The sequence below is a fragment of the Humulus lupulus genome, chromosome 9 (genome assembly GCF_963169125.1).
Source record: "Humulus lupulus chromosome 9, drHumLupu1.1, whole genome shotgun sequence".
NCBI classification, from domain to species: domain Eukaryota; kingdom Viridiplantae; phylum Streptophyta; class Magnoliopsida; order Rosales; family Cannabaceae; genus Humulus; species Humulus lupulus.
The window spans coordinates 145,851,551-146,139,908 of NC_084801.1; the positions used below are offsets into that span (position 1 = coordinate 145,851,551).

General features: G+C 40.0%; 2 protein-coding genes, 1 non-coding gene and 1 pseudogene across 11 annotated transcripts; all 4 read right to left on the reverse strand.

Moving 5' to 3' along the window:
- Positions 1-33,383: 33,383 nt before the first annotated feature.
- LOC133800521 (cysteine-rich receptor-like protein kinase 44) lies at positions 33,384-55,208 on the reverse strand. Of its 9 annotated transcripts, none has more exons than XM_062238506.1 (9): positions 54,992-55,206; positions 41,220-41,394; positions 36,493-37,420; positions 36,292-36,420; positions 35,256-35,374; positions 34,912-35,125; positions 34,359-34,596; positions 34,108-34,261; positions 33,384-33,983 (listed from the first exon to the last, which is right to left on the reverse strand). In XM_062238506.1, exons 3-9 carry the CDS (start codon positions 37,337-37,339, stop codon positions 33,657-33,659), a joined length of 2,028 nt encoding a protein of 675 aa, XP_062094490.1. In that variant the 5' UTR covers positions 37,340-37,420; positions 41,220-41,394; positions 54,992-55,206; the 3' UTR covers positions 33,384-33,656. The 9 variants fall into 9 exon arrangements, with proteins under 9 accessions (XP_062094490.1, XP_062094494.1, XP_062094492.1 ...); XM_062238510.1 differs by lacking the exon at positions 54,992-55,206 and adding an exon at positions 54,815-54,945; XM_062238508.1 differs by lacking the exon at positions 54,992-55,206 and adding an exon at positions 41,631-44,057.
- A 22,273-nt stretch (positions 55,209-77,481) lies between these two features.
- LOC133802954 (small nucleolar RNA R71) lies at positions 77,482-77,588 on the reverse strand. Its single transcript, XR_009877696.1, has one exon. It is a non-coding gene; the product is annotated as a small nucleolar RNA R71 (small nucleolar RNA).
- Positions 77,589-106,113: 28,525 nt separating this feature from the next.
- LOC133800143 (probable aminotransferase TAT2) lies at positions 106,114-229,181 on the reverse strand (annotated as a pseudogene).
- Positions 229,182-229,232: 51 nt separating this feature from the next.
- LOC133800144 (uncharacterized mitochondrial protein AtMg00820-like) lies at positions 229,233-229,640 on the reverse strand. Its single transcript, XM_062238106.1, has one exon. The coding sequence runs from the start codon at positions 229,638-229,640 to the stop codon at positions 229,233-229,235; it is 408 nt and encodes a 135-aa protein (XP_062094090.1).
- Between the last annotated feature and the right edge of the window lie 58,718 nt (positions 229,641-288,358).

Consider the following 288,358-nt stretch of genomic DNA (forward strand, 5'->3'; position numbering starts at 1 on the left):
TATATGCTTTCCCCTCTTGTGGCTTCTTGGTTCTTTAGAATTAGCCACTGCTCCACTGTTGTCACAATAAAGAACAAGTGGTTTCTCCACTTCTGGAACTACTTCCAAATTTGTGTAGAACTTTTTCAGCCAAACTGCTTCCTTAGCTGCTTCACAAGCTGCTATGTATTCAGCTTCCATGGTTGAATCAACTATACAGGATTGCTTAATGCTTCTCCAGACAACTGCGCCACCACCAAGAGTGAATACTGACCCAGAAGTAGACTTTCTACTATCCTTGTAATATTGAAAACCTGAGTTAGTGTATCTAGTAGGTTCGAGGTCACTACCCGAATATACTAGCATATAGTCTCTCGTTCTCCTGAGATACTTGAGAATATGTTTCACCGCAATCCAGTGTTCCAAACCTGGATTTGATTGATAACGACTGACAATCCCTACTGCATAACATATGTCAGGTCTAGTACATAACATTGCATACATTAGGCTCCCTACAGCTGATGCATAGGGATACTTTCTCATATCTTCTTACACTTGTGGTGTCTTTGGACACTGATCTTTGCAAAGAGTAATTCCATGTATGGTCGGCAATTGACCCTTTTTGGAATTCTCCATAGAGAATCTTTCAAGCACTTTATCAATATAATTTGCTTGTGAAAGTGCTAGGAGCTTGTTCTTTCTATCTCTTAGAATTTTAATGTCTAGAACATAGCTCGCTTCTCCTAAATCTTTCATTTGGAATTTGCCAGCCAACCATTTATTTACATTTGATAATGTCTCTACATCATTCCCAATGAGTAGGATATCATCAACATAAAGAACTAAGAAAACCACAATTTTTCCTTTGATGTATTTATAAACACATGCTTCGTCAACATTTTGTTCGAAACCATATGTTTTAATAGTTTCATCAAATGTTAAGTTCCAAGATCTTGATGCTTGTTTCAATCCATATATGTATTTCAACAACTTGCATACCTTTTGATCTTGATCCTTCTTTATAAACCCTTCTGGTTGTTCCATATAAATGGTTTCATCAAGGTGGCCATTCAGAAAGGCTGTCTTGACGTCCATTTTCCATATCTCGTAATCATAGATGGCAGCTATGGATAAAAGTATGCGAATGGACTTAAGCATGGCCACAGGAGAAAATGTTTCTTCATAGTCCACACCCTCTCTCTGTGTGTAGCCTTTGGCCACAAGCCTTGCTTTATAGGTCTCTACCTTTCCATCTACACCTTTTTTCTTCTTGTAGATCCATTTGCATCCAATGGCATTAACATTGTCAGGCAGATCTACAAGTTCCCGAACTGAATTGGAATACATTGATTCCATTTCTTGATTCATGGCATCTTTCCACTTATCAACATCAGGGTCTTCCATTGCTTCTTTAAAAGTCAATGGATCATCCTTTTCAGTATCTGATACAAGAACGTGTGCCTCATGTTCGTAGCGAATAGGTTGTCTCACAATCCTCCCACTACGACGCTGCACTGGTTTTTCCTTTTCAGGAATTGTGGTTTCTTTGGTTGTTTTACCATTAACTGATGAAGAAGATGGAGATGAAATTTTATCTGTCATTAGTTCCTCTAAAACTACTTTGCTCCGAGATTTAAAATCATTCAAATAGTTGTGTTCTAAAAAGGTTGCATTTGTCGAAACAAATACCTTTTAATCACTTGGGCTATAGAAATATCCACCTCTTGTTTCTGGAGCATAGCCCGCAAATATACACACTTCAGACCTAGAATCCATTTTTCCAGATTTAGGTCTTAGCACATGAGCAGGACAACCCCAAATACGAAAATGTCGTAAACTAGGTTTACTTCCATTCCATAGTTCTAGAGGTGTCTTTGTCACAGCTTTGGACGGAACTACATTCAAAATGTAGTTAGCTGTTTGAAGTGCATATCCCCAAAACAATAAGGGAAGTGAAGAGTAGCTTAACATAGACCTGACCATGTCCAACAGTGTCCGGTTTCTTCTTTCTGAAACTCAGTTTTGTTGTGGTGTTCCAGGTGCTGAGTTGGGATAGAATTCCATGCTCCAGCAAGAAATCTTTGAATTCAAAATCCAAATATTCACCACCACGATCAGATCGGATTGTTTTTAAAGATTTACCTAATTGCTTCTCAACTAAGGCTTTGAAGTCTTTAAACCTATCAAAAGTTTCTGACTTCTTAAGCATTAGGTAAACATGATCGTATCTAGAATAGTCGTCAGTAAATGTGACAAAATATTCATAACCACCTCGAGCTTGAATGTTAATTGGACCACATACATCACTATGTATTAGCTCTAGTGGTTCTCTGACTCTATTTCCCTTCGAAGTGAAAGGTCATTTAGTAAATTTTCCTTCTAAACAGAATTCACAAACCGGTAGGGTTCCAACTGTTAGTTCCCTTAAAGGTCCATCTTTAGTTAACCGGTTTATCCTATCTAGACTACTATGACTTAATCTTAAGTGTCATAGATACGTGTCATTTTCTTTAGAAACCTTTTGTCTTTTGTTACTTTGTAGAATAGCTACTTTAAATAATTCAGAATTATTGAGCAATTTTTCTATTGGATTAAGCATGTACAGCCCATCCTTTTGTTTTGCATGACAAATATTTTTCCCATTCCTTGAAATAAAAATCATATTATTATTAAAAGAAATGCCAAATTTGTGTTCATGTAACAAAGATAAAGAAATAATGTTTCTAGTAATTTCAGGAATAAATAGCACATTATTCAAAACTAGAAAATTGTTCTTAAAATTTAAACGGACTGTTCTACATGCTTTAGCTGCAACAAGCGCTCCACTTCCCACTCCCATAGTCATCTCTCCTTGCTCCAACTGTTTTGCGGACTCAAGCATCTGCAAACAAGAACAAACATGGTTAGTGGAACCAGAATCAACTATCCATGATAATTTATCTTGTTCCACCATACAAGCTTCGAGTACAAGTAAATCTGATTTACCTTTCTTGTTCTCTTTTAGCTCGGCGAGATACTTTGGACAGTTTCTCTTCCAATGACCATCGACATTACAATGGAAACACTTTCCTTTGGGTGCCTTTTGTTTGGGGTCATTGTTCTTTTTGTTCTCAGGTGCCTTGGATGACTTCTTTGCCTTTTTCGGATTGTCCTTTTTAGGTTTGCAGACATTGCTTTTCCTTTTCTTCTTAGAAGAAGATGGTTTTGCTTCAGCATCATTTGCTTCAGCCTGACTTGAGATGGTCTTATTCAAAGACTCAAAAGTTTGTAATTCATTCAGCAATTGTGTCATGTTAAATTATAATTTGTTCATGACATAATTAGTTGTGAATGTAGAAAAAGCAGGAGTTAAAGACTCAAGTATAATGATTACTTGTGTCTTTTCATCCATGACTGCTCCATGCGTCTCAGCTTCATGAAGTACACTGATCATGTTCAAAACATGCTCACGCACAGATTGACCTTTCTTCATCTTAGCATCCATGTAGGTTCTAGTAGCCTCATGACGACCTTGATCAGATGGGCGCCCAAACATTTCCTTAAGAGATTCTAGTATCTCAAAAGCAGTTTCCATGGATTCATGCTTTGTTCGTAAGACATCACTCATGCTTACAAGCATATAGCACTTAGCTTTGTTATTGGATTGAATCCATGCATCAAATTTGTCCCGAACATGTTTCGGGGCATTGACGCCAGGTTCTTTAGGACATTCCTCATTTAGGACATATTCGCTAACCAACAACATATTCATATTTGATTTCCATTTTATGAAGTTATCACCAATTAATTTTTCTTGTGCGATCAAAGCAGTGATGGGATTTCCAGAGATAGACATATTCTGAATAAAATAAAAAATACAAATATTATTATTATATTTAGAAAAATAAATATCAAAGTTTCAGAAATTAAACGTGATGCATGAGCACAATTAAAACACATAAAATAAAGATTAATTTCCACGATAAAATTTTCCAACAATTAAAGTGCCGCCTTAGGGTCGTTCAAATTAATTTTAGAGAATTTATAAGACATTCTTATCTTTATTGTTTAAAACTTAAAATAACCCTTTATTCTCTTTTAAACATTAAAGTACCGCTTAGTTTGGTCAAGTTATGATTATCCACTGCAAAAGCTTAATCATAGCTTTGTGAGTGCAACTCATTATTTCGGAGTTCATGACTTAACTTAGGGCATGTCGCCTTAGGGTCGGTCAAGCCTAAAATACATCATTAGTTCCTATCTTTGTAAGAAATACAACCTTGCTATTGATATGTCTAGACACCTTCCTTAGGGGGACGAAAACAGAGCCGTCGCGAGGCGTTATTCATATCTCGCGGTGTTATATTAATAATGGAGACTGTGGGTTATGTTTGAGATATCAACCCTCTCCCACTCACTATTTTGAAATAAGTGTTTTTAACCTAATTAATTCCAAATTAATTATAACATCTTTAAACCTTATGAACATAATTAAAATTGGAAAGCAAGCGAGTTTCTAGGTCCATATCCAATTTTAAATTACCAATCATGTTCATCTAAACTTTACTAAAAAAAAAACACTTTTTAAAAATAAAGCTGGTTTAAAGAAAATTAAGTCATAAAAACTTAAAAAAATGGTGTGATATTTTACCAAGTTTTCAAAAATAAAACTAAGTAATTTACATGCAATTGATTTCACAAAACAATTCATATAAACATATAGGACAATCATAATAATCATGTTTCTACTAATGAGATGCATGATTATGACTGTGTGGCATAAAATGCATGAACATGTTATCAATCACATTAATCACATGAAAATAATTATTTAAATAAATAAACAATAAATGTTGAACCGGGTGCTTTTGGGTATTTCTAATTTTACAACCACTTTATAAAATTAAAAAATAAAATAAAATCTTCTTGATCTCCATCGGGCTTCTTTACTTTACTGTCGGTAGGATATGTGTTGTTGGTCCAGAATAATAATAAGAAAACAATTTCCTAATTATTTCGATTAATTAAAACAAACTTTTAAATAATCATTATTTTTATTTTTCTTTTTAATTAAAATTAGAAACTGAAATAATTAAATAAAATCTGTTATTTTTTAAAATTAAATTTTGAAATAAGATTTTCAAAAAAAAAATGTTTGTTAGGATAAAAAAATTATCACATTATTTAAATATCAAATTTATAATAAATAGGATATTTAACATTTTAAAATTTTAAAAAAATAACAGAATAATTTCATAAAAATAAAAAAAAATTATGGACTAGCAGGACGGGGACACTGTAGAGTCCAAGAACTTTACTTAGCTAGTTAGATAGTAGTATAATAGTAATAGTAGTATTATTGTTATGACTGTGGATTTATTGGTTCAGACCGGGATTTATTTGGACACTCATAGTAACACTTGTAGATTTTCTAAGTTTAACCTATAGTCTAGGAATATTAATTTTAACCTAAGGTTTGATTAATATGACTGATATTGAGGGTAATATTTATTATATTATAAGGTTAGATAAGACCCAATAAGATAATAGCACATGTCATGTGTATGTTTAATAATGATTAAGTATTTTGAGGATTTAAATTTATTAAGGTTAAAATTTGAATATCTTAGGGTCAGTCAGCAGCTTTGAAAACGTTAGAGGGCTTAGTCAAGGCTATTTACTCAATTCAAATTAAGCTAAAAATGTGTAATTTCGTGTTTAAATATTCAGCGTATGCCGATATATCGCAGCTATAGGGGGCGATCTATCGCAGCACGAAGATACGAAAAACACGAAACGTTGCACGATTGCCTCGGGCATACTGGCCCAGGCGATATATCGCCTACAAGGGGCGATATATCGCCTCCTTCAGGGCATTTTGAAACCTTTTGAAAATGTTCTCCATTCAAATCTTCAACCTCTTGATAAGTCCAGCATCTTTCTGAACGAGTCTTCAGCCTCTGCTGAACGATAATTCAAATATTTTTCACTTAAAAAGCCATTATTTGTATTCAAGTTAAATGAAGATCTTTTCATTCCTAAACTCTATAAATAGGACCTAGTACCCATCCATTTATTCATCTATTAAGCTAAGTTCAGAGGCTGCAAGTTGTTAGGTTAGTGTGAGAGTGTAAACACTTGGGTTGGGAATTATAAGCTTGATCATTATAAGCTTACCAAACACTTGGGAAGTAAGGTTTTATAGCATTTCGGTTCAAGGTTTAGATTGGCTATAGAAGCATTCAAGGTATTCCACACTCTAGTTCATTTGGTATTATTTTCTTTATGTTCTTGTAGTCTTCTACTCAGTATTCTAACCTTATTCCTTATTCTTGGTTAGGAAATCTAAGAACTTGCACATAAGTTTTTGGTAAGTATATTCTTAATGGTATAAGTTCTTCCATTCTTTTCATCTCATTCTCTTTAGTATACTCACTCTCCCATTTATGGTTTTTAGGAGTGTTCCAAAGTCCCAAAATCTGTTCTCATATCCCGGTAATTTTGGTAAGGAAAATAGGATAGGATTTATGTGTTATATGATTTATATGTTATGATAAATGTTATCTTATGATTTTATGTTATGTAATATGCTATGTTAAGTATGTTTGTAGACTTGGGCATATGACCTATACAACTATCAAGCCCCAAATAGATTATGGGCATATGAGTTGCTTAGCTAGCAAGCTCCACTAATCAAATGGGCATATGACTTGTTTAGTTTATGGGACCCCAAGTAATAATAGCCATTATAGTATGTATGTGGCATAAGTGTTATGATATGTTTTATGTTTCTTTATGAAATTTATGTATATGGTTTATGTGTTAGATTTTCCTTGTTGGGCATTAGGCTCACTCCTTTTTGTTTATATGTGCAGGAAAATAGCTTTAGTGGTGGGAAAGGTTCTTGGTAGTTTTGGGCATGTGTATTGAGGCGGAATGGATTCAAAGAGCCGAGAGTTTCGATTCGAGGATGAAGTCTTTACTTATGTTTTTATGTGTATTTTTCCGCACTTATTTATGTAATCTCTTTTAATTACAATTATGTTATGTTTTGATTTTAAAACAATGGGATCCCATATCCTACTTTAAATTTTATGTAAGTTTAACATTTGTTTTTACAAGTTTTAATAAAGTTATGATCTTTTCACTTGTAAGTTCTGTTAAGGATTAGGGTCTATGTGTAGTTTTCATTAATGGTCCAAAGTCTAGAGTAGTTGGGTCATTACAGACACGTGGCATCAAACGGGGCTGTCGGGGCCGGGATGTACGGACCCGTCCGTATGACGTCCCGGCAGCGGCTCGGAGGGCGGCCTCAGAGGAGCGGTGGCTGAATTCTGAATCCCGGGCTCCGTTCTAACTTTTGTGTGATCGGAATTACAATTTTATGGTGTCAAAAACCAAATAAAATTACATAAATCATATGCCCTTTAATGGCTTACACAATGATCTAATCATAAACAAATCCTAACCCAAAAACACCATACAATTAACGATTCAACATTCCCCTGCATTCAATCATATTAAGCCATCCATTCATTCATCAAAATAAATAAATGCATAAAAGTAAACCCACACAGATTCAATATATATATGTGTGTGAAGATGGCTCTGGTACCATTTATCGGTTTTTATTGATGAAATCAGAGATTATATGCAGCGAAACAACAATCAACTTGTTAATTTAATCCCATAAGATTTCTAGATCTACTTCTTCACATGCATATATATATTGAATCCAAGACATGAATAAAAAAAATTACCTCAGGTCCTTCCTTGCTACTATCTTTTTGTATGGCAAAATCCTTAAGATCTCACACCAAGATCTTCCAAAATGTTCTCAGCATATAAAGAACGAGTGTGGGCTTGCTATACAAATAATAGGCAAAATCTGTTTATCAGATGTTTTCAACACATGAGATCTGATAAAGTTTGGACCTAGGTTTTGTGAAGAACAGTGACTTTTGTATGTATCACTATTCTCTTTCTCTGAGAGAGATTTCAAGATATTTTTCTATCCCCGAAAAGTTACGTTCTTGAAAAAACTGATATCATATATTTAATATATCTAATATATTAAGATAAAATCTTAGTTATTTTAAACAATTTGAAAATCACTAATCAGTTATCAGATTTTTATTTAAATAATAATATTTTAATCATATTACAATATCTCATTATTTATTTAATATTTAAATAACTAAAATTGTGGAATCAAGAAACTGTTCTGAGTCTTTTATGCGTGTAGCACAGTGACTGTGCACTGTGCTACACGTGTACCACATGCCAGTGATGGCATGTGATTTTTCCCAATTTTTATTATTATTTAAATACTAAAAATCCCAAAAATAAATTAATTCAAAATTAATTATATTTTTGTTAAATCAAATAATTACACATAATTATACAATAATTATGTTTGATATATAGAAAAATATTTTACTTATCAAATAAGTCATTTTTGCCCATTTTTGTATTTACCTTTGTCAGTGTTTGTTTGAGCCATTTCGGGGACCATGTATCTATAAGATTAAGCTCCAATAAATTGAAAATAAATAATTAAACTCTTTAATTATAATAGTTAATTTATAAATTATGATATTTCTCCACTATAAATTCATAATTGCACTATTTATGTTATAGATATACTTTTATAGAAATCTTATCTTAATTCGTACATTGATATAACCATCTTACAGTAGTTCAACCATCTAATTAATTAGTTCATAAATTAGAATGGAAGAATTACCATTTTACCTTTCTAATTTACTTCTTATTCCTTACGTACCATTAATTCACTAGTGAATAATTAATCTATAATCTAATTATAGATTTGAGCTCAAAATCATTAAGTTCAAGAATTAACCCTTAAGGGAGATAGGTCACCTCCAAGAGACTAAGCAAATCATGATGAGATCAACGGAGCAATACGTTTTAGTAATTAAACTTTTTTAAGATTATCCTACTGTGATTGCAGCCTTAGAAGAAATTTAGGAGACGATAAATGATGAAGTTGAATTGCTGGTAGCTATGAGATATTATTTTCTCATACTTAGGATCACTTCAAAAATGGAATTTCAATTTACAAATGAGCAAAAACATAGAATTTTTACGAATTTTCTTCGAGGGCATTTTGAGGCACAAGACAATGATGACTATGAAGAAATAGATGATGATATGTTAGATGAATGATCGGATGTAGAAGATCCCGATTTTTAGAATAGATTAGTTTCTTATTTATTTTATTTATTTGCATTTGTGATTGTAAATAGTGAAAACTTTTTTCCAAATTAATATCATTGTTATTTTGTTAACATGTATGAGTTTGATTTTCTTTTGCAATCATAATAAATAATAAATCTATGAAATAATGACTAAGTTCGGTGAGGGTGGATACAAATCAATGGACCGAGTTCCATATTGAGAGTTAGGGGGCCATAGTAATGGGAACGATTTTACTGATCCCAGCCCTCCCTCAATATGGTTAACTTTGGAACAGCGATGAGTTTCGAGCCTGAGAATTAAGTCATATAGGATGATTAGATACAGACTTAGAAAATAATAAAGATGGCCTATTTTTCTAAGTATAGAAACCCACTCTAATAATAAAGAAGGCTTATATAATTTTCATAAGAAGTCATAATTAATAGGTCCGAGTTATGTTTGTTTAGATTAAGTTTTTGCCTTAGAGCCTATTAGGGAAAAGTTCTAACATGTTTTTTTCAACTGTTAGAACTTTGCTGAGATGTCGCTCCGAAGGTCTGCTCGCACCAATGGAAATGTCTCCAACGCTGCTCCTGAGAGCAATGAAGCCCCTCCAGTTCGCAGAAGGGGAGTGTGTGCTATTGTTAACCGAAATGCACCGCCGCCGGTTGACAACACTGTGGAAATTTCCAGACTGCGACAACAAGTTGAGGAATTACTGCAACAACAGCGACAACAGGCTTAGCCTCAGACTCAGCCTCTGCCTCGGCAACAGCCTCAACAAATGGCCCCAGCACCCCATCAAGTTGGTCCTTGTAGGGGATGGCCAATGGCGAACTATGCGCCATACCCTGCACAGCACATGGAGCCAGTTTATGAGTGATTTTGTAAGCAACACGCTCCAAACTTTGAAGGGACTACAGACCCCTTCGAGGCGGAAGAATGGCTCAGAAATGTGGAGCCAATCCTGACGGACATGAATCTCGGCAATGCTGACCGCATATCCTGCGTTTCGTCTCTGCTAAAGAAAGATGCCAGAATATGGTGGGACTTAGTTCAGCAGACTCATGATGTTGCCACCATGACTTGGACCTGATTTGTGGAGCTATTCCACAAAAAGTACTACAATTCAGCAGTCATCGCTTCAAGAGTCGAGGAGTTCACTGGCCTAAAGCAAGGGAGTTTATCAGTGGCAGAATATGCTCGGCAGTTTGACCGATTAGCTAAGTTCGCATCAAAAATTGTTCCAACTGACTTTCTAAGGGTGACCAGGTTCGTTAGAAGACTTCGACCGAATATTGAGCTAAGGGTTAAGCTAGCAAACCTGGGTACCTATGTCGATGTTCTAGAAATGACAATAGAAGTAGAAAGGCTGCAGGCTAATGTTAGTAAAGAGGAGGCCAGTAAGCCTAAGCCTAAATAGCAGAGTCAACCTCAGACTAGTCGGAACAACAACCACCACAACAACAGTAATCAGTCCAGCAACAATAATAACGGTCAGAAAAGAAGGCATCCTGACAATAAGCAGTCTGATAGCGATAAAAGGGCACTGATGAATAATGGAGGTAATAGGCCGGGTTATGTAGAATACCCGCAATGTGCTAAGTGCCAAAAGAAAAATACTGGTGAATGCCGGGCAAACACCAAGGGATGTTACAACTGTGGTCAAGAAGGACACTGGAAAAGAGACTGTCCCCAGCTCAAGCCAGAGGGGAAAAAGGAAGACAAGATGGTTCTTGCGAGGGTATTTGCCTTAACCCAAGGAAAAGTTGATGCTAGCAATAAGGTGGTCACAGGTCAGGTTTCTATCCTCAATAATATATGTTCTGTATTATTTGATTCGGGAGCCACTCATTCGTATATCTCGTTAGGAATGATAGAAAAACTAGACAAACCTTGTGAAAGATTTAGAACTAGGTTTGTAATAGAGTTGCCTTCAAGCAAAGTAGTTCTATCATCACGGATAGTACGAGGCGTACCGATCAAGATTGAGGACGTAGAACTAGACGGAGTCCTGATAGAACTGGAGATCAAAGACTTCGATGTGATACTAGGCATGGACTGGTTAGTAAGGCATGGTGCAACCATCGACTGCAAACACAAGAAAGTGACGTTCGAGACTCCTGACGGCCAGAGACTATGCTTCATGGGACAAGTTTCAGGACTACGCACACCGCTCATATCTTCTCTCAAAGCCCAGAGAATGATAGAAAAAGGATGTCAAGCATACTTAGCCAGCGTCACAGATGTGGTAAAGGAAGCACCACTTAAGGTTGGAGACGTCCGCATTGTAAGAGAATTCCTAGAAGTATTTCCCGATGACTTACCAGGGTTGCCGCCGATTCGGGAAATTGACTTCACAATTGAATTAGTACCGGGCACCGAGCCTATCTCCAAGGCACCATACCGGATGACACCTACCGAACTCAAGGAGTTAAAGACGCAGCTATAAGAACTCCTAGACTTGGGTTTCATTAGACCAAGCCATTCGCCATGGGGAGCACCGGTTCTATTTGTGAAGAAAAAGGACGGAAGCATGCAGATGTGCATAGATTGTCATGAGCTGAATAAGGTGACGATTAAGAATAAGTACCCGCTACCCTGGATTGACAATTTGTTTGATCAATTCCGAGGTGCGACCGTATTCTCAAAGATTGATCTACGGTCTAGGTATCACCAGCTCAAGGTACGGGAAGAGGACATTCCTAAGACAACTTTTAGAACTCGTTATAGGCATTACAAGTTTTAAGTTATGTCTTTTGGTCTTACCAACGCTCCAGCCGCGTTTATGGATTTAATGAATAGGGTATTGAAGGATTACTTGGATAAATTTGTCGTAGTATTCATCGATGACATCTTGGTGTACTCAAAGGATGAATTCGAGCACGAGGAGCACTTAAGGTTGATCTTGTTACGACTAAAGGAGCATCAACTTTATGCCAAGTTCAAGAAATGCGAGTTTTGGCTTTCACAAGTGGCGTTTCTCGGCCGCATTATATCCAAGGATGGAATCGCAGTAAACCCATCCAAGGTAGAGGCTGTGAAGGATTGGCCAAGACCAAAGAATGCATCAGAGGTAAGAAACTTTCTGGGATTAGCAAATTATTATCGGAGGTTTGTAGAAGGCTTTTCTAAGATAGCCACTCCTCTCACCAACCTGACCTGGAAACAACAAAGATTCAACTGGACTGATAAATGTGAAGAAAGCTTCCAGTTGCTTAGAGATAAGATGTGCTCAGCACCAGTACTCTGTGTACCAACACCCAACAACAAGTTTGTAGTCTACTGTGATGCGTTGAAGCAAGGGTTGGGTTGAGTGCTGATGCAGAATGACAAGGTGATAGCCTACGCCTCAAGGCAGCTAAAGGAGTACGAGCAACGCTATCCAACTCACGATATGGAGTTGGCAACGGTGGTCTTTGCATTAAAAATCTAGCGCCATTATCTTTATGGAGAACGGTGTGAGATTTATACGGACCACAAAAGTTTAATGTACTTCTTCACTCAGAAGGAGCTCAACATGAGGCAGCGCAGGTGGTTAGAGCTAGTGAAGGATTACGACTGCGAAATCCTATACCACCCGAGAAAGGCAAACGTAGTTGCTGATGCGCTAAGTAGGAAGAGTTATGGAAATATAGCAGCACTAGCCGGAATAGAAAAACCGCTATAGCAGGAGCTGATCAGTGCCAGAATAGAAGTAGTCATCGGTAAGCTGGCTCACTTGTCTATCCAGTCAAATCTGTTAGAAGATATACAGATTGGGCAAAGGCATGATGACACATTAGTGGCACATATGGATGTAGTTAGAGACGGCAAGGCCACAGATTTCTCAATATCAGGTCAAGGGTTATTGAGATATAAGGATCGGGTATGCGTGCCAAATGATCAAAGGATTAAGATGATGATTTTAGAAGAAGCGCACAATACCCCATACTCAGTTCACCCAAGGTCGACCAAGATGACTCATGACATCAAGACAATATATTGGTGGCCAGGCATGAAGAAGGACATAGCTGTGTCTAAATGTTTAGTATGCCAGCAAGTGAAAGCAGAACATCAGCGCCCTGCGGGCTTATTGCAACCACTTAGCATACCAGAATGGAAATAGGACGATATAGCTATGGATTTCGTGACGGGTTTTCCACGAACAAGTAAGCAGCATGATTCAGCTTGGGTAGTAATAGATAGACTAACCAAGTCAGTTCATTTCCTGTCTGTTAAGACTTCATACACAACGGATCAATACGCAGACATTTATGTCCAAGAGATAGTACGGTTCCATGGAATTCCCAAGACAATAGTGTCTGATAGAGGATCGGTGTTTACGTCAATATTTTGGGGAAGTTTACAGCAAGCCATGGGTACTAAGTTAAGTCTTAGTACATCTTTTCATCCTCAGACAGACGGTCAGTCCGAGTGTACCATACAGATTTTAGAAGATATGTTACGCGCTTGTGTACTTGATTTTAGAGGATCATAGAATAAGTACCTGCCGTTGATAGAGTTCTCCTACAACAATAGCTACCAGTCAACGATCGGGATGTCACCTTATGAGTTACTTTAAGTAAGAAGGTGCAGATCGCCGTTACATTGGGACGAGGTAGGAGAAATGCAGCTTCTTGGTCCCGAAGCTGTTAGAAAAGCTCAGGAAGTAGTAGCGCTAATTAGAAAGCGTATGCTCGCTGCTCAAAGCCGTCATAAAAGTTATGCGGATGCCAAGCGACTGTTATATTATTTTATAATATAATGTAATATTATATTATATTATAATATAATGTTTTAGATTAAATAAATGTGACAAAGAGTGTCACATATTGTAACATATAATAGAGAGTTACAATATTCAGATATATGAGATATATCCAAATAATGTAACATATTTGGTGTTACAAATTTGTAACTTCCAAATATTACCCTTTATTGTGTAAATTTGTTGTTACACAATATTGAGATGAATTTCATAAAGTCATATGTGAAATGGTTGTTAGAGATATGATTTTAACCCCAATAATGTGTTTTGGGAGTTACAAAATCATTTGGGAGGGTTTGGAACCGTTTGGAAAAACAACACATTTTTTGTGCTGAAATTGGTCGGTGGCCGCGGCCTATGGGACAGAGACTAGTGGCCGCGGCCACTAATGTCTCTGGCTGCGGCCACGGGCCAAAAACTGACCAATTTTTCAGTTTTTTCAATCTTTGTTGAACGGCTCAAAAAACTCAAATAACTCCCAAATCTCTTTTTTAATTCCATATTAATCCAATTAAACATTGGTAACAGCCATGGGGGTTGGTGGAATTTGAAATTCAAAAGGTGTCTCTAAACTCTATAAATAGGAGCCTATAGCTCACTTGTAAGACACAACATTTCTATCCATTAGAGCACTTGGCTAGAAACACCTTGAGGCTTGATAATTCCATAAAGCATTTCCAATATCTGAGAGAGATCCCTTAGTGCTTGAGTTAGGGGGAAATAAGCTTTTGGACAAAGGTTTTATACCTTGTTCAAGTTGGTGATCCCCAACACTCTTCACTTAGGTTGTGTAAGTGAGAGTTTTCTTTGTTTTGTTCTTACAATTTCCTCTATTGCTTTTCTTCTCATTCCTCTTATGTTTGTTTACTTGTAATTTTGTTCAGAGTTGTAATCATCTCTTCTTTTGTTCCAAACACTTTTACTTTATTTGTAATCTTTTGCTTAGAGTTGTATTTTTCACTATTCCATTCTTCTTTTCTTCTTCTTCTTCTATTTTGTTTATTTGTACTTTCAGTTATAGAGTTGTAACCTTATTTAATCAATCTATATTTATTTGTAATATTATTGCATAGAGTTGTAATATTCTTACCCATATCCATTGAGGCAATTTATATTTACCTAACAGCGGTGTGATGTGGAATTCAAGGTCGAAGATCAAGTCTTTCTAAGGATATCTCCTATGAAAGGTGTGAAGCGGTTTGGGAAGAAAGGCAAGCTTAGTCCCCGTTTTATAGGTCCTTTTGAGATATTGGACAAAGTGGGAGCAGTTGCATATAGATTAGCCCTACCACCAGCTTTAACAGATAGCCACAATGTGTTCCACATCTCAATGATACGAAAGTATGTGTCAGACCCATATCACGTCCTCAAGTACGATACGATAGCACTCCAGAAAGACTTAAGTTACGAGGAACGACCTGTTAGCATCCTAGATAGAGGGATGAAGTATTATAGTTTAATTTAATGTTTGATTGATTAAATAAGTGTTACAAAAGTGATTATTTAATCTAGTGGGGGAATGTTATATTATTTCATATAATATAATATTAGATTAAATAATGTGACAAAATGTAATTTGTCACACAAATGTGATTTGTCACACCTTGTAACATATTATTGAGAGTCACAAAATTAGACACATGTGTGTGCCTAAATGTGACATATTTTGGAGTTACAAAATTAGTTACAAATTTGTAACTTCCAAATATTACCCAATAATGTGTATATTATATGTTACACATTTGAGATTGGATTTCATAAAGCCATATGAGAAATGGCTGATAGAGATGTGATTTTAACTCCCATATTGTGTATGGAAGTTACAAAATCAAGTGGGAATAAATTGGAACATTTTGAAAAAAAAACTAAAAAAATTGGTTGCTGAAAATGACCAAGGGTCGCGGCGCTTGAAACAAGCGCTGCGACCCTAGTGGCTGACAGCTTCATACAAATTCAGTTTTTATCCAATTTTGAAATGTTTCCAACAGCCAAGTAACTCCCAAATCTCTATTTTAATTCCATAAAACATCAAATTAATCATTGGTAACAGCCATGGGGTTGATGGAATTTGAAATTCAAAGGGTGTCTCAAAACTCTATAAATAAGAGTCTAATGCTCACTTGTAAGACACACCATTTTTCATCCACAAAGCACTTGGCTGAAAAATACACCAAAAGGCTTGATAATTCCAGAGAGTTATTTCCTAGAGAGATCCCTTAGTGCTTAGAGAATAGAGGGAAATAAGCTTTTGGACAAAGGTCTTGAACCTTGTTCAAGTTGGCGATCCCCACTACTCTACACTTTGGTTGTGTGAGAGTTTGTTTTATTTTCATTCTTTTGATCTTGTTGTTCTTATTTACTTGTATTATTAATGTTTTGAGTTTGTAATCTTCTTCTTCTACCTCTTTATATTTACTTGTATTTTGAGAAATTGAGTTGTAATGTTTATTTAATCAATTATCTTGTCCATTGTATTTTTGCATAGAGTTGTATTTTGGTTTTTCCATATTTCCATTGAGTATAAATACATATTTTCCTAACAATCAAAAGCTTATTCCTCTTTGTTTCAATGGAAGAGGAGACCATCAAGATCATGAACCAAGACCTAGTGAGGTTGGATAGGTTTGATGGATCCAATTTTACTAGGTGGCAAGACAAGGTGAAATTCCTTTTGACAACACTCAAGATAGCCTACATCCTTGAGTCATCCTTGGCACCTCTAGCCGAGCCATCCGACAAAGAAACTCCTAAGGAGGTGGAGAAAAGAAGGAAGAGAGAAGAGGACAACCTTCTTTGTAGGGGTCATATCCTTAATGCCCTATTTGATAGGCTATATGACCTCTATACCAATACCAAATCCGCGAAGGAGATTTGGGATGCCTTGGAGAGTAAGTACAAGGCTGAGGAAGAAGGTACAAGAAAGTTCGTAATTTCTCAATATTTTAAAAAAAATTTCATTGATGGGAAAACTCTTTTACCTCAAACTCATGAGTTACAAGTGATTGTGAACAAGTTGAAAGCTCTCAAGATTGAGCTTCCCGAGGCCTTCCAAATTGGTGCAATAGTGGCAAAATTACCACCAACTTGGAGGAGCTATAGGAAAAGAATCTTCCATAAGAATGAGGATTACACTTTGGAAGAGATCTAAAAACACATTAGAATTGAAGAGGAATCGAGGATAAGAGACAAGGGTGTGAATGAGTCTAAAGATGAGACTTCCAAGGCCAATGCAGTTTCACACAAGCATCCAAAGGGCAACAACAACAACAAAAAGGGTAGTGGGAACCCTTTAGGTCCAAAGAAAGATGATGGACAATTCAAAGACGTGAGATGTCATTGTTTTGTTTGTGGAAAACTCGGGCACTATGCTAGAGTATGTAGGTACCAAAAGGACCCACATGAGAATGAGGTAAATGTTATAGAAAAGGAAGAAGAAATCCTAGCATGATTACCATGTTTATGTGCCTTGTTGGGAAAATTGTTAATTTGTAATAAAGCTTGTACTCTTGAAAGCTATCAATAAAATTAAAGTATTATTCTATGATAATTCTTTATTTTGCTATGAGACATTTGTGTGAGACATTAACAAAGTTTCAAAATGAACTTGTTAAAATAATAGGTAAGTGTGTAGACCTATTATTTCATAATGTGATTATTTGTTTGAGAAATTCTCACATTACACTTGTGTTCACATTTTATTTTGTGAAATATATAAAAGAAAGCAACCAAGTGAAAGTTACTTTCAAATAAGTGTGCTTTGCTTTAGCAAGTAAATGAATCAAGATAAACATTGAGATTTTTTATCTTGATCTATTGAGTGTTTATCATGAAGCTTAAGGACTCATGATGAACTTTGAGAATCATAGGTCTAGATTTATCTTGGAGGATAAATGACTTATTAGAAATGAAGAGATTTCTATTTTAAAGTGATATTTTATTATCACTATGTGAGAAATGTGGGGGTGATGCTCCAAAGTTAATCAATTTATTTTGTTGTTAATCAATTGATTAATTTGGTCATCCTATAAAATAGGTGATTTGGAATTCCACATTTTAAATCACATTGGCTATATGTGTATAGAATGGATAAATCTAGACATGCTTGGTGTCTAAAGTTACTGTTTGTAATATTTTGATTCAAGAAGGAATCAATTTAAAACATAAAGGAGAATTTTAGAAACAAAGAGATTTCTAGAATTAATATTCAAATGTTTATCTTGGATATTAAACTATAAAATAGTGGGGGTGTTGACTATGGTCAAAATCACTATTTTAAATGGGTAACTATTTTAATCAAACTATGGCTAGCAACAAAGTTTGAATAAATAATGAGAGCGTCTAAGTATGCATACATGAGAAAAGAAATGATTCAAATTGAATCAATTTTACATCTCAAGAGATGGGACTTAGACTCCCTAAAGAGATTCACAGTTGATGGTAACCTATCTTAATACTAATAACCAAACTAGTATTAGGTTCATTAGGTAATAACAAGTCAATCAAGTGAATAGATAGTAGTACTCAGATTTTGTCCCATCTGAGATATGAGTACTAGTGTGTTACCAAAATGAGGGTTAAAACCGAAAGGTTTTTTAATAGAACTCAGTCTTGAAAAGATAAGTATTTTAGGGTAACAAAATACTGTAAGAGTTCTACCTATATAGACCTAGGGGTGGTGCTGCCCCTCATGAGAATTGGGAGTCATTCTCAAGAAAAGTTTATGAATGGAATGTGCACATGGCCATTAACAGTGCAAAAGCAAGACATTGAGGTCTCAAGTGAACATAGCAAAGGTGTGTGTGTTATCACCGGTTTGTTATCAAGGGATAGTGGTTCAATGCTTCGGCAACAAAAATTTCAACAAACTTTGTGATAATTACACTAAGGTAAAATTCAAGTCGAAAGACATGTTACTTTATGCACCAATGAAAAGGTTTCTATAGAGAGTGATTATTTAATCAAGTGGGGGAATATTATATTTTAATATAATGTTTGATTGATTAAATAAGTGTTACAAAAGTGATTATTTAATCTAGTGAGAGAATGTTATATTATTTCATATAATATAATATTAGATTAAATAATGTGAAAAAATGTGATTTGTCACACCTTGTAACATATTATTGAGAGTCACAAAATTGGACACATGTGTGTGCCTAAATGTGACATATTTTGGAGTTACAAAATCAGTTACAAATTTTTCATCCACAAAATTGGACACATGTGGATGTAATGTTTATTTAATCAATTATCTTGTCCATTGTATTTTTGCATAGAGTTGTATTTTGGTTTTTCCATATTTCCATTGAGTATAAATACATATTTTCCTAACATGAAGCAGTTACGGTCCAAGAGTATTCCGATAGTCAAAGTCCTATGGAGTAATAATTCTGAACGGGAGGCAACATGGGAGTTGGAGGAGGACATGTTAGCCCGGTATCCTGAATTGTTTGGTAAGTAAACTTCGAGGACGAAATTCTTTTTAGTAGGGGAGAATTGTAGAAGTCCAAGAATTTTACTTAGCTAGTTAGATAGTAGTAGTAGTAGTAGTAATAGCTAGTAGTAGTTATAGTATGTTTATTACTGTGGATTTTGGTTCAAGATGGGACTTAGTTGAACACTCGTAGCAACACTTATAGATTTTATAAGTTTAACCTATAGTTTAAGAATATTAATTATAACAAAAGGTTTGTGTTATCCCCAAATTTTGAAAACGATGACGTGGCAATATAAATGACAAATAACAAGGAATGGTTGGGTGATCTGGCTTAGGAGTGACCCGGTAGACCAATGGAGAATTTTGACTGGCCAGTCAAGTGTCATGACCAACCAGGCATGACCTTGTCCGACCAGTCATATGATTGTCTGCCCAGGCATGACCTTGTCCGACTAGTCATATGATTGTCTGCCCAGGCATGACCTTGTCCGACCAGTCATATGATTGTCTACCCAGGCATGACCTTGTCTGACCAGTCATATGTTTGTCTGCCCAGGCATGGCCTTGGCTGACCAGTCATATGTTTGTTTGCCCAGAATGGCCTTGGCCGACCAGTCATGACCAAGTCCGACCAGTCATGGCTATGTCCGACTAGTCATGACCATGTCTGCCCACCCAAGTGCATGTCTGCCCAGTGAAGGTTTGGCTGACCAGCTTGAATGTGATATGGATCGACTAGACAGAGCAGGGCTACGAAAAAATCCCAGAAACGGCTTCAACAAGAATCGGTCTTGGCTTGCGCGAGAATCTCTCAGTTTATCCCATGAAGATAGTGTATTGTTATATTTTGAATATTATTGTAAATTAAATATAATGAGAATAACAAAATATCCCGATTATGAGGGACATCATCTATACGATCCTGAGCTTATAAATACAAGGCTTATGGCATCATAAAAGTGACTTTTGGACTTTTTTGAATTCTAATTTCCTAGAGAGAGAGAGAGTACTTGTATTTGAGAGAATTCTTGTATTCTTGTAATCTTCACTGAAGAAACTCAGTTGACTCAGGTTCATTTGATCTTGAGTGCAGATCTATAATCACAAATCTAAGTGGATTAGGCTATTACCAACACATTGGGGCTGAACCACTATAAAAATCGTCTGTGTCGTTTATTTCTCTTGAAGGTTTTTGTCATTTGGACGTCTACACGTCGTTGGCCAAAAACGCGGTCAACATTTTGGTGCTTTCATTGAGAGCCTGAAGAGAAGAAGCACACGACTATGGCATCCAAAAAGTCAGGCACGTCAAAGGAGCCTGCTAGATCTGAAGAGCCTGGACTGCAAAACCCAGAGACTGAGCCCAGGGTGTTTCTCGAGGAGACCACTCCAGAAGTTGAACAACTCCAGGAAGCAATAGGCGCTTTCCAAGAGGAGATGATGCAATTCAATGCTCGGCAGGAGTCTTTCGCTGAAGAGATGGCCAGGAAAAGAACTGCGTTAGAGCAGCAAAGACGCGATATGGAGGCCAGAAACGAAGAGCTCAGACAGCAACAGGAGGAGGTCAACCGGAGACATCATGAAGCAGCACTTGCTCTAGAAGCGGCTACCCAATTGGCCCAAGCCAATGCTCAAGCCGCAGCACGAGCAGCCTCCCAGGGAGCAAAAAATAATAATGCTGATCGAAGGACCACTGACAGAGTCAATTCTCGTGGATCGGACAGAAGTAGGAGTAACCCCCCTGGTCGAGAAGATGATGGGGACCGATCCAGAACTGCCTCGACGCAAAGAGAGCACTCTAAAACCCCCTCCAGGAGCCAACGATCAGAAACTTCAAGGTCAGGAAGTCACCGATTGGGCAGTAAGAAGACCCCACCCAGGCAGGATCAGACTAGGACTCCTCGAGATAAGAGGACTTCACAATTCAAAGATGGGCATGGTCGTGATGAGGCTGATAGTCATCACACCGATCAGTCAAAGGAAAAGGAGGGCAACGACCAACAAGGAAAGAAAGACCGCCCAGGACATACCGAAAGGCCTCCACTGCACCCTGACCAGCAGCGTAGTAGGAGAGAGCAAGTCCCGCGTAGTAAGCCCTCTGGGAAATCGAAGAGTACGGTGTTCGATCGGGCAGGAGAGCATGCTTCCCGGAAGGATCTAAGGGATGTTATCACCAACAAGAGGAGGACCGTCCCGGTCAAAGGGCAAAATCTGGACCTCCCTGCCAGTCAAGTAAAAATACTTGACGACAGCGCGCCAGATGGTAATGCCCGACCAGGCGGTCAAGATCTTGGAACTTCATCAGTTGCACCAGCCATCCAAGCCCAGCTGTATGTACTAGCAGCTGCAGTGCAAGGTTTGTCAAAAGGACCTTCCGGGATAGATGCAATAGACCACCGGAGTGGCAGCCTAGCCACCGGCAAAATATAAAGCACCGGTTCTGCCAGTATATACAGAAAAGGAAGATCCCATCAGACATATTGGGAAGTTTGAGGACCAGATGGAATTGCTAGGAGTAAGTGACGATTATCGGTGTAGAGTTTTCCCGACTACATTATCGGATACTGCCCAGGAATGGTATTGGAAGTTTAAGCCGAACTCCATTACCTCTTGGGAAGCATTCATGAAGGAGTTTTGTAGACAATTCAACACTGCCCGGACTCCACCAGTTTATGCAAACCACTTGGCAGATATCAAACAAGGAAAAGATGAGTCTCTAAAGAATTATATACAGAGATTCATGAGAGAAGCCAATAGAGCAAATGCTGTAGGAGACGAGGGGAAGATGGTTTCCATATCCGCTGGGATAACTTATCGGAGCCCTTTGTGGGATAGTATACATAGAAATCCAATTTCAACAGTTCAACAATTTCTTGATCGAGCAGACAAGTATATGAAATTGGATGATGCAATCGAGAAAGAGGAGAATGGCATAAACAATCCGGGCGGATCAACTGACTCTCCTAAGGATGATGGAAAGAAACATGGAAATAACGGGTCTGACCACCATGAGGAAAAGAAAGTAAAGTTGAGTTCAAATGAAAAGCCAACCAAGTATGAGCCTCAGTTCACTAACTACACCACTCTCTTGGCTAGCCGAACAGAAATATATCTTGCTAGTCATGAAGAGGTTCCCTACAAGAAACCTCCACCCATCAGGAAAGATAAGTTTTGTCATTTCCATGGAGATTATGGTCACGACACGAATGAATGCAATCACCTCAAGGACGAGATAGAATTTCTTCTCTGGTCGGGCAAGTTGAGGAAGTGCCAGGCAAAGACACCCCAAGGAGAAGGAGGCAGCAGCAATCCTGGTTTCAAGCGACAAAGATCTCCACCCTTGCAACCCGGACCTGTGGACTTTACCTTAGACACTATATGTGGAGGTCCACACTTAGCTGAGGATAGCAACGAAGCAAGGGAGAGGTATGCTGAGCAGGAGTGCTAGGATCAGAAACCACTGGAGTGGCGAGCATTGGAGGATATATTATTTCTAAATACCACTTTCAGAGTGGTAGCTTGATTTCGAGTTGTTTGACTTGTTATTTAAGTTTGGTTTATGAGCTGGTTATTTGCTAACCAGTCATTTTTTTTTGAACAATTTTGGTTGTTTAAGACTCGTTATTAGACATGTTTTGTCCTTTTTAATTTACGAGTAATAAAAGAGACTACGCACAGCGTGGTCGATTCTTGCTACAAATATGCATGTGTGTTAATTATCCGAGCAGTGTTCAACTGGTCGGTAAAATCGGACAGTGTTCAACTGGTCGATACGTTCAAGCAGTGTGCAACTGCTCGAATATTTTCCATATATTCTATGTGTTTCACGAGTAATTAACTGCTCGAACAGATTTGGTCAAGTAGCAAGTGACTAAGGATCTTTCAATCCTCGATCACCTGGGGAGCACATGGGGTATACTGGTATATAATTTAACACAGGCAATAAGAGCACAAGTTAATATATCTGTTTTTAGGCTGACTTGTAAATTTTCGAAGTCCAAAAAGGCCATTAAGCTAACTTGTTTGACAAAGCTTAAGTAACTTGGAATTTTTTTAAAATTTCAAGTTAGAAGCAGATATTCATGTGACAATAAACATTATGCTCATAAAATATTAGAGCAATAAGAGTGTGAGAAAGTATACTTAGTATGGACTTATGAAATGTCTAGAATTTCTAAGTTAGAAAACTAAGTACTCATGTGAAAATATAAGGCATACACCAGAGTGACTTTACTATTCACAAAAAACTTATAACTTTTGAAGTCTAAAAAAGACTAAGAATGTTTTTAAGTTAACAAATAAAAGTAAAGTATAAATGCCAACAACTCAGCTGTAAGAGAGAAATATCAAAGCTGCTAAGCAACAATTGTCTTCACAAGAATAAAGAGCAAACTACTAGTCGGGTACAAGGTTTAGCTGATCAAGTGCAAAGTTTTCCTGGTCGGGAGAGCAGATGCAACTTCCCTGGTCGGCTAAGCATGTATCACCGATCGAGTAGGAAACTCTGTTGTTTAGCATGAATAACATTGATGAGTCTCTGGAGTGAATCAAACAAACACGAGCAAATGAATGCAAAGTAAAAATATTTACTACACAGTGAAAAATTTTCTTTGAGAAGAGAAGTCAATTTTTCCCCAAGATTGATTGAGAGAAATCAATCTCTCAAAACACTTTTGGGAGATTCGAACAAGGTGCTTTGATGGGTTTTGGTAGGGAAAGTTTTAGGCATAGGATTAAATGGCTATGCCATGTGCCCAAGCAGATGCTGAGTGTGCCGCAGCAGGCCCCCGCGCGCGTCTGAGGGCTGCATCCGAGTAGCTGGGTTGCTTCCGCACGTGCGTCCGATCGGCTGGGGGGGTGCATCCGAATGGCTGGCTGAGCATCCGAAGGCTGGTGTCCGAAAGCTGATGTCCGAATGGCGCGCGTCCAAGGGCTGGTGTCCAAGCAACCAAGGCTGCGTCCGAGTGGATTTGAGCTACATCCGATCGGGTGTGGCTGTGTCCGAGCAGCATTCGTCCGTGCGGCTGGGGTGCACCTTCAAGGAGCTGTCACACGCATCCGAGGAGCTAAGCCTTGGGCATCCGAGCGGATGCTGAGGCATCCGACCAGCCAGCGTCGAGGTGTCCGAGTGCATGTCCGAGGAGCATCAAGGTGTCCGAGGGGCATCAAGGTGACCGATTGGTGGGCATAAAAATTTAAGACTAAATCTTTTGCGTCCGAGCAGCTTGGGGCATACCCATTGTCCGAGTGGTTAGAAAAAATAATGACCAATTGGCTATAAGGTCCAAAAGGACAATAAATCTCAAGGGCATGGGGCACAAACATGTTTTCTTACTCATGGGATACTACGGCAAGATCAAAAAATAGAATTTGAAGAAATCAAAAGACAAGTTCAATCGTGGGTTTACGTGAAAGTTATCGGTCGAATGGAAGCTTTTGGATGATCGCAAAAACATTTTTCTAGAAGAAAAGTTTATCATACGAGAAAATCGTATAATAAACTTGGGGGGCAAATGTTATCCCCAAATTTTGAAAACGATGACGTGGCAATAGAAATGACAAATGGCAAGGAATGGTTGGGTGATCTGGCTTAGGAGTGACCCGATAGACCAATGGAGAATTTTGACTGGCCGGTCAAGTGTCATGACCAACCAGGCATGACCTTGTCCGACCAGTCATATGATTGTCTGCCCAGGCATGACCTTGTCCGACCAGTCATATGATTGTCTACCCAGGCATGACCTTGTCCGACCAGTCATATGATTGTCTGCCTAGGCATGTCCTTGTCTGACCAGTCATATGTTTGTCTGCCCAGGCATGGCCTTGGTCGACCAATCATGATCATGTCCGACCAGTCATGGCTATGTCCGACCAGTCATGACCATGTCTGCCCAGCCAAGTGCATGTCTGCCCAGTCAAGTGCATGTCTGCTCAGCCAGGTGCATGTCTGCCGAGTGAAGGTTTGGCTGACCAGCTTGAATGTGATATAGATCAACTAGACAGAGCAGGGCTACGTAAAAAATCCCAGAAACGGCTTCAACAAGAATCGGTCTTGGCTTGCGCGAGAATCTCTCAGTTTATCCCATGAAGATAGTGTATTGTTATATTTTGAATATTATTGTAAATTAAATATAATGGGAATAACAAAATATCCCGATTATGAGGGACATCATCTCTACGATCCTGAGCCTATAAATACAAGGCTTATGGCATCATAAAAGTGACTTTTGGACTTTTTCGAATTCTAATTTCCTAGAGAGAGAGAGAGAGTACTTGTATTTGAGAGAATTCTTGTAATCTGCACTGAAGAAACTCAGTTGACTCAGGTTCATCTGATCTTGAGTGCAGATCTATAATCACAACTCTAAGTGGATTAGGCTATTACCAACACATTAGGGCTGAACCACTATAAAAATCGTCTGTGTCGTTTATTTCTCTTGAAGGTTTTTGTCGTTTGGACGTCTACACGTCGTTGGCCAAAAACGCAGTCAACAGTTTGATTAATACAACTGATTATAAAGATGATATTTATTATACTATAAGGTTTAGATAGAACTAATAAGATCATGACACTTGTCATGTGCATGTTTATTGAGAAATTAAGTATTTTTGAGGAATAGTTTTATAAGAGAAATATTTGAAAAACCCCAGAATCTGCCACTAGCTTTAAATTCGTTATATGACTCAGTCAAAGCTATTTACTCAATTCAAATTAGGCTGAAAAAGTGCAATTACGTGTATAATATTTTAGCGTATGCCGATATATCGCAACTCTAGGGGCGATATATCGCCACACGGGGAATACAAAAACACGTAACTTCGCACGAACGCTTCGACAAGCCTCGGGGATATAGGCCCAGGCGATATATCGGCCCTAGGGCAAGATTTTTAAATGATTTTGAAATCGAGCTCATCTTAATCCTTAACCTCTTAGCAAGCCTCTGAATCTTTTGACCGAGTCTTAAGCCTCTACTGGACGAATATTCAAATGTTTTTCAATTAAATATTAATTATTTTTTATTCAAGCTAAAAGAAGATCTTTTCACTCTTGAACTCTATAAAAAGGACCTAGTACCCAGCCATTTCTCTCATTCTTCAAGCTGAGTTCAGAGCCTTCAAGCTGCTAGGTTTACTTTTGAGTGATAAACACTTGGGTTGGGGTTATAAGCTTTATCATCTTAAGCTTATTAAACACTTGGGAAGTAAGGTTAATAGTGTGTTTTTCGATATCAAGGTGTAGTTCGGTTATAGTGCATTCAAAGGTATTCCTATTCCTAGTTCATTTCTGTATGTTTCATTAGTTTCTTATAGTTTTCTCTACTCAAATCCTAACTCAATATTTTTTCATTCTTGGTTAGGCATTTAAGTTCTTTGAACTTAAGGTTTCGTTTCAGTAAGTTCTTCTTCTCGATGGTTTAGTTAATTTATTTTCATCTCTTTTTTTTAGAAATACTCACCTTTCTATTGTTGGTTTTAGGAGTGTTCTAAAATCCCGTCCTTGTTCTCACATCCTGGTATTGGTAAGGAAAATAGGATAGTTTCTATATGCTTATGTGTTATGTTTATGTATAATATGTTATGATATGTTTATGCTATAATATATTATGTTATGTTTTTATCTAGGGCTCATAGTTGCTTAGTTAACAAGCCCTAATGTTTATCATTTTCATGTTTAGAGTTATGATTTACCCTACCTCAGATATTAGACAGAGGACCTAGATGGGTTATCATATACTGTCATGTGATCTAACCTACCTCAAATATTAGACAGGGGACGTAGATGGTTTATCGCATGCCATAATGACCATTAATATTGTAGTCCTATATGGTATACGTTTTTATAGTCATATGTTTATAGTATATGTTTATGTTTTATGTTATTAGTAGATTTTCCTTGCTGGGCATTAGGCTCATTCTTTTATTTTTATATGTGCAGGAAAATAGTTATGGCGGCAGAAGGATTCATGGCAGCTTGGGGTTGTGTATTAAGGAAGAATGGAGTCGATGGACTGCGCGAACGATTCGAGGACGACATTGTTTTCAGTTTTTTTTTTTATGTTTTTATGTATTTTCCGCACTTGATTTTGTAACGAATTTATTTAAGTTAAAGTTATGTTTTATTTTTCAAACAATGGGATCCCATACCCCATATTTATATATATTTCAACTTTTACTTTATAGTTTTTAATAAAGTTATGTATGTTTCATATATATATTTTCTTAAGAATAGTGTCTATGGATAAGCAATTTTAATGGTCTAAAGTCTAGAATTAGTTAGGTCATTACAGCTTTTATGTTACAAATTAATTTTGCAACTCATTAAATTAACACCTTATTATATTTGTTTTTTATTTAATAAAATTTAACAATTAATCAGATGTTAAATTATTATTTTTTCATATGAAATTTGAGTATAATGTTTCTCTTCCTTAAGGGATGTCTCTTGTGACCATTATTTTTCTTTTTTGAAATTTTTTCTTATGAGGTGAAATTGGCATTTAGTCCGAGACTCTTATTAACCATTTCACTATAGGAGTCCTAAATTTAATCAAAATCAAGAAATTCCATTTTCTTTCTCATGACACAATTAAGGTCCTAATATGCTTCTTTGAGCCTGATTGAAGGACAAAATTTTATACTTAAAGTTAAAAATAACTACTCAACTACTAATTAATCCTTTTATATCCTAAAAAACATATTACATGAATACAGTCTTTGTTGAAATTGTAGGATAGATTTAGTGTATGTCATAAAAAATTCTTACTCTATATATACTATGAAATATATATATATATACAAAGTTTTACCTCAAAATATAAGTATACATCATTTCAAAAATATATTTATATAAATATATATATAATCAATCACTTACATTGGATGAGCTAAAATGTGTTATTCTTTATAATATAGAGAAAAAATAGTTAAGTAGTCTTCCATTGGATGATGTAAAGTTATATTTTTTTACCTAAATGAATAGTATTTCTTTATATGTAGTGAAATACTATTCATCAAGCTATAAATATTTTATTATTTTTTTATAAACTTTTGTATATATATATATGAGTGTGATACTATTATGTTTAATTATTTTATTTCTTAAAATGAATAAAATATTTTTAAAAATATAATATATAAATAATGTAAAGAACCAGATGTATGGTATAATGTAAAAGTTTTGAGGTAAATTATAAAAATGTATGTTTTTGTGATATATTTTATAATACACTTTCTTTATAATATTTAGCTAAAACTCACAAAAACATCTTCTATCAGCTCCTTTATACATATATTTATAATAGCTATGCACAAACTCCAATTAATCTATCTCTACATTTACATAACATTTACATATCCTTTATATAATATTTTAATATTATTATTTTTCTTTATAAGCTTTCTCTCTCCATTTAGTATATATTTATTATTTCTTTTTTATTTTTTAATTATTTTATTTTACTTTAAGTAATAAAATATGTTTAAAGATATAATATTTAAATGATGTAGAGAAATATATAAATAAGCTGATGTATGGTAAAATGTAAAATTTAGAGGTAAAATAGAAAAATGTGTGTTTTGATGAGGTATTTTAAATGATGGAGTAGAACACCCAATGGGAGTGCTCTTAGACACGCAAAATTCACATTTTCAATTAGAGTCCATTCGAACTTCAGAGTCCAATAAACATAAATATAAAATCATCGTAACCATAGAAACAATCACATTATAAAGAAATGGAAACAATCCAAAAGTAGCAACGCCAACCTATCTAAAAGAATGAATAGGTTACACGGAAAAAAGAAGAGAAATAAGTTTAATACAGTAATTATATTTTCTTGTAACAGTATATTTTTGTGTTATGCATGATAATTAAAATTGGTTGTCTTATTAAAGTGTTGTTTTTCTGTAATTGTTTCTAATTTACATTATGTCAATTGTAACTTTTTGTTAGATGATCAATTGTAACTTAAGTGATATATTATTTTTATATATTAAAAAGTTCTAGAACCTAAATTCAAATGTTCTTCTTTCATTAACAAAATGCATAATATAAAACAGATATGAATGGAAGCAAAGTCTCAATAAAAAAAATTAATGATGCTTTAAAAAATTATAGGGTTTACTTTTTTTGTTGCGCTCTTCTGAGTATACTGCACAGAGCAAAACACAGTGAGGCAATATTCACTTTTATCATTTTTTTTAATTATTTAATTACAAAATTGTTTTTAATTAATTATCATTATTATTGTAGGTATTAATTACTTATTCTATCAGTTAATGACACATAAAATTATTATTAATAATATATGTTAAAAAGTTATAATAATATAAAACAACCTAAAAGACAACTTAAAACTAAAATAACCACAAATTAGATAATATGATTTTAGAGAACCATCTCGTCACCTTTGTGTTAGTTTCACTGTGGGGTACATACAAATGAATTTCATGAAAAGCTAAAAAGTACATAAACAAAAATAAGAAATAAAAAAATGTAAATTTTATAAACTATGAACACTAATGAATAAGCATATAAGTATGTTGATTGATTATATAAATCTAAACAGTAAAATATACGCCAAGACTTCCAAGAGTTGTGTTGCACGACAACTAATTTTAAGAAATTATAGACCGAATAAAATAAAGAAAAAAAAAGTATTTTCAATATTAACAAATTACGTACTTACTGAAAGCAAGATTACAAACACTTTCACCTATCTTGGTATCAGATGCACTCGATGCTTATTCAAACCAAAATCGATTTAAGTAAATATTTTTACAATAAGACGAAAGAAGAAAATCAAAGCAGAATAAGAACGAATGGATTTTGTGTTAATTAAAATTAATAGATGACAAAATTGAAATAATAAAATTACTAATTAAAATTAAAGGTATTTACGACATAAATACCTAATGTTATATATTTATTAAAGTTAAATACTTAATTTTTTATTTTTATGATAAAAATACTCAATATTTAATATATGTTAAAGATAAATATCTAATTATTTTTTTTTGCGGCAAAAATACCTAAATTTTTTAAAATATTACTTTTTTCAATACTTTATTTGTTGGAGTTATTAAGTGTTGATTCATTATATATATATTTGACTGTAACAAGTGTAAAATATTAAGTATTTATGCTGCAAATACCAAATAAAATAATAAAAGAGATAAAAGTGGAGTGGCTTAATAATGATGATAATTGTTTATAATTTTTTTCTTCCTTTTTGTCTAAATTTTGGAGTCTAATTAATCGATTAGAATAAATATATATTAAATCTGGGAAGGTGAGATCTATTGTTATAAGATTGTGTATAGATATTTTGTATAATAATGAAGATTTGATAATAATTTATATTTCTAGAGTAGTTATACGCTACACAAATAAAGAGGAATAGTAAATATACAATAGTCTCATTCTTGTAACGAAAGACTTTTATGGGTAAAAAATAATACATGAATAAATAAATTAAAAAATCTGAAAAATTAGATAATGTAGAATGAAGAAATGTCAGGATGCCACCTCATTGCTCTTAAGCCTAGCTTTATAGACATATAGATAGTCAAATATACCAAAAAGACTTCCAAAAGTTGTGTTGCTATATAACTAATTATAAGAAATTATAGGTTGAATAAAATAGAGGAAAAAATATATATTGTCAATATTAACAAACTACTTACTGAAAGCAAAATTACAAATACTTTCACCTATCTTGGTATCAAATGCACTTGAAGCTTATTCAAACCGAAAACGATTTAAGTAGATATTTATACAATAAGACGAAAGAACAAAATCAAAGTAGAATATGAGCGTTTTGCATTAATTAAAATTTAATAGATAACAAAACCAAACTAATAAGATCAGTAATTAATTATTTTAACTGAAATAATAAAAGAGAGAAATATGGAGTGGCTCAATTCTAATGATAATTGTTTATAACTTTTTTCTTCGTTTTTGTCCAAATTTTGGAGTCTAATTAGTCGATTAAAATAAATATATATATATATATTAAATATGGGTAGGTGAGATCTATTGTTATAAGATTGTGTATAAATATTTTGTATAATAATGAAGATTTGATGATAATTTATATTCTTAGAGTAGTTATACGTTACACAAAGAAAGATGAGAAGTAAATACAATAGTCTCATTCTTGTGACGAAAGACTTTTATTGCTTAAAAATAAAACATGAATAAAGAAATTGAAAAATCTGAAAAATTAGATAATGTAGAATGAAGAAATGTGAGGATGACACCTTATTGCTCTTAATATATAGATATATGAATTAGATATATATATATATTTTTTAATCATAAATTTTTATAAGAATAAAAAAAGTGATAAAAATGACAAACCCCTACTAGTTTTTTTTTGTTGTTGTAGTAATTAGATCTCTAATGTCATATTTTATTAAACAAACCCTAATTTATAAAGGTAAAATGAGATTTTAACCTAAAAATAAAACATACCACACACCACAAAATAGCAAATATGAATGAAAAACACATTTGCGACAATAATGTCTATGTAGTTAAGTTTGTTGTACTTAAATGCTTATGTAAAAATTTTGGCAGCAATAATGCCTACCGTTAATGTTTTGGTGCAGCCATTGGTCCCTGAGCCGTTAGGGGAATACAGGGTACATGTGGCATAATCTGATTGGATTAAATAATTAAAATTTTAAAAAATAAAAATATATATTTATGTTTTCTAATCTAAAACAAAAAAACTAACCACTAACAAAATTTAATTTTTTTTAATATCTTAAAAACATTTCTAAAACTAATCTAAAACAAAAAAAAATCTAAAAATATGAAATTTATTTGACATGTTTATTGGAGGAGTTTGAGAGAAATCAGTCAAACCCAATCAAATGGATAACCTTTTTATTTCATTTTCTTTTTTCTCCCGGTGGGTAAAAGTGGGCTTCTTCATCCTATTCAACTGCTTCTTCTTCATGTTCTTCAGTAGGCCACCATTGGAGGAGGACGAGATATCAAATCAGGGGACAACCTTGGTTGAAGTTGGATATGCGTGTGTCGGTGATGAAGCTAGGGACGAACTTGGTTGAAGCTCGCGGCTGGATCTGCGTGCACCAAAGACGAAGGACTTCGACAGGGTCGAGCGTGGGGTCGTGGGAGGAAGGGTTTGAAGGGGGTCGTGTGCGAGATCTGCGTGCGCTAGGGAGGAGTCGATGGTGGAACTGGTTTGACAAGGTAGAAGGCTTCATTTTCTATCTAGATATGCAACCTTCCAGATCTAATTTTTCTTTATTCGAAATTGTTTGAATCTGTTACTTGTCATTTGTTTTTGTGAGTTTTGAAGGCTTCTTAGAAGATTGTAGATTGAAAATTGTTCTTGTATAAATTTGGGTATTTTAGACATTGAAGAACAATAGATATACATGGATTGGTCTCGAAGATTGTCGTTCACGATGTCCCAGATCGTGAAATCTGATTGTTGGTGCCGACTGCAAAGGTGTGGGTGCGGATATAGTGATTATTGACTACAAATTGTGGACTAGATTTTGTGGCTTTGATCTTTGCTAAGGAGCTTTGTGACTCAGATTTGTAATTAGTTTATATTGTTATTAAAATTTGGACATTTTCTGGGTAAAGAATTTTTAGATTTTTTTTGTTTGTTTTAGATTAGTTTTAGAAATGTTATTAAGATATTAAAAAATATATGTTTTGTTAGTGGTTAGTTTTTTTGTTTTAGATTAGAAAACATAAATATATATTTTTACTTTTTTTAAATTTAATAATTTAACCCAATTGGGTTGTGACACGTGTACTCTGTATACTCCTATCGACTTAAGGACCAACAGCTGCATCAAAATATTAACGATAGACATTATTGCCGCAAATATCCCTTCATTTTAATGATTTTTGCCACTATCCTATGAAAACAACAACCAAAAAAAAAAGGAAAATGAAGAAAGAAAAAAAGCCCCACAGGCCACAACTATATTAAAAATTCATAAACTTTGGATAAGAAAAAAATATAGAAGAAAAGAAAAATCCTTGCAACATAACAATAGTGACCATGTCTTTACTATAATTTTTTTAAAATAAACATTATAATTATAATACTATGGTAAGTGGGTCATACCTATGCCTAGGGTCCCCAACTAAAAATGACATCAAATTTAAAAAAAAATACAATTTATTTTCTATAAGACCTTCAATTTAAAAAAAAAACAGTACAATTTTATATATAATTATGATAAAAATACCATATTTGTATTGACCCCTCAAGAATCAAAGTCGACCTTGGTTGTAAATGCAAGTTATGCGCAACAACACTAGCGAGGGGAAAGTTCAGTGATTGAAGCTTCATCGACAGATGCATTAACAAGCTCATCATCCCTCTTGGAATGATTCATTCTTGAATTGAAATCTGATTGAATGTTGCTGTGAATAGAGAAAGCTGGGTTTGAGGGGACTGGAAGAGAAACCGAGTTGCTATTTAGCATAAGGATGATAGTATTCATAGTTGGTCTGTTAGCTATACTTCCCTGGACGCACAACAAACCTATGTGAATATATCTGGCTATTTCAGAGCCTGGCCCAACTCTCATTAATGGATCCACCATATTTGAAGCCTTTCCTTCCCTCCAATTTCTCCATGTCTGTAAACATCAATCAATGAATTAAAGTTAATAAAATTCTTTGATATAGTTAATATTGATTGATGGTTAGCTAGTAATCTAATTAATCTCATTAAATACAATATATATATATATATATACGTACATAGTTTAAAAGGCCTTCTGTACTATTCTCTTCTTGACGAAAATAATTAATTTTTTGTCCGCCTACTGTTTCTAAAAGTAACACCCCAAAACTAAATATATCAGATTTGACTGAAAATTGTCCATGCAAGACATACTCCGGAGTCATATATCCACTGCAAACACAACAAATTAATTGTAGAAATTTTATAAGATGGCATGATTAGCCCAAAAACAATATACACATAGCTTAGTTTTACACATTTTACTTACTATGTTCCCACTATTCGACTTGTGTTGTCATGAGTTTGATCAACAACAAAATGTTTCGCGGTTCTGAAATCTGATATCTTTGGATTCATTTCCTCATCTAATAAAATGTTACTAGCCTTGAGATCTCGGTGTATAATTCTCAAATGACAATCTTCATGAAGGTAAAGGAGTCCGCGAGCTATGCCTTTTATTATTTTTTCGCGCCTATCCCAATTCAAATTTTTACGCTTTCTTGGATCTATATATTCATACAAGTATATATGGCTTTGTCAAGTATTAAAAACAACATACTTAAATCACTATTATAAATAAATGCTTTTCTTATTTATTAAAATCAGTAAAATGGGATAGGACAAAATCAAATGAAAACTTTTAAATATATATTTTACTTAGGCTACTACCTCGTTTTATATATATATATATATAAACAAAGTAAAAGAGTGGGCAACTTCATTTTGTGACAGAACTGAAGTAATAAATAAAGCATAATATATACATTTTATTTCTATGATCCTTTTTAAAAACAAAAGTAGAGGAATCAATACAAGCGTACCAAATATGAGGTGATCAAGACTTGAGTTTTGAACAAATTCATAGACAAGAAGCTTTTCATTTCCTTCTAAGCAGAAACCAAGAAGTCTCACAAGATTGCGATGTTGAAGCTTGGACACTAGCATTACCTCATTCTTGAATTCGAGATCACCTTGGGCTGATGGTCCCAAAGATAATCTTTTCACTGCTACATCTTGTCCATCAGAAAGCCTCCCCTGAAAAACATCATCATATACAACCAATAAAAAAATGAACAATAATCACCTGAACGAATGAAGAATTGGCCAAAGTGAACATTTATGTCCAAACAAGAAGACAAAATTTTAGAGCTTGAATTATTCTTACCTTGTAAACAACACCAAATCCACCTTGTCCAAGCTTATTTCTCTCACTGAAATTATCCGTAGCAGTTTTGATTGTCTCAAAACTATATTGCAAGGATTCCACACTAACAATTTCTTCTTCTACAGGGATGTATGAGAGGAGTTTATTAATTAGCTTGAACAATGCAAACCAAGTTAAATTATTTTATTAAATTGTTCATGGCGCTTTTTATATATATATATATATATTAAAAGTCTTTACATTTCTCTAAAAAAAAATGATAATATATATAATATATTGTGTAGATAACGAAAATTCTTAGTTTTAACAATTTTTTATTTTTTTAATGTTAATTTTAACGAAATATTCTTATATTTAACAAAATATTCTCATATTTAACGGTAGTTTGTAAATACTTAAACTTAGTTAAAATAAAATAAATAATTAAAAAAATTAGAATAGGATATTTTTGAGATATTTTACAATAATAATTATTTAAAAATAATTAAACAAATTAAAATATAATATTTTTCATATATTTTACAATAATAATTATTTTAAAATAATAAATAATTAAAATATGGTATTTTTGAGATATTTTACAATGATAATTATTTAAAAATAATACAATCATATGTTTTATAACTTAAATAAAATTTAATTAAACTTAAACTCACTTATTAGAATAATATCATATTAAACATATAATATAATCTACTGTGAATTAGTAAAATTTTTTATTTTTTTTTAAAACTAACAAGAAACTTAAATTTAAAATCACGTATAATATTTAATATTATATTAAACATATAATATATAATCTCAGTCTCAAATTCAAAAACTAAAACAAACATAAACTTTAAAAAAAAAAATTATTTAATTAAAATAGGATATTTATTTCAAAATTTATATAACATTAATATAACTTTAATAAAATAATTAATAAATTTTATAAATAAATATATATATATATAAAAAAGTTTAGTACCATATCTATTTCAGAAAACAGAATTGCTTACAAACAAGAAGATAATAAATATGGATCTCAAATACTTACTTGGACAAAATTTGTTCACTCTCCTCCACGGTCTTAAACGCACACAGGTGAATATGAATAGGCCCACAAAGACAAAAGTAGACACAACAACAATAACGATTGTTCTAGCTAATGTGTTACTCTTCGTTCCTGCAAAATCCAGATTTAATTAACAAAAGAAGCCATATTCTACGTGATATGATCACAAGAAAAATGCTATACTTTTCTTGCCGGTGTTTGATAATGACAGAGGAGGAGATGCTGTTGTTGGTGGTTGTGAAGGTGGGATTAAAGGTAGCTGAAAGTTTTGAACGGCCGTATAATTATAGAAGAGGGTTTCCTCATACCAAAAAATACAACTGGTGCCGAGGAATACATGTCCCCCTCTCTTGCCAGCAGCGCATGTCAAACTATTCCGAAATGCTTCATCCAAACAATGGTTGCAATCCATCTGGGACAAATCAGGTCTGCACTGAACAAGTGCATATATGTTGTTATACCCTGGAGGAACTGTTACATTTGCAGCAGCAAATTTTCGAAGAGAACCACCAGCCGCAGCTAGACTTTTCAGGTTAATGAACAACCTCTTTAGAGCTTGGAAATATCCCTCCATAGCATCGGGTGAAACGTTTCCGGGGTTAAGCAAACAATATAGTGGCAACACGTCCATGACACCGAGCAAGGAGCGGTTAGAGTAGTGCAACACACACTCGTTTAACCATTCGACTGCCTCCTTCTGATTGGGGCATTGCTTTTGTAGATTATGTGTAGAGTCATTAAAACATCTCTGGCAGCTGTCAGGCATGACATCTGCCCGGCATTGTCCAATTGCGTAAATTTGGTTGGAGGCATTGCCGTAAGAGAGATTATAGAAGCCGTAGCCATTGTTGTCGTTTTGGGAGCTGCGAAGAGTTGAGAAGATGTGCTTGAGGTTATCATGGTAGGTACTGTTAAGAATGTAGTTACCTGTTTCGTCTAAACATTTTTCTGCTGTGGCTTGTGTAGGGAAGAGAATTATGAAGATCCAACAAAGGAGCAGGGGACTAAATAGTGATGCCATCGTTGCCATCAATGGCGGTTGATGACCGATTGATGACAATATGAATGAAAATTACCTGTCTCTTAGTTTGGTGTCTCTAACATATTCCACCTATTACAAAAAAAATGACTCACTCGTCAGCAAAATGAGTCCTATAAAAGTTATTGTGACATATAAAAGAGTTAGGACAAGATGGAGACAGTTTTTTTGGATAGGGATATTTTATATCTGAGGATAAAACTAGCCTAAAGGTATGGTCTAATTAATAATTTGATATTATGTTATGAGAAAAAGTGCCTAAAGGCTTTCATATCTTATATTTCATTATAATTTAATACCTGAATTTGTTATTGTTTTGACAGAACTCTTTCTTCAAAGCTTTATCATTTCAAGTTCAACAAATAAGGAAAAGACATATGAGTGTACCATAACATACATTTTAAAGTCAAAATTGTTATAGAGGTGATCCCTTTCTAAAATAGTCATCTGATGACTCTGAATAATGAGATAACTCTTATCCTTGTCATTGACCAAATATTTCATAGAATCATTCTAATTAAGAAAGAAAATTTGTTTGTGTTTAACTAATAAATTTGAACTGACAAGACTGTAAATTGACCAGCTGATTCTATTAAAAAAAACAGAGAAAATGTCAAACAGAGAATATACTAGTCTTCCAATTCCACAGTGCTTCAGCCATAAAATGTCCCAATTCAAATTTTACATATAAAAAAATTCTAAATTATTACAAAAAAAAAAAACCATACATGTCCCAATTTCAGTCAGACCCCATCATCCAAAATATTTTTTGTTTATAAAGCCCTTCTACTCCACATCCATGTATACAAGAAATATAACTAATTTATTAAATGTATCTCTATCTATCTTATCAAATTATCTTGCTTTGCTGAAAATAATTCTATTTAAAGTGACATGAAAAAAAAAAAGAACTATTCCCAAGCAGAGAAATAACGTATATATTAAATTCCATTTGGCTTGAAATTCATATCAAAAAATTAGTGCAATGGATTTCTCCAGCCTGAAAAATTATTAAAAATGATATGCATATACAGCCTTTAGGCCAAAGAGTCAAATCCATTCTATTCTGCTTTATCTTATAGATGACCTTTGCTGTTTATAGTTTTTTGTCATTAAGCAAAAATTCTACAAACAAAAACGGTACTCCTCTCACAACTTCCATCATCTCATCTTAATGGTCATAATAAACTATCATTACATAAACTAATTATAATCACCGTATAAGGTGTGTTTGGTAACTAAGATCTTATTAAAATAAAGTGATAGACCACCTCTGACTTTTGTCTACGCGCGCAGGGGTAGGAAAGGTAACAGTGGGGATGCTGTAGGGGATAATTAGTTGAGGAGGTTAGCATTCTGTTATGTGAGTTGTGCTATTGTGTAGTAGAGTGTAGGGTACCAGCTGAGGTAATGAGTTATAAGCAGGAGAGGAACTCATTAGTGGGGTGTGGAGTAATTGATAGGGTGTAACTCCTTTGTGGGAGAGAACTAGGCTCTCGAATTCCTAGCAACCAATACAGAAATTCACTATTTTTTTTCTATATTTCTCTGTTTTACTAATCAGTGTGCTGGTATACTCTACCAAAGTGGTATCAGAGCATCATCCATAATGGGACCCAAGCAGCAATTACAAATGGAAGTGTTAGATGAGAAATTGGAAGCTGTCCATTCGGAGTTCACGAGAGGTTTGATAGAGGTTCGAACATAATTCCAGCAGCTGCCGAAGGAGATTGAATTTCTCAAATCGGAAGTTTAGCGACTACCGACCATTGAGAAGATGGACTTCATTGTTGCTCATCTTGCTCAGATGTGGCAAGCTACGGGGAAGTCGACGACGGATTCGACGGCGGCGAGTGCAGATCGCCAACAACGTGCAGTCGAAGGGGAGGTCTCATCGCAACCCAACCCGATTTCACCTGCGATCCTGACTCCTCCAGGGATCTCGACTCCGCAGGCGACGGATCATATGCCATCACCACCGATGGTTCCTCCAAACTCAGGGTTCACAACCCAAGGATATGGGATGTATTTTCGACCACCTCAGATGGAACTTCCGCTATTTTCTGGTGAAAATCCCAATGGGTGGATTTACAAAGTCGAGAGGTATTTTCTGCTGACTAGGTTGTCAGAATTGCAGATGTTGGAGGCAATAGTGGTCGAGTTGGAAGGTGATGCCCTGACATGGGTTCAGTGGGAAAATCAAAGGAGGCCTGTAATGTCATGGGCAACTCTCAAGTAGAGGATTCTTCTCCGATTCCGTGTTGTTCCAGTTGGAACGGTCTCGGAGGAGTTTATGTGGAAAAGTGCTTCAATATTTTATTGAATTAGAGTTATGCCTTTAAATAGGCACTGTATAGAGAATGAGAAGGTATTTGGTAGTTAATACCGAATATCCTAGCATAATTACAACAAAGAATAAGGTAACAAAATAAGCCTACAATAATCTAAATATGGAAACTATACAAAATATACAGCTAGGTTTCCCATTCTAAAAGGGATACCGAATAATATTTCCTACACCCTCCCTCAAGCTAGTGCATAGAGATTCCATGTGGAAAAATATACTCTTGATCGTTATCTCTAATTCTAAAGAAATAGCCTTTAAATAGGCTGAGTACAAAGAAATATTATAGGTATAAACTAATTTACATTAATTACACCTTAGCTATAAAATACTAACTAATAAGCTGTAAAACACTAACTAATAATTCAAAATACTCACACGCCACTCTTTTAGAGGAGGAGATTTGGGGTTTTGCCGATCGGAGGTGGGGCAAGCTTTCTGGGCAGGAGGTGAGATTAGAAGACAACTCTAGAAAGGATTTATAAGTTTGAGCCTCAAAGAACGAAACCCTAATTTTTTTAAGAAAAGACAGAGAAAAAACTTTGGAAAGATGTCCCAATTTTTGGACTACAAATGCTCTGATACCATGTAGTTGTTTTGGGATTAATTCTTCTAATCTGATTTTATTGAAGAATAGAAAGACCAATATATAGGCAAATTACAATGTACAAGATAGCTAAAAAAGGAAAGAAATAAATATTACAACCTATGCTTAGCTGTCTAATATTACAACCTATACTTAGCTGTACAAGACACCCTAGATATTTACACATATGTTATCACTATTTCTACTAGGTAACATCAATAGAGACAAGATACTTGTTGAGATTTGGACAATAACACCTATACACTTCAATGACTTAGGATCTAATTTGGTGACATTTGGACGAACATCTCGAGCAAAACAAGTACTACCAAATATCCTAGGATTATCAGGAAATAATGACTTGCCGGGAAAAAGAATTTTATACGGGATCTCACCATTAAGAACAGAAGATGGCATGCGATTGATAAGAAAACATGTTGTTGAAACGGCATCGGCCCAAAAATGTTTAGGAACATGCATTTGAAATAAGAGGGCTCGTGCAGTTTCAAGAAGATGTCTGTTCTTATGTTCTGCTACACCATTTTGGGATGCAGTATCAAAGCAAGAGATTTCATGAAGCATGCCATTAGAGACCATATAAGAATGAAATAACGCAGATGTTTATTCTTTGGCATTATCACTTCGCAAAGTACGAATAAAAACATTAAATTGATTCTGAATCTCAGCACAAAATGCACAAAATATAGAAAACAACTCAGAACGATTTTTCATTAAATATAACCAAGTTACACGAGAATAATCATCAACAAAAGGAACAAAATACTTGAATCCAGGTTTAGACAAAATAGGAGAAGGACCCCAAATATCAGAATGAATTAATTCAAAAGGAACACTAGCACGTTTATTAACTCGTGGACTCGAACTAAGACGATAGTGTTTGACAAATTGACATGACTCACAATCTAACGAAGACACCTTACTATATTGCAGACAAAGTTTCTTGAGCAAAGGAAGAGACGGATGACCCAATCGACAATGAGCCTCAAAAGCGGAAGTGACACTCAAACAAGCAAAAGAAGTTGGTGGCGGTATGTCAAGAACATAGAGGCCTCCAGATTCATGTCCTTTACCAATAATCTTCTTCGTCATAAGATCCTGAAATAAACAATGATCGGAAAAAAATGAGATGCAACAATTAAGATTACAAGTGAGTTGACTATCAGAGAGCAAATTGAAGGATAAACTAGGTAAATGTAAGACAGATGACAAAGTAAGCAAAGGTGTAGGAGTAATAGTGCCAGACCCACGAACACAAGATGGTGACCCATCAACTAAGGTAACAGTAGAAGTTGAAGTGTGAGAATGAAAAGTGGAAAAGAGATGGGAATTACCTGTCATGTGATTTGTGGCACCAGAATCAATGACCCATTTGGAGGATGAAGAGAGAAGACACGTATTAGATTTACCTGAATCGGCAATAGTAGTGACAGAAGGAGATGACGACTTGAGTGATTCCTGATATCGTGAGAACTTGGCAAATTCATCAGCAGAAATAAGGACAGATTTATCAGTGGCATTAGTAGTATTTGCAACATTAACAGAGTGTTGCTGATTTTTAAACTGTAGCTTTCTACACTCAAACTTGGTGTGACCTGGCTTTTTTACAGTAGTTGCAAATAATGCCTCCAAAATCCGGTGTTCGAGTTTCAACTCCTTGTGAACGACCTCCTTTATGCCCAGTTGGAATAGAAGATTTCCTAGGCGCATAATTATTACGACTTACCAAAGCACTATTAAGAGGAATAGAAGGAGTAATTTCCGTGTGAAAAATACGACTGAAGACATCTTGTAAAGAGGAAACATCAGAACCAGAAAGAATCTGTGCTTTCGCATAATCAAATTCAGGTGAGAGCCCTGCTAGAAAGCTCATAATAGCCATCTGCTCTCGCTAACGTTGTTGAACCTTCACATCAGGGCTACATGGCAGCAACATATTAAGCTCCTCATACGTCTTCTTAAAGGATATAAAGTAGTTCATAAGGGACTGATCTTGTTTCTCCCCACGGTAGAATGCTTTGCACACCTCATACATACGTCTTCTTAAAGGACATAAAGTAGTTCATAAGGGATTGATCTTGTTTCTCCACACGGTAGAATGCTTTGCACACCTCATACATATGGGAGAGATTGCCTTTTCCATAATACAAAAATTCCAAATAATCCATTAGTTCTTTAACAAACTCATAATGATTGATCAAACCAATTACCTCACTGTCAATAGAATTCCGGATTTGAAGGAATAAGCGAGCATCCTCCGTGAGCCACGTCTGTCTTGAATCATCTTTTTCTTTAGGAGGATCATCAGTCAAGTGGTCATCTTTGTCAATACTTTGTAGATAAAGTCGAACAGTCTTGCACCACTCCAAATAATTCGAACCAATCAGTTTATGGTCCGTGATTTTAGACATCACAGGAACCACATCAGATGAAACCACGGATTTCGTCTCTGAATTATTCTCAGCCATAACTCCTTAAAGAAACACAACAGCAAACACGAAAAACCAATGTAGAATCACAACAAAGATCCTAGAACAAACCTTGACAGTTGCAACTATGGAAACTAGGTGTGCAAAAATTAAGCACTGATCAACCAGAAACGCAGTGGAAACCAAATGGAACAAAAAGGGTCGTCGGAGACAATGCCACGCGCTCTCACGCGTCGACGCGTGGGAGGTGGTGTTGAGACTTGCGACGGCGCGAGGGGCCTATGCGCAGGGGATCTGGCGGCCGGACTTCTAGGGAATGGAGATCGGCGGCTGGGGAATCCTTTGGTGTGGGCGGTGAGAATAGTAGACCAACAGAATTAGGGTTTCCGAAATAAACCCTAAAATAGACTAAACCCTAATTTTTGTTTATGGAAAACCCCAATTTTGTAGCAAAATTCGAATTTTACAGACTAATGCTCTGATACCATGTAATAAGAGGTGAAGAGAATTGTATTCACTTGTATTTCAATGAGAAATAAACATATATTTATATACAAACTAGGGAAGTTATTTTAGGAAACTATGAGAGAATAGGAAACTAATTAGTCCTAATTTATAGCTAATTTACAGTTAATATGAACAACTAATATATATAGCTAACAAGAGCCATCATCAATTTTTATTTTACTAGTACCTGGACAAGGACTATAAGTAATGAACTGATGAGATTGACTAGTCATGTGGTCAGATGCGCCAGAGTCGACGATCCACAGCGAAGTTTGAGCATTAAACGCAGCAGAAGTTTTTGGAGTGGAGAAAAATCCCGGAGAGTTCAGATCTGCTACGGAAGTTGACTTGAGCAACCTATGGAGTGGAACAATCTGATCAGTGGTAAAAGGGAATGTATCATGTTGAGTAGCAGTCATAGCGCGCCCTTTAAAATTGTTTTCAGCAGCTGAGTGGTGAAGATAAGGCTATTCAAAGTGATGGGTAACAACCTCAAAGAGCTTTTTTGAGATTTCAGTGATGGTAGAATTATCACAAGTGGTGTTGAGAACAGTTGGAGAAGTGACCATGGTCGATTTTCAATGGTCAGAAAGGAAAAATCAGAGGAAAGGTGCTGGCTGGGAAGAAAAATCAGAGGTTGTGCAATCTCTCTGTGGTGGAGGTGAGAAGAGAAAACAACTCCAAAATAGTTTTCTAAGGTTGAACCTCAAGAGTACCAAACCCTAAATTTTGAAGAAAAGGCTAAATAAGCCTAATGTGGAAAAAATTCTCAATTTTTATGCTCTGAAATCTCTGATACCATGTGGAAAAATATACTCTTGATCGTTATCTTTACTTCTAAAGGAATAGCCTTTAAATAGGCTGAGTACAAAGGAATATTAGGTATAAACTAATTTACATTAATTACACCTTAGCTGTAAAATACTAACTAATAAGCTGTAAAACACTAACTAATAATTCAAATTATTTCTACATTCCACATGCCTAGCTTGCACACTAACTCATTGAAACTTTCTTTAGACAAATCCTTAGTCAGTATATCTACCTGTTGGTGCTTGCTGGGAATGTAGACAACACATAATTCCTTTTCATCAATTTTTTCTTTGATAAAATGTCTATCCACTTCAACATGTTGAGTTCTGTCGTGATGAACTGGATTATGTGCGATGCTAATGGCTGATTTACTATCACTATACAACTTCAACGGAGCAGTCCTTTGAAGTTTTAGTTATTCGAGTATGCGTTTAATCTAGATTAATTCACATACTCCTTGAGCAAGAGCTCTAAGTTCTGCTTCAGCACTACTTCAAGCAACCATTGGTTACTTCTTACTCCTCCAAGTAACCAAGTTCCCCCAAACTTTAGTGCAATAACCAGTTGTTGATCTTTTATCCTCAACTAATCCTGCCCAATCCGCATCTGTGAAGGCCTCAACACCTCGCTCTTCATTATTCTTAAATAATAACCCAGTCTCTGGTGTTTTCTTTAGATAGCGCAAGACTCTATACACAGCTTCCAAGTGTTCTTCTAAAAGATTGTGCATGTATTGACTAACCAAGCTTACAGCAAATGCAATATCAAGTCTTGTGTGAGACAGATAGATCAATTTGCCCACTAGCCGCTGATAAATACCTTTGTCAACTGTCTTCCCTTTTTCCTTTTTGTACTTGCCTCTTGGTTCAATCGGTGTTGCAACTGGTTTACAGCCACTCATTCCAGTTTCTTTGAGAAGATCCAGAATATATTTCCTCTGAGATACCGAAATACCTTGTTTTGTTCTTGCAACCTCCATTCCGAGAAAGTACTTCATTGGCCCAAGATCTTTAACTTCAAATTCCTGCGCTAGCACTACCTTGAGTCTTCCTTGCTCTTCATAATCATCACCTGTTATTATCATTTCATCAACATAGACAATGAGGATAGTTACCTTCCCCTCTTGTGTGTGTTTGAAAAACAGGGTATGATCTGACTGAGCCTGTTTATATCCATGCTTTCTTATTACCTGATTAAATCTTTCAAACCACGCCCTTGGAGATTGCTTTAGGCCATAGAGTGACTTTTTCAAGTGACAAACATTCTCTGTTCCATATCTTCCTTCGAACCCTGGAGGAATCTTCATGAAACCCTATTCTTCCAAATGTCCATTGAGAAAAGCGTTTTTAATGTCAAGTTGTTGTAAAGGCCAATCAAGATTGGCAGCAACAGATAATAAAACCCTTACTATATTTAACTTGGCAACCGGAGCAAATGTCTCATTATAGTCCACTCCATATGTCTGAGTGAACCCTTTTGCAACAAGTCTTGCTTTGTACCAGTTTATTGTTCCATCCGCCTTGTGTTTGACTGTAAAGACCCACTTACACCCCACCACATGTTTGTCTTGAGGCCGTTTGATTATTTTCCATGTGGTGTTGGCTTCTAGTGCCCCAATTTCCTCATGCACTGCTTTCCTCCAGTCTTCTTGTGTGAGAACCTCAGTAATAGTCTTGGGAATCACTACTTGCTCGACTTTTGCTAAAAAAAACTTTATAGTGAGGATTCAGTCTACTATAGCAGACATATCTTGACATTGGATATTGAGTACAATTTCTAACTCCTTTCCTTTTGGCAATTGGTAACTCAGACTCAAGTTCTACCATACTGGAAGACTCAATATTAGAAATATCTGTAAGTACAATAGGGTTAAGAAGAGAATTACTTACATCAAGATTGGTCTGTGAGTCAGAGTCATGAGATGTTGGAGCAATAGTTGACTGTATTACTTGATGATTTCTTGGTCGCCGAGAGTAAACTAGGAGTTCCTTAGTTTTGCGCAACTGAGGTTGTGATGGCTGAGGTTGTTGCTCAGAAGAGAATTCAAGAGTAGTCTCAGGAAGACAAGTATGCCAACTAGAAACATCACTTACAGTCCCTCCCTGAAGTGAATAGTTGGGATAAAAATGTTGCTCTTCATTGACTGTAACTTCTATGGAGATGTACATACGTCGAGAAGAAGGGTGGTAGCACTTGTACCCTTTTTTGGTAGGAGAGTATCCAAAAAAAACACATTTTAGAGCTCGGGGATCAAACTTAGAATGATTAGGACCAAGAACATGAACATAAGAGAAACATCCAAACGTTTTTAAGGGAAGATTGGAAACAAGTGGTGTATATGGATATTTTTTAAGAAGCACTGAGAGAGGAGTGTTATATTTTAACACTCGAGGGAGCATTCTATTGATGAGATATACGGCTGTAAGAATAGCCTCACCCCAGAAATGTTTTGGGACGGAATTTGCAAACATTAGGGCTCTAGCAATTTCCAAAAGATGCATATTTTTGCGTTCAACAACCCCATTTTGTTGAGGTGTGCCTGCACACGAGCTTTTATGCACAATACCATGAGATAAAAGATAATCACCCAAGATTGAATTAAAATATTTAGTTCCATTATCTGTGTGTAAGACTTGTAGATTTGCATTGAATTGCGGTTTTATCATAGAGTAAATTTTTTTTAATGTCATGGCAGCATCAGATTTATTTTTAAGGAGAAATACCCAACTAACATGTGTATGATCATCAATGAAAGTAATAAACCATCTGGTATTTGTAGTATTTGTTATTCGAGATGGTCCCCATATATCACTATGAATAAGAGTAAATGGTTTGGTGGATTTGTAGGGTATAGAATAAAAAACAACACGTGTGTGTTTGGCCAATTGACAAATTTCACATTGAAATAAGCTCAAGTTCTTATTTCGAAACAACTTAGGAAATAAGTACTTTAAATATGAAAAACTAGGGTGGCCTAACCTATAATGCCACCTCATAATATCATTGTCACTAGAAGAAATACAACCAAAAACAAGAGCTTTATTGACTTGAGCAGGAGGAAACGGGTCAAGGTAATACAGCCCACTACATGCCTTCGCATTCCTAATCGTCTTCCTCGAGGACATATCCTGAAAAGTACAACAAAGTGGTGAGAAAGAAGCAAAACACTGCTGGTCATGAGTGATTTTACTGACAGAAAGAAGATTACAAGAGAGATTAACATGGAGAACATCTCGAAGAACAAGAGAAGGTGATAATTGTATAGTTCCTTTACCAGCCACAGAAGAAAGGGAACCATCAGCAATTTTAATTTTTTGGGCACCTGGACAAAGAGTATAAGTAGTGAACTGATTGGGCTAACCAGTCATGTGATCCGAGGCCCCCGAGTCCGCAATCCAGGCAATATTTTGAACATTGAAGGCAGCGGAAGTACCTGGATTGGAGGAGGACGAAGGATCAACTGCAGGGACAGCAGGAGCAGTGCTTAGAAGCTGATGGAGCTGAGTAATCTGAGCTAGGGTGAATGGAAAAAGCTTTGGTGGAGCAGCAACCAAGGCTTGACTGTCAGAGTTGTGACGATTTGAGGGACGACGCTTCCAATCAGCTGGTTTACCATAGATTTGCCAACATTTTTCCTTGGTGTGACCAACCTTGTTGCAGTGGGAACACCAAGGACGTTCACGTCAATTTCCACGAGGGTCATCACCATCCTTAATGCGCCGGGCAGCAAGAGCAGATTGATCAGTTTCAACAGCGACTTGAGGTCCCATCATGACTCTCTTCCTGCTCTCCTCCCTTCGAACCTCGGCAAAAGCCTCATAGATGGTGGGAAGAGGATTCTTGCCTAAGAGACATCCACACACCTCATCAAGGTCTTGGTTAAGGTCATGGAGAAAGTCAAAAAGTCTCTCTCGATCAAGCATTTTTTTATAGAAAGAAGCATCAGCAGAACATTTCCATTCAGGAACATAAAAAAGATCTATTTCTTGCCAAAGATTATAAAGGATGCCATAGAATTGCGTTACCGTAAGAGAATTTTGTCGCTGATCCCGAAGTCGGGATTTGAGTTCAAAAACTTGGGCAGAATTTTCCAAGTACGAGAAAGCCTCCTGAACAGTTTCTCACACTTCTTTAGCAGTAGAAAGGAATAAACAAGTCTTACCAATGTCCACTTCCATTGAGTTGATAAGCCAGGCCATGATGAGAGAGTTTTTGGACTCCCACTTAGCATAAGAGGGATCATCAGCGTAAGGAGTAGGAACAGAACCAGTGAGATATCCCAAGTGTAACATGCCGGCCTTGATGGCATGTTACAAGCTAGGATGGCGCTCGGTTAGATGCGCACGCGAGGGTGCAGGCTGGTGAGCATGCTGATGCCTAGTTTGTACAGCAGTGGCATTTTCGTAAATATCTTCAATATTACCCGAAAATGGACGGGACTTGGTAGGTTCCATATTGAAGGGTCAATGAACGCAATGGTATGATCGGATTTGGGAGATTCAGAGAATTGACGAGCTGGAAGCCAAATATGTCTCCCAAGCGAAAATCATATATGTTCCTGGTAGAAGGCTAAAAGCTCAGAAGGCTCTTTGTAGGGGGAGCACCTGGTGTCAGCTCTCCACCACCCCCTGGCGCAGGTGCGTCAAGTGAGCTACTACTAGTTGAGAGGACTAGTAGGGCGGGCATATGAGGACCACGAGGGGACTCATACGTCTCCATGAGTAGGAGTACTCATGGACATTACCGGGCCGCCCTGGTAGTGCATCGAAGTATGCTGCCAGAGGTTTAAGGGTACGGTTCCCTTGGCTTGCCGGGATGCCGCTTGCATGGAACGTGGCCCAAACCTTCGAGAGATTTCGTGGTGCGCCATGGCCACGAATCTCGACACGAGATGGCACGTGAAGTCATTCGTGGGACTTGTTAGCATGCAAGCATTGGAGGGTGCACTATGCTTGAGTAGGACAGAGGTCCAGTGTATGCTACTAGTTTGGCAGCCAGTCTCGAGGGCCTGCCAACATGCATGATGGTATGGTGCCTTGAGGATTGGACCATGGACGTATGGGAGTCCTTGGTCTGTGACGTGAACTAATCGGATAGTATCGAATGGGACATGATGGGAGGTGTTGGCACGTCAGCTTGGTGTTGGCTCTTAGCCACACATGCTACCTTGACTTGCGAATGTCTGGGTGAGCATTGGTGTTGGGATTTGCCTTGCCATAGTGAGAACCTATGGACAGTGTGAGTGTCTTGGCTAGATAGCCTTGATGCATGGTTGCACTCATAAATGCTTGAGAGCATGACTCAGCGAGAGTTGTTCGAGAGACAGAAGTGTGCAGAGGCACACGGTCGCGCGAAAAAATGTGCCCATTGTTATTCGAATGGTTGGAAGGCTGACCTTGGCTCAGAGGAGTCAAGGTGCCGCACGGGCATTTCCGCTGTCAAAATGTCAGCCCGTGACACCAAGCGTCCACGTCCTCGAAGGTACATCTTCACGGATTGAGACCATTGCAGAAAATTCTGACCATTCAGCTTGTGTATGGTAATTTGGAGAGAGTTTTGGTGATCAAAGGATGTGGAAGAGACATCAGAGGTGGTTTTGTTGATAATGGAATCGGCTGAGGTGTCATCAGTGACAGAGGCAGTGGGATTTTGAGTGTTTGGATGGGTTACAGTGGCCATGAGGGAAGAAAGAAGCAGAAAAAACAAGACAAAGACAGAGAGCAGCGGCAGCTTTAGGGTTAGGATTTTAGGCTTTGATACCATGTGGAAAAATGCTTCAATATTTTATTGAATTAGAGTTATGCCTTTAAATAGGCATTGTACAGAGAATGAGAAGATATTTGGTAGTTAATACCGAATATCCTAGCATAATTACAACAAAGAATAGGGTAACAAAATAAGCCTACAATAATCTAAGTATGGAAACTATACAAAATATACAGCCAGGTTTCCCATTCTAAAAGGGATATCAAATAATATTTCCTACAGTTTATGTCAGTCGTTCAGACCACTTCGTCAGGGACTACCGCCTCCGATGGGAGGTATTGGCTTCGCGGGTGCCGGATGTGCCCAAGCACATATTGGAAGGAAGCTTCATGAAGGGTCTAAAAGAGGAGACTAAGGGTGCTTTACATATTTTGCAGCCCATGGGCTTGGTCCAAATCATGGAAACGACCCAAAGAATTAAAGAGGGGCACCAACTCTTTGCAACGGACCAGGGCTCAAAGGTCACGGTTACTAGGTCGCATATCAGTCCGATTACACCATATCGAGTTGTAACAAACCCGTTCATCACCAGAACGTTGCAGCCAGTTCCAGCCACTTCCTCGACCTTTTCCGCGGGATCAAGCACAGGGGTCTCAAAAGCAACAAAGCCTGAACCATTCCGGCGATTGACAAAAGCTGAGTACCAAGATAAGAAGACAAGGGGGGTTTGTTTCAAGTGCGACAATAAGTTTTTCCGTGGGCATGAGTGTGAACAAAAGTCTCTTCAAGTGTTGTTAACTATGGATGAGAAGGAACCCGTTTCACCGTCGAAATCACCACCACCAACACCCGATTCTGAGGAAGCTTTGGGCTCGGAAGAGACTTTGGCTACTCTATCCTTAAACTCCCTAGTGGGGATTTCATCTGCCCATACAATGAAATTGGCTGGTCACATTGGGCAGCAACCAGTCACTGTGTTAATAGATCGCGAAGCTACTCATAATTTCATTTCCATGGACGTTGTGACAGCTACGAGTATCCCTATTACTCCAACGACGTGTTACGGTATTCTTTTGGGGACGGGGGAGAAGGTAAGGACTGAGGGAATTTGTGCTCAAATTGAATTGGATTTTGGCGCATTGAGGGTAGTCACTAATTTTTTGCCATTGGAGTTAGGGGGTGTGGATGTGATATTGGGCATTAAATGGCTTGAGACATTGGGAAATATGCAAGTTAATTGGAGAACAATGATTATGCATTTTGAGATGGCGGGAGCTTGGGTTACTTTACAAGGAGATCCGAGTTTATGCAAGTCCCCTATATCGCTAAAGGCGATGATTCACACCGTGGAACATGATGGCATGGGGTTTTGGGTCCAATTGGGAGCTGTGAGGATCGAAGACGTGAGTGGGCAGCAAGAGTGCTCGCAGCCCGTGGCAGAATTACTTCAACAGTACAACAAAGTGTTCGAAATGCCGACTAGTTTACCACCTTGTAGAGTCTGGGAGCATTCCATTACATTGAGGGAAGGAGTGGAGCCTATTTCGGTGAGACCCTATAGGTATGCACAGGTACAAAATGATGAAATTGAGAGGCTAGTCAAGGAGATGATTCAGGCAGGGATTATTCGGCCAAGTACAAGCCCTTTCTCTAGCCCGATTTTGTTAGTCAAGAAGAAAGATGGGAGTTGGCGATTTTACGTTCATTACCGAGCACTTAATAGGGAAATGGTGGCGGATAAGTTTCCAATTCCAGTGATCGATGAGTTGTTGGATGAACTTCATGGTCCACAAGTGTTTTCTAAGCTGGATTTGAAGTCAGGGCACCATCAAATTTGGGTTGCCGATCGGGACATCGAAAAGACGGCTTTTCGAACACATGAGGGTCACTACGAGTTTTTCGTCATGTCTTTTGGCCTCACAAATGCCCCAGCCACGTTCCAAGGCCTCATGAATGAGGTATTTAGGGAATTCTTAAGGAAATTTGTCTTGGTATTTTTCGACGATATTCAGATCAATAACTTATCTTTGGCGGAGCACTTAAGTCATCTTGAGTTGGTTTTGAAGAAGTTGCATCATCATGGCTTATATGCCAATAGGAAGAAGTGTCTATTCGCCCAAGCTAGTGTAGATTATCTCGGCCATGTCATTTCAGCTCAAGGAGTGGCAGCGGATCCGAGTAAGCTAGAGGCAATGAGAAATTGGCCTGTTCCAAAGTCGATTAAGGAAATAAGGGGGTTCCTAGGACTCCCGGGATACTACAAGAAATTCTTCAAGGGATATGGACATATCGCTAGGCCTCTAACAGACCAATTAAAAAAGGATGCCTTCGGCTGGACTTCGGATGCTCAAGAGGCTTTCATTCAGCTCAAGGAAGCCATGTGTAAAGTGTCCGTTTTAGCTTTACCAGATTTTTCTGCACCTTTTGTGTTGGAGGCCGATGCTTCGGGGTTGGGGTTGGGCGATGTTCTGATGCAAAACCAGAAGCCAATAGCCTTTTATAGCCAAGTTTTTTGTCCACGGGCTAGAGCCAAATCTGTTTATGAGTGGGAGTTAATGGCAATTGTGTTGGCTATCCAAAAATGACGACCATACCTATTGGGGCGTAAGTTTCTGGTCAGAACAAATCAAAGGAGTCTTAAGTACCTGCTGGAACAAAGACTAGTTGCCACGGAACACCAGAAATGGCTCACCAAGCTGCTTGGTTATGATTTTGCTATACAGTATCGGCCTGGAATGGAAAATAAAGTTGCTGACGCTTTGTCTCGGATGTACAGTGAGGGTTTTTTTGGCTGCTATTTCAATTTCTAGTGCTATCTATGACTGATTTACAGGCACACATCGCGTCGGACCCAGCCTTGTCTAAAGTGGTTTGGGACTTGGAGAAAGGACAGGACGGTGGGGGATATTCCTTTGTCCAAGGCTGTCTAAAGTTCAAGGGCCGAGTAGTACTGTCGGGCACTTCTCCATTCATACCATTGCTTCTTCAATAGTATCACTGCACTAATGTTGGAGGACATTCAGGAGTTTTCAAAACCTTTAAAAGAATGGCAGTAGATTTGTATTGGTCGGGGATGTGAAAAGATATACAGAAATTTGTGGCGGAATGTGTGGTTTGTCAACAAAGCAAGTATATGGCTCAATCCCCCACAGGACTTCAGCCTCTCCCTATTCCGAAGCAAGTTTGGGAGGATATTTCATTAGATTTTATAGAAGGTTTACCTTTCGAATGGATTTGATACGATTTGGTGGTAATGGATCATTTGAGTAAGTACGGTCATTTCATTTTGCTGAGGCATCCATTCATAGCAGCTACGGTGGCTGCAATTTTTGTCAAAGAAATAGTCAAGTTACATGGTATCCCTCGCTCCATTGTGTCGGATAGAGACAAGATTTTTTTTAGCCTATTTTGGAAAGAGTTATTTTGTTTCCAAGGCACACTCCATAAACATAGCACAGCGTATCACCCTCAGTCCGATGGGCAAGGGAAGTAGTTAATCGCTGTTTGGAAACTTACCTCTGCTGTTTTGTGAGTACTAAGCCCAAGCAGTGGTCTAAGTTTGTGAGTACTAACACAGCCTTCCACTCATGGGCGGGCATGACACCATTTAAAGCCTTGTATCACCGTGACCCTCCCCCTCTTGTTCATTTTGAGGCCGCAAGCACTCGGATTTCTGCAGTAGAACAGAATTTGCGTTATCGGGATGACATACTCAGCCTGCTGAAGCAAAACTTGCATCGAGCTCAACAAAAAATGAAGATTCAGGCAGACCGCAAGCGACGAGATGTTCAGTTTGAGGTGGGCGACTTGGTTTATGTAAAGCTCAGGTCTTATAGGCAGAGGACAGTGGCAAAAGATTGAATGAGAAGTTGGCTCTTCGCTATTTTGGACCTTTTCCAATCACGGCCAAGATAGGTGCAGCAGCTTATCGGCTTAAGCTCCCGCCTGATGCTTCGATCCACCTGGTGTTTCATGTTTCCATGTTCAAAGCTGCTCTTGGTCCGAACCAGCAGGCTACTGTGCTCCCTCCTGGGTTGTCCGCAGATTTGGAATGGTCTTTAGAACCAGAGGTTGTGTTGAAAGTTAGGCCAGGTACGCACAAGGCAACACCACAGGCACTAATCAAATGGGCAAACTTACCAACTTTTGAAGCAACATGGGAAAATTTTCAGGTTATCCAAGATCAGTTTCCCCATTTCCACCTTGAGGACAAGGTGAGACTTTTGGCCGGCGGTATTGATAGACCACCTCTGACTTTTGTCTACGCGCGCAGGGGTAGGAAAGATAACAGTGGGGATGCTGTAGGGGATAGTTAGTTGAGGAGGTTAGCATTCTGTTATGTGAGTTGTGCTATTGTGTAGTAGAGTGTAGGGTACCAGCTGAGGTACTGAGTTATAAGCAGGAGAGGAACTCATTAGTGGGGTGTGGAGTAATTGATAGGGTGTAACCCCTTTGTGGGGGAGAACTAGGCTCTCTAATTCCTAGCTACCAAAACAGAAATTCACCATTTCTTTCTATATTTCTCTGTTTTACTAACCAGTGTGCAGGTATACTCTACCATAAAGTTTTGTTCCCGTTAATGCATGCATAAGGCTACTATTGTTATGTGATCTATTTTCTACGACGAACAACCAAAGGATTTTAACCCAGTTGCCTTATGTTTATTTCAATACAGGCTTATATATATAGCAACCATATATATTTACAAAATATTTTATCTTTATCCCGAAATCCTAGCAAATAATAGATATTTCTTTTATTATAAACTAAAACATTCAGAGATGAAAAAAAAAAATAGGATTATATTATTCTTAGAGCCTGTCTACACCATGGATTAGAGATTAGACTCTAAAAAATCTGTACTAGCTGGAAATAACAAAAAAAATATGATTTGATTAACAATTCGTTGAAAATATATATATATATATATATATAACAATCTTTTGCTGTATATATATGATCAATTAAGTATATGGCAGAAAACTTCAGTTTTAGCATAGAAATATGACCTAACATACTGCTTTAACCAGAAAAGAAAGCCTAATAACTCTGTTACTTCCTACCTTATAATGTAGTCTAGGTACCTCTGAATATTTTAGCAGAATTCATCAAGGACTTTCATCAAACAGATGGCAATAGAACAAGAACATTCAATTACTTCAACAATATTTTATGTACCCAAAATCATTTGAAAAATGAGTACTGTGAAATCCAAAGTAGAAGAGATTAAAGAAGGTGACCTCTTGCGTTGGATCATATTTTGATTGATTGTGATGCTTCGTTGACTCCTAGTCGATTGCCATGGATGACTATGGCTTTGGGTATGTGTGGAAGCTGGTTAAGTTTACTCGTTGACTTCATTCATTTGACTTTTCTTCCTCCACTACCACTACTAGTGGAGAAGTTGTAACGCAATCAGTGGAGACAGGATTAACGGTACGTTTGGAAGGAAGGAAGGAAGGGAAGGAGGGGGAGAGTGGGATGGAAAACTTAGGAAGGACGGAAAATAATATCATGTTTTAAAAAAGGGTAAATATTTTGTACATTATGTTTTGTTACAAACAGAACAAAATAATTCCTGGATACGATTTTGGTCAAAATATTTTTAAATATGACAAAAATACCCTCATATTTTATTAAAATTTTTTAATATTAATTATATTTAGTTAATTTAAAAAATACACTATTTTTAATGTGAAAAAATAAAAAATAAATTAAACAAAACAAATTAAAATCTTAAATAATACTAAAACAAATCTTAACTAAAACTAAAATGAATTAAAATTAAAAAATCGAAATATTATTGATTTTTTTCAAAACCCTCTTCTTTTTCTTTTTCTTCTTCTTCTTCTTCTTTTTGTTCGTTTCCTTCTTCTAACATCCCAAGTTCCCTAATATGGCTTAGTGCCTGGATTAGAGGGTCGGAAGGCAATAATTGTTTTAATTATGTGTTAATATAATATGAGCATGTTGTTATGTGAATTATATTATAATATAATTATGCTTGCCTGTTTAGAAATATTAAATGTGTATGTGAGCCTGTTTCTTATAAGAAGAACATTTTAGTAATTTAACCCATTGAGGGTATAATTGTAAATGTACGTCTGTGTGATTGAAACCACATTATTATGTGAATATATTTGAGTTACTCGATGCGAGGTGATCCTGGTGAGCAAGTTAGCGAAAAAGTCACAACGGGGTGAAATACCCGGCTCGGGGTGAGCTCAGGAGTATTTTGGTAATTTAGTACATTGTCAGGATTTATCGGGTAATGGGAGACTAAATTATTATTATGTGAGATAGTTGGGGATTTAGAAGAACACTCGGGGATTCACGGGAAGTTGCAATTGACGGAATTTCTCTTGAGGCCACTAGAGGGTTTAAGTTAGTAGCAAGGGCATTTTGCACTTTTGACAAAATAGATATACATGGTTTTAGACAGCTGGGATTTAGAACTACTTGGAAGGATCAATTACTGAGCACTCTCTTTCTCTCTCCCGTAACTCTCTCTCCCTCCTCTTGGAAGCTTTAGAATTTTGAGGAAATTGGAGGAATCAAGCTTAGAAAAGTGAAGGGTTGGACTGGCTGAGCTGGGGATTCAACTCAGGGTGATCATATCTTAGAGGTAAGGGTTTAAACTTAGTATTTCGATGTCAATTCTGCTGATTTCTGTAGAAATTTTAGAGTCTGCTTGTGAGAGGGTTTGATGATTGAATGTTGGATTTTTAACGAGTTTCCAGTCTAGTTCTGAGTTGGTTTTGTTGCTGGTGAGTTATTGAATTAATTATGGGAGTTGAATTGAGGGTTTAAGCTTTTATTTGGGTTGTTTTTTGTTGGGTTCGGCTAAAGGAAAAACCCAGAATTCTGGGTTCAAAGGGGTCGGGTCGCGGCCCTCTAGAACAAAAGGGAGCCATGGAGGGCTTTGTCGCGAGGGCGAACCGCAGTGCCTCTTAGGCTGGGCCACGACGCGTGTATGATGTTTTGGGGAGGTTGAGCCTCTAATTGGGGTGGGTCACAGCTCTTAAGGGGTTTTTGGACCCCGAGAAGGTTTTGAGTGCGAGAACTCAACCTTATGAGCTCGAGATCGATTCTACTACCGTGTTTGGTGGAATTCGATGTCCCGGAGGCTAGGACTCAGTCTAGAAGCCTTTATTCACTCGTTGTTGATGGAATTATTTATCATGGTTGTGACTAGGTCAATGCTAAGGGCTCGGATCAGGGATCGTACTCAAGAGTCGCTCTTTGGTAGCTTGCACTTGGACCGAAGGTAAGAAAACTGCACCCAGAATAGGATGTACATGATTGGGGCTCGGTCCGAATGTTGAGTATACACTACAACAAAAAAGGTAATTTGCGTCAGTTTATAACTGCCACAATTGAGTTTTTGCGTCGGTTTTATATGTGACGCGGAATCCCATGTCACAAACGCCAGTCTGGTTTGCGTCAGTGAAGCACTGCCACAAATGTTAAAAACGAGTTTTTTTTGCGTGAGTTCGGAATTGTCACATAAAGTATTAACCAGGGAAATTGAAAATATTTATGCCAATTTCTTTGGCCTATTTTGATAAAAAAAAACAGCAGCAGAAATAGAAAAACAACAGTAAAACAGAAAAACAACAGTATCCTAACTAAATCAATAATAAAATATAACTTAAAGAAAAAAAAATTAATATATACATATTTAAACAATTAAAGCCAAAATTTAAAAAGTTAACAAAATATAAACAAAAATTTACTCAAAACATTCAAACTAAATAGTTAATAAATTGGAACTTTTACAAAATATATACATTAATATATATATACTCATTTACATAAATAAATCCGAAATTAAATTAAAATTTAAAAAAAATAAAAAAGTTAACAAAAAATAAAGAAATTATAATAAAAAAATTCTAAAAAAATAAAATGTTAAAATGCAAAGTTTAAACCTAAAACAATTAAATAATCATTAATATAAAACTATCCAAACATTTACTTATGGTAATTGAGCAGTGTGGGTTCTTGAAATAGAAAACCCCAAAAAACTAAGAAAGTTTATGGGTTATCAAATAATAATCTTCAAAAATTCAAAATCTATACAAAAAATTATATATAAGGTTCATAAACATATAAATATATATATCATCATTTTTACATTAAATTGAAAAGAAAAAAAAGATAAAAACTTACTAAGGTTCATAAAATTATATATAAGGTTCATAAACATATATATATATCATCATTTTTACATTAAATTGAAAAGAAAAAAAAAAGATAAAAACTTACCAAGGTTCAAAATCTATACAAAAAATTATATATAAGGTTCATAAACATATATATATATATCATCATTTTTACATTAAATTGAAAGAAAAAAAAGATAAAAACTTACCAAGAGGAGGGAAAACTCGTTGGGGCGCCGCTGGTTTTCTCCAGTTTTTTAGAAAGTTAGGTTTGCAATGTAAGGGGTTGTCTCGGGAACGAAATGGGCTTAATTCATTTAACATGCCATTTGCGTCAGTAGCCCACTAATGGTAACATCCTGTTTGCGTCAATGGGGCACTGACGCAAGCGACCCTGTTCAACGCCGTCAATGTATGTTATGACGCAATTGCCCCCGCATTTGTGTGTAACGACCCAAATTTACTAATAAGGCTTAAGGGCCTTGGTTAGTGTGCCGGGAAGACATAACTGGATTATGTGTGATTTAAATGATTAAATGCATGATTATGTGATAAGTATGCTTATATGATTATTTGGATATATGAGATGCATGGTTATGAGTATTAGTATGCATGTAGGCCCTGATTAGATTATAAGGGCATATTCGTAATTTTGGCCTGCTGAGGGCATAAATGTAATTATTTGTGATAAATTGTTGAGACCACATTATTATGTGGATATATTTGCAGCTTGTGACTCGAGGCGATCCTAGTAAGCGGTTTAGCGAAAAAAGTCACGGTGGGGATTTATACCCGGCTCGAGGGAGCCTAGGGGTATTTATGGGAATTTGGGAAATATATTAGAGACTATTTGACATTGAGGAAAATAATTGGTGATTAATTAGGTGACGGGGTTTAAGCGATAATTATTAGGGACACTCGAGGAATTAGCGGGAACTAGGAACAAATGACCAAAATGCCCTTAGAATGTTTAAAGGCTTAGGATTTAAGTGGGAGGGCAAAATGGTCATTTGTTGGTTAAAAGGAGATAAGGGTGTTTTCTACTTTTTACACTTAGTGGGATTTGTAGAATGTGTTAGAAACGGAAAGAAAGAAGAAAAACAGAGACTCCTTTTCCCTTTCCCTATTGATCACATTTTCTCTCACTCTCCTTAAAGATTTTTGAAGCTATAACTCAGAGGAAGCTTAGGCTGGAGCTTGGGGCTTGGGACCTTGGTGAAGCTAGAGGGTTTAGCAGGAATTATCCACTCAATTGAGGTAAGGTTTAAAGGTTTTGATGAGTCTTCTGAGCTTTGTTAGAGTTGATTTCTGAACTTGGGTTTTGGATTGAAGTTAAGGGAATTAAGCTTTGGGAACTGAGGAGCTAAAGGCTGGAAGGGCTTAGAGGGCAACCTAGGGTTGAATTCCCCATTAAAGGTAAGGATTTCTGAGCTTGATCATTTGGGTTGCTGGGTTGATTCTGGTTTTTCTAATGAGTTCTTGAGTTTTAAGTTCAATTCTTGTTTTCTTTGTTTGATGGTGCATGTGGCCAAGTTTTATGTTGTTGGGCTTTGTGGGATGAGATGCAGTGGATGGTAGGCTCAATTTGTAGTGTGGTTATTGTTTGGAGGGGTTTTAGGGAGTTTTGGCTCGGGGAAATTCGAAGGAAAACTCAGGGGAAGTTTTTGGTGCTGATAGTAGCGTTGTAGCGCTAGCTGTAGGGCGCTACAGCGCTAGGCCTGGTTTTCCTGGGCATTTTTGTCTCTGCTTGTAGCGCCCACTTTGTGGTGCTGTAGCGCTACCCTATCTTCAGAAATGAATTTTTGGGGTATTTTCTTAGGGTTTTTGCCTGGGGGCTCAGGGTTTGATTCCACCACCCCATTTGGTGGAATTAGGGCTTCCCGAGAGCTCGGGATTGGTCCCGAGATTAGGTTATGGAATTGAATGTTAATGAGGGTTCTATGTTACATTTGTGACTAGGTGTACGCTAAGGCTTGGTCGGGATCGTGCTCGAGGATCGTTTCAATTAACCAAAGCGCTCGGAATCAAAGGTAAGAAACTGCACCCGGTTATGCGATTATGTTGGGACTAAGAGTTCCCTGTATTTTTATGTGATGTCATGAGATGGTATTATGCCATGGGGACATGTGATAAACGGCCTAAGGGTGCTGGAATCAATATTTGCGCACAGGGTGCGACTCGACCACTAGTAGCTGAGGTTAAGTACATAATCACTGAGCTCGGCCTAAGCGAGTCGGAGTTAGTAGGACCATCAGAGGGTGCGGCCTAAGGGCGTCGACCCTGGATTTTGGTGTGATATGTTTATTGTTGTTTAAACTGTTGATTGTGACGAGTTTGTTATCTGAATAACTTATTATTGGTTTATAGGTTGGTATCATTGTTTATATGAGCAATATGACTTGTACTATATATCTGATTGATGGTTTGTGAATTATCTGTTTGTTGATTGTCGCTTATGCTATGCATTATAGTTTTCTTGTTGGGCCTTGGCTCACAGGTGCTACGTGGTGCATATAAAGGCAAGGGCAAGGTGGACTAGTCATGAGTTGGAGAGCTTTGAGGCTGAATGTACATAGTCAGTTGATCGGCCGCCACGGCCGAGGAGTAGTACAGGACAGGAGAAGCCTAAATGTCTGTTTTGCCCTTAGAGTGGCTAGTACTTGTTTACAACCTGGAATTTTTGTAAACTGTCTTTTAAACTCTATTTCTTTTGGGATCCCATGTACGAAATGTTTCATCTAAATGAAATGTATCTTTTATGACCAAAATCTTTTAACCCTAGTTCAATTATAGTTTCAGTAACACGTTTCTAACTAAATGACTTGATTAGCAAGTCTTGCACCTTTATAAACACAAAGTGTAACGGTCTTGACTACCCAGGGCGTTACATTGTGGCAGTGCCCAACTACAACAAATGCTAATTCTTGGTCAATAGCATCAGTCAACTGCGTTGACTGACGCGTTTGACTGGCACAATTGCCCTTTTTTGTAGTAGTGATAATCTTGATTTGGGTGTTAGGCCTATGAATGCACATGATTATGATTATGCCTATGTATGTTTGATTAAATGTATTATAATACATTGTATCTGTATATATGTATGATAAATGGAATATGTGATTGTCTGCTGTGACTAGGGAGCTCGGTTTATAAACCAGGGAATTGTTGTGATATCTAGTTAGAGATCGACTTATTAGTCGAGGGCATATCTGATTTGAGGGGCTCGACTTATAAGTCGAGGGTCTTAAAGCTTCGACTTATAAGTCGGGGGCATGTGAGGCTCGACTCATAAGTCGAGGACCTGTAAACCTCGACTTATGAGCTGAGTTTGGCATTATGATTAATTCTCAAAAATGTCAATTTATTAGTTTTAAGGTGTAAAATAAATTAAGTTTTAATTAATATTTTCATGAATTTATTGTAATATTTGTTTTAATTGAAAATATTAATTTTTAATTTAATTTACGTTTAATTTTCAGGAAATAATTTGCATTTGGACAATAATAAAAAGATAAAATAAAGAAATAGTTAAAATTGAAAAAAAGAGAAGAGAAAATGGTATTTTTGAGATTAAAGCCTAAGAAGGAAGGCCCAAAACCGAAGGCCCAGTCCCCTATCTTCCTCTCTCCCAATACCAGGTGGCGCGCCTGCATTGCGCCATGCGTCTGTGCCTGGCCTCAGCTCCCTGACCCGCGGACCTGCCCATGTGACCCGCGCCCCATCTGGCTCCCCAGCAAGCCCAACCCGAGTTCAACCTGTCAGCAGCCAAGCCTCCTTTCAGCAAGCCCAACAAGCCCAGCGGCCCAACGCAACCCACCACCCATCCGGCTCTTCTCCTCTCCCAGCCAGCGCCTACATGGCGCCTCCCCATTGGCTGGGAATGGGTCAAAACCCTCTTCTGCCACCAGCCACCTTCAACCCATGTGTTTGTGGATATTGGGCCTTGCACATTACTATTTTGAGCTTTAAAGCTCATGTTTTTGTGGTATTTTAGAAAAGGGAAAAATGACCATACACCAAAATAGCTAGGTTAATATTAATAATAAGATTTGATTTTTCAAAATCATATTTTATTATTAATATTTCAGATTTATTTTGTAAACCTCATTTTGTTGTTTAATGTCTTTTTAGTCCTTTTCTTCCTCTATAAATAGGGACTCCTTTTTCACAATTAGAATGTAATTTTGAGAGTAAAGAAACTATAGTAAAATTTCTACTCACTTTCTTCTCATATTTTCTTCTTAGAATTTTGTGAGAATCATGAGCATAATGGCCTAATCTTCCTAGGAAGGTTAGGGATGATGTTATTTTGCTACTTTGATTTACTATGTTCTTAATATAATGTATTTGAGTTATTTATGTTCTTTCATCCCCATCTCTATTTTGTTATCTTTATTTACTTGTACTAATAGTATATAAGATTAGTCATGCTCTTTCTATGTGCTTCCAATTAGTAAAAGTAATATTGATACATAATTTTATGTCTAATCTTCTATTGCATTATTGCCCTTAGGTATTTTGTCATTTTTAGATTTTTCATAAGATTAACATTGTGCTTTTAAAGTAAAGAACTTTATAACTCAAATGGACTAATGTTAGAAAAAAAAATATGGACTTTAATGTTAGATTTTCCAAGTAAATGTTGGGATGTGAACTATTTACTTGTGTATTTTTGTAAATCAAGTAACCAAGTAACTAAACAAGCATATGGATGATTCTTGAAACATTTCCATTTCTCAAACTCTTGATTACATCTTGCCTTTATTTCACTTATCTCATTTGATCATTTCATCAAAAAGACAACACCAAAATCTCAAATCTATTTTCATTTTCATTTTTTATTTATTTCGTGTTACTAATTTTTTTGTGTTATTTTCTACTAATCTTTTGATTTTAGGTTACCTCCTTGTGGATCGACCGCCCGATTATACTACAACCACCACTTAGTGGTTGTCACGATTTGGGCGTTAAACAAATTTTGGCGCCAAACAAATTTTGGCGCCGTCGCCTGGGAGGTAGTTTTCAAAGGTTTAGTGAAATTTTTACCAAAATGTTAGTAACTTTATTTGTATTTTTGTTGGTATAACCATTGTGTTGGTATAGTTTTTTTTTTATTATTATTTTATTTATTTACTAATTTTTAGTTAATTTGATTATTATTATTAAACAAAAAAAAAGAAAAAAAATTAACTAAAAATCAAAAAAAAAAAAATTTATTTATATATATTTTCTCTTCATTTTTTTTTCTTTTTCGGCAAAACAAACAAAAAAGACATATACATATAAATATTCATATATATATACATATCTATAAAAAAAATCCAAAAAAAAGAACGATATATATATATTTATATAATTATCTTTTTTTTTTTCTTTTTAGCTAATTCTTATTCCATTTTTCTTTCTTAATTTCTATTCTATTTTTTTAGTTTAATACATGTTGATGGTAAGAACTCGTCAACTAAGTTGAGTTGGAAAAATTATCAAATCAAGATCACTAATTGGAAAGCTGTAAAAACTTGAACAATAACTCAAGAACAATGATAGAACAATAATGGAGAATTCAGTCTTTCATTCACACTCAAGCCTCTGCTACAGTAAAATTTCCAACCCCCTTTCAGGTGGTCTTAGAGTTCATTTTATAGTAGGCTCTAATGGCCTTAGGTACATAGTGGTCTAGGAGACCATAGGGTACATAAGTACTGTGTCAGGAGAGTGGCTTCAGAGGTCGTGGTCGTACATCCCGTACAGGAGCAGGTGTCAAGAGAATGTCTCCACTGCTTGTCTGTACCCATGTCTGATACGTGGTGGCAGGCGTAGTGGCGCAGGAGGTAGTGGTGTCGGCTCTGACCTATGGCCGTAGACGTACGGACCATGATCCTTACCCCAGCAGTCTCGCTGGCACTGGCATCTGTACTCAGTACTTGGTCGTACAAATATGTCCCATTCGACTCGTACTGGATCTCCTAAGCGTAGGGATCCCAAGGTGTAAGGAATGGGACCCTTGGTGTGAGGTGGAGATCTTGGGTCCTTGGTATGAGATGCTTGAAACACCCCGAGGCCACCCACAGGCATAGGTGATAAGCACGTGGCCTTGTCAGGCGTCTAAGTGGGTGAGGCGAGATGCCTCCTTCGCAGGCCTCCTTCGCAAGGCCTCCCTTGCGGTGTGGCTTGGACCCAGATGTGTGGGGTGACAGGGCGACGGCCTCCTGAAAAGACGATGGCCCGAAGGGCCTCTCGAGGGCGCGCGCGCGATGGGCCTCGCGCGGACCTGCACACGAAGTGCCATTGACGGCCTCGCTTGGTGTTAGTCCCTACGGCGCCTGGTGGCCTCACGAGATGGGTGGCCTCGTCCATGCGTTGGCCTCGCGGGATGGAAGGTGGCCGAGGGCCTCGCTTGGTGCTAGCCCCTACGTTGGCCTCGCGAGATGCAAGGTGGCCGAGGGCCTCGCGAGATGTACAGCGCCTGGTGGCCTCGCGAGATGGGTGGCCTCACCCATGTGTTGGCCTCGCGGGATGGAAGGTGGTCGAGGGCCTCGCTTGGTGTTAGCCCCTACGTCGGCCTCGCGAGATGCACGACGCCTGGTGGCCTCGCGAGATGGGTGGCCTCGCCCATATGTTGGCCTCGCGGGATGGAGACCTTGCGAGATGCAAGGTGGCTGAGGGCCTCGCGAGATGCACGGCGCTTGGTGGCCTCGTGAGATGGGTGGCCTCGCCCATGTGTTGGCCTCGCGGGATGGAGGCCTCGCCCCTGGCCAGACGCGCGTGGATGAAGGCCTCGCGAGAGAGGTGAGGTGAGGTGCGATGGCTTCCCGAGGCGACGGTGGCCTAAGGGCCTTGCCTCGGCCTCATATTTTCTCTTGATGAGATTATGAGCATTAACACTTGCCCCCTAGTCTAGGAGAGTACCTTTAGTGCTCTTGTAGACTATTCACCTTGATTCCTATAAATAGGTCCTCATGCATGGCCTAATATTTACACCTTATTTCCTTGGCTTAGTGGTGCATAGACCCTTATTCCTTTCAAGAGGTAAGGGGTTCAATCCCCCACAACCTCACTTTCACCATAGTTCCTTTCATTTGTTTTATATATTTTTTCACTTCATTTTTTTTGTTTTTTTGTTTTACATATGAGCTAATTTCTTGGTGTGTATATTTTATGACTAACACACCTTTCTAGTTCATTCTTGCAGACGTGCCTTTTCGACTCTTTGGTGCTTTTCGCTCCCTGACCTCCTTTGGACCCCAACTTCGCTCTCTTAATCGCTTGAGGTATATTTTCTTTCCTTCTCCCTTATATATATATATATATTTTATCGGGTCCAAACTAGCAGTACTTGGGATGGGGTACATTAGTCTGAGCTTGTAGTGAGTTTGACCATATGCACGCCCCTCCTCTTTGTTTTTTTGTTTTTTATACCCTGTAGTAGGCCATTTAGGGCGTTTGCATCTAGAGGTATTAAGCCTATTCCTTTGTGTTTTGTAGCCTTCCCCTCGTTTATACGTGAGCCCCTTTTGCTGTTGGGACGTGGTTTCATGGCCAGTGACAGCCCGTCTGACATACCCCCAAAGGCTGAGTTTATTGACCTGTCCTCAGACTCAGAGTCCCCTGAGGGCAACCCTCACCAGGACTATGACTCCTTAAGGCAAGCTCGCATCCGCCACCTTGAGTGCATGGCCGAACTTAGGCGTAAAATTTGGGTGGTGGAGAGCGAAATTGACTCGGTGTCGAGAGGAGATGGAGGACCTTCACCCCTGGGCCTTAGTGACCATATAGCGCGTCTTAGGACGACCCTTTTTGAATTGCGGTGGGAGTTATAATTTATGGAGGGACACATTCCGCCAGAACCTCCTACTCCCTCTTCGCCTGATGACAGTCATGGGGCTGCTAGCTCCTCTCCCCAGCCCTTAGTCTCAGTTTATCCTAACTTAGTGATCCCGCCATCGCTCCCTCGATGGAAAACTCTTGCTAGGAAGAAGAAATGGAGGGTTAAGTGTTCTACCTCTTCCTCACATCTTTCTTTTGATTTTGCAGATATGTCGAAAGCACGCAGACAGGTGTCCGTCCAGGAAGAGGACGACGCCCCCTATTGGCGTCCAGTTTAGTGTCACACGTGTCTCCGAAAAAATTGAAGGTGATCGTGAAGCACTACCACGTTGCTCCAAAATACGCCCTGCATGCTCCTTAGGAGGCCTGCCGGGCCGACCGCCCTGAGAAGGGCTTTGTGGCTTTGAGTGAGCAGATTTTGAAGGCGGGTGGCACCATTCCTCTGCACCCGTTTTTCGGGGCGGTTCTCAACTACTTCGATTTGGCCCCTCTTCAACTGTCGCCCAACAGTTGGTTGACTTTAAGCTGCCTTTTCATTTGGTTCAAGGGAAACGTCAAACGCGCCCCGACGGCGCAGGAGGTGCATTCCCTGTATAACCTTATGGGAGTGCACAAGTCCAAGGGCTTCTACTACCTGCAGAAGGCCAACAATGAGCTCCCCTTAATAGAGGGCTCAGTGTCCAACACAGGGCCTTGGAAACAAGACTTTTTCTGGGTAGAGGGGGCTTTCGCGCCGACCCTAGTAAGTATCCTGATCTTTCTCTTTTTCTTATTAGAACTTACTGTTTTGCACTCTTGCTTGTACTGACATTGGCATGGATTTTGCAGGGCAATTTGCTGATCCTTCGGTCATTGGGCCAGAGGTGGAGGCCATTAACAACCTCATTACTGCAGACTCCGCCCTGAAGAAGGCGGCGGTCTTATTTACTGTGGTGAACCTCAACCGCCACCAGCTGTCCTCGGTCTCTGACCCCAAGTTCCTGTGGTCAGTTACTGGGTCTAAGAAGGCTATGGCTATGCCGGCTGGGCCGTCCCTACACGACGGTGAGGCCGAGGAGGAGATGGAGGATGCCCCCCTCGAATGTGGGGGATCTCATCAGCGCCCCCTGTCCCCCGGGGGATGCCCTCCCTATGGCTCCCATGACCAGGACATGGCCTTTCAGTCTCTGGACCCGCAGGCCGCAGCGAGATGTTACGCTCCCCCTGGCCTTGATGGCTGTGACACCTTCCCTCAGGTCCCTCATGATATTGGCTTACCGGATGCTGATTTCGTCGACCTCGCGGAGCCCCCTTCTAATGTACCAGGGTTTCAGTTTTTCTCCTTCCCTGCGCCTCCTCCTGCTTCGGCGATCGGGTCATCCGTTCCTGTCCAACAAGATGCCCCTAGCGCGGAGGCAGAGCCTTGAGTGACTAGGATGGCCTCCGCCTATGCGCAGCGTTTCATTCAGATTGCCTCGGACCTCCCTGTCTCCGACTGGAGAGGTCTAGGGAATGTGACCCAACCAGACCTTGGGGAAACCCTAAGGCGTGCCGCGGCCTGGGTGAGGTCTTGCACCTTGCGTCGATTAGTATTATGTATATATGTACATGTGTTTTTCATTTTGTTGCTTATCACTGACGCCATTGACTTTCTTGTGCAGATCTACATCATGTCCCTTCGGCATGCTGACACATCCGGCGTCCTCTCCGCATCTACTGCTGAGAGGGACTGCCTCACGGCCCGGGTCCAGGAGCTCGAAAATGAGCTTAGCGAAACCAAGGTCCAGTTGTCAAAGGCCCGGACTAAGTCTGCCAACTTGTTCTCGAAGAGGGAGAAGGCGAAGGCCAAGATCAAGGAACTAAAGGGCAAGGCTAGACGCTTGGAGCGCGAGCTCCAGGGGGCCAAGGCCGCTGTGGCTGCGTCGCAGGAGAGGGTTACTCAACTGGAGACCGAAGTTGAGGCCCTTAGGACCGAACTACAGTCGGCTCAGGAGAAGAACGCTTCCTTGGAGGCGGAGAGGGCTTCTTTGGAGGTGAAGAGGATCACCACCGAGCGCAGGTCTATAGATCGTGCTCTTTACAATGTGTGGAGGCAGGATCCCAACTTCGACTTCTCCTCTTTTGGTGAACAGGCCGTTGCCCGAGCGGCCTGGTGGAGCGCCCACTGTAGGAGGCCTTGAAATAGTCTTGCTCCTTTTTTGTTTTCTTTTTACTTTGTAATATCATTATCAGTGCTACTTTTCTTTTGGTAACTCTTGTAATATTTCAAGAACTCTGCTTTTTTTTTTAATGTATAAATACATATGTTGCTGTTTATTTCTTGTTCTATTGCATTTGAGGCCCTTTTAAGCCTGTATGATGGGGTTTGGTTGGTTCCCCTTTTTTTTTTATCTATCAGGCTGGAGGTCCTTTGGAGCCCATGCGAGAGGGTTCACTGGGACCTCTTTTGGTGCCTCTTGGTTGCTTCTATAAGGATATTTTGACCCCTTGGGTCTTAGTTATCCCTTTATGTTTTTCTTGCGCGCGCTTATTATTTCTTTGCGAGAAGCGTCCTTCTTGTCGTTATTCATAGTACTATTTTTGCAAGGGTCTCCTTTGGGACCCTTTTTGGCTAGGCGGCTTGGTGGCCGCTCTAGACTTATTATTATTGTCGTCACCATACATTTTTTTGTAAGTCCCTATGGCCTCCCTTGGTGTTCATAAGGGTAGCTAATCCTTGCGATCCCAAGGGATACCTTGTAAGGACTTCGTTTAAGGCCCTAGTATAGGGGGTCCCTTTGGTTTTGGGTCACTTCCTCTTGATAGAGGGTCCTTTATAGGATACTCTTGGTAGAGGGTCCTCTTTTTTTTTTAGGGGCCTCCTTTTTAGGAGGGCTGGGGGTCCTCTTGGTAGAGGGTCCCTTTTAGGGGCCTCGTTTTTAGGAGGGCAAGGGGTCCCTTTTTAGGATCCTTCGTTATAGGGCCCTTTTTAGGTTCCCTTTGCTAGCCGCCTGCTGTCGCCTCCTATCCTGCCCCCCAAGTGTCTGGTGAAATTTATTTCGGCAGGCACTTTGATGCCCACGTAGCGAAGGAAAATAATACATGAGGTTGCGAACAGTTTCACCCATAACATGCAGTTCCATTCATTACATTCATAATAAACAGTCTCATACAAATAGTTGCAACGGTACATATGAGGTTTTCATATAAAACAAAAATAAAAAAACTCACACCTACTTAGGAGGCTATCTAAGTAACCTCTTTGATTTCTCCCTATCATATTAAGACAGCGTGCAACACTTGTCCTTTTACCATCGGACATGGGCGCCTTACTGGTAGTACTTCCTCAGGTGCTCTGCGTTCCATGCTCGGGGTATGATGGTGTCGTCCATGCGCGCCAGCTTGTAAGTGTTTGGAGGGATGCACTGAGCAACCTGGTAGGCCCCCTCCCAATTTGCCCCCAGCACTCCTGCGCCTGGGTCTCGTGTGTTAGGGAGTACCTTCCTTAGCACCAGGTCGCCAACTCTGAAAGTTCTCTCTCGCACCCTCGAATTGTAGTACCTCGCGGCGCGCTGCTGGTACACCGCCACCCTCATTTGCGCTTTTTCTCTCTTCTCCTCAAGCATGTCTAAGCTTTCGGCCAGGGCTATGCGATTGGCTTCGTCTCCATATGCCTGTACCCTGTGGGACTCGACTCGCATTTCGACTGGGAGCACGGCCTTGCACCCATAGGCCAAGGAAAATGGGGACTCCCCAGTAGTCGTGCGTGGGGTGGTTCTGTAAGCCCACATCACATTTGGTAGCTCATCTACCCAGGCTCCCTTCATTTTTTCTAGCTTTGTCTTCAGGTTCTTTTTAAGGACCCTGTTTATGGCCTCCACTTGCCCATTGGCCTGGGGGTGTACAACCGCGGAGAAACTCCTCCTTATGCCCTTTTCCCTACAATATTCATCGAAAGCTCCTCCCTCGAACTGGGTACCATTGTCGGAAATAACCTTGTAGGGTACTCCATATCGACACACAATGAATTTGTTGACGAAAGAGGTGATGGGCTTGGCGGTTATCTTCATAAGGGGTTCTGCTTCTACCCACTTAGTGAAATAATCCACTGCCACCACCGCGTACTTCGCTCCACCCCTGCTTGTAGGAAGAGCGCCGATTAAGTCTATCCCCCAGATAGCGAAGGGCCAGGGGCTGGTCATGCTGGTCAGTTCGCTTGGGGGTTTCCGAGGGTAGTTGGCGTGCCTCTGGCATTTGTCGCATTTCGTGGCAAAGTCATGCGCATCTTTCTCCATGGAGGGCCAGTAGTATCCTTGTCTCATGGCCTTCCTAGCCGTGGAGGGTCCGCTCTCGTGGTTGTCGCACTCTCCCTCATGTATCTCCTGTAACACTTTCAGCGCCTCCTCCTCTTCTACACATCGCAGTAGTGGCATTGAGAATCCTCTTTTGTAAAGGACCCCATCTACCAGGGTGTATCTTGCGGCCTTGTACACCAACCTCCGAGACTCATTTTTATTCGCAGGCAAGGTTCTTTCTTCCAGGTACCTCTTGATTGGCTCGGTCCATGATTCCCTTGGGACGCTAATCATGTGCACGTCCGCGCCTTCGATGCTGGGCTTTGGAAAGTACTCCACGGGTATTGATTCCAAGATATCACCATCCTTGGTAGATGCCAGCTTTGCGAGTGCATCGGCATGGGTGTTCTTTTCTCTGGGGATTTGCTCTATAGCATATGCCACCAACCGTCCCAGATAGCCCTTCACCTTCTCCAAGTAGGCTACCATCTTGGGTCCCCTCGCCTGGTACTCCCCCTTTACTTGGCATACTACCAATTGAGAGTCACTGAAGATTTGAAGGCGCGTCACTCTCAGTTCCTGGGCTAAATGCAGGCCAGCTAAGAGCGCCTCGTACTCTGCTTCATTGTTGGAGGCCTCAAACCCAAATCGGATTGCGCAATACATTCTATGTCCCTCGGGCCCAGTCATCATGATGCCCGCTCCTGATCCTCCTTCATTTGACGCCCCATCAACATGCAAACTCCACTCCTCTAAACCTCCTAGCTCTTCCTCCGTAACAGGCTGCTCCCCTTCTTCATTCCTTCCTTCATTCGGCTGATGGGTGAGCTCTACTATAAAATCTGCCAGCACCTGTCCATTGATGGAAGCCCTTGGAGTGTATACAATATCAAATTGACTTAGCTCAATCGACCATTTCATTAGTCTCCCCGAAGTCTCGGGCTTATGTAAGACCTGTCTCAAAGGACTATCTGTTAGGACTTCAATTGTATGTGCATGGAAGTAAGGCCTCAACTTCCTCGATGCCACCACTAGCGCATAGGCCAATTTTTCGATCTCTGGATACCGGTTCTCCGCGTCTACCAAACGCTTGCTGATATAGTATATGGGTTGTTGCTGCTTCTTCTCTCCCTTAACCAGGGCTGCGCTGATGGCATGCTCAGACACTGCCAAGTACAGGTACAGCTTTTCGCCCCTCTCTGGCTTTGCCAACAGGGGTGGCTTCCCCAGGTGCTCTTTCAGCTTGACAAATGCTTCCTCACATCTTTCATCCCAAGCGAACTTCTTGCTCCCTTTGAGGATGTCAAAGAATGGGAGGCACTTGTCGGTGGACCTTGAGATAAACCTATTAAGGGCCGCCACCCTTCCCGTTAGGCACTGCACCTCCTTCTTATTCTTTGGCGGGCTCATCTCTATTAGTGCCTTTATCTTGTCAGGATTGGCCTCGATGCCTCTGGAATTGACCATGAAGCCCAAGAATTTTCCTGAGGATACCCCGAAGGTGCACTTGACTGGATTCAACTTCATCCTGTATTTCCTGAGCGTGTCAAACATCTCACCAAGGTCTTTGTTGAGCTCTGCTGCTTCTTTGGTCTTCACTAACATGTCATCCACATACACCTCCATATTCCTTCCTATCTGGTTGGCGAACATTTTATTCACCAGCCTCTGATAGGTGGCTCCCGCGTTTTTGAGCCCGAAGGGCATCACCTTGTAACAGTAGAGCCCTTTGTCTGTAATGAATGACGTGTGCTCTTCATCTGCCGGGTTCATTGGGATTTGGTTGTATCCTGAGTAGGCATCCATGAACATGTCCTGCCATCGCATCTACTAGCTGATCTATCCTGGGAAGTGGGAAGCTGTCCTTAGGACAAGCTTTATTCAAGTTCGTGAAATCGACGCAAGTTCTCCATTTCCCATTCGGCTTCGGCATGAGTATTGGGTTCGATTCCCACACAGGGTAGAAAGACTCACGGATGAACCCGTTGGCCTTCAACTTGTCAACCTCCTCCTTTAATGCTGCGTATCTTGTTGGGTCTAGCGCCCGCCTCTTTTGCCTGACGGGCCTTGCTTCTGGGGAGATGTTCAGGTGGTGGCACATCACACTGGGGTCTATGCCCACCATGTCCTCATGACTCCATGCAAACACGTCTAGATTATCTTTCAAAAATTTTATCAACTCTTCCTTCACGTCACCTTGCAGGCTTCTCCCTATCTTCAATTTCCTTAGGGGTTCCTCCGTCACCGTAACCTCCTCTACTTCCTCTACTGGTTCTTCTCTTGACTCATCCACGACCCGAGGGTCCAGCTCCTGCGGAACCCCTGTGGGCATACATAGCGCCTCATGTACCACCATGGCCATTGGCTCACGCAGTTTTGCAAGCGCACGGAGTGAGGTGTTGTAACACTCCCTCGCCTCCTTCTGTTCTCCCTTCATACTAGCGACCCCTCCTGGAGTCAGGAACTTGACAACCAAGTGATATATTGAAGTTATGGCTTTCAATTCTCTTAGGGAGGGTCTCCCCAATACCGCGTTGAAAGCTGATGCACAATCTACTACAACAAAGTTAGACATGACTGTAGTCTGCCGGGGTTGCTCCCCCATGGTAAGTGTCAATTCAATCATTCCAAGGGGTTGCACTGAGTCCCCTGTGAATCCGTATAGGGACGACTGGTAGGGCTTCAGGTGACGAATGCCCAGTCCTATCTTTTCCAAAGCAGGGCGATATAGGATGTCCACCGAGCTCCCGTTGTCCACTAGGACTCTATGCACACGCATATTTGCCAATTGAATTGTCAACACCAGCGGATCATTGTGGGGAAAGTGTACTCCCCGCGCGTCCTCCTCAGTGAACGTTATCGAGTCGTTTTCCCCCTTGAAACTCTTCGGGGGTCGTTGTTCTAAACTCATGACGCAGGGAGGCGGACTTCGCCGAGCCTCTCTTGCATATCTATATCGCCCCTTCCTAGAGTCTCCCCCAAATCCTGGACCTCCAAAAATGGTTCAGACCTCCCCCTGTATTTCTGGGGCTCGCTCTTGTGCCTGGGGTGCTGTGGGCTCGTCCTCTGGCCTTTGCCTTTCTCTCCTGACATAGCGGCCCAAGTGCCCCCGGCGGATGAGCTCCTCAATTTCCTCCTTCAGGTGGATACACTCTGCCGTGGTGTGTCCGATGTCCTTGTGGTATTGGCAGTATCTACTGGGGTCCCTTTTGAACCGATCCTTTCTCATAGGTGGGGGCTTTTTAAAGGGCACTCGATCTTCGTTGGTGATGTAGATATGCTCCCTGGTGTCCGTGAGGTTCATATAGTAAGTATAAGCCGTTGGCCTATGATCACCCCCTCGTTTGGTTTTCCTCTGCTAGTCATCTCTTGGCCCATCGTAAGTTCTTTTCTTCTTCGCTACATTCGATCCGTCGTTAGTTGGGGGCTTCGCGTGGGGCTCCTCCTTCCCCGCCTTTAGGTTTGCGTGGCCATCCTCCACACGGATGTACTTCTGTGCTCTCTCATAGAAGTCATCTAAGTCGGTGACTTCTCTCTTCAACATGTTGTCCCACAACTTGCTTCCTGGGAGCACTCCAGCGGTAATGGCCATCTTTAACTCTTGGCGCGTTAGGCTCCCCACTTTTGCGGCCTCCATATTGAACCGGTGAATGTAGCTCTTCAGGCTTTCATTCTCCCCCTGCTTCACGTTGGCCAGGATGGTACCTGGCATCGTGTAGTCCCGCACGACATGGTGCTGTTGGAGGAATTCGTCAGAAAACTGCTGCCAGGACCTGATGGACCCCGGCCTTAGTCTTTTGAACCATTTGTAGGCGGGTCCTTTCAGAGTAACAGCGAAGCAATGGCACCTGGCACCACTTCCGATCCCCCTCAGTTTCATCAGATCATTAAACGCATCCAGGTGGTATTTCGGATCCGTGTTCCCTTCGTAAGGGGTCATATTGGGCTCCTTAAAATTGGCAGGGAGTCAGATTGCATGTATTTCTCTCACAAAGGGTGACTCATGGTCAAAGTCCTCCTCAAAGGCCTGGCCGCCTGACGCGGTGACGATCTTGCTCCGCAGGCTCCTCATCTCCGTGTCTAGGTCCTGCCTCCTCTTGCTGAGAGTGTCCCTCAAAGCGGACGGGCTAGGATCTGCCTTTCCCTTGCCTTCTCGAGGTGCCACAGGGGGCATGGTCCCTTTGCCCGCCCTCTTCTTATTGAGCTCCTCCCGCAAGTTTGAGGGTGCTCTTTTGGAGGTGACCTCATCCTCATTGCGAGGGGCAACGTTGGTCCTGGGTGCTAGCTTCTGGGCCTGCTTAGGCGGTTCGGGGTGATCACGTTGCTTCGTCAGGGGGGTGTTACTGGTTGAATGTCGGGTTCTCCCGTCATCTACCGGTACAGTGGTCTCCACCCCATCCTTGCCCTTCTCCTTCCTCTTAGGCAAAGTTATGCTTGACTTACCCTGCAGCAAGCTGTTAAAGACCTCTTGCATGTTTTCCAAGGTGGTTTCCAACCTTTGGTTCTTTCGGTGGAGCTCATGTATTTCCTCTTCGTAAAACTGGGATTTCAAACTCGAGCTCACGGAGTGGACCCAGGGGTGCTTATCATGCCTACGGGCAGAAGGGCCCGGGTCTTGCCGGCCGGAGTTCGGTGCCTGCGGCGGCTTTGGAGGAGGGAACTCGTCAGCGTTTACCGGTGGGGCTCTTGGAGGACTTCCTCCAGGTGGAGCGGCTGGTGATGAGGCCACCCTATCACCTCCGTGAACTTCAGGGTCTTTCGGGGACTCCACGTCTCTGGGTGGAGGAGCGTCCTTCCTGGAGGCCTTCAGCTGGACTCCGTTCAGGTGAACCTCTACCTCCCGCGGCTCCCTCAGTCGCTTCGAGCGTCTTGGCATCTTCTTCTTGTCGGAAACAATGGTGGAACAGTAGCTTGAAACTAACGTTCCCACAGACGGCGCCAAACTGTTGACGGTAAGAACTCGTCAACTAAGTTGAGTTGGAAAAATTATCAAATCAAGATCACTAATTGGAAAGCTGTAAAAACTTGAACAATAACTCAAGAACAATGATAGAACAATAATGGAGAATTCAGTCTTTCATTCACACTCAAGCCTCTGCTACAGTAAAATTTCCAACCCCCTTTCAGGTGGTCTTAGAGTTCATTTTATAGTAGGCTCTAATGGCCTTAGGTACATAGTGGTCTAGGAGACCATAGGGTACATAAGTACTGTGTCAGGAGAGTGGCTTCAGAGGTCGTGGTCGTACATCCCGTACAAGAGCAGGTGTCAAGAGAATGTCTCCACTGCTTGTCTGTACCCATGTCTGATACGTGGTGGCAGGCGTAGTGGCGCAGGAGGTAGTGGTGTCGGCTCTGACCTATGGTCGTAGACGTACGGACCATGATCCTTACCCCAGCAGTCTCGCTGGCACTGGCATCTGTACTCAGTACTTGGTCGTACAAATATGTCCCATTCGACTCGTACTGGATCTCCTAAGCGTAGGGATCCCAAGGTGTAAGGAATGGGACCCTTGGTGTGAGGTGGAGATCTTGGGTCCTTGGTATGAGATGCTTGAAACACCCCGAGGCCACCCACGGGCATAGGTGATAAGCACGTGGCCTTGCCAGGCGTCTAAGTGGGCGAGGCGAGATGCCTCCTTCGCAGGCCTCCTTCGCAAGGCCTCCCTTGCGTGGCCTCCCTTGCGGTGTGGCTTGGACCCAGATGTGTGGGGTGACAGGGCGACGACCTCCTGAAAAGACGATGGCCCGAAGGGCCTCTCGAGGGCGCGCGCGCGATGGGCCTCACGCGGACCTGCACATGAAGTGCCGTTGACGGCCTCGCTTGGTGCTAGCCCCTACGGCACCTGGTGGCCTCGCGAGATGGGTGGCCTTGCCCATGCGTTGGCCTCGCGGGATGGAAGGTGGCCGAGGGCCTCGCTTGGTGCTAGCCCCTACGTCAGCCTCGCGAGATGCAAGGTGGCCGAGGGCCTCGCGAGATGTACGGTGCCTGGTGGCCTCGCGAGATGGGTGGCCTCGCCCATGTGTTAGCCTTGCGGGATGGAAGGTGGCCGAGGGCCTCGCTTGGTGCTAGCCCCTACGTCGGCCTCGCGAGATGCACAACGCTTGGTGGCCTCGCGAGATGGGTGGCCTCGCCCATGTGTTGGCCTCGCGGGATGGAGGCCTCGCCCCTGGCCAGACGCGCGCGGATGAAGGCCTCGCGAGAGAGGTGAGGTGAGGTGCGATGGCTTCCCGAGGCGACGGTGGCCCAAGGGCCTTGCCTCGGCCTCATATTTTCTCTTGATGAGATTATGAGCATTAACAATACATATTTGAAAAAAAAAAATTAAGCTTGCTATTCTATCTTCACTTTAATTCTCTTTTCATTATTTTATTTTTGTGTTGTTTATTTTGTCGCTTAGTTTAGGCTTTTTATTTTCTTTGCCTTAGTTTTCCTTAGAATTTAGGTTTAAAAAAAAACATAAAATTGCATAAAATTGTTCATAAATTTTCAATCATAAAACACTTAGTATTGGGAACAATTGTGTAATATTACAAATGGTAGAAACTGATATTGTTCTGTCTAGAAAGATTGGTTGTTAAATAAGGTTTGTGATAGCGTTACCCTCCACACTTACCTGGGAACCTCGGGGAGTTCTGTCTAGGCAAGTGTGGGTCTAAAGCGGTACCTTGACAACCTTCCCAATCAGCCTGGGAACATTTCGAGCATATACATTTGCAATATTACATTGTTGAACTTATTACTATAAGAAAACCAAGCTTGTTATGTCAAAATAAGCAATTTCACTCAGCTTAAAGGTTGTTTGGTCGAAAAGGTTTAACTTGTGATCCACCATACTTACTCAGTAACCTCGGGGAGTTCTAGTAAGGCGTTGGAGATCACCCAAAAACCTCCAAATCTACCAGGGAACAAGTTTAACAACAAAAAAAAAACCCAAAAAAAAAAGCAAAGAAAATAAAAAAAAATCTAATTCTGATTTTCTAGAATGGATGAATCATCACGAAACTTCTAGTGACACTTCTTCCAATTCATCCACCACTCCTTCCAAAACTCCTTCCACCAATCCTGCTTCTCCATCAACTTTAGTTGACAATAATCCATTTGCAATGGCTCGCAATGATGAAATCCAACCAAGAACTCTCAATGACTACCTCCATCCTACTTGCACTTCCACACCTTCATGCATTATCTTCCCTCCTAATATGCTCGCATTAGAATTTAAACCTGGCATGATTCAACTCTTGCCCACATTTCATGGAATGGAAAATGAAAGCCCATACGTGCATATCAGAGAATTTGAGGAAGTAGCAGCCACGTTCTATAACCGAGCCGAAAATGCCAATTCTGTGCAACTGAAGTTCTTCCCTTTCTCCTTGAAGGACAAAGCCAAAAGTTGGTTATACTCTTTGAGACCTAGGTCTATTGGAACATGGGAGGAGATGACCAAATCATTCTTTCTGAAACACTTCCCTAGCCATAAGACCAACAGTCTAAAACGACAGATTTCCACATTCTCCCAAAAGGACAATGAAACGTTCTATCAAGTCTGGGAAAGATTCAAGGATCTGTTAAATCAGTGCCCGTACCATGGCTATGAGAACTGGTGTTTGGTTAGTTACTTCTATGAAGGCCTCACGAGTCATGAGCGCCAGTTTGTAGAACTGCTATGCAATGGTGAATTCCTTGAAAAAGAGTCAGACGATGCTCTTGAATATCTCGAAGAAACCGCGAAAAAGTCTCACACCTGGACTGGTCCAAGTGCTACTGATAGCACCAACTGACACAAACCATCTGGGATTTATCAAATTCGAGAAGAGGATAGTGTTAAGGCCCAACTCGAAGCTTTGAAAAAGCAATTTGAGGTCTTAATGACGAAAAATGGCCAAAAACCACACATGATCGCTCAAGAGGAACTGCAAGAACCTTGCTTTGTTTGTGGAGGGACAGAGCATTTAGCTAAGGAATACTTAGCTTTGAATGAAATGATGGGGGTTTATGAGGAGCAATGCAATGCCTTAGGGACATATAACAAGCCATTCTCTCATACGTACAACCCTGATTGGAGAAACCACCCAAATTTCAGTTGGAGAGATTCCAACCAAGCTCAATCGTCTGGAGGCCAATGGAGAAATGAGCAACAAGTTCAACCATCAAAGGCATATTCTACACCTCAATACAATGCTCATCCACAACGAAATTCTCTCAAGAATACTCTTCATGCATTCATAGAGGAACAATCCAAACTAAATTGCCAAATGATGGAAGAAATTACGGAAATGAAATGTCAATTTTCAAAATTGACTGAATCTTTGGCCGTTCCGGAAAAAGGCAAACTTCCTTCCCAACCGAAATTCAATGTGCAAGGCCAACACATGGCCCGATCTTCAAATTCTAATGATTAAAATGTCAAGGAAGTAAATGCCATCACGACTAGAAGTGGTAAAACTTTGCAAGACCCACCCATAAAATCCAACTCTCCCAGTACTTCGAAAGTTATTCCCAAAAATCCACCACTCAATGCCACTCCAAAAGTACCATTTCCCCAGGCTTTGAAACATGTTGGGAAACTTCCTGATAGCCGAGCTAAAATCCTTGAGCACTTGACACAAGTGAAGATTAATCTTCCTTTGCTTCACATCATAAAGCAAGTGCCCGCTTATCCCAAAATCATCAAGGATCTATGCACTGCAAAAAGGAAGCACCATGTCAAGAAGACTGCTTTCTTGACTGAGCAAGTGAGTGCGGTGATTGAACGAAAGGCACCGCCGAAATACAAAGACCCCAGTTGTCCCACCATTTCTTGCTAAATTGGGACCCATGAAGTCAGCCAAGCCTTACTTGATCTTGGCGCGAGTGTAAATCTCATGCCTTACTTTGTATATTCGCAACTCGGTCTTGGAGAAATGAAGCCAACATCTATTGTGCTACAACTTGCTGACCGTTCCACCAAAAAGCCCAGGGGTATTGTTGAGGATGTGTTAGTTCAAATTGAAAAATTCTATTACCCCGTGGATTTTCTTATTCTTGATACCCAATCTGTGGTAAACATGGAGTCTAAAATTCCTATTATCCTCGGAAGACCATTCCTTGCTATAGCAAATGCTTTAATCAATTGTCGGAATGGTCTAATGAAGATATCATTTGGAAACATGACTCTTGAAGTCAATACCTTCCACATCGGGAAACAACCTTGAGAAGATGATGAATGCTATCAAACATTCATGATTGACTCTTTAATTCCCGAGGAGGTTCAAGTGCGAAGCAACTTTGATAATCTTGATGAACTCCTTTTTCTCTCTGACAACGAAAGTCCCAGTTTTATTGAGTCTACTCTTGCAATATCAGATCACATAGACTCACACAATAGAATGACTCAGTTTTGGCAACCTCGCTTTAAAGAGCTACCTCGTGAGAGGTCACATCCAAAAACTTCAGCCGAAGAGGTTCCAATTGTTCAATTGACCCAACTTCTCGAGGGTTTGAAACATGTCTTCTTGGGAGACGGTGAAACCTTTCCAGTTATCATCTCGTCCAACCTTCAAAATTCTCAAGAATTGCAGTTACTCGAGCTACTGCAAACGCATAAATCTGCGATAGGTTGGATGCTTGATGATATCAAAGGTATTAGCCCTTTAATTTGCTCCCATCAAATCAATCTGGAGGATGAAGCCATCCCTCGAAGAGACCCTCAAAGGTGACTGAACCCCTAAATGAAAGAAGTTGTAAAAAATGAAGTTTTGAAATTGCTAGACGTTGATATTATTTACCTAGTAGCTGATAGCAAATGGTTCAGTCCTACTCAAGTCGTGCCCAAGAAATCTGGTGTCACCGTTATCCAAAACGAAAAAAGGTGTCCTTGTCCCCACAAAAACAGTGACGGGGTGGCGCATGTACATTGATTATAGAAAATTAAATGTCGCCTCCCGCAAAGATCATTTTCCACTCCCATTCATTGATCAAATCCTTGAACATGTACCTGGTCATCCTTTCTATTGCTTTCTTGATGGCTATTCTGGCTATTATCAAATTAAGATTGCATTAGGGAATCAAGATAAGACCACTTTCACTTGTCCCTTTGACACTTTTTCTTTCCGACGTATGCCATTTGGCTTGTGTAATGCACCAACTACTTTCCAAAGATGCATGATGAGCATCTTTAGTGACATGATTGAAAAATCAATGGAAGTATTCATGGATGACCTAACCGTTTTTGGAAACTCCTTTGAGACATGTCTTCTTCATCTTGAAGCTGTTTTAAAACGATGCATTGAGAAAGGACTTGTGCTCAATTGGGAGAAATGCCACTTCATGGTATCTTCTGGCATAGTCTTAGGCCACATTGTTTCTGAAAAAGGAATTGAGGTTGATCAATCCAAAGTCGACCTTATCTCCAACCTGCCTACTCCTAAGACTGTCAAAGACTTTAGGTCATTCCTTAGTCATGCTAGTTTCTATAGGAGGTTCATACAAAAAATTTCAATGATTGCTCGTCCGCTAAGCAACCTCCTAGCCAAAGATGCCACTTTTGAATGGACACCTAAGTGTGAGGAATCATTCCGAACGCTTGTCAATTCACTTACTTTCACTCCCATCATTCAGTCACCCGATTGGAGCCTTCCTTTCGAGATCATGTGTGACGCTAACAACTTTGTTGTGGGAGCTGTGCTAGGACAACGAAGGGAGGGGAAACCCTTTGTTGTCTATTATGCAAGTAGAACTCTCAATAGTGCTCAAATGAACTATTCCACTACTGAAAAAGAGTTGCTTGTCGTTGTCTTTGCCCTTGACAAATTCCAATCTTATTTGATTGGGTCACCTATTACGATCTTCACAGATCACTCCGCCCTTAAGTATTTCCTTTCCAAAAAGGATGCTAAGGCGCGATTAATATGGTGGATCGTTCTCCTGCAAGAATTTGATATAACAATCAAAGACAAGAAAGGTGTTGAAAATGTCGTCGCGGACCACTTGTCCCGACTTGAATTCAGCGATCCCGCTGATGGTCCACCTATTCATGATGATTTCCCCGATGAACAATTGCTTTCTGTTGCTAAGTTACCGTGGTATGCTCACTTTGTAAACTACTTAGTAACAGGTGATGTAGTGTCCCAAATTTGCTAATAAGGCTTAGGGCCTTGATTAGCGTGCCTGGAGGGCAATAATTGAATTATTTTGTTAATTTGTGAATTTGATAAGTAGGTGATTAGAAATGCATGTTTAGGTGAATTAAATATGCATGTGGGCCCCATTTGGTTGCTAGGGGTATATTTGTAATTTTAGCCCGTTGAGGGCATAAATGCAATATTTGTATATTGTGATTGATACCACGTGTGAGTGGTGATACATTTGTGATGCACGATCCGAGACAGTCCTAGGGAGCTGTTTAGTTAGAAAGTCACGAGGTCAAATACCCGGCTCGGGAGGAGCCTAGGGGTATTTTGGGAATATAACTTGTGTTTAGGGATTATTGAGTAATGATTAGTAGCTTATTAATAATTTGGTATGTCGGGATTAACGAGGATTTTTAGGTATACTCGAGGACTTAGCGGGATGTGCTAAAAGACCAAACTACCCTTGGTGTTATATGAGGACTTAGGTTAACTTAAGGGGAAATTAAGTCATTTTTTGGCATTTGGATATACTCAGTTGAGGGCTGGGGAATACTAGAACACTTAGACAAAGTAGAGGAACCAAATTCTCTCTCTCTCTCTCCTGTTCAATGCTCTCCCTCTCCCTCTCCCTCTCTAAGGTGGTTGGTTTTGAAGGATTTTACGCCAGGATTCAAGGCTAGGATTTGGGAGACTGATCTAGGTTCAAAGGTAAGTTCTAATTCAGTTTCTTGATTGAATTTTACTGAGAAATGTTAAGGTTGGGAGCTGATATGTGTTTTGCTTTGTAAATACTTGGGATGAAGCTTGGCAAGCTTCATCTTGGGATTAGAGGATTTGGGCTTGGAGTTGAATTTGAAAGAAGCTCAGGGATGAATTTATACTTGAGGTAAGGGTTCCATGCATCTCTGAAGTTATTTGCTGGTGTGGTTTAAGTTTTCTGGTTTGTGGTTTAAGTTTTGTAAAGTTTTAAACCACTTTGTGATTCTGAGTTTGGAGAAGTGTTTGAGTGTGTTTCTGGTGTTCATAAGTTGTTATACTATTTATATGAAGTTTTAGGTCAAATTGGGAACTTGGGTGTACTTGGGTATTGATTTGGAAGAGTTTTGGCTCGGGAAGTTGGGAAAAACCCAGTTTTCTGGGTTCATGTATGAGCGCTGCGGCCCTGTTCTTCCGTGTCGCGGCCCTAGGTTGAATCAGGAGATGGGGACCATTCTGGGCGTCGCGGCCCCTATAGGGCTGTGCCACGGCGCTAGGCCAATTTCAGGAAAGGGGAAATTTATGTTTTTAGGGTTTTGGCTCAGGTGGCTCGGGGGACGCTTTCGCTACCTTGTGTGGGGAAACGGGAGGTTCCGAGAGCACGGGATTGGTTCTGGAGGATGATTATGAATTGGTTAGTAACGAGAGTACTATGTATGTGTTGTGACTAGGTTTTCAGCGAGGCTCGGGTTAGAGGACTGTGCTCGGGATTTCAGTGCTCAAGAAGCTCGAAACACAGGTAAGAAAACTGTTGTACCCGTAGAGCAGGGTGAGGCCCCATAGTTGTGTTGCAGGGCACGACCCTATATGATTGTGTGCAGGGCGTAGCCCCATTGATTATGTTAATACATGTTTAAGTGTTTGTTTAATTATGCTTTGTGTGCATATATGTGAATGAACGAAGAGAGCCGGGAACGGTGAAGGCCGAGAACGGCAAGGGCTGGGAACGGCAAAGGCTGAGAACGGCAAGGGGCCGGGAGCAGCGTTTAGCACGCAGAGTGCGAGTTGCCAGGGTGAGACCCTAAAGGATACCTGGGATATCCTCACGGTGCAGACCGCGAACCCAGGGCTTGGTATAACGCCTGGGACGACATGGTCGTATGTGTTTAGTCTGTTGGCAGATTTGTTATATGCTGAATGATTGGTATGCATATGTTATTTAATTGTGTGGAGTTTTCTTGCTGGGCTTCGGCTCACGGGTGCTCTATGGTGCAGGTAAGGGCAAAGGGAAACCAACCATGAGTATGAAGAGCGAGAAGCAACGCGTACATGTCTGGTCTGCCTGGCTGCCACAGCTAGGGGTATTTTTGGAATGTGTTTTGTACTAAATCCTATTTTGTCGTGTAGTTGACTTTAATCATATTTTGTGTTGTAAATATTTATAAACAGTATTTTGGGATCTCGAATGTTAAACGTTTTATAATTTTCAATGAATGACTACATATTCAAATTATGTGATTTTAATACAGTTTAGTTACACTTTTGACCTAACTTCTCGATTAGCAAGTTAAATGCACATTTTAAACTCACTTAGGAACGGCTCTAAGGTAGTAGGGTGTTACAGGCGAACTCTCATCTGAATGGAGTTCACAAGACAAACGCAAATTTCTGGTCGAGGTGCGTAATTTCTTTTGGGATGACCCATACTTATTCAAGTATTGCCCCGACCAAATCATGCGAAGATGCATCCCCGACGATGAGGTGTCTAGTGTGCTGAATTTTTGCCACAATGATGCTTGTGGTGGCCACTTCTCTGTGAAGAAAACTGCTGCAAAAATCTTACAATGCGGACTTTACTGGCCCACTTTGTTTAAAGACACCAATGCTTTTTGTCGTTCTTGTATAAGGTGCCAAAAGTTAGGTTCCTTATCCCGTCAGCACATGATGCCCTTGAACCCAATTCTTGTTATCGAAATATTTGATTGTTGGGGGATAGACTTTATGGGACCCATTCCACCTTCTTTTGGCTACCTGTACATCATTCTCGCTGTGGATTATGTTTCCAAATGGGTCGAGGATGTACCATGCCGAACCAATGATAACGCTACAGTTGTCAAATTCTTGAAAGAAAATGTGCTATCAAGGTTCAATACTCCTCGCGCTATCATCAGTGATCAAGACACTCATTTTTGCAACAGTTCCATTGAGGCTCTTATGCGCAAGTACAATGTACTTCATAAGGTTGCAAATGCCTATCATCCACAGACTAATGGTCAAGCTGAGTTAGTCAATAGGGAGATAAAACACATTCTGGAAAAGATGGTAAATCCCGACCGCAAAGATTGGTCTACACATCTTCTAGACACTCTTTGGGCATACCACACTGCTTTCAAATCCCCTCTTGGGATGTCTCCCTATCGGCTTGTCTTTGGAAAAGCTTGTCATTTACCTGTCAAGCTTGAGCATAAAGCATATTGGGCTATCAAAGCCCTAAACTTTGATCTGAATGTCGCAGGTATCAATTGAAAACTCCAGTTATCCAAAATTGAGGAGTTGAGAAACGATGCATATGACAATTCCAGGATTTATAAAGCAAAATTGAAAATCGCTCACGATAAACAAATTTTGTGAAAAAACTTTGAGCCAAATCAGAAAGTGCATCTATATGATTCTCGCTTGCACTTGCACCCCAATAAACTGCGATCGCGATGGACTGGTCCATTTGTAGTGAAGCAAGTATTTCCCAACGGTTTTGTTGAGGTCGAGGACCCCACCGATGGGAGAATTTTTTGAGTTAATGGCCAAAGACTGAAGCCTTACATTGAGAGTGTGAGTCATGTTGAAGAGGTCCTTCTTAAGGACCCAATCTATACACTCTGAAGTTTTGAATGGTTTGTTTGTTTGTTCTTTTTATTTTTTATCTTTATTTTTCTGTCTTTCTTTTATTTTTGTATGTTTTCGTTTTTGTATTTTGTTTGTTTTGGGGTATTATTACCAGGCTATTTTCGCTCTCACCTCATGGACATGATCATCATCTAGGTGTTCTCTTTCCTTACCTTTTTCGTTGATTATTCATTTTGATATTGAGGACACTGTCTCATTTTTGGTTGGGGGTGGTGAGCATGCATTAGCTTTCATTTGGAAAATCTTATTGTTGTGTCATTAGCATTCATTTGGAAAACATTATTGTCTTGTTGAATTTTTAAGTCAAATTTTCTCAAAATTATCCAAGCATGAGTATAACTTGTTGGATTGAGTCAGATTTTACTATGTTTAGCTATTAAGAAGTGATTTTCAGAGTTCTTTTGTGCACTTTCCAAACATATGATCAATTGGTTGTTAACACAAATAGTTGAGAGAAATTTCAAGTTTAAAGTTTTTCATTTCTTGGTGAGTTGTGAGAGTTGAGAAAACAACTTTTTGAACTTTTATTGATCATTTGAGTTGGTAAAGTCACATCTTTGGTATTTAAAACATGACATTTACTAGAGGGATCTTTTTCATATAAGAATGAGTATCTATAATAAATTATAAATTTGTGTTCCATTTAGTGTATTTTATTTGTATTTTTCTTTTCATTTTTGTGTTGTCTCTTGTAAAAAAAAAAGATGAAAAAGAATGATGAAAAAAAAATAAAAAAAGGGAAAAGAATGATGAAAAAAAAAGAAAAAAATAAAAAAAAGAGAACAAGAGCAACACTTTCTTCTATTATTTTGTAGTTGTTGAAAAAGAAAATATTTCTATTATTATTATTTTGTGTAATTGTATTAAAAAAACAATTTTATTATCATTATAGTTCATTTTCTTATTTATCATTTAGCTGTCATTTTGTTCTTTGAGTTTTCTCATGTAAATCTCAAAGGTTGTTTGTCATTTGAATTCCAATAAGTTGATATGCCTATCTTGTGATCAATATTTGTTCAAATTGCTTGTCCTAAAAAGTTTATCTTTTCTCATTTGAGCGTAAACGGTTACACTTCCAACTCCAAGAGTGTAATCCTTCCCATACAAATACTTTCAATGCCCATGAGGAATTTGGAGTTGAGACCTTTATACTTTTGAGATTTTTCGATACTATTTGTGTTATGACTTGCTATAAAAAGAATATGATTTGGTGCACACACACACAACTCTGGAATCGCAATTGAAGTAGTTTAGATAGTAATTTCTGACTTCTTGCCGATACTTTGAAAATGCTTAGATGATTTTTCTTGGTTTGACTTGGTTATTCAACTTGATAATTTTATTTTTTGCTTGAATTGCTAGGGACTAGCAATAAGCTAGTTGGGGGTTGTGATTAGTGCTCAAAAATGTCAATTTATTAGTTTTAAAATGTAAAATAAATTAAGATTAAATTAATATTATCATGAATTTATTGTAATATTTGTTTTAATTGAAAATATTAATTTTTAATTTAATTTATGTTTAATTTTCAGGAAATAATTTGCATTTGGACAACAATAAAAAGATAGCAGAAAGAAATAGTTAAAATTAAAAAAAAAAGAGAAGTGAAAATGGTATTTTTGAGATTAAAGCCCAAGAAGGAAGGCCGAAAACCGAAGGTCCAGTCCCCTATCTTCCTCTCTCCCAGCACCAGGTGGCGCGCCTGCATTGCGCCACGCGTCTGCGCCTGGCCTCGGCTCCCTGACCCACCAATGTGACCCGCGCCCCATCTGGCTCCCCAGCAGGCCCAGCCCGAGTTCAACCTATTAGCAGCCAAGCCTCCTTTCAACAAGCCCAACAGGCGCAGCAGCCCAACGCAACCCAACACCCATCCGACCCTTTTCCTCTCCTAGCCAGCGCCTACGTGGCGCCTCCCCATTGGCTGGGAATGGGTCAAAACCTTCTTCTGCCACCAGCCACCTTCAACCCATGTTTTGTGGGTATTGGGCCTTGCACATTACTATTTTGAGCTTTAAAGCTCATGTTTTTGTGGTATTTTAGAAAAGGAAAAAATGACCATACACCAAAATAGCTAGGTTAATATTAATAATAAGATTTGATTTTTCAAAATTATATTTTATTATTAATATTTTAGATTTATTTTGTAAACCCCATTTTGTTGTTTAATTTCTTTTTAATCATTTTCTCCCTCTATAAATAGGGACTCCTTTTTCACAATTAGCATATAATTTTGAGAGTAAAGAAACTATAGCAAAATTTCTACTCACTTTTTTCTCATATTTTCTTCTTAGAATTTTGTGAGAATCATGAGCATAATGGCCTAATCTTCCTAGGAAGGTTAGGGATGATTCCATATGCTAGTGATGTTATTTTGCTACTTTGATTTACTATGTTCTTAATGTAATGTATTTGAGTTATTTATGTTCTTTCATCCCCATCTCAATTTTGTTATCTTTATTTACTTGTACTAATAGTATATAAGATTAGTCATGCTCTTTCTATGTGCTTCCAATTAGTAAAAGTAATATTGATAAATAATTTTATGTCTAATCTTCTATTGCATTTGTAGAGTCCCAGAATGTTTACTTAGCTAGTTAGATAGTAGTAGTAGTAAGTATTAGTTGGTAGTATGTTAGTTATCGTGGATTTTGGTTAAGGACAAGACTTAGTTGGAAACTCATAGCAACAGTTATGGATTTTATAAGTTTAACCTATAGTTTAAGAATATTAATTATAACATAAGGTTTGATTAATATTGCTGATCCTAGATATATTATTTATTATAACCTAAGGTTTAGATAGAGCCATTAAGAGCATGACACTTGTCATAACCATGATTATTAAGGAAATTAAGTATTTTGATGAATAGTTTTAATAAAAGAAAGATCTAGAAGCTCTAGAACCTTCTAGTAGCTGTTAGGATCGTATTATGACTCAGTCAAAGCTGTTTATCCAATTCAAATTATGCTCAAAAAGTGCAAATACGTGTTTAATATATCTACGTATGGCGATATATCGTAGCATAGGGACCGATATATCGCCTACTGAAAACACGTAGACTTTGCACGAATGATCGAACAACCCTTGGGAATACAGGGGAGGCGATATATCTCCTAAGGTGGACGATATATCGGCTCCATGAGTATAGTTTTGAAAGTTTGACTTTTTGAATTTTAAAAAATACCCTTAACCACTTAGACCTGCATTTGAACGACTTTGACCGAGTTATGGGCGTCAGTTGAATGAAAATTCAAATCTTTTTCCTTTTATAATCATTTATTTATTCAAATTAAAAGGGGTTAGTTTCACTCCTTGAACTCTATAAATAAGACCTAGTTCTCAGCTATTTTCTTCATTCTTCAAGCATTTGATCAGAGCCTCCAAGGTGCTAGTGTTACTATAGAGAGATACACTTGGGTTTTGGGTTAAAGCTTTATCATTCTAAGCTTTTATAAACACTTGGGAAGTGAGAAATAGAGTGATTTCAGTATTGAGGTTTAGACCAATTCATAAGGTCATTCAAGGTATTCCTATTCCTTAAGTCCAGTTCTTTATAATTCTTTAGTTTTCTTTAGTTTCTTTTATTCAGATCCTAACTCTTGTTATTGATTATTGATTAGGTATTTAAGTTCTTGAAACTTAAGGTCCTTCTTGGTAAGTTTCTTCTTGATGGTTTAGTTCCCATATTCATCTTTATTCTTAAAGATTCTCGCCATTTTCTACTGTTGGTTGATAGGAGTTTCTAAATCTCGTTCGTGTTCCCAAATATCCCGGCTTTTGGTAAGTAAAATAGGATAGTCTTTATGTTTTTATGTGTTATAATATGTTATGATATGTTATGTTATGTTTATGTTATAATATGTATATGTATAGTATGTTTTATAGTCCTTGGGCATATGACTTGTTTAGTTAGCAAGCCCCATTAATTTATGGGCATATGACTTGCTTAGATAGCAAGCCCCACATATTTAAGGGCATATGACTTGCTTAGCTAACAAGCCCCAAGAAGTATGATGGCCATTGTAGTCCTATATGATATATGTTTTTATAGTCATATGTTTATAGCATATATATTTATGTTATAATCTTATGTTATATGATTGTTAGTAGATTTTCCTTGCTGGGAATTAGGCTCACTCCTTTATTTTTTAGTGTGATACAGGAAAATAGATATGGAGGCGGAAGGATTCTTGGTAGCTTGGCTTGTGTGTTAAGGATGAATGGAATGAATGGACTACATGTCAATCGAGGACGAAGTTATTTTTTTTTAGTCTTTTAAATTATGTTTTCTTAATGTAATTCCGCAATTAGTATTTAAAATTATATTTTGTGTTTTGTAAACAATGGGATCCCATACCCCATCACATTTTATTGTACACTTTTATGTTATTGGTACAATAATTATTTTAGAGTTTTAATAAAGTTATGATTATTTCTTATGTATGTTTTCTCCAAAAGTAGTAGCTATGTCTAGTAGTTTTTAATGGTCCATGGTCTTAGAGCATTATTGCCCTTGGGTATTTTGTCATTTTTAGATTTTTCATAAGATTAACATTGTGCTTTTAAAGTAAAGAACTTTATAACTCAAATGGACTTTTGTTAGAAAAAAAATATGGACTTTAATGTTAGATTTTCCAAGTAAATATTGGGATGTGAAATATTTACTTGTGTATTTTTGTAAATCAAGTAACCAAGTAACTAAACAAGCATATGGATGATTCTTGAAACATTTCCATTTCTCAAACTCTTGATTACATCTTACCTTTATTTCACTTATCTCATTTTATCATTTCATCAAAAAGACAACACCAAAATCTCAAATCTATTTTAATTTCCATTTTTTATTTATTTCTTGTTACTATTTTTTTTGTGTTATTTTCTACTAATATTTTGATTTTAGGTTACCTCCTTGTGGATCGACTACCCGATTATACTACAACCACCGCTTAGTGGTTGTCATGATTTGGGCGTTAAACACATTACGCATGTAGCGACCCAAATTTGCTAATAAGGCTCGGGGCTTTGATTAGCGTGCCTGGAGGGCAATAATTGCTATATTGTATTAATATGTGAATTTAATGAATATGTGATTAGAAGTGTATGTTTAGGTGATTAAATATGCATGTGGGCCCCATTTGACTGTTAGGGGAATATTTGTGATTTTAGCCCGTTGGGGGCATAAATGTTATATTTTTGTGTATTGTGATTGATACCATGTGTGGGTGGTGATATATTTGCGGTGCGTGATTCGAGACGGTCCTAGGGAGCTGTTTAGCTAGAAAGTCACAACGGGGTCAAATACCCGGCTCGGGAGGAGCTTAGGGGTATTTTGGGTATATTATAAAATGTTTTGGGAATTATTGAGTGGCGGTTAGTAATATAGTAATGGTTTAGACTCGTCAGGATTTAAATGTGGATTTATAGGAATACTTGAGGATTTAGCAAGATTTGGGTGAAGTGACTAAATTGCCCTTGGAGGCACTTAATGATTTAAATTAGCACAAGGGTATTTTGGACCTTTTGGCAGCTGATTCTAGGGGCACGTGGAAGGGAATTAGAAGAAAATAACGAGAAGAAAACTCACAGCTCTTCTCCCTTCCTCTCCAAAGAGGATCACTCTCCCTTTCTCTCTAAGGTGCTGGTTTTGGAGGATACTAGAGCAGAAACTCAGGAGCATAAAGGGTTTAGCTAGAATCAAAGGAAAGTCTTAATCCAAATTTTGTTGAATTCTTGCTGAAAGTATTGAATTTGTGAGCTGAGTTGTATTTTATCTTGTGGGTCATTGAAATTAAGATTTGGTGAGGCTCAACTTGGGAATCAAGAGAATTAAGTTTGGAATTTGGTTGGGGAGCAGCTGAAGGTCGAAATTCAAATTGAGGTAAGGGTTTCATGCATCTTTGAAGTTGATTGCTGGTGTGGTTTAAGATTTCTGAAGGGTGGTTTAAGTTTTATGAAGTTTTTAACCAATTTGTGAATCATGGGTTTGAATGTGTGTTTGGGCTTGTTATTGATGTTTTCGAGTTGCCATATGGTCTATTTGGGGTTTTGGAATGAATTTGGGACTTAGGTATGTCTTGGTATTGATTTGGAAGTGTTTTGGCTCGGGAAAATGTAGGGGAAAAACCCAGTTTTCTGGGTTCGCGTATGGGAGTTGGGGCCCTGTTCTTCCATGTCGCGACGCTAGGATGCATCAGGGGAAGGGCACCATTCTGGGCACCACGACCCCTATAGGGTGGTGCCGCGGCGCTAGGCCAATTTTTGGGCAGGGGAAAAACGTGTTTTTGGGGTTTTGGCTCAAGGGGCTCGGGGGATGCTTCCGCTACCTTGTGGGGGAAACGGAAGGTCCTGAGAGCTCGGGATTGGTTCCGGGAGATGATTATAAATTGGTTAGTAATGAGAATGCTATGTATGTGTTGTGACTAGGTTATCAGCGAGGCTCGGGTTAGAGGACCGTGCTCGAGATCTCGGTACTCAAGAAGCTCCGTACACAGGTAAGAAAACTACTGTACCCATAGAGCAGGGCGAGGCCCGTAGTTGTGTTGCAGGGCATAGTCCATTGATTATGTTAATACATGTTTAAGTGTTTGATTAATTATGCTATGTATGTAATTATGTGGATGATTGACGAGGGCCGGGAACGGTAAAGGCCGAGAACGGCAAGGGCCGGGAATGGCGAAGGCCGAGAACGGCAAGGGGGCCGAGAGCAGTGTTTAGTATGTGGAGTGCGAGTTGCTAGGGTAAGACCCTAAAGGATACTTGGGATATCCTTACGGTATGGACCGCGAACCCAGGGCCTGGTAAAGCGCCTGGGATAGCAAGGTCGTATATGTTTAGCTTGTTGGCGGGGTTGTTATATGCTGAGTGATTGATATGTTTATGTTATCTATTTGTGTGGGGTTTTCTTGCTGGGCTTCGGCTCACGGGTGCTATGTGGTGCAGGTAAGGGCAAGGGGAAAGTCAGCCAACCATGAGTACGGAGAGCGTGAGGCGACGCGTACATGTCTGGTCTGCCTGGCTGCCACGGCTAGGGGTATTTTTGGGAGATGTTTTGTGCTGGATTCTATTTTGTCGTTTAGTCGACCTAAAACACATTTTGAGTTGTAAATATTTATAAACAGTATTTTGGGATCCCTGATGTAAAACACTTATAGTTTTCAATGAATGGTTACATTTTCAAATTATGTGGTTTTTAGTACAGTTTAGTTACACTTTTGAGCTAAATGCTTGGTTAGCAAGTTAAATGCACATTTTAAACTCACTTAGTAACGACTCTAAGGTAGTAAGGCGTTACAACTTGGTATCAGAGCGAGCCAAGGTTTGTGGTTCCTGGAGATTGACCGAACATGTACGCTCGCTGTCAGTGACAAGCTCGACTTAGGGTTGGTTGGTAATGATTGACTTATATGTTTAATATGTGTTTATATGCATGTTTGCCTGCTTATTTCATATAGAGCAGGCTAAATGAGTTAACATATGCATGATGTCAGGGCATGGCCTGTTGAGTGTTATATGCTATTGGTATGCTATGTGGATTGTTGTTTGTGGTTGATTGATGTCATTGGGAGGTGGTTTTTGATGTTGTTACCATGCCTGATGAGCGGTGTCGTTGATTGCAGGCATATTTGTTGAGATGCCTCGACAATCATCTAGACTATGCGGCAGTCGGGGCGAGGATGACAACCAGGGTCAGGACCCTCCACCTGCCCCACAGAATTGGCAACAGATTTTTGTCGAAATGGAAGCAAGATTGCAACGAACAGAAGAAGAACTCCGACAGTTCAGGTAGCAGGCCCCTCCACAGGTCACTGGGTTGCCAGTTCAGCAGGTTGTGGCGCCAGTATCGATTCAGCCTGTGATGGAGAATAGGTGGGAACCTTTGTATGAAAGGTCAGGAAGCAGCATCCTCCCACCTTCGAGGGTGGACCAGACCCACTGCGGGTAGAGTAGTGGATGAATATGGTTTCCTCTATCCTAGATTTCATGAGGGTTGAGGGGAACGAGAGGGTAGCCTGTGCTAGCTACATGTTTAGAGAAGATGCCCGCATCTGGTGCGATGTAGTGGTTCAGAGAAGGAATGTGGTAGTTATGACTTGGGAAGAATTTAGGAACATCTTCAATGAGAAGTATTACTGTGTTGCAGTATGAGCTGCGAAGGTTGATGAGTTCATCAACCTGACTCAGAACCGGTTGACCGTGACAAAGTATGCCCTAAAATTTGACCGATTGGCGAAGTTTGCGCCAGATTTAGTGCCAACAAATGCGGCAAGAAGAGACAGGCTTGTACGGGGATTGAACGTTATGATCTCCCGTGATGTGAAGATCACTTTGGATCTAGAGACTACTACCTATGCTCAGGTTGTGGACAAGGCCCTCACAGCTGAGGGGGCCGAGGACTAGATTTGGAGAGAGAGCGCTGTTAGGCGCGATGCTAGGAGGATGGTGCCTCCTTTTATTGGATCCAGTCGGGGTAGTGGCCCCAGTGAGCAGAAGAGGAAAGCCCCAGATTCCTTTGTTCCTCCCAATTCGGATAGAAGGGCACGGGGTGCTTTTAGTTGCCGTCAGGGCGGAGGTGACAACTGGAGGAGCTTTCCAGTGTGTCCTCGGTGTAGACGATGACACCAGGGTGAGTGCAGGATTAGGGCCTGTTTTGTCTGTGGGAGTACCAATCATTTGAAGAAGGACTACCCACAAGCCAGGAAGGAGGAGCCGAAGCAGGGTGACAGTCTCGCTCCTGCCAGAGTGTTTACTTTGACTCAGACTGAGGCGGAGGCTAGCCCCTCAGTTGTGACAGGTCAGATTTCTAGTGCTGGTTCTTTGTATACTGCATTGATTAATTCGGGAGCTACCCATTCATTTGTCTCTACTAGAGTGATAGATCAGCTGTGTAGACCTAATGCTTTGTATGCTAGGAGTTTTTAGACTTTGTTGTCCACAGGGGAACTAGTAGTCTCTAGGAGATGCATTAGAGCTTTACCAGTAGAGGTAGATGGTAGGGAATTGTCTGTTGATCTGATTGAACTTGCGATGGATGACTTTGATATGATCCTAGGGATGGATTGGTTATCAAAGTATGGGGCGACGATTGACTGCAAGCGTAGGATGGTGACTTTTGAACCAGAAGAGGAGGTACCCTTTGTGTTTGTGGGAACAGTCAGTGGACCACGGGTACCTATGATTTATGCGCTGAAGGCTAGAGACCTAATGCAGGAAGGTTGCATAGGATTCCTAGAGAACGTTGTGAACACCTCTAGGGTCGTGATGGTTGGACCGGGGGAGACCAGATTGGTATGCGAGTTTCTAGATTTATTCCCAGCAGATCTTCCAGGGTTGCTGCTGCAGCGGGAGACTGAATTCGTTATAGAGTTGGCACCAGGGGCGGAGCCAGTATCCAGGACACCTTATAGAATGGCTCCGGCAGAGTTGAAAGAGTAGAAGATTCAGTTACAGGAGTTACTGAATTTGGGGTTTATCAGACCGAGTTTCTCGCCATGTGGTGCTCCGGTGTTGTTCGTCAAGAAGAATGATGGATCTCTTAGGATGTGTATTGATTACAGGGAGCTGAACAAGTTGACCATTAAGAATAAGTATCCACTACCTAGGATCGACGATTTATTTGACCAGTTACAGGGAAGTACAATTTTTTCTAAAATTTATCTCCGATCAGGTTACCATCAGTTAAGGATCAAAGAAGAGGACATACCAAAGACCGCTTTCTGCACGAGGTATGGACACTATGAATTCCTGGTCATGTCCTTTGGATTGACCAATGCCCCAACAGATTTTATGGATATGATGAATAGGGTTTTCAAGGACTATCTGGACAAGTTTGTGATTGTGTTCATCGACGACATTCTGGTATATTCTCAGTTAGAGACGAAGCATGAGCAACATCTATGTCTGGTATTGCAGCGGCTGAGAGAGCATAGGTTATATGATAAGTTCAGCAAGTGCGAGTTCTGGTTACCGCAAGTTACGTTTCTGGGCCATATTGTTAGTAAGGAGGGGATTCTAGTTGATCCAAGTAAGATTAAGGCAGTGAGAGATTGGCTTAGATCAAGCAACGTTCTAGAAGTTAGAAGTTTTCTGGGATTGGCAGGATATTATTGGCGGTTTGTTGAGGGGTTCTCCAGGATAGCTACACTGTTGACATAATTGATGAAGAAGAAGACAAAGTATGTTTGGACGGACAGATGTGAGAACAGTTTTAAAGAGTTGAAGCGGTGACTGATCACCGCACCAGTGCTGAGTTTGCTGATAGATAATGAGAAGTTTGTAGTTTACTGTGATGCTTCCAGACAGGGTTTAGGGTGTGTGCTGATACAAGTTGGTAAGGTGATAGCCTATGCATCGAGACAGTTAAAGGAGTATGAGCAGAGATATCCCACGCATGATCTAGAGTTTGCAGCGGTGATATTCGCGCTTAAGATTTGGAGACATTATTTATATGGTGAGAAGTGCGAGATATACACCGACCATAAAAGTTTGAAGTATTTCTTTACTCAGAAGGATCTGAACATGCGCTAGAGACGGTGGCTGGAGTTGGTTAAGGATTACGATTGTGACATCCTATACCATCCTGGGAAGGCTAATGTGGTTGTTGATGCATTGAGCCGGAAAGGCCCAGGACAGTTGTTCAGTTCGAGACAAATATCTGATAAGCTAGCTGAGGAGATGACTAGAGCGGGTATAGAGTTGGTGGTTGGTTTGTTAGCCAACATCACTCTTCAGTCTACACTCCTTGAAAGGATCAAGAGGGTGCAGGGGAAGGATTCCCAGTTGAGAGGTCACAGGGAGAACGTCTTAGTCAGAATGGCTAAGGACTTTTCTATCTTGGAGATGGGGTTACTGAAGTACAAGGATCAGATCTGTGTTCCGATGGATTCTGATATTCAGTGGGAGATCTTAGATGAATCGCACACCACTCCCTATTCCTTACATCCAGGTACGACAAAGATGTACCAAGATCTGAGAGCTTTATATTGGTGGTTGGGCATGAAGAGGGATTTGGTGGATTATGTGGCCAAGTGCTTAAAGTGTCAGCAGGTCAAGGCTGAACATCAGAGGTCAGCAAGGTTGCTGCAGCCTCTAGGGATTCCAGAGTGGAAGTGGGAAGATATTACCATGGACTTCGTGGTTGGTTTGCCAAAGACCGTGGGACAGCATGACTCAGTGTGGGTGATTGTGGATAGGTATACCAAGTCCGCCCACTTTCTACCGGCCAGGATGACTTATACTGTGGAGCAGTATGCCGAGTTATATGTGAAGGAAATTGTTTGACTTCATGGGGCTCCGAGGTCGATAGTATCCAACAGAGACCCCACCTTTACTTCCAAGTTTTGGGAGAGTCTACAGGAGGCTATGGGCACGCGGTTGCAGTTTAGTACTGCTTATCATCCTCAGATAGATGGACAGTCTGAGAGGACAATTAAGATACTGGAGGACATGCTACGAGCCTGTGTGTTAGATTTTGGGGGATCTTGGAGTAAGTATCTCCCTTTGACTGAGTTTTCGTACAACAACAGTTATCATGCGACTATCGGAGTGGCTTCGTATGAGATGCTTTATGGAAGGAAGTACAGATCACCTATCCATTGGGATGAGACGGGTGAGAGGAGTTATCTAGGTTCTGAGATGGTCTAGAGGACCAATGAGGCGATAGAGAAGATTAGAGCTCGAATGCTCGCCTCCCAGAGTCACCAGAAGAGTTACTCAGACCTGAAACACAGGAGCGTAGAATTTTGGGTCGGTGACCATGTGTTTCTTAGGGTTTCACCTTTGAGAGGGGTGAAACGGTATGGTGATCGGGGCAAGTTGAGCCCTAGGTTTTTTGGCCCCTTCGAGGTTCTGGAATGGGTCGAGGAGGTAGCTTACAGATTGGCAATGCCTCCAGCCTTATCAGGGGTTCATGATGTGTTTCACGTGTCCATGCTCCGGAAGTATGTGTCATATTCGACGCATGTACTAAGTTATGAGAATTTGGAGCTGGACCAGGATTTGTCATATAAGGAGAAGCCGGTTCAGATTCTTGATCAGAAGGAAACGATTTTGCGTAGCAAGACCATCGCCTTAGTTAAAGTGCTGTGGAGAAACAACAAAGTTGGGGAGGCGACATGGGAACTTGAATCAGATATGCGGGAGTGGTATCCCGAGTTGTTCAGGTAATTTTGAGGACGAAACTTCTGTAAGGAGGGGATAGTTGTAGCGACCCAAATTTGCTAATAAGGCTTGGGGCCTTGATTAGCGTGCCTGGAGGGCAATAATTGCTATATTGTATTAATATGTGAATTTAATGAATATGTGATTAGAAGTGCATGTTTTGGTGATTAAATATGCATGTGGGCCCCATTTGGCTATTAGGAGCATATTTGTGATTTTAGTCCGTTGGGGGCATAAATGTTATATTTTTGTGTATTGTGATTGATACCATGTGTGGGTGGTGATATAATTGCGGTGCGCGATCCGAGACGGTCCTAGGGAGCTGTTTAGCTAGAAAGTCACAACGGGGTCAAATACCCGGCTCGGGAGGAGCTTACGGGTATTTTGGGTATATTATAAAATGTTTTGGGAATTATTGAGTGGCGGTTAGTAATTTAGTAATGGTTTAGACACGTCAGGATTTAAATGTGGATTTATAGGAATACTTGAGGATTTAGCGGGATTTGGGTGAAGTGACTAAATTGCCCTTGGAGGCACTTAAGGATTTAAATTAGTACAAGGGTATTTTGGACCTTTTGGCAGCTGATTCTAGGGGCATGTGGAAGGGAATTAGAAGAAAATAATCAGAAGAAAACTCTCAGCTCTTCTCCCTTCCTCTCCCAAGCGGTTCACTCTCCCTTTCTCTCTAAGGTGCTGGTTTTGGAGGATACTAGAGTAGAAACTCAGGAGCATAAATGGTTTAGCTAGAATCAAAGGTAAGTCTTAATCCAAGTTTTGTTGAATTCTTGCTGAAAGTATTGAATTTGTGAGCTGAGTTGTATTTTATCCTGTGGGTCATTGAAATGAAGATTTGGTGAGGCTTAACTTGGGAATCAAGAGAATTAAGTTTGGAATTTGGTTGGGGAGCAGCTGAAGGTCGAAATTCAAATTGAGGTAAGGGTTTCATCCATCTTTGAAGTTGATTGCTGGTGTGGTTTAAGATTTCTGAAGGGTGGTTTAAGTTTTGTAAGGTCTGGTTTAAGTTTTATGAAGTTTTTAACCAATTTGTGAATCATGGGTTTGAATGTGTGTTTGGGCTTGTTATTGATGTTTTTGAGTTGCCATATGGTCTATTTGGGGTTTTGGAATGAATTTGGGACTTAGGTATGTCTTGGTATTGATTTGGAAGTGTTTTGGCTCGGGAAAATGTAGGGGAAAAACCCAGTTTTCTGGGTTCGCGTATGGACGCCGCAGCCCTGTTCTTCCGTGCCGCGGCGCTAGGATGCATCAGGGGAAGGGCACCATTCTGGGCATCGCGGCCCCTATAGGGTGGTTTCGTGGTGCTAGCCCAATTTTTGGGCAGGGGAAAAACGTGTTTTTGGGGTTTTGGATCAGGGGGCTCGGGGGATGCTTCCGCTACCTTGTGGGGGGAAACGGGAGGTCCCGAGAGCTCGGAATTGGTTTCGGGAGATGATTATAAATTGGTTAGTAATGAGAATGCTATGTATGTGTTGTGACTAGGTTATCAGCGAGGCTCGGGTTAGATGACCGTGCTCGAGATCTCAGTGCTCAAGAAGCTCCGTACACAGGTAAGAAAACTGTTGTATCCATAGAGCAGGGCGAGGCCCGTAGTTGTGTTGCAGGGCACGACCCTATATGATTATATGTAGGGCATAACCCATTGATTATGCTAATACATTTTTAAGTGTTTGATTAATTATGCTATGTATGTAATTATGTGGATGATCGACAAGAGCCAGGAACGGTGAAGGCCGAGAACGGCAAGGGCCGGGAATGGTGAAGGCCGAGAACGGCAAGGGACGTGAATGGCGAAGGACGATAACGGCAAGGGGGCCGAGAGCAGCGTTTTGCATGCGGAGTGTGAGTTCCTAGGGTAAGACCCTAAAGGATACCTGGGATATCCTTACGGTATGGACCACGAACCCAGGGCCTGGGACGGCAAGGCCGTATATGTTTAGCCTGTTGGCGGGGTTTTTATATGCTGAGTGATTGATATGTTTATGTTATCTATTTGTGTGGGGTTTTCTTGCTGGGCTTCAGCTCATGGGTGCTCTATGGTGCAGGTAAGGGCAAAGGGAAAGTCAGCCAACCATGAGTACGGAGAGCGTGAGGCGACGCGTACATGTCTGGTCTGCCTGGCTGCCACGACCAGGGGTATTTTTGGGAGATGTTTTGTACTGGATTCTATTTTGTCGTTTAGTCGACCTAAAACACATTTTGAGTTGTAAATATTAATAAACAGTATTTTGGGATCACTGATGTAAAATACTTATAATTTTCAATGAATGGTTACATTTTCAAATTATGTGGTTTTTAGTACAGTTTAGTTACACTTTTGAGCTAAATGCTTGGTTAGCAAGTTAAATGCACATTTAAACTCACTTAGTAAAGACTCTAAGTGTTAGATAAACTTATACAGGATCTTTATTTATTTTCATGTATATTATTAATATTAAACAAATTAATACGAGATAGCCTAAAACATGTTCCTAAAATTGAATTCAAAGAGAAACAAATAATAGAATACTTACAGTATACGCAGCGGAATTAAAGAGTCCTTCCTTCAGTTTCTCTAACTCTTGTATCCTCTCTGTCGCAGAGTATTACCAAGAAACTGAACCGATCTTCTATTTTCTTCACGATCTTCCAATGTATCCTTAGAACCACCTAGACTAGTGTGGGCAATTCTCAACACATGAGAAAGATATAGAGAGAAGAAGAGAAAATATAAAGAGGCTTAGAAAAGGACTTGTGTTTAGAGAGAATATAAAACTATCAGAAAATCTGACTTGTGACTTATCTGTCATCTGTAAATTCTTCTCTCTAAGCACTCCTTTTATAGACTCAATTAGGCCATTTAATTTAATTAAAAAATCAATAAAATAACAGCCATTTTGAAGCCCTAGGTCGAAATTATCATGGGCTATAGGCCCGTGAAATTTCCCATTTGATTATAAGCTCATTAGACTTAAAATCAAGGCCTGTATTATTTTCTATTGATTTAATTAATTAAATAATTATTTAAATCATTTATCAAATTAATTATTTATAATTTGAACCTTGATTTAAACTTATTTATTAATTTAGATACCAATTTATCTTAATTAATAAATCTGCCATAATTTCTCTTTTCTTCTCAAAATTACACAACTCTGTGAAACTATCCAAAATTGACCTAATCAACTTTGATAATTATAATTGATAATTAAATCAATTAATTGAGACTATCTAGATGATTTTATCCAAGGTACAATGGGGACCATGGGCCTATGAAATCAAGCTCCAATAAGTTATCATAAATCTAACAAATAAATTTACTAACTTATTAATTCCTCGTGACTCCACTATAGACTTGGAATTGCACTCTTGAATTCATAGAACGCTCTATAACAAATATAGATACGCTATTAATTATCCATTGTTACAACCATAATTGTCACTCAATCCTCTATAGACGGTCTACAATGAGATAAGACTAAAATACCGTTTTACCCCTCATTGTATTTTATCCTTAAAACACTTAGTTCCTTGTAAATGATATTTCAGTAAACTAATTTAATTACTGAAATGAGATCTCTATCATTTAACACCTTGAACCAAACTAAAAGGAAACCATCATTTCACTTCTTCATCAGAAGCTATAGATGTTCATATCTATGATTAACACTCCCACTCAATTATACTGCCGAGTTCCCAAGATGTAAGTATGGGCTAGTCCGTAGGGTAAGCTGGTAACGAACAAGTCAAAGAACTCAAATAATACAATCAGTTAGAATACTAACCACTCAGAATTTAGATTGAATTGACCTATGGTCAACTATATGATATGACTAGAATAGATAATAACGGTATGTTTACTTATCTTATCAACTGTCAATATCGGTCCTGTCCGATGTAACAAATACATCCGATCTTACCTACTTTGCTAATGTTCTGGAAAGAACATAACACTGTAATGTGTAAGTAGATCATATCGTAGATTGGCAAGTCAGTGTAAATCCGGTGCACTGACTAATCTTAGGACTAACTTATTTTTGAACAAATAATCATATATATATTCCACTGTGATTACGTCACTATAAATAAGATTAGCTATATGCTCGGGATTTAATAGAAGTTTATATTAAACAAATAATCATGAAAATAAAACATGTGAGCAAAGTGATTGACCAAGTCAAAAAATGATTTCTATTCTTTTATTGATAATAAAATGAGATTACAAAGAATTTGGGTTTTAATTAGGGCATAAAACCCCAACACTAAGGTAGTAGGGCGTTACAACGCATGTGGAGTGCAGGCCACCATGGTTGGGCCACCTTGGGGGTGCACCAAGCACCTGACTGGCTCGGATGCCAAACAAATTGAAAGGGAGTGTGACACGCACTTGTGCAACTGCTGATTTGTATAATGTTTACGCTAGATTTAGTTATTACTGTTAGTCTGATATATTACTTCGTGAATTGTTGAATATTTTTTCTTGCTGAGTCTTTTGGCTCACAGGTGCTTCGTGGTGCAGGTAAAGGTAAAGAGAAGGTTGGCTAGCCATGAGTCGGAGGGCGATAGTAGTGACATGTATATATGCAGTCTGCTCAACCGCCACGGCCGAGATACTCAAGGAAGTTAGGGTTGAGCCCAAGTTTTGTCGTCTAGGTCGGCTTATTTTGTAACCTTAGTGTTGTAACCAACTTTTAAACTTGTGTTTTTGGAATCTCGTGTAAAGAACAAAGTTTTGATTAATGAAAATGTTTATGACTTGACCAAAAATTTTAGTACCTAAAACTTTAGTGGCTTAATCACATGTTTAGTCCAAATGACTTGTTTAGCAAGTCCAGCACTGATTTTAAACACACTTAGTAACGGACCCTAATTAGCAGGGCGTACTTCTTCTTCTTCTTTGTTAATGGTGAGATCTGAGAAGCGATGGGGAGAGGCTGAGATCCAAGGACTATGGTCGGCATCATTTAGATCCGACGGGAAGGCAACGGACGGAGGCGACTGGGCGTGCTTCTTCTCCGATCTGGGCGAGCTTCACTTAGATCCGACGAGAAGGTGATAGGCAGAGGCGACTGGGCGGGCTTCTTCTGCGATCTGGGTGAGCTTCTTCTGCGATCTAGGTGCACGAACTTCTTCTCGGACTTGGGCGAACAGGCTTGTTTTTTAGCAGTGATCTCAGGCATTGGCTCGATCTAGGCATTGGCATCATCTTCGTGCAGTGGATGTGTGCCTCCGGGAGTGGTCTGGATTGTTTTCTTCTATACTTTTTTGTTTGCATGTCTAGTTATGGAGCATAGAAGAAGAAAAGTTATTATTGTTCAAGAGTTTACAGATTTGGGTTTGATAAAGATGTTAAAGATTGAGATTGTTGATTTTTAATAATTTGGGTTAAACTTTATTGTTTTTGAAGATTTATGTTGATGATATTTGAGTTAGATTCAAATTTTTAGTTTACATTGTGTATGGAAGAAATGAAATGGATTGATTTTGTTATGCATTTTTTAATATGGGTTTAAAGATGAAGAATTCAAGAACATAAATCTAATTTTTTTTTTTTAAATTTGAGATATTTGGGAGTTGGATTGTTTATATTAATTTATGTTTTATGTGATTAATTATATAATAAATTATATTTGTGATTGATTTAGGATTGATTAGTTTCAATTTAATGATATATAATTCATTATGTTAATTTTTAATTAAAAATATATATTTTTTAATTATATTTTATTTTATAATCAATTTATATAATTCTTTTATTTAAAATGTATTTTTGATTATATAATTAATTCATTAATTAAAAAACTTAGGGGTATTTTTGTCATATTGAAAAATATTTTGACCAAAATTCTGTCCAGGTATTATTTTGTTCCGTTTTGTAAAACATAGGATTCGAATTGTCATTTAACAAAACACAGGGTCCGATCGGTAACTTTTGCAAAACACAGGGTCCAAAATGTTATCTACCTTTTAAAAAAATTCCCGTTTTCATAAACATATAGAGTATTTAAAAAAAAGTATTAGTGTCATTGTTTAGATAAATGGTCGTTTTCAAGAAAAGCGTCATTATTTTAAAGCTGTCGTTTTTACAAAATATTGTCGTCTTCAAAAAACTGTCGTTTCCAAAGGAATATGTTGTTTTCCAAGAAAATTGTCGTTTTTAAAGCAATAGGCCCCTTTTAAAGAAAACTGTCATTTTGGAAGGAATATGTCGTTTCAAATTGAAGTCGTCCTTTTATAATGAACATTGTCGTTTTTCGGAAACAATGTCGTTTACAAAAGAAGTTGTCGTTTTTTATAATTAAGATTGTCGTTTCTAGAAGAATCTATCGTTTTAAAATAAGTTTTGTTTTCAAAGGAAGTGGTCTTTTTATTTATTTATAAAATTGTGGTTTTTAATGTTGTCGACCACGATATAAATTTCTAATACATTCATTATAAACCATTTTTGTTAAACAACAAATGGCTCATAATGGAAAGATGGTTTTGTCATTTACTACTAGTAGAAGCTGATATCTCCCTCTGATGTAGAAGTTGAGCTCTCTGCAACTTCGTTTGTGGAAAAAGATACACAATTAGAATTCCATTGAGCCTGTTATTCAACCTTTAAATAAATAAACAAAAAAAAGGAGCAAAATTGCATGAAATCTGATTGCACTGTAAGCACAATCTAATAGAGGGAATTAAGCTCATGAGAAGTAGCAAACTTATAGATCACCAGTGTTATTCATTCACTGTTAAAAAATGGGCACATCTCAGTACTTTATGATCTAACAATGACCACTAAAATGTTGATAGTTGGTACACTAGACACCTAGTTTGAATTAGTAGTGTTAATGTATACACCAAACTTGTTTTTGAGTACATGGAATTTTATTTTATTTTATTTTCATTCTCTGATTTGATATGTTTTTATTATTATTATTTTTCACAAAGAAAAATCTTTCTTAGATGGATCTGTGATGTGAACTGCAATGAAATTGAAAACTACTTTTCAATTGCAAATGACAAGAGTGGTGTTATCTTGGGATGAGTAGAGTTTCCCCTCCCTAGCAATGGGAGTGAACATTTGACCCGAAAAACCCGAAAACCTGCAAAATCCGCAACTCAAGAACCATTTTTTTTTTTGCAAAACCCGTAAATTCGGGTGAAATCCAATCCGAACCTGACCACTATCGGGTTGGGTTTGGGTTTGAAAATGTTAACTATGCGGGTTCGGGTGTAACCCGAAACCCAACCCTTTTTTAGAAGAAAAAAATAATATTGATTATATACTGTGTGTGAGTGAAACCCTAAACCTAATAACCTCTCTTTCTCTTATCTTTCTCTATCCCTCTCTCTTTGTTCATTTTCTCTCCCCGACGGCACAACCCCAAACCCAACCCCTCTCCCTCTCTCTGTCAGTCCAACGCCCAGCCCAGCCGCATGCTCCACCTCCCAACCCTCTCTGCTCTCTCTCGTCTCTCACGTTGCTAGTCCCCAGCCGCAAGCTCCACTTGCCCAAGTCACCTTCGTCGAAGCTCTCTCACACTAAAGAACCAATTGAGGGTAATTCTTTATGTATTCTCTCTCTCTCTCTCTTTCTCTGTCTCTCTTTAGATATATATATGTATGTGTTTGTGGTGTGTATAACTAATTGTATATGTGTTAGAAAAGGGAAGAAAAATAAGAAATAGATGTGTGTTTAGTGTACTCTGTGTTAGTATATTTGTATATAATATATGTAAGTAATATATGTATGTATATATATATTTGTATTGTAAGGTTGAGAAAAATAGATTTGAATCAACAAAGATAAATATGTTTATGACTTTGTATAAATCTGAATGATTGATTGTAGAGTTAATAATGTCAATTTTTGTAGCCAAGTAGCCAAGTTTATGCTTTGTACCATTTTTCAGTGACTGGTTGATTAAAGATTGTATTTTTATTTAAGGGACTTTCTGGCTGCCTCTTTGCAATCTATGAGACTAGTGTTTAGTGTTGGGCAATGGATTTGGACATTCAAAATTTGCAAAGAGAGGAAAAGAAGGATAAAGAAAAAGATTATGTGTTTACTTTGTATTTTGAAACTTTGGAGGCTTGTTTTTATGGTTGTATTTGGACTTTATGTTAGTATTCTGGACTTCTAGAGATTAGGGACTATATTAGTTTATTATATGAATTAAAATCAACAAGAGGTTTCTATAACTTTGTTTTAAAATTAAGTTTTTAGAGATTTTAGTTTCATAATATTTGTATGAAAGAAAAAACTTGTCAAGCTTAACAAAATAATTGAACAAATTAAGTTTATCTCAATTTATTATTGTAAAAAACATGTTAAAAGAAAAGAAATTTTGATCAAAAAATAGTATTTTTGAATTTTTTTTACCGAAGCCCACAAAAGGTCCAAATCCAAAAATAGGCCCAACAAAATGTGAAACCCGCACATACCTGAACCAACCAAATCTGAAGCCCGAAAATGTGGAAAATCCAAAATTTTTTCGGGCGGGTTCGGTATCCATTTTCTACAACGGAAACCCGCAAAACTCGAACCTGATACACCTAAAACCCAAAAATTCGACGTGTATGCACACCTACCTACCTGGCACAATGGAACAAAAGTTTCTATTCCTTGTGGTAATGTTCAAATTTGTACACTCATGCCACATCCAAATTTTATGGTGCTATCCTTGTAGCTTGTTACATAAATAAAAGACTCGAGGAAGTATTATTTTTTTCTAGTTTACTGTACTTGATTGTTCTGGCTCAAGTGTGTCAGGAGGTTTTTTTAATGATTTTTTGTTTCAATATTACCTAAACAATCAATCTATAGATATCCCTACTTTCTACTAAATGAATCCATGCATCGCTTGACAATCATGGATAGCTTGTTACAAAACATTTAAAGTAACCATCATAGTAAAGAATATGCTATGTTTAATTTAGAGTGTCTAAAATTATTTATTAAATTATAATAAATTGAATTCAAATTTAAATTTAACCACTATAGAATATGATTTAATAAACTCGTCAATACATTATAAAATTCGGATGGTTATAAATTATTGGAAACTTAAGTACATCAAACCAAGTCCAAAGTACGTTAAATCTTAATCTAAGTTCATAAAACAAAACATGCAATACATAACGAGATCATGCATTCTATTTTTTTTTTTTACAAAAAGAGCCTAAGCTCATAATCTCGTTAAACAGTAACAATTAAGTTCTTAAAAAAACAACATCAACAATGGCTTAATGAGCAAAATGAACCCAAAATGCCACACTCACTTCTTTTATTTTATTACTTGTTTTTCAAGTCCTGCTAAGGACACACCAAATTTTTACTTCAAATAATAATAATGCAGTTGCAACTAATCTTCACTAGGCTAATGATGTTTCTCAGTCTCTCTCACAATCATTTGATATTGATTTGTCTAAGAGAGTAGCCAATGTAAGTAAGATCACCTTCGATAAAAATGAGGCGAAATTCGATTTCCCTTTCACCTTGTGTGCTTTCTGATGGCACGATAAAATTTTACATTAACTTCACCATAGAGTGATATTTTAGCATTTCAACTGCTTTCTTGTTGGAGTGCCTTTGACAGAAAGACTTAATCCTCTCCAAAGCTTCTTTGAGCAAGGATGGATTAGTGGCGAAGGTGATCCGAATCCAATTTCTCAACCCTACAACAATGCCTACAGAAGTGAGGCAAAAGTAAATCCCAGTTGGATTATTTCGAACCAATTTACAAAACACAGGATCCAAAAAGCGTATTTTAAAAAAAAAAGACTAAACAAGTATTTAGTAAAAAACAGAAGATACATAATGATATTATCCCTTGTACAAAATGATAAAAAAATATTGAAGAAATATCTTCAAATTGTTCTTGAGTGTGATACTAGTGCTAGGCTTAAAATATGAGAGGCAAGAGTTTATTTGCTAGATCGGAATAAAAGGTATGAACATTATGAATCTAAATGAGTTTGCAGTAATTATCACCAGAAGAAAGATAAAGTACATCAAATGAAGGAAAGTAAGTTTAAGAAAATGATAGGCTTGAGATAAGATTCATGTATGCTAGGACAGGAAGACAGAGAGGTGAGAGTCAAGTTTAGTGCAGTAGCTGCTGTTTGGGGTAAGGAGGGGTAATTTTGTATTTTTTGCGTTAGTTGTTTTTGGCTGATATAAAGTACGTGCAGTGAGAGAGAGGGGTATGCTTGGACTTGAGAATAGTCTCTTGCATCAGGAGGGTCCCAAGCTCTCGAAATCCTGTGGAGACTGTACTTTGTGATTTTGCCCATTTCATTTTTCAATAACATTTCTCTTCAATTTTAGCTTTGGTTCCTTGTGTGTATCCTATTCTATTGGATTAAATATGTTGCAGATAGTCCGAGCATATCAAGTGGTATCAGAGCCTTTGATTCGTGGATGCCAGTGACGCGTATGGAGTCTCGCGTCGATTCCGTCAAGGGTGATGTCGGCGTGCTGAAGGAGACTGTTCAGTCGCACACCCATGATTTAGCTGTCATTACAGAGAAGTTGGTTCTGGTTCTTCAAGGTCAGGCCTTCATTGCATCTGAATTGGCCAACCGTGGGCTGGGTGCGGGCTATTGGGTGCTGAAGAGGCACCGCCGCTGTCTAGTTCTGTGACCAGCGACAGTGGTGGTGGTAGTGGCTCGCGTGAGGGGGCAGAGGGTCATCGCCATGAGTTTCGAGCACGTAAGATTGAGCTACCCATCTACTCTGGGGTGGATTCAGATTAGTGGACCTATCGAGCTAATCGATATTTTGGGTTACAGAGGTTGTCAGCGGCGAAGCAGCTGGAAGCCGCCGTGCTATGTTTGGAGGGGGTAGCCCTTTCTTGGTATCGCTGGGAGAATCTCCGTCACCTGATCACCTCGTGGGAGGAATTGAAAGTGTTGATCGATTCTTTAGCCTCCATCAGGTCTCGTCCGTGCAGGACTACCGCTGACAGTTTGAGCAGCTTGCTTCCTCATTGGGGTTTGTTTCTGATTCGATTTTGGAGTCTACTTTTGTCAAGGGGTTGAAGATGGAGATCCAAGGGCCCCTTCGTATTTTAGAGCTAGCCGGGCTCGTGAAGACGTTGGAACTTTCCGAGGCTATTGAAGCCAACCAAGCCTTGGTACGGACCCATCGTGTTGGGCCGCCCAAGTCAATCCCAACTCGGCCTTTGGGCACTTTGCACGTCCTTGGGCCCAAGGGCACTTTTTCGTCAACCTCGTCGAAATTGTCTTCCCTCACTAGTCCCTCGGCTTCGTTTTGACGACTTAACGAATCTGAGATTAAGGAAAAAAAATCTCACGAGGTGTGCTTCAAGTGTGATGGAAACTGGTACCATGGCCATGAATGCAAGTTTCCTGAGCTCCAAATTATCCTCATTCAAGATGAGGAGTCTGATGAGTGTGAAGAAGATCCCCTCGACACCTCTTTGGGTTTTCCACCGCCGACCACCGCTGAAGCACAGTTGGTGGAGATGTCTCTAAATTCGGTCGTGGGCTTAACTTCCCCTAAGACTATGAAGTAAATGGGCAGTATCCATGGGGCCGATGTGGTGGTTCTTATTGACAGCGGAGCCACCCACAATTTTATCACTTCGAAGCTAGTTACCAAGCTCTCCCTACCGATTTCTTCCATTGCGGCATATGGGGTGCAGATGGGCAGCGGCCAGGCGGTTCACAGAGAGGGTATTTGTCAAGTCGTCCCCCTCGCTTTGCAAGAACTATAAATCATGGACGATTTCCTGCCCTTACCACTCAGCAGTACCAACGTAATCTTGGGCATTCAGTGATTGGCGATGTTGGGCAGCACCTATCATCATTGGAAGGATCATGTAATGAAACTCAACATCAGTGGCAAGGCCGTGACTCTTCATGGCGATCTCACGTTGCATAAGACTCGGGTTTCTCTCAAGTTGATGATGACGACTCTTCAACAGGAGCGTCAGGGAGTATGGGTGGAGTTGGGATGTGCTACGGTGGCTACTGAGACTCTAGCCGTGCCAGATTATGAGGCAGGGATTCTCCGATAGTTTTAGTCGGTATTCGAGGTTCCTACGTCATTGCCACCTATCTGCAGCCATGACCATGCTATTTCATTACGCGAGGGTGCTGCCCCTGGTGAGTGTTCATCCTTACCGTCATGCTTCGATTTAGAAGAATGAAATTGAATGCTTATTGGGGGAAATGTTGGCAACCGACATCATTCAAACAAGCACCAGCTCTTTTTCTATTCCGATTCTTTTGGTAAAGAAGAAAGATGGCAGTTGGCGATTCTGTGTTGACTACCGCGCACTCAATCGGGAAACAGTGGTCGACAAGTTTCCCATCCCGGTCATCCATGAGTTACTTGAAGAACTGCATGGGGCCCAAGTGTTTTCGAAGCTTGATTTGTGATCGGGATACCACCAGATTCGTGTCCGAGTAGCAGACGTGCACAAGACAGCATTTCTCACTCACGAGAGGCATTACAAGTTCTTAGTGATGCCATTCAGCCTCACTAATGCGCTAGCCACTTTTCAGACGCTTATGAATGAAGTCTTCAAGCCTTATCTCCGTCAGTTTGTGTTAGTTTTCTTTGATGACATCTTAGTCTATAGTCCCGATGAGGCCTCACATGAGCAACATTTGGCTATGGTGTTGCTCACCCTTTCTACTCAACAGTTGTATGCCAATTTGAAGAAATGTTGCTTTGCTCAGCGCAAGTTGGAGTACTTGGGGCATATTATTTCGAGAGAGGGGGTGGCAGTAGACGCTTCTAAGATCTAAGCTATGGTGGATTGGCCATTACTGACAACACTCAAGGATCTTAGGAGTTTTTTGGGACTCACAGGCTATTACAGGAAGTTTGTGGCTGGTTATGGGGCCATTGCTCAACCTCTTACTGACCAACTCAAGAAGGACCAGTTTGGATGGACGGAGACAACCACACATGCCTTCACCACCCTTAAACAAGCCATGATTAGAGTTCATGTTCTTGGCCTTCCAGATTTCTCCAAGGTCTTTGTTGTGGAGACGGATGCCTCGGGTTATGGTATTGGCACCGTCTTGATGCAGGAGGGGCGACCTCTTGCATATTTCAGCCAAGTGTTGAAGCCTTTGGCCCAGCTGAAGTCCATATGTGAGAAGGAACTCATGGCTATAGTTCTCGCCATTCTCAAAGTAGCGGCCTTACTTATTGGGGAGGCATTTCGTTGTGTTCATAATGGTTTGAAGTTCTTGTTGGAGCAAAGGTTGGTGATTCCTGAGAATCAGAAGTGGTTGGTCAAGCTTTTGGGGTATGATTTTGAGATTCAGTATAGACCAGGGAAAGGTAATCAGGGAGTTGATGCTTTATCTCGAGTAGGGGTAGTTGAGTGTTCTGGGCTTACATCGACCACTTGGTTAGATTGGGATACCGTTGACAGGGGGGTGCAACAAGATACATTCCTCTCTCGCATTATCGCCGATTTGGATGCAGGCAAGGAGGTGGTCGAATTTGCTATTGATCACAGGCGAATGGTGTATCATGGCAGATTGGTTTTGGCGGCCAATTCATCTCTCATTCCTCATTTTTTGAAGGACTATCACTATTCACCCATTGGGGGGCACTTGGGCAAGTCTCACACCTACCAAAGCTTGCGAGGGGATGTGTTTTGGACAGGTATGAAGCCTATGGTAAGTGAGTTTGTTCAGCAGTGTGATGTGTGCCAACGCAATAAGCACATGTCCATGTCACCAGCAGGTCTAGTGCAACCCCTGGCATTACCTGCGAAATTTTGGGAGGATTTGACTATGGATTTCATTGAGGGGTTATCGAAGTCCGACGGGGTGGATACGATCTTGGTTGTGGTGGACAGGCTGAGTAAGTACAGCCATTTCATTCCTCTCAAGCACCCTTTCAATGCTCGGATAGTGGCTGAGGAAAAGCCTTCAACAAGTGGTCAAGTTACATGGCATACCGTGATCTATAGTTTCTGATCGTGACCGAGTGTTTCTGAGTCATTTTTGGGCTGAACTCTTTCGTCTGCAAAGCACGGAATTGCATCATAGTACCGCTTACCACCCATAAACAGAGGTGGTCAACTGCTGCCTTGAGATGTATCTTCATTGTTTTGCCTTAGATCGACCGCAGGTGTGGGCCAAATGGTTGGCATGGGTTGAATATTGGTACAACACTTCTTTTCATTCGTCCTTGGGTTGGACTCCCTTCAGGGTGCTTTATGGGCACGATCCTCCACCTTTGATCCGACATTTTGTTGGGTCTACTTCAGTGGTGGCCGTGGACCAAATGTTGGAAGAACAGGATTCCTTCTTAGAGGACTTGAAGATGAATTTGTTGCGCGCCCAGCAGCGCATGAAGGCCACTGCAGATTCCACATGCCACCATGTTGAGTTTCAAGAAGGCGACTAGGTTTTTGTCAAACTTCGACCTTACCGTTAGAAGACATTGGCCATTCGCAAGAATGAAAAACTGGCAGCGAGGTACTATGGCCCATTCAAAGTGCTGCGCCGCATATGCGTTGTGGCCTACCATTTAGACTTGCCTTCTTCCGTCACTGTGCATCCCGTGTTCCATGTGTCACAGCTGCACACAACGGTGGGACCGTTCATTCATCTTCGACCTTGCCTCCCACTTTGACTACGGACCTCGAGTTGATCGTGGAACCTGCAGAAGTATTGAATGTGCGCCGCCACACTACTGAATCTGGACAACAGGTCGAGGTTCTGATTAAATGGAAAAATCTGTCCTTGTTTGAAGCTTCTTGGGAACACTTTGAGACCACACAATTTCCCTCTTTTGACCTTGAGGACAAGGTTAAAGAATTTGGGGGCGGGGGGGGGGGGGGGGGGGGGTAATGATAGGCTTGAGATAAGATTCACGTATGTTAGGAGAGGAAGACAGAGAGGTGAGAGTCAAGTTTAGTGCAGTAGCTGCTATTTGGGGTGAGGAGGGGTAATTTTGTATTTTCCGAGTTAGTTGTTTTTGGCTGATATAGAGTACGTGTAGTGAGAGAGAGGGGTATGCTTGAATTTGAGAATAGTCTCTTGCATCAGGAGGGTCCCGGGCTCTCGAAATCCTGTGGAGACTGTACTTTGTGATTTTGCCCATTTCCTTTTTCAATAACATCTCTCTCCAATTTCAGCTCAGTTTCCTTGTGTGTATTCTGTTCTATTGGATTAAAATACATTGCAGATAGTCCGAGCATATAAAAAAACCATTGAAAGTTTCTGGATAGAGAAAATAAAATAATACTCGCTAGGATTCGAGAATGAACATAGACTTATAAAGCAAGAGTTAATTTCTCACCTGGTAGAATGATCACAGATTCTTCTCTGGCCATCTTTAAACAAAAATCAATATCATTATCGATATCCTTCAGTAGTGAAAGATTCAATTTTATTAGCTTGGCAGTAGTTAAGTATTACTAAGTGACACCAATTAAACAAAATCTAAGAATTAAATAGATGAAGAGAGAGGATTTGCCATTTTCTCACCATAACAGCCATGGATCCCTCTGGTCTTTGTGGGCAACTAAGGCAAGGGATCTCCTTTATCCTTAGCCAACATTCATCTGAGTTTTTCTTCAGTAAATCAACTGTTTTCTAATAGAAAACATCTTCAGTCAGCTCAAAGATTTGAGGAACTGCAGCCTAAAATAGAAGAATAATTAATTGATTTAGTAATAATAATGAAGAATCATATTACAATTGTGTTAGAAAGTTATATAATTTATATAATTTGAACAGGTATTAAGATGCAGAAGGTTTGGTATAGTGAATTGATATTTCTATCACAAAATTGAGGCCATGCTTACCAACTAAAAAAAACAATAGGAATTGAAAAGATTTCTGTAAGTTACCATGAAAAAATAGAAAGGTAGGTTGTTTCCTTAGAAATAGGAATTGGTTGTTGTTAGTTCCTATTTTTATGGCTTTTATATTTCAGATCTGTTAGGGATGTAATCTATAAATATACTGATTGGAACATTAATAAAGATACAGATAATTATTCTCCTAAACTACATGGTATTAGAGCCAAATAAACCCTAGACTGCCGACTACCCTAGAACCCTAGAAAACCCTAGATCGACTAAAGCTTCTTTCTTCAATGGATGATATAGCTGAAGATTCTACCAGAGAAAACCCAAGTACTACCCCAACCCAGAAAAATACCTTCACACCTATTCAACAGACTGTTGCCATAGATGCTGTTCATTCATCTATGCAAATTACTGTGCATAGATTGAATGGACAAAATTATTTAGAATGGTCACAATCTGTCAAGCTTGCTGTTGATGGCCGAGGGAAGCTTGGATTTCTCACTGGAGAGAAGAAGCTGCAGATGGATGATGCTGGTTATGGGGTGTGGAGATCAGAAAACTCACTGGTCACGGCATGTCTACTCAATTCTATGGGTGCTTCGATTGCAAAGCCTCACGTGTTTGTGACTACAACAAAAGAGGTATGGGACTTAGTGCGTGATACTTATTCTAATTTAGAGAATTATTCTCAAATATTTGAGCTAAAGGCTTGGCTATGGCAATCCAAGCAAGGACAACGTAATGTCACAAGCTATTATAATGAGATGGTGGCTTGGTGGCAAGAATTGGACCAATACAATGATGATGTTTGGGAAAGTCAAGCTGATTTGCTCCAACACAAGAAGCGTGAAGAAAGTGACCGTGTATACATGCTCCTTGCTGGAATTAACTAAAATATGGATGAGGTAAAAGGGAGGATTCTTGGCCGCAGACCATTACCATCAATCAGAGAGGTTTTCTCTGAAATACGGGTGGAGGAGAGTCGCCGAAAAGTCATGTCCAGCAATGAATCATCATCTGTATCAGGTAACGAAGTTTCAGCTTTATTTGTTAAAGAAGTAGAGACTAATAATGATAAGAAAAAGAAGCCATGGTGTGAATTTTGCAGGCATTGGCACACACAGGATACTTGCTGGAAAATACATGGAAAACCGCCTGGAGGAAAGCCCACTCGACCTGGAGTACTGCAATCCGTGGCTGATTCTGCTTCAGAACTGAGTGTCAACTCAGGGCAGTCTCCATTCACCAAGGAACAAGTTGAGCAACTGTTGAATCTGTTATATTCTAAATCTAAACCTTCATTCCCTTGTTCAGCATGGTAATCCTAGTCTCTTATCTTTTTCTCTTTTTTTGTATTCAATCTAAAACCTCTTGGATCATTGATTCAGGAGCATCTGATCACATGACTAGCTGTTCTAGTTTTTTCTTCTCATATAAACCTTGTGCAGGAAATAATAAAATTCGTATAGCAGATGGTTTGTTTTATGCTATTGCTGGTGTAGGAGATGTAAAACTCTCTGATACACTAACTTTGTCTAATGTTCTTCACGTTCCTAAACTGTCTTGCAATCTCATCTCTATTAGTAAACTAACATCTACACTAAATTGCACTGCAATTTTTTTTTCTTCTCATTGTGTCTTTCAGAATCCGGTCTTGGAGACGATGATTGGCAGTGCTAGGGAGTGTGGTGGCATTTACATTCTAAAAGAGGGAACACTAGTGAATAAAGAGACTCAACAAAGTTCTTGTCTTCAAGTTGCATCTGATTTCCAAGAAGATGAGATTTATTTATGGCACTTTAGATTGGGACATGCAAATTTTCATTATTTAAACCATTTGTTTCTTGTTTTGTTTAAAAATAAAAATCCCTCTTCTTTTCAATGTGAAATCTGTGTTTTATCTAAGCATCATAGGACTACTTATTCTCCACGTGTGTATTATTATATTTTAATATAATGTTTGATTGATTAAATAAGTGTTACAAAAAGTGATTATTTAATCTAGTGGGGGAATGTTATATTATTTCATATAATATAATATTAGATTAAATAATGTGACAAAATGTGATTTGTCACACCTTGTAACATATTATTGAGAGTCACAAAATTGGACTAATGTGTGTGCCCAAATGTGACATATTTTGGAGTTACAAAATCAGTTACAAATTTGTAAATCCCAAATATTACCCAATAATGTGTATATTATATGTTACACATTTGAGATTGGGTTTCATAAAGTCATGATGATATATGACTATTGGAGACATGTTTTTAACTCCCAATAGGTGTTTGGAGGTTACAAAATCATGTGGGAAAGGATTTGGGACGTTTTGGAAAAATGACTTTTTTGTGCTGAAAATGGCCTGTGGCCGCGGCCATTGACTTTCAGTGGCCGTGGCCTGGGGGACAGAAGCTAGTGGCTGCGGCCACTGAAAAGTCGTGGCCGCGGCCAGTGAGGCTGACAGCCTATGTGAATTTTCATTTTTTTCCAAATTGAACGGTTCTAACATCCCAAATAACTCCCAAATCTCCATTTTAATTCCATAAACATCCAATTAAACATTGGTAATAGCCATGAGGGTTGGTGGAATTTGAAATTCAAAGGGGTATCTCAAACTCTATAAATAGGAGCCTAATGCTCACTTGTAAGATACACCATTTTCCATCCACAAAGCACTTGGCTGGAAAATACACCAAAAGGCTAGATAATTCCAGAGAGCTATTTCCTAGAGAGATCCCTTAGTGCTTAGAGAATAGGGGGAAATAAGCTTTTGGACAAAGGTCTTGAACCTTGTTCAAGTTGGTGATCCTCACTACTCTACACTTTGGTTGTGTGAGAGTTTGTTTGTGTTTTCATTCTTTTGATCTTGTTGATCTTATTTACTTGTATTGTTATAGTATTGAGTTTGTAATCTTCTTCTTCTACATCTTTCTATTTACTTGTATTTTGAGCAATTGAGTTGTAATATTTATTTAATCAATATTATATTGTCCATTGTATTTTGCATAGAGTTGTATTTGGTTTTTTCCATAATTCCATTGAGCAATAATATATATTCTCTAACATGTATACACCTTCACAACCATTTTCTCTTGTGCATAGTGACTTGCGGGGGCCATCAAGGGTCTCTACATGTAATGGTCAACGCTGGTTTATGACTCTTATTGATGATCACACTAGGGTGAGTTGGGTTTACATGCTGAAAGAGAAATCTGAAGTAGAAAGTGTTTTCAAAATTTTTTATAACATGATTCAAAGTTAATTTCAAACGAGTATAAAGATTTTACGAAGTGATAATGGGCGAGAATATTTTGCACAAGTTTTAGGTACATTTTTTTGCTGAAAAAGGGATTGTTCAACAAAGTTTATGTAACAACACTCCTCAATAAAATGGCATTGCTGAAAAAAAAACTAGGCACCTTCTTGAGATAAGTCGTGCTTTACTTTTTTCAAATAATGTACCCAAATATCTTTGGGGGATTCTATCTTACATGTTATCTATTTGATCAATAGAATTCCTTCTAAACTTTTAAACTTCAAAACGCCTATTTCTGCACTTCAAAAATGTTTTCCAAACTTTCGTTTATTTTATGAAATGTCTATAAAAATATTTGGTTGCACTGTTTTTATTAGGAATCTGAATAGGGCTGCTAGTAAACTTGAACCCAAAGCGACAAAGTGTATTTTCATTGGTATTGCTCCCAACCAAAAAGGATACAAGTGTTTTGATCCAATTCTAAAAAAAAATCTTTATCACTATGGATGTTAAATTTTTTGAAAATATTCCATTTTTTAATCCTAATCTTTAGGGGGAGAATAAAGGAAAAAAATAAAGATTTGGATTTTAAAATTACCAGTAATAGATTTAATCCACACAATAATCTCAGGAATATTGCAAGTTATTTTTGTGATCCTTCATCAGACCTAGATTTTCTAGGATATGACTTGGGGCACGAAAATATAAGGCAAGTTGGAGAGGTTCATGAGCATGAAAATCAGCAAGAAAATGAGCAGGGAAATCTCATAAATGTTGAGAATATTGAAAATATTGAAAGTGCTGAAAATATTGTGCCACATGATAATTCTCAGCAACTTGATGAACAAGGGTGCAACTTGAACATAGGTAAATTGTAACGACCCAAATTTGCTAATAGGGCTTAGGGCCTTCATTAGCGTGTCTGGAGGGCAATAAATGATTTAATATGTTAATATGTGAATTTATGTGAGTATGTGATAGAGATGCATGTTTAGTTGAGTTAAATGTGCATGTGGGCCCCGTTTGGATATTAGGGGTATGTTTGTGATTTTAGCCTGTTGAGGGTGTAAATGTGATAAATATGATATGCATGTGATATATTTATGGGTAGCATAATCCGAGATAGTCCTGGGGAGCGGTTAGCCAGAAAGTCACAACGGGGTTGAGAATCCGACTCAGGGCGAGTTGATGGGTATTTTGGGTGTTAGATGTATTATGGGGTTATCGGGTTATGGAAATAAATATTTGGAGATATATTTGAGGATAGAATGTCTAGGAGGGAATATTGGGGAAATTTACCATTTTGCCCTCGGAGACGTTTTGGTACCCCGAGCCTTGAGGTAACCCTATAGATTTAAGTTAAATAAAACAAAATAAAGGAACTGTTGGGAAACTTGGAGAAACCGACCTTAGACTCTATCATACTCTCTCTTTACTCTCAAAGCTGCACTAAGGGGGAAATCTTGAGGAAGAGAGCTAGGAAATTCAGAGTTTCAAGCTGGGGCTTTGGAGAATTGTAGCTTGGAATCTAGAGGATTGGCTCAGAAGTATAATCTAGGAAAGTTAATTTCCTAATATGTTGAATTGTGTCAAGTTATCAGCTGGTTTTAAGGTTGAAGATCTGAGTTTGCATGTTAGCTAAGTTTGAAATTTGTTCTTGAATGCTTGGCTGAGTTTGGGGCTGGACTTTGTTGGGTTTTGATGCTAATACTGTGTTAGAATCTTTGTGGTGGTAATATGGAATTGCTAGTTTGGTTTTGGGTGAATTGGTTTGAGGAAAATGCAGGAAGAGATGAAGATTTCTGGGTTTGGAGGTGAGGGCCACGGCCCTAGGAGGGGCATGCCGCGGCCCGTGTGCGTGCGCGACCATGGTGTTTGATGCGCGTCGCAGCCCATGCGTGCTTCAGAGAGGTGCTAGCCTCTGTTTCGAGGCTAGCCGCGACTCTTAGTGCCAATTTGTGCTTCTAACTGCGTTTAGACTTGGGAACTCAAAGGTTAAGGCTCGGGATGGATTCTATCACCCGGATTGATAGAATTCAAGGTCTCGGAGATTAGAGATATGGCTCAAAGTTATTTAATGGATTAGAACGTGATGGGTGAATATTATTAATGTGTTGTGACTAGGGTTTCGGCGAGGCTCAAGTTAGAGGATTATGATCGGGATATCGGTGCTTGGAGAGCTCGTGACGCAGGTAAGAAAACCCCTGTTCCCATAGAGCTTGTATGCAGGGCTGAGCCCCAATATGTTTGAATTGCAGGGCGTAGCCCTTTGATTGAATTTGTCAGTGTTTAGTATATGTTTATTATGCTTTGAATGCGATTATGTGAATGTTCGGCAAGAGCCGGGAACGGCGCAGGCCGAGGTCGGCAGGGGCCGGGAACGAAAAAGGGCTGGGAACGGCGTTGGGCACATTGAGTGCAAGGCTGAGTACGGCAAGGGGCCGAGAGCAGTGTTGAGCACGTGGAGTGCGAGTTGCTAGGGCGAGACCCTAAAGGATACTTGGGATATCCTCACGGTGTGGACCGCAAACCTAGGGCCTGGTAAAGTGCCTGGAATGGCTTAGCCGTATGTGTTTAGCCTATTGATGGCTTGTTTATATGCTATGTGTTTGTTTTGCATATGTTATCTGCTTGTGGGTTTTCTTGCTGGGCTTCAGCTCACGGGTGCTCTGTGGTGGAGGTAAGGACAAGGAGAAAGTCAACCAACCATGAGTGTAGCTAGCATGAAGCGGTGTGTACATGTTTGGCCTGCCTGGCTGCCACAGCCAGTGGATTTTGGGAGATGATTGTAATTAAACCTAGATTTTTTTGTTTAGCCGACTTGGTTGTTCTTATATGTTGTAAATATTTCCAAACAGTGTTTTGGGATCCCAGTGTTAAACTTTTATGATTTTCAATGAAATAGAGTTATTTCTAAAGTTTCTACTCTGTTTATGATTTAATTACACTTTTGCTTTAAAAGCCTCGATTAGTGAGTGATTGCACGTTTTTAAACTCACTTAGTAATGACTCTAAGGTAGTAGGGCATTACAACTTGGTATCAGAGCGAGCCAAGGTTTAAGGTTCTGGAGATTGACGGAACATGTACGCTTGCTGTCAGTGACAAGCTCGACTCAGGGTTGGTTGGTATGATTGACTAATATGTATGAACATGTGCTTGAATGCCTTGTTTGCCTGCTTATTTCATATAGAGCATGATGAATGAGTTAACATATGCATGATGCCAGGGCATCGCCTGTTGTGTGTTATATGCTATCTGTTTGTTATGTGAGCTACTGTTTGTGGATGGCTGATGTGTTTGGGAGGTGGTTTTGGGTGTTGTTATCATGCCTGATGAGCGGCGTCGTTGGTTGCAGGCATATTTGATGAGATGCCTCGACAATCATCTAGACTCCGCGGCAGTAGGGCCGAGGATGACAACCAGGGTTAGGACCCTCCACCTGCCCCACAGAATTGGCAATAGATGTTTGCCGAGATGGAAGTGAGGCTGCAGCGAACAGAGGAAGAGCTGCGATAGTTGAGGCAACAGGCCTCACCTCAGGTCACTGGGTTGCCTGTTCAGCAGGTTGTGGCACCAGTGCCAGTTCAGTCTGCCATGGAGAATAAGTGGGAACCTTTGTATGAGAAGTTCAGGAAACATCATCCTCCCACCTTCGAGGGTGGACCAGACCCACTGCGGGCAGAGCAGTGGATGAATATGATTTCCTCAATTATGGATTTTATGAGGGTTCAGGGAAATGAGAGGGTAACTTGTGCTAGCTACATGTTTAGAGAGGATGCCCACATCTGGTGGGACGTGGTGGTTCAGAGAAGGAATGTAACAGTTATGACTTGGGAAGAGTTCAGAAACTTATTTAATGAGAAGTATTACAATGTGGCAGTTTGAGCTGCGAAGGTTGACGAGTTCATCAACCTGACTCAGAACCGATCGACAGTGACAGAGTATGCTTTGAGGTTTGACAGATTGGTGAAGTTTGCGCCAGACTTAGTGTCGACTGATGCGGCAAGAAGGGACAGGTTTGTGTGGGGGTTGAACGTTATGATCGCCTGCGATGTGAATATTACTTTGGATCCAGAGACTACTACTTATGCCCAGGTAGTGGACAAGGCCCTTACAACTGAGTGGGCCGAAGATCAGATCTGGAAGGAAAGCGCTGTTAGGCGCGATGCCAGGAGGACAATGCCTCCTTATCCAGTCGGGGTGGTGGTTCTAGTGAGAAAAAGAGGAAGGCCCCAGATTCCTTTGTTCCTCCCAGTTCAGATAGGAGGGCACGGGGTGCTTCTACTGGTCGTCAGGGTGGAAGTGACAACTGGAGGAGTTTCCCAGTGTGTCCATGGTGCAGACGACGACACCAGGGTGAGTGCAGGATCAGGGCCTGCTTTGTCTGTGGGAGTGCTAGTCATCTGAAGAAGGACTGCCCTTAAGTCAAGAAAGAGGAGCTGAAGCAGGGTGACAGCCTTACTCCTGCCAGGGTATTTACTTTGACACAGACTGAGGTGGAGGCTAGCCCCTTAGTTGTGACAGGTCAGATCTCTAGTGCTGGTTCTTTGTATACTACATTGTTTGATTCAGGGGCTACTCATTCATTTGTATCTGCTAGAGTGATAGACCAGCTTTGTAGACCTAGTGGTGTGTATGCTAAGGTATTTCAGACTTTGTTGCCAATAGGAGAACTGGTAGTCTCTAGGAAATGGATTAGAGCATTGCCAGTAGAGGTAGATGGTAGGGAATTGTCTATTGATTTGATTGAGCTAGAGATGGATGACTTTGATATGATTCTAGGGATGGATTGGTTATCGAAGTATGGGGCAACGATTGACTGCAAGCGAAGAATGGTGACTTTTGAACCGGAAGGGGAGGTACCCTTTGTATTTGTGGGGACAGTTAGTGGACCGCGAGTAACAATGATTTCAGCATTGAGGGCTAGAGACCTGATGCGGGAAGGTTGCATGGGATTCCTAGCGAGCGTTGTGGATACCTCTAAGGTGGTGTCGGTTGGACCGAGTGAGACTAGATTGGTGTGTGAGTTTCCGGATTTGTTTCCGGCAGATTTGCCAGGGTTGCCGCCACAGCGGGAGATTGACTTTGTTGTAGAGTTGGTACTAGGAGTGGAGCCAGTATCCGGGACACCTTACAGAATGGCTCCAACGGAGTTAAAGGAGTTACTTGATTTGGGGTTCATCAGACCGAGTTTCTCGCCATGGGGTGCTCCAATATTGTTCGTTAAGAAGAAGGATGGATCCCTTAGGATGTGTATTGATTATAAGGAGCTAAACAAGTTAACCATTAAGAACAAGTATCCACTGCCTAAGATCGACGATTTATTTGATTAGTTACAGGGAAGAACAGTATTTTCCAAGATAGATCTCCGGTCAGGTTACCATAAATTAAGGATTAAAGAGGAGGACATACCAAAGACTGCTTTTCGAACGAGGTATGGACACTATGAATTCCTGGTTATGTCCTTTGGATTAACCAATGTCCCAGCAACCTTTATGGACATGATGAATATGGTTTTCAGGGATTATCTGGATAAGTTTGTGATTGTGTTCATCGACGACATCCTAGTGTACTCTCAGTTGGAGGCAGAGCACGAGCAACATCTGCGGTTGGTTCTACAGTGGTTGAGGGAGCATAAGTTATATGCTAAGTTCAGTAAGTGTGAGTTTTAGTTACACAAGTTACATTTCTGGGCCATATTGTCAGTAAGGAGGGGATTTTGGTTTACTCGAGTAAGATTGAGGTAGTTAGAGATTGGCCTAGACCGAGCAATGTTCCTAAAGTGAGAAGCTTTTTGGGCTTAGCGGGGTACTATCGGCGGTTCGTTGAGGGGTTCTCCAGAATAGCTACGCCATTGACAAAACTGACAAAGAAGAAGACAAGGTATGTCTGGACGGACAAATGTGAGAACAGTTTCAAGGAGTTAAAGTGGCGATCGATCACCGCGCCAGTGTTAAGCTTGCCGACAGATAATGTAAAGTTTGTGGTTTATTGTGATGCATCCAGACATGGTTTGGGGTGCGTGTTGATGCAAGCTGGTAAGGTGATAACTTATGCATCGAGACAGTTAAAGGAGTATGAGCAGAGATATCCCACGCATGATTTGGAGTTGGCAGCGGTGGTGTTCGCACTTAAGATTTGGAGACATTATCTCTATGGTGAGAAGTGCAAGATATACACCGACCATAAGTGCCTAAAGTATTTCTTTACTCAGAAGGATCTGAATATGTGCCAGAGGCGGTGGCTGGAGTTGGTTAAGGATTATGATTGTGATATCCTATACCATCCTGGGAAGGCTAATGTGGTGGCTGATGCATTGAGTCGGAAAGGCCTAGGACAAGTGTTTAGTTCGAGGAAAATATCTGATAAGCTAGCTGAGGAGATGACCATAGCAGGTATAGAGTTGGTGGTTGGTCAGTTGGCCAACATCACTCTTTAGTCTACACTCCTTGGGAGGATCAAGGAGGCACAGGGGAAAGATTCCTAGTTGAGAGGTCACAGAGAGAATGTCTTAGTCGGAGCGACTAAGAACTTTTCTATTTCAGAGATTGGGTTACTGAAGTACAAGGGTCGGATCTACGTTCCGATGGATTCTGACATCCGGCGTGAGATCTTAGATGAATCGCATACCACTCCCTATTCTTTGCACCTGGGTACAACGAAGATGTACCAGGATTTGAGAGTTTTGTATTGGTGGTCGGGCATGAAGAGGGATGTGGTAGATTATGTGGTCAAGTGCTTAACTTTTCAACAGATTAAGGCTGAGCATCAGAGGCCAGCGGGGTTGCTGCAACCTCTGGGGATCCCAGAATGGAAGTGGGAAGATATCACCATGGACTTTGTGGTTGGTTTGCCGAGCACCGTGGGACAGCATGACTCGATGTGGGTGATTGTGGATAGGTATACCAAGTCCGCCCACTTTTTCCCTGTTAGGACAACTTATACTGTAGAGCAATATGCTGAGTTGTATGTGAAGGAGATTGTTCGACTTCATGGGGCTTCGAGGTCGATAGTATCCGACAGAGATCCCACCTTCACTTCTAGGTTTTGGGAGAGTCTGCAGAAGGCTATGGACACGAAGTTACGGTTTAGTACCGCTTATCATCCTCAGACAGATGGACAGTTTGAGAGGATGATTCAGTTATTGGAGGACATGTTGCGAGCCTGTGTGCTAGATTTTGGGGGATCATGGAGTAAGTATCTCCCTTTGATCGAGTTCTCGTATAACAATAGTTATCAGGCGACCATCGGAGTGGCTCCATATGAGATGCTTTCTGGAAGGAAGTGTAGATCACCTGTTCATTGGGATGAGACAGGTGAGTGGAGATATCTGGGTCCAGAGATGGTTCAGAGGACCAATGAGGCGATTGAGAAGATTAGGGCGCGAATGCTCACCTCCCAGAGTCGTCAGAAGAGCTATTCAGACCTGAAACGTAGGGGCATGGAATTTCAGGTTGGTGACCATGTGTTTCTTAGGGTTTCACCTTTGAGGGGAGTGAAACGGTTTGGTGTTCAGGGCAAGCTGAGCCCTAGGTTTGTTGGCCCCTTCGAGATTCTGGAACGAGTTGGAGAGGTAGCTTACAGGATAGCAATGCCTCTAGCTTTATCAAGGGTTCATAATGTTTTCCATGTATCCATGCTCCGGAAGTATGTGTCAGATTCGACGCACGTTTTAAGTTATGAGAATCTGGAGCTTGATCAGGATTTGTCCTATAAGGAGAAGCCGATTCAGATTCTTGACTGGAAAGATAAAGTCTTGCGGAGCAAGACCATCGCCTTGGTGAAGGTGCTATGGAGGAATAGCAAGGTTGAGGAGACGACGTGGGAACTTGAGTCAGAGATGAAGGAGCGGTATCCCGAGTTGTTCAGGTAATTTTGAGGACGAAATTTCTGTAAGGAGGGGATAGTTGTAACGACCCAAATTTGCTAATAGGGCTTAGGGCCTTGATTAGCGTGCCTGGAGGGCAATATATGATTTAATATGTTAATATGTGAATTTATGTGAGTATGTGATAGAGATGCATGTTTAGTTGAGTTAAATGTGCATGTGGGCCCCGTTTGGATATTAGGGGTATGTTTGTGATTTTAGCCTGTTGAGGGCATAAATGTGATAAATATGATATGCATGTGATATATTTATGTGTAGCACGATCCGAGACAGTCCTGGGGAGCGGTTAGCCAGAAAGTCACAACGGGGTTGAGAATCCGACTCAGGGCGAGTCGAGGGGTATTTTGGGTGTTAGATGTATTATGGGGTTATCGGGTTATGGAAATAAATATTTGGAGATATATTTGAGGATAGAATGTCTAGGAGGGAATATTGGGGAAATTTACCATTTTGCCCTCGGGGATGTTTTGGTACCCCGAGCCTTGAGGTAACCCTATAGATTTAAGTTAAATAAAACAAAATAAAGGAACTGTTGGGAAACTTGGAGAAACCGACCTTAGACTTTATCATACTCTCTCTTTACTCTCAAAGCTGCACTAAGGGGGAAATCTTGAGGAAGAGAGCTAGGAAATTCAGAGTTTCAAGCTGGGGCTTTGGAGAATTGTAGCTTGGAATCTAGAGGATTGGCTCAGAACTATAATCTAGGAAAGGTAAGTTCCTAATATGTTGAATTGTGTTAATTTATCAGCTGGTTTTAAGGTTGAATATCTGAGTTTGCATGTTAGCTAAGTTTGAAATTTGTTCTTGAATGCTTGGCTGAGTTTGGGGCTGGACTTTGTTGGGTTTTGATGCTAATACTGTGTTAGAACCTTTATGGTGATAATCTGGAATTGCTAGTTTGGTTTTGGGTGAATTGGTTTGAGGAAAATGCAGGAAGAGATGAAGATTTCTGGGTTTGGAGGTGAGGGCCGCGGCCCTAGGAGGGGCATGCTGCGGCTCGTGTGCGTGCGCGGCCATGGAAGGCCATGGTGTTTGATGCGCGCCGCAGCCCGTGCGTGCTTCAGGGAGGTGCTAGCCTCTATTTCGAGGCTAGTCGTGGCGCTTGTGGGTAGAGCCGCGGCTCTTAGTGCCAATTTGTGCTTCTAACTGCGTTTAGGCTTGGGAACTCAAAGGTTAAGGCTCGGGATGGATTCTATCACCCGGATTGATAGAATTCAAGGTCCCGGAGATTAGAGATATGGCTAAAAGTTATTTAATGGATTATAACTTGATGGGTGAATATTGTTAATGTGTTGTGACTAGGGTTTCAGCGAGGCTAAAGTTAGAGGATTGTGCTCGTGATATCGGTGCTCGGAGAGCTCGGGACGCAGGTAAGAAAACCCCTGTTCCCATAGAGCTTGTATGCAGGGCTGAGCCCCAATATGTTTGAATTGCAGGGCGTAGCCCTTTGATTGAATTTGTTAGTGTTTAGTATATGTTTATTATGCTTTGAATGCGATTATGTGAATGTTCGACAAGAGCCGGGAACGGCGCATGCCGAGGTCGGCAGGGGCCGGGAACGGAAAAGGGCCGGGAACGGCGTTGGGCACGTTGAGTGCAAGGCCGAGTACGGCAAGGGGTCGAGAGCAGCATTGAGCACGTGGAGTGCGAGTTGCTAGGGCGAGACCCTAAAGGATACCTGGGATATCCTCACGGTGTGGACCGCAAACCCAGGACCTGGTAAAGCGCCTGGGACGGCTTAGCCGTATGTGTTTAGCCTATTGATGGCTTGTTTATATGCTATGTGTTTGTTTTGCATATGTTATCTGCTTGTGGGTTTTCTTGATGGGCTTCGGCTCACGGGTTCTCTGTGGTGCAGGTAAGGGCAAGGAGAAAGTCAACCAACCATGAGTGTAGCTAGCATGAAGCGGCGTGTACATGTTTGGCCTGTCTGGCTGCCACAGCCAGTGGATTTTGGGAGATGATTGTAATGAAACCTAGATTTTGTCGTTTAGCCGACTTGGTTGTTCTTATATGTTGTAAATATTTCCAAACAGTGTTTTGGGATCCCAAGTGTTAAACTTTTATGATTTTCAATGAAATATAGTTATTTCTAAAGTTTCTACTCTGTTTATGATTTAATTACACTTTTGCTTTAAAAGCCTCGATTAGCGAGTGATTGCACGTTTTTAAACTCACTTAGTAACGACTCTAAGGTAGTAGGGCGTTACATAAATATTGTCAGGTATATGCATGAAAATTCCCTCATCGAAGAACTGAAGTCACAACATCACCAACCCTCTGCCAAACATCTGAACTGAGACCAGAAATTGAGTCAGGTAACAATTCTAATCCTGTTTTTTTTGATAAAATTTCTTCTGATTCTATTCCTAAAATAGACCTTCCAATAGCTATAAGAAAAGGCAAGTGATCTTGTGTCAAATATCCTACATCTCAGTTTGTTTCTACCTCAAAACTCTCATCCTCTTTTGTCACTTTTGCCAATAATGTTTCAAGTGTTCAGATTCCAAATAATATACAACAAGCTTTACTTGTTCCGGAGTGGAAGGAGGTTGTTTTTGAGGAGATGAGGGCTCTTGAGAAGAATCAAACATGGAAGCTTGAAGAACTTCCTAAGGGAACTCCAACTGTGGGCTGTAAGTGGGTCTTTACACCAAAATTTAACAGTGATGGGACTCTTGAAAGACACAAAGCTCAGCTGGTGGCCAAAGGATTTACACAAACTTATGGTATTGACCATACCGAGATATTTGCTCCAGTTGCCAAGCTAAATACTGTTCGAATTTGTTGTCTGTTGCAGCCAATTTGGATTGACCTTTACGACAGTTCGACGTGAAGAATGCTTTCTTGAATGGAAGATTGGAAGAGGTAGTGTATATGCTTCCTCCACCAAGTTTTGAGAACAATTTTGGCACAAAAGTTTGTAAGGTAGAAAAGGCTCTTTACGAGTTAAAACAGTCACCAAGAGCGTGGTTTGAGAGGTTTACTCAAGTGGTAAAAAAACAAGGCTATTCTCAAGCACAATCTGATCATACTTTGTTCACTCGTCATTCGAACAATGGAAAAATTGCAGTTCTAATTGTCTATGTTGATGATATTCTCCTCACGGGGGATGACCTAGAAGAATTAGAAGCAATGAAAAACAAACTCTCCAAGGCATTTGAGATAAAAGATCTAGAAGAGATGAAATATTTTTTGGCTATGGAAGTGGCACGGTCCAAACAAGGGATTGTTATTTCCCAACGAAAATATGTTCTTGATCTATTAAAAGATTCAGGAATGAGTGAGTGTTGTCCAATAGACACTCCTATTGATTCGAACAAGAAGCTTGGTGAAATTCACCAAGGAAGATTAGTAGATGTGGAGCACTATCAAAGACTTGTTGGGAGGCTTATCTACCTATCTCACACTCGACTTGATATTGCTTTCGCTGTGAGTATGGTAAGTCAGTTCATGAACATCTTGAAGCTGCTTATCACATTTTAAGGTATCTAAAAGGTAGTCCTGGTAGAGGTCTTTTCTTCAAGAAGAATAATAACAGAAGTGTTGAAGCATTTACTGATGCTGATTGGGCAGGTTCGGTCACTGATAGGAAGTCTACTTTGGGATATTGCACGTTTGTTTGGGGAAATTTAGTGACTTGGAGAAGCAAGAAACAGAGTCTGGTTGCAAAGAGTAGTGCAGAAGCAAAATATAGAGCTATGGCTAACGGGATATGTGAGATTTTGTGGATAAACCGTGTGCTTAAGGAGGTGGAGCTACAAGTTAGTATGCCTATGAAGTTGTTTTGCGACAACAAGGCTGCCATAAGTATTGCACATAACACGACCAGACCAAACATATAGAAGTTGATCGACACTTTATAAAAGAGAATCTGGAAGTAGGAATAATTTGTATATTATTTGTAAGATCTAAAGATCAGATTGCAGACATTCTTACAAAAGGATTATTTAAACCTACTTTTGATTTACTTGTAAATAAGTTGGGTATGTTTGATATTTACATACCAACTTGAGGGGGAGTATAAGTTACCGTGAAAAAATAGAAAGTTAGGTTGTTTCCTTAGAAATAGGAATTGGTTGTTGTTAGTTCCTATTTTTATGGCTTTTATATTTCATATCTGTTAGGGATGTAATCTATAAATATACTGATTGGCACATTGATACAGATAATTATTCTCCTAAACTACAATTTCCATGGGAATTGTTGTAATTATAGGAAAGCTCTAATCTCTAGTTAAAAGTAGAAGAATATATTGACCAGCTTTAGAGTATCTTTAAAAGATAATGCTACACAGGCTTAATCACTCTTCTTTCAGATTGATCCTTAGCTAAACTCATAAGCTGGTGCAATATATTTTCACGGCATCGGCTCTGGATTTTGGACTCGGGCGGATCTCTATTAAATTATAAAAGACATGAGTAGAAGCATATAATTGAAGGTAATAACACATGGGGAAGGTATCTTTGCATGAATAAGATAAACTTACCTGAATGAAAGTCCCAGGCCCTTTAAGAATCTCAAAATATTTCTTAGTATGCTCAATGATCTTAAAAAGATGTAAATCATGTTAGCATTCATCAAACCATATAAAATATTTTTTAAGAAAACAATACACCTCTACATCAACCATAAGACTAAGGTATATTCTAAGTTGAACAATAATCAATTATCATCACAAGTGCCTAATACATATACATGTTATGAACAATTCTCAAAATAGTTTTCGTTGAAAACTCAGAGCTGAAAAATGTCAACATTAGGCATTAATCTGAAAGGGAAAATAGCAGGTTTGAAAGAGAAAAGTGTGCACTTATCACATCTCAAAAAATAAATATTGAAATTTTATTTAACTGCTAAAATTAATTCTCATTTACAAGAAACACAAGCATGTATTTACGAGTGTTCATTCTTCTACACATACTAAGGTATAAATAAATGAGTTGTATCTATTTTTAGAGAGAGAGATTTCACCTGGGAGTTTTGTAGATTCCATTGGGATCAGTTGTCACAAACCAACCTAGTCGCCAACCAGGAACCAGCCACCTCTTTGACATAGACCTGAGTGTTATTACAGGAACATCTGATCCAAAAACATCCATTGACACAAATGGATTTCTTCCAAAAGCTTGGCGGGCATAAACCTCATCAGCTATAACAACAATCCCAATGTTAATTTGTGACCATAATAGACATAAGTTTTGCAATCTAAATGCAACACGAAGAAAATTTTTTTCACTCATTTTCTTAATTTTCACAATGTTAATTTGTGACCATAATAGAGAAAAAATTTCAAATGAAGAATAAAAAATTGCAACTAAAAGGGCACACCTTCTCCAATTGTTCACAAGAGTAGACATTTGCACAAGGATTCCTAGGATTTATAATAATTAATGCAACTGTGTTTCTATCTGCAAGAGCCTGAATGCCATCAAGATCAATCTACCATCCCTCCTCTGGAAGAAGATCAAAATTCTGAACTTCAAGATATCTAAATGCAGCAGAAAGCTCGTACATGGGAAATCCTGGTTTTGGAATCAATGCATTGCCACCAGGTCAAGCAAGAGAAGTCAGGGCAACATCAATAGCTTGAGTGCAGCCGGTTGTAATATAAACATCATCATATGATATCTTGTATGGGAGATCAAGAGCAGATATTCAGCAATTTCCCTGCCACAAGAGAAAATACTTGAACAGTTACAAAAGATGCTGCAGCAAGTAGTAGCACAACCAGAAAGCTTTCACTTACATTTTTCAAATACAAAATATGAGAAAAATCAACCAAAACAAACCCAAGTTATCTCATATACTCTCGTGTGTCGTGCTCCATTTGGTAAGCTAGCTCTAATAAAGCAATAAGCTGAAACATCTACAGGTACCCAAATAAAAAAGTAGCAATATTTATAAAATTAGAGATCAACAAACCAAACTAATGTTAAAAAATGAAAGGGACTAAACAATAAATCACATATTGTCAAGTAATATCCTAATTAAGAAAAAACCAGAAAGAAACTCAACTTGACTTGGTCCTTAAGAAGCCTACTTTCTTCGCATGCTCCACTTGGTAATCCAGCTCTAATAAAGCAATAATTTCAACCAACTAAAATTAGGTGAAAATGGAAGGCATTAAATGTTTACTCATATCCTAAAAAAAGACCAGAATTAAGATAAAACCATAAGCACACACATCTTAGTCCTCATCTAAACAAGTCAAGAAACTACAAACAAAGTACTGATTAAGAAACTTACTCTCTTGTCTGAAGAAGTCCAACATCAGGAGAGTAACCATTGAACTTCCTAGACTTGATAGCATCAATAACCACTTCTTCAGCAATGTGGGTAGTTTGAAAGCATGATTGAGAAGTGGGGTCACCCATACCCAACAAAATAAATTTCCCCTCATCAATTTTATCGACATTCTCTCGTATCTGATTTAGAGTGTCGTGATAGGAGATATCGTTTGGGGTTTCACCATTACCTGATTCCTTACTTTTGCATTTCAGTCTGTTTTATCGCTCTTCTGATGATTGTGGGAAATGGGTTCTGGCTTTATGGGGTTTGAAGTGAGAGAACTTCACCAGAGAAGCATGTTGGGATCAGAGAGGGGATACGTGAGGGTTCCACTGGTTGAAGCTCGAGGTCTCTGAGTTCTCCCATGGTCAGAAATAAAAAGGTTCAGAGGGTGTTTGGTTTTCTTAATTATCATTTTTTTAATTATTATTATATCATATCACTTTCTAATTCATTAATTTGAAGATAAACACACAAAGTTTTTACGTGGAGTAAGTTGTATTAGAGCTTAGAGAGCTTTTAGCAATAGAGTTTTCTGCAAGTTTGGGCAGAGTAATTACTTACAAGAAAATTTTGGGATCCCTTCTATAGTGCACAATTGGTCCTATTTATAGGCAGTTGGGTGCTGTGGGCTTGGGCCGGACTAATCCAGGGCCAATAGGGATGTAATCACAATTAGCTCACGAATGGATGCTTAATACAAAGGATTTCGCTAAATAATATAGATTAATCAGGGCCCATTAGGCTGGCTTGGGCATAACCAAGCTTTATAGCTGACAACAGTACGTAGCCTCAGACTGGTCCGCGTGGGCTTCAAAGGAGATCCTGGGGACAGGATCTGTCAGAGTAGTGGCAATGTTGTTTCCCAATAACGGCATACATTCTATATGTAGCCTCTTCTGCAGGTTAGTTGAGGAGACCAAATTCAGTGTTTCTTGGGAATGTGTCAGCGTCAGGGAAGATCAATCTTGCCCTATCCGGACGCCTGGTTCGGGTTCCTTTACTAACGTCCCTGTCCATTCACCAATACCCTAGTTCGTTTACTAGTGCCCGAGTTCATTCTTGACAAGGGTGTATTCTAAGACTGTTGAGCCTGCCACCCCTACTCGCATCCTGGATGATACCATTAGGTTAGGACCGGGAAGATGAGTTTGGCCCGCATCTTGGTCCCGATTCCCTCGTTATGGTGACACCCATCGAGCAATTTTGGGCTTACTGACGATTGGGCCACTATGACTTTCTTCTTCCATGTCCACTGGGCTTAGGTTGGGCCTTTGACTTCCTGAGAGAGCCCACAGATCCATTGGGTCATGCCACGTGTCCGGGGGGAAACACAGGGATAACATTTACCCCCAAATCTTCATCTGTGTTTGCATGGTGGAGACTTGTCTCATTCTCCTAGATCAAATCCAAATATCTCAGTTTATTCCTTAGAAGACGGGTTCATTTTCGTGGGGGCAACTCGGTTAATCTTGCATGGAGGAGATTTGCATCATTATCCCTGATCAAATCCCAATAGCTCGGTTTGTTTCCTAGAAGACGGGTTCATTTACTTAGGGGCCACTTGGGTGATCCCCGTTCTTTCAAATTCACCATGTTTTACACACGTGTCCCCCTGTAACTGGTGCGTCTATACCACTCGCGCCTTACAGATCTGGTGACAACTCTATAAAATAGAATTATTTTACCATATTTTTTATGCTAATTGTTGCTTAGTCTTTGAGTTTTTAAGTAATTTATTAAGTTTTTAAGTAATTTTGAATTTATTAGGTTTATTTTAATTTTATATATTTTTGTGTATTTTTATAGTTATTTTATTGTAAAATGTTGTAGTTAATTACTTGATTTATTATTATTTAGTTTGAGGTAAAAAAATGTTGTATTATTGAACTTAAATGTTAAATATAAATTAAGTTATAATTAATATTTTTAAATAATTAACTTGATTTATTTTATAGTGAAAATATTTTATTATGATTTATTTTATATTTATCTTGTAGGGAATTTGTAATGCCCCGGAATCCCTAATGCGGTTTAATGGCTGGATTAGTAGGATGGGAGGGCCATAATTGTTTAATTATGTCATTAAATGATTATATGCATGTTTATGTGAATTATATTATAATATGATGTTAAATGCATGCATGTGGGTCCACATTTCATTACAGGGGTGTTTTGGTAATTTGGCCCATTGAGGGCGTAATTGTATATTTGTATGCATGTCGGTGACCTATTGTTGAGACCACATTATAATGTGGGTTTGTTCGAGCTATTCAGCATGAGACGATCTTGGAATATTAATTAGCGGTCTAATCATAACAGGTTTAAGTTCGGGGCTCGGGATGAGTCTCAGGGTGATTTTAATGATTAGAGCATTGCCGGGAATTAAGTGGTAATGAGGTGTGAATTATTGGTGTTTGAGAATATCGAGAATAGCGGGAATTGGAGAGCGTTAATTATGATTAACGAGATAGGTGGGGAATGTCAATTTTTTCCCTTGGGAGCTTTTAGAAACCCTTATTAGACCTAGGGGTATTTTGGTCTTTTCACCCCTAGGACAGATATAAGCCATTGAAGGCTGTAGAAAGAAGAGAAAAACATAGTAACTTCAAGAGCTTCTCCCGTACCTGTCTTTTTTTTTTTTTTTTTTGTGATTTTTGAGACTAACTTGAGGAGTCAAGCTTGGGAAGTAAATCTTGAGACCTTGGGAGTGTGTTCCACCATTGAAGATCATCATAATCTGAGCTTGAGGTAAGTTTCTAGCCATTAAAATCCCTGGTTTGCTCTGTTTTAGTTGTGGTTTTCAGTTGAGATTCCTAGATTGGATGATTGGTTTTGTTGGGATTCTTGTGGTTGTGTTGCTTGGGGTATGTGAGGATGGTTTTTGGGTTCATTTGGCACCAAAAATGGGGTTTGGAAGCATTGGAATCGAGTTGGAATTGAAGGATTCGAAGGAAGAGATTTCAGGGGAGTTCCTGGCTGAGGGTAGCGCTACAGCGCCCATCAGAGGGCGCTATAGTGCTACACAGGGTTATTTTTGGGCGGTTTGGGGTTCTGAGTATAGCGTTGGGGCGCTATTGAGCAGCGCTGCTCTATTCCTCCAGAGTCCCGTTTTGAGTGTTTTTAGGGGTTTTTGGCTCGGGGTTTCAATCCTTAAGGTCCGAGATCGAATCTACTCACTGTGTGGGCATGTTTCGAGGTCCCGAGAGTGGGGTTTAGGTCAAGACCATTTTATTGTTGATTTTCATTAACGGAGGTTATAATTGGTTGTGATTAGGTAACCGCAAAGGAACCAAAAGGTCGATCGTTCTCAGGAGTCGTTCTTATTATATTTCTCGCTCGAACTAGAGGTAAGAAAACTGCACCCTGTGTATATGACATGCATGATGGTTGTTGAGGCATGTTGGTTGATAAATGTGGACATTGATTGCATATTATATGCTAGCGGATGTTGTTTACTTGTGTATGGCACTGATTAGTCAGGGACGACACTGGTCGCATATTACTGACTTGAGAGTCAGAAACGACATAAGCGTCCTGAACGCAGGGCCGATTGAAGATTAGATCTAATCGATATCAGCATTGAATGACTCTAAGGAATTAATGCTGGACCGACCCTAAGGTCAATGAAACTTATAAGCGCTTGACTATTCTAAGCTAGTTACTCAGAGCCAGGGCCTAAGGCCTAGGTGACTGCTTGTCACATGGCTAGGGAGTGAAATCCCATGGTTATGACTCTATGGTCACGAGGAAGGTTATGTTGGTGACTAGTCATCATGCACCTATCTTGTTTAAGCTAGTGAAAGGTTCACTTATTTGTAAAGCCCCGGTGACCCTATCGTCACATGGCTAGAGGGAAACGGAGCCTACCTTAGTGACTTTTGTGACTGTCACTCATCTGTTTTGGACTGAAAGTCCTGAATGATTATTATGATCATTATTGATATTATATTCATGCTATATTGTGTTTTCTTGCTGGGCTTTGGCTCATGGGTGCTATGTGGTGCAGGTAAAGGGAAAGAAAAGCTCACCCAGCCTTGAGTGGAGAGCTTAGGTGGTGCTGTGTACATATGCGGCCGCTTGACCACCACGGCCAATGAGTTCTCAGAGGAACTAAGGGGTTTACCCTATTTTTGCCGCTTAGGTCATTGGGTTGTAAATTTGAAACTGTAATGACCATTTTGAGTTGTAAATAACTTGTGAATGTTTTTATGGCCCCATGAAGAATTTTGTGTATTAAATAAAATATATCCTTTCTTTTTGATTGGTTTTCCATCTTAGCCTGTTAAGAACATTAGAAGCACGTTTTTAACCAAAGGACTCGGGTAGCGAGTTAAATTTCTGGTTCACCGTAACTGTTCTGGGGTAACCAGGGCATTATAGAATTTATTGCATTTTTGTGCTTGAAAAGTAAGGAAAATGTGGCATTTCTGAAAAAGCTAAACCCAGCCATTTCGGGCCAAACAGGCACAACTCTCAATCCGGCCCAACTCTGCCCAGGCCGAAGCCCCCTACTGCCTCCCTTGGGCCCGGCTCTGCCCAGGCCCGAAGCCCCAGCCAAAGGCCCACCAGCAGCTTCAGCCCGCCTGCTTCAACCTCCATCCAACACCAGCTACCACCTGGGCTCGCGCCTCCACTCGGCCCACCACCGAAGCCCACGCCCCCAGGCCCATCCTCACCATCTGCTTGCCTCCTTAATTGAGCCTAGCACCTCCTAGCTGCATCAGCCCAGCAGCCTATGCCCAATCCCAGCCCCCACGCCAGACCAAACCTGCCACCAGCAGCCACCAAGCCAGTTTTTCCCTTGTTTTTCTTGAGCCCATAAATTGCACCTTGTCTCCTTGTCCCTTTTGTTTAAAAATACCACATTTTTACCCAAACTTTTCTACACATTTTACCACAAAATCATCATTACACCTAAAATTTACCCTTATTTTCCATATTATTATTAATTTAATCAATTTAATTAATTTAAATTGATTATTTTAATACTCTCATTTTGGCTATAGATAGGGAATTTTCAAGACCATTTGGGTGTGCTTGTTTTAGGAGGGGTTACACTACAATTTCTACACTTTTTCAAGACCACTCCATTCTCTTCATCTTTTTCTTCTTTTTGGTCATTTTTCTATGAGTTTTTAGAGGAAAAATTTGGGGGTTCCTCCTCCAAATTTTCCTATTTATGTTTGTAATTTCTATTCTAGTTATGAGTTTCTAATCTTTTTAAGATTATTAAGGTGATGATGAAACAATATGTAACTAGATAGTATTTATGTTGTATGTTGATTTCCCAATTTGTGCAATAAAGTTTATGGTTCTTCAAATATTTTCTTTCATCTTAAATATCATGTATTTTTTATTGATAGAACATATTTACACTTTGTTCTTTATTAGTGCAAAAACATTATATTCTTTGTGTAAGATGTGTCATTAAATTGTACACATCCAATGCTTAGAACAAAAATATTATGTTTTGCATTATAAATAATGTTATTTGATTTTGTGTTGTTTCCTTAGGTTGATTCACATTAAATACTTTAAAATTATACTTTTTGAATAGTGAAGAAAAATCATATCTTTTTAGAAGTAATTTGTGCTTAAAATTATAAATCTTTTTGGAAAATGATAGTTTAGCTATCACTAAAACTTGGGAATCAATGTACTTATAAATATTATTGAACTAATATTTTGTGGATTCTAATACTTTAATAATCTTCTTTTACCATCTTGATTTCTACGATTAATTTATTTTACCGCCTCTAGTTAAAACACAATTTAATTCACAAAGATCACTATGGATTAAATCTAGTAAATTAGATTGTAACGACCCAAATTTGCTAATAAGGCTTAAGGGCCTTGATTAGTGTGCCTGAAGGGCATAATGGGAATTATGTGTGACTTTAATAATTAAGATGCATGATTATGATTTAAAGCATGTTATATGACTATTTGAATATTTGAGATGCATGACTATGTGCATTAGTATGCATGTAGGCCCTAACTAGGTTAGAAGGGCATAACCGTAATTTTGGCCATTATGGGCATAACTGCTTTGATATATGTGATAATTGTCGAGACCACATTATTATGTGGATATATTTGTGATCTGTGACTCGAGATGATCCTAGTGAGCAAAGTAGCGAAAAAGTCATGGCGGGGATTTATACCCGGCTCGGGGTGAGCTTAGGGGTATAAATGGGAATTTAGTGAATATACTGGAGTCTATTATGACGTTGAGGAATATTATTGGTGATTAGTTAGGTATCGGGAGTTAAGCGGGAAATATTAGAGACATTCGAGGAGTTAGCGGGGATTGGGTAAAATGACTAGAATGCCCTTGAGTGGATTAAATGACTGGAAATAAAGGGGAGGGCATTAAGGTCATTTGGATTTCTAAATATGGGAATTACTGAGACTTTATGTTAGCGAGAATTGTAGAGAAGTGTAGAAGTCTGAAAAAGAAGGAAAAGGAAGGGAAAAGAAAGGGGAGAAAACAGAGAGAGTCTTCTAGGTCGGTTTATATTTCCTTCATCTGTTTCTTGAGGATTTCTGGAGTAAAGCTCAGAGGAGAGCTGGGATAAACTAAGCATCAAGGATTCTAAGCTAAGTTTGGGGAATTGGCAGAGGTTTAGCAAGGATTCACTAACACTTGAGGGAATTCAGGCCTAAGGCTGAGGAGGAGCAAGCTAAGGAAGTCTAGAGGCAACTTGTGGTCGAAATCCCATCAAAGGTGAGCGCTAGGGCTCGAGGGGGATCGTGCTCAAGGAGTCAAGGGATCAAAGCTAGTGAATTGAAATGTAAGAAAACTGCACCTAGTTATATATTTGTGATGGGACTAAGTGCTCCCGATACTTGTATCGTGTCAATGATGGTATTACGCCATGGGACATGTAAAAGTGGCCTAAGAGTGCCGTACACAATATTTGCGCACAGGGTGCGGCTTGGCCACTGGTAGCCGAGGACAGCTTAATATTCACTGAGCTCGGTTTAAGCGGGCCGGAGTCAGTGGGATAACGGAGGGAGCAACCTGAGAGCGCTAGCCCTAGTTATCATTTGTGCAGTGATATATGATATGAGTTGATATGTTTAGTATGTTGAATACTTGATTATACTGGATGATTATATGGGTGAGATTATGTGATGCTGTATGGGATATTGATTTATCTGTTGACTGCTTATGCTCTGTTGTGTTTTCTTGCTGGGCCTTGGCTCACGGGTGCTACGTGGTGCAGGTAAAGGCAAGGGCAAGTTGGACCAATCCTAAGGTGGAGAGCTGCGGGGTTGAATGTACATAGCCAGCTGTTCGATCGCCATGGTCGAGGAGTGGGTCAGGACAGGGATTGCCTAACTGTCTATTTTGCCTTAATATGGCTTGATATTGTACATTAACCTTGCGTCTTTTGTAAACGATCTTTAAATTTAATATTTATGGGATCCCATGTAAATAGATGATGTTTCTTAAATGAAAGTGCGACTTTTGAGACCAAAACATTTTAACCCTAGTTCCTCTATAGTTTCAGTAACACGATTTTAATTAAATGACTTGATTAGCAAGTCTAGCACTTATAAAACACACAGTGTAACGGTCTTGGCTATCCAGGGCATTACATAGATGATCTTTCTACATTAGGAAATGGTTTCTTAATCATTTTTTCCTTAACACATGTTTCACATTTACCATAGTTTTTAATATTGCATGCAATCATACCACATTTTACTACTCTTTTCATGGTTGAAAAACCTATATGAGATAGTCTAAGATGCCACAAAAATAAAGAATCATAGTCAACTATATAGGCGGAATAAACATTTTTATTGATAACATTGAAAGTTACATCATTGGTGCACAACTTAATCATACCCTCACAAGAGTACCCCTTTCCCAAAAATATATTTGATTTGGTAAGAATAAGTTTACCGGACTCAAAAACGGCTTAAATGCCGGGCTTGCCAAAAAAATCACCACTTACCAAATTTCTACTCATTTCGAGAACAGAAAGTACATTCACTTTACTTTCTTGCTGGAGGTGAAAAAAACTTCAATGGTACCTTTGCCAAGTACCTTGGATTTGCCCTCATTGCCCATTTGAATCTCATGGTTACCCTTTGACTCTTGAAAGGTCTTGAACAATGATTTGTCATATGCGACATGGACAGTGGCCCATGTATCATACCACCACCCTTTCACCTTGTCGTGGACCACATTCACCTCACTAAGGGTAGCAACTATGTTTTCCTCTTGAGTTGCGTTTACCTTAAGTCCTTGTTGATCTTTTCTATGCCTACACTCTCTAGCATAGTGACCCTTTTTCCCACACACAAAGCAATGACCTTTCTCGCCCTTAAACTTGTTTGGGTTGGTTATTGAACCCAAGGATGTCTCGTTATTCTTCTTTCTTTTCCCTTTGTTTTTGGGATGTTTTGGTTGTGACGCCGCATTTGCTTTGGAAGTCTCTTCATTAGACCCCTCCACAAGTTTATCTCTACATATCGATTCCTCCTCAATTCGAATATGCTTTTGGATTTCCTCCAAAGAATAATCGTCATTTTTATGAAGGAATCTTTTCCTATAGCTCTTCCCAGTTGGTGGTAGTTTAGCCACTATAGCACCAACATGAAAGGCCTCGGGAAGCTCAATCTTCAAAACTTTCATTTTGTTAAAAAAATATTTGCAATTTATGTATTTGAGGAAGAATAGGATTATCACCAAAAAACTTGAAATCAAAATATTGAGATATCAAAAAAAAATTTGTACCTTCCTCTTCCGCCTTGAATTTTGTCTCAAGTGTTGGGGTTTTATGCCCTAATTAAAACTCAATTTCTTTGTAATCTCATTTTATTATCAATAAAAGAATAGAAATTATTTTTTTTACTTGGTCAATCACTTTGCTCACATGTTTTATTTTCATGATTATTTGTTTAATATAAACTTCTATTAAATCCCGAGTATATAACTAATCATATTTATAGTGACGTAATCACAGTGGAATATAAATATGATTATATGTTCAAAATAAGTTAGTCCTAAGATTAGTCAGTGCACAGGATCTACACTGACTTGCTAATCTACGATATGATCTACTTACACATCACAGTGTTATGTTCTTTCCAGAACATTAGCAAAGTAGATAAGATCGGATGTATTTGTTACATCGGACATGACCGATATTGACAGTTGATAAGATAAGTAAACATACCGTTATTATCTATTCTAGTCATATCATAGAGTTGACCATAGGTCAATTCAATCTCAATTCTGAGTGGTTAGTATTCTAACTGATTGTATTATTTGAGTTATTTGACTTGTTCGTTACCAGCTTACCCTACGGACTAGCCCATACTTACATCTTGGGAACTCTGTAGTATAATTGAGTGGGAGTGTTAATGATAGATATGAACATCTGTAGCTTCTGATGAAGAAGTGAAACGATGGTTTCCTTTTAGTTTGGTTCAAGGTGTTAAATGATAGAGATCTCATTTCAGTAATTAAATTAGTTTACTGAAATATCATTTACAAGGAACTAAATGTTTTAAGGATAAAATACAATGAAGGGTAAAACAGTATTTTAGTCCCATCTCATTGTAGACCGTCTATAGAGGATTGAGTGACAATTATGGTTGTAACAATGGATAATTAATAGCGTATCTATATTTGTTATAGAGCATTCTATGAATTCAAAAGTGCAATTCTGAGTCTTTAGTGGAGTCACGAGGAATTAATAAGTTAGTAAATTTATTTGTTAGATTTATGATAACTTATTGGAGCTTGATTTCATATGCCCATGGTCCCCATTGTACCTTGTTATAAAATCCCAAGTTCAGTTAAATGATCTTGGAACTGCATATCCAAATATTCTTCACCCCTATCAGATCGCAAGATCTTTAACGTTTTACCTAATTGGTTATGATCAATCTCTTGGAATTCCTGAAACTTTGAAAATGTTTATGATTTCCTATGCATTAGGTAAAGACATGAGTATCTAGAGTAATCGTCAATGAAAGTGGTGAAATACTCAAAACCACTCATGGCTTGTACATTCAAAGGTCCACAAACATCTGAATGCATAAGACCAAGTGGTTCTTTGGCCCTATCACCCTTTCCAGAGAATGGACGCTTCGTCAGTTTGCCTTCTAGACAAGATTCACAGACAGGTAATTCACCTAAGGTGAGTTCCCTCAAAGGTTCGTCCTTTGTAAGTCTTTGAATCCTATCATAGCCAATGTGACCTAGTCTCAAGTACCATAAATACATCATATTATCATTATCGGTCTTTTGACGTTTATTGGTCCTAAGTTTAGCTACTTTGAATAAATCATTGTTAAGAGCGAGGGGTTCGTTAGGTCACAGAATATAAATCCCATTTTCCAAACTTGCAATACACAATTGTGATCCATTGAAGGAAATAGATATATTAGAACTTGTGAAAGTCATAACAAATTGTTCTAATTGCAACATGGAAATTGAAATTAAATTTCTACTAAAATTTGAAATAAAAAATACATCATAAAAAATTTATTTCTTAATTTCAAACGAGCTCTTCGTCTAGCTTGGACCTCAACGAATGCCCCGTTTACAACTCTAAGCTTTAAGCCACATTCATTCACTTCCTCCCACGATTCAAGAAGATGTAAAGAGTTACAAACATAATTGGTAGATCCAGAATCAATAATCCAAACGGATTTATCATTCTCTAAAACACATGTTTCTAAGATAAATGAACTATAATCATTACCTTTATTTTTCGCTGCTAGAAACTTGGGGCAATCCTGTTTCCAATACCCCTTCTCTTTGCAGTGAAAACACTTACCTTTACCTTTCTTGTTTTTCTTGTTCTTCCCCTTAGACGTCTGTGCACTAGGTTGTGCACTCGTCTTTGTAGGCTTGAGATTGTTGTTTTGTCCACTTTTCCTCTTGTTTCCAACTTTCGAAGACGAAGCTTGGTGAGCTTCAGTCTTAGCTGGATCAGCAGCAACAACAGTAGTCTTATTTTCTCCTCCATTACTAGGTCCACCCACGATAGGCTCAAAAATCTGAAGCTCGTTCATGAGCTGCGTCAGACCATAGTTGAGTTGATCACGAACATGTAGACATGGTGCTATTTGAGCATTCATAGTGTCATCACGTACGTGCGGAGACGATGTTATCCAAGCATTTACTGTGCTATCAAGAACATGCAGAGACGGTGATCGTTCTGGGGATTCCTCAATCATGATGAATTTAGAGTTGTCACCAATCAACTTTATGTTGATATTCTGCTTCCGATTAAGGAAGTTTTCTCCAGTGAGTTTCTCTATCGAAAGTTGAGAAATGATGTGAGTAGACACTACTTAACTTAAAACTACAAATTACCAATAAAATAGAAATAAATCACATTTGCTCAATAAAACTTCTATTCACACAAATTTCAAGAAATAGCACAACATATACAAAAAATATGTAAGATATGAGAAAAAATACCAAAAACAATCATATCTCTATTTCTTTAGGTTTTTAACTAATCTATGATATCCTTCTCCCGGTTGGCGAGAGTAAAAAATACCACTAGTTAAATAGAGTTGTAAACTCATTTAGTAATGGACACCATTATTAACAACCTACTATTCTATCAAAATAAGAAAACAAAATCTCTTATTTTATGAGCTAGACCCAAGGTTTTGATAATCATAGATTTAGTCCTAGTAGTCATCGTAGGGGTGAGTCTAGTAGAATTTGACATATAATTATCTATCTTTCGAAATCTAACCTTGTCAAAATAACTAATGAACACCTTTCGTAGGGGGACGAATCAAAGCGCCTCGAGGCCCCATTAAGCTATTGACTATGTTAAACCAACGGTGGAGATCGAATAAAATTATTAAAATAAGCTCATTATAAAATTAAAAATAGTATTTTTATTATTTATTTTTAGAAAATTAATGACTATGGTTTTTCCAAAAAAATTAAACAGATTAAATTTTTAAAACCAAAGTCCTATAATTTCCTATTAATTCTAAAGTGTCACATTGAAACAAATTCAATTAATTTAGAATTAATTTGTTGCTAATCAATATTTCAGTTTAACTAATATAATGAACCTATACAATTAAGTCCAACTCAGGTAAATGAGCCTTAACAATTGGGCTTGTATGGAGGAGGGCTAGGTCCAGTATGTCGTTCCCACTAAAAAGGCCCCCATCTTCCATACAAGGTCCAAAAAACATGAATTTAAACATTCGTTTTATTAATTGTTATTAATTGATTAGGCCCACTATATTTATGTAAAGCAAATGGGCATTCACAAGTGGAATCACCCACAAGAGAGGAATTTAAACTTTACATTTTCTAATGGGCCCAAATAAAACCTATCATTTTATGAATATTTTATTTGGCAGAATCCATATATCTAACAAACATATGAGCCACTATATGCATCTAACCCCAATTGCAAAAATACCACATACAGTGCAAACATACATGTTATAATTGGATGGACCTAATCATGTTACTATATAAGCAATTCTATGAATTTATGCAAAAATACCACAATTTATTTCATTTGCAAAAATACCATAATTAATTATCTAGAATTTATCAAAAAAATTCAAATTAATTAAATTTTTACACAAATAAGTCCATTTAAATGAAATTGATCAACAATTAACAATAGTTAATTTAAATTTCATTTATCAACAATCAACTTTGTTTAGGTTAATTTGAAAAAAATATTAATTTAATTTAAATAGGATTTTTCAACAATTAACCAAAGTTAATTTAAATCCTATTTATTTTAAAAAAAATATTTTATTAATTGGTTGAAAAAATGATATTTTTCAAAATTTAACCAATTTTAAATTTGAAAATCAATATATTAACTATTTTTAAAAAATATCTTGTGTTGTTACAACTTACTGCCCCATGTACTCCGCAACAAAATGGTGTAGCGGAATGCCTGAACAGAACTTTATTGGAAATGGTTAAATGCATGCTTGGATACTCAACTCTACCAACTTCATTTTGGAGACATGCAACTGAAACCGCGAACGGCATTCTCAATATTGTACCGTCTAAATCAACCCCCAAAACACCTTTAGAACGCTGGAATGGTCGTGAACCAAGTTTACGCCATTATAGAATTTGGGGGTGTCCTGTCCATGTCCTGAGGAAAAAGGAAGGAAAGCTAGAACCGCGAACTGAAGTTTGCATGTTTGTTGGCTATCCTAAAGGTACTCGGGGTGAACTTTTCTATAGTCATTCAGAAAAGAAAGTGTTTACTTCTACAAATGCAACTTTTATGGAAAATGAATATGTAACGCCCTGGATAGCCAAGACCGCCACACTGTGTACTAATAAAGGTGCAGGACTTGCTAATCAAGTCACTAATTTAAAAACGTGTCACTAAACATGTATGAGCTAGGGTTAAAAAGGTTTTGGTCTCAAAAGTTTCACTTTATATAGTTAAACAATTTTATACATGGGATCCCAAAAAGAAGTAGGGTTTAAAAGTTGATTTACAGAGTCTCCAAAATACAGACAACTATCAGCCATACTAAGGCAAAATAAACATTTCTGGTTCTCGCGTCCCTGCCTAAACCCCAACCGTGGCGGCTGAGCAGCTGGTCATGTACATTCAGCTTGCAGAGCTCTCCAAGTCAGGGTTGATCAAGCTTACCCTTGCCTTTACCTGCACCACGTAGCACACGTGAGCCAAGGCCCAGCAAGAAAACATAATGTGCAACACAAACAACAATAACAGAAAGTCAATTCTTTAAGCATGATCAATTATTAAATATTCCACATTAACCATTTAGCACATACTCAGAATCAAAGATGCGACTAATAACAAATAACATTCAGGTCTCATAATAATCAGGTCACATAATAGTCAGGGTCGACAACTTAGGCCGCACCCTCTGTTTACCCCACTGACTTCGGCCCGATTAAACCGAGCTCAGTGCATAATAAACTATCCTCGGCTACCAGTGGCCAAGTCGCGCCCTGTGCGCTAGTGTAACTCTTGGCACTCTTAGGCCGTTGGTTCACTGTTTACATGGCATAATAACATCCTTTCAAGCATACACGTTAAGGAACCCTTAGTCCCATTACAAATATAAAACCAGGTGCAGTTTTCTTACCTTTAGTTTATGTGTTCACTGATTACGAGCGACGCTCCTCGAGCACGATCCGTTCCCGAGCCCTAGCCGTAACGCCTAGTCACAACCAAGGTATTGGATTCCATTAATATTCAAATAAGGGTTTTCGAGTACAATACTAGCTTCCGAGACATCGAATTCCACCAAGCACGATGGGGAAATTGATCCCGAGCACCCTAGGTTGGACTCCCGCGCCTAAAATCCCCAAATGTTCAAGAATGCACCTAAGGGTTGTGGTCCTTGAAGCCTAGCCGTGGCCCGCACTTAAAACAGAGCCCAGGGCCCCCAGCGAGCAGACACGCGCTGCGGCCCTGCCCAAGGGCGCCGCGGCGCTCTCCCCTGGCCGAGCCTCCTTGGCTCTCTTGCTTCGTAGGGCCGCAACGTTCTAGAATAGAGCCGCGACCCTCCCCTTCGTGCCCAGAAAAGCCACCATTTCTAGCATCCTAACCCCATCCAAAACCATTCCAAAGCACCCTAACTCAAAATCCATTAATCACAAAACTTTTACCATGACTCTAACAACATAACCCAACAGAAATTCAGCCTAAAAACCTACTAAAACTCCATTTTGATTCTCTGAAACCCAGAAACTCTAAACACCAAAACCAATCATGCAAAACTCAAATTTTAACCTATGAATTACGAATTGATACTTACCTCTTTTGCTGAACCATCTTCTTGACGAATTCTTGAGCTTAGATCCAAGCTTCTCAGCTTAATTCTACCCTTAAACATCAAAACCATAAACTCCCTTAATACCCAGTCAGAACTCAAAATTCAAATGCTCAGAGACATGATTCAGCCCTTGCCTTAATCTTGGTTGAGTTCCCTTAGCTGAGCACTAGATTTAACCTACAAGTTCCAGCCCAAATCAGTGAATTCCCAGCTGGTTTCCCGTGAATTTTCTGTGTTTTCCTTGAAATAGAAGAGAGAAGGAAGAGAAGGAAGAGAGAAGAAGAGCTGAGGTCGGTTTGTGTTTTTGATCCTCTGTTTTCATTAACTTAGTCTAATCCTAGCCAGTTAAGTCAATCCCGAGGCTCGGGGTATCTGAAATGTCCCTGAGGGCAAAACGGTAAATTTCCCCAATATTCCCACATAAGCTTTCTATCCTCAAATATATCTCCATATATTTGTTTCCATAACCCAATAGTCTAAATAACTACCTAATTCCTAAAATACCCCTGACTTATCCAAAGTCAAATATTATTAAGCCCCGTTGTGACTTTTCCCCACTATCTGGCTCCCTAGGATCGCCTCAAGTCGCTCACTGCTAATCTATCCACATAATAATGTGGTTCTGGTTCTCTCAGATATAACATTTAACCACATTTACATTTAAATATTCATACAAGCATGTATTAAATCAATAAATTTACTCATAAGTCAATTATGCCTTCCCATCACACTAATCAGGGCCCTTAAGCCATATTAGTGATTTTGGGTCGTTACAACTATCCCCTCCTACTGAGAATTTCGTCCTCGAAATTTACTTGAATAGCTCGGGATACTGATCCCGCATCGCTGTCTCCAACTCCCAGGTCGCTTCCTCGACCCTACTATTTCTCCACAACACTTTAACTAACGGAATTGTCTTATTCCGTAAGACTTTGTCCTTCCGATCCAAAATCTGAACTCGCCGCTCTTCATAGGAAAAATCTGTCTGTTAGTCCAAGTCCTCATACTTCAGCACATATGTTGTATCTGAAACATACTTCCGTAACATGGAAACATGGAATACATCATGAACTCCCAATAGTGACGGTGGCAAGGCCAACCTGTAAGCCACCTGTCCAATCCTCTCTAGGATCTCGAAAGGTCCAACAAACCGAGGGCTCGGCTTGCCCTTTACTCCAAATCTCCTCAACCCTCTCAATGGTGAGACTCACAAAAACACGTGGTCCCCAACCTAGAATTCCACATTCCTACATTTAGGATCAGCGTAGCTTTTCTGTCTACTCTGTGAAGCAAGCATTCTGGCTCGAATCTTCTCAATAGACTCATTAGTCTTCTGAACTATATCTGGCCCTAAGTACCTCCTCTCACCCATCTCATCCCAATGAATGGGTGATCTACACTTTCTTCCATATAACATTTCATAAGGAGCCACTCAAATCGTGGATTGGTAACTGTTGCTATACAAGAACTCAATCAACGGTAGATACTTACTCCAAGATCCCTCGAAATCAATCACACACGCCCTAAGCATGTCCTCTAACACCTGAATCATCCTCTCAGACTGTCCATCAGTCTGAGGATGAAAAGTTGTGCTAAACTTCAGCTGGGTCCCCATAGCTCTCTACAGAGCTCCCCAAAACTTAGAGGCAAAGACAGGGTCTCGATCAGATACAATAGACTTTGGAACCCCATGGAGACGAACTATCTCCCTCACATACAACTCTGCATACTGTTCCACTGTATAGGTCGACTTCACTGGTAGAAAATGAGGGTGTATCTGTCTACTATCACCCACACCGAGTCACAAAGTCCCACTATCCTGGGTAGACCTCCCACAAAGTCCATTGTAATATCTTCCCATTTCCATTCAGGAATACCCAAAGGCTGAAGCAACCCTGCTAGCCGATGATGCTCAGCCTTTACCTGCTGACATGTCAAACATCTAGACACATATTCTACCACATCCTTCTTCATCCCGAGCCACCAGTATAATGTCTGTAGATCCTGATATATCTTCGTGGTACCCGGATGAAGCAAGTATGGCATGGTGTGAGACTCATCCAGTATCTCTCGTCTGATCCCCTCATCTGCTGGAACACAAATCCGCCCCTGATATTGAAGCATACCAGTCTCAGAGACGGAATAATCCTTAGCTGTCCTCTCTAAAACATGCTGCCTAACTTTCCGCAATTGCGCATCCACCAATTGTCCCTCCTTAATCCTCTCTAGCAGGGTTGACTGCAGGGTAATATTAGCTAACTAGCCCACCACCAATTCTATCTTTTCCCTGGCCATCTCATCAGCTAATTCTCTCGAGATCTGGGTGGAACTATACAATTGTCCTGGACCCCTCCTACTCAATGCATCTGCCACTACATTGGCCTTCCCTGGGTGGTATAGGATATCGCAATCATAATCCTTAACCAGCTCCAACCAGCGTCTCTGTCTCATGTTCAGATCCTTCTGAGTGAAGAAATATTTCAAACTCTCATGGTCAGTGTATATCTCGCACTTCTCCCCATACAGATAATGCCGCCAAACCTTTAGTGCGAATACCACTGCCGCCAGCTCCAAATCATGAGTAGGATACCACTGCTCATACTCCTTCAGCTGCCATGATGCATAGGCTATAACTTTCTCATTCTGCATCAGCACGCAACCTAAACCCATCCTCGATGCATCACAGTAAACCAAAAACTTTCCTTCCTCCGAAGGAAGACTCAACACAGGTGCAGAAATAAGCCGTCGCTTCAACTCTTGGAAGCTGTTCTCACACCTCTCTGACCAAACAAACCTTTGATTCTTTCTTGTCAACTCTGTCATTGGTGAAGCGATCTTTGAGAATCCCTCCACAAACCGCCTATAATAACCTGCCAACCCAAGGAAACTCCGCACCTCCGAAGTGTTCCTTGGCCTCGGCCAATCTCTAACTGCTTCCACCTTGGACGGATCCACCTTAATCCCTTCTGCATCAACTATATGCCCAAGGAAAGTCACCTCTGGCAACCAAAATTCACATTTCTTAAACTTGGCGTATAATCGATGCTCCCTTAACCTCTGTAAAACCTATCGAAGATGCTGCTCATGCTCTGCCTCTGAACTGGAGTATACTAGAATGTCGTCGATGAAGACAATGACGAACTGATCTAAAAATTCCTTGAACACTCTATTCATCAAATCCATAAAAGCTGCCGGGGCATTGGTCAAACCAAAGGACATGACCAAGAACTCATAGTGCCCATACCGCGTCCGGAAGGCCGTCTTCGGTATATCCTCATCTTTGATCCTCAACTGGTGATAACCAGATCGCAGATCAATCTTTGAGAACACCGTCTTTCCCTGCAGCTGATCAAACAAGTCATCAATTATTGGTAGAGGATACTTATTCTTGATAGTCAACTTGTTCAACTCTCTATAGTCTATACACATCCTCAATGTCCCGTCCTTCTTCTTAACAAATAACACTGGAGCACCCCATGGTGAGTAACTAGGTCTGATGAAACCCAGATCCAAAAGCTCCTGTAGCTGTATCTTTAATTCCTTCAACTCAGCTGGTGCCATCCTATATGGTGCCCGTGATACTGGTTCTGTCCCCAGTGCTAACTCAATCTCAAACTGAATCTCCCTGTGCGGCAGCAACCCTGGTAGATCCTCAGGAAATACATCCAAAAACTCACATACCAAACAGGTCTCTCCTGGCCCTGCCGGCATAACCCTAGTAGTATCCACAACATTGGCCAGAAAACCTATGCATCCTCCCTGCAACAAGTCTCTGGCTCTCAATGCTGAAATCATGGTTACGTGGGGTCCACATACCGTACCCACAAAGACAAAAGGATCCTCGCCCTCAGGCTCAAAAGTCACCATCTTCTTCCTACAGTCAATAGTAGCCCCATATCTGACCAACCAGTCCATTCCCAGAATCATGTCGAAATCTTCAATGTCTAACTCAATCAAATCCATCGAAAGTTCCCTACTATCAACCATCACTAGCAATGCCCTAATCCATCTCCTAGAAATTACTAATTCCCCTGTAGGCAATAAAGTCCCAAATCTCGCAGTCCGATATTCACTAGGTCTACACAGTCTATCAATCACTTTACTAGAAACAAAGGAATGTGTAGCACCAGAATCAATCAATACAGTAAAAGGAGAGCCAACGCTAGAAAGCTGACCTGTCACTACCGAGGGACTAGCCTCGGCCTCTGCCTGCGTCAAAGTGAATACTCGAGCTGGAGTCAAGCTATCCACTTTCCCTGCTTCACCTTTCTTCACTGTTGGGCAGTCCTTCCTGAGATGCCCCACTGTTCCGCACACAAAACAAGCTTTGGCCCGACATTCGCCCAAGTGACGCCTTCTACACCTCGGGCACTCTGGATAGGACCGCCATGCCTCGCCACCACCCTGACGGGCACCCTGACCACCCCGACCCCTCCTATCAGGACCAGCAACAGTCGAAGTGTCAAGAGTCTTTCTCTTGAAGTCACTGGGGCCTCCACCCCTTCCTGTCCCTGAATAAGGAGGCACCACTCTGCGGCCCTCGCGCCTAACTGTACTTTCCCTCCAAATCTTGTTCTTCGCTTCCTCAGCGGTAAGAGCCTTCTCAACGGCCTGGGCATAAGTTGTTCCTCCAGGTACCATTGTAATCCTGACATCCCTAGCTATCATAGCATTAAGCCCCCTGATAAATCTATCTTGCCTAGCAGCATCAGTAGGCACAAGATCTGGTGCACACTTTGCAAGCCTGTCAAATTCTAGGGCATATTCAGTAATATTCATATTGCCCTGCACCAAACCCACAAACTCATTAACTTTTGCTGCCCTGACGGCAACATTATAATATTTCTGGCTAAACAAGTCTCTATAACCTTCCCAACTCAAAGTAGTGACATCCCTGGTCTGTGAAGCCACTACCCACCAGATGCAGGCATCTTCTCTCAACATATACGTGGCACAGGCCACTCTGTCATGTCCCTCTATTCTCATAAAATCTAGGATAGTAGTAATCATGGTCAGCCATTGCTCGACCTTCAGTGGATTAGGTCCCCCCTCAAAGATTGGAGGTTGCTGCTTCCTGAACCGCTCATATAACGGCTCCACCTGTTCCCAACCTCCCCAGACTATATAGCTGGTACCACTATAGGTGGTACAATAGGAGCAACGCTCCCTGATGGAGCGCCCTGGTCATCACCCCCGGTCCCAAACCTAGTGCCGGCTAGTCGCGTAGATTTTCTTGGACGCATAGCTATCCAAGTCAATCTGCAATCAACGACTCGGCAGTCAGACCATGATGACAGGGTAAAAGCTTCTCCAAAATCCACCAATGGAACATAACCAATCACAAACATTCAATATATAGGCATCCATCCACATGCACCGGCTGCTAATAAGTATGCCCCAACATTGCCACACCACAGCTAAGATAAGAACATTCACCAATACATAATTTACAATCAATCACTCAAATATTCATTTACATGCACTGCGATGCTGATAAGCATGCCTTAGTATTTTCATACAGCAGTCAAGGGCCAGGCCCTATCAGTATCTCATGCTTCCTATTAATCTAATAGACAACAACATTTATAATCATTTCAGGCATATAAGCATATAAGCATCTATACACATTACCAAACCCTGAATCGAGCTTGTCTCCTACAACGAATGTACATGTCCAGCCGATCTTCAGGAACCCTTAAACCTAGGACACTCTGATACCAAGTTGTAACACCCTGGATAGCCAAGACCGCCACAGTGTGTACTAATAAAGGTGCAGGACTTGCTAATCAAGTCACTAATTTAAAAATGTGTCACTAAACATGTATGAGCTAGGGTTAAAAAGGTTTTGGTCTCAAAAGTTTCACTTTATATAGTTAAATAGTTTTATACATGGGATCCCAAAAAGAAGTAGGGTTTAAAAGTTGATTTATAGAGTCTCCAAAATACAGACAACTATCAGCCATACTAAGGCAAAATAAACATTTTTGGTTCTCGCGTGCCTGCCTAAACCCCAACCGTGGCGGCTGAGCAGCTGGTCATGTACATTCAGCCTATAGAGCTCTCCAAGTCAAGGCTGATCAAGCTTGCCCTTGCCTTTACCTGCACCACGTAGCATCCATGAGCCAAGGCCCAGCAAGAAAACATAATGTGCAACACAAACAACAATAACAGAAAGTCAATTCTGTAAGCATGATCAATTATTAAATATTCCACATTAACCATTTAGCACATACTCAGAATCAAAGATGCGACTAATAACAAATAACATTCAGGTCTCATAATAATCAGGTCACATAATAGTCAGGTTCGACAACTTAGGCCGCACCCTCTGTTTACCCCACTGACTTCGGCCTGATTAAACCGAGCTCAGTGCATAATAAGCTATCCTCGGCTACCAGTGGCCAAGTCGCGCCCTGTGCGCTAGTGTAACTCTTGGCACTCTTAGGCTGTTGGTTCACTGTTTACATGGCATAATACCATCCTTTCAAGCATACACGTTAAGGAACCCTTAGTCCCATTACAAATATAAAACCAGGTGCAGTTTTCTTACCTTTAGTTTCTGCGTTCACTGATTACGAGCGACGCTCCTCGAGCACGATCCGTTCCCAAGCCCTTGCCTTAACACTTAGTCATAACCAAGGTATTGGATTCCATTAATATTCAAATAAGGGTTTCCGGGTACAATACTAGCTTCCAAGACATCGAATTCCACCAAGCACGGTGGGGAAATTGATCCTGAGCACCCTAGGCTAGACTTCCGCTCCTAAAATCCCCAAATGTTCAAGAATGGACCTAAGGCAGTGCGTCGCGATGCTCTCCCTTGGCCGAGCCTCCTTGGCTCTCTTGCTTCGTAGGGCCGTAGCGCTCTAGAACAGAGTCGCGGCCCTCCCCTTCGTGCCCAGAAAAACCATCATTTCTAGCATCCTTACCCCATCCAAAACCATTCCAAAGCACCTTAACTCAAAATCCATTAATCACAAAACTTTTACCATGACTCTAACAAAATAACCCAACAGAAATTCAGCCTAAAAACCTACTAAAACTCCATTTTGATTCTCTGAAACCCAACAACTCTAAACACCAAAACCAGTCATGCAAAACTCAAATTTTAACCTATGAATTACGAATTGATGCTTACCTCTTTTGTTGAACCACCTTCTTGACGAATTCTTGAGCTTAGATCTAAGCTTCTTAACTTAATTCAACCCTTAAACATCAAAACCATAAACTCCCTTAATACCCAGTCAAAACTCAAAATTCAAATGCTCAGAGACATGATTCAGCCCTTACCTTAATCTTGGTTGAGTTCCCTTAGCTGAGCACTAGATTTAACCTACAAGTTCCAGCCCAAATTAGTGAATTCCCAGCTGGTTTCCCTTAAATTTTCTGTGTTTTCCTTTAAAGAGAAGAGAGAAGAAAGAGAGAAGAAGAGCTGAGGTCAGTTTGTGTTCTTGATCCTCTGTTTTCATTAACTTAGTTTAATCCTAGCCAGTTAAGTCAATCCCAAGGCTCGGGGTACCGGAAACGTCCCCGAGGGCAAAACAGTAAATTTCCCCAGTATTCCCGCCTAAGCTTTCTATCCTCAAATATATCTCCATATATTTGTTTCCATAACCCAATAGTCTAAATAACTACCCGATTCCTAAAATACCCCTGACTTATCCAAAGTCAAATATTATTAAGCCCTGTTGTGACTTTTCCTCGCTATCTGGCTCCCTAGGATCACCTCAAGTCGCTCACTGCTAATCTATCCACATAATAATGCGGCTCTCTCAGAAATAACGTTTAACCACATTTACATTCAAATATTCATACAAGCATGTATTAAATTAATAAATTCACTCATAAGTCATTATGACTTCCCGACACACTAATCAGGGCCCTTAAGCCATATTAGTGATTTTGGGTCATTACAGACTATATCTAGAACTTCAAACCTCGCAGCAAAGTAGTTTTAGAGGAGATGTTTAAAGAATTGACTCCAACCAATGTTCCATCATCATCAACACAAGTTGATGATGAAATTCCCACTCTTCATGTCCAATCGACGCAAGTCGATTTAAATGAAGATAGTACCATTGTTCCTGAGCGAACAATCACGAAGCCTCATCATAGTGGGAGGGTTTCTAGGAACCCAGTTCTCTATGGTTTGGATGGTGAAACCAATATGGTTGTTGGTGACACTAGTGATGATGATCCATTGTCTTTCAAACAGGCAATGGCTAGCCCTAAAAAGGAATTATGGCTTGAAGCCATGAAACAGGAAATGGAGTCCATGTACTCAAAATTCCATTTGGGATCTTGTTGAAGCACCTAGTGACTTTAGGGCCATTGGGTGCATGTGGATCTACAAGAAGAAACGAGGTGTTGATGGAAATATCAAGACTTATAAAGCTCGATTAGTGGCATAGGGTTATACCCAAAGCGAAGGCGTGGACTATGAGGAAACTTTTATTCCGGTAGCCATGCTCAAGTCTATTCACATCCTCCTATCCATAGCAGCCGCTCTCGACTATGAGATCGGGCAAATGGACGTCAAGACAGCTTTTCTTAATGGAAAGCTTGACGAAGTCATTTATATGGATCAACCAGAAGGATTTAAAGTAGCTGGACAAGAAGGAAAAGTTTGCAAGTTGAATAGGTCCATCTATGGACTTAAGCAAGCTTCTCAATCCTGGAATCTTAGGTTTGATGAAATAATCAAAACCTATGGCTTTGAACAAAATATTGACGGGCCTTGTGTTTACCAACTGAAGACAAATCAAATAGTGGTATTCCTGGTTCTTTATGTAGATGATATCTTACTCATTGGAAGCAATGTTAAGAAATTATTAGATGTGAAGAATTGGTTGAGCACTCAATTCTAGATGAAGGATTTGGGTGAAGCAAGTTATGTTTGAACGTTTCTCAATGACAAATTCCAAGAAAGGGCATTTATCGTCCCGCCATGGAATTCATCTTTCAAAGAAGCAGTCTCCCAAGACTCTTGAAGAGGAAGATGCAATGAGAAAAGTTCCTTATGGATCTACAGTTGGAAGTCTGATGTATGCCATGTTGTGTACTAGACCAAATATCTGCTATGCAGTGGGAGTAGTGAGCAGTATCAGTCAAACCTAGGACCGAAACATTGGATAACAGTTAAGCATACCCTGAAGTATTTGAGACGGACTAGGGATTATATGTTAGTCTACAAGGGTGGTTTTCTGAACCCTGTAGGCTACATCGATTCAGATTTTCAGACTGATGTTGATGACAAGAAGTCTACTTCTGGAATGGTGTTTACTCTTGGGGGGGGGGGGGGAGCTGTGATTTGGAGAAACGTAAAGCAGTCTGCAATCTTAGATTCCACCATGGAGGCTGAGTACATAGTCATGTCAGAAGCACCTAAGGAAATAGTATGGAAAAAGAAGTTCTATTCGGATCTTGGTGTTATTCCAGAAATGGATAAACCGCTTGTGTTGTTTTGTGACAATATAGGAGCGATAGCCAACTTGAAAGAACCTCAAAGTCACAAGAGGAGTAAGCATATAGAAATGAAGTATCACATTATTCGAGAATATGTGGCCAGGGGAGATGTGAAGGTTATGAAGATTGCATCTGAAGACAATCTTGCAGATCCATTTACAAAGACACTACCAGAAGATACATTTGATAAGCATATCAAGGAAATGAAATTAGTAGAATTAAGGCATTAGTTTCAATTACTGCAAGTGGGAGTTTGTTGGGGTTTTATGCCCTAATTAAAACTTGATTTCTTTGTAATCTCATTTTATTATCAATAAAAGAATAGAAATCATTTTTTGACTTGGTCAATCACTTTGCTCACATGTTTTATTTTCATGATTATTTGTTTAATATAAACTTCTATTAAATCCCGAGCATATAGCTAATCATATTTATAGTGACGTAATCACAGTGGAATATAAATATGATTATATGTTCAAAATAAGTTAGTCCTAAGATTAGTCAGTGCATAGGATCTACACTGACTTGCTAATCTACGACATGATCTACTTACACATCACAGTATTATGTTCTTTCCAGAACATTAGTAAAGTAGATAAGATCGGATGTATTTGTTACATCGGACAGGACCGATATTGACAGTTGATAAGATAAGTAAACATACTGTTATTATCTATTCTAGTCATATCATATAGTTGACCATAGGTCAATTCAATCTCAATTCTGAGTGGTTAGTATTCTAACTGATTGTATTATTTGAGTTCTTTGACTTGTTCATTACCAGCTTACCCTACGGACTAGCCCATACTTACATCTTGGAAACTCGGTAGTATAATTGAGTGGGAGTGTTAATCATAGATATGAACATCTGTAGCTTCTGATGAAGAAGTGAGATGATGGTTTCCTTTTAGTTTGGTTCAAGGTGTTAAATGATAGAGATCTCATTTCAGTAATTAAATTAGTTTACTGAAATATCATTTACAAGGAACTAAATGTTTTAAGGATAAAATACAATGAGGGGTAAAACAATATTTTAGTCCCATCTCATTGTAGACCATTTATAGAGAATTGAATGACAATTATGGTTGTAACAATGGATAATTAATATCGTATCTATATTTGTTATAGACCGTTCTATGAATTCAAGAGTGCAATTCTGAGTCTTTAGTGGAGTCACGAGGAATTAATAAGTTAGTAAATTTATTTGTTAGATTTATGATAACTTATTGGAGCTTGATTTCATAGGCCCATTGTAGCGTCCCAGATTTGCTAATAAGGCTTAGAGCCTTGATTAGCGTGCCTGGAGGGAAATAAGTGATTTATTATCATAATATGTGAATTTGATAAGTACGTGAATAGATATGCATGTTTAGGTGAATTAAATATGCATGTGGGCTCCGTTTGATTATTAGGGGTATGTTTATAATTTTAGCCCGTTGAGGGCATAAATGTGATATTTGTGATTATTGTGATTTATACCACGTGTGAGTGGTGATATATTTGAGATGCATGATCCGAGATGGTCCTAGGGAGCCGATTAGCTAGAAAGTCACAACGGGGTCAAATGCCCGGCTCGGGAGGAGCCTAGGGGTATTTTGGGAATGTAAAATGTGCTCGGAAATTATTGAGTAGCGGGTAGTAATTTAGTAATGGTTGGGATATGTCGGGATTAATAAGGATTTATAAGACTACTCGGGGACTTAATGGGGTATGGCAAATGACTGAAATGCCCTTGGGTTACTTAAGGATTAAGGGTAAGTTAAAGGGCTATCTTGGTCATTTTGGTTAAGGGATAGGCTTATGTTAAGCAGCTGGGGTTCCCTTAGTCTCTAGCATATTCTGGAAGGGAAAGAAGTAAGCAAAAAATCAGATAGCTTTCTTAGCTCTCTCTCAAATTCGGTTCACACTTTCTCTTGGAGGATTGGGATTTTTGGAGGTGAAAGCTTTGAATTTAAGGCTGAGAGTTGGGGAAATCAAAGCTTGGAGCAGATTACAAACAACTGAGGGTCGAAACCATTCTTGAGGTAAGGATCTAAGCTTGAATTCTGTTTAATTTTCCTATGTTTTGTTGAAGTTTGATGGGTTAAAGCTTAGATAATTGAACTTGAGTTATAGTAGGATTTTGGTTGGTTCCTCTGGGCTTATGTGCTGCTTAAAGTGTATTAGGATGATTGTGGGACTCAGTTCTGTTGTTGGGGTGCGTTTGGGATGATTTCCAGGGGAGTTAGCTTGTAAAAATTGCATGGAATTTCTGGGTTTCGGGGTTGAGCCGCGGCCCTGTTCTTCAGGGCCGCGGCCCGCTTGAGTTTATAAGCTAGTGGGGCTTCGAGGAATTTCCCAGGTGCCGTGGCGCAAGGTTTGGGCGCCGCGGCCCTAGGCTGGCAGATGTGAGGCAATTTTGCCTTTGTTTTGGGGCACGACGCGACACTTAAGGGAGGCTGAGCCGTGGCCCAAAAGTGAATTTTTTGCAAAATGAGGGTTTTTAGCTCAGGAACTTGAACATTAAGACTCGAGAAGGTTTCTACTACCCCCAAGGTCCCGGAGGTTAGAATTATTTCTCGGAGCTATTTAATGGATTAGAACGTGATGGTTGATTATTATTCATGCGTTGTGACTAGGATTTCTTTAAGGCTCGGGTTTGAGGATTGTGCTCATGATCACGGTGTGCGGATAGCTTGGGACACAGGTAAGAAAAATGTTGTACCCATAGAGTAGGGCGAGGCCCTATAGTTTGTGTTGCAGGGCGTGGCCCCGTTGATTGTGTTTATACATGTTTAAATACTTGTTAATTATGCTATGTGTGCATTTATGTGAATGTATGGCAAGAGCCGGGAATGACAAAGGTCGAGAACGGTGAGGGCTGGAAATGGCGAAGGCCAATAACGGCAAGGCCGAGTACGGCAAGGGGCGGGGAGCAGCGTTAAGCACGCGGAGTGCGAGCTGCCAGGGTGAGACCCTATAGGATACCTGGGATATCCTTACGGTGTAGACCGCGAACCCAGGGCCTGGTAAAGCGCTTGGGACGGCATGGCCATACATGTTTAGCTGGTTGGCAGTTTGTTTATATGCTGAGTGATGATTATGCATATGCTATTTGCTTGTGAAGGGTTTTCTTGCTGGGCTTCGTCTCACGGGTGCTCTATGGTGCAGGTAAGGGCAAGGGGAAAGTTGACCAACCATGAGTACGGAGAGCGTGAGGCGACGCATACATGTTTGGCCTGCCTGGCTGCCACTGCCAGGGGTATTTTTGGGAGATGCTTGTATTAAACTTAATTTTATCGTTTAGTCGACTTTAATCATATTTTTGAGTTGTAGATATTTCGAAATAGTATTTTGGGATCCCAAATGTTATGCGCTTTATGATTTTCAATGAATGGAACTATTTTCAAAGTACATGACTCTGTTTATGGTGTAATTACACTTTTGACTTAAAAACCTCAATTAGCGAGTTATTTGCACGTTTTAAACTCACTTAGTAACGACTCTAAGGAAGTAGGGCATTACACCCATGGTCCTCATTGTACCTTGGATAAAATCATCTAGATAGTCTCAATTAATTGATTTAATTATCAATTAGAATTATCAAAGTTGATCAGGTCAATTTTGGATAGTTTCACATAGTTATGTATTTTTGAGAAGAAAAGAGAAATTATGGAAAATTTATTAATTAGGATAAATTGGTATCTAAATTAATAAATAAGTTTAAATCAAGGTTAAAATTATAAATAATTAATTTGATAAAGGATTTAAATGATTATTTAATTAATTAAATCAATAGAAAATAATACAAGCCTTGATTTTAAGTCCAATTGGCTTATAATCAAATGGGAAATTTCACGGGCCTAAAGCCCATGATAATTTTGACCTAGGGCTTCAAATTGGCAATTATTTTATTGATTTTTAATTAAATTAAATGACCTAATTGAGTCTATAAAACGAGTGCTTAGAGAGAAGTCAAGACAGACGATAGAGAAGTTTAATCACTGGTAATCTGATAGTTTTAGATTCTCTCTAAACACAAGTCATTTTCTAAGCCTCTTTGATTATTTTCTCTTCTTCTCTCTGTATCTATCTCATGTTGTTGATCCCAAAAGAGGGTGTTTTAATATTTAAACTCGCAAGTGCACGAATCATTTCGGAATATAATGTTCATGTAAGTACGAGGTCGAACCCATGGGAGTTGACTAACATCAAAAGAAACTATTTCAAACAAAGCAAGAATATTCTAACCTAGTTCCAAATATTTGATGAGATTTTGTTTTAGAAAAATAAAAGACAAGTAATAAAAAGATTTAAGATTAAATAGAAAAATGGTTTTCAAATGAGATATGTAAAATAAGATTATTAAGATATTAGAATCCACAAAATGCAAGTTCAATAATATTTATAAGTATATTCATTCCCAAGTTTAGATATAGTTGAAATAAATCACACTATATTTTTTCAAAATACATTTTCTATTCAAGCACAAGTTACTTTAAAAAAGGTAGGATTTTTTTTCACTTATAAAAGATATAATTTCTAAGCATTAGTTGTGTTACAACCTAATGAAACTACAAAAAATCAAAGAGATTATGTTTAGGCAAAATATGATACTTATGCTCTAAGAACTAGATGTGAACAATTTAATGAAAAACATTTAATCAAAGAATATCATATTTTTGCATAATGAAGAACTAAGTGTAATATGCTTTAACAATCAATAATAGATGAAAAATGCATATCCTTGATAGAAAAAATCCATAAACAATGTTGCACACATGGGAAATCAACATACAACAAAAATACTATCTAGTTACATTTTGCTTCATCATCATCTTGAAAAAGATTAGAAGCTCATAACTAGATTGAAATAAATTTTACAAAATAACATACTTGACATGCTCTTCAAAAGATGAAAATGGTAGAGAGAAAATAGTGTCAAGAAGAGAGAAAAATATGAAGTGTAGAAGAGGTTGAAAAGACAGAGAAGAGCCCCCCAAATGGTCTTACAAGACTCTATTTATAGGCAAAATATGGAGATTAAATTAATCAAATTAAAATAAATAAATTGATTAATTTAATTGTGTTGGGAAGTGGTTGGATAAATAGAGTAAGTGTAAGAGTATTGGAAAGATGAAATGTTTGGTTGGGTAAAAGATTAGTGAAAAGCTAGGGTAAACAAATGAATTAGGAATGTTTATTTAGGTAAGAAAAATAAGGAAGAGTGAATTGATATTTGAGCGAAAAGAAAAAAAAAACATTGGGAAGAAAAATGTGACTTTTTGGCCTTTTGGTGGTTGTGTTGGCAGCTTGGTTGACTTGGGCTGTTTGGGCTATTGAAGCTGATGGGAGAGAAGCTTGGCCGTGGGCCTTGCTGCTGAGGAAAAACGCTGGGCCGTTGGGGTTGGCTGAGTTGGTGTTGGGCCTGGCTGGTGGCAGGCGGCCCAAAAGCTGGTGAGAAGAGCAGCTGGTCCGTACGGCTTCGGTTGGTGCAAGCAGGAGGCGTCTGGGTGGACAGCTGGCGACCTGGGGAGTCTTCAGCTTGCTGGGGTCTTGGAGATGCTGGCTGAATGGAGATTTGAGCAGCCTTCATTTGGGCGTGAGGTGGCAGCTGGGAGACAAGGAGGTCTTGGAATGGGCCTGGGCCTGTGCTTTTCAGAAATGCCACTTTCCTTCTTTTTGAACTTTCTATCATTTATTCCACTTCAAGCACAAAAAAGATACAACATAATTCCTACACCATAAAAATTAAATTAAATAACAATCAAATATTTTCAATTATAAATAAATCATATTAATTATTTGAAAATACTTAATTAAAACTTAATTTAATTTATCAATAAAGATCAACAAAATTGCACTTTTATTTTACTTCTAACTAAACTATATTAATTACACATAATTTAAACTACAACATATTATAATAAAATATCTATAAAAATGTATAAAAATCTAGAAAATTACAATAAGACTAATAAATGTAAAATTACTTAAAAACTTAATGAATCAATTAAGAACTCAAGAACTAAGCAACAATTAACACATAAAAAGTGGTAAAATCACTATATTTTGTAGAGTTATCACACCCCCAAACTTAAAGTTTTGCTAGTCCTCAAGCAAAAGAAAAATTAAAATACACATTTTTTTTTATTTGGTGATATCAAAAATGTCCTCAAAGATTGCACATTGAAAATAATTTATAAAAAATATGAATCAAAATTAACCTTATGTAATTAATTCCATAGTCAATCTTGCTTTGAAAATATATTTTAAATTAGAAGTCCAAAACTATTTATCAAGTTATTATGTGAATTTTGGAAACATTGTTGTAATAAACTATTTATTTCACATATTATGATGAATAATTTTTTTTTCAAAATTTCAATTTTTTTTAAGCAAAATTGACCCAAGAATTAAACACAAAGCTTAAGAAAGATTCATATATTTTTTAAACTAAAATCAAACTCAATCAAGGGTATTATCATAGGAAAAACAGATATCACCAAAAGGGTTTTTTTTTTTGATAGAAAATAAAGTATAAAAATACAAAAGTATATATATATATATATTACTAGAAAGATAATATTAAACATATATAAATATATTTTTTTTGTTTTTTTTATAATTAATATATAAAATAGATACTCTACCATCCAATTTTTTGTTTTTTTTTTAAAAAGAAATTCTACCATTTTCAAACACATGAAAGAAGTAACCATATAAACCCACTACCCCCAAATTTAATTTATGCATTGTCGTCAATGTATCAAAATACAAATATAAATTGAAGCGTGAAAGAGTTTAGAGTTTAGAATGGTCGTACCTCATCATGGAGCATTGTCAAGAGTGCAACAAAAAGGAAACAAAAATCAAACAAGAAGTTAACCTAAAACTTAAATAAAACATACATTTACCAATAATTGATGAGAGCGATCAAGGACCATGGTAAATAGGATCCTCAAGAAGGATTTCATCCACTTTAGCAGTTTTCAATTCTAAAAATGGTTTGAATTTTTGTCCTTTCACTTTGAATACATTACCATTATTAGGATTTTCAATTTCAATGGCTACATGTGGAAAAACAGTGCGAACAATGTATGGACCTACCCACCTAGAGCGTAACTTCCCCGGGAAGAGATGCAAACGAGAATTGTATAAAAGGACTTTTTGACCGGGAGAGAAATCTTTTCGCAAAATGTTTTTGTCATGGTAAATCTTCATTCGATCCTTATATTTTTTGGAATAGTCATATGCATCATGCCTAAGCTCTTCTATCTCATTTAATTGAAGCTTTCTTCTCTCACCTGCTTTGTCTAAGGAAAAATTCAATTGCTTAATTGCCTAATAGGCTCTATGTTCTAGCTCAACGGGAAGTGACATGCCTTTCCATACACAAGTCTATAGGGGGACATTCCAATGGGTGTTTTGTATGCAGTTCGATATGCCCATAATGCATCAATGAGTCTTAAGGACCAATCTTTCCTAGTTGGATTGACAGTTTTCTCTAAGATGTGCTTAATTTCCCTATTTTATATTTCAACTTGACCACTAGTTTGTGGGTGATAAGGTGTAGTGACTTTATGTGTAATACCATATTGTTTCATTAAATGCTCAAAAGATCTATTACAAAAGTGTGTACCGTTATCACTAATGATAGCACGTGGTGAGCCAAAACGGGAGAAAATATTTTCTTTCAAAAACTTAAGCACAACTTTATGGTCATTTGTGTGGCATGCAACAGCTTCAACCCATTTAGACACATAATCAACACCAACAAGAATGTACAAGTTACCAAAAGATTTAGGAAATGGACCCATAAAATCAATGCCCCAAACATCAAATATTTCAACAATAAGGATAGGATTCAAAGACATCATGTTTCTTCTAGTTACACTTCCTAACATTTGACAACGTTCGCAAGATTTGCAATAAACATAAGTGTCATGAAAAATAGTAGGCCAATAAAATCCACATTGTAAAATTTTCAAAGCAGTTTTCTTACCACTAAAATGTCCACCACATGCATGATCATGACAAAGAGATTTGATTTTAGTTTGATCACAATTTGGAATGCATCTCCTTAGTATTTGATCAGGGCAATATTTAAACAAATAAGGATCATCCCACATGAAATTTTTCACTTCAGAATAAAATTTAGATTTGTCATGCTTAGACCAATGAGAAGGAATTTCACCAGTGACCAAATAATTCACAATGTCAGCATACCAAGGCAAAGAAGATATATGCATGAGTTGTTCATCAAGAAAAGTTTCAGTTATAGTGGTGGAGTCATTATTAGTCTCAACAACAATTCTAGACAAATAATCAACAACAACATTTTCAGAACCCTTTTTATCTCGTATCTCTAAATCAAATTCTTGTAAAAGCACAGTTCGGTTTCTTGATAATACTCTGCGACAGAAAGGATACAAGAGTTAGATAAACTGAAGGAAGATGTAATGCCCCAAATTTCCTAATAAGGTTTAGGACCTTGATTAGGAGGCCGGGAGGGCCATAATGATTTATTATCGTATTTAATGATTATATGCATGTTTACGTGAATTATATTATTATATGATGGTGGATGCATGCATATGGGTTCATATTTTAATTATGAGGGCATTTTGGTCACTTGGCCCGTTGAAGGCGTGATTGTGTATTTTGGGTGCATGGTTGTGATTAATTAATATAGCCACATTATAAGGTGGATTGGTTCGAGCTATTCGGCATGAGACGATCAGGAGATGTAAGTGTTCGGTCTAGTCATAACCGGTTTAAGTTTTGGGCTTGGGGTGAGTCTCGGGGTCATTTTGATGACTAGAACGTTACCGGGAATAAAAGGGTAATGTGATATGATTTATTGGTATGTGAGAATATTGAGAATAGCGGGAATTGGAGATCGTTAATTATAATTAACGAGATAGGCGGGAAATGATGGTTTTACCCTCGGAAGCCTTTAGAGGGATTTATTTGGCCTAGGGACATTATGGTCTTTTGACCTTAAGGATTTATATAAGCCTTTGAGTGTTTAGAAGGCTGTGGAAAATAGAACAAAACAGAGACTTATCTCCTTCTCTCCCGTACAAGATTTCTCCTTCATCTTCCCTTCAAATTTTGAGAGTCATCTTGAGGTGTTAAGCTAGGAGATCAAAGGTGGAAGCTAGGGAACTTGTTTCAGCCATTAAAGGGGATTCAAAATTGAGTTTGAGGTGAGTTCCAGTTATGAATTTTGTGGCGTGCTCTGTTTTTCCTTTGGTTTTTCAGCTTGTGAATTTCTTATTGATAGTTTGGATTTGAGGAGGTTTTGATTGAAGTTTAGTTTGAGTTTTGATGAGGGAGAGTTATGGGTGATGTTTAGAGGTTAAATTGAGTGTTTGGGGGAGGTTTGGGACAGGTTTGAAGGGCTTGGTTCCAAGGAAAAACGCAGGGGAGGCGAGCTGGTGCGTGCTGACATTTTAACAAAACTGGGTATTGAGCCGCGGCATGGCTGTGGTGCGCCGTGGCTCAAGGTGTCTGGCAGAGAGGGTTGTCTCTGTCTGGGGGGTGCGCCGCGGCGCAGCTAGGGCGGGCCGCGGCCCTTAGTGAACTTTTTGGCCAGAATGGTGTTTTTAGCTTGGGGATTCAAGCCTTAGGCCTCGGGGTTGAACTTAGTACCCGGTTAAGTGGGGATTGATGTCTCAGAGGCTAGATATTGGTTTGGGAACTTATGTTGATCATTTTTATTGATGGTATCTTATATTTGGTTATGACTAGGTGACCGCTAAAGAACTAAAAGTGGATCGTTCTTTAAATCATTCTAGCTCGAACCTGAGGTAAGAAAACTGCACCATGTGTATATGTGACATGCATGGCTATTCTTGATGCATGTGGGTTGATTATTAAGTATGACATGCATGGCTATTCTTGATGCATGTTGGTTGATTATTAAATGTGACATGCATGGCTGTTATTGGTGCATGTTTGATTGTTGAATATTATACATATGACGCATGAGAAACATGTGATTAGGACATGCTTTGTATACTGTGTATGATATCATTCAGAGCTTGAGCCTCTGTGGTTGTGCATGGTCCTAATTGTACTAGTATCTGTTTAGTAAGCATGCTGAATACCTTGTCTATGGATATTGAACATGTGATATATGTTTGGTGGCATGACTTACTTGTGTATGGCACTGACTAGTCAGGGACCGAACCTAAAGTCGAAGAACATGCATTGAATGGCTCTATGGCATTAATGCTGGACCGACCCTAAAGTCGAAGAACTTATAAGCGCTTGCTTGGTCTAAGTTCAGATGTTCATAGCCAAGGTATATGACCCCGGTGACTGTTTGTCACATGGCTGGGGGACGCTGTCCTTAGTTACGACTCTAGAGTCGGGAGGATGGTTATGTTGGTGACCAATCACCATGCACCTATCTTGATCAAACTTATGAAAGAACCACCTATCAATTAAGCCCTGGTGACCCTATCGTCACATGGCTAGAGGGAGCTGTACCCATTTCTGTAACTTTTGGCTATTGTCACTTATCTGCTTTGGACCGTTGGTCCTGAATGGCTATTATGATTATTGCTGATATTATATCATGCTTTATTGTGTTTTCTTGCTGGGCTTTGGCTCACGGGTGCTATGTGGTGCAGGTAAAGGCAAGAGGAAGCTGGACCATCCTTGAGTTGGAGAGCTTAGGTGATGACGTGTACATATGCAGTTGCTCGTCCGCCACGGCCGATGTTTAAAGTGGAACTAGAGTTAAACCCTGTTTTGCCGCTTAGAACGGCCTGTTGTAAATATTTTCTGTAATAGACTCTGAAATTATATTTTCGGGATCCCAATGTATATATTAAACGTTCTAGTGAAACGTTACATCTTAACCAAAATGTTTAATCCCTAAACCGCTAATCATACTTAGTTACACGTTTTTGGCCAAATGACTCGATTAGCGAGTTTAGCACTGTTTACAAGGCACACCGTAACGGTCCCTGGAGTTGGGGCGTTACAGAAGGACTCTTTCGTTCCGCTGCGTATACTGTAAGTATTCATATCATTGTTTCTCTTTGAATTCAATTTTAGAAACATGTTCTAGGATGCCTCATATTAATTTGTTTAATATTAGATTTACATGAAAATAAATAAAGATCCTGTATAAGTTTTCCCAACATGAAGTGCATCCCATATCTCCTTTGCCGATTTGGTCTCGGTGTAGAGGTCATAGAGCCTATCAGAAATGGCATTGAGGATATGACCCTACAAAGGAGATTGTCCTCTTCCCTCTTCCTCGGGAGTGTCCTTGTCGGATGGCGTTAGGAGAGGTTCTAGAGTGGACTCTAGAATGTAGGCGATTTTGAGAGTGGTCAAAAGGAATCTCACCTTGTCTTGCCATCTAGTGAAATTGGACCCATCAAACTTATCCAACATCACTAGGTCTTGATTCATAATCTTGATAGTCTCACCTTCCATTGAAACAAACAAAGGGTAAGCTTTTGAATGTTAGGAAAATGTGTTGGAAAAAGCTTATACAGGATCTTTATTTATTTTCATGTATATCTAATATTAAACAAATTAATATAATATAGCCTAAAACATGTTTCTAAAATTGAATTCAAAGAGAAACAAATAATATAATACTTACAGTATACGCAGCGGAATTAAGAGTCATTCCTTCAGTTTCTCTAACTCTTGTATCCTCTCTGTCGCAGAGTATTATCAAGAAACTGAACCGATCTTCTATTTTCTTCACAATCTTCCAATGTATCCTTAGAACCACCTAGACTAGTGTGGTAAATTCTCAACACATGAGATAGATATAGAGAGAAGAAGAAGAGAAAATAACAAAGTGGCTTAGAAAATGACTTGTGTTTAGAGAGAATATAAAACTATCAGAAAATCTGACTTGTGACTTATCTGTCGTCTCACTTGACTTCTCTCTAAGCACTCCTTTTATAGACTCAATTAGGCCATTTAATTTAATTAAAAAATCAATAAAATGATAGCCATTTTGATGCCCTAGGTCGAAATTATCATGGGCTATAGGCCCGTGAAATTTCCCATTTGATTATAAGCCCATTGGACTTAAAATCAAGGCCTGTATTATTTTCTATTGATTTAATTAATTAAATCCTTTATCAAATTAATTATTTATAATTTGAACCTTGATTTAAATTTATTTATTAATTTAGATACCAATTTATCTTAATTAATAAATCTGCCATAATTTCTCTTTTCTTCTCAAAATTACACAACTCTGTGAAACTATCCAAAATTGACCTGGTCAACTTTGATAATTCTAATTGATGATTAAATCAATTAATTGAGACTATCTAGATGATTTTATCCAAGGTACAATGGGGACCATGGGCCTATGAAATCAAGCTCCAATAAGTTATCATAAATCTAACAAATAAATTTACTAACTTATTAATTCCTCGTGACTCCACTATAGACTTGGAATTGCACTCTTGAATTCATAGAACGCTCTATAACAAATATAGATACGCTATTAATTATCCATTGTTACAACCATAATTGTCACTCAATCCTCTATAGACGGTCTACAATGAGATAGGACTAAAATACCGTTTTACCCCTCATTGTATTTTATCCTTAAAACACTTAGTTCCTTGTAAATGATATTTCAGTAAACTAATTTAATTACTGAAATGAGATCTCTATCATTTAACAACTTTTACCAAACTAAAAGGAAACCATCATTTCACTTCTTCACCAGAAGCTATAGATGTTCATATCTATGATTAACACTCCCACTCAATTGTACTACCAAGTTCCCAAGATGTAAGTATGGGCTAGTCCGTAGGGTAAGCTGGTAACGAACAAGTCAAAGAACTCAAACAATACAATCAGTTAGAATACTAACCACTCAGAATTGAGATTGAATTGACCTATGGTCAACTATATGATATGACTAGAATAGATAATAACGGTATGTTTACTTATCTTATCAACTGTCAATATCGATCCTGTCCGATGTAACAAATACATCCGATCTTATCTACTTTGCTAATGTTCTGGAAAGAACATAACACTGTAATGTGTAAGTAGATCATATCGTAGATTGGCAAGTCAGTGTAAATCCGGTGCACTGACTAATCTTAGGACTAACTTATTTTTGAACATATAATCATATTTATATTCCACTGTGATTACGTCACTATAAATAAGATTAGCTATATGCTCGGGATTTAATAGAAGTTTATATCAAACAAATAATCATGAAAATAAAACATATGAGCAAAGTGATTGACCAAGTCAAAAAATGATTTCTATTATTTTATTGATAATAAAATGGGATTACAAAGAATTTGAGTTTTAATTAGGGCATAAAACCCCAACAAAATGTTCAATGGAAATTGGTAAGAAAAATACAACTCTAGACAAAATATTACAAATAAATAATTATTGATTAAATAGTGTTATAACTCTATGATAGAAAAATACAAATAAACAAGAGGATGATTAGAAGAAAAGAATAGTGAAATACAACTCTAAGCAAAATGATACAAATAAAGTAAAAAGGTTTGTAACAAAGGAAATGAGAGGATTACAACTCTTTAACAAAAGTACAAGTAAATAGAACAAGAAGAATGAGAAGAAAAGAAATAGTAGAAAAATATAAGAAAAAGAACAAATAACAAGAAACTCTCACTCACACAACCAAAGTGAAGAGTGTTGGGGATCACCAACTTGAACAAGGTTTGAAACCTTTGTCCAAAAGTTTATTTCCCCCTAACTCAAGCACTAAGGGATCTCTCACAGATTTTGGAAATGCTTTCTGGAATAATCAAGTCTCTAGGTGTTTTCTAGCCAAGTGCTCTAATGGATAAAAAAATTGTGTCTTACAAGTGAGCAATAAACTCCTATTTAAAGAGTTTAGAGACACTCTTTGAATTTCAAATTCCACCAACCCCCATGGCTGTTACCAGTGATTAATTGGATGTTTATGGAATTAAAAATGAGATTGAGAGTTATTTGGGTTTTTGGAGTCGTTCAAAAAGGTTGGAAAAAACTTTAAAAAGTTGGTCAGAAATTCACCTGTGGCCGTGGCCAGGAACACCACTGGTCGCGGCCACTGCTCTTTGTTCCCCAGGCTGCGGTCACCGATATCTTGTGGTCATGGCCACTGACCAATTCCAACACAAAAATGTGTTGTTTTTTCAAACGGTTCCAATACACTCCCAGTTGACTTTGTAACCCCCAAAACACATTATTGGGGTTAAAATCATATCTCTAACAGCTATTTCACATATGGCTTTAAGAAATTCATCTCAATATTGTGTAACAATAAATCTACATAATAATGGACAATATTTGGAAGTTACAAATTTGTGAGTGAATTTGTAACACCAAATATGTTACTATTAGGAATGAGTTTCCTAATGTGCAGCAGAATGGTGGTGGGTTGGCCTAGTGTACAAAAAAAATTATGTAACATATTTAAACTATCTTTAAATATGTGAATCCATTAATATACATACATTAATCATAAGCAAGAGAATAGAAAACACACATCTTGATGCCCATCAAGTGTCCTTGCTTTCTTTTCGTAATTTGAATGAACTTCCTATCCATGCTGCTCCCAGGTACTCATACCAAGATCTTCCACAACGTTCTCTACATCTTAAGAAGTGTGTGGGCACTTAGAGAATAGAGGATAGTTAATTTGTGATTCTACTTGATGTACTCAACATATGAGATCAAGAGAATAAGACCTAAAATTGGTTCTGTATCTTTTTCAGGGAAAGATAGAAAAGTATCATTCTATTCACAGAGCGAATAATTTAGTATCTTGAATTATTGTTTATCTGTATATTTTCTTGATAAGTCTTACTTAAAAAGAAAATATTCAAATTAAAAAAAAAAATCTGTAACTAACTTACAATTTATATTTTAATTAATTAATTATCTTAATAATGAAAATATCCAAAAACTAATTTTTTGAATTATCCATTAATTAATTAAATAAATAAAATTAAAAAATATGTCCCTGAAAAATATGCAGTACACGCCACACACAGTCCATGGACTGTGACAGTCCATGGACTGTGTGTGGTCGTGTACCACCCTAATTTTTAGGGATATTGGATTTTTCTATTTTTATTTAATTATTTATTCAAACTACTTTCTCAGATAAAAATCTAATAACCTGATAATTAATTCAAACTTGAATTCAAATTTAAATTAAATATCTTTTTAACTAATTATCAAATATAATTAATTATTTGAATAAATGTTAATCTTTTAAATTCAAATCCAATTTGAACTTATCAGATTATTATCTCTCACTCAAATAAATATATTTAATTAATCATACCAATTAATTAAAACCAATAATTTTGGAAATAAATATTTAATTTATTATAATTTCAAAAATTATAATTAATTAATTATTTAATATAGTTTCGAAAATTAATTTAATTATTTAATATAATTTCAAAAATTACATAATAATTAAATATTAATTAATTTTGTTAATTACAACTAATTTATAATTAATTAATTAATCACTATTATCATATAATTGCATATTTGGCCCAAAGAACAAATTTCTTCATAAATATGTATTTCAACTATTATTCCTTTTATATCAACTCTTCCCTTCAATATTGTTGATAGAGCTGCTGTGGGGACCTATGGATTTATAATTCCAAGCTCCAATAAATTTGAGATTATTAATTAAACTCTTTAATTAAATAATCTTAATTTATTAATCTCATTATTACTCCACTATAAATATGAGACTGCACTCTTGTAATTATAGACATTTCATTTACTGAGTACTTTATAATGATAAAGCGTCCATTGATGTAATCATTGCATACAAATTAATCCTCTAATAATGGTTCATAATTAATCGGGAATAAAATTACCATTTTACCCTTTTAATTATAACTTGGTTCCTTAAGTACCATTGACTTGACTAGTGAAGGTTAATTCATAACTAAATTATGAATTTGAGCTCAATAACCTTTCAGTCCCAAAAGTCAACCCTTAAGAGAACCATTATTCAATCTCTTGCGAGAATGTATATATTCCATATCTGTATACTATGTCCCCAGCCATTTACATTAATTAATTCCCAAAACAAAAGTTTCTAGCCTAATCATTCTGACAGACCCTAACGAGTGAATCAAAGAACTCATATAACATAAACAGGAATTCATAGCAACTTCAGGATTAAGATCCATTTGTATATGATCATCAATTAATATATTTAATTATTACTTCGAAATGGTATTTAACTAAGTATTAATAAACATATCTGGTCTAGTTCTATATATTCTCTAATATATAAAGTACATCCACTAAAGTGTCCTACTACACTAGTGATCCGGATCTAGATCACACGTATTCATAATACTAGCGGATCATACTTGCAGTAATTAATCTAAAGATTCCATAACTTTATTTTACTGTGAACTATTCAAGTTCATTTATCTCAAACACAATCCTCCCGTAGCAATACGTGTTTGAGATCACATATATGAACTTAGGAATTTTTCTGATATTTACATAATATTATCACAGAATAATATAGTCCATAAAATATATGCATAACAAATTCAATTTATTTCTTTATTTCTTAAAACAGTGTCTACTACATATGCTTTCAAGGCACAATTCCCAACAATCTCCCACTTGCCCTAAAGAAAATGAGGCATCTCTCGCATTCATGTGTTTCTTACATGCTCCTTAAAAGATTTTATGGATAAAGTCTTTGTGAAATGATCTGCAAGATTATGCTCTGATGCTATCTTCATAACTGCAACATCTCCTCAATGAACTATCTCTCTTACCAAGTGATACTTCCTCTCGATGTGCTTTCCCCTCTTGTGACTCCGTGGTTCCTTTGAGTTAGCTACTGCCCCACTGTTATCACAGTATAGGACTAGTGGCCTATCCATATCTGGTACTACTTCCAGATCAGAATAGAACTTTTTGAGCCACACAGCCTCCTTAGCTGCTTCACAAGCTGCTATATACTCGTCTTCCATGGTGGAGTCTGCAATGCTAGTTTGTTTAATACTTCGCCAGACTACTGCTCCTCCTCCAAGAGTAAACACTGATCCAGAAGTCGATTTTTGACTGTCTCTGTCTGATTGAAAATCAGAATCAGTGTAACCAGTGGGGTTTAAGTCTCCACCTGAATATACAAGCATATAATCTCTAATATTTCTAAGATACTTGAGAATATTCTTCACTGCAGTCTAATAACTCAATCCACGATCAACATGGAGTACATTAGATTGCCTACCGCTGAGGCATAAGGATACTGTCTCATATCTTCCTCTTCTTGAGGTGTTTTGGGACACTGCTCCTTGGAAAGGAATACTCCAGAACGGGCTGGCATTTCACCCTTTTTGGAGTTTTGCATATTAAATTGTTCTAGCACCCCTCAATATAAGTTGCTTGAGACAGTGCCAAAGTTTTGTTCTGTCTATCTCTAAGAATTTTAATGCCCAGAACATACTTGGCTTCTCCCAAATCTTTCATTTGGAATTGTTCAGCTAACCAGTTCTTTATCTTTGATAATGATGTTACGTCATTTCCAATCAGTAATATATCATCAACTTAAAGAACGAGGAATACTACTACACCATATTTGATTTGTTTATTGACACAAGGTTCATCAACGTTTTTTTCAAAACCAAATGTTTTAATTGTGTCCTCAAATCTAAGATTCCAAGATCTAGAAGCATGTTTGAGTCCATAAATGGACCTAAGAAGCTTGCAAACATTTTACTCTTGACCTTTTACTTCGAACTCTTCTGGTTGAGACATGTAAATGGTTTCGTCAAGGTAGCCATTCAGAAAAGTTGTTTTGACATCCATTTGCCAAATCTCATAATCCATGCACGCAGCAATGGACAAGAGTATACGAATGGATTTTAGCATGGCTACAAAAGAAAAGGTTTCTTCATAATCAACCCATTCTTTCTGTGTGTAGCCTTTGGCTACAAGCCTTGCTTTGATACTCTCTACTTTCCCATCCCATCGCATCCGCTCCTCTTTTCTTCTTGAATATCCACTTGCAACTAATGGGTTTGATATTCTCAGGTCGATCTTCAAGAACCCAGACAGAATTGGAATACATTGATTTCATTTCATGGTTCACGACGTCTTGCCATTTGTCCTTGTCAGAATCATTCATTGCATGTTTAAATGTCAATGGATCGTCTTTGTTTGTGTCAGACACAAGCATTTGAACTTCGTGTTCATAGCGTGTGGGTTGCTGACTAACCCTCCCACTACGATGAGGTTCTCTATTATTCTGACTAGAACTAGCAGTTTCCTCTTGTCATTTTTCATTGGTTGTTGCCAGTGACTTTGCAACTTCATTTGAGACCATCACCTCCAGTACAACCTTACTGCGAGGTATTGACATAGTCATGTTCAAGAAAAGTTGCATTTTTCGATACAAATGTTTTATTTTCTTTTGAACTATAGAAAATTACGACAATAGAAAATTTCTCTTTGGAATATCCCACAAACATGCACACTTCAGAACGTGATTCCAACTTCCCGGTCTTTCCTTTAAGCACATGTGCAGGACACCCCCAAATTCGAAAATGGTGTAAACTAGGTTTACAACCATTCCATAATTCCATGGGTGTCTTTTGGATAGAATTAGATGAAACGACATTCAATATGTATAGAGCACATTGAATCGCATAGCCCCAGAATGACAGTGGTAATGATGAGAAGCTCATCATTGATCTAACCATAGCTAATAACATTATGTTCTGTCTTTTTGAAACACCATTTTGCTGTGACATTCCAGGTGCCATGAGTTGGGATTGAATACCATGCTCACGCTGATGGTCCTCGAATTCAAAATCCAAGTACTCTCCTCCTCGATCAAATCGAAGAACTTTCAATGATTTACCTAATTGCTTTTCAGACTCTGCCTGAAATTCTTTGAACTTTCCAAAAGTTTTAGATTTTATTTGCATTAGATATAGGTAACCATATCTTGAATAATTGTCAATAAAAGTGACAAAGTATTGATAACCTCCTCTTGCTGGTACATTAAGTGGACCGCAGACATCTGTATGTCCCAGCTGAAGTGGTTCTGTAGCTCTTGAACCTTTAGCAGAGAAAGGTCTCTTGGTCATCTTGCCTTCTAGATAGGATTCACAAATAGGGAGAGATCCAATAGATAGTTCTCTTAAAGGACCATCCTTTACAAGCCTATTAATTCTGTCTAGACCAATATGGCCGAATCTCAAGTGCCATAGATATGTTTCACTATCGGAACCAGTCTTTTGTCGTTTAATAGATCTTGGATTAGCTGTTTTAAATAATTCAAAATTATAAGCAAATTTCTCTTTAGCTTGTAGTTTATAAAGCCCATCAATAGATTTTGCAGAACATATCATAAAACCATATCTTGAAATAACAATCGAATTATTATTAAAAGAAATTTTAAAACCTTGTTCATGCAACATAGAAACAGAAATTAAGTTTCTAGAAAATCCAAAAATATAATAAACGTTCTCTAAAACAAGAAATTTATTCTTCTTATCTTACCGACGGGCTGTTCCAACTACTGCTGCAGAGACAATCCGACCACTGCCTACCCTCATAGTCACTTCTCCATCAGCAAGCTTCCTCATCGAACTAATAATCTGTAGAGAAAAACAAACATGATTAGTGGCTCCTGAATCTACTATCCAAGACGAGGAATTGTCTTCCACTAAACAAGATTCTAACACAAGTAAATCAAATTTACATTTCTTTTTCTCTTTTAGGTCAGCGAGATACTTTGGATAGTTTCTCTTCCAGTGACCATCTACTCCACAGTGAAAACCAGTCCCTTTAGGGGTCTTCTTTTTGGAGCTTTTGGTGTTCTTGTTCTCTTTGCCTTTGGATAACTTTTTAGGCTTCTTTGAATTCTTGTCTTTTTCTTTTTCCTTGTCCTTTCCATTTCCATTTTTCCTCTTTTTAGTTTTAGCCTTTGAAGAGGATGGGTTAGAATCAGCAACATTTGCTTTTCTTTCTTTCTCAGAACCTTTGTTAAGAGATTCATAAGTTTGCAATTCATTCAACAACTGTGTCATGTTATATGATAATTAATTCATGACATAGTTTGTTGTGAAACCGTTAAAAGCTGGTGAAAGCGATTCAAGTATGATGCTTACTTGAGTCATTTCATCAATGATTGCCCCATGGATAATGGTATTGTGGATTATATTGATCATGTCTAATACATGTTTTGTAACGCCCTGGATAGCCAAGACCATTACACTGTGTGTTTATAAAGGTGCAAGACTTGCTAATCAAGTCATTTAATTCAAAACGTGTTACTGAAACTATAGTAGAACTAGGGTTAAAAGATTTTGGTCTCAAAAGCTGCATTTTTTATAAATAAACATTTTCTTTTTACATGGGATCCCAAAAGTAATAAGTTCAAGATTGTTTACAAAAGAATTAAGATTTAAATACAGTTGCTAGCCACTCTAAGGAAAAACAGAGAAATAGGCTTTTCCTGTCCTGTTCCACCCCTCGGCCGTGGCGGCCGAACAACTGACTATGTATATTCAGCCCCGCAGCTCTCCACCTCAAGGTTGGTCCAACTTGTCTTTGCCTTCACCTGCACCACGTAGCACCCGTGAGCCAAGGCCCAACAAGAAAACAAAATAACAGAGCATAATCATTCAACAGACAATCAGATAACTCATACCACATAAGCATGTACTCAACAGTCTAAGCACTCATGTTAATCAAGTATTCAGCATACCAAGTATGTCATTCCATATCAATAATCAATTCACATATGATAACTAGGGTTAATGCCCTTAGGCCGCAACCTCTATTTATCCCACTGACTCCGGCCCGCTTAAACCGAGCTCAGTGAATATTAAGCTATCCTCAGCTACCAGTGGCCGAGCCGCGCCCTGTGCGCAAGTATTAGTTACGGCACCCTTAGGTCGTTTATCACATGTCCCATGGCATAATACCATTTATGACATCATATAGATATAGGGAGCTCTTATTCCCATCACAAACACATAACCAGGTGCAGTTTTCTTACCTTTAGATTCGCTAGCTTTGATCATTTTGATTCTCGAGCACGATCCCGCCTGAGCCCTAGCGTACACCTAGTCACAGCAATAGATCAGAATCATCACCAAACCTCAAATCCAAAACCTAGCCTCGGGAAGCCCTAATTCCACCAAACGGGGTGGTGGAATCAAACCCTGAACCCCTGGGCAAAAACCCTTGAAAATAACCCAAAACCCCTTTCTGGAAACAGGGTAGCGCTAAAGCGCTACAAACAGAGCCTAAAACACCCCAGACCACATAGCCTAGTGCTACAGCGCCCAGTGACTAGCGCTGTAGCGCTAGTCACAGCACAGTAAACCCTGCATTTTCCTCCTTCGATTTTCCCCGAGCCAAACCTTACCAAAGCTCTTCCTGTAACGACCCAAATTTACTAATAAGGCTTAAGGGCCTTGATTAGTGTGTCGGGAGGGCATAATTGGAATATATGTGATTTAATGATTAAAATTATGCTATATGACTATTTTAATATCTGATATGCATGACTATGTGTATTAGTATGCATGTAGGCCCTGATTAGGTTAGAAATGGCATAATTGTAATTTTGGCCCGTTGAGGGCATAACTGTATATATATGTGATAATTTTTTAGACCACATTATTATGTGGATATACTTGTGATCTGTGATTCGAGACGATCCTAGTGAGCAGGTTAGTGAAAAAGTCACGGCGGGGATTTATACCCGGCTCGGGGCGAGCCTTGGGGTATTTATGGGAATTGAGAGAATATATGGGAGTTTATTTTGATGTCGAGGAATATAACTGGTGATTAGTTAAGTATTGGGAAGTAAGCGGTAAATATTAGAGACACTCGAGGAATTAGCGGGAATTGGGTGAAATGACCAAAATGCCCCCAGGTGGATTAAAAGATTTAGAATTAAAGGGGAGGGTATTGTGGTCATTTGGCATATAAAGGATAGGCATAACTTAGGTTTTATGCCTTAGTGGGAAGTGTAGAAAGGGCTGGAAATTCTGAAGGAAAGAAAGAAAAAGAAGGGAAAGAAAAGGGAAAGGAAAACAGGGTATTTTCAAGGTTGGTTTGGCATTCCCCCATCAGTTCTTGAGGCCTTTTGGAGCAGAAACTCAAGAGGAGTTTGGGCAAGAGCTAGAGGCTAGGATCCCTGTTCTAGCTTGAGGAATTGGCAGAGCAATTCTTTCAGTTGAGGTAAGACTTTGAGGTTTTCTTCAGTTACTGGTTTTGGTGTTGAACTATGATGTCTAAGCTGAATTTGATGGGAATTCTAGGGAATGCAAGCCAAGGGTTTGAGGAGGAGTAAACCAAGGAGGTGTAGAGGCTGACTTAAGGTCGAATCTCCATTGAAGGTATGAAATTCTAGCTCTAAATTATGAGGTTTTGGTTGTTTTGCTGAAGTTTCTGAGTTTGAGGTTCAACCATGGTGAATTTTGAGATTAGGGGTGCATGTGTTTAAGTTTTGTATGGTTGGGGTGCTTGGGATGAGTTAGACATGTTAGTAAGCTTGATTCTAGGTTTGGTGGAAGTTTGGAGAAGTTTTGTTAAGGTTTGGCGCGGGGAAAGTCGAAGGAGGGAAAAACAACATTTGTTGTTCTGTGACTAGTGCTAGCCTTTGGGCGCTGTAGTGCTAGGCCATATACCCTGGGATGATTTTGGGCTTTGTTTGTAGCACTGTAGCGCCCTCCTTAGAGCGTTGTAGCGCTACCCTGTTTCCAGAAAGGGGTTTTTGAGTTATTTTAAAGGGTTTTTGCCCGTGGGTTTGGGGTTCAATTCCACCACACCGTTTGGTGGAATTGGGGCTTACCGAGGGCTCAGGATTGGTCCCGAGGTTAGATTTTGGACTTGAGGTTTGGTGATGATTCTGATCTATGGTCGTGACTTGGTGTGCGCTAGGGCTCAAGAGGGATCGTGATCAAGGATCAAAGTGAACAAAGCTAGCAAATCTAAAGGTAAGAAAACTGCACCCGGTTATGTGTTTGTGATGGGACTAAGTGTTCCTGATATCTGTATAATGTCAAGATGGTATTATGCCATGGGACAAGTGATAAACGACCTAAGGGTGCCGTATACAATATTTGCGCAAAGGGCGCGACTTGGCCACTGGTAGCCGAGGACAGCTTAACATTCACTGAGCTCGGTTTAAGCGAGCCGGAGTCAGTGGGATAAACAGAGGGTGCGGCCTAAGGGCGCTAATCCTAGTTATCATTTGTGATTAATTATTGATATGAAATGATATGCTTGGTATGCTGAATACTTGATTATTATGGATGTTTGGTCTAATGAGAACATGCTTATGTGATATGAGATATTGGATTGTTTGTTGATTGATTATGCTTTGTTGTTGTGTTTTTTCTTGCTGGGCCTTGGCTCACGGGTGCTACGTGGTGCAGGTAAAGGCAAAGGCAAGTTGGACAAACCTTGAGACGGAGAGCTGCGGGGCTGAATGTACATAGCCAGCTGTTCGGCCGCCATGACCGAGGAGTGGATCGGGACAAGGAATGCTTAACAATCTGTTTTGCCTTAGAGTGGCTAGCATTTAAATCTTGAATCTTTGTCAATAGTTTTAATATTACTATTTTTGGGATCCCGTGTAAACAAAAAATGTTATTTATAAGAAATGCGGCTTTTGAGACCAAAATCTTTTAACCCTAGTTCCACTATAGTTTCAGTAACACGTTTTCAATTACATGACTTGATTAGCAAGTCTAGCACTTTTATAAACACACAGTGTAACGGTCTTGGCTATCCAGGGCGTTACACTTCCAAACTTTAACCAAACATAAAAACAAGCCTACCAACATCTCCAACTCACCCCACACATCCCAACCACACATAACTCAATCACATGCACCCCAAATCAAGGAAATCACCATAACTGAACCTTAAGTTCAGAAACTCAATAAGAACAACAGCTGAAACCACATAACTTGAATTAGAATTCCTTACCTTTGATGGATGAGCTCAACCTAGGTTATCCTCCTCACTAGCTTAGCCTTCACCTCCTCAAAGCTTCAGCCTCAACTCCCTAAAATTCCCCACCAAAACTCATCTCAAAATCCACAACAATACCAAGAACTAGAAACTGAAAACTACCTTGAACCTTACCTCAAATGATGAGTATCCCCTGTCAATCCCTCAAGCCAAACCAGGGACCCTAGCCTCAAGCTCCTGCTTAGACTCTTCCTGGGTTTTAGCTCCAAGAAACCTCAAGAAATGGAGAAGAGACCTCCAACCGAATGAGAGAGAGAAAAAGACTTCCAATTCCCCTTTCTTTTCCTTTTCTTCCATTTCCTTCAGACTTCCAGCTCTTTCTACACAATCCACTATGTATAAAGCTTAATAATACTTATCCCTTATAAACCAAATGACTAATTTGCCCTCCCTTTATTCCTAAGCCTTTAATCAACCTAGGGGAATTTTGGTCATTACACCCAATTCCCACTAATTCCTCGAGTGTCTCTAATATTTACCGCTTACTTCTCGACACCTAACTAATCACCAATTATATTCCTCATTATCAAAATAGACTCCAATATATTCTCTAAATTCCCACAAATACCCCCAGGCTCTCCCCGAGCCAGGTATAAATCCTCGCCGTGACTTTTTCGCTAAACCGCTCACTAGGATCGTCTCGAGTCACAAATTACAAATATATCCACATAATAATGTGGTCTCGACAATTTATCACAAATATATACAGTTATGCCCTCAACGGGCCAAAATTACGATTATGCCCTTCTAACCTAATCAGGGTCTACATGCATACTAGTACACAGTCATGCGTCACAACTATTCAAATAACCATATCACATGCTTTTAACCATTAAATCACATATAATCCAATTATGCCCTCCCAGCACACTAATCAAGGCCCTTAAGCCTTATTAGTAAATTTGGGTCGTTACAACTATCCCCTCCTAATGAGAATTTCGTCCTCGAAATTTACCTGAATAACTCAGGATACTGATCCTGCATCGTTGTCTCAAGCTCCCAGGTCGCTTCCTCGACCCTACTATTCCTCCACAATACTTTAACAAGAGGAATTGTCTTATTCCGTAGCACTTTATCTTTCCGATCCAAGATCTGAACCGATTGCTCCTCATAACCTAAATATGTCTACAACTCCAAATCTTCATACCTTAACACATGAGTCGCATCTGAAACATACTTCCAGAGCATAGAAACATGGAATACGTCATGGACTCCTGACAACGATGGTGGCAAGGCCAACCTGTAAGCCACTTGACCGATCCTTTCCAGGATCTCAAAAGGTCCAATGAACCTAGGGCTTAGCTTGCCCTTCTTTCCAAACCTCCTCACTCCTCGCAACGGTGAAACTCGAAGAAACACGCAGTCCCCAACTTGGAACTCCACATCCCTACGCTTGGGATCAGCGTAGCTTTTCTGTTTGCTCTGTGAGGCGAGCATCCTAGCTTGGATCTTCTCTATAGCTTCATTTGTCCTCTAAACCATATCTGGCCCCAAATACTTCCTCTCACCTATTTCATCCCAATGAATGGGTGATCTACAGTTCCTCCCATATAACATCTCGTAGGGAGCCACTCCAATCGTTGATTGGTAACTATTGTTATACAAAAATTCAATCAACGGGAGAAACTTACTCCATGATCCCTCAAAGTCGATCACACACGCTCTGAGCATATCCTCCAACACCTGAATCGTCCTCTCAGACTATCCATCAGTTTGAGGATGAAAGGTTGTACTGAACTTCAACTGAGTCCCCATAGCCTTCTGCAAACCACCCCAAAACTTGGAAGTAAATATGGGTTCCCGGTCTGACACTATAGACTTAGGAACCCCATGGAGACGTACGATCTCCCTCACATACAACTCAGCATACTGATCCACAGTATATGTCGACCTCACTGGAAGAAAATGGCCTGACTTGGTGTATCTGTCCACTATCAACCACACCGAGTCATGAAGCCTTACTGTCCTGGGTAAACCTCCCACAAAATCCATCATAATGTCCTCCCATTTCCATTCGGGAATACCCAAAGGTTGAAGCAACCCTGCTGGTTGTTGATGCTCCGCTTTCACCTGCTGACAGGTTAAACATCTGGCTACGTACTCCACCACATCTTTCTTCATCCCGGGCCACCAATATAACGTTCGTAGATCCTGGTACATCTTCGTGGTACCCGGATGAAGTGAGTATGGCGTCGTATGAGACTCATCCAGTATCTCTCGTCTGATTCACTCGTCAGCTGGAACACAAATTCGTCCCTGATATCGAAGCAAACCAACCTCAGAAATAGAATAGTCCTTAGCTACTCCCGCTAATACATTCTCTCTAACCTCCTGTAACTGAGCGTCTACCAAATGTCCTTCTCTAATCCGCTCTAGCAGGGTCAACTACAGAGTAATATTGGTCGACTGGCCTACCACGTATTCTATCCCCGCTCTGACCATTTCATCAGCTAACTTTCTCGAGATTTGGGTGGAACTATATAACAGACCTGGGCCTCTCCAGCTCAATGCATCTGCCACTACGTTGGCTTTTCCCGGATGGTAAAGAATATCACAATCATAATCTTTCACCAACTCTAGCCAACGCCTCTGTCTCATGTTCAGGTACTTCTGTGTAATGAAATACTTTAGACTTTTATGGTCAGTGTATACCTCGCACTTCTCCCCATACAGATAATGTCGCCAGATCTTTAGTGCCAATACCACCGCTGCTAGCTCCAAATCATGGGTAGGATACCGCTGCTCATACTCCTTCAGCTGTCATGATGCATAAGCTATGACCTTCTCATTCTGTATCAACACACAACCTAAACCCAACCTTGATGCATTGCAGTAAACAACAAACTTCCTCTCCCCCGAAGGAAGACTCAACACAGGCGCCATAATAAGTCGTCACTTCAGCTCTTGGAAATTGTCCTCACACTTGTCTGACTAAACAAGCTTCAAATTCTTTCGTGTCAATTCTGTCATCGGTGCTTCTATCTTCGAGAAGCCATCCGCAAACCATCTGTAATAACCTGCTAGACCAAGAAAACTCCGTACCTCTGAGGCGTTCCTTGGCCTTGGCCAATCCCTAACTGCCTTTATCTTAGATGGATCCGCCTTAATCCCATCTGCACCCACGATATGTCCAAGGAATGTCACTTCTGGTAACAAAAATTCACATTTCTTAAACTTGGCATACAACTGATGCTCTCTCAACCTCTGAAGAACCTGTCGAAGATGTTGTCGATGAAGGCAATAACAAACTGATCTAGAAAGTCCTTGAACACCCTGTTCATTAGGTCCATAAAGGCTGCTGGGGCATTGGTCAAACCAAACGACATGACCAGAAACTCATAGTGCGCGTACCGCGTTCGGAAGGCCGTCTTCGGTATGTCCTCATCCTTGATCCTCAGCTGGTGATAACCAGATCGAAGATCAATCTTCGAGAACACTGTCTTACCCTGCAGCTGATCAAACAAGTCATCAATCCTTGGTGGGGGTACTTATTCTTGATAGTCAACTTGTTCAATTCCCTGCAGTCTATACACATTCTCAAAGTTTCGTCCTTCTTCTTCACAAATAAAACTAGAGCACCCCATGGCGAGTAACTAGGCCTGATGAACCCCAAATCCAGAAGCTCCTGCAACTGTATCTTCAATTCTTTCAGTTCCGCCGATGCCATCCTATATGGTGCCCTCGACACTGGCTCTGTCCCTGGCGCCAACTCAATGACAAACTGAATCTCTCTACGTGGCGGCAACCCTGGCAAGTCTTCAGGGAACACATCCAAGAACTCGCAAACCAATCTGGTCTCTTCCGGTTCTATTGGTGAAACCTTGGTGGTATCTACCACACTAGCCAAAAAACCTGTACACCCTTCTTGTAACAGATCTCTGGCTCTTAGTGCCGATATCCTGGGTACGCGGGGTCCATGCACTGCTCCCACAAAAACAAAGGGATCCTCGCCCTCTAGCTCAAAAGTCACCATCTTCTTCCTGCAGTCAATGGTAGCTCCATATCTAACCAGCCAATCCATACCTAAAATCATATCAAAGTCCTCCATACTCAACTCAATCAAGTCTACAGACAATTCTCTACCATCAACTATCACCGGCGTTGCTCTAATCCACCTCCAAGACACTACCAATTCCCCTATAGGCAAAATAGTCCCAAACCTTGAAGTACAATACTTACTAGGTCTACACAGTCTATCAATCACTTTACTAGAAACAAACGAATGTGTAGCACCAGAGTCAATCAGTACAGTAAAAGGAGAGCCAGCACTAGAAAGCTGACTTGTCACTACCGTGGGGCTAGCCTCGACCTCCGCTTGCGTCAGGGTGAACACTCGAGCTGGAGTCAAGCTGTCCACCTTCCCCGCATCTCCCTTCTTCACTGTCGGGCAGTCTTTCTTGAGGTGTCCCACCACCCCGCACACGTAACAAGCCTTAGCCCGACACTCGCCCGGATGGCGTCTTCTACACTTCGTTCATTCAGGATAAGTTCTCCATGAATCACCGCCTCCCTGACGGCCACCCTGAGTACCCTGACCTCTCCTATCAGGACTAGGAGCAGTCAACGCGTCAGGTGTCTTCCTCTTTAAATCACTGGGGCCTCCGCCCCTTCCAGAACCAGAATATGGTGGCACCGCCCTGCGGCCCTCCCGTCTCGCTGCACTTTATCTCCATATCTTATTCTCTGCTTCCTCAGCGGTAAGAGCCTTCTCTACAGCCTGTGCATAAGTTGTCCCTCCAGGAACTGTTGTAATTCTCACATCTCGGGCTATCATAGCATTAAGCCCTCTAATAAATCTGTCCTGCCTAGCTGCATCAGTAGGCACAAGGTCTGGTGCGAACTTCGCCAGTCTGTCAAACTTTAGGGCATATTCTGTAACCTTCATGCTGCCCTGAACCAGCCCCACGAACTCATTTATCTTTGCTGCCCTGATGGCAACATTATAATACTTCTGACTAAATAGGTCCTTGAATCCTTCCCAAGTCAAAGCAGTAACATCTCTGGTCTATGATGCCACCTCCCACCAGATTCGAGCATCCTCTCTCAGCATATATATGGCACAGGCCACTCTGTCATGTCCTTCTACCCTCACAAAGTCCAGAATGGTAGTAATCATGGTCATCCACTATTCAGCCTTCAGTGGATCAGGTCCTCCCTCAAAGATCGGGGGCTGCTGCTTCCTGAACCGCTCATACAACGGCTCCCATCTATTCTCAACCTCTACTGGTTGTACAACAGGTACCACTGCAGGTGGCACAATGGGGGCAACACTCCCTGATGGAGCCTACTGCCGTAGAATTCAGATCTGTTAATCTTGGCTCTGTAGCCGAGCTTGCATGTCTGCCATAAGCTGCTGCCCGTTCTCAGGGACTGGCGGAGGGGCCTAGCCCTGATCATCATCTCTAGTCTCAGACCTACCGGCTAATCGCGTAGATTTTCAGGGACGCATAATTATCCAAGTCAATCTGCAATCAATGACTCGGCAATCAGACTATGATGACAGGGTAATAATCTTTTCATGATCCACCATTGGAACCCCAAACATTCATAAGCAATCAAGTTATAGCAATTTATCCAAATATTCATCCATATATTCATTCACATGCATAGCAATGCTTATAAGCATGCCTCAATATCATCATGCAATAGTCAAGGGCCAGGCCCTATCAATATATCATGCTCCCTATTAACCAAACAGATATCAACAGTCATATTTCATTCAGATCATTTAAGCATATAGTCATGTATACACAATTTACCAAACCCTGAGACGAGCTTGTCTTTCGCAGCGAATGTGCATGTCCAGCCAGTTTTCAGGAACCCTTAAACTTAGAACTCTCTGATACCAAGTTGTAACGCCCTGGATAGCCAAGACTGTTACACTGTGTGTTTATAAAGGTGCAAGACTTGCTAATCAAGTCATTTAATTCAAAACGTGTTACTGAAACTATAGTAGAACTAGGGTTAAAAGATTTTGGTCTCAAAAGCTACATTTCTTACAAATAAACATTTTCTTTTTTACATGGGATCCCAAAAGTAACAAGTTCAAGACCGTTTACAAAAGAATTAAGATTGAAATACAGTTGCTAGCCACTCTAAGGAAAAACAGAGAAATAGGCTTTTCCTGTCCTGTTCCACCCCTCGGTCGTGGTGGCCGAACAGCTGACTATGTACATTCAGCCCCGCAGCTCTCCACCTCAAGGTTGGTCCAACTTGCCTTTGCCTTCACCTGCACCACGTAGCACCCGTGAGCCAAGGCCCAGCAAGAAAACAAAATAACAGAGCATAATCATTCAACAGACAATCAGATAACTCATACCGCATAAGCATGTACTCAACAGTCTAAGCACTCATGTTAATCAAGTATTTAGCATACCAAGTATGTCATTCCATATCAATAATCAATTCACATATGATAACTAGGGTTAACGCCCTTAGGCAGCACCCTCTATTTATCCCACTGACTCTGGCCCGCTTAAACCGAGCTCAGTGAATATTAAGCTGTCCTTAGCTACCAGTGGCCAAGCCGCGCCCTATGTGCAAGTATTAGTTACGATGCCCTTAGGCCATTTATCACATGTCCCATGGCATAATACCATCTATGACATCATACAGATATAGGGAGTTCTTAGTCCCATCACAAACACATAACCGGGTGCAGTTTTCTTATATTTAGATTCGCTAGCTTTGATCAATTTGATTCTCGAGCACGATCCCGCCTGAGCCCTAGCGTACACCTAGTCACAGCCATAGATCAGAATCATCACCAAACCTCAAATCCAAAACCTAGCCTCGGGACCAATCCCGAGCCTTCGGGTAGCCCTAATTCCACCACACGGGGTGGTGGAATCAAACCCCGAACCCCCAGGCAAAAACCCTTGAAAATAACCCAAAAACCCCTTTCTAGAAACAGTGCCTAAAACGCCCCAGACCACATAGCCTAGCGCTACAGTGCCCAGTGACTAGCGCTGTAGCGCTAGTCATAGCACAGCAAACCCTGCATTTTCCTCCTTCGATTTTCCCCAAGCCAAACCTTACCAAAATTCTTCCAAACTTCAACCAAAAATAAAAACAATCCTACCAACATCTCCAACTCACCCCGCACATCCCAACCACACATAACTCAATCACATGCAACCCAAATCAAGGAAATCACCATAACTGAACCTTAAGTTCAGAAATTCAATAAGAACAACAGCTGAAACCACGTAACTTGAACTAGAATTCCTTACCTTTGATGGATGAGCTCAACCTAGGTTATCCTCATCACTAGCTTAGCCTTCACCTCCTCAAAGCTTCAGCCTCAGCTCCCTAAAATTTCCCACCAAAACTCAGCTCAAAATCCACAACAATACCAAGAACTAGAAACTGAAAACTACCTTGAACCTTACCTCAAATGATGAGTATCCCCTGTCAATCCCTCAAGCCAAACCAGGGACCCTAGCCTCAAGCTCCTGCCTAGAATCTTCCTGGGTTTTAGCTCCAAGAAACCTCAAGAAATGGAGAAGAGACCTCCAACCGAATGAGAGAGAGAAAAAGACTTCCAATTCCCCTTTCTTTTCCTTTTCTTCCTTTTCCTTCAGACTTCCAGCTCTTTCTACACAATCCACTAAGTATAAAACTTAATAATACTTATCCCTTATAAACCAAATGACCAATTTGCCCTCCCTTTATTCCTAAGCCTTTAATCAACCTAGGGGCATTTTGGTCATTACACCCAATTCCCGCTAATTCCTCGAGTGTCTCTAATATTTACCGCTTACTTACCAACACCTAACTAATCACCAATTATATTCCTCATTATCAAAATAGACTCCAATATTTTCTCTAAATTCCCATAAATATCCCATACTCGCCCCCAGCCGGGTATAAATCCCCGCCGTGACTTTTTTGCTAAACCGCTCACTAGGATCGTCTCGAGTCACAGATTACAAATTTATCCACATAATAATGTGGTCTCGACAATTTATCACAAATATATACAGTTATGCCCTCAACGGGCCAAAATTACGATTATGCCCTTCTAACCTAATCAGGGTCTACATGCATACTAGTACACATAGTCATGCGTCACAGATATTCAAATAACCATATCACATGCTTTTAACCATTAAATCACATATAATCCAATTATGCCCTCCCGGCACACTAATCAAGGCCCTTAAGCGTTATTAGTAAATTTGGGTCGTTACATGTTCTCTGATAGAAACTCCTTTCTTCATTTTCTTGGTCATGTAGGATCTAGTGGCCTCATGCCTGCACTGATCTGACTGCTGCCCAAACATATCTTGAAGGGAATCCCAGATCTCATAAGCATTTTTAGTGTTCTCAAACTTCTTTCTGAGCACATCGCTCATACTCGCAAGCATATAACACTTTGCTTTATTGTTTGATAAGATCCCATTTTCAAATTCTTCCCTTGCAGTTTTGGCAGCAGTAGCGGGAGGGACTTTAGGACATTCCTCAGTCAAGATAAATTTGTGGTTCTCACATATTAATACAATGTTCAAGTTTGATTTCCATTTCATGTAGTTTTCACCAGTCAACTTTTCATTTGCAAGTAAAGAAGATACAATGTTCAAGACATGATTGCTGAAAATAAATAAATAAATAAACAAAAATGAATTTATGCATATAATAAATATCAGTAATTTTCGGAATAGTAAACGTGATGCATGAATGCAACAATTAAAGAACACATAAAAAAATAATTACTAATTCCACGATTAATTAATTTGAACATTAATGGACTAGCCTTAGGGTAGGTCAAACTAATTCCAAATTAATTTTGAGACAAGTTCTCAAATTTATAAGTGAAAACTTAAATCAATATTTCTCTTTTTACTTATAAACAACCGCTTGTTTGGTCAATAATGCACTAGTCTGCTCAAAAGCCTAATGTACCTTGTGAGTGTAACCCATTATTTTAGATCAATGACTTAACTCAAGAGTGTGCCTTAGGGTCAGTCAAACTTGAAATACATCATTAAATCCTATTCTTGAAAAAGAAGTTTTCCTTGAGAATAACACAGTCAGAAACCTTCCTTAAGGGGACACAAGCAATGGTGCACGAGGCCCTCTCCATGCTACCTCGCTGCCAAAAAATAATGGAGACCATGAGACTTATTGTCATAACTCTCTCTCCCACTCACAATTTTAAAATATGTGTTTTCTCAAAACATCCTATGCTTTTTAATTGGTTGTAAAAATAAAGTGATCTATTTTTACCAAATGATATTCTAATAATTACTAATCAAATTAAGCAAAATTAAAATTATAGAACTATGCCCTAAATAATTCAATTTTAATTTGCTATAATTACTAAGAATATCATTTATTATTTAATAAAACAATTTTATTAAATACAAGAAATTAAACAACCTTTAAAATCTATTTCCGCTCTTGAACTAGTTAAAACTAGATTTATTATTATATGGTTCATCACATAAAACATATAATCACAAAGGAGAATTGTAAGGCATGTTTCTACTCATATGAGATGCATGTACAATTTTAAATATTGTGTGGGTAATATGTAAGGCATGCCAAAAATGCATGATAAAGTATTAAGCAATTTAATCACATTCAAACATTTAAATAAATAAATACTAATTAATTAAATAAATAAATGCGGACCGGGTGTCTTGGGTATTTCTAGAAAAATTACAACACTTGCAAAAATATACACAAAAATATAAGAGACTAAATAAAACCTAAAGAGATCTCTATCTTCAACTTTGGGCCTTCACAGGTAGTCTTGATCCATTAAGCTACTTATCCATTTAATTTTGAATTAAAATAACTTTTAATTATCTTAAACAAATTTTAAGAATAAATAACTTAGGCTTTAATGCCCAATAAGTTATTAGGCCCAGTTTTTAATTTGGGCTCATACAATTAATTCAAAATAAAATAATTTTTAATTATGTGCTAAACTTAATTAGGTCCATAATTTAAATGGATGACAATGTGCAAACCCTAGGATTAAAAATCCTACGGCCGGTGGCACACTAAGGTTCGGCATGAGCCTGCTGGGTGGTGCGCAACTGCTGGAGGGTGCGGTAGGGGCGCATGGTGGGCATGCGACAGGCGCAAGGGAACGCGGTAGTAGCAAGCGCTGGGCACAGCTGGGTATAGGCTTGGGCTTCGAGGTACGGAACCCAGGGCTTGGGCCTTACATAATTTTTTCAATAATAATTTAATGCAGAAAATTAAATTACATAAAAAATTCCTATGCCACATAATGGCTTACATTTTTCATCTAGAAATTTAAGTACAATTCCTAAACCCAAAACACCATATAATTAACGACCCTTAAGAATAAGCTTTAAACATACATACATCCATTCATTCACATATATTACAATAACACAAGAATGCATATTATGCCCACATAGTAATTAATGTATGTAGAAATTAATTACCGCTCTGGTATCAATTATTAGGAATGAGTTTCCTAATGCGCAGCGGAATGGTGGTGGGTTGGCCCGATGTACAAAAAAAAATTATGTAACATATTTAAACTACATTTAAATATGCGAATCCATTAATATACATACACTAATCATAAGCAAGAGAATAGAAAACATACATCTTGATGTCTATCAAGTGTCCTTGCTTTCTTTTCGTAATCTGAATGAACTTCCTATCCACGCTGCCCCCAGGTACTCACACCAAGATCTTCTCTACACCTCAAGAAGTGTGTGGGCACTTAGAGAATAGAAGATAGTTAATTTGTGATTCTACTTGATGTACTCAACACATGAGATCAAGAGAATGAGGTCTGAAATTGGTTCAGTATCTTTTTCAGGGAGAGATAAAAAAATATCGTTCCATTCACGGAGCAAATAATTCAGTATCTTGAATTAATGATTATCTGTATATTTTCTGATAAGTCTTACTTAAAAAGAAAATATTCAAATTAAAAAAAAAATATGTAACTAACTTACAATTTATCTTTTAATTAATTAATTATCTTATTAATGAAAATATTCAAAAACTAATTTTTTAAATTATCCATTAATTAATTGAATAAATAAATAAAATTGAAAAATCTGTTCTTGAAAAATATGCAGTACATGCCACACACAGACCATGGACTGTGGGTGGTCGTGTACCACCCTAATTTTTAGGGATATTTTATTTTTCTATTTTTATTTAATTATTTATTCAAACTACTTTGTCACATAAAAATCTAAGAACCTGATAATTAATTCAAATTTGAATTCAAATTTAAATTAAATATCTTTTTAACTAATTATCAAATATAATTAATTAGTTGAATAAATATCAATCTTTTAAATTCAAATCCAATTTGAACTTATCAGATTATTATCTCTCACTCAAATAAAGATATTTAATTAATTCTACCAATTAATTAAAACCAATAATTTCGAAAATAAATATTTAATTTACTATAATTTCGAAAATTATAATTAATTAATTATTTAATATAATTTTAAAAATTAATTCAATTATTTAATATAATTTTAAAATTGACATAATAATTAATTTTGTTAATTACAACTAATTTGTAATTAATTAATCAATCACTATTATCATATAATTGCATATTTGGCCCAAAGAACATATTTCTTCTTAAATATGTCTTTCAACTATTTTTCCTTTTATATCAACTCTTCCCTTGAGTAGTGTTGATAGAGCCGCAATGGGGACCTATGGACATATAATTCCAAGCTCCAATAAATTTGAGACTATTAATTAAATAATCTTAATTTATTAATCTCATGATTACTCCACTATAAATATAAGACTGCACTCTTGTAATTATAGATATTTCATGTACTGAGTACTTTATAATGATAAAGTGTCCATTGATATAATCATTGCATACAAATTAACCCTCTAATAATGGTTCATAATTAATTGGGAATAAAATTACCATTTTACCCGTTTAATTATCTTTGTTATCCTTAAGTACCATTGACTTTACTAGTGAAGGTTAATTCATAACTAAATTATGAATTTGAGCTCAATAACCTTTCAGTCTCAAAAGTCAACCCTTAAGAGAACTATTATTCAATCTCTTGCGAGAAGGTATAGATTCCATATCTGTATACTATGTCCCCAACCATTTACATTAATGAGTTCCCAAAACAAAAGTTTCTAGCCTGATCATTCTAACAGACCCTAACGAGTGAATCAAAGAACTCATATAACATAAACAAGAATTCATAGTAACTTCAAGATTAAGATCCATTTGTATATGATCATCAGTTGATATATTTAATTAATACTCCGAAACGGTATTTAACTAAGTATTAATAAACATATCTGGTCCAGTTCTATATATTCTATAATATTTAAAGTACCTCCACTAAAGTGTCCTACTACACTAGTGATCCGGATCTAGATCACATGTATTCATAATACTAGTGGACCGTACTTGCAGTAATTAATATAAAGATTCCATAACTTTATTTTATTGCGAACTATTCAAGTTCATTTATCTCAAACATAATTCTCCCGTACCAATACGTGTTTGAGATCACATATATGAGCTTAGGAATTTTTCTGATATTTACATAATATTATCACAGAATAATATAGTCCATAAAATATATGCATAACAAATTCAATTTATTTCTTTATTTCTTAAAACAATGTCTACTACATATGCTTTCAGGGCACAATTCCCAATAGTTACATATTTGGATATTTCACATATATCTAAATATGTTACAATATGTGACACGCTTTGTCACATTTATTTAATCTAAAACATTATATTATAAAATAATATAATATTGCATTATATTATAAATTAATTTAACATTCGAGTGGGCTGTTTAATGTCTCTGCACCATCTGGGACTGTTGGATGGGGATATTCTTGAAAATTTCTTAATGTGGATCGTTGGATCAGGTGAGCGCAGATTGTGAATTGGCGAATCCACGATTTGGTACTTGATGGGGCTAATTAAAGCATATGCATTATCCAGGACTGTTAGATGAGGATAGTCATTTTGAACCGTTGGATCAAGCAGTGGGTTTTTGCCCTATAGATACCCCCATAGTTTCATTTCCAACTTTACACATTCTAAACAATCAAAGCTAAATGAGAGATTTTTTATGTCCCAATTTGTTGATGAACTCTTCCGACGACTACTCCATTTCTGTTCTTGTTTGTTTCTGACCCGACCTCTTTCTGCACAGCCATTAGATGGTTTGGTCTCGGTTCAACCAGTAGACGACCTACTGCATCGCCTTCTTCAATTAAAGGCTGAGATCTTGTCGACCCTGTCACGGGAGACATTTACAGCTTTCAGACCCAGTACCTCACAGTAAGTCTTCTGGCCTTTTTCCTCTGTTTATTCCCTTTTTTTTGTTCTGTAGTGTTACCTCCGTGACCATAGGACTGTTAGGGCCGTGATCGCCGTGTAGGATGGCTCTAGGTAGAATGGTGTAGGTTTGAAGTATAGATTTCCAAGGTAATCCCTGGTATGGTTGTCTCGGATCACTTCGAACGTTCCAAGATTGATCCAGGAAAGTTAGAGAAAAACCTCTCATTCCTAGTTCCCGACCAAGGTTCTTGGGATCTCCATTGATCCCGAATCTAGTCTGGAGGGGACTTCTCCAAGCAGCCCCCATACCTTAACCAATTTTCTTGGGTTTTGGTGCTAACTGCTTGGTTTTTTGTTTCCTTTGTTGCTCCCAGGTCCCTGATCATGAGTCGCAATGTCACCCTTCACCTGGAAGACTTTGTGCTGTCGGGCCCTATCATCCTGGAAGGGCATAAGCCTCCCATGGGCAACACATGGGAGATGGACGGGGAGAGAAACAAGTTATGAAACTACCGGATGCTGGATGCCCTGGTGAAACATTTGGGAGTGGAATCGACTCCCGGACTCTTCTACAACCAGCTAACCCGGAGGGAAGAGAAGGCCCATACCAGCGTGGGTGAGTTTGGGGTCTAGAGTGTAGGCCACATCAATTTGAGAGCTACGCTCCTGCTTCACAACTACTTCGCGCAATTCCCAATGTTCGTGGAGATTGTGCCATTCCAACTCCTGCTCCAAGCGTACAAGCTGCTTGTGGGATGGCGCATCTTCTGTGCATCAAAGGAGATTCCGATGCCCACCCCCGCAGAGGTATTATACTATTATAAGCTGGACCCATAGCTTAATGCTAAGGACAAGACCCAGGACATATTCTACAGATTGAAGCCCTGCGGAAATTACCCGGCTCCATTCAGCACCTGGAAGCACCCTTCGGATGTCAGACACTACTGGTTCATGACATCCGGGTTCCTCTTGGAGAAGAACCCCACGTTGGTGCTGAACTTCCAGCGCGTGGGTAAGTTGTTTTTCCTCTCGGCTCTTTAAGTTTCCTTTTGTTTTGTCTACTCCCCACTCACGTTCCTGGAAAATAGGACCGTACACCCAAAATCTGCTCACCAAATCAATCATGGACTGCAAGAAGTATTATGCCACCCTGAGCATGGAGGAGCTAGACATGGGGGGATTTGTGACCACGGACAATCTTTGTCTGGTTGGGATGCTCGCCGCCAACCAGACGATAGATGCCCCTAGCTTCTGAAGGCTGCAGTGCGAGAGGGACCCTGCCCTGAGGGAGGAGTTGGCCCACGTCCATATTGAGGTCGTAGAGGTCGCGGCCCGGGCGGACGCGAAGAAGAAGAAAAAAGAGCAAGCCCACCGAGCGGAGAGGGCCATGTCCGAAGAGCAAGAAGCCCTTGTCGATGGGACTCAACTGAATACTAGGGCTCTTGGAGCTAGCATCTCGAGGCAAGGTAAGTCACCTTTGAATTTAACTTATGCTCCTCATTTTGAGGACTTAGTCAGGGATAGGCATTTGTATCGAGACTACCTGATTGGGACCGTCAGAGAAGTGGGGCTTCCTTGCCCCATTGTTCTGGATACGTTGACCCTCATGTACTCGTCTGGGTTTTTACAATACGGTAACTTTTTGGACTTGGACGACATGGGGGATAACATTCATTCTTTCACCCTAGGGGAGTTGAGTCATGCCCGTTCTTTAGATAAGGGTTTGTCCCGAAGGACCTTAGACCTTAATACTTGCTTTGATATTTGACTTTTGTCCCCCGTCATATGCTTTGCTGATTATTTTCTCTGTTTATTTCAGGTGACCCAGACATGTCTAGCCCTGTGGCCAAAATGAAGTAGATGATAAAGGCCAGGGTGGTCGTGGCCAAGGCTTCGGCGAAGAAAGCCGCCAAGGGCCAGGCCAAAAAGAAAGTGATCGAGTTGATCCTCGGGGATTCGACGTCGGACCCAGAGGTTTCTAAGAGGACTCCAGCTGCAAGTGTCCTCCCGGTAGCGTGCACTGAAATAGTCTCATCCCCGCCCGCTCCTCTCCTGGTTATCGACTTGGAGCATGAGCCCTTTGAAAGTGGAAGGGCGGAGAAGAGGGTGGTAGACTTGGTCATTGATGAGTCCCCGAAGTGGGCCAAGAGGGCCAGGACCAAGGAGCTTGCCTTGGCCAAGGAGCACTCCTTCGAGGAAAGCCTCATCGTTACATGGGAGGTCTCGAAGGCTCCCAGGCTTCCCGTTAATCTAGCACTCCCTGAGTAAGAGGACTTGGTTCTCCAAGAGGAGAGGACGAGAATGGTGTCCCGGGCTTGGGAGGATGTACGAGACAAGCGGGAGGAGGTGTACTGGGCCTTGACTGTCCGACGAAAGGTGGAGTTTGCTGAGCGTTCAGACGCCTTCAGCGCTCCCCAACAGATCGTGGACCAGTTTTCATAGCTGAGACTTGGTTCCGGCCTAAGTTGGGGCAGGATACGTCTCCACTAGCCGCAAACCTACTGGCCCAGGTGGGAACAGCTATATCCCTCCTTCAGCTGAAGCAGTACGCCACCTTGGCCAACCAGGATGCCCTGTTCATCTCCCAGGCCATTCGTCACCATGCCACTGCGGTAAGTTATATGTCTGTATATTCTTTCAGTTTGCCATACTCATTGCCTATATGTTCTATAACTTTGTCTTGTTCCAGAATGCCCTATTGTCCCACAGGAATGCGGATTTGGTGGCAGAGATAGCGATGAAGCTGGAGACGGTCTAGTTGGAGCTGGAGGGGGCCGTTAACTAGTGGGAAGCTGCTAGGAAGGCCCTGGCCAAAGAGTCTACTCAGATCCAGGCTGACCGCAAGTAGGCCGCCCAAGTTCAATCCCATCATGAAGAAACTTTGTCCAGGAAGGACGCCAACCATAAGAAGTTGGTGGACAGCCTGGAAACGGAGCTGCTTCGTGTTCGAGGCTCAGAGGTGTCAACCAAGGCCCTCCTGGAGGTAGCTGAGGCCCAATCTTGCTAGGACCAGGAGAATGTTGCAACCCTCGAGTCCCGGATTTAGGCCTTGTATAGCCTACTTCAGCTGGAGATAAAACGGAATGAGGAGGCTTGCTAAGAAAAGGAGCATGCTAATGCCTTGCTGGAGGCCACCTTTGAGGAGGCCATTTATATGGTCATGCTCCAGGACAAGATCATGAACCTCCTTGTTTACCCAGACCTGGCTGTGAAGAAGGCTGAATTTGAGGCCAAGAAGAAAGTCGATGTCGAGCTTTTGGGCAGGGACTAGCAAGATGAGATTATTCCGGATGTCCTGGATCAGGGCGAAGCCTAGGCCTGGGCATTTGTGTTGTAATTAGGGCTTTTTTATTTTTGTTTGAACAAGTATTAATTTTATGAACGCAGATGTGTCCAAGACAATTTTTATCATTTGTACTTATATATTGATTTTACCTTATGCGCTATGATTTCCAATTTTCATTCGTCTATTTTTCTTCAAAATTCACTAAATGTTTTACCACTCTGCATGAACATGGGTCGAATGTTGGATCCTAGTTCCAATGGCCGGGACCACTAGGGAAAGTTCGTAGAAGGCATTTAGCCTGTCCTGGGACCCGTGTTCGAGTCCTGACAGCCTGGAGCGTTTCAGACTTATCAATATAACTTAGCTTTTTTTTTTACCCCGATTTTATAGTTCGGGCTCCAACGGCCTGGACCGTTAGAGATTTCTTTTGGATACGACTTAATTAATTAACTCACTTTAATCCTAACATTCAGGTTCCAACGACCTGGACCGCTAGGCAGTTAACAACAATCATCTGATTTATTTGTCCTGACTCTGATGTTCAGGTTCCAACGGTCTAGACCATTAGAGATTAGTTGATTAGCTTATTTCAAACCTAGGGGTCAGGTTCCAATGGCCTAGGCCATTTATAAGTCTAATTTTAAACAACTTAGACCTAAGAGAGTCACATTCCTCTGGGCCATTATAGAGGAGACATGAACATGGATTTGGTTATTTGAGACCACGCTGGGTCAACCGTTTTTTAGGTATTTTGTACCCCCTGGACCATGTATGTTCGAGTTAGGACTGAGCTTGAGCCTTGCATCCTATTGGGTTTTGAACCTCTGGACCATGTATGTCCGGGTTAGTACTGGGCTTGAGCCTTACATTCTATTAGGTTTTGAACCCCCGGACCATGTATGTCCGGGTTATTTGAAATAAAGGTGGTCAAATTTGAAATAATATATATATATATTTAGCATAATATTTACAAGGACGATGTGTTTTTCCCAAATACGCAATGCCAATGTTTTTTGTTAAATGGTAATTTGAACCCTGTGTTTTACAAAATTGATCAAAATAGTAACTAGACTCAATTTTTGTCAAAATACTTTCAAATATAATATTTCATTCTCAACTCTTCAACCACCTTCTCCGCCACTATGAACCTTGTTAGGGTCATTTTAGGTTTGTTTTAGAGATTTTTTTAGGTTGTGTTTTTAGTTATTTAGGATTGTTTAGTGCAGATTTACGCTTGTTTTCTTCTTGTTTCAGGTTTTAATGATCAGGTACATAATATGGAGTGAAATAAAAAGAAACATGTTAAATATGATGAATAGGATGGATTTAGTGTTGATTGTGGAGTTTCAAGACATTATGTGTGGAAGATACTACATTAAAGAGACTCAACACAAGCCGTTTATGCTTTTATAATGCAAGAGTTATGATCAAAATACGATGAGCTGACGCTGCAGGCTGTTCAAAACGAGTCAGTTTTATTCTGTGCAAAGTAGCGCCCCAGCGCTGTCGAAAAACAGAGAGCATGTTTTGATGCGGGTTGTAGCGCCTAGGCGCTACATTTCAGCGCCCCAGTGCTATCAGTTTTCTAGAAACGTGTTTTCAGACTTAATTACAGCGCCTCAGCGCTATCCCGTGGCACCCCAGCGCTAGGGTTCGTACATAAATGAAATTTACGGGAATTTTCAGGGGTAATCTTGTCTTTTCATGCAAAAATGAATTATGGTCTATAAAAGTTTCCTTAATGACGTTTTTAAGAAGAAGAGATCAGATTAAGCAAGGAGGCTAGAGAAGAAACAAAAACCTAGAGTTCTTTTTCTTTATCTTTTGATTCTATGTTTATGTTTGATTTAGTCATGTTTATGAACTAAATTTTTGTTTAGGTTTTCTAATTGACTCTCTTGAAACTCTATTATGATTTAATGCATTTATCTATTTCTTCTTCATCTGAAATCTACTCAGTTTGTGTTTATTGTGTATGTGATTGATTGATCAACTTTTACATACGATTTATGAATTTGAATCAAAATTTGAAAAGTGAGATTTGAATATGCTAAAATTGAATAGACATAGATTTCAATTTAGAACAAGAGTATCAAATTGGTTTATGTGATTTAGGGCTGTATTCATTACTTCCTATTGTTTGAATTGACCATAGAAATATAGGGAATTCACATTAGGTCAAGTTTTCTACTTCTTAACTCGAATAGTTAACACTTTTGCATGTCTATCATTTCAGTGAGAAGAGTTTCAATAGTAATTGCATTAAAGAATAATAGAGTGGATAGTATAGAAGATTAGGATTCCTAATTGTTTTACAGTGAATTTAATCCTTGTGTTCTTGTTATTATTTGATTTATGCAATTTTCATTTATTTTTGTTTTCTTGTTTTCAAAATTCACAAATCCAGTTTTCGTTAGTCAGATAGAAACTAAAAATTAATTATTTGGTAATTGATAAATCAGTCTCTGTGGGAATGATATCGGTCTTACCGAAATAAACTACAAAAGCGATTACGTATACTTGTGTAGCTTTAATTCTCGCAACAAACCTGTTTACCGAGTTTTTCGGAAACTAGAATTATGAAAGATAAAAGAGCTAAAAAGAAAGGATTGAAGATAAAAACACAAGGTTTTTACGTGTTGGGGCGTTAATGAGCCTTAGTCCACGAGTCAGTTGTATTAGAGTTTAGAGAGCTTTTAGCAATGAAGGTTTCTGGAAGTTTGGCCTGAGTAATTGCTTACAAGAAAATTTCGGGATCCCTTCTACATTGCACAACTGGTCCTATTTATAGGCAGTTGGGTGCTATGGACTTGGGTCAGACTAATCCGGGCCTAATAGGGATGTAATCACGGTTTGCTTGCTAATGGAGGCTTAATACAAAGGATTTCACTAAATAATATAGATTAATCAGGGCCCATTGTGCCGGCTTGGGCATAACCGCGTGGGCTTCTAAGGAGATCCTGGGGATAGGATCTGTCAGAGTAGTGGCAGTATTGTTTCCCAATAATGGCGTACATTCCATATGTAACCTCTTCTGCAGGTTAGTTAAGGAGACTGAATTCGGTGTTTCTTGGGAATGTGTCAACCTCAGGGAAGATCAATCCTGCCCTATCTGGATGCCTGGTCCGGGTTCCTTTACTAACGTCTCGGTCCATTCACCGAGACCCTATTTCGTTTACCAAGGCTCGGGTTCATTCTTAACAATAGTGCATTCTCAGACTGTTGAGCCTGCCACCCATACTTTCGTCCCGAATGATACCATTAGGTTGGGACCGGGAAGATGAGTTGGACCCGCATCTTGGTCCCGATTCCCTCGTTATGGTGGTGCCCATCGAGCATGTTGGGCTTACTGACGATTGGACCACTATGACTATCTTCTTCCCCGTCCATTGGGATTAGGTTGGGCCTTTGACCTCCTGAGAGAACCCACGGATCCATTGGGTCATGCCACGTGTCCGGGGGAAAACAGGGATAACATAACCTATCTCATGTCTAGCGACCTAGGAATTGATCTTATAATTGAAAATATTTTAACAAAAATTGGGTTTAAGGTACTATTTTAATTTATTCTGTAAAACATAAAGTTAATTGTCATTTAAAAAAACATAGGGATCGATCGTGTATTCGGGAATAATATAAGACCCGAAATAGTATTTTTCCCTATTTATAATTATATCTAAAATACACACTGTTGTACCCTAAAAATTAACATAGGTTTAATCACTCAACTAGGGATACAGTTGGCAGATGAATGTATGGACAAAACATACGAGTAGAACATCTAGCTATTGATGATGTGAGCAACTCGAGTTAGGACTTGGCAGTGCGGCATTCAAGTAATTGGCAGGTCACCACTTAGGACGACGGTCTAGTTCAAGACATGTAGTGGTCGGATCCCCTTTAGGGCACTCTGAATATGTTCAGCTCATGGATACCTGGTCGAGAGTGTAACACCCTCCTAATCCAAGACCGTTGCACTGTGTACTTAAAATTGTGTCAGCCTGCTAATCAGGTCATTTGGCTTAAAACGTGTAACTAAGGTTAGTGACAAGGGTTAAGGTTAAAAATTTTGGTCAAACAACCATTGACTTCTATTCAAAAAGTTTTATATAACATGGGATCCCAAAATATTACAACTCAACTGTTGAAAAGGGTAGATACATATCAAAAGTTACATCAGCAGGCCTAAACAACAAAACAGGGCTATAACCCTAGTTCCTCTGAGAAAACCCCGGTCGTGATGGTCGAGCAGCCGCATATGTACACGCCGCCACCGAAGCTCTCCAACTTATGGTTGGTCAAGCTTTCCCTTACCCTTACCTGCACCACAAAGCACCCGTGAACCAAGGCTCAACAACAAAACAGAATGTGCAGCAACAGAGAATATAAAATTTAAATTAACCATTCAATAAAAATTAAAAACATTAATTCATAGCCAATATCATTTAAGTTCAATCACATGATCATTGGATCAACCTGGGGCCGCTGCCCTATTTAGTTGGCTTTTAAGCCAATTCTCGGACCTATGCCCTAGCTACGTGACCATAAAGTCACTTAGGGCCTCGCCCTTAGCTCTGTCTCACTAGCCATAGAGCCAGCCCAACCCATGTGGTTCATCTTCGTCCTTAGAGTCGATCAATGTAATAGTACGTTGCTAGTTTAGGCCAATGCCTTTCGACTAGCGCACAATGTGCTATTGCCGTCCTTGACTCATAAGTCAAGCCTTGATCCAAGATTACATACCTTACTTATAAGAAACAGATGTGGATAGGCACATCCCGACAAATTAAGCACATATTCATGCTAATCATATAATCCCATTGGATAACCATTTCCATAATTCTAAACATATTCACATAACGGGGCCACATGCCCTAACCATAGAATTAATGTAACGAATATAAGCACCTAAGCATTTATCAACAAGCATTTAGAACAATAGCCTAACATACCAATCCTGGGGCCCAAGCCCTAATCATATTAATATACAACAGATGGGCCAAGCCCTAATAATATACAAGACGTTCTGGGTGCAGTTTTCTTACCTTAGGTCTAAGCAAGCGTAAATAAAGAACGACCCTCGAGCACGATCCCGGTTCTGAGCCCTTAGCGATACCCTAAGTCAAAACCATAAAATAGGATTCTATTAATATCGAGTGATCAAAGGCTTCCAGACCAAGTCCTAGCCTCCGGGGCCTCGGGTTCCACCAAACCGGGCAGTGGAAACAATCCCGAGCCCTAAGGAAAAAGTTCCATTATAAAACAAACTCACCAAGGCAAATCTGCCTAGGCGGGCCGCGAATTGCCCCCTGTGGGTCGCGACGCACCCCCTGACCAGCCTTCCCACCCTCTCTGTCTAGAGGCACGGGCCGTGACTTGGCCTATCAAGTCACGATGCGCCCCCCAGGCAGGGGCCTCCCAAGGCGCCTGGTTCAAGCTAAGTCACGACTTGTCAAGAACAAAGTCGCGACTTAGTCCCTCGAACCCAAAAATAACCTCCATTTCAGCAGCTAAATTTTATCCAAATGTACCCAAAATCATCCCAACAACAAAATTAAATCAATACAACAGCTCTAATATGTTCCCAGCAACAAAACCCGACATAAAACTAGCTTAAAACCTCATCAAAACTCCAATTCAATCTTTGGAACTCAAAGGCTCAAGAACACCTCAAAATAGCCATCAATTTCAGAATTTAAATGCTAAAACCTTAGTTTAAAGCTTACCTCTACTGAAGATTGAATCCACCAAATTGGTACCTGAGTTAATCCCCAAGATTTTAGCTCCAATCCTTGTGTTTCTAGCCCAAAATTCTCCTTAGTTCAAAGGTTAGCTTAGGAAAGCTTAAGAGAAAAAGTGAAGGATAAGGAGAAGGAGGGTCAGTTTAGGCAGAGTTCTAAGTGTTTCTATATTTTGTCTTTTCTAACTTAAGTCACTTAAGTTAATCCCAAGGCACAAGCTCGAGGTACCAAAAACCTCCCCAAGGGCAAAATGGTAAATTTCCTCAATATTCCCTCCTAAACTCTCTAACTTCAAATATATCTTCACTTATTTATTTTCATAACCCGATAACCAATTAAACATCTAATACCCATGTTGACCCTCAAATTAGCCAACGACACGGAGTTAAGTATACGACAGGAAATTAGTACGATGCTTGAGAATACAATCTAATGGAAAGTAAAGAACACCAAGAAATATAGTGGTTCGGCCCCAGTGATTGGTAATGACCTACGTCCCCTTGATACTATTATTAATATTGAGCTTCAAAGGTGTGATCAAAGAACTAGGGTTCTTGAGTTTCACAGACCTTAGAAAGAGAAATAATATAGACGATGGATAATAGCAATACAATTCGAAAAAAGATCAAAAGATCCCCCCTTGAGATATTTCTTGTATATTTATAGGCTCAAGGAGGATTACATGAGTCAATTAATCATATCTTTCCTTAATAAATGGATATTCAGGTTATAATGAAGAGTTATTCTCAGCAATCATTACAACTATACAAATTTATACATAAATAAACGGAGTATACGACCAGCCTGGTCGTATACAAAACTTGAACCCCACATATGGGAGTATCTTTGGTCGATAGGCGAGCAGCATCTCTGCCACGTGTCGGCCACGTGTTGAAATTTTTTGCCACATCATCCACAACTATTTTTTGGATAAACATTTGCCCCCAAGTTTATTTATTGCGACCAGCAATAAGTAAACTTAGGAAACTAACCTTTCGTATGCCCCACGAAATCTGTCAGATCCACTCGTGCTTCCTCGAAAAAGATGACCTAATCACGTCCAATCATGCCTTTTTCAGTTTCCAAGTAACCCTTCTGATGGCTATTACACTCCCCCATGCCTTGAAAAAGGTAACTCATGATTACCCATTTTCATCATATCTCAGCCATTATAAATAATCCCAAAATTTACCTTTTCACTTTTTACTCGCCATTTTCTTGCCAAGAACCCTCAAGAACTTCATCTCAGAGCTCATAAACTTTGAAGATCATCCGTCGCTTGTTCTAAAGATCCTCTGTTCGCACTCCTAAAGTCGCTTCATTTCAGAACCTCCAATCTTCATCTAGGTAATTTTCTTCAACTTCCATGCTCTCTAACATGCCATGCATACTGTCACATGCCTGTTTTGAGTTCTAAATTTTTTCATGTTCTTGAGTAGAAATGCAGGAGGATTGTGTGCATACCGATTGATGCTTGATAGGGTAGTGTAGTTTTGCTCTGTAGGAGTTAGGAGCCAGTTTGAGAGTCAAGATCGTAAGTTTAGGGCGTAAAATCGAAGTAAAAATTCGATTTTTAGGCTAGTTGAAAAACTGGGTTTTTCCCGCCCCTTCAGAGTCGAAAAAGCTATTTTTTCCAAAAAAAACTTTTTATTTCCGCTTTTCAATCTGTTTTTCAAACTGCTCGCATAGAACTTAGTGTTTCTGTTAGAATGCTGCTGGCGTAGACGCGAGCAACGCTATTCCAACTTTCAACATAAGCTCTCAGGCTGTGCGTCTTATCTCCTCCTTTCTCTATTCGCAACTTACATGCAAGATCCGTGGGGGGGAGAAAGACCTATAAATGACGACTTATTGGCTCAACGACTTGGCGATGAGGAGCAACCATCGTCACTGATACCTGACATTCCATTTTCTCGTGTCACTCCAAACACTCCACCTGTCCTTACTCAAAATATGGCTCATGCTAAAACCAAAGCCCAGAAAAAGAAAACCCCCAATCCTTCACATCAGCCTGCTCCTCAGGCTGAAATTCCTTCGACTAGTGGTCAAGCTAAAAATGTTCCTGACCCCAATATCCAAAGACACGCTCAGCCCCGACATGCCATTCAACCAGATGTTGAGTGGCATTTAGTACCTGAGAGCCGAGTGACGATCAGGGTGATTGCCAACTACATCAGGAAGTATGGTCTCACGGGGGTGACCTTAGTCTGACCTAACCAAGACCAACGAGCGAACCTGCCCGAAGGCGCCTTCAGCGCCTGGTCGAGGTTCCACATTGAGGCAGGGGCTACCTTGCCTCTTCATTCATTTTTCCAAGGGGTGGCCAACTATTTCAGAGTTGCCCCTTTTCAAATAACTCCAAATGGATATAGAATGCTCGCAGCACTCTATATCCTGTACAGCCACAAAAAGTAGCTCGTGCCAACTCCTCATGAGGTTAACTACTTGTTTGACCTCAAGTCTAACCCCAACCAAGAAGGCACGAGGTTTTTTCATTTCCGTCATCAGGAAACTGGGCACACCTTCCTGACTGACACCACCCATATATCAAATGTGGGGAGGTACTACCAGGAGTACTTCCTCACGACAGAAATGATCGTGGACAATTTGGCCTTTGCTCAAGGAGGTAAAACTTTCGTACCACTGGATGTTGATATTTATTTAGTGTTCTCCTCCACTTTTTCTTAGACTTTTAATGCCTTCCAGGCCCATGACTACGGCCAGACCCAACTCCAGACATGGAGTTGAGATCAGCCCTTTGGCCAGCATGACTGATGTAGAAAAAAGCGTCAAAAATCTGGTCACAGAGGCTAACCTTAGGCTGGTTGGCATTTTGGCCCCTCATCAGGACATGACGGAGTCAACAGCAGGGAGTGCCACAGCCGAGGAGGAACCCGAGCAGCAACCACCAGTGTTACCTCCTCGAAGGAGACAAACCGGGGTCACGATCAGGGAACCTGCTGGAACTCCTCCAGCAGAGAGGCCCTCTGCCCCCTTGGCGAAGGGGAAAAAGAAGGCCACCGAGCATGTCGAACACTTGGATGAGTCTTCAGACGAGAATGGTAGAGTTATTTTTCTTTTAGATAGCTTGCCAATTCCCTGTCACTTATTCGATGGGGGACAACAATTTTAAATATGCTCCAACTTTAGGTCCAGACTTCTTCATGTCAGAGAGTGAGTATAAGACTAGTAGAGTCTATAGTATAGCGACCAGTAATAATAGCTCGGGTATTTGACTTTGCAATCTTTCTTTATTTCTTTTCCTGATGTAATATACTTAGTCATTAATGCTATCTCATTGTTCGACTGTTTGCTTCTTTTCCAAACATGGACTCCGCAAACGTGTTTGACATGTACAACGTTCCCGAGACTCCCGCAGCTCCCCTGAGCAAAAAGAAGGTAAGCAAGAGGCATCCTGGGGAAAGCAGCAAAGCGCCTCAGGCTAAGAAGTCTCACAATGCAAGCCTCCTGGAGGATGGGCCCTCAGCCAATGCAACTCCACCCTCTCCTCGCAAGCAGCAGACTCCCCCTGCTCCAGCCGGATCGACTCCATCTCCAACGGCCCCAACCGACCAGACTCAACAGGCCGGTCCTGCTTCGACTGGGGGAGATATAACTAGTCGCGCATTAAAATCGGTCAAGGACAGGGTTGCGAAAATTTTAAAGCACAACTGCTGCCAAGAGGCGATGGACGTCGATCTGATCTTAAACCGCGTCTTGAACAAGTTTACCAGTGTAAGTCATCTTTTTCTGCGGAGACAACCCTTCTATACTCTACAGTTAGTCTAACTTCTGCTCTGACCGCAGGCAATGCTGACCCTTACTACCGGTCGTCTCCGCTCGGGTGATGTTACTGAGCAGGCCAAATCTTTGGAGAACGGCACGCTAATGAACTCAAAGCTGCCACAGAGAAATATGCCGAACAACTTGCAGTGGTGCTTGAGGAGAAGAATAAACTGGCTGAGGAGTAGAAGGAGAAGCAAAAGTCTCTGGACAAAGCCATCGATCAGAGGGACCAGTTCAAGGAGTCTAACCGCGTCAATTACCGCACGACTAAATAACTCGAGGAGGACTTGGCTGCGAGTAGACAAGAGAATACTACCTTGGAGGGCCGGATCGAGGAGCTTGAGAAAGCCAATGCCAGCAACTTGGAAAGGTATAAGAATGCCACTCTCCGGTGCTTCTACGATTTCTAGAAGCACAACCAGGGTGCCAACTTCAATTACCTTCCTGAGAATGCAAGAAACGCCGAGCTCGCTCGCTGTGCTGCTCGACTAGCAGATGCAGAAAGGGCGAGGATTCTTGCTTTCCCTAAGATCTCGCTGGCCACTGGAATGGACGGGGTAGACAATGAGGCTGCAAACGTCGTCGATCAGGGCCCTCCTCAAGATCCTCCGACTCCTTAGTCTTTTCCTGTTTTTATTTTTATCTTTTTAATTGCACGACCTATGGGTCGCGATGTAAAGACAATATATTTTTTTATTGCTGCATGGGCAGCTTTTACTTTTATTTGAACAATTACATCCGAGCAATGACTGCTCGTGGTGTAAAAGGATACATTTTGATATTATAATATATTTGCATCTTATTATAACATTTGTTCGCATGATCGAACTTAGCATAGCACTTTGGTTTGATTTAACAAAATAACAAAATTTTGAAAAATACTCTAAGTACCCTAGCATGCTTTCACTTATTTTGCTCATGTGTTTACATACCTTTTAACGATATGCTTTGCTTACTTGTACCTTCTATGCCCCCCAAGTGATCGAGGAGCTTTAGGTCCTTGGTCACTTGCCTTGACCAGAACCTGTTCGAACATTACTGCTCATAGCAATATGATTAGAATTATAATACAGCAAAACAACACACGTAATGAGCAAATACTTGTAATGAATACAATAATTGGCAAGAAATGACTGGCTGTGCACAGTCCCTTTTATTTCTCATAATAAATGGACTAAAAATGTCTGTACGAGTGATCAATAAGATCTTACACTTATAAGCGATCAGTCACATAAAATGACCAACCCTTTTTCAAAACTTGTAAAAAGTAAAATTAATACAAGCCAATTCTTTAAGAAGAATTGTTCATTGTTAATACTTGTGCAGATGTTCTCCATTCCAATAGTGAGGAACGAGATCTCTGTTTAAGCATGCAAGTTTATAAGTGCCTGGGTGAAGGACCTCATCGATCTGGTATGACCCTTCCCAATTAGGCCCGAGTACTCCAGCAGCTTGGTCGCAGGTGTTTAGAAAAACTCTTCGGAGTACAAGATCTCCAATATTGAATTTTCTTTCTCCCACTTTAGAGTTGAAATACCGAGCGACCTTCTGCTGGTACGCAGCTACTCAGAGTTGGGCTTGTTCACGCTTCTCATCGATTGAGTCCAGGGATTCCATCAATAGTTGGCTATTAGAGTCTTGGTCGTATGTTAATCTACGGTGCAAGGGTGGATCCAACTCGACAAGCAACATATCTTCATACCCGTATGCCAAGGAAAACGGGGTATGACCTGTTGCTGTTCGGTGGGAAGTCTTATATGACCAAAGAACTTCAGGCAACTGCCCTAGCCATGCTCCCTTAGCTTCTTTTAGCCTCTTCTTCAGTGTATCCTTCAGCGTTTTATTAACTACTTCGACCTGCCCATTTGCTTGGGGATGAGCGACTAAAGAAAAGCTTTTGATAATACCATGCCGTTTCCAGAAGTCCGTGAATAGATCACTGTCAAATTGGGTGTCGTTATCCGAGATGATTTTTCTTGGCAATCCATATCGACAAACGATGTTCTTGACTATGAAGTCAAGCACTTTCTTGGTCGTTATGGCCCATTTGGTGAAGTAATCGACGACAACCACTGCATACTTTACACCACCTTTCCCTGTAGGCAAAGATCCGATTAGATCTATTCCCCAAACTGCGAAGGGCCATGAACTCTGCATTTGTTTTAACTCGTTGGGGGCTGCTCGTGGGATTTTGGAAAATCTCTGACACTTGTCACATCTCCGTACAAACTCCATTGAGTCTTCATTCATGGTTGGCTAGAAATACCCTTGCCTTGGGATCTTTTTTGACAAACTTTGCCCCCCAGCGTGGTCCCCGCAAAAACCTTCGTGTACCTCTTTCATCAACTCTTTGGCTTTCTCCTTTGTAATACATCTGAGGAGTGGCAGTGAGTATCCCCTTTAGTACAGGATTCCATCGACCAGGATATACCTAGCAGCTTGTCGCTGAAGGGTCTTGGCTTTGTTTCTATCCGCTGGTAGCACGCTGCTTGACAGATACTCTACATATGGTGCCATCCACGTATCTGCCATCTGGATAACCAGAGTGGTTTCTGCTACTTGGATGCTTGGTACTGATAGTCGTTCGATTGGCACTATGTTCAGCGTATCAGCATCCTTCGCACTTGCCAATTTTGCCAAAGCGTCCGCGTTGGAATTCTGATCGCGAGGTACCTGCTGGAGATTGTATCTATCGAACTAGGCTAACAGATCCTTCGTTTTGTTCAGATAGGCAACCATCTTCAAACCTCGCGCATGGTACTCTCCCAGGACCTTATTCACCACCAGATGATAATCACTATAGATGTCAAGCACTTTTATGTTTATATCCTTGGCTAACCGTAATCCAGCGAGTAGTGCTTCATATTCAGCCTCATTGTTAGAAGTAGTGAAGTCAAATCTGATTGCACAGTGAAATCGATGCCCTTCCAGTGTTATCAATATCACTCCTGCTCATGCGTGGGATTCGTTGGATGAACCGTCTGTGAAAAATTTCCACGAGGGTGCTTGGATTTGAGACTCAGGCTCATTGGGCTCTTCAGTCTGTTCGCCATTCGTAAGTTCTGTGAATTCTGCGATGAAGTCAACCAAGGCTTGTCCTTTTATCACTGTTTGCGACAAGTAAGATATGTCAAACTGCCCGAGTTCGACTGCCCACTTTAGCAATCTTCCTGCAGCCTCCAGCTTTTGCAGTACTTGTCGAAGAGGCAGGTCGGTCAAGACCATAATTGGATGAACTTGGAAGTAAGGCCGCAGTTTTCTAGAGGCCAAAACTAAGCAATAGGCTAGCTTCTCGATGGGCGGGTATCACTGTTCTGCTCCAATCAGCCTTTTGCTCACGTAGTAGACATCCTTCTGCACGCCTTCTTATTCTCTTACCAGAACAGCACTAGCAGCGTATTCCGTGATTGCCAGGTAGATGAACAAAGTTTCTTTATCGACCAACTTTGACAGGATGGGTGGTTGCGCCATATGTGATTTTAGTGGTTGAAAGGCCTGTTCGCACTCATCTGTCCATTCAAATTTCTTATTGCCTCTTAGTAGATTGAAAAATGGGACACACTTGTCTATCGATTTCAAAATGAATCTACTGAGGGCAGCAATCCTCCCGGTCAGGCTTTGGAAATCTTTAATCTTTACTGGTGATTTCATCTCAATCAGGGCTTTAATTTTCTCAGGATTAGCTTCAATTCCTCTTGAGTTAACTAAAAATCCCAAGAACTTCCCTGATCCTACTTCGAATGACCATTTAAGGGGATTTAACTTCATCTGATATTTATTCAGGACATTGAAGCATTCCTGCAAATCCCTTTCATGCCCTTCTGCTTTCTTTGACTTAACCAGCATGTCGTCGACATATACCTCCATGTTTGTGCCGATCAGCTCCTTGAACATGTGGTTGACGAGTCTCTGGTAAGTCGCACCAGTGTTTTTCAACCGAAGGGCATCACTTTATAATAGTAGAGCCCTGTATCAGTCCGAAAGCTAGTGTGATCCTCATCAGGGGGATGCATACTAATTTGATTATACCCAGAGTAAGCATCCATGAATGAGAGGATCTCATGCCCTGCAGTGGCATCGACTAGCTGGTCGATCCTCGGGAGTGGGAAACAATCTTTGGGGTAGGCTTTATTTAGGTCTGTAAAATCCACGCACGTACGCCACTTGCCATTCAGCTTGGGCACTAGTACGGGATTAGAGACCCACGATGGTTAAAACGCCACCCTGATGAACCCATTCTCCTTCAGTTTCTCGACTTCCTCTTTCAAGGCCTTTGATCTATCTTTGTCGAGCAGCCTTCTTTTTTGTTGCACTGGTGGAAAGCTTTTGTCGATGTTTAGGACATGGCTGATGACTGCAGGATCTATCTCGACCATGTCTTTATGCGACCAGGCGAAGACCTCCTGGTTCCTCCTTAAGAACTCCACCAGTGCTTGTTTTGTTGTTGTCTCTAAGTTTTTACCGACTTTCACAACTCTGGCCGGATTTTCCTCGAGTTGGACCTATTCAAGGTCCTCGATGGGTCCCACTTCTTCTTCAAAATTCCCAAAGCGAGGATCTAAGTCCCTATCTTCACTTTGGGCAATTCCCTATTTGGTGAGATTATCACCCGAGCAGGCCTGAACATCAGTTTCCATTTGCAATTCCTTTCCGGTGGCATCTCTCGATACACCCTTCTTTGCCTTGGTGATCGAGGCGTTGTAGCACTCCCTCGCTTCCCTCTGGTTTCCCAACACGCATCCTACCCCTGCGTCCGTTGGGAATTTCATATCGAAGTGCCATATAGAGGTAACGGCTCGTAGGTCGACCAAGATTATCACAGCGTTGTATGCCAAAGGACAATCAACTACTATAAAAGTAGTGAGTAATGTCCTATTAGCAGGTGTAGTGCCTGCTGTGACTGGGAGTCTAACCGACCTTGTCGGGGTGAGCCTTTCTCTAGAAAAACCATAAATGGTTTGGTTGCATGGTTCCAGGTCTTTTACGGACAACTTCATCCTTTCCAGCGAATACTTGTATAGGATGTTGACCGAACTTCCTGTATCGACCAACACCCTTTTCACCATCATGTTTGCGATCTATACGTCCATGACCAGCAGATCAAAGTGGGGGAATCACACGTGTTGGGCATTATCGTTAGAGAAGGTGATCAGTTCCTCCTCTGTTCGAGCCTTTTTTGGTGCTCGATCCTCAATACTCATCATCTCGATGTCCTGGTCGTGGCCCAGGGTTCGAGCATATCGTTCCCTTGCTTTTCCACTATCTCCTGCAAGATGTGTGCCTCTGCAAATGGTGAGTAGGGTACCTTCCACGGGAGCTGGCTGTAAAGGTGGCGAGCGTTGGCGTGCAGGCACTGACTCGTTGCCACCTTGAGCCTCTTGCTGAGAACCTCCTGCGGCTCGTAAAAATCTTCTTAAATGTTCCTGCCTTATCAGGAACTCAATTTCATCCTTCAGCTAGTTGCATTCATTAGTGTCGTGCCCGTAGTCGTTGTGAAAATGATAGAACTTTGTTGCATCTCTCTTGGAGATATCTTTCCTTATAGGTGCAGGTCGTTTGTAGGGCACGCTGGAGCTCGTAGCCTGATACACTTCTGCTCGAGATTCGACGAGGTCGGTGTAGTTGGTGAATCTCAGCTTGTAACGATTGCCCTTGAGGCGCTTATACTCGGAGGTCGAGGGTTCGTTGTGCGCCCGCTTTCCACCATTCTTACCATTGCCATTCCCGTTTCCTTTGCCGTTGCCATTGGGCTTCGACCCGTTGGCGGCTTTGGCGGGTTCTTCCTTGGGCCCCTTGTCTTTTGCTGGCAATTTCCCTTCGTTGGCAATCGTGTCCTCGAGCTTGATGTACTAATCAGCTCGATCTAAGAACTCCTGGGTACTTTTAACCCCATGCTTTCTGAGGCTGCTCCAGAGGGGTGAATGGCGTCTAACCCCAGCAGTTAGGGCCATCATCTTACCTTCATTGCCCACAGTCTTGGCTCCAGCTCCAGCTCGCATGAAGCGCTGAACGTATTCCTTCAAGGGCTCCCCCTCTTTCTGGCGTATCTCGACCAGTTGGTTAGCCTCAATGGGGTGCACACGCCCCACATAGAACTGTCCGTAAAAGTCATTCACGAACATCTCCCAGGATACTATACTCGCAGGAGGGAACTTAAAGAACCACTCCTGGGCGGCATCAGAAAGTGTTGCTGGGAAGATCCTGTAGCGAGCGTCTTCAGAGACTTTCTGAATGTCCATTTGTATCTCAAACTTGTTGACATGAGATACTGGGTCTCCATACCCGTCGAAATTTGGCAGTGTTGGCATCTTGAACTTACTAGGAGTTTCTGCTGCAGTAATCCTCTGTACGAAAGGGGTGCCTCTCCTCCGATCATACTCAATGAGGGATGTTCGTCCCCTGCACAGCCTAGTTCAGGGCATCGATTTGAGCCTGAACAACTTCTGGGATTGTTGGGGCCTCTGGTGCTGGGGGAATGTACTCATCGTGCCTTTCTCGGTGGTCGTTAAGTACATCCCTCAAATCATCGTCTCTTCGCCGCTGCTCACTAGCTCCGAGCTGACTAAAGACGTTATTCTGCCTGGGCTGCCCCCCAGCGTTATGACCTGCAGGTCGGTCTTCTCTAGGTGGGGGGCTCCTGCCTCCACCTTTCTCTTCGTTCCTCCGACCAACATTTCCTCTGCCAGAGTCGGCTTCATTGTAGCCGTGGCCATCTCTAAATTGTGGCTGGCTATGCTGCGATCTACTATTCCCTCTGTTGCCTCCTTGGGCTGGCATTTCCCGAGCGTTAGGGGGAGGCCTGCGCTAGTCGGTGGGTCCCCGTGCATTGTTATGCCATGGGGGGCCCCTGACCGTAGAGCCTGTCTCTGAGTTCCTACTATTGGCAGAAGGACGTTGCCCCCTGCTTGATGGATGCGGCTCTTCATCCCCTGGGCGTCTAGGGCTGCGGGGCGGTTGCTCGGCCCTATTCTGCCTCGGGCGCGGGGGATTGCCTCGACCAGCCTGAGACGGAGGCTGCTGCTCAAGATCCCTAGGTGGGACATCATCCTGAGCCATAGGTGGTTGCTCCGGCCTCTGAGGACTTACTGGCTGGAGCAAAGGACTAGGATTGGGACCCCTTTGAGGTGGCCCGTTTGGTGGCTGATCTGGCTGGGAGGCTAGCGCAGCCTGATTCCTAGCCAGCTGGATGGATGCTTCAAGGGCGGCCATAGCATCCCTCTGTCGACGGTCCATCTTAGCCTGCCGCTCACTCAGCTCCTAATGTTGGCGCTCTATTTCTCTTTGCTGCGATGCCATTATCTCGGCAACATTCTCTTGATTGGCCCTCAGATTGGCCAACTCATCTTGCAACACCCCTAGCATTGCCTTCAAGGTTTCAGAATCTAACTCCTCCTCATCAAACTCCAAATGAGGTTCGTCTTCAGCCACATTTGGGGGAGGAGGCTGGGATGATGCAATGGCAGCAGCCTGTCCGGTCTTCTTGGAAGTTTTTTCCATTAGATTCTTTCACAAGCTCTCAATGAAAGCACCAGAATGTTGACCCTCAAATTAGCCAACGACACAGAGTCAAGTATACGACAGGAAATTAGTACGATGCTTGAGAATACAATCTAATGGAAAGTAAATAACACCAAGAATTATAGTGGTTCGGCCCCAGTGATTGGTAATGACCTACGTCCACTTGATACTATTATTAATATTGAGCTTCAAAGGTGTGATCAAAGAACTAGGGTTCATGAGTTTCACAGACCTTAGAAGGAGAAATAATACAGACGATGGATAATAGCAATACAATTCAGAAAAAGATCAAAAGATCCCCCCTTGAGCTATTTCTTGTATAATTACAGGCTCAAGGAGGATTACATGAGTCAATTAATCATATCTTTCCTTAATAAATGGATATTCAGGTTATAATGAAGAGATATTCTCAGCAATCATTACAACTATACAAATTTATACGTAAATAAATGGAGTATACGACCAGGCTAGTCGTATACAAAACTTGAACCCCACATATGGGAGTATATCTGGTTGATAGGCGAGCAACATCTCTGCCACATGTTGAAAATTCTTGCCGCGTCATCCACAACTATTTTTTGGATAAACAACCCAAAATACCCCTTAACTCGCCCCGAGTCGGGTATCAGGTCCCAGTTGTGACTTTCTCGCTAACTTGCTCCCTAGGATCGCCTTGTGCTGAGTAACCAAAATAAACCCACAAAATAAAGTGGTCTCTCACATATATCACATATATGCACATAAATACACATTTATGCCCACAACGGGCCAAATTACCAAATCACCCTTCTAATAAGAAGTGGGCCCACATGCATATTTAATATCGCTAAATATGCGCATTTAATCATATTATCACATAATTCACATATTAAAAATTAATATAGCAATTAAACACGTAATTCCATATATTGCCATCCTGGCCCCCTAATCAAGGGTCTAAGCCTTTTTAGGTAATTTTGGACGTTACAACTATCCCCTCCTTACAGAAATTTCATCCTCGAAATTTTACCTGAACAACTCGGGAAACTGAGTTCGCATATCAGCCTCCAGCTCCCAGGCCGCTTCCTCGACCCTGCTGTTCCTCCATAATACCTTTACCAAAGGTATAGTCTTATTTCTCAGGACCTTGTCCTTCTTGTCAAGAATCTAAACTGGTTGTTCTTCATAAGACAAGTTTGCCTCCAATTCCAAATCCTCATAACTCAATACATGAGTTCCATCTGACACATACTTGCTCAACATGGAAATATGGAATACATTATGCACGCTAGACAGTGCAGGGGGTAAGGCCAACCTGTAGGCCACTTGCCCGATCCTCTCTAGGATCTCAAACGGTCCCACAAACCTAGGGCTCAACTTGCCCATCTTGCCGAACCTCCTCACCCCTCTTAGAGGTGAAACCCTAAGGAAGACATAGTCTCCCAAATGGAACTCTACGTTCCTCCACCTCAAGTCAGAATAACTCTTCTGCCTACTATGAGAAGCGAGCATCCGAGCTCTAATATTCTCGATAGCCTTAGTGGTCCTCTGGACTGCAACCGGACCTAAATATTTCCTCTCACCCATCTTATCCCAGAGAATGGGCGATCTGCACTTCCTACCATATAGCATCTCATAAGGTGCCACTCCAATGGTAGACTGATAACTGTTGTTATATGAAAATTCTATCAGAGGCAAATGCTTACTCCAGGACCCTTCAAAGTCCAACACACATGCTCTCAGCATGTCCTCAAGTATCTGGATAGTCCTCTCAAACTGACCATCGGTCTGAGGATGATAAGTTGTGCTAAACTTCAGCTGCGTACCCATCGCCCTCTGCAAACTCCCCCAAAACTTGGAAGTAAAGATAAGGTCCCTATTAGACACAATAGACCTTAGCGTCCCATGAAGGCGAATTATCTCTCTCACATAGAGATCTGCATACTGGTCAACTGTGTAATTCATCCTCACTGGTAGAAAATGAGCTGATTTCGTGTACCGATCCACAATGATCCAAATAGAATCGTGCTAGCCCACTGTCCTGGGCAAGCCTACCACGAAATCCATCGTGATATCTTCCCACTTCCACTCTAGGATATCTAGAGGCTGTAATAGTCTCGTCGGCCTCTGATGCTCATCCTTGACCTGCTGAGAGGTCAGGCACCTCGCTACATACTCTATCACATCCTTCTTCATCCCAGGCCACCAATATAAAACTCTCAGGTCTTGGTACATCTTTGTGGTGCCTGGATGAAGAGAATATGGGGTGGTGTGAGATTCATCCTGAATCTCTCATCTGATCTTGGTGTCTATCTGAACACAAATCCGACCCTTATACCTTAGTAAACCCATACTCGACATCGAATAGTCCTTAGCTACTCCAGCTAGGACATCTTCTCGAACCTGCCCCAGCTATGGATCATCTAACTATCTCTGCTTGATTCTCTCCAAGAGAGTAGACTGTAAAGTGATATTGGCCAACCGGCCCACCACTAACTCTATCCCCGCTCGAGTCATCTCGTTAGCAAACTTCCTTGATTTCTGTCTAGCACTATAAAACTGTCCCGGCACCTTCCGACTCAAGGCATCTACTACCATGTTGGCCTTCCTAGGGTGATAGAGGATCTCACAATCATAATCCTTTACCAGCTCCAACTAACGTCTCTGCCTCATGTTCAGATCCTTCTGAGTGACAAAGTACTTCAGGCTCTTGTGATCAGTGTATATCTCACACTTCTCACCATACAGGTAGTGTCGCCACACCTTAAGTACAAAAACTACTGGTGCCAACTCTAAATCATGTGTGGGGTATCTCTGCTCATAATCCTTCAACTTGCATGATGCATAGGCAATCACCTTTCCTGTCTGCATAAGTACACAACCTAGACCCTGCCTCGAAGTATCACAGTAAACCGCAAACTTATCTCAATCTGTAGGAAGGCTCAAAACTGGTGCGGTGATCAAACTCTTCTTGAGCTTCTGAAAACTGTCTTCACACTTGTCCGACCAAACAAGTTTCTGATTCTTGCATGTCAGCTCTGTCAATGATGATGCAACCTTGGAGAACCCTTCCACAAAGCGCCTATAATAACCCACCCAAGAAACTTCTGATCTCTGAAGTGTTCTTCGGTCTTGGTCAATCTCTGACCGCTTCAATCTTCGCTAGATCCACCTTAATACCATCTTTATAGACTATGTGACCCAAGAAAGTCACCTGTGGCAAACAAATCTCGCACTTCTTGAACTTTGCATATAGCATGTGCTCCCTCAACCTCTGTAATACCAACCTGAGGTGATGCTTGTGCTTTGTCTCCGTCGGAGAGTATATCAATATATCGTTGATGAAGATGATCACAAACTAATCCAGATAGTCCTTGAACACTCTGTTCATCAGATCCATAAATGTTGTCGGGGCATTAGTCAATCCAAATGACATCACCAAAAACTCATAATGCTCGTACCTGGTGCGGAAAGCTGTGTTCGGTATATCTTCCTCCTTGATCCTCAGCTGGTGATAACCAGATCGAAGATCTATCTTAGAGAATACCGTTCTACCCTGTAACTGGTCAAATAAATCATCAATCCTTGGCAGAGGATATCTGTTCTTGATAGTCAACTTATTCAGTTCTCTGTAATCGACGCACACCCTCAGAGAACCGTCTTTCTTCTTTACAAAGAGAATCGGTGTGCCCCATGGCAAGAAACTGGGCCTGATAAAACCCAAGTCCAGTAACTCCTGTAGTTGAACCTTCAGTTCCTTCAGCTTTGCTGGAGCCATCCTGTAAGGTGCCCTAGATACTGGCTCTGTCCCTGGCGCCAATTCAATCACAAACTCAATCTCCCTGTGTGGAGGTAACCCTGGCAAGTCCTCTGGAAACACATCCAGAAACTCACAGACTAACCGAGTCTATTCTAATCCCACTGGCACGACCTGTGTGGTATCCACCACACTAGCAAAAAACCCTACGCATCCTCCCTGCAACAGGTCTCTAGCTCTAAGTACTGGTATCATAGGTATACGGGGTCCATGCACAATGCCAACAAAAAAAAATGGGTCCTCACCCTCTGGCTCAAAAGTTACCATCTTATTCTTACAATCTATCGATGCCCCATACTTCTCTAGCCAATCCATACCAAGAATTATGTCAAAATCAGTCATCTCTAACTCCACTAAGTCAACTGACAATTCCCTGCCATCCATTGTAACTGGTAGTGACCTAATCCATCTTCTGGATACCACTAGCTCTCCAGTAGGCAATATCGTACCAAACCCCACAGAAAAGAAATCACAAGGTCTACACAACCCATCTATAATCCTACTAGCAACAAAGGAGTGCGTAGCACCCGAATCAATAAGAACAGTGTAAAAGGTCCCAGCACTAGAAAGCTGACCTATAACCATCAAGGGACTAGCCTTGGCCTCTGTCTGGATCAAGGTGAACACCCGAGATGGCGTCAGGCTGTCAACCTTCTTTGGCTCCTCCTTTCTGGCTCTCGGGCAATCCTTCTTCAGGTGCCCCGTATTGCCACAAACAAAACAGGCCTTTGCCCGACATTCCCCAACATGGCACCTCCTACACCTAGGACACTCTGGGAATGCCCTCCATGTCTCACTGCCACTATGGCGGCCCATCTGTATACCCCGTGGCCTCCTATCTGGCTCTGGAACTGAAACTGTGTCTGGGGTCTTCCTTTTCTAATCACTGGGGCCTCTGCCCCTACCAAAACCTGGAAATGGAGGTCCTGGCCTCCTAGAATCTCTTCTGACTGCATTATCACGCCAGATCCTGTTCTCAATGCTCTCAGCTATAAGCGCCTTCTCCACAGCTTGTGCATAAGTAGTCACTCCTGGCACAATAGTAATGCGAACATCCTGGGCTATCATAGGCTGTAGCCCCTGTAGAAATCTCTCTCTTCTGGTCCCATCAATGGGCACCAGATCCCCAGAAAAATTTGCCAATCTATCGAATTTTAGGGCATAATCGGTCACTGACATGTTACCCTGAAGTAACCTGCTGAACTCCTCAGCCTTTGTAGCCTTAACTGCGTCATTGTAGTAATTCTCGTTGAATAAGGTTCTGAATTTTTCCCACTCCATGGTGGCAACTACTCTGGTCTGAGATACCACCTCCCACCATATTCGGGCATCCTCCCGAAACATATAAATGGCGCAGGCCACTCTCTCACTACCACCTACCCTCATAAAGTCCAGGATAGTGGTTATCATGGTCATCCACTGCTCAGCCTTCAGTGGATCAGAACCACCCTAAAAAACTGGAGGGTGTTGCTTCCTGAATCTCTCATATAGGGATTCCTACCTATCTCCCCCTGTCTGAGGCTGTACAACTGCTGATACCTCAGGTTGTTCCACTGCTGGCACCGCGGCCTGTAGGTTCCCTGCTGGAACCTGCTGCTGCCTTAAAAGGCATATCTTTTCTTCCTGCCTCTCTAACCTGGCTTGCATATCAGCAAGCACTTGGTGCCAACTCTCTGAAGCTGGAGGTGGGGCTTGGCCCTGATTATTCCCTTCACTGGCCTGTAACTCTTGGCTAGCTAGTCTCTCTGACCTTTGAGGGTTCATTCTGACAATCTATCCACCCTACAGAGATTAAATCGACCATTAGGTAAGTCATAACTATACCACTTGCCGCCTGACGGTCCAAGATCATCAGATAACATACATATGCAATGCTAATAAGCATGTCATAACACAATAAATACATTCATTCATAGTACTAATAAGCACCTCCTGATATTCAATAGCAAAAACAAGACACATAGGCATATCCAAGTATTTTTCATAAGTCGAACATAGCTAATAAGCATGTTCTTTAATTCCTGCCAGTAATAACAATGCTAATAAACATTTTCCCCTGGCCTATATACAAATAATAGCACTAATAAGTGGTTCCCTTGCATCCACAAGCAGTAGCAATGATAATAAGCACGTTCTTTAACATTCATGCAACAGTCAAGGGCCAGGCCCTATCAAATAATCTCATGCTTCCTAAAAAGGCATGCAGATAAGGCATTCATATAATGTTTAAGCATTTAAACATATAAACATATAACAGTTACCAAAATCTGACTCGAGATTGTCTTTAGTGGTGAGTGTACATGCCTGGCCAGTCTTCAAGAACCCTTAAACTTTGGCTGCTCTGATACCAAGTTGTAACGCCTTCCTAATCCAGGACTGTTACACTGTGTACTTAAAATTATGTCAGGCCTGCTAATCAGGTAATTTGGCTTAAAACGTGTAACTAAGGTTAGTGACAAGGGTTAGGGTTAAAAATTTTGGTCAAAGAACCATTGACTTCTATTCAAAAGTTTTATATAACATGGAATCCCAAAATATTACAACTCAACTATAGAAAAGGGTAGATACATATCAAAAGTTACATCAGCCAGCCTAAACGGTAAAACAAGGTTATAACCCTAGTTCCTCTGAGATAACTCTGGTCGTGATGGTCGAGCAGCCGTATATGTACACGCCACCACTGAAGTTCTCCAACTCATGGCTGGTCAAGCTTTCCATTTCCCTTACCTGCACCACAAAGCACCTGTGAGCCAAGGCTCAGCGAGAAAACATAACGTGCATCAACAAAGAATATAAACTTTAAATTAACTATTCAATAAAAATTAGAAACATTAATTCATAGCCAATATCATTTAAGTTCAATCACATGATCATTGGATCAACCTGGGGCTGCGGCTCTATTCAGTTGGCTTTTATGCCAATTCTCGGGCCTATGCCCTACTACGTGAACATAGAGTCACTTGGGGCCTCGCCCTTATCTCTGTCTCACTATCCATAGAGCTAGCCCAACCCCCGTGGTTCATCTTCGACCTTAGAGTCAATCAACGTAATAGTACGTTACTGGTTTAGGCCAATGCCTTTTGACCAGTGTATAACGCGCTATTTCCGTCCTTGACTCATAAGTCAAGCCTTGATCCAGGATTGCATACCTTACTTATAAGAAATAGATGTGGATAGGCACATCCAGACAAATGAAGCACATATTCATGCTAATCATATAATGCCATTGGATAACCATTTCCATAATACTAAACATATTCACATAACGGGGCCACATGCCCTAACCATAGAATTCATGTAACGAATATAAGCACTTAAGCATTTATCAACAAGGACTTAGAACAATAGCCTAACATACCAATCTTGGGGCCCAAGGCCTAATCATATTAATATACAATAGACGGGGCAAGCCCTAATCATATACAACACGTTCTGGGTGCAGTTTTCTTACCTTAGGTCTAAGCAAGCGTAAATAAGAACGACCCTCGAGCACGATCCCGGTTATGAGCCCTTAGCGATACCCTAAGTCACAACCATAAAATAGGATTCTATTAATATCGAGTGATCAAAGGCTTCCAGACCAAGTCCTAGCCTCCGGGGCCTCGGGTTCCACCAAACCGGGCAGTGGAAACAATCCCAAGCCCTAAGGAAAAAGTTCCATTGTAAAACAAACTCCCCAAGGAAAATCTTCCCAAGCAGGCTGCGACTTGCCCCCCTCTGGGTCGCGGCGCACCCCCTGACCAGCCTTTCCTCCCTCTCTGTCCAGAGGCACGGGCTGGGACTTGGCCTATCAAATCGCGGCGCGCCCCTCAGGTAGAGGCCTCTCAAGGTGCCTGGTTCAAGCTAAGTCATGACTTGTCAAGAACAAAGTTGTGACTTGGCCCCTCAAACCCAAAAATAACCTCCATTTCAGCAGCTAAATTCTATCCAATTTAACCCAAAATCATCTGAACAACACAAATAAATCAATACAACAACTCTAATATGTTCCCAACAACAAAACCCAACCGAAAACTAGCTTAAATCGTCATCAAAACTCCAATTCAATCTTTGAAACTCAAAGGCTCAAGAACACCTCAAAACAGCCAACAATTCCAGAATTTAAATGCTAAAACCTTAGTTTAAAGCTTACCTCTACTGAATATTGAATCCACCAAATTGGTACTGAGTTAATCCCCAAGATTTTAGCTCCAATCCTTGTGTTTCTAGCCCAAAATTCTCCTTAGTTCAAAGGTTAGCTTAGGAAAGCTTAAGAGAAAAAGTGAAGGAAGAGGGAGGGTCGGTTTAGGCAGAGTTGTAAGTGTTTCTATATTTTGTCTTTTCTAACTTAAGTCACTTAAGTTAATCCCAAGGCTTAGGCTCGGGGTACCAAAAACGTCCCCGAGGGAAAAATGGTAAATTTTCTCAATATTCCCTCCTAAACTCTCTAACTTCAAATATATCTCCAATTATTTATTTTCTTAACCCGATAACCAATTAAATATCTAATACCCAAAATACTCCTTGACTTGCCCCGAGTCTGGTATCGGGTCCCGTTGTGACTTTTCCGCTAACTTGCTCCCTAGGATCGCCTCATGCCGAGTAACCCAAATAAACCCACATAATAATGTGGTCTCTCATATAAATCACATATATGCACATAAATACACATTTATGCCTGCAACGGGCCAAATTACCAATTCGCCTTTCTAATAAGAAGTGGGCCCACATGCATATTTAATATCCCTAAATATGCGCATTTAATCATATTATCACATAATTCACATATTAACAATTAATATAGCAATTAAACACGTAATTCCATATATTGCCATCACGGCCCCCTAATCATGGCCCTAAGCCTTATTAGGTAATTTTGGGATGTTACAGAGAGACTCGGAGGCACTCTATACTCTCATTAATGTCCAGGTTGTATTGCACATTTATTGTTAGGAAATCGTATCCCTATGTAAATGGGAATTATCTTTATTAAATGTATACCTTATTTATGCACACGGTTACCCAAACCTGTCCAGGAAATTCCACTATAAATATCAAAGATAATGGACGAGAAAGGGGACTGCCTTTTTGTAATACTGAAACTCTGCAAAAATTGTGAGAGATTAATAATATTGTCTCCTGGACTAGGTGAATTTTTACCACTGAACCACGTAAAATCGTGTGTGTAAAAAATGGTTCATATAAGTTCATTACAGTTTTCAAATAAGCATTAATGCTCTTATTAGATTTCTAAGTCTACTATTGGCAAAAAAACTGCATCAATAGTTTGGTGCTTTCGTTGAGAGGAGATTAGTGCTTAATCTTTTACAAGTTTCATTCAACGTTCATCATGGTGGTTGCTCAATCGATGCATGACAATGAATTCTCTGTGCCTGGTGGTTAATTTAGTCTGTCCTGATGGAACGAGGATAACCTCACTGATAAGACATCCACCATCGTCGGTTAGACATCCTACACCACCGCGCCCACAAAGAAATGCTCTAGCTCGTGGAAATAGTAGGAGAAATCCTCCCCCGTCAATAGGCACTTACGTCCCACGAGCACGTGATGATAATCTAGGTCCTCGATCTCAGCCGCGAGCTGTAAGTTTCGCAAATGGAAGTTACTGTACGGGGAGCCAGCGTGGAGGCAGGTCTGCAAGCGATCTGAGGAATCATCTTAGTTCAGCACAAAGTCCTCGTTTCGATCCACATCCCGACCTGCGTGATCATCTGAATTCACAAATGAGGTATCCAGCTCGAAATGATGATATGAGTTATACTCAACACAGGGAATGTCTGTCTATCGTACGCGACAATGGGAATGTCCTGCCTAACCAAGCTCGAACTTGGAGGGAAAAAACCCATCAAACACGTACAATTGGATGAGAGCTGGTGTACAACTCCCAGCTAACCTAGAGACCAAAGATCCAACCCTCGAACGGCTGGCCTTGGTGGAGGAGCAAATGAAGAAGCTCTTATCTGGAAAATGGATTGATGATTGGCATTCCGATGAGGAGCTCAAACCTTTCGCCCCAAACATTGCAGTAGCTGCGTATCCTATTGGCTTCAGGATGCTGAACATGCCAACATTTGATGGAAACACAGATCCATTAGACCACCTCGGGATGTTCAACACATTGATGATGGCCCACAATGTTGGGTTTGACCTAAGATGTATTATGTTCCCACGACTTTTATCGGACCTACCAAAAAGTGGTTCAAAAAGTACAAAAAACATTCGATAAGCTCTTGGAAGAAGTTACCTTTCGAGTTCAAGAGAGCGTTCCAAACTTCAAAGGAAACTCGCGTAGAGGCTGACTCATTGGCCAACATAAAACAACAGCCTAGTGAGTCCTTGAAAGCATATATGAGTAGATTCACCAATGTTACAGCACGAGCTAGAGACGCTGATGATAGCTCTCATGGCAATGAGAACAAGAATCCTGGTGGGAGGCAATCTATGGCAGAAGCTCCAGTGAAAAGGGATTAAAAGTGTAGATGAGTTCTTGGCACGAGCTCTGGAATGAATAAACTTGGATGAGGCGCGATCTGCTGTCGCGGGAACTAGCAAGACCCCTATTCTGCTTGCTAGAGCGGTGACAGGCATTGCAACGGCGACTCAACATGTTACCCAGAATAACTAAGCGGGAGACAATAAGAGGAAAGAGAATGGTGAGGGCGACCAGAACGACACAAATAAAAATAAATCCGGGGAAAAATTCAAGCCCATTTATGCCACCTACACTAACCTAACAGATACACAGGAACATATTTTTCTAGCAAACTCTAATCACCTTCCGTGGAAAGAAACCAGAGCCATTAAGGCATCAAAGGGCAAAGAGAGATCCCTCAAAGTTTTGCCGACAACTGAAGGATGAGATTGAAACTCTCATTCATGCTGGACCGTTAGCCCAATACGCCACTTAGTTCATTGTAAATGATATTTCAGTAAACTAATATTAATTACTGAAATGAGATCTCTATCATTTAGCACCTTGAACCAAACTAAAAGGAAACCATCGTTTCTCTTCTTCATCAGAAGCTATAGATGTTCATATCCATGATTAACACTCCCACTCAATTATACTACCGAGTTCCCAAGATGTAAGTATGGGCTAGTCCACAGAGTAAGCTGGTAACAAACAAGTCAAAGAACTCAAATAATACAATCAGTTAGAATACTAACCACTCATAATTGAGATTGAATTGACCTATGGTCAACTATATGATATGACTAGAATAGATAATAACAGTATGTTTACTTATCCTATCTACTGTCACTATCGGTCCAGTTCGATGTAATAAATTCATTCGATCTTATATACTTTGCTAATGTTCTGGAAAGAACATAACCCTGCAATGTGTAAGTAGATCATTTCGTAGATTGGCAAGTCAGTGTAAATCTTGTGCGCTGACTAATCTTAGGACTAACTTATTTTGAACATAAAATCATATTTATATTCCACTATGATTACGTCACTATAAATATGATTAGCTATATACTTGGGATTTAATAGAAGTTTATATTAAACAAAAAATCATGAAAATAAAACATGTGAGCAAAGTGATTGACCAAGTCAAAAAATGATTTCTATTTTTTTTAATGATAATAAAAAGAGATTACAAAGAAATTGAGTTTTAATTAGGGCATAAAACCCCAACACAATAGTGTTGTAGTCTTCTCTCTAGCCATTTCTGAGTCTTTTTCTCTCAAAAAACCGTAATAAAAACTTAATCTCGAATTATCCCTAAAAATCTTTTATAGTCCCCTTTAAATTACATTTAAAATCTAATTAAAAATCTGAAAAACAGCGTCGCAGGCAGCAGTCTGAATTTCTGCGTGTCGTGGCCTAACAGGGAATATAGGCAAAACTGGTCACGCAGGTCGCACCCTGAAGAATCTAGGAAGCTTCCTAACTTCACTTTTCTACACAACAGACAACGACCTACTTTTTCTGGGCAGCGACCCGACTAGAACATGCAATCTGTAACATCAATTCCAATTAAAGTGTCGTGGCCTGAGTTTTATGGGACGTGTCCTATCTTTAATTTCTTCAATTCTCAAACTTAGAGAGCTTGTACGCTGCCGTCACTTCTACACTTTAATCCCGAAAACCTGGAATGCTCCTAAAACTTCATTTTAACCTCATCTCAACGAGTCTCTTTCAGTAACACCCCGCATTTAGGGCACCGGGTAAACCCTAGTTCGAGTATTTTAATTTCAAGTATTATGTATTATGTCAAGGGAACATTTTATGTTACAAGAAGCTATGATGTTTGAATGTTAGCCATGCTGTAGTAAGTGCGGTTTTTTTTAGAAAACTGAGACATTTGGTCGTGGACCGGGTAAAAAACCCTAATCGGGTAAAAATCTCGGATTAATTAAATAGGAAATGTTATGGCATAAAAATATTAATTTTGTCTAGCACTGGGAGTTGAGCCAATAATTTTAAGAAAATTTTATTGAGGATTTAATTCTAATCTACCGGGTTTAAGAATGAAAATTCTTGCCCGAGCCTCTAAGGCATTTTGGTTAATTTGAGTAAATTACCAAAATTATGTGTTATGTGACAAATTTTATTTTTGATCACATTTATTTTATTTTAGCTTGGAGATATTTAAAAAAAATTACAGGGAAAATTTTGGTTAAATTTGGAGAGTGAAATTACCAAAGGGCCCTTGAGTGCATTAAAAGTGAGTTAAAAAGGGCAATGGCATTTTAGTCATTTCCAAAGGAGGAGAGAGGGTGTGATGGGCAGCTTGGCTATGTCCTAGTGTACTCAAGTATCTATGACACCTATCCTAGGAAGAGTAAGAGGCTACCTCACCCATTGGCTAACCCTCCAATCATTCCTCTTACACATCCAATCAGTATTTCTTTTAACTTCTTTTTTTTTTATTCAAGAAAACAAAAAAAATAGCTCTCTCCTCTTCTCCCCAAAACCAAAGCTCTCCCTTTTCCCTCTCTATTTTCTTCCATTTTTCTCTCCAAGGAGAAAATTCTCTCACTCTCCATTGAAGGAAGGAAGAAAACTCAAGAGAACACTAGGCAAGAGTAAGTTTCGAACCTAGTACATTCTTTCCTTCCCTTTTTCTTTCAAACTCGAAACCCTAAGGGGTTTTACTATGCATGCATGTGATTCTAATGGCTATGCATGGCATGGATCTTGTATTCTAGGGTACAAGAGTGGTGGTTCTTGGAGGATCTCAAAGATTTGAAGCTTGTTGATGTTTTAGTGAGAACAAAGGTAAATTTTTTAGAGTTTTGGCAATGTTCCACTCATCTCCATCTTCTACCCTAACATTCATTTTTCTAAAAAAAATCTGCATGTGGAACCTTGGGGCTTGTTTTGAGTGTATAGAACACAATGAGGAAGTTTGACAGGCTAAGGGAACCTTATCTCCAAGCTAGAACCATCAAAGGTAGATTTTTGGTTGGTTCTTGAGTATTTTTTATTGTTGATATAGATCTTGTTGTATATGTTTTTTTGTTGGTTTTTGGAGTTTATTTTATGCTTGAAGGTTATCTTGGTTGATTTGCATGCATGCATGTGGCTAGGGTTTTTTTAGTTGTGTTTAGTTTTGCTAGAATGTGTAAAAATGCATGCTGCCAAGTTTTCATGGTCTGACTTCCAATAGGTCAGATCGTACCCTACTACCTCTGTTTGTGGAAATAATTTGTATGTTTGCATAGTTCTAGATGATTACTTGAGTTTAGGCATTTAAAAATCAAGAAAAGGTGTTTTCAAACCGAAGTTATGAACTTTTTGGCATCTTGAAGCAATCTGGAAAATTTCTGGGCGGCATGCACTGCCCAGGTTGTTTTGAATATTGAACACGTTTTACTGAACCAAAATCCATGAAATTTAGTAAACTGTTAGTTTAAATATGTATACGAATCACATAAAATTATTAGAGGAAAATACAAAATGGTTAAAGTGTAATGGTTTTTCAAAGTTTGCCCTAATAATCTGAAAACAAAATTTATGGGCAGCAAACACTACCTAGATTGTCTTACATTTTTTAATGGGTTCCCCTATCCTAAAAATTATGAAATTCTGAGAAAAACTAAATTAGATATGATTAAATATCCTGGTAAAATTTTAGAAAAAAACTGGGCTATGATGTAAGAGAAATATTTTTTCTAAGAACCCTAAAAATCTGAGAAAAACTTCTCGGCAGCAGGCACTGCACAGATTTCTTTAAATGGTTTAATGGGTTTACCTTCCCAAAAATGTTGAACTTGGTGAGAAAATTTTCAAGATAGATATTAAGGCCCTGGTAAAACTTTAGAGTAAAATATGTCATGGTTTAACAGTAGTAATTTTTCTAAGTTACCTAAAAACAGGGAAAAATAGTAATTTCAAACCTTAAGAAAAAAATGAGTTTTGGGAGGTTAGTTCTCCTAACCTAAATTGAATTTTTGAGGTGAGCTTTTGCCTAGTTACCATTATTAGGATTCATAATACTTGAACGGGGTTTTAAAGGGTTGAGGTTAGAGAACTTAACCTTGAGTATGAGATTAAAAGCGAGATTTTATCACGTTAAAATGAATAGTGAAAAAGTTAGGTTCGGAATTGGAAATGAAGTTGTTTTAAAAAATAGCTAAAGTATTGGATATCTAACAAATCCTAAATTAGTTTAAGGTTATTGAGAATTCATTTTTTTTACCATTTTCTAAACTCAGGGTCCAATTGCTCTTTCTTTTAAAAGGTGACGTAATAGAGATCCTAGGTTATGGATTTAAAGATGGTAAAAATGGGAGTTAGGTTTTATAAAACCGTAAATCAAAAAGTATTATCATTAATGGATAATAAATTTTAAAAGGTCGAAACGCGATATTTTGTTTGGGTAAAGAATGGAAAACGATAAACTCCATACTTGAGTAGAAAGTGGGTGGTTTTCTAAGATTAAGAGTTGTTTAAAACTTCTTTTATAAGTAACCAAAATACGTGTAATACGATTGAGAGAGTCTTCTATAAATAGAATATTAAAATGCACAGCACACAGAGCATGTTCCGGTAAGGACGATTTTTCTCAGGAAACCGTAAATTTATTTAAAGTGGAATCTGGTCTAAGTGTATAAGATAAATGCCAGTATAGAGTCTCTAAGAGAACTTTATTGAATGTAGCTATCGTGGAATATTAACTATAAGAATATGCCATAGTTTAATCTGAGTCACTGTGTTGTTTCATTACAGTGTTATATGCTTCTGGATAGAAGGTTTCCACAAGCAAGCGCTAAGGAATCCAGGTAAGACAACTTATGATATGTTTGGCTACAACACGTTAATGACTAGTTTAGATAACTAAGTTATAAGGTAATAATTTGAACTAGTCTTAGAAGGTTTACTCAAGACTGTGGTCGTAGAGGGTTTGCATGCTCATGACTAAGGTAAGCAGTCTGGCTAGCTACCGTGACAACTTTGAACTCCAGCTAGCCATCGGGGAACTAAGTGAGAAACCGGTTCGCCACCAATGACTATGTGAATAAGGTCGGTTGGCCACCATAATATGTAAGAAGTTTGGCTTAACACCCATGACATAAGACTCTGGTTAAACTCCGTGACACGTAAGTAAGTTAATTTCATAATCAAATCTCTATGACTAAGAAAGTATGTTGAATTCTTCCAGGAGTCTTGGTAACCGGTGTAACTAGTTTACACACGTCAAAGATATGGTAAGATATGTTACGATGTACTAAGATATTTTAAGCTATGCTAAGATATGTTAAGCTATGTTGAAGGTTCCTCCGGAACCCTAAGTAAATATGAATGTTAAGATACGAATGAGTAAGTAAGTATGTTATGATACGAATGACTAAGTAAGTATGTATGTTATGATACGGCTAGGTAAGTAAGTATGTATGTTACCAGTTAAGACTGTATGTATGCTCTGGGATTTTTTGCATGCAGGTGTACCTTCAGGATATAAATTTTGGTTATGAGGAATAACCATAAGTTTTCCAGGATGTTCGCACGTTCTTAAATTGTATGTTAGAATTCGGTTTCATCAGAATCCTATTCTTGGTTGATTATCTGACTAGTTACAGTTAGTTAAGTTCTTGCTCTGTTTATGTGGTTATGTTTGTTAGGTTGTTCTTACTAAGTGTTTCCCTTATCTAGTTGTTTATGTTAGGAAAACTTATACAGGATCTTTATTTATTTTCATGTAGATCTAATATTAAACAAATTAATATGAGATAACCTAGAACATGTTTCTAAAATTGAATTCAAAGAGAAATAATGATAAGAATACTTACATTATACGCAGTGTAATGAATGAGTCTTTCCTTCAGTTTCTCTAACCCTTGCATCCTTTCTGTCGGTATGTACCTTACTTCTATTTCTTTGTTCAGAACCTTGTCACGAATGAAGTGCACATCAATTTCAATGTGCTTGGTTCTTGAGTGAAAGATAGGATTTGAAGCAAGCTGTCGTGCTCCAGAATTATCACACCACATGATCGCAGGGCCTTTACATTCAATTCCTACTTCTTTAAATAAGGATTGCAACCATATGACTTCTGTACAGGCTTGAGCCAATGCCCTGTATTCTGCTTCAGTACTAGAACATGCCACTGCCCTTTGTTTTTTAGAACTCCAGCTGACCAAGTTGTTTCCAAAATAAATACAATAACCAGTTGTAAACTTTCTGTCATCAAGAGAACTTGCCCAGTCCGAGTCACAGAACCCTTCAAGAGTTAGATTTGTAGCTGATGTGAAAGAGATGCCTTCTTCAATTGATCTAGCAAGGTACCTTAGTATTTTCTTACAAGCACTCCAGTGAAGTTGAATTGGAGCTTGTAAAAATTGGCTCAATTTGTTGACCGAGTAAGCAATGTCTGGTCGGCTGAGTGTGAGATATTGCAGACCCCCTATGATGCTTCTGTAAAGACTTGGATGCTCAAACGGAGCACTATCTTGTAGACTTAGCTTGTTGTTTTGATTCATAGGAGTGGGACATGCTTTAGCATTGAGCATGTTAGTTTTCTGCAACAATTCAGTGGTGTATTTGGCTTGAGATAAGTGTAATCCATGAGGCCCCCTAGTTGTCTCAAAGCCAAGAAAATATGTGACCGAACCAAGGGATTTGAGAGCAAACAAGGTCTGAAGTTTGGAGATAATAGAGGTGACTGTAGTAGCATTATTACCAGTAAGGAGAATGTCATCAACATACACCAACACAAATAAGATAGCATCACCGTGATTGTAGAAGAATAGAGATGTATCAGCCACAGAATTTTGGAAACCAAGGTCAAGGAGAGAGCCCTTTAACTTATCAAACCAAGCACGTGGCGCCTGTTTCAAGCCATAGATAGCCTTTTGTAATTTGCACATTGCATGTGGATGATGAGGATTGACAAAGCCAGCTGGTTGTTCCATGTGCACGTCCTCTTGAAGAGTGCCATTGAGGAAGGCATTATTAATATCAATTTATTGAATATCCCAATTAAATGTGACTTCCAGAGAAAGAACAACACGAATAGTATAAGGTTTAACAACCAGGCTAAAAGTTTCAAAGAAGTCAATACCAGGTTGTTGTTGGAACCCCTTTGCAACAAGACACGCTTTGTACCGATTGATTGAGCCATCAGGATTGTACTTAATTCGGTAAACCCATTTGTTATCGACAATATGCATATGTGGTTGACGTGGAACAAGAAGCCAGGTTTTGTTATTGATGAGTGCTGTGTTCTCTTCATTCATAGCCAATAACCACTTTGGTGAGCTTAAAGCTTGGTCAAGGGATTCAGGTAAAGAGTCAGGGTTATTGGTGTGATTTGAAGTAGCGGCTAGGAAGGTTTTTGGCTTGAAAATACCAACTTTGGAGCGAGTGGTCATTGGGTGAGTGGATTGAGTTGGTGGCTGAAGTATTTGTGAAGGTGCTGGGTTGGAAGTTGGAGATGAAATACCAATAGGCAGATTGATATCTATGGGATCTGCGGAGTAAGGAAGCTAAGTGTCAAGAGTCTTACTTTGATTGCATGAGGAAGCTGACCTCGAAGTAGCTGGAGAAGGAGCTAAGTCAGGTACTACAGAGCAGTGATCAATATCAACTTTAGTATTTTCTGCATCATGTTCCTACATCAAGTGTGGTACAAAGGGCAACCATTGACTATACTGTATTTGACTCACACAAGTGTTTGTATCAGAATTTTTGAAATGAGATACACTAAAACCAGAGGAGAAAGGAAAGTCAAGCTCATTAAAGGTAACACTTTGAACAATATATATGCGACCAGAGGGATGCAAGCACTTATATCCTTTATGATTTGGACTATAGCCAAGAAAAACACATTTGGTTAATCGAAAATTAACTTATGTCTATTATAGGCACGAAGATGAGGAAAGGCAGCACAACCAAAAACCTTAAGAAAACTTAAATTTGGCTTGACTTTGAACAAAATTTCAGTAGGGGATTTGTGGTTTAAGGTTGGAGTGGATAAGTAATTAATAAGAAAAGTGGTTGTGCTGAAGGATTCCCACCAATATTGGAGAGGAATGGAAGCTTGGATTAAAAGTGTGAAACCTATTTCAATAATGTGACGATGTTTTCGTTCAGATTTTCCATTTTGAGGATGTGTATGTGGGCATGGATGTCTAAAATGAATTCCTAAAGAGGCAAGAAATGGGGCAAGACTTCTGTACTCACCACCTCAATCTGAGTGAAGAGTTTTGATTTTGCAGTCAAATTTTCTTTCAGCCAGTTTTTGAAAATTAATGAAGATCTCTTTGACATCAGATTTAAGTTTTAATGGGTAAATCCAAGTAAAGTTGCTGAATTCATCTATAAAGTGAACATAGTACCTATATCCATCTTTAGACAAAATTGGAGATGGTCCCCATACATTGGAATGGATAATTTCAAGAGGTGATTTGGTTGTTTTAATGGATGATTTATAATGCATGTGTTTAGATTTACCTATATGACAGGCATCACAAAAAGATAATGGACTTTTGAAAGAAACCTTTTCATTACTCAACATATTTTTCATTACAAGTGTGCTTGGATGACCAAGCCTCATGTGCCATATATCAAGGTCACTATGCTTAGAAGACTGAGCAAGCAAAGATTAAGCAGTATGCTCATTTGATTTAAAACGACTTTTGTTAGAATTTAAAGTGGCAGAAAAACAAAGACTCGATTTGCTTGGATAACTTGAAGTGAAACATGATGTAGAAAGCTGGAGTTGATAGAGACCATTACTAAGCATTCCCCGAGCTAGCTCCTTCCTCGTAGCCAGTTCCTTAACAATGGAACAATCAGAATAAAACTCAATGAACACAGAATTATCTTTGGTTAACTGAGATATGGAAAGAAATTTTTTGGTCATATGGGGAACACAAAAAATATTGTTTAAGAACAGAAGAGATGAGGTTTCAGGAATACTCAAGACTTTATTTCCAATTTCATTGATGGTTAGAGGCTACCCATTACCAATGAGCAGTTGAGTGGTACCTTTGTGCTCCATTTTGTTTTGCAGGTTGTGAGTATCTGGTGTAATATGGTGCGTAGCTCCACTGTCTATGTACCAAGAGTTGTCATGACCAACATCAACTAAGGAAGAGGAGTAAAGAGCTTGCTGACCCTATCCAGAGGACTGTTGTTGAGGTGGATTGTTGTTTGGGTTTTGTTGGTTAAAACCAGGAGCAGCAGCTTGGAAGTTGATATCGAAGCGATGATAGCATTTAGCAACCACATGTCCCACACAAATACAAAGTTGACAAACAGGACGATTGCCTCTTCCACCACGACCACGGCCCCGAGGTAAGAAGGCACGATGCTGAGGACCATTTGAATTCAGAGAACCACCGATAGTAGCAGACCATCAAAACTGAGTGGCAAGGTTGGCACTGGGAGTGAGCATATCACCATTTGCAGGAGTGTTGAGTTGTTCCAATCGCATTTCTTGACTCTACAAGAGAAACTGGACTTCCTGAAGAGTTATGGGATCTGGCCGTGAGGTGAGAGTGATGACCACAGGGTCATAATCATGTCCCAGCCCACCAAGAATGTACAAAATCAACTCTTCATCTGAGATTAGTTGGCCTGCAGCAGAAAGATTCTCAGCTAAACGAGTCATTTTCAACATATAGTCATGAATAGATAAATTCCCTTTTTTAAGAGATTGAAGTTGGAAGCGGATTTGGAGAGTGCGAGCTTTGGACTGTGTGGTGAAGAGAAGTTCAAGAGTGTGCCAAACCTCAAAAGAAGTGGTACACCTTACTATGTGACCGAACATTGTTTCTGAAATGGAGTTGAGCAGCCAACTAAGAATGGCTTGATCTGTTCTTCGCCAGAGAGCATGGCCAACATTAAGTTGACGAGTTTCACCTGGAGCAGTGCCTCCAACCATGTTGTCAACAAACTAAGGTGGGCAGATTTTTGTGCCGAGTATGAAACCATCCAAATCGTGAGCACGAAGAGCTGGTAAAACTTGAGACTTCCAGAAGGAGTAGTTACCACGATCCAACTTCAGAGTAAGAGGAGCAAGACTCTGAAATATTGATGCTGGTTGAGAACCGACTGGAGAAGGATTGTGAACCGGAGCAGAGGTAGGTGGAGCATCGTGAGAGCCAGCAGTTGTGGAAGATGAATCGTCAGGAGTAGCCATGGTTGTAATACCAAGTTAAACAGAGAGAAAAATATTGAATGCTGCCTATTGCCAGTGTTATTCAATGCTCAACGGTTACAAGAATTGGGAATAACTCTTACAATAAATACTCAATATAGACAGCAAACAAAAGGAATAATAAAGGACTATACAGCTGTACACAATCCCAAGAATAAAGGAATCTGTTATAACAGAATTGTACAATCTAAACGAATTTGTACGACCAGCTACACATCATTAAGGTGGTCCTTATCTCCTTCCATTTCGGTTATAGAGGAATTAATATTTTCAATTCAGAGTATTATCAAGAAACTGAACCGATCTTCTATTATCTTCACAATCTTCCAAAGTATCCTTAGAATCACCTAGACTAGAGTGAGAAATTCTCAACACATGAGATAGATACAGAGAGAAGAAGTGAAAAGAACTAAGAGGCTTAGAAAATGACTTGTGTGTAGAGAGAATCTAAAATCTATCAGAAACTTGTGTTTTTGACTTCTCAACTTGTGTATTCATCTCTCACTTAGCACTCCTTTTATAGACTCAATTAAGTCACTTATTTAATTAAAAAATCAATAAAATAATACTCAATAATTAGCCCTAGGTTGAAATTATCATGGGCTTTATTCCCGTAAAATTTTCCATTTGATTATAAGACCATTGGACTTAAAATCAAGGCATGTATTATTTACTATTGATTTAATTAATTAAATAATTATTCAAATCCTTTATCAAATTTATTATTTATAATTTGAACCTTTATTTAAACTTATTTATTAATTTAGATGCCAATTTATCTTAATTAATAAATCTGCCCTAATTTTTATTTTCTTCTCTAAATTACATAACGCTGTGAAACTATCCAAAATTGGCAAGGGCAACTTTGATAATTCTAATTGATAATTAAATCAATTAATTGAGACTATCTAGATAATTTTATCGAAGGTACAGTGGGGAACATGGATCTATGAAATCAAGCTCCAATAAGTTATCATAAATCTAACAAATAAATTTACTAACTTATTAATTCCTAATGTCTCCACTAGAGACTCGGAATTGCACTCTTGAATTCATAGAACACTCTATAAAAATATAGATACGCTATTAATTATCCATTGTCACAACCATAATTGTCACTCAATCCTCTATAGATGGTCTACAATGAGATGGGACTAAAATACTGTTTTACCCCTCATTGTATTTTATCCTTAAAACACATAGTTCCTTGTAAATTACTGAAATGAGCTCTCTATCATTTAACACCTTGAACCAAACTAAAAGAAAACCATCATTCCACTTCTTCATCAGAAACTATAGATGTTCATATCCATGATTAACACTCCCACTCAATTATACTACCGAGTTCCCAAGATGTAAGTATGGGCTAGTCTATAGGGTAAGCTAGTAATGAACAAGTCAAAGAACTCAAATAATACAATCAGTTAGAATACTAGTCACTCAGAATTGAGATTGAGATTACCTACGGTCAACTATATGATATGACTATAATTTATAATAATAGTATGTTTACTTATCCTATCAATTTTCAATATCGGTCCAGTCCGATGTAACAAATACATCTGATCTTATCTACTTTGCTAATGTACTAGAAAGAGCATAACACTGTAATGTGTAAGTAGATCATATTGTAGATTGACAAGTCATTGTAAATCCTGTGCACTTACTAATCTTAGGACTAACTTATTTTGAACATATAATCATATTTATATTCCATTGTGATTACGTCACTATAAATACGATTAACTATATGCTCGAGATTTAATAGAAGTTTATATTAAACAAATAATCATGAAAATAAAATACGTGAGAAAAGTGATTGACCAAGTCAAAAAATGATTTCTATTATTTTATTGATAATAAAATGAGATTACAAAGAAATTGAGTTTTAATTAGGGCATAAAACCCCAACAATTTCGTGTTGTAGGTAAGCTCAAAGGCAAAGTGGATCAGTGAGCGTTGGGGTTTATCTTCAAGGATGTACATGTGGATCGACCTTTTGGGAATTTATGTTTTGGGTATTAGAACCCATATGATAACTAATAGTTTATTTTGGCCTCGTTGAATGATTTAAAATTATGACACTACAATTCACTTTTAAGTATGCGCATACTTCTGAACTATTGCATGTTTTGAAAAAAAAAATTACATGGATTTTTGGTTACTTTATTTTTAGAAAACAGTTATGTTTTTCTGCAAATTATGTTAAGAGATTTTACGGGATGCTACACTTTCGACCTATGATTCATGAACTATAATTGCCATCAAAATGTCAGATTTATCATCATAAAATGCAATGTAGAAAATTATGTTGTAGACTCACAAAACTAAGTTAAAACTACTAAAAAATGCTATTATAACACCATCCAAGCATAGAAAACATATCAAATATTAATACAAAAATGACTTTATCATTGACCGAGCACTCCCCCTCTCTATTTCTCATACTCGGCCATCCACATATTCTCTTCACCAATTTTCATTTACTTACCCAAATAATAGTAAGACAACTATTGCCATTTTCCTAAATGTAATAAAGTCCATTTTTTTTAAAATATATTGGTTTTTCTATAAATCTTAAATTGGAGAAAAGATGACAAATGAGGAAAAATGAAGTTTGCACTCTTCCAGCGTTACCCATTCACACTACACACCCCTCTTCCTATTTCCTTCTTTTTCTTTTTTCTTTTTAATTACTTAAATAAATGAAAATAAAAATAAATAATGAATAGGAAAAGTATTGCATGCTCACCATGCAACTATGCACATGCACACACACAAGTACTCAAGTGCATCTCTGCTAACCATGCACATTGGTGCACCCAACCAAATCTCATGAACTCACAAATTAAAATAATTAACAAATTAAATTCTCATAATTTATACCAAATAATTCAAACATTTAAAAAAAATTCCTAACACTTAACAATTAATAATAAAATAAAGAACAAAATTAATTAAATAAATAAAATATTTGGTGCTATTCCTCGACTGAGCTAAGGCTATTCCTCCTGCGACCACCCTATGACTTTGGAACTAGCGATCCGCTTAGGGTAGGGTTGGGTCAAAATTATGTAACAACCCCCTATTCTATTCTCTTTGTAAAAACATTACTCAGTTTATATTTATTAGAACAATACCATTATTGAAAAAAATTCAGTGGGGCTTTGTCAAAACATGCAGTTTGGGCCCAATTGTTTTAAAATAAAATGTAGTGTTTTTATGAAGTTTAAGAATAAAAGATAGAGTCCCACTCTAGCATGATAAAAAAACATAAACCATAAAATAAAAGTCCATAAACACTCTTGGTGTTTGTCTAGATCGTTTAATCGACATACATGCCTAGATCTTGGAACGCCCCACATCACAGTGCGTGCCAATGAGAAGCTTTATTGCCTATCTGAACGGGGGAAAGTAAGGGGGTGAGTTAAAAGCCTAGTAAAAGAGTAAAAATAAAATACAAAAATTACAAAGAAACAAAATATAGTCTACTTTCGTAACGTAAGCTCATAACATATCATATCGGATCATAATCATATCATAACCATACACTTTATCTGAATATATCATTGTTGACGCGGTTCTTCGCCAACAGGTAATTAAGAAAAGAAGAGAAAAGGATTAGTGCTTAGGTTGAACCGAAATAGATATATGATCTTAGAAAATGAAATGGTGACTCAAGACACATTTTTTAAGTGGTTCAAAGGTTAAAATCCTTCTACTCCACTAGTCAGTATTATTGCTGTATACTGGATATTTGATTACAGGGTAGTTCTTACAATTGAGAATCCAACCTCTATTAACTCCCAAGGTCTCCATATTTATAGGAGAAGGCACCTGGGAGTTGGTAAGAAGGTCATCCCGTGACCTTCTTACCTATCATGTCAACTCTGTGACATTCATGATTAATTCCTAAACCTGACACATTAGTGTGGTCAAATCAATAAGTAAGGGGATAATGGGCTGCACGGCCCAACCCAGTCGTGGGTGTCTGAATACGCACGTTCCTGCTGTGTGTCCGAGAAGTCAGGGGTATATCAGACACGTGATGTCTGATATATGCACGTTTACCTTGCGTGGTTGACTTTATAAAAGGTCACAGCCTCAAACTCTAGCTCAGACCACGAGCTGGATGCCCACCTCGACCTGCGACCTTCAGGGTCCAGACTCAGTCCTTTGAGCAATCTGGGCGGACCCTTAGGTTACCTCGAGCTAAGGAGGTAGGACCTTATGATGGCAGCTCCGGTACTGGGGACATCCATACGGTAATCATGATTAGGCCGTATCTCAGCTCGCTAATCAGCCCATGGGAAAATCAGGGCGTACATCTGCCCCCCAAGCCTCTGCTCATGGTACACGACGTCGTGTAGGGCCACAGTAGGGGCTTTTAGGTTTCCTCAAGAACTCTTCATCTTCCACATTCTACGCAGGCGCCGAATACGTGGAGCATCGTGGTTGGTGACGGTACGTCTTCCAAGAACCGCATTAAATGGCCTAGCCTATGCCTAGCCGTCGTTTCATCTTTCGAGTGGAGGACCTTGGATCCCACATCAGGGCAATCCAATGGCCCTCCCCACGTGACCCTTCGCGCATATAAAAAGGGGTGGCCACCTTACGCATGGGCCACCCGTTCATTTGTAATTTTCCAAAATTTTATCTTCTCCTTGCTCTCAAAAATCCCCCCTTTTCCTCTTTCCAGTTACCATCTTCGGCGCTCCAGGAACTCAAGTGCAAGGACTCCTTCGAAGCCTTGAGACCAACCACTCCGACGACGTCCCAACCCAGGCGATTTCTTCATCCACTTCCCAGCCAAACACTCTGTAAGTCTCCTGATTATGCATGTTTTGAAATTATTTTCACTATAGCTTAGGTAAATACTTACTGAAGCTTCATGCAAGGGTTTGCTGGGTTGTGTGGAAACGAAGGGTGAAAGCCTTTTAGGTTAGGGTATTGTTTGTAATAGGAAGCCGTTTAGGAGCATGGTTTATAGGATGCATTTTCTGGGGAAAATTTCTGGGTATGACTTTTGGGATACTAGTTCAAAATATTCAATATTTTGGGTGCAAAACCGGGTAGCTTAGGGGACACGCTTCTCAAGCGGTTTTGCCTTTCATGCCTATTGAAACTTTCCCTCCAAGGTAACATTTTAACCTGACCTTCCTGACACACGAATTCCGAGTAATCAGGGATCTGTTGGGAGCACAGGCGCGTGTTCATAGAATCGCGTGGTCTCACTCTCCACGAGCTAGGCTTACCTCAGCTCGTGCAAAGAACATTTGATTTTTCCTCATGCTTGGGTCGCCTTTTCTGAAATCTTTTCTTTTGTTCGCTAGGCGACCAGATGGCACCGAAGAAGAATGCTCCAAAGAAGACCGCTGGCAGCTCGTCCTCCAGCAAGACAAAGGAAAAGCGGTGATGCCCGAATCCCTGATCCCCAACTTTGGACCTACGGTGGAACAGGAGCTCGAGGTGGCTCCTGACGCGTTTTTTGAGGCGGAGAGGATCGTCTCAAAGATTACCGACCAGGCGAAGGTCAACAAAATATTCCTCTCCCACAACATTGGGCTAGGGATAGCATCTGTGATGGCCTGACCTCCCGCGGAAGGCGAGCAGAGCTGCGCGCCGCTCGACGAGGTATTCGCGCCCTGGAGTGACGAGCACTTCAAGACGGGGGCCTTCCTCCCGTTGGATCAATATTTCGCTAACTTCTTCAATTTCGTGAGGTTGGCCCCCTTCCAGCTCCCCCCCAACTCTTATTGGCTGTTGGCGGGGTTGAGGTATTTATTCTTGAAACACCAGTGGGAGGTCCCCACTATTGCGGACATTTTGTACTTTTTCTGCCTCAAGGCCAGCCCGGAGCAGCGGGGGCGAGGCGACGGGTTTTACTACTTAACCCGATTCCCCAACACAGCTGCGGTCATCGAGCTGCCCAGCCACCCCAATGACTTTAGAGATCAATTCTTTATGTCGACGGGGTTCAGAAACTGCGAGCTCCACTACTTCAATCGTCCTCGTAAGTGCTTTTCAACCTTAGCTCGTAAGTTAAGTATCGTTTAGCTCCCATCTCCCTTTCTGACTTTGACTCATCCTGCAGCTATCTTCGTGAGGACAGAGAAATATGTGACCCTCGGGGCCCAATACGAGACACTGGCGGGCTTGCCCCCCAGTGAGAAGGATTACCGTGTGCTCGTAACAGATGAGACGATGGTGGCCTGCAAGCTGATCTTCCCAAATCAGACTTTAAACCTAAGGAGGCCCCGGGCGCTTCCCCCAGCTCGCGATACCAGGCCCATCATCGTGGAGGAGGTCGCGGGGGACGAAGATGAGGACAAGGAGGATGAGGTTCCACTCGTGAGGAACAGGAAGCAGGCGCTGGAGCTCGCCTAGGGAACGAACGAGGAGAGGATCCAGTCCGGAGCTGCCGCTGGTCCTTCTGGCCAAGGTAACCCTTACATGTTTAGGAATGTAGATAGGGCCATTGCTGACCCCCGGCTAGCTAGGTTCAATCCTAGACAGCTCGTCCAACGTCACTAAAGTGACCCGGACCTGGATACAACCCTGCTTCATTGTGTCGACCAGCTCGTGCTGGATTACCAAGATAGCTGACCTAGGGGTACCGTAGTCGTAGATAACACCCTAGCTTTTAGGTCGATCCTATTTGAGGAGTATGGGACCAATCTTCAGTCTTGGCCATCACTCCGGAGGGGTGCCGTAGCTCCGGGACTTAGACAATATGTAGAAGAATCTAGCCCGGAACCAGAGTCGGATCCAGAACTTGCGCCAGCTCGGGAGGTAATCGACTTAGATTCTCCCGCAGAAGCTCCGGGGCCGATGGTCGTAACAATAGGTCCTTCTTCTAGCTCGGGGGGTAGGATCTGTTTTAGTATATATATATACTTGAATTTCTCCTTTGTTTTTGAATGGTTGTTTATTCTTGCACTAACCATGTCTTTGTTTTGACAGAAGAGATGTCTCAGCCCGAAGAGAGTCTGCGAGGTGCGTTCACTAGGGGGAACCCCTCAGCTGGGGCCGCTGGGCCAAGAATGAAGAGGCTCCGGATGTCTAAGCATGCCGCCGAGAACCCCACCAAGTCTCCTGCGAAGGAGAAAGAGCAACCCCTGGCTGCCCAGGTCGTGGGAACGATCCCTCCTGCTGCAGGGGGAAGCAACATGCCCCCGCCCCCTCCGCAAGATTCGGCCCCCGCTCGGGATGCAGGAACGGAGTTTGAGGCTTCAGTGATTGTACCCTCCGAGGTACGCATCCCAGTCAATCCCCAGGACCTGGAGAAGATTCCAGAGGCCTTCCGGGGAACAGTGTATGAGTCGGCGAACTACGCCGTCAGCCACATATACAAGTTCAACGAGAAGGAGCTCTGGGCCATCGAAACCAGGAGTCCGGTGGGCGTGCTGGAGTCTTCACTGGGCATGGCCATGATGGTAAGCTAAACTTAACCTTTTGTGGCTTTTTATCATTACACTTTGCCCTGTTTTTTCTTTCTTCCTTCTCTTTTTTTCCTAAGGCAATTGCCTCTCTGCTTTCGCAGAGCGTCGTGCCCTTCATCGGAGCATCACCAGGACCAAAACTCAGCTCGAGGAGATGAGGAACGAGCACCAGACGGCTGTGGCCACCCACCAGGCTTCTCTGCAGGCGGCTAAGGATGCCTTGGCAGCATCGCAGGCTGAGCTGGAAGAGACTCGCCCGAAGCTTCAAGAGCTCGAGATCGCCCTCGCCACTGCGCGGGCAGACCTAGATGCCGCGAAGGCGGAGGCCAAGGCCGAGCTGGAGACCGAGTGGGAAACTTCAGAGGCCGCCATGGAAGACATGTTCTACCATTGCTGGGCCTATAACCAGGACGCCGACTTCTCCTTCCTGGCAGCGAACATCTGGGAGCGCTTGCCAGTGAAGTTCCAGGCTCGCCTTGATAAAGAAGCACCCTCCGAGGCCGGGGAAGGCTCCGGCACAGCCGAGCAGGGCGAGACGACGACCTCCAAGGGGCCACCTGGCGGAGCTTAGGGTCTTCCTCTCTCGTGCCCTTTCCTTCAATATTTTTTAATTTATCTGTGTAACTTTTGCATGAGGTGCTTCCACCTCGAGACAATTTAACTCAATTTTATTTTTAATTGATTTACTCCACTTTGCCTCTACGCATTTTAGTTACAATTTTGAAAAACTTAGTTCGCGTTAATCTTTATCTATATCTCGAGCTCTTTAGGAAGAACAACGATCGATAGATTTAAATTAACTTCTAAGTTTTTTGACCTGGTTATATCCAGGAACTTAATTTGAAAACTTAGTTCGTGTTAATTTTTATCAGTATCTCGAGCTCTTTAGGAAGAACAACGATCAATCGATATGAATCAACCTCTAAGTTTTATGACTTGGTTATATCCAGGAACTTAATTTGAAAACTTAGTTCGTGTTAATTTTTATCAATATCTCGAGCTCTTTAGGAAGAACAACGATCAATCGATATGAATCAACCTCTAAGTTTTATGACCTGGTTATATCTAGGAACTTAATTTGAAAACTTAGTTCGTGTCAATTTTTATCAATATCCCGAGCTCTTTAGGAAGAACAACGATCAATTGATATGAATCGACTTCTAAGTTTTATGACCTAGTTATATCCAGGAACTTAATTTGAAAACTTAGTTTGTGTCAATTTTTATCAATATCTCGAGCTCTTTAGGAAGAACAACGATCAATCGATATGAATCAACTTCTAAGTTTTATGACCTGGTTATATCCAGAAACTTAATTTGAAAACGTAGTTTGTATCAATTTTTATCAATATCTCGAGCTCTTTAGGAAGAACAATGATCAATCGATATGAATCAACTTCTAAGTTTTATGACCTGGTTATATCCAGGAACTTAATTTGAAAACTTAGTTCGTGTTAATTTTTATCAATATCTCGAGTTCTTTAGGAAGAACATCGATCAATCGATATGAATCAACCTCTAAGTTTTATGACCTGGTTATATCCAGGATAGGACTTAGTTCGCGTTAATCCTTATCAATATCTCGCGTTTTTTAAGAAAAACAACGGTCAATCGATATGGATCAACTTCTAAGTCATTAAGGCGACCTGGTTAAATCCAGGTACCATCTGCCCCCAAGTAACTGGGAAAGGGTCTTTCGTGGTTACTTTAGATTACACTTGAAAAACATGTACAAATATAAACAAAAAGTTGATTCTCATTGCGTAATACATAGAAAATGGCCTTTCAGGCCTTATAAGTGAATCATTGATAGTATCTCTTCAAATGGATGGCGTTCCAGGTCCGTAGGACTGCCCCTCCATCAAGACAAGCTAACTTATAAGTTCCCTCCTTAATGACCTCGATGAATTGATATGGCCCCTCCCGGTTCGGTCCTAAGACTCCATCTTTAGGGTCCTTACTGGCCAAGAAAACTCTCCTGAGGACCAGGTCGCCAATGCTAAAGGCGCGATTCTTGACTTTTGAGTTGAAATAGCGAGTGATCTTTTGTTGATAATGGGCGAGTTGGAGCTGCGAATCTTCTCATCTTTCACCAATCAAGTCTAGGGAAGTGCAAAGTAGCTCGTGGTTACGGTCCTGGTCATACGACTAGACCCTATGCGAAAGCACCTTAACCTCCACGGAGAGGACTGCCTCACTCCCAAAGGTCAAGGAAAAAGGAGTATGACCTGTAGGAGTCCGATGCGAGGTCCGGTATGCCCAGAGAACCTGGGGAAGCTGTTCTGGCCAGACCCCCTTTGCTTCGTCTAGTCTCTTCTTGAGGCTCCCCTTGAGAGTCTTGTTGACAGCCTCAACCTGGCTGTTCACCTGAGGATAGGCCTCGGAGGAGAAACTTTTCACAATTCCGTACCTTTTGCAAAATTCGGTAAATAGGTCACTGTCGAACTGAGTCCCATTGTTGGAGATAATCTTCTTGGGCAGCCCGAACCGGCAGATAATGTTCTTAACCACGAAGCCAAGGACTTTTTTGGAAGTTATCGTTGCCAAAGGTTCTGCTTCAGCCCACTTCGTAAAGTAGTCGATGGCCACCACGGCGTAACGGACCCTGCCCTTTCCAGTAGGGAGGGCGCCAACCAAGTCGATCCCCCAAACTGCAAACGGCCATGGGGAAGAGATCATCCTCAGCTCGACTGGGGGAGCTCGGGCAACTGTGGTGAATCTCTGGCACTTGTCGCATTTCTTCACGTATGAGACTGAGTCTTTGGACAGAGTTGGCCAGTAATAACCTTGCCTCAGGACCTTTAAGGCCAAGCTTTGCCCCCTAGTGTGATCTCCACAAAAGCCCTCATGCACCTCGTGCAGGATGGCTTGAGCTTCGCCTGGAAGAACACATCGTAGGAGAGGTAGGGAGTGCCCACGTCGGTACAACACTCCATCTACTATCGTGTACCTGGGAGCTTGATACAGAACTCACCGCGCATCATTACGCCCTTTAGGTAGCTTTCCTTCGACGAGATACTCAAGGATGGGAGTCATCCAGGTCGGCCTGGCGTCGATCATCTCAACCTCCGCCCTGGCTTCCTCTATATTTAGTTTCTCCAAGAATTCTACTGCCACTAACCCCAGGGTTTCCGTCTCCCCAGAGGTGGCGAGCTTGGCGAGAGCATCTGCGTTAGCGTTCTGCTCCTGAGGTATCTGCTCGATCGAGCCCCGCCCGAACGCGGACAGCTCAACCTTTACCTTCGCTAGATAGGCAGCCATCTTAGGTCCCCGTGCTTGATATTCGCCCAGAACCTGGTTTACCACAAGCTGGGAGTCACTGAAGCATTGGACGGAGCTCGCCTGCAGCTCCTGGGCTATCCTCAGCCCGGCCAGCAAAGCTTCGTATTCGGCCTCGTTGTTGGAGGCCTTGAACCCGAACCTCAGCGCCGAGTGGAATCTATGTCCTTCAGGGGATATCAAAATGATTCCAGCTCCGGATCCATTCTCGTTGGATGAACCATCCACAAATATCCTCCACGACACCTGGGTCAAGGTGACCTGGGGCAAGTCTTCTACAGGATCCTCCCAGAATCCTGTGCACTCAGCTACAAAATTGGCCAGGGCCTGACTCTTTATAGCAGTTCGCGGAGTGTACAGAATCTCAAACTGGCTAAGCTCGATTGCCCACTTTAACAAGCGTCCCGATGCTTCAGGTTTTTACAAAACCTGCCTTAAAGGCTGATCGGTCATGACGTGTATTGAGTGGGACTGGAAGTACGGCCTGAGCTTTCGCGAGGCCGTGATAAGGCAGAACGCCAATTTCTCCATCAACGGGTATCGGGAGTCAGCTCCGAGAAGTCTCTTACTGATGTAGTAGACTGGCTTCTGAATCCGGTCTTCTTCCCGGACCAACACGGCACTGGCTGCATCCTCCGTGACAGCCAGGTAGAGAAAAAGAGGCTCTCCTACTTTTGGTTTGGATAGTACGAGTGGCTTGGCTAGATGTGCTTTCAGGTCGAGGAAAGCGCTTTCGCACTCTTCTGTCCACTCGAACTTCTTATTTCCTCGGAGCAGGTTGTAGAACAACAAACACTTATCGGTGGTCTTGGAAATAAACCGATTGAGGGCTGCCACTCTCCCTGTCAGGCCTTGGATATCTTTTCACGACCTGGGTGAGGGAAGCTCGAGAAACGATCTGATCTTGTCAGGGTGTGCCTCGATTCCTCGGGTATTGACTATGAAACCCAGGAATTTTCCCGATGCGACTCCGAAAGTGCACTTCTGCGGATTTAGCCTTATGCCATACTCCCGTAGGATCTTGAAGCATTCTTCCAGGTCGGAAACATGGTTATCGGCAGTCTTTGACTTGACTAGCATGTCATCGACGTACACTTCCATGTTTTTTCCGATCTGGTCTGCGAACATTCTATTCACCAACCTTTGAAACGTAGCTCCGGCGTTCTTCAGCCCGAAGGGCATGACCTTGTAACAATAAACATTAGTTGGGGTCATGAAACTAGTGTGCTCCTGGTCTGCTGGATTCATGGCGATCTGATTGTAGCCTGAGTATGCATCCATAAAGGACATGAGCTCGTGCCCCGCCGTGGCATCCACCAACTGGTCAATCCTTGGCAGTGGAAAATAATCCTTGGGCAGGCTTTATTCAGGTCGGAGAAGTCGATGTAGGTCCGCCATTTCCCGTTGGGCTTCAGGACCAGTACGGGGTTGGCAACCCAAATTGGAAACTTGGCTTCATGGATAAAGCCGCATTTTTTAAGCCGGGCCACCTCTTCCTCCAAGGCTTCAGCCCGGGTCGTGCCTAGGCATCTCTGCTTCTGGGACTTTGCAGGAACGCTCTTATCCAAATGAAGTGTGTGCATGATGACACTCGGGCTGATTCCCACCATGTCCTCGTGTGACCATGCAAACACATCCAGGTTATCTTGCAGAAATCTGACCAGCTCCACCTTCCTCTCGCTGCAGAGGTTTTTTCCGAGCTTGACCATCCGTGATGGGTTCTGCGGATCAATATTTACTTCCTCGAGCTCCTCAATAGCTTGGAGCTCGGATCTGTCCTCGCCTATTCAGGGGTCAATATCCTCACTTAAGATGATATTTTCCCCTTCGGCACTTTGAGGTTTTTCAATCTCAGGATTAGCTAAGGGTTCCTGAGATTCCTCTCCACCGCCTTGGATGGCCATTGCCAGCTACCCAGGTTTAGATTTTCCCTTCATGGAAATGTTGTAGCATTCCCTGGCAGTGATCTGATCGCCATGGACAGTGCATATTCCCGTGGAAGTAGGGAATTTCATCGCAAGGTGGCGAATGGAAGTGACGGCCTCAAAAGCTATAAGCGTAGGCCGTCCCAAAATTGCGTTGTATGCAGCGGAGTAGTCGATGACCACAAACTCGAGGAGTTTGGAGACTATCCGAGATCCTTCTCCCAGGGTGATCACTAGCTCGACCGTCCCTATTGCTGCTGATCCTTCTCCTAAAAAACCGTACAGCATCATGGAGGTCGCCTTTAGCTCGGCAACGGTCAAACCCATCTTCTCCAACGTGGACCGGAATAGGAGTTTCACAGAGCTCCCATTGTAGATCAGCACCCTCCTGACTCTCCGATTGGCGATCTGAACTGCCACGACCAGAGGGTCATTGTAAGGGAACTGGACATGGCCTGCATCTTCCTCTGTAAAAATGATCGATTGCCTGTCCAATCGCTACTGCTTTGGCTGACGCTGCTCCGGGACAAACTCTACTCTGTTGTGCGCCTTAAGTTCGTTCTCATACCTCTTCTGGGCACCCCTGCTCTTGCCAGCCATATGCGGTCCTCCAGAGATGGTGGATATCTCCCCTCCTATCACGGGAGGAGGGACGTCCTGATCTACCCGAGACCCGGGCTGATTAGCCGGGACTTCTGGAGCAGGTCGACTTGCTGGAACCCTGTTCCACGCGTATTGAGCCAAGGGGCCAGCTCGGATGAGAGTCTCGATCTCATCTTTTAGATGCCTACAATCGTCGGTATTGTGGCCAACATCGTTATGAAAACGACAAAACTTGGAGGTGTCTCTTTTCCCCTTTTGGTGCTTCAACGGCTTCGGCCTCTTTCAGGGGAGGCGAGTAGAGTTAGCTAGGAAGATATTCTCCCTAGACTGTGTGAGCTCTGTATAAGTCGCGTAGACGGGCTTGAACTTGTCCACGGACTTATTCTTCTTTTGGCCGTGCTGGCTGCCTTCACCATTCCCCTTTCTCTTACCTCCACCGAGCTGGTTGTTCTGTGTGACGTTTTGGGTCGCTGCCATGACCTCCGTCCCCACTCCAGTGGGCTGATCAGGGACCTGGTTGGTTCCTGCAGCTGAGGCTTCGGCTTCCTCCAAGTTGATCCATTCCTGGGCCCTGTTAAGGAATTCGTTAACCGAGCTGACTCCCTTTCTTTGTATATCTTTCCAGAGATCCCCTCCGACGAGGATTCCATTTCTCATGGCCATGAGCTTGGAGCTATCATCCGCGTCTCTGGCCCGAGCAGTGACGTTCGCAAATCTGCTCAGGTAGGCCTTCAGAGTTTCGTCGGGCTGCTGCCTCACGTTAGCCAGAGAGTCAGCCTGAACGCGGGTAGCCTGGGAGGCTCGGAATGCCCTTTTGAAATCTACCGAGAAAGTCTTCCAGGAGCTGATTGACTGTCTTTTACCTTGCTTGAACCACTGCCTGGCTGGTCCAGTCAGGGTGGAAGGAAAGATTAGACACCTCAGCTCGGGGCCGATGTTGTGGGCCATCATCAGGGTGTTGAACATCCCCAGATGGTCCGACGGATCTCCGTCTCCATTGAACTTAGACAGGTGCGGCATACGAAAACCAGGTGGGTAGGCCGTTGCTGCTATGCTGGGGGCGAAGAGCTCCATCTGGTCCCTTGAATCATATTCATCCTTCTCTTTCTCCATCAGGAGCTTCCTCATTAGATCCTCCATTTGAGCCAAGCGCTCGAGGGTTTGGTCCTGATGTCCTTGGTTATTCCGGGGTTGTTCAACAGCTCCGGATCCATCGTACATATTTGGCGAGTTGTTGCCCCTCCTATCTTGAGATAGGTTATTTGGGGCATTCCCACCGTTATGTACTTCGGACAAGCCCCCCCCCCCCCCACCCCCCCGAGCGAGCATGGCTGTCTCCTCCTGCTAGCTCCCCTCTATGAGAGTTAAGGCGATCTCGCAGGTCGCCCCCTTGGGTGACTCGTGGACTTTGCGCCGAACTTAGACACTGACGCAGGTCTCCGCCAGAAAGGTCACTCCAGCCACTGCCGGTCCAGTAGCTCCTGCTAAAGAGGCTCGGAGCTCGCCTTTGGTGGTGAGGATCTGGGCTTTCCCTTGGCGCCCTGCTACGTCGGGAAGGCCCAGCTGATGGCGGGTTTCTCCTGCTACTCCCATAGGCTGGAATACCTCGGACGGGCCGAGGAGGAGATGGATATCTGATTGGAGATGGAGGATGCCTGACTAGAGAGGCGATCCTAGTTCCGTCAGGACGGATCAAGTTAGGTGGGAGCCTTTCGGCCCTGCCAATCTGCTGGTCCCACGCCTAGCGATCTTGACGAGGCGCAGGACAGTTTTTGGTGACGGGCTGATGCTGCGAGCCCTCCCCGGACCTCCTTCTGGAATTTCTTCGAGCTGCCCTGGGCGAGCTCGAGGCTGGTTGGGAGCTAGGAGTCGAAGTTCTGACCGACCGGCTGTACTGCTGTTGTCCGGCTCTAGGCACTTCTTCAAAGTTTGCCTCTCGGTGGTGTGATGAAGGAGTGGAGTTGGCTGTCGGAGGTCTGTCCGAGCGGCTATGCCTGGACCGATTACCCCAGCGAGACTTAGGAGCCTCGCCTTGCCTCTCTCCGACGTTAGCGTCGGTTGTGAGAGGGGGTAATAGGGCCAGCACATCCTTGATCTGCTGATTAGCTATTGCTAGCTGGCTCCTCAGCTGAGCATTCTCCAACTCCACCGCAGTCTAATAACACGGGTTCGGATTAGGTGGCCGGGGCGCCGAACTTCCAGTGTCGTCTTGGCCCGCCGGCTGTTTGCCTGGCCGCTGTTGGACTTCAGGAACTTGTTCACCAGGGATGGCAGTATGATGAGCCTCCTGCCCATCATGTTGTTCTGTCTCATTACTGTGCCTAGATCGAGTAGTCACCATAGTTGGATGTCTACGACAGCACTAATCGAACTTGCTCTCAATGAAAGCACCAAACTGTTGACGCAGTTCTTCGCCAACAAGTAATTAAGAAAATAAGAGAAATGGATTAGTTCTTAGGTTGAACCAAAACAGATAGATGATCTTAGAAAATGAAATGGTGACTCAAGACACGTTTTTTAAGTGGTTCAAAGGTTAAAATCCTTCTACTCCACTAGTTAGTATTATTGATGTATACTGGATATTTGATTACAGGGTAGTTCTTACAATTGAGAATCCAACCTCTATTAACTCCCAAGGTCTCCATATTTATAGGAGAAGGCACCTGGGAGTTGGTAAGAAGGTCATCCCGTGACCTTCTTACCTATCATGTCAACTCTGTGACATTCATGATTAATTCCTAAACCTGACACATTAGTGTGGTCAAATCAATAAGTAAGGGGATAATGGGTCGCACGGCCCAACCCAGTCGTGGGTGTCTGAATACGCATGTTCCTGCTGCGTGTCTGAGAAGTCAGGGGTATATCAGACACGTGATGTCTGATATATGCACGTTTACCTTGCGTGGTTGACTTTATAAAAGGTCACAGCCTCCAACTCTAGCTCGGACCACGAGCTGGATGCCCACCTCGACCTGCGGCCTTCAGGGTCTAGACTCAGTCCTTTGAGCAATCTGGGCGAACCCTTAGGTTACCTCGAGCTAAGGAGGTAGGACCTTATGATGCAGCTCCGGTACTGGGGACATCCATACGGTAATCATGATTAGGCCGTATCTCAGCTCGCTAATCAGCCCGTGGGAAAATCAGGCCGTACAATCATCATAACAAATAAAGCAAGAAAGTTCTAGGAGGCAACCAATAAAGCATAAACAAGTAAATCATCTTCTATGAGGTAAACTGGAACTTTGGCCCTCGAATAAAATCGGCACGTCTGCCTTATGAGTTACGTCATATCCTTAGTAGCTCATTTGTTGTGTCGCGTTCAGCATGCTAACAACCTTAAGCTTTTCATACAACATACAAGCACATATACAAGCAGCTCATTCAACTCATAACATAATAGCTTAATCATCTCGTAGCATAATAGCTTATACTTCTCATAACATAATTCGTAGAAATTCTAGCTAATTTCCTTACCTCAAGTCCAAGCAAATTAAATAGCAGTGTGCTTCACAACGAGCCTAGAATCACAACCAAATAGTCATCTCAATATCAAGTAAGACTAGGCATACCCCACACGTGGCACAAGTTGTATCTCAAACATCCTCACAAAATCAAACATAAAATCATAAAAGAATAATCTCAAACTTACTATTGTAATCTCAACGAATGCTAAACAACAAACGTACATTTAATCAAAAGGCGTATTCTTGAACGTAAAACTAAACTTACATGCGACATGCATATGTGGGAAGGTTCTTAAAATGCTCGTAGGAGTTGGTAGATCTTAGTTCCTTTATTTCTTAGTATTCTCATATGATTTTATTAAATAAATATATTTTACCAACTCGAATTATATCCCGTCACCATAGTAAAATTGTACTCAAAATTTTATTAAAAGAGTTGTTTTAAATTTTGTTGTCATTTAGAAAACATTAATTCCATTTATTATCTTAAATAAAATAAAACAAAATATAGTAACCCTTTTCTATTCATTTTCTCACAAAATAATTAATTTAACACAATTAATTAATATTGAAAAACTTAACATCATTATTTAATATAAAACAATTGGCTCTCACTCACTTTACTAAGTAACTAAAAAACTTAACTTGTAAAAATATTTATGTATCAAGGTTTCCAATATTTTCATATATATCATAATTTTAAATAAGTTGGAAAAAATAATTTACAATCCCCTTTTACTCAAATAAAATTACTTAGTCCTATTAAAAAAAAGTTACTTAATTATTTACTTAAAAAAAACTGTATTATTAAGATTGAGAAATTACGTTTTTTAAAGTGTGGAAAAATACATTTTGATACATAAAATCCAAGACTTAAAACATTTGAGCATATACCTTGTATTTGTAATTTAAAAGTAAATTTCTTTCAAGAAACTAAATATTCCATCAACCATTTTATTACATTAGTTTTAATAATAAAAATATCTAGTTTCCTTTATATAAAAAAAAAAAACCAACATGCACTTGATTGAGGAAAATACATATTTACATGTGACATTTACCCTTTTTGCTTGCCTTTATTTTTTAAGGTGTGAATTAAAACATGATTGATTCTCTTCCAAAGATTATTTATATAATCCCATAGAATGCACAATAAAATCAGCAAGCATACAATAGAATATATGCTCATACAATCAACGCTAACTCATTGCATTTTATATTGATAAAATTCTAACATTCTTCCTAACTCACACATATACATATATACTTACGTACCTAACATATAAATATTCATATAATACAAGGAAGATTATATGTACTCTCCACCATATACATAGATCTATACTTTTAATTCCCCATGCTTGTACAAAAATACACACACGCGCCTACATAAGATGCAAAACACGCCTATACCACATGCATAAATACATATATTTATAAAAGAATTTTTTCATAGAAAAATTCTCATGCAAAAACCACATGTATATCCTTAGCATACTTCTATGAATCAACCAAGAGAACACAGAGATTAGTCATCAAAACATTAGAGAAACAAAAAAATCCAAACAACAACAAGACAATCACAATACCTCTCAATAATCCTTGCTTAGCCCCAAACTCTAGAGATATCCCTCTTGACACCCTAGTTGCATATCACAAGGACCTTGTTGTGAAACATCTCAAAGCATCTATATCTTAGAATTTTGGAAAGAAAGAGTAAGGCATAGGAAGACATAAGAACACCATCATACCTCTTCTAAATCTGAAAAACCTTAAACCCCTTGACTTGGTGGTCAAATTCAATATCAAGAAAATCATGTTGAATCTTTTGATAGCACCACTAGTAGGAACTTAGGTTCACGAATTCCCAACAAAACTTCGCGAATTTGAAGGAGAATAGAAAAAAAAAAAAAAAAAAAAGAAGACAAGATTAATGTTTATCTCCAGTATCTTGAATCCTGAACCCTAATCTCTCTTGTATGGGCGGCAAGAGCAATGGGAGAATGGGTCTCCCTTTTTCTCTTCTTCCTTTGGTGATAGGCGACACTAGGGTGAGTATGGAAAGGAGGCTAATTTTTTTTGCTACTTAGAATGGAAGCCCTAGCCGAGTATACTACTAGGTACATAGGAAATTGTAACTTGATTTCCTTTTACTAATTACTCACACTATTTCCTCAAATCTCTTATCCGTCCCCAAATCAATGAGATAATTCCCAAGAAGGAAACTAACCAAAAGTTTATCTCTCCACTCCAAACAAAATTGACACTCTCCTTCTCTCCCTCTATTTCTCATTCTCGGCCTAGTGGCCATCTCACACATTAAAGACCAAGATTCTACTTTCCCATTTCGATTCAAGGAAAACTAATACCCAAATACTCTTACCCTATTTATGTTTATTTGAGTTAAAATTTAAAATAATCTGGAAAAGGGATTTCCCTCTCTTTCCTTCTCTTCCCACACCAACTCTCTCTCTCTCTACTTCTAGGTTTCCATTTCCTCATATGAACACTTCACTATGGAACATTCTTTCTTTACTTCTCCCATTATTTCATTTTCTTAGTTTAATTTAAAGAAAAGGAGTACATAAGAAAATACACTAAGCATGGGAAACTAATGCATGCTCACCATGCACACACTCAAGTGCTCAAGTGCATCCCTATTATATATGCACCCTAAGGCATGTTAGGAAAATATATGTCATTTCAATGAAAATGGTAAGAAATTACAACTCTAGACAAAATATTACAAAAAAATAATATTGATTAAATAGAGTTACAACTCTATGACTGAAAATACAAATAAACAATATAATAATTAGAAGAAGAGAATGGAGAAATACAACTCTAAACAAAAGGATACAAATAAAGTAAAATGTTTGTAACAAAAGAAATGAGAGATTACAAATCTTAAACAAGAAATACAAGTAAATGAGACAAGATGAATATGAAGATGAAAAGCAATAGAATAAAATAAAAGAACAAGAAACAAAGAACAAAGAACAAAGAACAAAGAACAAAGAACAAACAACTCTCACTCACACAACCAAAGTGAAGAGTGTTGGGGATCACCAACTTGAACAAGGTTTGAAACCTTTGTCCAAAAGCTTATTTCCCCCTAACTCAAGCACTAAGGGATCTCTCACAAATTTTGGAAATGCTTTCTGGAATAATCAAGCCTCTGGGTGTTTTCTAGCCAAGTGCTCTAATGGATAGAAAAGTTGTGTCTTACAAGTGAGCAATATGCTCCTATTTATAGAGTTTAGAGACACCATTAGAATTTCAAATTTCACCAATCCCCATAGCTATTACCAATGATTAATTGGATATTTATGGAATTAAAAATGAGATTTGTGAGTTATTTGAGTTTTTGAGCCGTTCAAAAGAGACTGAAAAAATGGAAAAAAATTGGCCAGTCTACCTCAGTGGCCGTGGCCACTGGTCTCTGTTCCCCAGGCCGCGACCACCAACATCTTTTGGCAACGGCCACTCACCAATTTCAGCACACAAAATTGTGCTATTTTTCAAAACGGTTCCAACCCACTACCAATTAATTTTGTAACCCCCAAAACACATTATTGGGGTTAAAATCATATCTCTAACAGCCATTTCACATATGGATTTAAGAAATTCATTTATATATTGTGTAACAATAAATCTACACAATAATGGGCAATATTTGGAAGTTACAAATTTGTGACTGAATTTGTAACACTAAATATGTTACATATTTGGATATTCACATATATCTAAATATTTTAACTCTCTATTATATGTTACAATATGTGACACTCTTTGTCACATTTATCTAATCTAAAACATTATATTATAAAATAATATAAGATTACATTATATTATAAAATAATATAACATTCCCCCACTAGATTAAATAGCTATCTATTGTAACACTTATTTAATCAATTAACATTATATTTTAAAATATAACATATCCCCCACTTGATTAAATAATAACTCTCTCTTATAGGAGTCATTGCATTGGTGCATAAAATAAATTGTTTCTCAACTTGAACTTTACTGTAGTGTAATTATCACAAAATTTGTTGAAAATTTGGTTGCACTGGACATTGAACCATCTTTCCATGATAACAAATCAGTGATAACACACACACCTATGCCATGTTCATTTGAGACCTTTATGTCTCACTTTGCACCGTTAATGGTCATGTGCACTTTCCATTCATGGACGTTCTTGAGAATACTCCCAATTCTCATGAGAGGCGGCACCACCCCTAGGTCCATATAGGTAGAATTCTTACAGTATTTTGTTACCAAAAATATTTGTCTTCACAAGACTGAATTCTATTAAAAAACCTCTCGGTTTTAACCCTCAACTTGGTAACTCACAAGTACTCAACATCTTAGATGATCCTTGTTTTGAGTACAACTAATATTCACTTGATTGACTTGTTGTTGCCTATTGAACCTAACACTAGTTAAATAACTAGTGTTAAGATAGGTTACCATCAATCGTCAATCTCTTTAGGGAGTTTAAGTCTCATCCCTCAAGATGATATAGCCACTAAATCACTCGTTAGTGGCTTAGTGAAAGGATCTGCCAGGTTTTCACTTGTTCTCGCATAGGATATTGATATGACTCCTCTTTGAATCAATTCTCTTACACATCCATGTCTTAGACTAATGTGTCTAGACTTCCCATTATACACTCTGTTGTATGCTCTAGCCAATGTTGCTTGGCTATCACAATGTATCGATATAGTGGATATATTCTCTTTGATTAGGGGTATCTCTATCAATAGATCCCTTAACCATTCGACCTCTTTGCCGGTAGCAGCTAGAGCTATAAACTCTGCTTCCATAGTGGAATGAGATATACATGTTTGTTTCTTGGAACCCCAAGAAATTGCACCCCCACCATGTGTAAATACCCAACCAGTTGTGGACAAGTTGTCCCTAAGATTAGATATTGCATTTGTATATCCTTCTAAGATTGAAGGAAATTTGGAGTAGTGAAGGCTTAGTCCTTTGGATTTCTTGAGATAACCTAGGACTCTTTCAATAGCCTTCCAGTGATCCACACTTGGATTACTTGTAAACCTACTAAGTTTACTTACTGCAAATGCTATATCAGGTCTAGTACATTGGGCAACGTACATAAGACTCCCTATAGCACTATCGTACTCCAATTAAGCCACCACTCTTCCTTCATTCTTCTCTAGTTTTACACTATGATCAAATGGAGTATTGACATCTTTAACCTTGAGATCGTTAAATTTGTTCAATACTTTCTCAACATAGTGGGCTTGCCCCAATACAAAACCCCCACTATATTTCTTTACTTGGATACCAAGTATGGTGTCAACTTCTCCAAGATCTTTCATCTTGAAGGTTGATGATAGAAACATCTTCGTTTCTTCTATCCCTTTCATGCTATCACTTAGAATAAGCATGTCATCCACATATAAGCAAACAATGATTACATATCCCTTACAAGTTTTGGAATACAAACACTTGTCTCCATTTTTATGTCTAAACTCATTAGACATGATGGCTTGATCAAATTTCTCATGCCATTGCTTAGGAGCTTGTTTTAATCCATATAAGGATTTTACAAGTCTACATACTTTATGTTCATATTTTGGTAGGACAAACCCTTCAGGTTGTTCCATATAGACATCCTCATTGAGGTCACCATTAAAGAATGTCGTTTGGACATCCATTTGATGAACATTCAAGTTGTGTATAGAAGCCAAAACGAACAAAATTCTTATAGAAGTTGTTCTTGCAACAGGCGCATAGGTATCGAAACAATCGATACCCTTTTTTTGCCTAAACCCTTTAGCTACTAATCTTGCTTTAAATGTTTGGATAGTGCCGTCAGTGTGGTATTTTCTCCTCAATACCCACTTACACCCAATTGGCTTAGACCCCAGTGGGAGGTCTACCAATTCTCAAGTGTTATTGGACAGAATGGAATCCATCTCATCATTAATAGATTCTTTCCCAAATGTACTATCTCTTGATTGCATAGCTTCTCTATAAGTCTTAGGATCATCCTTAACAAGAAGTACAATAGGAATTTTCCTAATGACTTCCTCTCTATTTCCTTCTACCATGTAGAAAGAATTTCGTTGATAATCTAGCTATCCAATACTAAGCCTTTTCTCCTTTCTAAGCCTTTGACTTCTTCTAAGTTCAATGGGTTGCTTTACATTCCTTTGAGAATAATCCTCTTGAGAATCATTTTTGGATGTAGAAGCTTGAGAATTGTTCTAATATAACAAATTCTCATTTACAGATGTTAACGCTTGACAATTGTTGTCACATAACATGTTCTAAAAAAATTCAACTTCTCTAGATTCAATTACAATATTAGACTCTAAGTCTAATAGAATATAAGCTTTACTATTGTTGGCATAACCAACAAAAGCATCCTTTATGGCTCTTGAACCTAACTTTGTTCTATTAGGTTCATTTTTCTTGCAATATGCAAGACACCCCCACACTTTGAAGTACCATATGTTGGGTTTTCTTTCTTTCCATAACTCATATGGTTCATCGGTATTTGATTAAGAATGTGATAAGCGGTTAACAACGCTTCACTCCATAAGCTGATATTCAACTTAGAAAACACCAACATAGAATTTATCAGCTCTAGATAAGTCCTATTTTTCATTTCGGCAACACCATTGTGTTGTGGTGTGTAAGGTGCAATGCACTCATGAATTATACCATTTTCTGCACAAAATGTATTGAATTCATTAGAGAAGTACTCTCCTCCTCTATCACTTCTTAGCACCTTAATCTTTTTATTAAGCTGGTTTTCAATTTCTAATTTATATACTTTAAAAGCATCAAAAGTTTCATCTTTATGCTTTAAAAGAAACACATAGGTATATCTACTAAAATCATCTATAAAAGTAAGAAAATACATTTTACCGCCTCTAGTTAAAACACCATTTAATTCACAAAGATCACTATGGATTAAATCTAGTAAATTAGATGATCTTTCTACACTAGGAAATGGTTTCTTAATCATTTTTGCCTTAACACATGTTTCACATTTACCATAGTTTTTAATATTTCATGCAATTAGACCACATTTTACTACTCTTTTCATGGTTGAATAATCTATGTGAGACAGTCTAAGATGCCACAAAAATAAAGAATCATACTCAACCATAGAGGCGGAATTAGCATTTTTATTGATAGCATTGAAAGTTACATCATTGGTGCACAACTCAACCATACCCTCACAAGAGTACCCCTTTCCCAAAAATACATTGGATTTGGTAATGTTATCCAGATTTCCGGATAGCGTTTAGATTGATGTCCTCGGGGAAGAAGAATTATCGATGTCTTTCACGGTAGGTGACCAGAGCTCGCGGATGGACAGAAAGGCTTCGCCTCTCCTGTTTAGTGTCCAGATTACTCTTCCAAGCAAACACAACACGGAAACTCGTCAACTCTCCCGGACTCCCGAAGGGGTATCCTTCGGGGAAGCCCCTTCCAGGAGAAGCTCTTCGAGTGGTCTCCGCGGAAACAGTTCCGTGCCTCGCACAGAACAAAACCAAACGGTCGAGTCCTGGAGGAGGCATATTTGGAATGATATCCGCCTGACACAGGATCCCGCCTAACACGCCCGTCAGGTCAAAGCCGCACACATCCCAGCACGCCTAAGGGTACCTTTTCGCCTACTGTTCCGCTGACAACTTGGAAAAGACGGCTGACTTTGTGTGTTCCCCATACTTTCACGTAAATATACCCACATAGAGTTTTGTAGCCATGCTACTACAGTAATTGTATCCCCTATTTATGGCTGGTGTAATTAAGACTCATATACGTAGAGAAAAACCCTAATCCGAAACCCTAGCTATAAAGACCCCTTCATTTTACAAGAAGAGGGAGAGCCAACAGATCACATAGCAAAAACTCTACTAAAATCTCTCTAGCTCCATCTTCTTCAAGAGAACCCGAGAGAAACACTGTGAGTGTGTGAAGTTCTTGTGCACCAGCCATCTTACTGTAACCTTTTCCAAGTATAATAACATCGACTCGTGGACTAGGGCTTGTTAACGCCTGAACCACGTAAAAACACTGTTTGTTTAGTTACATTTCAGCATTTCTACAGTTCTTATCTTTTTATTATTCTGTTTGTATTCGTTTCCGAAAAACTCGGTAAACATTTTGGTGCTTTCATTGAGAGCTGTAGGAAGTTGTTAGTCAGCTCTTTTTCTGTGTACGTTTTTTGTATTCACTTCGTGCTAAAGAGATGGTGACTACGAGAAAATCCGCTGTTGACAAAAATGCTACGGTCAACCCCGATACCGTGATGGAAGATGCGGTACAAAATGAACCCTTGGACTACCAAGGTGAAGACCCGACATCCCGCCAGGATCGGGTCAGTACCGAAGATACGACATACTTAGAAGACGAAGAAGAGTATGTCCAAGACGGTTATTACAAGGACGGCTGCTACTATGAGAAGGACCCAGAGCTGGTCCAAGTAGCCGAAGAACTGGAGGTCACCAAAGCCAAGCTTGCTGAGCAGGAGCGCCTCTCCGAAAAAATGCAGCACATGATGGAGCGCCTCCAAAGTAAGTTCGGAGACCTAGGCGACTCGGACGAGGACGCCTCTGTTTTAGGTGGTGCTGATGCCGCTGTGCCGGATCCAGCCGCTGCTGGACCATCCAAAGCCGCCCCTAACAAGGGCAAAGAAAAAGTTGGAGAGCCTGTACGCGCTGACGCCCCTGCACCTCCTAAAGGCGTGAATCACCAGGCCGACTGCCCCCCCCGCGCGCAGAAGGTCTCTGGCGCTCCTAAGCCCAGACGTCCTTCAGCCCCAAGGGGGCACTCCATGCCTAAAGGGCCCGGTGCTAAGGCACCCAGGCCTAGGGGAAGGAACAACCGCCCCAGTGATTCCGTCAACCAGGACGGTCGGGCTGCGAACTCGCACTCCGAAGATAGCTGGTCCACGGTGGACCTAAGAAGAAGGTTGGAGGCCAAGTATGAAAAGGCCAAAGGAGAAAAGGCCCGGCCTCGCGGAGATGACCTCCGAAATCATATTAATGACAAGCTCCGGGGACGTGACCTCCCGGAGAGTGATACAAAGAGGCTCGAGGAACAAATTGCTGCTTTCACCAAGCTGGTCCGGAAGCAAAGTGGGGCCCTGTCAGACTCTGAGGAGGAAGACCCGGAACCATGTATTCGGAGGATCGCGGAAACGTCCCTCCCGGATAACTTCAAAATGCCTCACATAGAATTATATGATGGGAGGACAGACCCGCGTACCCACCTAGCTAAATACAACAAAATGATGCAAGTGGCGCGTGTCAGTGAGGACGCCAAATGCATGTGCTTCTCACTCACCCTTACCAAGTCCGCGGAGGACTGGTGGAAAAGATTAGCTCCCGGATCAATCCACAGTTGGAAGGAGCTACAGTCCGCATTCAGGAGGCAGTTTATTGCTGCCCGCGACCACGACATGGAGGTTGGTTCCTTAACCAACATCAAGCAGCAACCCACTGAGAACCTCAAAGCTTTCATTCAGAGAATGATGGAAGCTGCTGCAAAAACCAAGGTCAGCGATGACATGAAGCTGATCGCCCTTCAATCGGGCCTTACTGTCGGCTCCCTGCTATGGGGGGAAATGCAAAGGAGACGGGCAGAAACGCTGTCCGAATTCATGTCAAAAGCTCAGGGAATCATCAACCTTGAGGATGCCTACCAGCAGGCCTTTGGAGTTCCCCCGGCTCCAACGCCTTCCGTGACTGCGCCGAGCTTTGCTTCGCAAGCTCCCGCACCAGCCCTCACGCTTCCAGGAGCCCGATTCACTCCAAGTGTGTATGGGCCTTCCGCGTCTGCTCAGACGCCGAGTCAAACCCATTTCTCTGGGTACGGAGCAGTACAAACCGGATGTAGTATCGCTCCTGGCATGCCGCAAGCGGAAGCCCCAGAACGAAATTTGAGCCAATCGCGGAGCAAACGAAGCGGAAGAAACTCCAACCGGGGAGACCATTCAAAGAAACCCCGGAAGGACTATGAGCCCAAGTTCACGGAATATACCAGTTTGATAGACTCGCGAGAGAATGTCTATCGGGCGACCTGTAATATGGTCAACTACAGGAAGCCCCCGAAAGTGTCTCACGGAGGAAGGCGTCCGCGAGACTCCAATAAGAGGTGTGAGTTCCACGGAGACGTGGGGCACACCACGAATGAGTGCCTTCAGCTGAAGGATGAGATCGAGTCCCTGGCAAGAGCGGGACACCTCGGTCAGTGGGTGAGGATACCCATTATCTATCCCGGACAGGGGGTAGTTCACGGAGCTGCATATTCCCCGGGACAGAGGGGGACCGCTAGCGCTCCTGGAGCCGGTCACCCCCAAGCTCCCGGGTCTCAGTTCGCAACGTTTCCTGCTCCACCCGCTCCGGCGCCCATTGCCTTGTTGGCTCCAGGACCGGGCAACCCATATCCGCCCAGCCTTGCTCCGCCACCCGTTGACGGACACGTAGCCACCATTTCCGGAGGACCACACCTTGCCGGAAGCACCCGCAACTCCCAGAAGAGGTACTTGAGGGAGTTAGAACACACCGGGGAGATGTGCGCCTTGGTTCAATCACCTGCTCAACGTCCCCGAATGATGGACCTTCCCATCACCTTCACGGAGGACGACGCTCGGCATGTGCACTTCCCCCACAACGATCCCCTCGTGGTTGAAGCCCAGATTGCCAATAAGAAGGTCTCACGGATCTTGGTCGATAACGGAAGCTCCGTAAACATCCTCTTCAAAGCGGCCTTCCATGCGATCGGATTAACCGAGACAGACCTGGCCCCATGCCCCATACAGCTTCAAGGGTTCAATGGGGATGCACTCATGCCATTAGGCAAAATTCAACTTCCAGTCACCCTCAGAGGAGAAAGCGACGCTTGTGCCTTCAAGCACAGCACATTCGTGGTGGTCGACTGCCCCACGGCATACAATGCCATCCTAGGCCGACCGGTCCTAATAGATTGTGGGGCCATAACCTCGATACGCCATTTATGCTTGAAGTTCCCATGCGATGATGGGCGTATCGGCACCCTCCGAGGAGACCAACGGAGTGCACGAAGCTGTTACAACGTCTCCGTCCGATCCGTCTACACGGTCCAGGAGACGGTTGCTGCCGTTCCTTTAGCGGAAGAATTACCAGAAACTGGGGGTGATCAAGGGGCATACTTTGACGAACTCGACCCAAGAGTGGGAATCGAGAAAGCAATAGAGCCGATGGAGGAAGTCGAAGAGGTGATCCTCAACCCGGGAGAACCCACCAAAGTCATTCAGGTGGGGAAAAACCTGCCGTCGGCCATTCGAGATAAGATCGTGGCCACTGTGAAGAATAACCAGGATATCCTGGCATGGTGCCACGCTGATATGACGGGGATTAATCCTAATGTTGCGTGCCACGCACTCAACATAGACCCATCTGCAACTCCAATTCGCCAAAAGAGGAGGCCGTTAGACCCAGTGAGGGCCGAAGCCGTTAAAGCTGAAGTGGACAAGTTGATGTCCATAGGCTTTCTCCAGGAGTCGCACTATCCCGTGTGGTTGGCCAACCCAGTTCTGGTCCCGAAACCCGATGGGTCCTGGAGAATGTGCATTGACTTCACGGACCTAAACAAGGCCTGCCCGAAAGATTGTTTCCCTCTTCCGCGAATCGATCAGATGGTAGACGCTACTTCCGGGTACGAACTCTTATCCTTCATGGATGCATACTCCGGATACAACCAGATCAAGATGCATGTCGCGGACCAGGAACACACCAGCTTCCTCACGGACAAGGGTGTCTACTGTTACGTGGTCATGCCTTTCAGTTTGAAGAATGCTGGGGCGACGTACCAGCGTCTAGTAAACAGAATGTTCAAGGACCAACTGGGGAGGAACATGGAGGTGTACGTGGACGACATGTTGGTAAAGTCCAAGACCTCCGGGGACCACAGTGACGACCTTGAGGAAGCTTTCGCCGTGATCCGAAAGTACGGGATGAAACTGAATCCAAAGAAATGTACTTTCGGGGTCTCGTCTGGGAAGTTCCTCGGTTTCATTGTCAACTCCCGCGGAGTGGAAGCCAACCCTGAGAAAATAAAGGCGTTCATAGATATGCCTTCCCCCCGGAAACATAAGGATGTCCAGAGCGTTACCGGAAGGATAGCTGCTCTCAGCCGCTTCGTATCCAAGGCCACTGACAAGTGTATCCCCTTCTTCAATGTGTTGCGAGGAAACAAGAAGTTCGAGTGGACCCCCGAATGCGAAGCAGCCTTCCAACACCTCAAAGAACATTTAACCCGAGCTCCCATTCTGTCCAAACCTGTCGAAGGAGAGGCGTTGTTCTTATACTTAGCTGTGACTGAGCACGCAGTGAGTGCCGCTCTCGTCCGGGAAGATGGCCGTATCCAGCTCCCTGTGTATTACGTAAGCAAGAGGTTATTGGACGCCGAGTCCAGATATTCAATGATCGAGAAACTCTCCCTCTGCTTGCTAATTGCTTCACGGAAGCTGAGGCCATATTTCCAGGCGCACACCATCAAAGTACTCACCAACCACCCTCTCCGACAAGTCTTGCAGAAGCCCGAGTCTTCTGGCAGATTGCTTAAGTGGGCCATGGAACTGAGCTAGTTCGACGTCCACTACCAACCACGTGTTTCCATAAAAGGTCAAGCTCTCGCGGACTTTATTGTGGAATGCTTGGGAATGAATGACCTCCCGGAAGATCCTGTCCCGGAACTTCCCACCTGGAAGGTTTATGTAGACGGAGCCTCAAATGAAAAAGGAGCTGGAGCAGGGGTCATCCTAATATCTCCCCAAGGGCATCAGCTCCAGAGCGCCATTCGTTTCGCGTTCCCAGCATCCAACAACGAGGCAGAACACGAAGCCATGTTAGCTGGATTACGACTGGCCAGAGAAGTCGGAGCCCAAAAAATCGAAGTATACAGCGACTCCCTACTTGTGGTAAACCAAATATCCGGGGAATACCAGACGAAAGGCGAAAGGATGGCTGCCTACGTGTCTCTCTCCCGCGACCTACTGCAGCATTTCAAAGGCTACCAAATCCGCCAGGTCCCCCGGGACCAAAACTCACTCGCGGACACGCTGGCCAAGCTTGCAACGGACCCGGAGATTGAACAATATGGCTTAGTCCCCATCGGGCACTTAGAAGCCCCCAGTACTGAGACACGAAGGATAAACGCCATCATCGACCATTCCCACTCCTGGATAGGACCCATCCTCAGATTTCTCACCACCGGAGAGCTCCCCACTGATAAAGCCGACGCAAGGAAGCTCCAATATCAAGCTCCCCGATACGTGGTTATGGATGGAAAGCTTTACCGCAGGGGGTTGTCCATACCCTTCCTTAGGTGTGTTGCCGGAACCGAAGTCAGCACCATCATCCATGAGGTTCACAGAGGCTTCTGTGGCGATCATACCTCCGGGCTGAGCCTCTCCAAAAAGATCCTTCGACAAGGATACTTCTGGCCCACCATGAAGAAGGATTGTGTGGATTATGTCAGGAAATGTGAGCAGTGCCAGAGGTACGCCAAGGTTCCGCGAGTGCCGCCTACAGAAATTACCCTAATGACCAGCCCCTGGCCGTTCGCCGTTTGGGGCATTGACCTAGTAGGTTCCCTCCCAACTGGAAAGGGTGGAGTGAAGTATGCCATAGTCGCGGTAGACTACTTCACCAAATGGGCTGAAGCTGAACCTATGAACACGGTCACATCTAAAAAAGCACTGGACTTTGTCATCAGGAATATAGTGTGTCGTTTTGGGCTTCCACGAAAAATTGTGTCCGACAACGGAAAGCAATTTGACAGTAAACACTTCACGAACTTCTGTGCTTCGCATGGAATTATCAAAAGCTTTTCCGCAGTCGCCAAACCCCAGGCTAATGGGCAAGTGGAAGCTGTAAACAAAATATTAAAGACCACGTTGAAGAAAAAACTCCAAGCCTGCAAGGCTCACTGGCCGGAAGAACTTCCGCGAGTACTTTGGGCCTATCTCACAACAGAGAGAACTTCGACGGGGCACACGCCTTATTCCATGACCTTCGGTTGTGAGGCCGTCATCCCAGTAGAAACTATGATCCCCTCTCACAGGCAAGATACCTACGACCCTACCCGGAACCATGCCCTTCTCCAGGAGTCCTTGGACATGATCGAAGAGCTCCGGGAGCAGTCGCAGGTCCAACTAAAAATGTACCAAGGCAAGATAGCCCGACACTTTAACACGAGAGTCAAGAGTCGTACATTCGAAGTTGGGGATCTTGTCCTACGGAGAGTATTTCCTGCTACGCAGGATCCGGGAGTGGGAGTCCTCGGACCCAACTGGGAAGGCCCCTACGAAGTCCAAGAAAAAGTGGGCCATGGGACGTATCACTTAAAGAGACTCGACGGATCTAAAGTCCCGCGTGCCTGGAACGCGGAGCACCTCCGCCGTTACTACCAGTAGGCCCCGGACCATCTAGTCGGAAGTCCTTGGTGAAATTAGCAAAAGTGAAAAATGTGGAAATAATCCTCCCTGTTGTAAAACTCATGCCTAGCAGGCTAATTTAATGAAACACGGAGAGATTCACTCCGCTTTTACTGCACTTTTCATCCCTATGTTCAAAGCTGCGTTTTAACAAGTGACCACGCGGTCCGGAGACGTCCGGACCCCACGCTCACTTGGGGGGGTATACATGGCTAAGGCATAGCCATACGCCCCTTGAACAAAACGTACACAGAACACCACTATTGTGCTAGCATTGTGTTTGAAATTTTTAAATTGTTTGAAATGTTTAAATTGTTAAGCTTAGGTTTATTTGTTGCCATGAACATGCTTGCATTACGTGTCATATGTGCATTATGTGCTTATGTGAAAATTGCCATGGAAATGCCTGCCATTATGTATCATGAAAAGTATCTCCTGTGTAGCCCAGCGATGGACAGGACTGGGGGTTGAGGCACGTTCATAGAGCTACGCCAAAACACCCCCAACTCCTTGACAAGTCCTTTGCAGAATACTCCGCGATCGCTGTAGAGCTTTGCTTCGCAAGCTCCAGTTCCGGGTCCTGCAAGGCGAAAGATGGCAAGATCCGCGATCGCTGTAGAGCTTTGCTTCGCAAGCTCCAGCTCCGGGTCCCGCAAGGCGAAAGATGGCAAGATCCGCGATCGCTGTAGAGCTTTGCTTCACAAGCTCCAGCTCCGGGTCCCGCAAGGCGAAAGATGGCAAGATCCGCGATCGCTGTAGAGCTTTGCTTCACAAGCTCCAGCTCCGGGTCCCGCAAGGCGAAAGATGGCAAGATCCGCGATCGCTGTAGAGCTTTTCTTCACAAGCTCCAGCTCCGGGTCCCGCAAGGCGAAATATGGCAAGATCCGCGATCGCTGTAGAGCTTTGCTTCGCAAGCTCCAGCTCCGGGTCCCGCAAGGCGAAAGATGGCAAGATCTGCGATCGCTGTAGAGCTTTGCTTCGCAAGCTCCAGCTCCGGGTCCCGCAAGGCGAAAGATGGCAAGATCCGTGATCGCTGTAGAGCTCTGCTTCGCAAGCTCCAGCTCCGGGTCCCGCAAGGCGAAAGATGGCAAGATCCGCGACCGTTGTAAGCCTTGCTTCGCAGGCTCAAGCTCCGGATCTCACAAAATAATGCATGGCGAGCTCCTCGACCATTGCAAGTTTCAGCTCCAGGAGCAGACATGGTCGATCCACCTCTCACGGCAGGCCTTGCTTCGCAAAGCCCCTGCTCTGGGATCACACCTGGTGGGCGTGGCGATTTCCCCGACAGCAACGAGCCTTGCCTCGCAGGGCTCCATGCCAGGTCCCTGAAGTCAGCCACCATGAGGTTCGCAACAACGGTTAGTTTTGCTTCGCAAAGATCTAACCTTAAGTCTAGCGACGCTCACCAAAAGAACTCCCGTTCCAAACCATGGAACGGCTCACCTTAGCAATCCCAGCGAACCATATAACTACAAGTCCCGGGATTGGCTATCTGCCTTAGGAAAGCTAAAATACGGTGAAAGGAGCCTGGCCGTTGGAACCAGGAAACCTTCGTAACCTAGAAACTACGTGGGAAAAGACATCATCCGTTAGAACTTCAAGTGGGAAGTGCATAGGTTTTGGCCGTTGGAACCAAAACCTCATACGCCCCTACAACAGTTTCTACCGTATAAAAGTCTACCCTAAGAGCAAAGATAAATAAAGAACTCGGCAGAAAAGAAAGGAGAATGCTATAATTATGGCAAATATGTCCTCAATGAAAAACTCAAAATGAAAAATAATTAAAGATAAAACCCCTTCAAGCATTGGGGGTAACTGCAGCTTCCACGACCGCGGCCTCGGGGGCATCGGCTTCAACTGAGGCTGGCGGAGTCGGCTCATTGGAAGGCGGAACTTTGTCACGGGAAGGTTCAGAGGTCCCCGCCTCTCCGGGATCTCCCAGCTCAGGGGCTACAGCGCGTTCGTCAATGTTGAAAGTTTGGACGTACGCCTCTGGGCCTTGATCCCACACGAGTAGCTTCTCCCTCATGGCTTCGGCATCATCTCCCAGATAGCATAATACCTCCGGGTTCACTTTCCAGAGTTGATGCATGAGGACCACATGCGATATATTAATCGTCCTGTTCAGTATCACCTCAGCATCCTCCTTCTCCTTCAAGCGCTCCGCCTCGGAGGTTGCCAGCTGTGCCTCCGCGACAGTTAGTTGAGCCCTCAATTTTTCCATTTCGGCCTGGGAGGCATCCCGCTCCCCCTTAAGAGAATCAATCTCCTTGCGCTGCTCCCTATTTTGGTTCAGCAGGGATTGCTTCTCGGTCACATGCCCCCTGGCAGTGAATTGCAAGGCCCCGATCTCTTTATCCTTCTCGGCGAGCCCCAACTGCAGCATAGACACAAGATCCCTGCTCCTCTTATGGAGTTGCTCCTCCTCGTGCAGCTTACTCGAAAGAGTGGAATATTCCTCTTGTTGCTTAAGGAGGAGATCATTTTTTGACTGCAAGCAAGCTTCCAAGGTGTCCTTCTCCACCCTGGCTTGGGACAGCTCTTCCCGGAGCTTGGAGTTTTCGGCCTTCATCCCATCCGACCGCTGTCTAAACTCATTCTCTGCCTTGGCCCGGTACTCTTGATATTTGGAAAGATATTTCTTGTCCGCCTCTTCTTCAGCCGTGCGCCGGGCCTGATCAATCTTCTCCGAGGCCCCCAAGGCCTGTTGGGCCAGTTTCTGCTTCTCCGCCTCCAAGGCCTGGCGAGCCAGCTGGCTCTCCTCCAGCTGAACCAGAACTGCACCAACCTCCCGGAACGAGCGTTCCGCGATCATAGAGGCCTGCAAGGAAAGACAACAGAATGAGTTAAGCCGGACCAAAAGACAGATGATCCCAAAACACAACAACTGACGGCTTACCCCGGACAGTTGCTGCTTCACAGCGTGTGTCAGCAACAGCGGATCCTTACTGCTACTGATGGCCCATTTCTCAGAATTGAGCTCGCACAAGCTCAGGGCCATGTCCTCCATCATCTCAGCTCCGAACGGCGCCAATGCACGTCCGAGCCTAGGCACCAGCCTCTTCTCCAAGGCTGGGCCATCCAAAACCGCTCCGGCCGGGTGAAGGGATCTCACCCCCTCGGCCAGCTCAGCCCTCTTCACGGCAGACAAGTTATCTGCCCTTCCCTGAGTAACAGCCTTCTCCGCCTCTAACCGCCTCTTCAAAAAACTATCGGCCCGTCTTACACCCTCCAGGAGGGCAGCGGGGAAACTGGTTGGCTTCCGAGGGAAGTGGAATTTCAGGCCAGGCAGAGGAAGGTTTGTTGGCTGAGAAGAAGGAGACCCCGAAAGGTTGGACTCCCTTTGGGCCGGAGGAGGAGGCAGACGGGGTATTAAAGCCCCGGTCTGTTGCTTTTGCTGCTGCGGCAGCAGAAGTAATTGCCCTTGTTGCTGCTGGTTTGGATGTTGTGGTTGCTGCAGTTGTGACGTTGGTGATTGTCTCTGTTGTTCTTGTTGCTGCTGTTGTTGTAGTTGTGCTTGCTGTCGTTGCTGTTGTTGTTGCCTTCGACCAGGAGAAGAGTGTCTAAGGCGTTTCTTCGTAGCGCCCTCAGCATCTTCTCCGGGACGCTTGCTCACCCCAGTTGTCTTCACGGGGAACACAAGCCCTTCCCCGTCGCTGCTGCTACTCGAGACCATCATAGTCTCGGAAAGCCCGTCGGCAGGAGACTTCTCTGCCCTCGGAGACACTTGCGCCTCGCCACTTGTCTTCTTGGGGAAGGCAGTTTTACCTCCCCTACCAGCCTTGGTCTTCCGTCCTTTCCCCGTGGACGGGTCTTGGCTAGTGGCAGCCTTCTTAATGAGCAAAGTAACCCTCCCCAACATCTTGGCTTCTGGATACTCTGCAAGAAACGTACAAAGCAAGGTTAACGAACCAACAAGCAATGAGAAAGAAGATAAGCGGAAGACAAGACAATCAACAACATAAAAGCACAAGCAAGCCCGCCAGCAGGGAACAAGAAACAAGAAAAAGAAAAGTTTGAAAGGGACGACCATGCACGAGAAACGTGGATGGCCTTCCCCGAGCAAAACAAAACACCGCTTCCTGCTCCAGGAAGCTCCCGTACTCCTTGAAGTCCGGGAATGACATGCTGAGGGAAGAAGGGTCAACCATGATGACACCTTCTGGCAGACTACCGTCACTCAGACACCCGAGAAGCTCATCTACCCTATCGCAATATCTGTCAAAAGGTATCCTACGCGGATCTAGCCTAAGGAAGCGGGGATCAAACCCCATCTGAGAGGTCCGGGAAACCTCAGACAGGCTGGGGGTGTGGATCAATCGAAAACTAGTCTTACCTCTCCCGGAGGTACTAGCCCCCGGAGCCCCTTCGTTAGGGTAAGCCGCGGCGTGGCGAGCCTCGATCTCCTCTTCCTCTGGCTGGGGGTCAGGGAACCTCTCCGCCCAACTAGGAGATAAAGTATTTTCGTCCCGGGCTGCTTGGGTGATCACCTTGGACAGCTCCAGGGCAATCTGCTCCCGGATGTCAGCTGACACCTGACTTTGCCCCCTGCCACTCACTGGCTCGATGTTTTGGAAAGAGGCGAGTAGGCCATACTCCCTCAGCGATTCGGAGGTCAAAAGTCCCTCCACTTTCAACTCTTCCTCAGAAAGCCCTTCGTAGAACTTGGACCTCCTTATCATCTCTGCGCAGCGAGGTGTCCGTGGAACGACTTCTGCAAAATTCAAATACAAGCATTAGAGATCCTCCCAAAAGGCAAATCAAACGCAAAGAAACAAAGTTGAAAAGGAGAGGAAGGAGCACTTACCAGGGATTTTGAAGTCCAAAGATAGGGCTGGCACCCTCTTCAGCGGGAAGCCAGTCGTCAGGAACCAGTATTCCCGGAGGTCTGGAACCCTCGCGGTATGACAAGTGGGGCACATCACGTCCGGGTGCCTTTCCAGCCTGTAAAACCCCACCTTGTCTGAATGACCCCTCATAGGCTGAGACTTCAACCCGTAGAAGTACAGCACCTCCTCCTGGGTAGGAGCTTCAAGTTTCCGGGACTTGCAAAAGATGAACCACCCTGCTAGGAGCTTGTAGCTGGGAGGAATCAACTGGAAGGGGGCAATCCCCGCCTTCACACAGAAATTAGCAAAGTAACTCCTTAGGGGCAAGTGCGCCCCACACACTATGTGTGCCCAGCTCCAGGCACCAAAGCCCTCGTGACTCTGGCTAGCCGACTCGCCCAGCACCGACAGACGGTGCCACATCAGACCAGGGATGTTCTTCAGGCCTGCCTCGGAGGAATACAGCTCCAGCATGCCATAATTCCTGAAAAGGTTCGGCTTTTGGTCCATCTCCCAGATTGAACTATTGGAAGTCGGTGGGCTAACCGCGACCACTTTCGCCTTTCCTTTCCCCTTTGCACCAGCGACAGGGGAACCCTTCTCCTGGGCAGAATCAGCCTCCCCCACAGCAAGGAGTTGTTCCTTTGAGATGTTCGTCACTGGACAAAAGAAAGAAAGAAGAAAACACTCTAAGCAGTCAGCACCCTTGTCATACCCTAGTGGTATCAAAGGCGTCGGGGAGACCCTCCCCGAAAACTGCTTGGAGAGGCTCCCACCAAGCTTACCGAGGGATTGGCACCATGCCACCCGAAGGGCAGCAAGGAACCAGACTCAGACTCCGAGCCTAAGCCCACCAAAAGAAGTGTTTTTCCAGAGAAAGACACCCTAAAGGCGTTCATGCTTATGCCCTAAAACAGCAAAACAAGGAACGACTTTCCAAACGCAAATCGCCAAAGCATGCAAAAAAAAGGCTACTTATCGACTCACATCAATCAAATGCCTACCAAAGCCCTATTCACGCATGCACATAAGCGATAATGGCAGAAACCTCTACTCTAACAACTACCAACAACCTAAGGTTTGGGAGGAAAGAGCAAATTAGAAATACTTACTGATATTCGGGTAGTTGGAGGTTGAAGGAGTAACTGGATTACTGCACAGCACTATCGCGAGAAGTAAAAGCTGCAAAGACGAACGGCGATTCAAACCAGGAACTTCGGCGAATAAACCCACTGCCAAATCAAAAGAAAAAGTTTCCAGATCCTTACCAAAAGAAGTGGCAAGTTCGTAGGAACGGAAGCTGGGAAGCCTGAGAGTTCGAAGGTTTGGAAATCTGAAAATCTGAAAGATAGAGAATTTGAAAGCGTAAAGAGGAAGAAAGGTCCTTTCCCTCGTTTTTATAGCAGGGAAGAAGTCGTTTCGAATTCCTCAAATGGACGGTCCCGATCTTCCCATTCCGTGTGCATCAGATCCAACGGCTGGAGACGAAGCGACGATCCTATTTATGACTCCTCGGATGGGAATAAAGTATTTATTTCCCATCATTACACCACCTCGGGCCCGGAGTACCATTAAAAACCGTCAAATCATTACTCAGATGACTGACGCATGCATACTCAACCAGTCGCCTCACGCACACGTCTTGGTCGCAGAACCATTCCCAGAATGACACGTGGTCCTTGCCGCACTTGAGTACTTGAGTTCAAACAGAAGAAATTCCCTTTCTTTTTCATACCAACACTCAGGCAGGAAAAAGGAACCCTTCCGGGAACACAGAAGGTGGCCCCTCGCCTAATCTAAGAGACCGAAATACCCGGAGGACTGTACAAGCTCCCGGATCTCTCAAAGCTCCGTGACCTTGGGGGGTAAATGTTATCCAGATTTCCGGATAGCGTTTAGATTGATGTCCTCGGGGAAGAAGAATTATCGATGTCTTTCACGGTAGGTGACCAGAGCTCGCGGATGGACAGAAAGGCTTCGCCTCTCCTGTTTAGTGTCCGGATTACTCTTCCAAGCAAACACAACACGGAAACTCGTCAACTCTCCCGGACTCCCGAAGGAGTATCCTTCGGGGAAGCCCCTTCCAGGAGAAGCTCTTCGAGTGGTCTCCGCGGAAACAGTTCCGTGCCTCGCACGGAACAAAACCAAACGGTCGAGTCCTGGAGGAGGCATATTTGGAATGATATCCGCCTGACACAGGATCCCGCCTGACACGCCCGTCGGGTCAAAGCCGCACACATCCCAGCACGCCTAAGGGTACCTTTTCGCCTACTGTTCCGCTGACAACTTGGAAAAGACGGCTGACTTTGTGTGTTCCCCATACTTTCACGTAAATATACCCACATAGAGTTTTGTAGCCATGCTACTACAGTAATTGTATCCCCTATTTATGGCTGGTGTAATTAAGACTCATATACGTAGAGAAAAACCCTAATCCGAAACCCTAGCTATAAAGACCCCTTCATTTTACAAGAAGAGGGAGAGCCAACAGATCACATAGCAAAAACTCTACTAAAATCTCTCTAGCTCCATCTTCTTCAAGAGAACCCGAGAGAAACACTGTGAGTGTGTGAAGTTCTTGTGCACCAGCCATCTTACTGTAACCTTTTCCAAGTATAATAACATCGACTCGTGGACTAGGGCTTGTTAACGCCTGAACCACGTAAAAACACTGTTTGTTTAGTTACATTTCAGCATTTCTACAGTTCTTATCTTTTTATTATTCTGTTTGTATTCGTTTCCGAAAAACTCGGTAAACAGGTAAGAATAAGCTTACCGGACTCAAAAATGACTTTAATGTCGTGCTTGCCAAGAAAATCACCACTTGCCAAGTTTCTACTCATTTCGGGAACATAAAGTACATTCACTAATGTTACTTTCTTGCCAGAGGTGAAAAAAATTTAAATGATACCTTTGCCAAGTACCTTGGATTTTCCCTCATTGCCCATTTGAATCTCATGGTTACCCTTTGACTCTTCAAAGGTCTTGAACAATGATTTGTCATAGGTGATATGGACGGTGGCACATGTATCATACCACCACCCTTTCACCTTGCCTTGGACCGCATTCACCTCACTAAGGGTAGCAACTATGTTCTCCTCTTGAGTTATGTTTACCTTAGGTACTTGTTGGTCTTTTCTATGCCTACACTCTCTAGCATAGTGACCATTTTTCCCACACACAAACTTGTTTGGGTTGGTTCTTGGACCCAAAGATGTCACATTACCCTTCTTGCCTTTCCCTTTGTTTTTGGGATGTTTTGGTTGTGACACCGCATTTGCTTTGGAAGTCTCTCCATTAGACCCCTCCTCAAGTTTATCTCTACATATCGATTCCTCCTCGATTCGAATATGCTTTTGGATTTCCTCCAAAGAATAATCCTCATTTTTATGAAGGATTCTTTTCCTATAGCTCCTCCAAGTTGGTGGTAATTTAGCCACTATAGCACCAACTTGAAAGGCCTCGGGAAGCTCAATCTTCAAAACTTTCAACTTGTTAACAATTATTTGCAATTCATGTATTTGAGGAAGAATAGGTTTATCACCAAAAAAACTTGAAATTAATATATTGAGATATCAAAAACTTTTTGGTACCTTCCTCTTCCGCCTTGAATTTTGTCTCAAGTGCATCCCATATTTCCTTTTCCGATTTGGTCTCGGTGTAGAGGTCATAGAGCCTATCGAAAAGGGCATTGAGGATATGATCCCTACAAAGGAGATTGTTCTCCTCCCACTTCCTTCTTTTCTCCACCTCCTCGGGAGTGTCCTTGTCGGATGGCGTTGGGAGAGGTTCTAGGGTGGACTCTAGAATGTAGGCGATCTTGAGAGTGGTCAAGAGAAATATCACCTTGGCTTGCCATCTAGTGAAATTGGACCTATCAAACCTATCCAATCTCACTAGGTCTTGATTCATGATCTTGATAGTCTCACCTTCCATTGAAACAAACAAAGGGATAAGCTTTTAAATGTTAGGAAAATATATGTTATTTCAATGGAAATGGTAAGAAATATTACAACTTTAGACAAAATATTACAAATAAATAATATTGATTAAATAGTGTTACAACTTTATGACTGAAAATACAAATAAACAATAGAAGAATTAGAAGAAGAGAATGGAGAAATACAACTCTAAACAAAATTATACAAATAAAGTAAAATGTTTGTAACAAAAGAAAAGAGAGATTACAACTCTTAAACAAGAAATACAAGTAAATGAGACAAGAGGAATATGAAGATGAAAAGAAATAGAATAAAAGAAAAGAACAAGAAACAAAGAACAAAGAACTCTCACTCACACAACCAAAGTGAAGAGTGTTGGGGATCACCAACTTGAACAAGGTTTGAAACCTTTGTTCAAAAGCTTATTTCCCCCTAACTCAAGCACTAAGGGATCTCTCACAGATTTTGGAAAATGCTTTATGAAATAATCATGGCTTTAGGTGTTTTCTAGCCATATGCTCTAATGGATAGAAAAGTTGTGTCTTACAAGTGACAAATAAGCTCCTATTTATAGAGTTTAGAGACACCCTTTGAATTTTAAATTCCACCAACCCCCATGACTGTTACCAATGATTAATTAGATGTTTATGGAATTAAAAATGAGAATTGGGAGTTATTTGGGTTTTTGGAGCCGTTCAAAAAAGATTGAAAAAACTGAAGGAAAAAAATTTGGCCAGTCTGCCTCTTTGGCCGCGACCAGGAGTATCAGTGGCCGCGACCACTGGTCTCTGTTCCCCAGGCTACGACCACCAACATCTTCTGGCCGCGACCACTGACTAATTTCAGCACACAAAATTGTGCTATTTTTTCAAACGGTTCCCATTCACTCCCAATTGATTTTGTAACTCCCAAAACACATTATTGGGATTAAAATCATATCTCTAACAACCATTTCACATATGGCTTTGAGAAATTCATTTCAATATTGTGTAACAACAAATCTACACTATAATGGGCAATATTTGGAAGTTACAAATTTATGACTGAATTTGTAACACCAAATATGTTACATGTTACATATTTGGATATTCACATATATCTAAATATTGTAACTCTCTATTATATACTACAATATGTGACACTCTTTGTCACATTTATTTAACCTAAAACATTATATTATAAAATAATATAACAAGGCACACAACCAAAACTCAAGAAGACTCATAAAATAAAATAAAATAATTAAATAATTAACAATTAAATTCATATAATTTCTACCAAACAATTCAAAAAAAAAGTTCTAACACTTAACAATTAGCAATTAAATTAATATATACTAACAATTAAAAAAAAAATTGGTGCGCTACAAATTATGAGTGAGGCCTTGTGCTTTCTGGAACCAGCAACCATAACACTTGATGGGGGCAACGAATAGAGCCTTGGGAAAGGCTCTAGCGACCATAGTTGAGCCTCAAAGGAGCGAGCAAGCTTTATGAAGATGTAATTTGCGACTAGGGTTTTGCCATCATACTTTGGCAATCCTACATATGTGATCAAGACCTAGTATTGGTGCCTAGTGACCATATACAATGACAAACAATTTATTTTGATGGATACCTGTGACCAAAGACTGCACTTGGTGTTGGCGACCAAGACTATGGTTCCATAGGGTGGGCGACCTTGACGTCAAGAAACATATTGAACCCCGGCAACCTTGGTCCTTACGAAAATAATTGGATGGTCTTATTATCATCGACCTTAAAGTTAGCAAGGTAGTCCTCTTTAACCTTTCCGCTAGTATATCTTGCCTATATCGACTACCACATCATTATACCAAACATGGGTATAACATCCTCACTTCAATATCTTATTATATATATTTTTTTTGTAAATAAACTTATTTTAATTATTAATACAAAATAATTTCAAAAATAAATTTTAGCTCATTTAAAAACAATAAATAAAGCATGGTTTTTATTTTAATTTTAGGGTAGAATAATTTAAAATATTTTTTATGATTATTTATTAATTTAATTTTATATAAATATTCAAAATTCAAAATTTTAAATATATTATCGTTGAAATATACCCAAAACGTGTTGTTTTTGCAAACATACCAAATTTGTTGCAAAAATAGCACATCTATTACTACCTCCTTCATTAGCTTTGTTAAGTATTGACTAGACCAACACTGTCACCTATTGAGTTTTACATCTTATAATTTTTTTTTAAAAAAAATCTTATTAATTGATTTTAAAATTTTAAAAAATGAGTAAAAAATATTTAAATTAATTAAAAAATACTTTTTACTTAAAAAATAATTAAAACGTATTTATTTTAAATATAAAAAACTACATTTACCAAAACTTATAAACCAAATTTAAAATGTAATTAATTAAAAAAAGAAAATAGAAACACCAAAGAATTGCACTTGTACCCGTTCTTCTTCATCTCCCTCCTCCATCTTCTTCTTCTTCTTGTTTTTTTTCTTCTCTTGTACTAGAAGTAGGTCGGGTAGAGCTTGGGCACGACTTCAAATATGGTTCTAGTGGAGCTTTGACATGACGTCAAATTTGCTTTGGGGGACGTGGGTTTTGTCCATTTAAGCTTCTTAGGCGTGGTTGAGTGCATATTTCTATTTGTTTCTAGTTTTTTTCTAGAAAACCAACCACAATCAAAACTTGGTTTTGGACTTTTTCTGGATGTGTACAAATAACAAATCTCAATAGCAAGGGATGATAAATGATGGAAGACTCAATTTATCTATTAGACAGAATTCAATATAAGTATTGTTTGTGTGATTTGAATGAATATAGTTTAGGTTTTGGATTTTGTATAAACAACTGGATAATGAAATATTGATATTGTGTTCATGAAATGTTCACAGTGTTCATGTTGTTCTTTAGTTTTTCAAAGAACAAAAGATGATGATGATGATTAAGTGTTAATACCTAGGTGTTTTTTTTTTAAATGATAATACCTATCTTAGCTTCTGTAAAACACGATGACAATGATAACAATATTGATTTTTTTTTTTGTTGTTAAAATAATTTTTTCAATCTAGAGTTTGGTTTTAGTTTTTTTTTTAATTTAGTTTTTCAAATAATTAAATTTTGAGTAAAATTTTAAGATTTAATTTTGTTAAAGTTTTTTTTAAAATTTGAATTAATTCTCTTTAAGATCAATTTAAATTATTTTGGTTATTGAACGTAAAGTACCCTATTCACATAGGTTATCTCATGTATATATAGCTCATCCATAGGACTTTTAAGTTCAACTCCATCAATGCATATTTGATTACCATTAAAGCATCATCATTGATTACCTTTCTAGCTTATCCTTTAGTCAAAAGATTGGACCAAATTTTTCTTTAACTTTAAGAGCTTAAGTTGTTACCTTATACATTATCCGTGTTGACATACTCTAAGCAATATCACATTATCTCTTAATAATTGTTTCACAATGTTATGTCTAAGGTCTATATGCAAAGCACTTTCAATTTTTTCTTTATTTTATTTTTTAAAATACATTACAAAAATCCATTCTTTCTATTTTACACACCAACTTTAAATATTATACACTAATTTCTCTATTTTTTCTGCATATCTATTTAAAAAAAATTATTTATTCATTTAAAATATGAAAATGAGAAAAATTGAGGACAAAGAGGAAAAAAATTAATACAAAAAATTCACAATCATGTAGCAAAATATAAAATATACGTAAAGTACAAGATCCGATCTCATTTTTTTTTATATATTTTGATAGAAGAATTTTTTTTAATAATAGCCACTGGGAGTGTGTTGCTCTTTTTTTTTTTTTTCTTTTTTTGAAAAAAAGGGAGTGTTACTCTTATCATTATATACTTTCTTATTTGTTTGAGCAATAATTAATTTATTACCACGTAGTGATTTACTTTTTGATAAAGTAGTTTATGTTGTCAATCATGATGCTTCTCCTTTAACTAAATCTAGAAGGAATAAACTTTGACTTCGATATTGATGAAACATATAATATTAGGGAAATTTGACTTTTGATGAATTAAATGAGGCTATATAATAAAATAATACCAAGCTAAAAAATCATCACATTTTTATTCTAATATTTCTTAGATTTTTAAAATGTCTCTATCATAAATTTCCTTATCTTTTTCTCCAACCGTCTTCTCCCTCTCTATCTCTCACGTTTTCTCTCTCTCTATCTCTCAAACTCTCATACAAAAAAAAAAAAAAAAAAGTAGCCACCATCATCTTAATTTATACAAATTTTTGAGCTTGGGTTATAAGGGCAAGTTGTGAATCATTTCAAGGCAAGAACTTCAATTTGGATTTCAGATAAAAGATCGTATGAGTAAGTATATATTTGTTATATATAGTGAGGAAATTTGTTTGTCTACATTGCTTTTGCTATTTGAACAGATATGTGTATGCCTTCATGTTTTATTATAATTTTTCACTGTCATAATGGATTTTCGTTCCTTTCTAGGTTTTTTTCTGAGTATTTTGTCTGCCTCGATGAGATTCGATGGTCCTCGATGGACATCGTAAAACCCTCATATGTTTATATTAATTGTCTACCTCGATGTGCCTCAATGAGACTCGATGGTCCTCAATGGACCTCGATAAAACCCTCACACATTTATGGAAAATGAATACCTCGATGAGACTCAATGGACCTCAATAAAATCCTCACACATTTAGGGAAAATGGGTACCTTGATGAGACTCAATGGTCCTCGATGGACCTCGATAGAGGCATAGAACGTAATGTATGTAGTATATGTTGGGGATTTATGCCCTAATTAAAACTCAAATTCTTTGTAATCTCATTTTATTATCAATAAAAGAATAGAAATCATTTTTTGACTTGGTCAATCACTTTGCTCACATATTTTATTTTCATGATTATTTGTTTAATATAAACTTCTATTAAATCCCGAGCATATAGCTAATCGTATTTATAGTGACATAATCACAGTGAAATATAAATATGATTATATGTTCAAAATACGTTAGTCCAAAGATTAGTCAGTGCACGTGATTTACACTGACTTGCTAATCTACGATATGATCTACTTACACATCATAGTGTTATGTTCTTTCCAAAACATTAGCAAAGTAGATAAGATCGGATGTATTTGTTACATCGGACAGGACCGATATTGACAGTTGACAAGATAAGAAAACATATCGTTATTATCTATTCTAGTCATATCATATAGTTGACCATAGGTCAATTTAATCTCAATTCTGAGTGGTTAGTATTCTAACTGATTGTATTATTTGAGTTCTTTGACTTGTTCGTTACCAGCTTACCCTACAGACTAGCCCATACTTACATCTTGGGAACTCGGTCGTATAATTGAGTGGGAGTGTTAATCATAGATATGAACATCTATAGCTTCTGATGAAGAAGTGAAACGATGGTTTCCTTTTAGTTTGGTTCAAGGTGTTAAATGATAGAGATCTCATTTCAATAATTAAAAGGAACAAAGTGTTTTAAGAATAAAATACAATGAGAGGTAAAACGGTATTTTAGTCCTATCTCATTGTAGGCCATCTATAGAGGATTGAGTGACAATTATGATTGTAACAATGGATAATTAATAGCGTATTTATATTTGTTAAAGAGCGTTCTATGAATTCAAGAGTGCAATTCTGAGTCTATAGTGGAGTCACGAGGAATTAATAAGTTAGTAAATTTATTTATTAGATTTATGATAACTTATTAGAGCTTGATTTCATAGGCTCATGATCCCCATTGTACCTTAGATAAAATCATCTAGATAGTCTCAATTAATTGATTCAATTATCAATTAGAATTATCAAAGTTGACCAGGTCAATTTTGGATAGTTTCATAGAGTTATGTAATTTTGAGAAGAAAAGAGAAATTATGGCAGATTTATTAATTAAGATAAATTGGTATCTAAATTAATAAATAATTTTAAATCAAGGTTCAAATTATAAATAATTAATTTGATAAATGATTTAATTAATTAAATCAATAGAAAATAATACATGCCTTGATTTTAAGTCCAATGGGCGTATAATCAAATGGGAAATTTCACGGGCCTAAAGCCAAGGATAATTTCGACCTAGGGTTTCATATTGGCTATTATTTTATGGGTTTATACCTTTTTGGAGCATATGTTTTGTCCAATTACCTGTTTGGATCCTGTGTTTTGACAAATTACTTTTTGGACCCTATGTTTTGTAAAATGGTTATAATAGAACCCTAAACCCGATTTTGGTCAATGATTTCTCAACTAAAATCACAAATAATTTACCAAACTAACAATTCAAAACAAAAATAAAATCATTCTGCTTAAAAACTTTTTTGTTATATTCAATTTTTTCTTCATCAAAATTGAGTTTAGGGTTCTATTATAACAATTTTACAAAATATAGGGTCCAAAAAGTAATTTTTCAAAACACAGGGTCCAAACAGGTAATGAGAAAAAACATAGGGTCTAAAAAGGTATAAACCCTTATTTTATTGATTTTTTAATTAAATTAAAATGGCCTAATTGAGTCTATAAAATGTGTGCTTAGAGAGAAGTCAAAACACAAGTTCATAAGTTTAATCGCTGGTTTTCTGATAGTTTTATATTCTCTCTAAACACAAATAATTTTCTAAGCCTCTTATTATTCTTTTCTCTTCTTCTCTCTGTATCTATCTCATGTGTTGAGAATTGCCCACACTAGTCTAGGTGATTCAAATGATACATTGGAAGGCTGTGAAGAAATTAGAAGAATGGTTCAGTTTCTTGATAATACTCTGCACCAGAAAGGATTCAAAAGTTAGAGAAACTAAAGGAATGACTCTTTACTTCCGCTGCGTATACTGTAAGTTTTATAATCATTGTTTCTCTTTGAATTCAATTTTAGAAACATGTTCTAGGTTATCTCATATTAATTTGTTTAATATTAGATCTACATGAAAATAAATAAAGATCGTGTATAAATTTCCTAATAATTGGCCTCAGAGCCTTTGGTAATCTTTATTTTCATGCATGATCATATTAAAAATTTGATTATTTGATGTGTTTGAATAATTGGACGGATTTTCATGTGTTTTATGAAGCATATTGATTTTATGTGATTATTAGGAATTTTTAGGTTATTTTGTAGTGCTTTCTATGCTATTAATTTTTATATGTGCTTTATTTTGTGTAAAACATGTTAAAAATTAATTAGAAAATAGTTTTGGTTTGAAAAATTGCTCAAAATATTTTTTTGGAAAAATTTGGCCTGGCTACCCATGCGCGCGCGCACGCCCGTGCGCACCCGCGACTACGCACACCAGGCACCAGAGCGGTGAACAATACCCATGGGTACTATTCATCCAATTTTTTTTTTAAATTAAAGAAAAATAAAATTTATAGAAATAAATTATTTATAATCAAAACCAAAAAATATCTTTTTTGTTTTATCATTTAAAATTTTTTTTTTTTAAATAAGATATTTTTGTTAGTTGAGATTTAAATAATTAGAAATTTTCTACAAAGATTCAAATTCAAATTTAAAAATAGACTAACAACTTAACTTTAAATCTTTTAATATATTTAAATATTAGAATTAAGATATCAGATATTTAAGATATTTTTTTTAAATTCTTGATATTTTTATTAAATCTTTATTTGAAAATATAAATATATTTTTATTCTATAGCTTTTAATATTTAAATTATTTGAAATTTGAATTTTGTTAGTAAGATATTTTTATGGATATTTGAATTTGATTAATTGTTTTAAGATATTTTAAGGTTGTTATAACTATTAATATTTTATTTTTTAAAAATGGTTAAAATATTTGCTTATAGTTATAACAATACATGATATTTTTTAAACACAGTTTAGATATTGATTTTAAAATTTAAAATTGGTTAAATATCCATAAACTATCAATATTTTCAGCCAATTAATAAAATATTTTTTTAATAAATGGGATTTAAATTAACTTTGGTTAATTGTTGATAAATCCTATTTAAATTTTTTTTTTTTCAAATTAACCTAAATACAAGTTGATTGTTAATAAATGAAATTTAAATTAATTAATTTTAATTGTTGATAAATTTCATTTAAATTGATTTTTTTTTGTAAAGATTTAATTAATTTGAATTTTTTGATAAATTCTAGATAATTAATTATGATATTTTTGCATAAATTCATAGAATTGCTCATATAGTAACATGATTAGGCTCATCCAATTATAACATGTTTGTTTGCACTATATGTAGCATTTTTACAATTGGGCTTAGATGCATATAATGGCTCATATATTTGTTAGATATATGGATTTTGCCAAATAAAATATTCATAAAATGATAGGTTTTATTTGGGCCCATTAAAAAATGTAAAGTTTAAATTCCTCTCTTGTGGGTGATTCCACTTGTAAATGCCCATTTGCTTTGTATGACTATAGTGGGCCTAATCAATTAATAACAATTAATAAAACGCAGGTTTAAATTCTTATCTTTTGGACCTTGTATGGAAGATTGGGGGCATTTGTAGTGGGAACGACATACTGGACCCAGCCCTCCTCCATACAAGCCCAATTATTAAGGCCCATTTACTTGAGTTGGACTTAATTGTATATGTTCATTATACTAGCTAAACCTAAATATTGATTAGCAACAAATTAATTCTAAATTAATTGAATTTGTTTCAATGTGACACTTTAGAATTAATAGGAAATTATAAGACTTTGGTTTTAAAAAATTTAATCTATTTAATTTTTTTTTTTTTGGAAAACCATAGTCATTAATTTTCTAAAATAAATAATAAAAATGCTATTTTTTATTTTAATAATTAGCTTATTTTAAGATTTTTATTCGATCTCCACCGTTGGTTTAACATAGTCAATAGCTTAATGAGGCCTCAAGGCGCTTTGATTCGTCCCCCTATGGAAGGTGTTCATTATTTATTTTGACAAGGTTAGATCTTAAAAGATAGATAATTATAGGTCAAATTCTACTAGACTCACCCCTACGGTGACTACTAGGACTAAATCTATGATTATCGAAACCGTGGGTCTAGCTCATAAAATAAGAGATTTTGTTTTCTTATTTTGATCTAATATTAGGTTGTTAATAATGGTGTCCATTATTAAATGAGTTCACAACTCTATTTAACTAGTGGTATTTTTTGACTCTCGCCAACCGGGACAAGGATATCATAGATTAGTTAAAAACCTAAAAAAATAGAGATATAATTGCTTTTGGTATTTTTTCTCATATCTTACATATTTTTTGTATATGTTGTGCTATATCTTGAAATTTTGTGAATAGAAGTTTTCTTGAGCAAATGTGATTGATTTCTATTTTATGGAAAATTTGTAGTTTTAAGCTAACTAGTGTCTGTGTCTACTCCCATCCTTCTCAACTTTCGATTGAGAAGTTCACTGGAGAAAACTTCCTTAATTGGAAGAAGAATATCAACATAGAGTTGATAAATGACAACTCCAAGTTCGTCATGATTGAGGAATCCTCAGAACGAGCACCGTGTTCGTACGTTCATATGACACCGTCAATGCTTGTGATGGCACCATAAATGCTTGGATAGCACCGTCTCCGCACATACGTGATGACACCATGAATGCTCGAATGGCACCGTGTCTGCACGTTCGTGACCAACTAAACTATGGTCTGATGCATCTCATGAACGAGCTTCAGATTTTTGAGCCTATCATGGGTGGACCTAGTAAAGGAGGAGAAAATAAAACTACTGTTGTTGCTGTTGATCCAGCTAAGGCTGAAGCTAACCAAGCTTCATCTTCGAAAGCTGGAAACAAGAGGAAAGGTGGACAAAACAACAACCCCAGGGCTGCAAAGATGAGTGCACAACCAAGTGCACAAACGCCTAAGGGGAAGAACAAGAAAAACAAGAAAGGTAAAGATAAGTGCTTTCACTGCAAAGAGAAGCGGCATTGGAAACGAGATTGCTCCAAGTTTCTAGGAGAGAAAAACAAAGGTAATGATTATAGTTCATTTATCTTAGAAACTTGTGTTTTAGAGAATGATAAATCCGTTTGGATTATTGATTCTAGATCTACCAACCATGTTTGTAACTCTTTAGAACTTCTTGAATCGTGGGAGGAAGTGAACGAAGGCGGCTTAAAGCTTAGAGTAGGGAACGGAGCGTTCGTTGCAGTCCAAGCTAGAGGAAGAGCACGTCTGAAGTTCGAAAATAAATACTTAATTTTCAAAGATGTATTTTTTATTCAGGATTTTAGTAGAAATTTAATTTCAGTTTCCATGTTGCAATTAGAACAATTTGTTATGACTTTCACAAGTTCTAATATATCTATTTCTTTCAATGGATCACAATTGTGTATTGCATGTTTGGAAAACGAGCTTTATGTTCTGCGACCTAACGAACCCCTCGCTCTTAACAATGATTTATTCAAAGTAGCTAAACCTAGGACCAATAAACGTCAAAAGACCGATAACGATAATATGACATATTTATGGCACTTGAGACTAGGTCACATTGGATATGATAGGATTCTAAGATTAACAAAGGATGGACCTTTGAGGAAACTAACCTTAGGTGAATTACCTGTCTGTGAATCTTGTCTAGAAGGCAAACTGACCAAGCGTCCATTCTCTGCAAAGGGTGATAAGGCCAAAGAACCACTTGGTCTTGTGCATTCAGATGTTTGTGGACCCTTGAATGTACAAGCAAAGGGTGGTTTTGAGTATTTCGTCACTTTCATTGACGATTACTCTAGATACTCATGTCTTTACCTAATGCATAGGAAATTAGAAACGTTTTCAAAGTTTCAAGAATTCCTAGCAATGGCTCAGAACCAATTAGGTAAAGCGTTAAAGATATTGCGATCTGATAGGGGTGGAGAATATTTGGATATGCAGTTCCAAGATCATTTAACTGAACTTGGGATTTTATCACAACTTACTGCCCCAGGTACTCCACAACAAAATGGTGTAGCGGAACATCGGAACAGAACTTTATTGGAAAAGGTTAGATGCATGCTTAGTTACTCAACTTTACCAACTTTGTTCTGGGAACATGCAATTGAAACCGTGAACGAAATTCTCAATGTCGTGCCATCTAAATCAATCCCCAAAACACCATTAGAACACTAGAATGGTTGAGAACCTAGTTTATGCCATTATAGAATATGGGGGTGTCCCGCTCACGTCCTGAGGAAAAAGGAGGGAAAGCTAGAACTGCGAACTGAAGTTTGCATGTTTGTTGGCTATCCTAAAGGCACTCGGGGTGGATTTTTTTATAGTCATTCATAAAAGAAAGTGTTTACTTCTACAAATGCTACTTTTATGGGAAATGACTATGTCCAGAACTTTAAACCTCGCAGCAAAGTAGTTTTAGAGGAGATGGTTAAAGAATTGACTCCAACCAATGTTCCATCGTCATCAACGCGAGTTGATGATGAAATTCCCACTCTTCATGTCCAACCGACGCAAGTCGATTTAAATGAAGAAAGTACCACTGTTCCTGAGCAAACAGTCACAGAGCCTCGTCGTAGTGGGAGGGTTTCTAGGAACCCAGATCGCTATGGTTTGGATGGTGAAACCAATATGGTTGTTGGTGACACTAGTGATGATGATCCATTGTCTTTCAAACAGGCAATGGCAAGCCCTGAAAAGGAACTATGGCTCGAAGCCATGAAACAGGATGGAGTCCATGTACTCAAATTCCGTCTGGGATCTTGTGGAAGCACCTAGTGACTTTAGGGCCATTGGGTGCAAGTGGATCTACAAGAAGAAATGAAGTGTTCATGGAAATATCGAGACTTATAAAACTCGATTAGTGGCAAAGGGTTATACCCAGAGAGAAGGCGTGGACTATGAGGAAACTTTTAGTCCGGTAGCCATGCTCAAGTCCATTCGCATCCTCCTATCCATAGCAGCTGCTCTTGACTATGAGATCTGGCAAATGGATGTCAAGACAACTTTTCTTAATGGAAAGCTTGACGAAGTCATTTATATGGATAAGCCATAAGCATTTAAAGTAGCTGGATAAGAAGGAAAAGTTTGCAAGTTGAATAGATCCATTTATGGACTTAAGCAAGCTTCTCGTTCCTGGAATCTTAGGTTTGATGAAATAATCAAAACCTATGGCTTTGAACAAAATATTGATGAGCCCTGTGTTTACCAACTGAAGGCAAATCAAATAGTTGTATTCCTGGTTCTTTATGTAGATGATATCTTACTCATTGGAAACAATGTTAAGAAATTATCAGATGTGAAGAATTGGCTGAGCACTTAATTCCAGATGAAGGATTTGGGTGAAGCAAGTTATGTTCTAGGTATCCATATCATCAGGGATAGAAACAACAGACTCTTAGCTCTATCTCAAGCAGATTACATAGACAAAGTGCTTGAACATTTCTCAATGACAAATTTTCAAGAAAGGGCATCTACCGTCCCGCCATGGAATTCATCTTTCAAAGAAGCAGTCTCCCCAGACTCCTGAAGAGGAAGATGCAATGAAAAAAGTTCCTTACGCATCTGTAGTTGGAAGTCTGATGGATGCTATGTGTTGGTTTTTATTGATCAAATCAGAGATTATGCGCAACGGAACAACAATCAAATTGTCAGATTAATCCCATAAGATTTCTAGATCTACTTCTTCACACTCATATATATATTGAATCAAGGACAAGAATAGAAAAAATACCTCAGGTCCTTCCTTGCTGCTATCTTTTCGTATGGCTGAATCCTTGAGATCTCACACCAAGATCTTCCAAAATGTTCTCAGGCACACAAAGAACGAGTGTGGGCTCGGTATACAAATAATAGGCAATAACTATTTATCAGATGTTCTCAACACATGAGATCTGATAAAGTTTGGACCTAGGTTTTGTGAAGAACAATAACCTTTGTTTTTGTCACTGTTCTCTTTTCTCTAAGAGAATCCTATATATTTTTCTATCCCTGAAAAATTACGTTTTGTGAAAACTGATATCCAATATTTAATAATATCCAATATATTAAAATATTTGTTATTTTAAAAAAATTCAAAATAACTGATCAGTTATCAGATTTTTGTTTAAATAATAATATTTTAATCATATTAAAATATCTCATTATTTATTTAATATTTAAATAACTAAAATTGTGGAATCAAGAGACTAAGTCCATCTCTTATGCGTGTAGCACAGTGCCTGTGCACTGTGCCACACGTGTACCACATGCATGTGTAGGCATGTGATTTTTCCCAATTTTTATTATTATTTAAATACCAAAAATCCCAAAAATAAAATAATTCAAAATTAATTATATTTTTGTTAAATCAAATAATTAATTAATTAATTACACATAATTAAACAATAACTATGTTTGATACATAGAAAAATATTTTACTTATCACATAAGTCCTTTTTGCCCATTTTTTGTATTTGCCTTTGACAGTGATTGTTTGAGCCATTTCAGGGACCATGGACCTATAACATTAAGCTCCAATAAATTGAAACTAAATAATTAAACTCTTTAATTATAATAGTTAATTTATTAATTCTGATATTACTCCACTATAAATTCAGAATTGCACTCTTTATGTTATAGATATACTTTTACATAAATCTTTTTCTTAAGTCATCCATTGATATAACCATCTTACAATAGTTCAACCCTCTAATTAATTAGTTCATAAATTAGAATGGGAGAATTACCATTTAACCTTTCTAATTTGCTTCTTATTCCTTAAGTACCATTAATTCACTAGTGAATAATTAATCTATAATCTAATTATAGATTTGAGCTCAAAATCATTCAGTTCCAGAATTAACCCTTAAGAGAACTAATATACGATCCATTAGGAAAGATTAGATTCTGTATTGTTGATACATGTTCCCAGCCATCCATGATATTAAATCTCCAAAACAAAAGTCATTAGCCTCATTCTTTGAAGAGACCTTAACGAATGAATCAAAAGATTTAATAAACATGAACAGGAGTTCATGAACACTCAGGATTTAGGTTGATCTATAAATGATCATCAGTTATGATATGAATTACAAGTCTTTATTGTTAAATGGTTTTTGGATAAAGACTTTAATTCATATCGGTCCATGTCATATATAATCATATTATATAAAGCACATTTACCGAGATGTCTTACCACATCAATAATCCGAATCTAGATTATTTGTATCATTATGATACTCAGTAAACCGTACTTACAACTCCAATTAAAGAATTCCATAACTTTAATTTGTTGTTGTTGACTATTTTTATTCATTCATGTGATCTTAATTCTCTCGTACTAATACAAGATCACATCCTCAATAATGAATATGGAATTTTTCTGATATTTACAAAATTATTCAAACAATAATTTAACAATCTAAATATGACAATAATAATAAACCATTGTATTTATTTATTCATAGAAAAAACAAATGTCTTTACATGCTTTTAGGACACACTCCTAACACTATGTTGTGTACTAGACCAGATATCTGCTATGCAGTGGGAGTAGTGAGCAGGTATTAATCTAACCCAGGACCGGAACGTTGGATAGCAGTTAAGCATATCCTGAAGTATTTAAGGCGGACTAGGGATTATATGTTAGTTTACAAGGGTGGTGTTCTGAACCCTGTAGGCTACATCCGATTCAGATTTTCAGACTGATGTCGATGACAGGAAGTCTACTTCTGGAATGGTGTTTACTCTTGGGGGTGGAGCTTGGAGAAGCGTAAAGTAGTCTGCAATCTTAGATTCCACCATGGAGGCTGAGTACATAGCTGCGTCAGAAGCAGCTAATGAAATAGTCTGGCTAAAGAAGTTCTATTCGGATCTTGGTGTTATTCCAGAAATGGATAAACCGCTTGTGTTGTTTTGTGACAATACAGGAGCGATAGCCAACTCGAAAGAACCTCACAATCACAAGAGGAGTAAGCATATAGAAAGGAAGTATCACATTATTCGAGAATATGTGGCCAGGGGAGATGTGAAGGTTATGGAGATTGCAACTGAAGACAATCTTGCTGATCCATTTACAAAGACACTACTAGAAGCTACATTTGATAAGCATATCAAGAAAATGGGATTAGTAGAATTAAGGCATTAGTTTCAATTAGTGCAAGTGGGAGTTTGTTGGGGTTTTATGCCCTAATTAAAACTCAAATTTTTTGTAATCTCATTTTATTATCAATAAAAGAATAGAAATCATTTTTTGACTTGGTCAATCACTTTGCTCACATGTTTTATTTTCATGATTATTTGTTTAATATAAACTTCTATTAAATCCTGAGCATATAGCTAATCGTATTTATAGTGACAAATCACAATGGAATATAAATATGATTATATGTTCAAAATACGTTAGTCCAAAGATTAGTCAGTGCACATGATTTACACTGACTTGCTATTCTATGATATGATCTACTTACACATCATAGTGTTATGTTCTTTCCAAAATATTAACAAAGTAGATAAGATCGGATGTATTTGTTACATCGGTTAGGACCGATATTGACAGTTGATAAGATAAGTAAACATACCGTTATTATCTATTATAGTCATATCATATAGTTGACCATAGGTCAATTTAATCTCAATTCTGAGTGGTTAGTATGCTAACTGATTGTATTATTTGAGTTCTTTGACTTGTTCGTTACCAGCTTACCCTACGGACTAGCCCATACTTACATCTTGGGAACTCGGTAGTATAATTGAGTGGGAGTGTTAATCATAGATATGAACATCTATAGCTTCTGATGAAGAAGTGAAACAATGGTTTCCTTTTATTTTAGTTCAAGGTGTTAAACGATAGAGATCTCATTTCAGTAATTAAATTAGTTACTGAAATATCATTTACAAGGAACAAAGTGTTTTAAGGATAAAATACAATGAGGGGTAAAATGGTATTTTAGTCCTATCTCATTGTAGACCGTCTATAGATGATTGAGTGGCATTTATGGTTGTAACAATGGACAATTAATAGCGTATATATATTTGTTATAGAGCGTTCTATAAAT

Bases quoted from the DNA above. Each gene is read 5' to 3' on its own strand.
- LOC133800521 (XM_062238504.1), bottom strand. From the start codon at position 37,339: ATGGCAACGATGGCATCACTATTTAGTCCCCTGCTCCTTTGTTGGATC. The intron at 35,126-35,255 runs GTAAGAATAATT...GATGTTTTTCAG, and splicing joins GATTTGGTGTTGTTTACAAG to GGGAGGCTTTCTGATGGACA. The intron at 34,597-34,911 runs GTACGCTTGTAT...ATGAATATATAG, and splicing joins TCTTGATCACCTCATATTTG to ATCCAAGAAAGCGTAAAAAT.
- LOC133800144 (XM_062238106.1), bottom strand. From the start codon at position 229,640: ATGACCACTCGCTCCAAAGTTGGTATTTTCAAGCCAAAAACCTTCCTA.